The 231,049-nt window shown below is 51.3% G+C and overlaps 10 protein-coding genes, 1 long non-coding RNA gene and 1 other non-coding gene across 23 annotated transcripts; 7 read left to right on the forward strand and 5 right to left on the reverse strand.

Annotated features, from left to right (window-relative positions):
* Positions 1-8,044: 8,044 nt before the first annotated feature.
* STXBP1 (syntaxin binding protein 1) lies at positions 8,045-75,858 on the forward strand. 2 transcript variants are annotated; one of them, XM_043469625.1, is made up of 19 exons: positions 8,045-8,293; positions 39,310-39,359; positions 41,093-41,174; positions 44,129-44,205; positions 45,185-45,263; positions 46,575-46,678; positions 48,637-48,785; positions 50,561-50,645; positions 51,435-51,565; positions 53,100-53,207; positions 54,474-54,534; positions 55,854-55,919; positions 57,133-57,213; positions 59,128-59,266; positions 60,119-60,228; positions 61,586-61,687; positions 63,157-63,242; positions 65,893-66,047; positions 67,560-67,686. In XM_043469625.1, exons 1-19 carry the CDS (start codon positions 8,257-8,259, stop codon positions 67,667-67,669), a joined length of 1,812 nt encoding a protein of 603 aa, XP_043325560.1. In that variant the 5' UTR covers positions 8,045-8,256; the 3' UTR covers positions 67,670-67,686. The 2 variants fall into 2 exon arrangements, with proteins under 2 accessions (XP_043325560.1, XP_043325561.1); XM_043469626.1 differs by lacking the exon at positions 67,560-67,686 and adding an exon at positions 73,900-75,858 and having other exon boundaries at positions 8,047-8,293.
* Positions 75,859-81,309: 5,451 nt separating this feature from the next.
* Positions 81,310-87,130, forward strand: CFAP157 (cilia and flagella associated protein 157). Its single transcript, XM_043470374.1, has 8 exons — positions 81,310-81,473; positions 83,506-83,777; positions 84,454-84,607; positions 85,066-85,333; positions 85,726-85,856; positions 86,037-86,187; positions 86,555-86,721; positions 86,887-87,130. Exons 1-8 carry the CDS (start codon positions 81,310-81,312, stop codon positions 87,128-87,130), a joined length of 1,551 nt encoding a protein of 516 aa, XP_043326309.1.
* PTRH1 (peptidyl-tRNA hydrolase 1 homolog) lies at positions 84,874-89,463 on the reverse strand. Of its 4 annotated transcripts, XM_043469628.1 has the most exons (5): positions 89,328-89,446; positions 88,734-88,953; positions 88,162-88,261; positions 87,967-88,012; positions 84,874-87,864 (listed from the first exon to the last, which is right to left on the reverse strand). In XM_043469628.1, exons 1-5 carry the CDS (start codon positions 89,421-89,423, stop codon positions 87,682-87,684), a joined length of 645 nt encoding a protein of 214 aa, XP_043325563.1. In that variant the 5' UTR covers positions 89,424-89,446; the 3' UTR covers positions 84,874-87,681. The 4 variants fall into 4 exon arrangements, with proteins under 4 accessions (XP_043325563.1, XP_043325562.1, XP_043325565.1 ...); XM_043469627.1 differs by having other exon boundaries at positions 84,874-88,012; positions 89,328-89,463; XM_043469630.1 differs by lacking the exon at positions 88,734-88,953 and having other exon boundaries at positions 88,162-88,379; positions 89,328-89,444.
* TTC16 (tetratricopeptide repeat domain 16) lies at positions 89,422-104,463 on the forward strand. The gene is made up of 14 exons (XM_043470375.1): positions 89,422-89,677; positions 90,910-91,114; positions 91,444-91,534; positions 91,692-91,835; positions 93,463-93,563; positions 93,666-93,795; positions 95,587-95,801; positions 96,468-96,712; positions 97,077-97,218; positions 98,574-98,739; positions 99,702-99,844; positions 99,997-100,159; positions 102,062-102,146; positions 103,221-104,463. The coding sequence occupies exons 1-14, from the start codon at positions 89,422-89,424 to the stop codon at positions 104,366-104,368; spliced, it is 3,234 nt and encodes a 1,077-aa protein (XP_043326310.1). The 3' UTR covers positions 104,369-104,463.
* A 12-nt stretch (positions 104,464-104,475) lies between these two features.
* Positions 104,476-108,623, reverse strand: TOR2A (torsin family 2 member A). Of its 2 annotated transcripts, XM_043469633.1 has the most exons (5): positions 108,331-108,623; positions 107,469-107,734; positions 106,350-106,525; positions 105,559-105,686; positions 104,476-105,239 (listed from the first exon to the last, which is right to left on the reverse strand). In XM_043469633.1, the coding sequence occupies exons 1-5, from the start codon at positions 108,479-108,481 to the stop codon at positions 104,995-104,997; spliced, it is 966 nt and encodes a 321-aa protein (XP_043325568.1). In that variant the 5' UTR covers positions 108,482-108,623; the 3' UTR covers positions 104,476-104,994. The 2 variants fall into 2 exon arrangements, with proteins under 2 accessions (XP_043325568.1, XP_043325569.1); XM_043469634.1 differs by lacking the exon at positions 105,559-105,686 and having other exon boundaries at positions 105,104-105,239.
* A 1,936-nt stretch (positions 108,624-110,559) lies between these two features.
* SH2D3C (SH2 domain containing 3C) lies at positions 110,560-143,505 on the reverse strand. Of its 3 annotated transcripts, XM_043469635.1 has the most exons (12): positions 143,348-143,505; positions 140,465-140,942; positions 129,210-129,249; positions 122,266-122,394; positions 120,358-120,812; positions 118,673-118,797; positions 116,627-117,162; positions 115,563-115,678; positions 114,420-114,591; positions 113,740-113,851; positions 113,162-113,368; positions 110,560-111,185 (listed from the first exon to the last, which is right to left on the reverse strand). In XM_043469635.1, exons 1-12 carry the CDS (start codon positions 143,382-143,384, stop codon positions 111,010-111,012), a joined length of 2,583 nt encoding a protein of 860 aa, XP_043325570.1. In that variant the 5' UTR covers positions 143,385-143,505; the 3' UTR covers positions 110,560-111,009. The 3 variants fall into 3 exon arrangements, with proteins under 3 accessions (XP_043325570.1, XP_043325571.1, XP_043325572.1); XM_043469636.1 differs by lacking the exons at positions 140,465-140,942; positions 143,348-143,505 and adding an exon at positions 138,330-138,481; XM_043469637.1 differs by lacking the exons at positions 129,210-129,249; positions 140,465-140,942; positions 143,348-143,505 and adding an exon at positions 126,120-126,345.
* Positions 125,785-146,358, forward strand: LOC122442192. 2 transcript variants are annotated; one of them, XR_006269566.1, is made up of 4 exons: positions 125,785-125,957; positions 126,874-126,925; positions 134,896-135,104; positions 144,725-146,358. It is a non-coding gene; the product is annotated as an uncharacterized LOC122442192 (long non-coding RNA). The 2 variants fall into 2 exon arrangements; XR_006269567.1 differs by lacking the exon at positions 144,725-146,358 and adding an exon at positions 140,366-140,501.
* A 2,469-nt stretch (positions 146,359-148,827) lies between these two features.
* Positions 148,828-150,052, reverse strand: LOC122442523 (WAS/WASL-interacting protein family member 1-like). Its single transcript, XM_043470376.1, has 3 exons — positions 149,709-150,052; positions 149,468-149,610; positions 148,828-148,937 (listed from the first exon to the last, which is right to left on the reverse strand). Exons 1-3 carry the CDS (start codon positions 150,050-150,052, stop codon positions 148,828-148,830), a joined length of 597 nt encoding a protein of 198 aa, XP_043326311.1.
* Positions 149,926-154,896, forward strand: CDK9 (cyclin dependent kinase 9). The gene is made up of 7 exons (XM_043469638.1): positions 149,926-150,653; positions 151,136-151,217; positions 152,036-152,126; positions 152,480-152,646; positions 152,761-152,932; positions 153,096-153,244; positions 153,955-154,896. Exons 1-7 carry the CDS (start codon positions 150,196-150,198, stop codon positions 154,318-154,320), a joined length of 1,485 nt encoding a protein of 494 aa, XP_043325573.1. The 5' UTR covers positions 149,926-150,195; the 3' UTR covers positions 154,321-154,896.
* Positions 154,897-161,411: 6,515 nt separating this feature from the next.
* Positions 161,412-188,882, forward strand: FPGS (folylpolyglutamate synthase). 3 transcript variants are annotated; one of them, XM_043469641.1, is made up of 15 exons: positions 161,412-161,523; positions 177,538-177,666; positions 177,758-177,811; positions 177,896-177,960; positions 182,559-182,673; positions 182,822-182,902; positions 183,033-183,094; positions 183,169-183,271; positions 183,586-183,663; positions 183,891-184,038; positions 184,153-184,242; positions 185,263-185,413; positions 185,845-185,920; positions 187,156-187,222; positions 188,038-188,882. In XM_043469641.1, the coding sequence occupies exons 1-15, from the start codon at positions 161,503-161,505 to the stop codon at positions 188,445-188,447; spliced, it is 1,650 nt and encodes a 549-aa protein (XP_043325576.1). In that variant the 5' UTR covers positions 161,412-161,502; the 3' UTR covers positions 188,448-188,882. The 3 variants fall into 3 exon arrangements, with proteins under 3 accessions (XP_043325576.1, XP_043325575.1, XP_043325574.1); XM_043469640.1 differs by lacking the exon at positions 161,412-161,523 and adding an exon at positions 161,709-161,843; XM_043469639.1 differs by lacking the exon at positions 161,412-161,523 and adding an exon at positions 175,721-176,095.
* Positions 166,947-167,053, forward strand: LOC122442728. The gene has a single exon (XR_006269724.1). It is a non-coding gene; the product is annotated as a U6 spliceosomal RNA (small nuclear RNA).
* A 733-nt stretch (positions 188,883-189,615) lies between the features above and the next one.
* On the reverse strand, positions 189,616-221,046 carry ENG (endoglin). Of its 2 annotated transcripts, none has more exons than XM_043469644.1 (15): positions 220,615-221,046; positions 212,225-212,367; positions 202,081-202,221; positions 198,756-198,918; positions 197,683-197,845; positions 197,259-197,388; positions 196,633-196,807; positions 196,250-196,392; positions 194,337-194,474; positions 194,072-194,110; positions 193,358-193,474; positions 192,775-193,026; positions 191,644-191,698; positions 190,534-190,635; positions 189,616-190,398 (listed from the first exon to the last, which is right to left on the reverse strand). In XM_043469644.1, the coding sequence occupies exons 1-15, from the start codon at positions 220,679-220,681 to the stop codon at positions 190,274-190,276; spliced, it is 1,953 nt and encodes a 650-aa protein (XP_043325579.1). In that variant the 5' UTR covers positions 220,682-221,046; the 3' UTR covers positions 189,616-190,273. The 2 variants fall into 2 exon arrangements, with proteins under 2 accessions (XP_043325579.1, XP_043325577.1); XM_043469642.1 differs by having other exon boundaries at positions 191,644-191,716.
* Between the last annotated feature and the right edge of the window lie 10,003 nt (positions 221,047-231,049).

The following is a 231,049-nucleotide window of genomic DNA, read 5'->3' on the forward strand; positions in this document are numbered from 1 at the left end:
AATATGCTCCAACTGCTCTTGGGCTGTTGTGCTCTTGCCAAGGAAGGCGGCAGGCATTTTTAGGCCCCAGGGTGGGATGTCCCAAACAGATGGCTTCAGATTGTTGGGGATCCATTCACCAAAATAACTGCTATTTTGGTTTTGTATGTGAAACATCTGCTCAAAGCAGGGCATGGCTGTGGTGCATTTAAGGAGGGGTTTATCAACAGCTGAGGGAGGGTTACAGCCTGGAAGGGAAGGAGGAAAGAAGCAGGGGTTAAGAGGACCTCACAAAAGGACCCCACACGGGGATGCCCTAAAGGTCAGGGGAGTGAACCTTGAGCCTCTGGACAATGAGACCCAGGACCAAAGCCTGCCTCCCCTGCTGACCCAGAGATAAGCACCTAAGATACCTTCAGGGTGGGCAGGTAGTGAAGAGAGAGTCAGATCTCCAAGGAGAACCCCCTTGACTCAGAGAGAGGGAGAGGCAGCTGGTGCGATTCAGGGCAAGGAGCCTGAGGACCAGATTATGCATATGGGAAGTGGGGAAACTGATGTCCAGGAAAGAGGAAAGAAATGACTGGCTGAGGATCCAGGAAGGCAGGACCCTGAGCACTGGACTCCTGGCTCCACCAAGGCTCAGAGTCCTGCTCGGTCTGTACCAGGGTAGGGAAGTCTCTTGGCCCTGATTCTGTGGAGTAAGGTGGGAAGGCAGCTGCTGTCAGGGAGAGGAGTAAGTGTGGAAAAGTGAGGTAGGAAGACAGTAGACAGAAGGAAGGGAGGGGAGGGGAGGGGAGGGGAGAATAGGCAAGAAGCTGGAGGGACCAGAAAGACAGCCTGTGTTTAATTTGAATTGGGGTGGGGGGTTGGCGAGCATCCCTGCTTTTCTCAGGCTGTGTGTGCTAAGTCACTTCAGTCATGTCCGACTCTTTGTGACCCCATGGACTCTAGCCTGCCAGACTCCTCTGTCTAGGGGGATTCTCCAGGCAAGAATACTGGAGTGGGTTGTCATGCCCTCCTCCAGGGGATCTTCCCGACCCAGGGATTGAACCGGTGTCTCTTATGTCTCCTGCATCGGCAGGTGGGTTCTTTACCACTAGTGCCACCTGGGGTACTGAGAGCTTTTTAGGGTCTGCTTTACCAGATACTAATTCTGGAGGGGTGCATTTGACAAAGCAGAACTCAGGGCACCTTGTCATGAGCTGGGATGGGGGTTAAGGTGACACTTCAATCTAGTGACGGGGCAACGGTTCTCCCAGACACTCTCAGAGCCAGAGCTTAAAGCTTTGACAAACATGGGGGGCTCTCTTTAAGAATAATACAACTGAGACTTTCCTGGTGGTCCAGTAATACCCTGTGCTTCCACTGCAGGGGACTCGGGTTTGATCTCTAGTTGGAGAACGAGGATCCCGAATGCCACACGGTGGGGCTAAAAAGAAGAAGAAGAAGAAGAAACTCTAAAACCAGAATTACAGAGTTTTGCAAGGGGCCAGGTACCCTCCATCTCTGCTCAGAGCCATCTCTAGTTTCTCCTCCCTCATCCTCTGCAACCCAAGTCCTACCTCTTCCGAGGAGCTGGGGAGGTGGGAGCAGGTGGTCCCTGGAGCTTGGACTTGGGGGTCAGGCTGATGAAATTTACATTTTAAGGCAGGACAAGAAAATTTGTCTAAATAATTTTATTTTAGTTATGACTGTGCTGGGTCTTCGCTGCTGCAAGGACTTTTCTCTGGTTGTGGCGAGTGGGGGTTACTCATTACTGCAGAGCGGGGGCTCAAGCATGGGCTCGGGAGTTGTAGCACAGGACCTTCACTGCTTCAGAGCACGTGGCATCTTCCCGGATCAGGGATCGAACTTGTGTCTCCTGCATTGGCAGGTGGATACTTTCTTTACTGCTGAGCCACCAGGGAAGCCCCAGGACAAGAAAACATAAACACAAAATTCTCTCTGTGTCCGTGTGGGCCTCCTCCCTTTTCTTCAGGGTGTAGTGTCTCTGCATTATCCATTAACCAGGGCTCCTCAAAGATTGGGAGTGCCTACTTGATTACAGAGATCATTTATTTTTCTTTTCTTCTGATGCCAACAGTGTAACTTCTTAGAAGACTAGCATTATTTCCCAATTCTGTAAGGGGTCATGGTGACTTACTGCTCACTTTGTTTGGGCTTACCTGGACTACGTGCATTTGGTGAATTTTATGTGAAATGTTAGTACGTCATTTTGATGTATGATGCGTGTGTATGTGCCAAGTGGCTTCAGACGTGTCTGACTCTGCAACTCCATGGACTGTAGCCTACCAGATTCCTCTGTCCATGGGATTCTCCAGGCAAGAATACTGGAGTGGGCTGCCATGCACTCCCCCAGGGGATCTTCCCGACCCAGGGGTCGAACCCATGTCTCTTATGTCTCCTGCACTGGCAGGTGGGTTCTTTACCAGGAGCACCACCTGGGAAGCCCCTTGATGTAGGGTACTTCATCTTAAAAATGTATATGACTGTACCTTTGACTTCTAACAGGTGGAATGTTCTCCGAGCTTCTGAAAGAATCTGTCTCTTGCATTATAACCCTCAGTTTGGCTTGAATAAAATTCTCTTTTTCTTTCTTGACTGTTAATTGAATTTTCATCCACAAGGCAAACCTGGGCTGGCTATGTAATCCAGCCAAGCCAACTGCATTCTTGAAACCTCAATTTTCTCATCCATAAAATGGGAGGGGTATTTACCTCCTTCAGGGCCACTGTAAAGATTAAATAATACATATAATACTTAGCACAGTGTCTCACAAATCATAAGCACTCAATAAATGGCATGCCTGACATATGGTAAGCATTCTGTACATGATTATTATAATCATCCAAACTGGTTTCAAGTTCCACTTCAAATAGCACATATTCCACGAAGCCCTTTTTAAAAAATAACATGTAATATACATCCAATAAAGTGCATAATTAAGTGAGAAGCTCGGTCAGTTTTTACATAAACATGCACCTATGTTGTTACAGCCCAGATCAAGACACAGAACATTTCCAGAGCCCCAGGGGCTACCACTTTTCTCTTCCCAGTCAATGCTTCTTGCTCTCCACCTCCAAGAGATAGTTATTATCCTGATTTCTATTGCCATAGATTAGACTGCTTCTGAAACTTCTTATGCATGGGCTCATAGTGTATTCTTTCATTTTATTATAATTCTAAACTAACCACTCCTTACTAAAGAGACCTGTAGCTTCTCAGACTTTGGACTCCATCACATCTGATTGGACGCCTTGGATGTGGACTTTGGACTCCTCTTCCATACTGCTTGTCACGAGTTGTTTCTTAACCCTATTAATTGTTGAAAACTCAGCTTCCCAAACATACTGTCATAGAAACAAATGTAGCAGAGCCTAATGGCTAAACTGCAAACTACTTCCAGCCAGTAGTTTCCACAGCGTCCAACACATGTTAAGTGTCATCGTGTTTCTTTCCAATATTTAAAATATCCCACTGTGCTCCTACCTGCTGCGGCACCCAAGGGTTCCTCGCACACAGTTTGGGAACCATGGCCTAGGCTCTTTTCTTCAATTGGATTTAATGTTCTCTCTCAGCCTCCAGGCTCAACTCAAATGCCACCTCTTCCGTGAAGCTTTCTGTCCCCACTGGCCAAAAGCAAACCATATCTACACCAAATTATTTCTCCAGCTGGAATGAACATTTCTTCCTCTGGGATCCCTGGCAATTTAATGGGTAAAAAGCAAGAATTGTTCTCTGATACCTAAGATGTAAACAACGTCATATTTCTTTATTTCTCGGAATTGAATACAGTTTGGTTGAAGCCCCCACTGTTTGCAGTTGCTGAGACTTCATTTGAAGGGTACTTCTCTGTGGTTCTCCCCTTGTTCCTGGGCTGCATCAGGGCTATGGGACTTGCACAGTCCAGGCAAAACTGACCTGTTCACACCAGCTGTGTTCAGAGGCTGCCACCTCAGTGCTCACCAGTCCATTCAAAAGTGGCCCTAATCTGCTGCCCCAGAGCAGGCTGAGCAGAGGGACTCATTCCTGGCTCTCAAGGTCATGGGGGAAGGTCTTGATGCTTGGTGCCCAGGCTCTCACACCCCGCCCCTCAAAAGCCCTAACCACTCAGGGAGTCTGTGTGCATGTGGGCTAAGTCAGTGCCCCTCAGAATCTGCTGCTTGGGGGAATCCAACCTCCCCCTTGGGAAGAGGTTATTAGTTCCCCAGAGTTTGCATGCAGGCAATGGCACCCCACTCCAGTACTCTTGCCTGGACGGAGGAGTCTGGTAGGCTGCAGTCCATGGGGTCGCTAAGAGTTGGACACGACTGAGCGACTTCACTTTCATTTTTCACTTTCATGCATTGGAGAAGGAAATGGCAACCCACTCCAGTGTTCTTGCCTGGAGAATCCCAGGGACAGCGGAGCCTGGTGGGCTGCCGTCTATGGGGTCGCACAGAGTCGGACATGACTGAAGCGACTTGGCAGCAGCAGCAGCAGCAGCAACCTGGGGGCTTAATGTGGCCCTCAGATGTGTTCTGTTTAGCCAGTGTGATTTATTAAAAATATTTTTTAATCCATTACAACACTTCAACTTACTGGGAGATGTTGAAATTTTTACAGTTATGATCCTTGGTGTATATCCATATACAGCTGTGGTTGGAGCTTGAGTTCGGACCTCTTCCTTCCCACCCCACAAGGCATGTGTTTCCCCTTTAGCCACATCTATGGTTACGTCTGCTTGGCCCCTACAGGCCTTTGAGTTTGACACTCTGGCCTAAGCTTGGAAAAACAAAGCCTTTTTGGTACTGTACTCTGACCTCAAACAAACACAAAAAAAACCTGTTAACATTCTTTCCAGCAAGGGTGTACCAAACTGAAGCACTCCAGGCTCTGCAGCTCTTTGTAGGTGTCAGGTGCCGGGGGTGGGTGGGTGGCTGAGCTAGAGGCAATTGCTTTTTCATTCTCTGCCAGTGGAACTACAGCAACTAAAAAGGCAGGACACCGACGCAACGCTCCAAAACTGTATTCAGCACTGATTTATGCAGACTCGTTTTGTTATTTTTAACGATATACGGTTGCTTACAGGTATTGGGTCTTTGACAGTTTCCAGCTACTAGGTAAAGAACCTTATAAACATTATCTTGTTGAATTCTTTAGAAAACGCTTCTGAAAGAATGCAGCAGAATCTAAAGGCCCAGACACCAGGAGGAGGGAGTGGGGGTGAACGCAGGGTGAGAGGGGGATGCAACATAAAAGTAGAAGGGAGGCAGGTGCAAGCCCGAAACTGTCGAAGAGGCTCGGACTCAGGACCCAGGGCACCTCAATAGGCCCCTTGTACGCGGGGGGCCCAAATCAGCAGGTCTGGCGGAGGCGGCTGCACTCAGCTGCTTTTGCCTCTCCCTGGTCCGCCCCATTGCCTACTCTTAGGTCCCTCTCTCACCGCCCCCCGCCCCCCGCCGCCCGGCCTCATTCTCGGTCTCTCCAGGTCTCTCCACGCGGCTCCCTGTCGCCATTCCCTGACCCCCAGCTTCTCCCCTCTCCGTTCTGTCTCCCCACCTGCCCGGCTCCTGGCGCAGTGGCCAAGCCGCAAGCAGGCTCCCCGCCGTCACCTGACTCGAGAGTAAATCACAGGACTCTGCCCACCCCCAGCAGTTGGCCGGCACCCCGCTCTGCAGAGGCTGCAGGCCGCGCATGCGCAGCTGCCAGCGCACCTGTCCGCCGGGCGGGCGGGGCCTCGAACCAGCCCAGGAAATCGAGGGTCCGCAGCCTCGCCCCGCCCTCAGGTTGGCTGGGGGCGCGGGGTAGTGGACCTGCGTGGGTCCAGGCTCCCAAGAGGTTGCGGTCCACGCATCCAAACCTGTCCTTAAGTCAGGACACTGGGGCTGCGCCTGGGCGCTGGACGTTCTCCCCTGGGCATCAGAAAGTCAGACCACAAGTCCCGCGTTTGCGTTTAGAGCCGTGTGACCTTGGGCAAGTGACTTGACCTCCGTGTGCCCCAGAAAAACGGAATAATAATAGCTCAGAGATGTCAAGAGGTCTTGAGCCAGGTCTTGCGTTCCACCGAGAGATTCCAATCTGACACTCCTGAGTCAGGGGTTCCTGAGTGAGTTCACAGTCTGTCACCCTACTCGCTTTCCCAACCATCCTATTTAAAGCAACATCTGTTCTGATTTTTACCATCCCTAGTAAACATCTCAGGTGCACATCGACAGGAAAGAATTTCTTTCTTTGCCCTTTCTTTTGCAGGAAATAGGAGCTGCTGTGTTTTATTTTCTGCGGCCTTCGAAGAGGTCTCCAGGCAGATTCCAGGCTACCAGAAAGTCCTGGAGCTTTGCAGCAAGGCCTACCCCGGAGCTTTCCTTCCACACTGTCCCTGACAGTCACATTAGCCCCTCTCTGTTCCTGGAAAAGTCAAACTCATTTCTGACACCTTCTGTATATCTTCCTAGGACACTTGCCCAGTTCCCTCTTGCCACCTTTTGCTCATCTCAGGAAGCCCACCCTGACTGCACCCTACCTGGTCCACTGGGTCAGGTGCTCTGTCATTTGCTCTCAGAACCTCCGTCCTTCAGCTTCAGCACTTACTAGAACAGTAACTCCTTGAGTCCTGTCTGTCTCCTAAGCTAGATTACCGGCTCCTTGAGGGCAATGTCTGTTGACATGTCAAGGAGGGAGCACATGGCATCACAGGTGTGTCCTAGATCCCCGCAATTTACAAACTATCTCCTACTTTTCCAAAGACAGCCCAAGGCTATCAGTACCCTCCCTGGGTAAAAAGCAGAGCCCAGATATGAAGAGATGACAGATAAATACTTTCCCTCTCTAGGAACCCATAGGAAGGTTCTGTTAGGGTACACTGGGGTGAGGATGAGAAGATGGTTAGATCTTCCTGCCCTGGGGCTGGTGGCTGAACTAGGACATGTGGCCCCTTGTTCTGGCTTCTCCAGTGTTCACTATGGGACCTTAGGAATGTCCTTCTCTAGGCCTCAACTTCTTTAGTTGTCAGTAGAAAATAATGGTTCAGAATTCAGATTTTAAAATTAGATCTTTCCTTTGTCACCTATTAGCAAGGCACTTATCTTCCCTGAGTCTCAATTTCCTCATATCTAAAATGTTATATTTCTTAACAACATTAAGAAAAGGACCTAGCTCACAGAGCTGTTCCTAGAATGTAATGAGTATTCATTGATTTTTAAGACTAGTTCTCTTGTCCTTTTTGACTTTTGATTGGCTCAACTCATTTTTCTTTGAAGTCAGAGGGGAGCCCTGTCTCATATTTCAAAAGCAATCTCCCCCACAAGTTAAATCTAGCAAAAACTGACATGGGACCACTTTGGTAAATGTGGACTCTAGGAAAGATATACTGACCAGAGTTGTCCCACAGCATAGTCCTATTCTATTTGGCACCTAGGTATTTCTAGACTTTGGTTGCCCAAAGACTAGGATTATGTCTGCCTTGTACATGGTTGGAGATCCAATGCCTAGAATAGTGGTTTAAATACAGTAGTGAGAGAAAAATAAATATTTGCTAATGAATGATGCACAACCTAAGACAAAGTCTAGTGCTCAGTTTCTGAGCCCATTTTTTTTTTTCACCTGAAAATGGAGGTTAAAAACAATGTCCAATTATTGTGAGGATTTAATGAGCTGATGCATGTAAGAGCTCAGTGGATGGTGGACTTATGGATATGGGTACCCAAATAGAGATGGTGTCAATAAAGCTCACGTTACATTGCCATGGGGAGTGGATACTACTACTAAGAGATCTAGCCTCCGAGTTCCTTTTGTGGGCGAGGGGGAGTGAAGGGGGGTGATGGAAAGCTCCCAGGAGGCCGGGGATTCAGGTGCGGAGGCTGCGGAGAGGACCTTAGGACCCAGCGCGCTGGGAGCGCGCGGCGGCCGGGCCGCGCGCGCGGCGCGTGAGGTGAGGGGTAGGGCGCGGCTTTCTCGCCAGCCAGCGACCGCCTCGCGTCCAGCCGCATCTCGGGGGGCGGGGCCTAGCCTCCGGGCCGCAGTGCGATTGGCGGAGGCGCGCGGGTGACGCCGACGGCGGTGCGAGACCCCGCCCCCCCCGCCGGGCCCGCCCCCGAGCGCGCGCCGGCGGGTCGGCAGCCTCGCTCTGGCTTTGCTCGCGCCGCGCTCCCGCGCCGCGCCCGCGCGTCAGTCGCTCCCGAGCCGCGGCTGCAGGGGCGGCGGGCGGCATCCAGCAGAGCGCGCAGACGACCCGGGGAGGCGGCGGTGTCGACGGGCTTCGCGTGAGGAGGCCAGGAGCCCAGAGACTCGCGCGGCGCGATGGCCCCCATCGGCCTCAAGGCGGTGGTCGGAGAGAGTAAGTGGAGTCGGGTTTCCTCCCCGCAGGCGGCGGCTACGGCTGCCGGGGGGAAGCCGGGCTCGGTACCTGCCCGCAGCTCGTCCCCCACCCCCCACGCCTGCCCGCCACCTCCGCTCTCGCCTCTCGCTCCCCGCTCGGCCTGAGGCTCCCAGGTTAGGAGGGTCCCGTTATCCCGGCGCCGCCTTCTTCGGAGGGAAGTCCCTCCCGGCCTCCTGCGGCCCTCGTCCCTTCTTCCCCCGCTCTGCTCTTCCCGCATTCCTCCTCCTTCTCCCCGCCCCGCCGTCGCCTCATCCCTGACCCCTCATCGCAGCCCTCCCCTCTTCGCCCCATCCCTCCCTTCGGTCTTTACCTGCATCTCCCTCCACCCCCATCGCTCCACGTCTCCCCCTTCACTTCGCCTTTAACCCCCACTGCGGCCTGTTATCCTCCCCTCCATCCCCCTCCGTCACCCCGAGTGCTTTCTCCCCATTTCCCCCTCTCCTTCTCCTCGCCTTCTTTATTCCCGCAAGCTCCTCGATTCCACTCCTCTTTCCATCCTCAATTCCTCCCTCTTTCCCACCCTCCTCCTTGGAGTCGTGACGAGCCAGATCTCGGCCTGCATCCTGCCCGCTTCCCACTTCCCTCTAGATCCCTCCCCGGGAGCCGGAGCCGCGGTCCCCGGCCGCAGAGACCCACCTGGGAGCGGCGGCTCCGCGCGCCGCGGGGCTCTGGCGCACCGCTCGCTCGCCCAGGGGCCAACTCCTGGCAGCGGGAGAGAAAGCCTGTTTGTTTCCAAAGGCTTCGCTCTGCCGGGCCGAGGCCACCCGGCTCCTCCTCCCGAGCCGGGGTCTTGGCTTCGAGGGCGGGGTCTTCTCAGGGTCCTGAACCGTCTTCAATCACCTGGGAGACAGGGAGAGCTCTAGGATGCGCGGGAGGAGTGGCCCTGCCCAGCACCGCAGTCTGCGGTCTGCCTGTTCGCAGGATTCAGCCGGGGCTTGATTTCGGGCAGTGCAAACCCCTCTTGCAGGGAGGAAATGGTCGTTCTTGGGTTTGGATGAAAGGCTCGACTTAAATGGATTTTTAAAAAATGGATGATGGAGATTGTGGGGTTGCAGCGGAGTGAGGGCTGACGGTGGGCATATTTGGAAAACGGCGTCTCTGGTGCTAAATAAGCTTGGCGATCTTGTGTAGGCAAATAGTGCCTCTTCAATATTTTGCCCGTTATCTTTAACAGAAAACGGGAGAGGATTGCTGTGGTTTTTGCCGTCTTTTTGCAATCGAGAGAGAATTAAAAGTGGACTTTTCTCTGTGGGAGAGGATAAGAAAGGAAATAGAAGAAAAATGGTGGAAATGACCGTTTCCTTTCCAACGATTCTCTCCAATTAGAGCAATTCCTCTCTTTCTGGCTGTCAGATTGGATTTTTGACTGTGATGGTCCTTTTGGGCATCGCTGTATCTTCTTATTCGGTCTTTACGTTGATATATACAAAATTTTCCCAGTTATACAATCTTATCTGACCTATTACTCCAGGAGAAAATTGTTATAAACACTGAAACCCAAATGAGCAAGTTTTTTTAAAAAGTGCCCACGACAACACCTGCTTACCCCATTCGGTAAAGGTTCCAAATCACGTACGTTCTATTTTAAAGGCCAATCAAAGCGCTTAGGACTGGAAGGACCCCTAGGGATCTTCTAATGTCAATACCCTCATTTTACCCGTGGGAAAGAAATGGAGGCTCAGAGCAGTTAAATGACTTGCCAAAATCAGCGTTAATTAATTTCCTAAAACCTGGTGTCCATTTCCTTGCAATATTAGTTAATAATAATAATAATAACTTTCTTCATTTTTCTAGGTATACCATTTCCTCCCAATATGCTTTCTAAAGGGTTGTGAAATATGGAATGTTCTGTTGAATGTTACATTCTTTCTAATGTTATATTCGAATGAGGTGCTTTTAAAACAGAATCCTTGAAGCAAGTGTTCTGGAAATCACATTTCTGTGTTCTTTTACTGTGATGCTTGTTCATGCAGGTAGCCCCCCGCCCCCCGCCCCCAACAGCTTTTTTTAGAAGCAAGTATCAAAAAAACACCAATATGCCATATGGTCAGAATTTATTTTCTGAAACAAAGCCACTGTTTACAAAAAAATAAAAAGTTAATTTTACATAAAATTGGTGAATGTGTAAATAGCATTCTATTTCTATAACAATTGAGTTAGGTAAAAATTTTGGAAAAAATATTTTTGCAATTCTTTGTCAGTGACATAAAGGATTCTGTTAACTTTGACTCCTAATTTTGGAACAGTTTCTAGCTTTGCTTTTTTCTTTTAAAAAAATAAACCAAAGATTTTTTTAACCAACGTCCCAGTTTAAAGGTCACCTTCACAACCTGGTCTTCCCAATCTAAAAATTAACACCTCATAGTCACTGTTTATCATACTCCCTAATTTTATTTTTTTCATTGCACTTAAAATTATATGAAGTGATGTTATTTAGTTTTGGGGGTGGTTTTTTGCTTTTGGTACTTGTTTGATTGTTTCATCCCCTTGAATGTTGCTTCTGGGAGAGCATGGGTCTTTATCTAACATATTCATCCCTGTTCAGTTCAGTTCAGTTCAGTCACTCAGTCGTATCCGACTCTTTGCGACCCCATGGACTGCAGCACGCCAGGCCTCCCTGTCCATCACCAACTCCCGGAGTTTACTCAGACTCATGTCCATTGAGTCGATGATGCCATCCAACCATCTCATCCTCTGTCATCTCCTTCTCCCACCTTCAATCTTTCCCAGCATCAGGGTCTTTTCAGATGAGTCAGTTCTTCACATCAGGTGGTCAAAGTATTGGAGCTTCAGCTTCAGCATCAGTCCTTCCTGTGAATATTCAGGACTGATCTCCTTTAGGATGGACTGGTTGGATCTCCTTGCAGTCCAAGGGACTCTCAAGAGTCTTCTCCAACACCACAGTTCAAAAGCATCAATTCTTGGGCACTCAGCTTTCTTTATAGCCCAACTCTCACATCCATACATGACTACATGATTCATCCCTGTATCCCATACCAAAAATTGTCGGTGGCTGGTCATAGTTGGCTGTCAATAGATATTCATAGAATGAATCAGTGTTTCTAAAGATATATGATTACAAGCAAGATAAATGTAGTTTGTGGCTTCCTGTCATATCTTTCCTGCCGTGTCTTTCAATGGACATGAGTCTGAGTAAGCTACAGGAGTTGGGGATGGACAGGGAGGCCTGGCGTGCTGCAGTCCATGGGATCGCAAAGAGTCGGACACGACTGACCGACTGAACTGAACTGGGCAGGGATGAATATATTAGATAAAGACCCATGCTCAGTGGGTGACAATAGGTACAGGTACAACAAAAGTAGAGGATATGGGTCAGTGTTAGCTGTTCATTCAACAAAGATCTGTTGAGAGCCTGGTAGGAATTATGTGGTAATACAGGGACACTCAAACATGGGACCATCTCACACTGTTGTGACAGACACAGACAATCCTGTGCCCCCTTTCCTGTCACTCTGCTGACACACTTAGGGTATAACCAGTTATCGTGCTTCTTTGTGTTGGTCTCACCCAACTAGACCAGAAGCTCTTTGAGGGGAAAATAGGATCTCCTATTACTCTTAAATCTGTCTTTACTATGACAGTTAGTACTTTGTCCTCGTAAATGTTGGGTGAATGTTGGATGCATCTTTATGTGTAGTGATTCAGAGAAAGAACTCTGGATTTGGACCACCTGGAATAAAATTCTGATCTGCTACTATTAGCTGTGTGGCTTTGGGAAATAATAGAATCCTTTTTTGCCTCAGTTTCTCCATCTATAAAATCGGTAATAATAGCACCTACCTTGTGTGGTTCTATGAGTTTTAAAAGAAATAGTGCGGGTATAGCATCTAATACAGTTCTTGATGCTTTTGAACTGTAGTGCTGTAGAAGACTCTTGAGAGTCCCTTGGACAGCAAGGAGACCAAACCAGCCAATCCTAAAGGAAATCATCCATGAATCTTCATTGGAAGGGCTGATGCTGAAGCTCCAATAATTTGGCCACCTGATGTGAACAGCTGACTCATTGGAAAAGACCCTGATGCTGGGAAAAATTGAGGGCAGGAGGAGAAGGGGGTGACAGAGAATGAGATAGTTGGATGGCATCATCGACTCAATGTACATGAGTTTGAGCAAACTTGGGGAGATAGTGGAGGACAGAGGAGCCTTGGTGTGCTGCATGCAGTCCATGGGGTCACAAAGAGTGGGACACAACTTAGCAACTGAACAACAAAACAGTTCTTTTAGTCAATCCTATCATTATGACAAGATCCACAAGAGTGTCAGTACAAGTGTTAGAGGATTTCAAGAAGAGATAGGCTACCTATATCCTGTGGGGCCACGGTTTTGGGGGAGAAAGTAAAGTCTTGGGTAAACTTCCTGTGTGAGGTGCAGATGAGCTGGAAAATGGAAGAATAGACCTGAAGAACATATGGATGATTAATAACCACACCCAACTTTTGTTTCCCATTCTGCTCATTTCTTTACTTTTCCCCCTTTAATTTCTTTCTATAAATGTAGGGTTTTGTTTGTTTTTTCTGCTCTCTACTTTGTAAGGAGATTGCAAGAGAAAGGAGAATTTCATTCCTCCTCCTGCCCCGCCAGGCATTCTATGTCTGCTGCTGCTGCTGCTGCTAAGTGGCTTCAGTCGTGTCCGACTCTGTGCGACCCCATAGATGGCAGCCCACCAGGTTCCCCCGTCCCTGGGATTCTCCAGGCAAGAACACTGGAGTGGGTTGCCATTTCCTTCTCCAATGCATGAAAGTGAAAAGTGAAAGTGAAGTCGCTCAGTCGTGTCCAACTCTTAGCGACCCCATGGACTGCAGCCCGCCAGGCTCCTCCGCCCGTGGGATTTTCCAGGCAAGAGTACTGGAGTGGGTGCCATTGCCTTCTCCGATTCTATGGCTATGTCATGTTAATGGATGATGCTTCAGTTATGTCAATCCATGCTGTAATTTACAAATCCAAATTTTACTCTTGTTCCCTGAAGTTTTGTCAGAGTGTTTCAAAGATTCAAGAATTACAAAACGTACTGCTTTTCTTGTTTCCTAACTATTAGCAGTTTCTCCCCATGTTAGTTTATAAGAATCACATTCTTTGGGAAGAGAATGTAGTTTCAGTTTTGGAGGAGAGTGTGGGTACATAAAATGCATACCTTTTTCAGATGGGGCCATGAGTCATAGGATGGGTCAGAAGTTGAGAGAACACCTAAATTGAAGTGATTTTCATTCATTCTTATACTTTTTTAAAAAAAAGAAACCTTGGATAGCATACAAATAATTTAAGTGTATTTTGAAATATATTAAATTCATGTCGTGTTTTTTCCATTTTAAGGTATAATTTGCATAGGTCTTCCCTGGTGGCTCAGTGGTAAAAGGACCCACCTGCCAAGCAGGAGACGTGGGTTCCAGCCCTGATTGCCTGGAGAAGGAAAGGGCAACCTACCCCAATATTCTTGCCTGGGAAATCCCATGGGCAGAGGAACCTGGCAGGCTACAGTTCGTGGGGTTGTGAAAGAGCTGGGCATGACTTAACAGCTAAACAACAACAACAAAATAATTTGCCTAAGTAAAATTTACCCTTCTTAGTGAACAGTTCTTCAAATTTCAGATTTACCAGCTGTCATATGACCACCACAGTAATCAAAATACGGAACAGGTCATCACTCTCTGAATTCCCTTGTGCTACCACCCCGAGCCCCTGGTGAGCACTGACTGTCCTAACAGTGGAGGCATACCGTACATGCTTTTTGAATGTGCCTTCTTTAACTTAACATAAGGCATTTGAGAATCATCCATATTGCATGTATCTGTAGTTTGCTCCTTCTCATTGCTGGCTGCTCTTCTGTTGTATGAATATGTAACAATTTGTTTCTCCATTCCTCAGCTTAAGGACATTTGAATTATTCCAGCTCTGGGCAATTGCAAGTGCTTCTATAATGTTTCTAGAAACATTCACAGGTTTTGTACGAACGTATCACTTGGATACATATACATACTTCGGTTCAGTTCAGTTCAGTCACTCAGTTGTGTCCAACTCTTTGTGACCCCATGAATTGTAGGAGCGGGATTAATAGGTTATGTGGTAAGTGTGTATTTAACCTTACAAGAAATTGTCAAATTATTTCCCAGAGTGGCTGTAGCCATTTTACAGTTTTTACCAGCATCCTTGTTAGTCCTTGGTATTGTCAGTTTAAAAAATTTTAGCCCTTTTCCTAGTTAGTTGTATCTCATGATTTTAATTTTCATTTTTCTAATAACTAATGGTGTTAAGCATTTTTTCTTGTATTTATTTGCCATATGTATCTTCTTTGGTGGAACATCTAAATCTTTTGCATATTTTTTATTGGTTTTTCTGTTTTCTTATTATTGATTTTTGAGGGGTTTTCTATGCATTCTGGGTACATGTCTTTGTCAGATACATGAATTACAAATATTTTCTCACAGTTTGTGACGTGTCTTTTTATTCTATTAACAGTATTTTTCAAAGAGAAGAAATTCTAAATTTTTATGAAGTCCAGTTTATCCATTTTTTCTTTTATGAATTGTACTTTTGGTATCCTATCTAAGAAATCTTTACATAATCCAAATTCACAAAGATTTTTGTTTTTTTTTTTCTGTGTTTTCCTGTGGATGTTTTATAGCTTTAGGCTTTATATTTAGTCTTTGATCTATTTTGAGTTAATCTTATATATTGTGAATTATGATCAAAGTTCATTTTTGTGTATATGTAATACACAAAATGTTGTGTAAATGTTTTTTTCATTTTTATGTACATGTAAATATTTTTGTGAGTGTCCAGTTGTTCCAGCACCATTTGTTGAAAAGACTGTCCTTTTTCTTCATTGAATTGTCTTTGTTCTCTGTTGAGAATCAATTGACCATCTTTGGGTGGGTCTATTTTTGGAGTCCTTGTTCTGTTTCCTTGATCTGTATGTATGCTTTCACTAATCCACTATGACTCAATTACTATAGCTTTAAAGTAAGACTGGAAACCAGATATTTTGAGTCCTCCAGCTTTGTTTTTCTTTTTCAAAATTGGCTTTGTTCTTTTAGTTCATTTGCTTTTCCATGTAAATTTTAGAATGAGCTTGTTGATTTCTATTTAAAAAATTCTTCTGGGATTCTGTTTGGAATTGTCTTGAATCTGTAGATCAGTTTGAGAATTGACATTTTAAGTTTACTTTTAGTATTTTAGTTTCTTTTCTATATTTCAGAGTGAAAATAAAAATTCTTAGCTTCACAAATAAGGGAGCAACAGTATGCTAAGGAGAATTGCAGATAGTTTACCACAGTTGCAGAATACAAAGTCAATTTACAAAATTATATTGTATGTCTATATACTAGCAATGAACAATTAGAAATTGAAATCTAAATTAGTATCATTTAGAGTAGAACAAAAAACATGAAACACTTGGGTGTAAATCAAAAAGAATGTGTTCCAGATCTGCATGCTGAAAGCTACATGATGAAAGATATCAAAGCTTAAATAAATGAAAAGATATACTATGTTCATGGATTTAAAAAATTTATGCTATATTTATTATTTTTGTAATGTGTTTTCAGTTCCCTTGGGTAGATACCTAGGAATAGAATTGCTGGGAAATGTAACTAACTTTTTGAGGCCCTGCTAAATTGTTTCCCAAAGTGACTGCACCACTAGTAGTGTATGAGGGTTCCTATTTCATAATATCCTTAGCAGCACTTGTTATTATCTGTCTTTTTTATTATAGTCATCCTAGTTGTTGTGAAGTGGTATCCCATTGTGGTTTTGATTTGTATTTCCTTAATGGCTAGTGATACTGAACATTTTTTCATGGGCTTGTTGACCATTTATGGCTTCCCTGATGGCTCAGATGGTAAAGAATCTGCCTGCAATGTGGGAGACCTGGGTTCCATCCCTAGATTGGGAAGATCCCCTGCAGAAGGGAATGACTACCCACTCCAGTATTCTTGCCTGGAGAATTCCATGAACAGAGGAGCCAGGTAGGCTACAGTCCGTGGGATCGAAAAGAGTCAGACACAACTCAGTGACTAACACTTTCACTTTCATTGACCTTATGTATCTTCTTTGGAGAGGTGTCTACACAAACACTTTGCCCATTTTTAAATTAGATTGTTCGATTTGCATTTTAATCCACATGTTATTTTCATTCGAAATTACTGTTTTTACTCTATCTTTTAAATGTAAAGGTGGAAAGCCTCAATGAATAAGTATACACTTCAATCTGACCAGTTTGCCTATTTCTTTCATCTTCTACCTTCTTTATTTTTCTGTGTAGTTTTAGTAAAAACAACTTATTCTTGTTATAACTGTCATCCTATGCCCTTTTAGACCGTTCATTTAAATTTTAAAAATTGTTGAATGCTCTAATTGAATCTTCATTCCGAGTTTATTAATTAAAAGTGTCATATTTTTGAAATGCCTCACTTTGTAAAAGGATTCTAATATGGTAGTCTTACAGTTAATACAAGTCATTTGTTAGTTACAATTGTGATAAGAATTACAGTGATACAAGGCACTAGTCTGGTGTAAGCATGGGGAGATTAGAGAAAGCTTCCCTAAGGGAGTGACATCCAAGTTACTTCCTTTCAGTTCCAGCTTATTTTGAGTTTTTGTTTTGTTTGTTTGTTTTAATTTATTTTTAATTGAAGTATAATGGCTTTACAATGTTGTGCTGGTTTCTGCTATACAGCATTGTGAATCAGCCATAAGTATACATATATCCCCTCCCTCTCTCCTACCCACCCCCAAATTTGTTTTGTTTTTAAAATCAGGATCAACTACTGGTGTAGTTTCTTTTGAAATGACCATATAGTTTTTCTCATTTAATCTAGTAATGTAATATAATTAAGTATAATATTGAGCCATCATTATATTCTGAAATAAACTTTCTTGACACACACACTGTTTTTCAGGAGTGAGAAATTCTGATGCAGAATTTATTCTGCTTATTATTTTGCTTATTAAATTCTGCTTAATATTTTCGCATCTATATTCACTAGTATTGGAGTCTTCTTGCTGCTCTTTGATCATTCCAAGTATGTTCCCACCTCAGGGCTTTGCATTTGTTGTTACCTGTGTCTGAAATGTTCTTCTTTCACACATCTACGTGCTTGTTCCCTTAAGTCTTTTAGGTCCCTGGTCAAAGGCCACCTCACCAGTGAGCTCTGCTCTGATTATATAAAATTGAAATTTATATAATTTTCATCCCCCTCACCATGCTGAATTGTCAAATCTGACGTTTCACACTTACTGTTTTATTTGTTTGCTTATCCTGGCCTCCACCAGCCAAATGTAAGTTCTATAAGAGCATAGACTTGTTTTATTCATTGCTGTATCCCCAGCATCTAAAACAGTGCTGGTCCATAGTGGGCACTCAATAAATATTTGGAATGAACAACTAAATACTATGTATTTTAAGTATGTATATATATACATACTTAACATATATATATATATATATGTAATTCCTCTGTCTCTCCCTCTCTCTCTCTTTCATCTTTTTCAGATCTTCTGCATCAGAATTTCTCACTTTTTCAATGAATTGAATTGGGAAGTTTTTTATCATTTTGTGTGTTCCAGAATAGATCAAATAACATGGACATTCCTTTTCCTGAATGTTAGGAATGATTTATTCATAAAAATTTTTGAATTTGCTGCTTTTTAGAGGAAAGAGGATAAATATTTGCCAGTCTTTTAAATGTATTTGATTATTATTTATTTATTCAGGCTCCCTGCTGCTTCTTGAATCAATTTTGGCAATTTACATTTTCTTATAAAGATAGGCCTTTCAACCTAAAATTCTCAAATTTATTAATATTGAACTAGATTTGTATAATTTAAAAAATATCTTCTGCATCAGTAGTTGTGATCTCTTTTCTCATTCTACCCTGTTAGTAGTAGTATTTTCATGGAAAAAGAGATTTGTCTGTTTTGTCTTTTGGAAAAATCTGTTTCTTCCTTCTGTGGTGTGTGTCTGTGTGTATGTGTTCTTATTCTAATTTCTTGAATCAAACGCTTGGTTATTTTTTTTCTAATAAAAGCATCTAAGGATATGACTTCATTTGAGTACAGCTTTGGCTGAATCCCACACGCTCCCTGCAACCCCTCCCAAGTCTCTTAACATGCAGTATTCTTTGTTGTGAACTAGCTGTTACTCTTGTGATGGGGTGATAAGTAGTTTAATCTGGGGTAAAATTTCCATAAGAAGTGGTTTGGGACTCAGGGATCATCCATGTGTTACCCATCAGATGTAAGAGAGCCTATCTGCCACAAAGGGCTTTTTGAATGTGCACCAAAAGATTTTCCCTCTGGTGTTCTTGGCACACAGCACCTCTTAGACAAACAGGTGTTTGGCTGCTAATGAAGAATCTTTTCTTTAGTGGAGTAGTCAGACCAAATCCTATAGTTATCACTGGCAACTCAATGGCCATAAATCGTGAACCTTAGTCCTGTGGCTTGCCTCTATGAGAAGTACTTGTAGAATCCCCAAGGCCATCCTCTGATTTGAGTGTTCCAATCAATTGCTTCTGAGCAGGTCTGTTGCTGGAACTAAAGTTAGGGTGAGATAGCCAGGACTTTTTTTTTAATCTTTTTCTGGCTGTGCTGGGTCTTCCTTGCAGCGCACTGGCTGTCCTTGCAGCATGGGGGTCTCAGTAGCTGTAGCTTGTAGGCTTAGTTGCCCCTTGGCATGTGGGATCTTAGTTCCCCAACCAGGGATCAAACCCACATTCCCTGCATTGGAAGGCAGATTCTTAACCACTGGACCACCAAGGAAGTCATCAAGACTTCATTTGAATTTCAGCGAGTATGAGTTTTACTTGCTTATTGTCACCAGGCTTTATTATTATTATTATTAAAAAAATTTCTTTTAATCAATGAGAAGTGGTGTTGTGGAGTGCAAAGAGTTGTGGTCAGACAAAACATCCAGCTGACAGCCCCAGTTCCAACCCCTAGTGACTGGGTAACCTGGACATGTTATTTAACCTCTTTTTCAATTGGAAATTCTAATCCCAGCATCACAGAATTCTTTTAAGGCTTGCATTAGATAATAATACAAACAATTACTCAGAAAACAATGAGTCACTATAAGGGGTTGTTATTATTTTACAGTTGTAATTCCTGAGATAAGCTTGTCTGCTCAAGGTTATGAATAAAACCTTAGCAGAGTCAAGGAGACATATCTCTTATAGTTTTGATAGACACAGGATCTGATAATTGCCAGGTAGCAGCTAGCTGTTGCCCACTCAGTGCTCTTTGGAAAAGTTTGTGTTGGTTAAAACAATTGCTTCTGAGATACACTGATCTGATCTTAATATATGTCTCTGGGGCTCCAGAATAAGAACTACTAATGGCTCAAATTACATGCTGTCACAGAGCAGATCTCCAATATTCCTTTCCTTGTGTTTCTTACAGGCCATTGACATTTCACTTTAAATGTCTACTAATGATTTGGCTTGAGAGCTGAACTTGCAGGAAGTGAATGAGATATTAAGTAATTATCATACTAGGAAAGCTTATTTTATTCTTAGGAACAAAAAAAATTTAGAGAGATATGGAAAAAAGCAGAGGAAAACAAACAAAATTTTAAAAAATCATTAGAGGACTTCTCTGATGGTACAGTGGATAAGAATCCACCTGCCAATGCAGGGGACACAGGTTCGATCCCCGATCTGAGAATATCCCAGAGGCCGCAGAGCAAGCCCGTATACCACAGCTACTGAGCCTGTGCTCTGGAGCACACGAGCCACAAATACCAAGCCATCCTGCTGCAGCTACTGAAGTCTGCTGGCCCTAGAGCCTGTGTTCCACAACAAGAGAGGCCACCACAATGAGAAGTCCATGTAGCAATGAAGACCCAGTGCAACCAAATATCAAAAAAAAGGGGGGGGGGCTTTAGAAAAAAATTCGTGCCTAGTTGTGAAGAGACAGGTTTAAATCAGAGTCTCCAGCAGTTAGTTTGGAGGACTGCTGAGATGTCAGAGAAACCCAGGACCATATGTCATGGCTTGTTTCCATTTCATCATGTTTCTGAGGCCTCTGGGACCAAATGTTTTTGTTCATTTAACCAATATTTCTGCACTCTCTCCTATGTGCCAGAAGTTGTATTGAGAGCAGCAGAGGTGGTGGTGTATGAGGAGACCTGGTCCTAGGGAAATTCACACAGGCCATGGTAATACATCGGGTTAAATGCCTTAAGAGGGGGCACTGTGGTGTGGTGATGTTACAGCACATGGCAGAGCCCCCAAAGAGGCCAGGGGAGGGAGAGAGGCCAAGGGAGACCTGGAGGAGGTTGGGGGAGCTGGCCAGGAGGAGGGTGATATTGACGGGGTCTGGGGGAGAGTAAGTCCCGTAGAGAAGTGTCCAGGTTTGGCAAGAATATGAGAAAGGTTCAGCCTGGCTGGAGCTGAGGGAGTATGCAGACAGGAGATGGAGGCATGCTCAGGGCTTTCTGTCCTTACGAAGGACCTATATGCCTATTCCAGGAGCACTGGGAAGCCACTGAAGGCTTTTGGTTGGGGAGAGACATGGTTTGGTTCTCGTTGAGAAAGACCTTGAGTTACTCTTTGGAGACTGGATGGAGGGTTGGGTTAGGAGCTATGGTGGTGATGGTGGGAATGGGGATCACTGCCAGGGAGAGAGCAGTAGTGGCAGGTGGAGAGAAGTAAAGGGACCTGAAGGTGTCTTTGGAGGTAGAAACATCAGGTTATGGTGATCGATTGAATGCAGAGGGTGAAGAGATGGCGTTGGGGAAGATTCCCAGTTTTCTGGCTTCTGCAGCCCATGAGTAGGCCGTGCTGTTCACTAAGATGAATGAAGGAGAAGAAACAGGTTTGCTGGGAAAGGTTCCCTTTCATAGGTGCTGTGTTTCTGGTGCCTATGGACTGTCTAAGGGCAGGCATGCAGGAGGTCTGGACCAGACACTGGGGCTGGGGCGTCCTCAGGTGTTGGAAGCTGTAGGAGTGGATCAGATCACAGAGGAAGGGGTGCAGGGTGAGATGAGGGCCTGGGTTCTCCCACTTCCCATCCTGGGGGATTCTGATATTTACACCCAGGCACAAGAAGAGTAGCCAGCGGGGCTTGAGAGTCCAAGGCTAGCCAAACAGTGTCTCCAATTTGGTGGCTCCCCGGGCCCACCCTCAGATTGTCCCAGAGCAAGCCTGAGGCTTCATTCAGCGATGAAATCTCTACTCTCCAGGCTGGGGGGCTTGGCAGCTGGAAACTTTTCAGGACTTCTCACCGTGGTGTTTCCCCTGTGTCTTAAAGTCAGACCCTGGCTATCTGAACCTCATTGTTCAGGATTGTTTTGAGGAGGAAAGAGGAAATGATTGTAGCCAGTTGTAATGCAAGGCTCTGAGGATTTGTGTGTTATGCTGTGTCAAGATGCCATCAAATCATAGAGTCTTGGCTCTGGGAAGAAATCGTAGGAGCATCTGGTCCAGACTCATTCGGAGCAGGAAGTCGAGTTGTCCTTGTCTGCTGGATGAATGACATTGGCAGGTCTTCCTTATCCGTGGCTGTTGAGGAAAGACAGTATTATTTTCATGTTCTGTGCCAGCGTAGATTCACAATGAGGGATAAGCTACTAGGAGTGTTACAATAGTGAGGGCGGGAAGGTTGCTTATACCATGCTTAGAGGGAGCTTAGGACTTTCCAGCTGATTCTAATCCAGTCTCAGATGATCCTCATGAACTTCCTTAATGGCAGTAGGAACAAAGCCACTTCTGTTTGTCAGCTGAGGGCAGAAGGGAGACCCTTAGGCTTAGATGGTCTTCAGAGCGCCTACTCTGGGAGTGACAGGGTGAAGAAAGCTTGTTGACCCTCTTCTTTCATGGATTTTTTTCACCCATCTTCCTGAGCATTGGTGTAGCCAGGAGGCAAAGGAGAGAGGCTTTTCCCTGGTCCCTGGACACATGGGTATTGTTGATACTAGTTGCTAGGGATTTGAAGAAAATAAAACAGTGCCGAACAAGAGACTCCCTCTGCTCCATGTGAGTTTCACACTATAGGCTTTCAATAGTAGACTACTGTGAGACAAACCACTTAAAATTACTCAGTCGATAGACCTCACCATGTTTCGGATAAAAGTGCTTCAGGATTTTAAGATGAGGCAATCAGGTGGTCACTGAGAGTTTTCAAATTTGCTTTAGCTCACATAATCTTGCTGGGGGGATCACGTTGAACTTAAATGTTTTGATTGCATCATGGGGTTGTCTCTGTCTCTTTCTCCTACTTTTAAGGAACTTTGAAACTCTAGTTAGAGTAATAAGCTTTGTCAAGCTTTCACTGAGACTTAAAGATCTGGTCAGTTTCTCATGGAGAGGAATCCTCATTTTTCCTCTGCCCCAATCCCTTATTAAGAAAAATTTCCAACATACTGGAGAGTTGAAAGAATAGTATAATGATTACCCGTCTACCTTCTACCTGGATTTCACAACTGTTAACCTTTTTCCATCTTTGTTTTTATCCCTCTACACAAATGCTTTTTGTTAAAAGTTAAGGTTACAGGTTAGACATTGCAGAAGAAAATATGAGTATACTTGAAGTCAAAGCAACAGAAACTATTCAGAGGGAAACATAGAAAAAAGATCAAGGGAATTAAAGCAAGAGAGTATCAACGAGATGGGAGACAGTATGAAGGAGCCTAGTACATATAAAGATGAAAAGAATGGGAGGATCAGAGATAATCTTTGAAGAAGTGTTAGCTGAACATTTTCCAAATTTGATGAGTGTTATGAACTTTCAGATGTAAGAGGTTCAGTGAATGTCAGGCATAAGCAATGTGAAGAAATCTATACCGCAACACACCATACACCAAATTGCTTAAAAGCAGTAATAATAATAATAAAAAGTTTGATTAGCCAGAGAGCAGACACATTGTGTACAGAAGAGTGATAAAGATGGCAGCATATTTCTCATCAGAATCAATTTAAGCTAGAAGACAGTAGAGGAGTATTCTTGAAGGACTGAAAAATACAAAATATTAATCTAGAATTTTATACCCAGAGAATATATCCCTCAGCAACAAATCAAGGTAAACATTTTCCAAAAAGTTGAAAGAATTCATCATCAACAGATCTGCACTGCACAAAATGATACCACAGAGGAACCTGGTTCCACACAGCAGAATGAAGAGCACTGGACATGGTAACCGTGCAATAAAAATAAAGCCACGTTCCTGCAGTGACTGGCTGCCTTCCTCCAGTGCAGCCCCGTTGACCCTGGACTTCCATTCACCATTCTCCTGGGCTTTTTCTCACCTCTCTTATTTGGAATTGTCCTGTCTCCTATATTTCATGTCTTCCTTTCTTGGCTTACTCTGCTATTTTGGTGGAGCTTCTGAGAAAAGGGAGGTAGTTTCATTGAAACCTTGCATGTCTGAAAATATCTGTTTTAATCTGATGTCTGAAAATATCTATTTTATCTGATGGTGCAGAGGGGCGTAGAACTCTACCTTGGAGGTTGTTTGCCTTTAGACTTTTGGAAACTTGGCTCTGCTGTCATCTTAATTTTCATTGCTGCCTTGAAGGTGCTTTTGAAGTCATTGACTTCCTGATCTTTTATACATGCCCCGTATCATCTCCTCTGAAACTTTCACTCTGTCCTGGTGTTCTGGACTTTCATAGAAGTTTGCCTCGATACTGGTCTGTTCTTATCCATTGTGCAAGACCAGGGTCAGGAAACTTTTTCTATAAAGGGCTGTGTGTTTAAATATTTCCATTTTTGTGGCTCATCTGTGATCTCTGCTGCTGCTGCTTTTCCCTCTACCCCTTTAAAATTGTAAAGGCCATTCTTAGCTTAAGGTCTGTACAGAAACAAGCAGCAGGCTGAATTTGGCCCATGGGCCACAGGTGGGGGAAGGAGAGGGTGGGATGAATTGAGAGAGTAGCATTGAAACGTATATACTACTTCCGTGTGTTAACCATGTGTTAACTAGCTGGTGGGAGGTTGCTTTATAACACAGAGAGCTCATCCCAGTGCTTTGTGATGAGCTTGAGGGGTGGGCTGGGGGAGGGGATGGGAAGGAGGTTCAGGAGGAAGGGATATATGTATACTTATGGCTGATTCACGTTGTTATGCAGCAGGAACCAGCAAAACATTGTAAAGCAGTAATCCTCCAATTAAAAATAAATTTTTAAAACTTTTGGACATCCCAAATCCAGGAATTTCATGCTGAATTAACTCATTAGTTCACTGTGAAGCAGGAAATCAAGTGAAGCGTAAAGTCATTGTTTCTGATACTGGGTATCCCCTCCTGGACCCCAATATACACCCTCAATGGAGTGGTCTTTGGCCCAGAATATTTTGCTGAATTACAGTTTGGAGAGACAAATTTCACCAGTCATCTCTCCCCTACTCATCCCCTAGTGGAAGACTGGGCAAAGGGCACTGGCCCAATGTGGAAACAACTCATATTCTGAAGGCAGTCTTCAGATCATGCCTAGGTAAATGAGGAGGGGGCAAAGATAGCCCACCTGTGCATTTTGGTGCAAGTAGACAGCCAGAGAGAATTGCCTCTGGTCTAGGCGATTTGAGCAAAAAAGAAAAAAAACAAAAACAAAAAACTCTACACAGGAACTTTGTAAACATTTGATATGGAAAAATGACAGAATTGTGGAATAAACACTCAGGTAAAGAATTTATTCTGGACGAAGACAGTTACAGGGAAAATAATTTAAATCACACTCAAACATAAAAATAATGAACCAAGAGTTCAAATGGGAGGTAATGTGAAACAACAGAGCAAAATGGAAAGCGGGCCAAGGAAACAGAAAACAAAAAATAGTGGGATTGGAGCTTCTCTGGTGGCTTGGTGATAAAGAATCCACCTGCCAATGAAGGAGATGCTGGTTCGATCCCCAATCTGGGAACATCCCACATGCCTTGGAGCAACTGGGTCTGAGCGCCACAACTATTGTCTGTGGTCTAGAGCCCGTGCTCTGCAACAGGAGAAGCCACTGCAATGAGAAGCTGGTGCACCGCACCTGGAGAGTAGCCCCAGATTACTGCAACTAGAGAAAAACCCACGCACAGTAACAAAGACCCAACACAGCCAAAAGTAAATAAATTTTTAAAATTATTAAAAAAAAAATGGGATTGCAGAACTAATAAACCAATTGAAAACATAAGAAGTAGATTCTGTTCTCTATAGAGTATGGAAGACTGACTGGAGAAGATCACCCAGTCTGCCTATTTGGTGAACATTTTGCACAAACTCAGCCATCTCGTCTGGATTTTCAGTGTTTCTTCTTTTCCGGGCTCCACCCTTTTCCTGTGCATGACCCTGAGCCCAGGTCCAGCAGGATGTTTTCTTCTCCTGGTATCGTAAGCAACCCCCTGGATTTGGGAGAAGGTAGCAGCCCTCCTGAAACTAGACCTTTGTGTGTGTTGGGTGGTGTGGGTGGGGGGAGCACTTCCTGCCTTCTGGAAGCTTCCCCCCAAGGCTTTTGCCTTCTGTCCATTGGACACCTATCCACTGGCAGCACTGCACTTGTGCCCTTGTCATGCTCTGTGAGATTACACATTTTTAAATATCTGAGACCTGAAGATCTGTGACACGTTAAATCCTAGAGCTGGTCAGAATCTCAGACTTTGGAAGTAAGGTGATTTCTACCACCGCTGCCACGGAGAAGTCACTTGATCGCTGTCTGGTTCGGTTTCTTTATAAAATGGACTAGATTAGGGTTTCTCAACCTTGGTACCTATTGACATCTTGGGCTGTATGAGCCTGTGTGTTGTGTGATGTTTAGCAGCATCCCTGTTCCCTCTCCACTCAATGCCCATAGGTGTGCGTGCTCAGTTAGTTGTGTCTGACTCTCTGTGACCTCATGGACTGTAGCCCGCCAGGCTTCTCTGTTCATGGGACCCTCCAGGCAAGAATCCTGGAGCGGTTTCCTTCTCTAGAGAATCTTCCCAAATCAGGGATCAAACCCATGCCTCCTTCGTTGGCAAGCAAATTCTTTGCCACAGCACCACCTGGGAAGCCCCACTAGGTGCCCCTAGCACCCTCCAATCATGATGATCAAAAGCACCTCCAAACGTTGCTGAGTGTCCCCTGGGGGGCAAATCACTCCACATTGAGAACCACTAGACTAGACTGTTGTCTGCTCTGAGTTTCTGGGATGATATGAAACACTCTTCTCCCCTTTTTTCCAAAGTATATTTTTCCTAACCCTTGAGTCCTTAGGGTAACTCCCATCTAAGTCAAGAAATGTGATTCGGAGCCATTAACTGCAGTATCTACCAATTTAAGATACTAGCCGCATCTTGGGTTCCTGCCAGGATCAAGATAAATATCTATTATTCTCTATCGCTGCAGTTCAAAGAAGAATTCTCGCAGTCTATAAAGATAGAGGACAAGGTGTTTTACAGATGAACAGACACAGGCTGGCAGAAATGAAATATTAATCGTTGAGGTCTGCTGCTGTTGGTAACGCATGAGGGCAATGTGCGTTCTCTTTCTTTCTTAAATATAGAATCCTTCCCAAGTAATGTCATGCTTATTACTATCTTGTATAAAAATTGGCCCTCAAAAAAAAAAAAAATTGGCCCTCATTCTTGAGTCTTTTCTTTTAAAACAGCCGTATTCTACAGTATTTATGGGACCTCCCTGGTGGTCCAGTGGCTAAGACTCTGAGCTCCCAATGCAGGGGGGCCCAGGTTCCATCCCTGGTCAGGAAACTAGATCCCCAGTGCCCCAACTAAGAGCCGGTGCAGTCAGAATAAAAATAATTTAAAATAAAACAAAACAGAAAACAATACTTATGAGGAACAGTAGTGCTTTCTGTCCTGGAAGATTAATTGCCCCTTCACCATTTTTCTTTTTGTCTTTGATTGTTTGTTTCAGCATATTAATATAAACAAATAGTATTTACTATCTTAAGCTATTGATTTGAAGAAGAGATGAATTGTTTGGAATCCCACTTTGATTGATTTTTCTGAGTATATCTAGTAACTTCACAGCTCCTTTTATCCATGGTGCAGGCAACCTCAGGAAGAAGAAACTAGCTCTGGTTGGAGCTAAGGGGACATGACCGTGGTATCTACAGTGTGGCCGGAAACTCCTATTCTCTACCTCTGTTGTCCCCAGTTTGAGATTTTCTTTCTACCAATCAAAATTCTAAGGTCCATGAAGCTGTGTGTTAGAAACCTTCTAGCCCCTTAACCGTTTGACTCAACCTTATGAAAGAGGGGTGGGGAAGGAGATAGGAAATGAGGATTTCCTGTGAAAGAGAAAGCAGTCATTCCTATAACACTGTCCAGCATCTTTATGGGTGTGAGGTTAGGATTTGTTTTCTCAGAAAGCAGGCATTTATCATCACACGCTCCCCTCAGATGCTGGCGGCAGCCCAAGTTTTGAACATGTGCGTCTTTTGTAACATCTGGCCTAGTGCTCACCAGAGCAACGCAGCCACGCCCTCGTTCACCCATCTCCACCCCGTCTAATGCTTGGGACCTCCTCCCTTCTCTCCCCTTCCTGCCACCCAAAAAGCAGACTTCAGTAGGAATATTCTCAGATCAAGCAGGTGTCATTCAGCAGTTAATAGGGGTGCTTCCCAGGGGGCTCCGTGGTAAAGAACCCACCTGCCAATGCACAAGACAAAAGAGCCACGAGTTCGATCTCTGGGTCAGGAAGATCCCCTGGAGAAGGGCATGGCTACCCACCCGAGTATTCTTACCTGGAGAATCCCATGGACAGAGGAGCCTGGCAGGCTACAGTCCATGGGGTCGTAAAGAGTTGGACATGACTGAAGTGACTTAGCACGCATGCCCTGAGTTAATAGGGAGCAGGACCCAGTTCTTGCCCCATGCCTGACAATTTGAGGTCTCTATTTTAGTCTCTTGCTTCTGCAAAGTACAATTCAGATACAAATTATAATAGGCTATAATTTTAGATAACATGCCTTACAGAGGTATACCAGGGTACCTGTCTTCAGGTGAAGACGCTATGGAACAGTTCCATATTAAGCAAATCTGCATTTGTTATTTGAGTTTAAAGTTTTCCTCTAAAATTTGCTGATGACTTTGAAAGAAATATTCATTTACTTGACTGCGTTAGGTCTTAGTTGCACATTCAGGATCTTTCATTGCAGCTCTCAGGCTCAGTAGCTGTGGCAAGCAGGCTTAGTTGCCCCGCAGTGTGTGGCATCTTAGTTCCCTAACCTGGGATCAAACCTGCATCGTTCCCTGCATCGGAAGACCGATTCTTAACCACTGGACCACCAGGGCAGTCCCTCTTTTTTAAAAATAGCTTTCTTGAGATACAATTCACATACTATACCATTCACGCACTTAAAGGGTACAGTTCAATGGCTCTTAGTAAATTTGCACCATTGTGCATCCATCATCACAAGCCATTTTCAAACACTTTCTTTACCCCAGAAAGAACGGGTGGTGTCCTTAGACCTCTTGGGGAGCTGTCAGGAGAGTGGCGGCCCTGGGGCTCGCCTTCCTCAGGCTTGAACAGAACTGCTCCTTCACTCCCAGCAAGCACTGCTCTGCTGTGCATTCGGGGGGTTCATTCATCCTGCAGGTATAGGCTAGATCATTATTTTATGCCAGGTGCCAGAGACAGATCAAGGGAGGGTGCAGGGAGGGGGAGGGCGTCGTCATCTTTGAAAGGGAGTAAGTGAAGCCTAGTGTTCAAGAAGCTGGATACAGTGAGTGACTCGTGGATCGTGGGCGAGCGCTTGCTGCCTTCTCAGCCACCTTGGGCTACTCTGTCCCCTGGCGAGCTTGCTAGTCTGTCTGTCCCTAGTCCGTCCTATCCTTGACCTGGACTTGAGGTCGTGTCACCTGTGCTTCCTGCGCCTGGAGAGCTCTCCCCCTAACACCTTCACTAGGCTGATCCCTCCTCGTCACCCCCTCAGAGGACCTTCTCTCTCCAGCCCTCATCATGCTCTAGTTCTTTAACCTTTCAAATTTCCTCCCTGGACTTCCCTCGTGGTAAAGTGGATAAGAATCTGCCTGCCAATGCAAGGGAAGACGGGTTCGATCCTTGGTTTGGGAAGATTCCACATGCTGCGGAGCAACGAAGGCCCGTGCGCCACAGCTCCTGAGCCCACGAGCTGCAGCTACTGAAGCCTGTGAGCCTAGGGCCTCTCCGCAGCAAGAGAAGCCACCACAATGAGAAGCCCACGCACCACAACAAAGAGTCGCCCCCACTCACCACAACTAGAGCAAGTCCAAGCAAAGCAATGAAGACCCAGTGCAGCCAAATAAAAAAGTAAAATTATAAAAAGATAAAAATTCCCCTGAGCACTCACCACTCTCTAGAATGATCTTATCTCCTGTGTGTATTGGCTGTCTCTCCTCTCCACACCAGATGGAAGCACCTTTCGGGATGGAATCTTGTTTAGCTTGTTCATCATGGTTTTTTCCAATGCCTGGAATGATGTCTGGCACATCGGAAATGTTCAATAAGCCATCGTCATTGAATAGAGAGAAACTGGAGAACGGGAGACGTGTCACAAACTGCATGAGGAAGCAATAAGAAACCAATTTGAAATCATTGGATTCTCCCTTATTAGGAAAGTCAGATATCTTTAAAACATGCTGATGGTGCTAGCGGTAGCTGACAGTGCTGAGGACCATTTTAAGATTGAACTAAGTGCCTCACATACATCAAATCATTTACTCCTCACAGTAGCTCTATGAGGCATGTGTGGTCATCCCCATTATATAGATGTGGAAACTGTGACACAGATTCAATCGCTTGTCCCAAGTCTAGTAAGTGGAGGAGCAGCAGGGATGTAAACCTTAACCATCTGGCTCCAAAACCCATCTGGGCCAGTTTGCTTTACTTTGTCAGGGTGATCACTGCAGGATAGCAAAGAAAAGCACACTGGGTCCCAGTGTGGAGTCCAGTCCATGCTGGCCCCTGAGAGAGTGCGTGGAGTGGGAGGGCATTTGGATGGGGATCCAGAGGCCTGCTTCCCTCTGGAGTGACCCATTGGTGCCCTTACCCACTCCCTGTGGCTGTGTTTCATTAGGAGCATCTCAATCCCCAAATGAGGGCCTAGACTCTGTCCTTAGATGGTCTCTGAAATTCTTTCCAGTAGAAGTGTTCCTACCCACCCAAGAAGTAGAATCGCTGAAAGTTGTTTTACCTCCCAGGCCTGTGCCAGGGAGCCATGGGCTTATGTGTTAGAGCCCCGCGCTTGCCAGGATGTGCCTGGCAAAGGATCTGAAAGAGCACTCCCTATACCAGGAATGTTTGTTTCCCCTCAGGAGTAGGGGTGAGGAAGAGAATGTCACTTTGTAGCTACTCATCTCTCTCTTGTTAATTTTTCAACCAGAATGTGCTGCGTCTATGTTATTTAAAACATCATAAAGTCAAAAAAATTAGAGAGATTAGGGGACTTCCCTGATGGTGCAGTGGTTAAGACTCCATGCTCCCAGTGCAGGGGGCCTGGGTTTGATCTTTGGTCCAGAAACTAGATCCCACATGCTGTAACTAAAGAACCTGCATGCTGCAAATAAGACCTGGCACAGCCAAGTAAATTTTTTTTTTTTTTTAATTAAAGAGGTTTGTAGTTAGTTGCCAACAGTTTCTGTGTGCATGGGTTTTCCTAAGAGAAGGAACTTGAGAGTACCAGGAAGGCTTGTTTTCAAGTATTTGAACCATTTCCTCCTGTTTTGTGGAGCCTTAACTTAGTCTACCCGGGAAGGTGCACTTGTTTAGCTGGGAGGATCTTCAGCCCAGAGCAAGACAGCCTTGGTCACCGTCCTCAGATATCTGAAGTGCCGTCAGGGAAAGAGGAACAGACTTGCTGTTGCTTCGGAACAAAATTACCAGCAGCATATAGAGTAGAATTGACAAGGCGTGGAGTCCCAGCCCCATGTGCACTGGGGAACAATGGAGCTGCCTTCCTAGAGTCTGCTTATTGTTGCCATGTGAAAGTCCTCTTGGTTTCTACGTGTTTATTTTGTGTCTGCTACCTCTCTGATGGCTCAGTGGTAAGGAATCCACCTGCCAATTCAGGAGACCTGGGTTCAGTTCCTGGGTCAGGAAGATCCCCTGGAGGAGGAAATGGCAACCCACTCCAGTATTGCCTGGGAAATCCCATGGACAGAGGAGCCTGGCGGGCTATGGTTCATAGGGTTGCAAAGAGTCGGACACAACTTAGCAACTAAACAACAACAACCACCTTCCTAAAGGTTTTAATGTTTCTACTGGTTTTTTCAGTTGATTCCCATGATTTCTGCAGGCAGATAACTATGTCCCTCTTACCTTATTTTGTTTTCTTGTCTAAGGGAGTTCTCAGAACAGTGGTAAGTAATGGCAACTTTGAAATACAGCCCAGTGTCCCTGTTGTGACATGAAATATCTTACTATCTGGGAAGTCTACTGACTTGTGCTTCAGCATTAATGCATCTCTTCCTAGATAAGCAGAGGTCACTGTCTGTCTCCTTAGAAGTGGTATAAGAGTTCTTCTCTTCAATTCTATATTAACATTTAAGATTTATATACACTGGTGCCATTATTCCAAAGCATATTCACATGTTTATTGTGGGTCAGGGAAATTTAGAAGTTTCTGCTGAAATACATGTAGAGTTTGATATCTAAATATTTTGGTGATTATTTTAAACTGTATTTTAAATATATATTTCTTTTTTTAGGATTTTTATATTATATTAAAAACCATTATTGGTGGAAGTGAAGTGCTATAATTTTCTTATTTCATTGTCTGTATGAATAACATGTTTTTATGGTGATGTCACAGTGGTGCCTTTTGTTCTGTCCCTCAGACCTGCCAGATACCTTCCCAGGCATATTGTCTTGTTAACCCTCACAACAGATCATTAGAGTGTTATAATTTTGTAGATGAGTAAGCTGAAACCTAAAAAATTTCATACTTGTTCAAGGTCCACAGCTGACAAATACCTGAACCTGGATTTTCCCTGGTCTGTCTAATTTTAGTGCTTCCCTTGACATTTTCTCTTTCTTTTTTAAAAATTAATTTGAATTGGAGTATGGCTGCTTTGGGCTTGCCTGGTGGCTCAGCTGGTAAAGAATCTGCCTGGAATTCAGGAGACCCCAGTTTGATTCCTGCTTTGGGAAGATCCGCTAGAGAAGGGATAGGCTACCCACTCTAGTATTCTTGGGCTTCCCTGGTGGCTCAGCTGGTAAAGAATCTGCCTGCAATGCGGGAGACCTGGGCTGGAAAGATCCCCTAGAGGATGGCATGGCAACCACTCCAGTATTGCTGCCTGGAGAATCCCCATAGACAGAGGAGCCTGGCAGGCTACAGTCCATCGGGTCGCAGAGTCAGACATGACTGAGTGACTCAGCACAGCACAGCACATGGCTGCTTTAGGCATTTCTTTCTTGGTCATGAGGGTGGGAGTGACGTCTGCCTAAGTAGCCTTATTGTTCAGTCACTCAGTCATGTCCGACTCTTTGTGACCCCATGGACTGCAGCACACCAGAGTTCCCTGTCCTTCACAATCTCCTGGAGCTTGCTCAAACTCATGTCCATTGCGTCAGTGATGCCATTGAACCATCTTGTCCTCTGTCTTCTCCTTCTGTCTTCAATCTTTCCCAGCATCAGGGTCTTTTCTAATGGGTCAGCTGTTCGAATCAGGTAGCCAAAGTATTGGAGCTTCAGCTTCACCATCAGTTCTTTCAATGAATATTCATGGTTGATTTCCTTTAGGATTGACTGGTTTGATTTCTTTGCAGTCCAAAGGACTCTCAAAAGTCTTCCCCAACACCACAGTTCAAAAGCATCCATTCTTTGGTGCTGAGACTTCTTTATGGTCCAACTCTCATATCCATACATGACTACTGAAAAACCATAGCTTTGACTGTATGGACCTTTGTTGGCAAAGTGGTATCACTGCTTTTTAATACGATGTCTTGGTTTGTCATAGCTTTTCTTCCAAGGAGCAAGTGTCTTTTAATTTCATGGCTGCAGTCACCATCTGTAGTGATTTTGGAGCCCAAGAAAATAAAGTCTGTCACTGTTTCCATTGTTTCCCCATCTATTTGCCATGAAGTGATGGGACCTGATGCCATGATCTTAGTTTCTTGAATGTTGAGTTTTAAGCCAGCTTTTTCACTCTCCTCTTTCACTTTCCTCAAGAGACTGTTTAGTTCCTCTTCACTTTCTGCCATAATAAGAGTGGTGTCATCTGCATATTGGTATTTCTTCTGGCAATCTTGATTCCAGCTTGTGCTTCATCCAGCCTGGCATTTCGCATGATGTACTCTGCATATAAATTAAATGAGCGAGGTGACACTATACAGCCTTGAGGTACTCCTTTCCCAATTTGGAGCTAGTCCCTTGTTCCATGTCCGATTCTAACTGTTGCCTCTTAACCTGCATACAGGTTTCACAGGAGGCAGGTAAGCTGGTCTGATATTCCCATCTCTTTAAAAATTTTCCACAGTTTGTTGTGATTCACACAAAGGCTTTAACATAGTCAGTGAAGCCAGAGTAAAAGTAGAACTAGCCTTCTACCGTCATGCAACTGAGGTTTATTTAAGAGGGCGACTTTCAGAAGAACCACCACTACTGAGCTGGAATAACTAGAGAAAGTCCCTGTCCCTGTGTCGGTCAAAGTGGAGGGCAAAGTGTTGGTCAAAGTGTGGCCTGAGTTCACATTTCTTTAAATCCTTCCACAGAGAGGAGGCACTCCTCCTGCCGGTCAGGCACCAAACTTCCGGTGCCTGAGTTCAGGGTAGCATGGAGCTCTGTGGGCACAGAGCATAGACTGTTTGAATCCCCCATAGTTCTGAGGACTTTGGTCACACCCCCACTTCTCCCAAGCTTCCAGCCCGTCTAGTCATGCTATTTCTGATGTCTTGGTGTGCCATGGGCTTAGGTGCCCTGACACGTGTCACTGCCAAGGGCAGTCGTGGGTGCCAGGGGCAGTAAGGACAGGGCTCTCCAGGGGGTGGCCACTTGGGAGGGGCATGCAGCTATCCCTAGAGCCTGCACTTTGGGGCTCTGGTTGGTATACTGGGTGCATCTGAAGAGGTCCCACGTAATCTAGACCACCTGCTCTTTTTCTCAGGACTAGGGAGGAATTTGTTGAGTTTGGGAGTCACCTGGCACCTGCAGGATATGGTTGAGAAGGAATCTGTATTCTTTCCCTTTGGCCGTGAGGGACACAGCACACCAGGCCTCCCTGTCCATCACCAACTCCCAGAGTTGACTCAAACTCATGTCCATTGAGTCAGTGATGCCATCCAACCATCTCATCCTCTGTCATCCCCTTCTCCTGCCTTCAATCTTTCCCAGCATCAGGGTCTTTTCAAACGAGTCAGCTCTTCACATCAGGTGGCCAAAGTATTGGAGTTTCAGCTTCAGCATCAGTCCTTCCACTGAATATTCAGGACTGATCTCCTTTAGGATGGACTGGTTGGATCTCCTTGCAGTCCAAGGGACTCTCAAGAGTCTTCTCCAACACCACAGTTCAAAAGCATCAATTCTTTGGCACTCAGCTTTCTTTCCTTTTTTTTTTAAATTTTTTCCCCCAATTATTTTTATTAGTTGGAGGCTAATCACTTTACAATATTGTAGTGGTTTTTGCCATACATTGACATGAATCAGCCATGGATTTACATGTGTTCCCCATCCTGAACCCCCCTCCCACCTCAGCTTTCTTTATAGTCCAACTCTCACATCCATACATGACTACTGGAAAAACCATAGCTTTGATTAGACAGACCTTTGTTGGCAAAGCAATGTCTTGCTTTTTAATATGCTGTCTAGGTTGGTCATAACTTTTCTTCCAAGGAGTAACCGGGGCCATGGTTCTCACAATTATGCAGAAGTTAAAGCTGCCCTAGTGTTGTTGTTACTTAGTCACTAAGTCATGTCTGACTCTTTGCTATCACATGAACTGTAGCCCGTCAGGCTCCTCTGTCCATGGGATTTCCCAGGCAAGAATACTGCCCTGGTGTCATCTGTGCCAAATGCTCAGGCCAGGTGGTGGTGGAACGGATGGTTTGCCTGGAAATCATGTGGTTTGGAATGCAGAAATAAGACCCTCTGGCTGGACCAGCCTCGGAAGGCTTTATTGTTTCTCTCCACACAAAGAGGACTTCTAAGGGAGTTGAAATGTGATTGCCAGGGATTATTTGTGAGGAAGTAGCCCAACCTACTTGATTCTTAATGCTAAAATGGGCTCTAATCCTTGTTTCCTTTTCGGTATTGGATTAGAAAAATGTAGGGCAGGATTAGAACTGGCTGACAACAATACAACAAATACAGGCCCTGAGAATTTCAGAACAGGAATCACCAGGCAAGAAGGCTTGAACCCAGAGTGTATTCTCAGTCTTTAGGACTTATGATCCTTGTTCTGATTTTCTGATTATATCTCTGCCTTCACCTATCAAAAGGTGACGTGAATTTAAATTAATTTTGTGTAGCAGGAAAAAAAAAACCCTCAGTAATACAAAAAAGATAGTGTAATAATACCCTCCTCCACTGTCACATTTGCAAACAAAACTCAAGATATGTTTTATCAGTTATTAATAGTACATTATTTTGGAGAGCCAGTCAGAGCACTGATGAGGCCATAAATTGTGCTTTTGGAAAATAATTCAGTAGAATTTATCAAGAGCTCAGCATATTTATTGTTGGTGGTGTTTAGTTGCTAAGTCATGTCCAACTCTGCAACCCCTGACAAGAGTACAGGAATGGTGAAGTAATTAGCCTCCAACTAATAAAAAAAATAAAAAAATTAAAAAAAAAAAAGAAAAACTGAAAAAATAACTCTCTTACTAAACTGGAAATAATCTAAGCATCATACAAAAGGGAAATGGCTCAATAATGGCACATAGAATAAAGGAATACTATGCTACTAAAAAAAAAAAAAAGAGTACAGGAATGGGTTGCCATTTCCTTCTCCTGACCCAGGGATCAAACCCAAATCTCCTGCATTGGCAGGTGGATTCTTTACCACTGAGCTTCCAGGGAAGGCCAAGAGTTTGGGACTTTCTCCAACCTTACCTCCTACCTTTATTTGATAATAACACCCAGATTTTAAACTGTAGCTAAAGGTCAATCTTTCAAGCTTCCCTACCCTGTATCTCCACCTCAGACATCTTAGTCATCTCAATCTTTAGTCAAAAAAGGACTGTGAGTATTCTCCAACAGATCAGTTCTCTTCTCCCTCTAAATATTTTGTGTCTATGTCAATTTCTTTATTTAAATGAAAAAGCTAGGAGTTTTGTGTTTCTTTTCTTTATTTTCACATACACCCAATTCAGCAGCTAGCCCTGTTGGCTTTACCTCCAAATAAATAGGAAATTCATCCACTTCTAGGGAGTTGCCTGGTGGCCCAGTAGTTAAGACTTCACCTCCCAACGCTGGAGTTGCGGGTTCCGTCCCTGGTTGGTGAGCTAAGATCCCACATGCCTTGCAGCCAAAAAACCAAAGACGTAAAACGGAAGCAGTGTTGTAACAAATTCAATAAAGGTTTTAAAAATGGTCCACATCAATCCTCCTCATCTCCACTGCCATCAGCCATGGATAGGCCCTCGGAAAGGCATCCTGACTGCACTCTTGCTTCAGTTCTTGCCCCAACTCCCCCTCCAGCCTCATCTCTGCCTACAGCAGATCATGTCCCTGACCTCTGTGGCTTTCCAGTGCCCTTCTGATAAAATCAGACTCCCGTCAAGGTCCCGCATGGTCTGGCCTCCAGCCTCAGCTCCTACCAGCTTTAGTTCCAAGAAGCTGTCAACTTCTTTTTCCTTTTTCCACCTCCAGCCTTTGTGCCTCCCCGGGCTCCCTTCCCAACTTTTGAGGGGCTGGGGTCTTCCTCAGAGAGGCCTTGCCGGATCCCACCCTCACCTTTTTTTTTTTTGCCTTGTCATGCAGGATCTTCATTCCCCAACCAGGGATCAAACCTGCACCCCCTGCAGTGGGAGCACGGAATCCTAACAATAGGGAAGTACCACCCGCCCCCACCCCCCACCCCAGACCCGCCTTTTTTTCCCCTGGGTTTTGTTTTTTTTTTTTTAATCCCGATCCCTCCTGTATCTCTTTCTCTCTTTTTTTTTAGGTTCTTAATGGTTATCTATTTTATACATAGTGTCAATAGTATATATATGTGGATCCCAATCTCCCAGTTCATCGCATCCCCTGCTTTCCCCCTTGGTATCCATCCGTTTGTCTGACCCCCTCTTAAAGGTAGCTCCCCTCGCTAGGGTTTTTCTTTTCTACCACTGCCCTTATCTGTTTGCCTCAGAGCACTTGTGAGGAGAAGCTGCGATCGCCCTTTTGTCTTGTCTGCTCTGTCACTAGCATGTAAGCTCCGAAGGAGACGTGTCTGCTGCTGTTCATCCCTGGTGCTGGGTCCAGTGACCAGTAAACAGTGATACTGAGTAAAGGAGAGTGTATTTTCCAGATCATTATTTCTAGTAGGTGCATAGTATCCATTGCACAAATGTAAGCTAAGTAACTTAACCACTGGCTTATTGGATATATTTGTTCCCAGTTTTCACCACACTGAACCATGGGAAATAATCTGAATGACTGTTGAGAAATTGTTGACTAGATTAGGGAGTACTATGCAGGCATTTAAGATCCTAGGAAGCATTTTTATTAACATGGAGAGATGAGTTTTTGTAACGACAAAAAAAAGCATAATATGAAAAAAAGCATTATATATACAGCATTTTTTTTTTTATACAACATGTTATCAGCTGTGTAAAAGTTCATGGGAAAAGAGAGTAGGAAACTGTCAATTATGCATTTCAGGTTGGCAAGATTACAAATGATTTTTCTTTTAGATTTTTTTATAGTATGCAAGGAATACATGGTGTTTTCCTCTTTATACTTTTCTGTTTTCCAAGTTTACTGCAATAATTGTGTGGGTTTTTATAATTAGGTAAAAAGCTCTTAAAATTTTTAGAATACTTTTATGACATATCAGATTACTGGAGATAGAAGCAGAGTTAGGGGACTGTTGTGCTTTGGAGAATGAGCTAAATGTTTGAAGCACACTTGCTAATGACAGTTCTTAGCCTCTGACTCCTTCTAGGCCTGTGAGTGATCTGGGTTTGCAAAGAGTAGGACAGCGCTGTTTCCTGTGAATCTTCCATGGCCAGGTAGACTTGGGTGTGGTATGGCATTACAGAAACTGTGGCTTACAAAAACATTGTTTGGGGGTTTGAGAGCATTCCACAGATGTACTTAGAACTGGAAGGATATCGCAACTTCTCTTCACATCTGTTTTTGTAGCTTGGGGGTGGGTAGGCTTATGTGGCTTGGGCATTGTCACAGCATTTTACTCACTCATCTTAAGGCAGTGATTCTGAAACACTAGACCCTTTGGGAATTTCAGGTCAAAAATACCTTCATAATAATGCTAAAATGTTATCTGCCTCTTTGCTCTTATTCTCTTGCAAACACACAGTGGAGTTTTCCAAATGCTATACGATTCATAAATTGCAGAAGCAGCCAGGAGAACCCAGCTGTCTTCTACAAAAACAGACATTGAGGAGTGTTGCAAAAATGTACCACAATGCCAGTATCCTCAGTAAAATTGTTTTATAATGGAAAATATATAGAACATTTTAATGGCATGCAACTATGTTACCATAGAATGGGTTTGTTATTGTAATTGAATGAATACATATTTTTAAAATGTTTCAGTTTAACTTCTGACACAGCAAATGTCAATAGATATTTATGCGTATACACAAACACTCTTTGGGGTCCTCAAGTTTTAAGAATGTAAAGGGGTCCTGAGACCAGTAAGTCTGAGAACCAGTGAACGGAGGACACAGGAAGAGAGCTGTCTTTATGGTGGACTAATTATGGCCCAGTAGACAGATTGGTTGAATTGCGAGACTCAGGAGAACAAGGTCTATGGAGGGAAGATGACCTCATCTCATAGGCAGGGGTTGGAAGTCCTTGAAATTACATTAAATTTTTTCTCCTCCTTCCTCCCCTCCCTCTCTCCCATCTTCCCTCTCTCCCTCCTTCCTTCCTTCCTTTTTCTCTCCTTTTTAGAGATCATGCATGATGTGATAAAGAAGGTGAAAAAGAAGGGAGAATGGAAGGTAAGTGGAAGAGCATAATGAATGACCTCAAAGGTGAGTTCATAGGGAAGAACACGAATGGGGTGGCATTGGGGAGGGGCATGTAGGCGAGGAATGAGGACCTTTGCTGTGTCCAGAGAATGCAAAAAGCTTCTGAACTGGCGAAAGGTAATCTGCTGTGCCTCCCATTGTATATGATCCTGGTTCGGAAATCTCTGGGTCATGAAGCTTATCTTTAAGATCACCTGGTGGGGCATTCTAGCAGTGGAACCCTCTGATTCAAACAGGATCTTACCTGGAACCCATTGATTCAAGCAGAAGGTGGAATTATTCTGCTTGCTATGGGAGACAAGAGGGGATCCTTCTTGCCCCTCCAGTGGCCCTAAAGCCTCTCATGGAGCCCATGCAACAGTCTGAAAAGCCCCCATCTGGCCTATTCCTGTCTGTCTGTAGCTACACAAGACAAACCAAGTCAGCTTGTTTGTTCATTTAGCATTGAGGGCAATGCTGGAAACTGTTGTGTACCTGAAACAAATATTTAAGTCAATCTAACTGATTATGACCTCGGTCCTGGGAGTGGATGATACAAGTCAGAATCATGCTGTCCTCCATCCAGGAAGTCAGAGTTTGAAGAACCTTCAGATCGTCTGGGACTAGGCATTCGAGTAACCAGGAGGGCACACTTGAACTTCTGCATGTGTTGTTGAAGGGCTTATGCTAACCATTCTTGCCCCCAAGTTTTCCTGCAGTCTGGAGCCTCAAGTTCATTGGGCCTTGGAACAGCTTGGCACCAGGAAGCTTTTAAAGTCTCACCCTAACCTCATAAACATAACCTCATAAACATGAGATCACATTTTAGCCAGAGCATCCATCTTCACACCCAGGGTGGGAGGCCAGCGGGCGGGAACTCTTTCTGCCTGCCTTTCTCTGTCACCCTTCCCATCAGTAATGGACTTGTGGACATGAGCATTTTAAACTAACCCTGGGAAAACTGCCTTATGAAATGAAACCTGATTGGTCCTCGTGCTACAGCGAAATGCTTTGGGGCCCACATTTTTCTAGCTCCTGTTGCCTGGGTTTATATCTTTGAAGAAGGAGAAAAGGAATAACCTTATTTTAGCTTCCTCTCTCCGCTGTGGGTCAGATGGAGATAGGAAAGGTTTGCTGAAGAACTGCAGGTATGATGCTTTTCAACCAGGATGGCATGTTCTTGTCCTTCTCGTCTAGACTGAGGTAGAGTTTACTCCTGGACAACACATGTGTTGGTCCATCCTGATGATGTCTGCAACAAAGTCCTCGCCTTCCATCCTGCCAGTGTGGCACTAGTGTTCATTCTCCCTTAAAGAGAAAGTTTATGCACTGAAAAAATATGGATTCCTCTGATTGTGGGTGCTGCGTATGAAATTTTTTTCTTTTTCTTTTGCATTTTTATGAGTAACTATTTTCTTTGTCATTGGAAAAATTTTAATTTTTTTAAGTTTAAAAAATCAAGTCATGTTAGTGAGAGCAGACTCTCCTAGAAGCTTAGGTTTGGTGGGAAAATAAAAGCTAGCGTATATCTTGGCAAACTTCTGGCCCCTAGGAAACCTCGATTGCTCAGAACTCTGTGTTTCTGGACTCTTCCTGAAGTCTGATGCAGTCAGCGGAGGCAAGCGTCACAGCAGGTGCCCCCCACGCTGTGAACTGTTCCCTTTGCTTCCAGGTGTGAACTGTTCCCTTTGCTTCCAGATGTGAACTGTTCTCTTTGCTTCCAGGTGCTGGTGGTGGACCAGCTGAGCATGAGGATGCTCTCCTCCTGTTGTAAGATGACGGACATCATGACCGAGGGGATAACAAGTGAGTGTGGTGGGGTGTTCTTTCTCCTCCCTGTTCATTATTCTCTTGCTTGACTTTAGACCCCAGGCTTTCTTGTTCATCACCAAATCCCTAGTTTCCAGTCCAGTGTTAGATGCCCATTAAGTATCTGTGAAAGGATGCCAAAAGGAAGCCTCAGTTAAGAAAAAAGGCAGGCCAGCCAATAGAAAAAAGAGTGGCACCTAACAAAGGAAGAAATCCAAATGGCCAGTAAATACATGAAAATTTGCCCACCCTCATTAGTGGTCAGGGGAATGCAGTTAAAACCAGAGTGAGATACTGCTGTGTCAGATTGGAGTATTTACCCTACGATAATGCCAAGTGATAGGATATAGGAGAAAGGGAACTCTGATATGATGAGTTGGTACAGCTACTTTCAAAAACCTTGGAGGTGTCTAGGAGAGTTGAGGACTGTAGGTCCTGTAAGCCAGCATGTCTGCAGTTAGATGTGTGTTCTAGACAACTCAGGCATGTGTGCCCAGGAAGGTCACAGATCATTGCTCATAGTAGCCCCAAAGTAGGAACAACCAAAAGGTCCATCAGGAGAAGAATGGTACAATAAATTGTGGGACAGTCACACAACAGAATATTACATAGCAAAGAAAAGGAATGAATATTAACTACTACTGTCTCATTCCAAAATGTGAATGAATCTGATAAACAATGTTGAGCAAGAGAAACAAGATACGAAAGAGTCCTTAACAATGTGCTTTAATTTACATAATATCCTAGAACAGGCAGAGCTAAGCCATACTGCTTTGAAATGTGGGGATAAGTGAATCTTAAACAACCATTAGAGAAGTAGTCACCATTCATGTCGCCGTGGTGGTTCTCTTTAAGGGAAAAGGAGAGGTGGGGATGATGAGGGAGGGGGAAAAGGGGGGGCACTTCTGCAGTGCTGACGTGTTCTGCTTCTTGATGGGATGGTGCTTGTGAAGTTATGTGTATATTTATGTTTAATTCACCATTTGGAATGTGTGTTAGAATTTCACAATAATAGGTTTTTGAAATAAGATAAATCACCTGCTCAAGGTCCCTGGGCAGCACCACACCTGAGACTAGGACGCAGCCCTCCTGGCTTCTGTCCCAAGCTCTTTTTCACATTTGTGAGCAGGGCTGCCGTCGATGGGGTCGCACAGAGTCAGACACAACTGAAGTGACTTAGCAGCAGCAGCAGCAAGGCTTACTTGGGGGCTCCTTTCAGGAGAGATGTGTTTTCATCTGTGAAACAGCACTGATGGAAAAGCAATCTATTTTGAGGTATTATTTCAAACAAGGGAGTTAACTTTTGTTTTCCTCCTAAAAAATGTTGAATGAAACATATCTCTTACAATGCAGCTTATATACACACACACACACACACACACACACATATATAACAATTTGTGGGCTACAACCACACCTGGAATGTGACTCCTTTGTTTTTAAAAACACATTTCCACAAAAAAAAAAAAAGTTTAAAAAGAAAACAAAAAAATAAAGACACATTTCCAAATCTAGTTTATCTGTCACCAAAAGCCATAGTCCTATAAATGGGAGTATGGAATTTTTGGTGTGACTTTTTGTCATTCAGTGATCCAAGACCAGGCTTGCCCCTGTTTTGAGCTTGCAGAGTTATTTTCTTCATTGAACTTCTAAAACTTTTTTTTTCTCTATCAAAACAAAAAAATGCAAATATAGGAAAAAAGCCAAATGTAGCTTGTGAGCTTCTAACAAGAAGAGCGCACCACCCTGCCCTCCCTCCTCCTCCCCCATCCCCCAGGGTCCATCACCCCGGAGGCAGCCCTTCTGCTCTTTCTTCCAGTTATCTTTTTGATATTTCTAAATAAATGCTTATATGGTCATTTCTGGATTCATCATGTTAGACATTATCCTGTGGTAGATGAGGGTTCACCTCTCCCCTCCTACACACAGACTCTTCCCTATCACAGAAGTTATTTTTTTTTTAAATGTCCTTACTCGGCAGAATTTTAAATTTTGCAAGCCTGTGTTGACCACCCCCCTGAAATATTTGGGGGGGAAGTATTACTGGCATATGAAATTCAGAAATCTATGAGCCTTGTTGTACAGCAGAGACCAATACACATTGTAAAGTAATTTTCCTCCAATTAAAAAAAAAATCTATAACCCCTGATAACACAGATGGTTGAGAAATTTTGGTATTTAATTTGAATATTATTCAGGGTGAAAAGTCTTTGTGTTACAGGGATACTTCTAAAGGGATGCTTTTATTTGCTGACGTCACCTTCATAGGAAGAAGAGCACCATTAGATTTCCTGCTTGCTCTGTACCAGAGGACAGTGTAGCATAGACGACACGCCCTAAGCTTTATCAGGTGACTAGTGAGATGATCCCTTTCCCAGAAGGATGTCTTTCCCCTTTGCTGACATTCTGTCAGCAAATCAGACACCCATGGTTTGCTTCAAGCAGAATTTGCTGTTTAGTTTTTGAGCTATTGAGAGGAACAGTCTTAATCCAGAGAGTATGTTTAGAATGTCTTCATCTGATAGACAGAGGAAAATGATAAAATGATCCAATTGTTGAAAAACAAACTTAACTTGGAAATTCTAAAGGAACTGGGATTATCTAGGACAGATGAGGGGGAAAAAAAACAAACCTGAAGGAAGAGGCAAAAGTCTGTTCTTGACAGAATGGGATAGCAGTTTCCATTTTCAATCAGAGCAGATCGAGGAATTTCCTTGAACTGAAATGGGAAGTGGGAGGAATTTCATGTGATGAGGTTTTGGGTTTTCTCCCACCTTGAGCATGGTGAGACACAGAAATGTGATCACTCTGAGGAAGGGGCGTTGAGTCTCCTCCCTACTCTGTCGATTTTTGCCGTGCCAGCCGGAAGGTGGCCTTTCTCTGTGGCTTCTAGTTTCATGATCACCAGTTCTGTTCTCTTATTCATCATGGGCTGCTGTTTTGCTGTCTAGTTGTGGAAGACATCAACAAGCGCCGAGAGCCGCTCCCCAGCCTGGAGGCTGTGTATCTCATCACTCCCTCTGAGAAGGTAAACCCTCCCGGAAGAGCTTTGGTTGAGGTCAAACACTCTGGCTTGGTGTCTGTGTGGCACCATGTCTGACATTTCTGGGTTAAGCAGGCATTTAACACACTGCTCTGTTTAAGCGTGCAATCCACAAGCAGGGAAGGAGGGGGCTGGTGAATAATGAAGAGCGCATTAAGCTTGCTGCAGAAAGCCAGGCCGGGCCAATCTCATTTACTCCTTTCTAGGTAGGAGATCACGTTATCTCGTGATCCACCTGCAGAACTTGTGTATTTTACACTGTCAGATTTCTTTTCTCCTTTCTTTCTTTCTTTTTTTTGGTGGGAGGGGGCTGCACCCTCATGGCTTGCAGGATTTTAGTTCCCAAATCTGGGCCCCCTGTGGTTGAAGCACTGAGTCCTAACCACTGGACTGCCAGGGAATTCCCAGATTTATTTTATCAATATCCAGTAGAGTTTAGATTTACTTGTCTTATCATCTTGGGTGATTGGTTCAAATCAGCATCTAAGCAATGCCCACCTCCTTGCTCTTGGTTGCTAGCTGTCTTAGGTGTCTTGATCTATGTAAGTTCCCCCCAGTTTTCATTTCATTAAAAACAAAAAACAAAAACAAAACTGACTTATGTGTGAGTTTCTGCAGATGCAACTAAATTGCCAGAACTCCATCGCAATGAGTCTCCTAGCAGGTTTCTGAGCAGTTTGCTCTTTTGTGGGTCTCTTCTTAGGAACCCAAATAATGGTGGCTGCAGAGAACAGCTGCTGTCATTCTGGAATGAGCTAGAGAGGCTTTTGTTAGCCTAAACTCTGACATAATCCTCAAGTCCTCAGAAACTCAGTTATGGCCGAACGTGAGTTAGTATTATAATCAGAAATCCCTTGCTATCTTGTGCGTGTAGCTCGAAACCAGTGTGGATTTGACTCTGTTCAGATGTAGGTCCCATTTGCTTCTAGAATCAGATTCAGTTCCCTTTTTTCCCTCTCCACAGTCTGTCCACTCTCTCATCAGCGACTTTAAGGACCCACCGACCGCCAAGTACCGGGCCGCACACGTCTTCTTTACCGACTGTGAGTAGGGCGGGCCGCGCCGCCCCGGCCTTTAGACTAGCGCCCCAGCCTTTAGACTAGCGCCCCGGCCTTTAGACTAGCGTCCCCGGCCTTTAGACTAGCGCCCCAGCCTTTAGACTAGCGCCCCGGCCTTTAGACTAGCATCCCCGGCCTTTAGACTAGTGCTCCCGCACAGCCAGACCGGCCCCGCAGCCGGCCAGGCCGGTGGCAAAGAGGTGAACTGTTCCCACGTGTGTCCCCATCTTTCATTTTCTCTTCAAAAGACAAATTGCGTAAGAGAGAAAAACAAATGCCTACAAATACAAAACCTACTAGGTCGTGCAGTCCTTCCTAATTAAAAAAAAAAAAAAGCTCCTCTTCTAAGGGCTAGCATGTTTAATGCCAAGAAGAATTTCCCAATACCAGCCTTGGTGCTCACAGGATAGCCTTCCAAGCATCACTATAAACTGAAGTGCATTTCTGCCTGCTTTTCAACTGTTGCTGCAAAGGCAGTCTGACCTAGTGGTGTTTGTATTAGAATTTATCACTGTCCTAGGATCTGTTTTCTTGCTTTGTGGAGGTTTTGTGCATGGAACCTAGTACTAGAAGCATCTTGGTCAGTCTTTGTTAATGGCAAAGAGAGATGAATCTGGCTAGATAGCTTAAGAGTGTGCAAAAATGACAGTTCACCCCATGTTCTCTCTGGTGAAAACCCCACAAAACTCACCATAGAGAAAAGGAGAAAAGGGTCTTGCAAAGAACAATTTTATACGCTTTGAAGATGGGTGGCAAAGGAAGCAGGTAAATGGCATTAATAATAATAAACCAGTAACACATTTCTAGGGACCTGAAGCTGTTTGTTTGGCCCAGGAGAGTCATGAGAAATTGTGGTTCCCCGACCAAGTGGGTCTTCTGTGCAGCTGAGTTCCTTAGAAGGCCTGCGGAAGTGTCTGCATCACAGTGCCAAATGATTTTATTTTTCATAAGCATGTCAGGTGTGGGGTGTTCGTTTATTTTACAGACCTTTTTCTGATCCCTTCTTGATCTCTCCTGGTTCTTTTTCTTCCTCTCCTTAATATCAGAAAGTGGTTTTTTAAATCAGCTCTCAATATCTCAGCCTTTATTGCCAATTGTTTCTTTGTTCTTTGTGGAGGGCCTCCTAGGTGGTTTTGTATTCCTTTTATACCCTAGAGGCAGTAGGTTGTAGGATGGGATGAACTTCCTATTTGCCTTTTAAAAATCCTAATAATAAAGAATTCACCAGACGTGTGCAAACGTTGAAACGAACCAGCAATTGGACAGGAAACCCTACCGTCTTTGTCATCCTGGCAGCTTGTCCAGATGCCCTGTTTAACGAGCTGGTAAAATCTCGAGCAGCCAAAGTCATCAAGACTCTGACGGAAATCAACATTGCATTTCTCCCATATGAATCCCAGGTGAGCCTGCGAGGGGACGGGCAGAGAAAGCCTGCATCCTGGTTATTCTCTCAGGAACTCCAGCCAAGTCAGAGAGGGTGGGGCAGGGGTGCAGTAAAGAGAGTGGGGGAAGGAGCTACTCAATGATGTCCTGTGAGTGGATGTTTATGTAATGGAAATGAAATGGTCGTCCTTAGAGGGTCTGCCCGAGATGCCTCACTCTTACTCTCCAGTTATTTCTGACTTTTCGCAGCCATCATGTCCTTCTTGGTGTTCATTTCATCCTTGCTCAGTGTTCACGCCTATTGGCTGACTCCTTGAATAAGTAAAAAGTAGCCAATCCAGAAAGAGCTGGGAGGAGAAGAGGGGAAGGGATCAGACAACACCCGTCTGCTGCAAAGGAGGCTGTTTTTATGTAGAGATAACCTCAGCTTGTCACGTGTCAAGGAACAGATGGTATCCTTCGTCACAAGCCGTTAACGCTTCACGTGCCGAAACTGCTCCCCTTGGAAAAAAACAAAGTCGTTAAACCAGTAAAAGTGAAGCTGATCGTGAGAGAATGTACAAAATTTATACCATAGTATTTCAAGATTTGTTAAAATGCCTCCTCCTCATCAAGAAGCAAAAAATAGCACAACTTCTGTGCGTTTTATAGAAGTAAGAGATGGTTGTGGCATATCAGGTCTTTATGGATCAGCCTCTAATAATAGATGCCAGAGAGTGACGAATTCTTAGGTAAGAAGACATGGAAAAAATAGAGTGTGAATATTTTCAAAAGACAGTCTCTTTCCCTTCTGACTTGGCCTAAAGCCTATTCTCAGCCAAGGGCAGGGATTTTTTTTTCCTCTCTGTGAGCCCTCTCACCAACTGGATTGAACAAAATCCAACTTGAGCATATTCAACCATATTGTATTTCATCTGTTTTTGTTTTTTTATGTTTGGTTTACTGTATGTCACATGTGCACATATTTTTTTGTTTAGTTGCTAAGTCATGCCTGACTCTTAACGACCCACCAGGCTCATTTGTCCATGGGATTGCCCAGGCAAGAATACTGGAGTGGGTAGCCATTCCCTTCTCCACCATATATTTTTGAAAAGTAATAAACTTAAAAAAATTTTTTAAACCTCAAGTTTTCAAGATGGGGGTAGTTCACATCAAGAGATTTTTCTGAGAGAATACTGATGCCTGGTAACCTGCTGGTTTAAGAGGAAATTTTAAACCTCCGAAAACTTCCAAAAAGGATAAAAGAGAAAAGTACTAAGAACACACTTTGAGAATAGGAAATTATTAAATCCATAGAAAGCTCCTTTGTTTGCCACAGTCACAGCACAATTTCTAGCTTGTCCCTCATTTATTTAAACTTACAATGAATAGCCGGTGTGGCCTGACAAGGCCCCTCCCCTGCTCTCCTCCTGGGCTCCGCATCAGTCGTCAGACACAGGCATGCCTGCCTCAGGGCCTTGGCTTGACCAGCCCCTCCTTTGGGAGCCCCCTGGGAAGAAACTCCACCTCCTTCAAGCCCTCACTCAAATGTCCCCTCCTCAAGGAGGCCTCCAGTCCTCCCTGTCCAGCCCTCAGGCATTCTTTCTCTGATTTTTCTGTTCTCATACACTTACCCATTTCCCACATAGCATAAAATTTACTTTTCATTTTGTTCCTTGTTTATTCATCTGCCTTCTCCTGCAAGATTGCACGCTCCTGGAGGACAGTAATGGTTTGGTCACTAACAGTTCCCAAGTATGTAGCACAGGGCCTGGCACCCAGCAGATGCCCAGCCATATTTGTAGAATAAATGAAAACTTGTTCTGTAGCCTCACTACGAGGCGTGGAGGGAACACCATTCTGGAAATATATATATATATATGTTGTTGTTGTTGTTCTGTCGCTGAGTCACATCCAACTCTTTGCGACCCCATGGACTGCAGCACGCCAGGCTCCTCTGTCCTTGTGTATATACATATATATTTCCCTGTCTCAGGTGTATTCCTTGGACTCTGCTGACTCTTTCCAAAGCTTCTACAGTCCCCACAAGGCTCAGATGAAGAATCCGATCCTGGAGCGCCTGGCAGAGCAGATTGCAACTCTGTGCGCGACCCTGAAGGAGTACCCAGCCGTGCGGTACCGGGGGTAAGGCTGCACCCCAGGCTGCCTTCAGTGACCCCCCCAAGCGAGGAACTTGTCCCTAGTGAGGAACTTCCTCTGGCCTTCCCGTTTTCTGGCAGTTGTCTCCAGAGGATCAAGATCTGAGCATCTCACATTGATACTTATTTTCCAATGTTTTTGTTATTTTCTAAATTTTTAATGTGAACTATACTAATACATGCACAAAAGAGCATGGAGTACATATATTCAGTTAGTGAGGAATCAAGTGCAAACCTCCACATAACTAACCCAAATTTCCTTCAATTTTTTATCCCTTTCTAACCTTAAAAAGGGGCTTCCCTGGTGGCTCAGACAGTAAAGAATCTGCCTTGAAACAAATACCCTCTTTGAAAAAGGTGTTTCAGGGTAAGATAAAATAAAAGGAGACTAATTCTCCAAAGGACACAGTCCTCAGATTTGATCGAGTCATTCACTCATCATTTACCTGCTATGTGCTAAGTGCTAGGTTGGGGGGCTTAACCTGAAGACACAGCCTCTGCCCTTAGAAGCCCCTGATCCAGGCGGGCAGGTAAGATGTGTACCGGCATAGTGTACACCCGAGCTGTGCACACCTGCAACATAGCCCTGCAGGACCAGAGCCTGGGGCAGTGCAGGCCTCGGGCCTGGGCATCCAGAGCAGGAAGAGGCCCCTGAGCTGAGAGGAGCAAGCCCAGCATCAGAGCAGAGGCAGCATCTGAGCAACGGACAGGTCAGGATTTCAGTAGACTGATGAGGAGCTGGGGCCATTTTGTGTGGACTGTTGGGATGAGCGAAAGCATGACCCTGGAAAATAAAGGGCAAGTTTAAGAAGGGCTGGTAGTCTCACCCTGCATACGTGCAAGCAGCGGGGCAAGGTGAAACCATTTCTGGAGGCCTTGGTTGCCAGGTTTGGGGTCATGCCCTTCGGTGGTTATCACAGGGCAGCCTATGAGGGAGTGAACACAGTGGTATGGGAGTGCAGGGGTCACAGTCATGCAAGGAGAAGCAACCAGAAGCGGGGACACTGCCAGAGGAGTGGAGGACCTGGTCAGGAAGTGCCAAGGCACCTTATCACCTCTTTGTCCCTGGGGATGGGCACCCATAGGACAACCCTCCCCCAACCAGCGTCTTCACCAACAGATGCCCAGCAGAAGTTAAGAAACGAGGGCTGGGAGCTCACTCTTTGAGAGGATGGAACTGGGGGTGGAGCTGCTTCTGTGCTAAGAGTGGCCAGGTGGTGGGCAGCAGCCACGTGATAAGCATCACCGAGAGGAACTTAGGAGGCGCTGGAGGCTCAGCCAAGAGGGAAGGTCCAGAGGTTCTCAACTTGCATCTTTCTAGCTCTGCCGGCGGAAATGTCACTTCCAACAAAACAAAACAGGGTCCAAGGGAATTTGAACTGAGGGAAGTGAAGATCAAGTGGGTCAGGCTGAGATAGCCTGATGGTGGGAAAAGGACACGTGTTTAGGACCCTCTACTGAAGTGTGGCTGTTTTATCTGAAGCTGCTTGGAAAGACCCGCTCTGTTTCCACTTAGATGAATTTTTTTTTTTTTTTAAGGAACTAGAAAATCATTTACATTCCAGGCACTGAGCTAAGTATTTTGTTTTTCCTTTTTAACCGTACATGTAATCTGAGTTATAGTCTCTTGTAAAAGAACATTACAGATGAAGCTCATCTCTCCCTTGACCCTCCCGCACTGTCCTGCCTTCCTCCCTGAAGGCAGACAGTGCCATCGATTGGGACAGGGTGGCTCAGCCTCTGTCCCTCCTCCCTTGTCAGGGAATACAAGGACAACGCTTTGCTGGCTCAGCTAATCCAGGACAAGCTCGACGCCTACAAAGCCGATGACCCGACAATGGGGGAGGTAAGTCCGACCTGACCCACGTGGTTCTCTTGCCGAGGGACCACAGTGTCCATGGGGCAGCCCGGGCACAGCTGGCCTCCTCTGCTCACAGACTGTGCATGAGCACCCCTGTTTGTGCATGCTGAGGTCCAGTGAAGCAAGCGCCCAAGCCTTCGGGCAGGTGATACAGGTTCTGTTCAGTGGAGCCGAGCGACCGGCTTCTCTCTGTTCGCTAGGACTTTTCCGGTGTTAGCACTGAAAGCCCTGTGTCATGGGAATCCCCTCAGTGGAACAGAGTTGAAACCAGAAAAATGACATTGCTATGTCTCCAGACCTTACTCAGCTTTCAGTAGTTCCTATACGTGCTTAATGTGTGTGTGTGTGTATGCAGTTCTGTGCAATTTTATCACATGCATCACAGAACTGGCCCATCACTATCATGATTTACACACTGATAGCCCCAGGTTCTGGGAACCCGCTCCATCCCAGGCTGGCTGGGTTGGGTGATGGGGCCCCCTTTTGATAGCCGAACCCAGGTGGTGCTCTCCTTCGTAAACTCACTTTGCACCCTGCATTTGGGATCTGCGTCAAAGGACCCTGTTCCTGTGAAACAGACACACTAGATTCTCACATGGCGTGTGCTGGCGTCCTTGTCCAGCAGTAGCTGGACTGAGTGCTCTCTGAGGCAGAGTTCACGTCCTGCTGCCACGTCTCACGGGAGGGCCAGCTGTGCTAGTCAGAGAAGCAGGAGTTCAAACAGGGAGGGTTTCGGGCGGCTCACGAAACCCTCCCTCGTGTCCCTCCTTCCAGGGCCCGGACAAGGCGCGCTCCCAGCTCCTGATCCTGGACCGTGGTTTCGACCCCAGCTCTCCTGTCCTCCATGAGCTGACTTTTCAGGCTATGAGTTACGACCTGCTGCCTATTGAAAATGACGTATACAAGTAAGTACACATGACTGCAGCTTTGCAAATGAACCAGACACACCTCTAATTTAAGGAGACAGATGTCGTTAATCCTAGCAAAAGCAGGTACATTCATAGTCTTTTTTTTTTTTTTAATTTGGTTTTGGCTGCACTGGGTTTTAGTTGTGGTTGGCAGGCTTTCGCTAGTTGTGGCAAATGGGCTTTCAGGCCTAGTTGCCCTAGGGCATGTGAAATGTTAGTACCCTGACCAGAGATCTAACCCACATCTCCTGCACTGGAAGGCAGACCCTTAACCACTAGACCACCAGGGAAGTCCCCATACAGTCTCACTAATAAGCCTGTATGCTTTTCTGTGAGTTCCCAAAGTGCAACTGCACCATCAGCTAGAAACTTCTGCCTGTTTTGGGGGAACAAGAACTTGAGATGTTTAGTTCACAGCTCATGTCACTTTAGTTCATAGCCAGTTTGGATGTGTTAACATGTTGACTTGTATAAGAGCGTATCTTACTCAGAGTTAAAACTTCTTAACTACAGACCATGAAATATGATGATAAAATATACCAGTAGGAGTTTCTTACCAAGTTTTTAAAAATTTATTTATTAATTTATTTATTTTTGGCCACACTATGTGGCATGTGGGATCTTAGTTCCGCAACCAGGAATTGAACCCACATCCCTGGCATCAGAAGCACGGCGTCTTAACCATTGGACTGCTAGGGAAGTCCTGTATTACTGAGTTTTATTTGCACTTTACTTCATTGTAAACAGTTTTCTTGGTAGCAATCATCAGAAACTCAGTCTCTAAAAACATATTTTTCTTTTTATGGGAACAGACTGTATTGTTCTCGTGGCAATGATTTTATAACCTTAACCATAAAGATAGTGGTTTCAAAATGAAGATTCTAAAAATATGACTGAATCTCAGTTTTCCCCCTTTGGTACCTATAATTCTTTATTTCCCTTAGATGTTCATGGTTGCACTTGTAAAAGTTTGCTGAGGGCCTGTTGCAGGCAGCTGCCAAAAGCTATTTCAGTCCCACACATTAAGGATGGTGTCCCAGGCCTTTCCCAGCGAGGAACAAGTGTGATCCTCACCTTTCCTTTACGAGTACCTCCAAAACCATGTATGACCTGACTTCAGACCTGAGCCAGGTGGCTCCAGTGGAGCGCATATCAACTGACCCCAAGGGTTTTAAAGCAGAACTTCAAGTCAGTTGACGTGGATCAGACCTTTAGGTCTCTTCCTGCCCTAGAAATTGTTAGCCTTGGGAATTCCCTGGTGGTCCAGTGGTTAGGACTCCATACCTCTCACTGATGAGGGCCTGGGTTCAACCCTGGTCGGGGAACTAAGATCCCACAAGATGTGTGGCGTGGCAAAAAAAAAAAAAAAGACAAGAAACCATCAGCCTCGTTAGATGCGGCAGGCCTGACACAGACAGTGACGCCTCGGATGGCCGGAGCGCTTGCTGTGCAGTCATTCGTGTGCATGTCAGTCTGTCATAAACCAGGGGATTGGGTGCATTGCGTGGGACGTCTCCCGTCTCCTGTCCAGGTACGAGACGAGCGGCATCGGGGAGGCGCGGGTGAAGGAGGTGCTCCTGGACGAGGACGACGACCTCTGGATAGCGCTGCGCCACAAGCACATCGCGGAGGTGTCCCAGTAAGAGCCTGCCCTGCTCCTGCCCTGGGCCCCAGGGCCCGCCCCACCGACACGGGGGATCACGGGTGCTGGGTGCCAGTGCGCCTTCTCAGGCACCTTGGGCAGAGCTCACCAGTGCAGGCAGGAGTCCCTTGCTTCTGTTAAGTCACCTACCTTCTAACCAGTGATGGTGAATCCCTTCTGATATCTGGGCTCAGGCTCTACCAATCTCATGAAGTTAGAATACCCTTTCCATGTTAGGGTTACTTTTAGGGCTTTTAGAAAGCGTTTGTAGCTTTTCTCATTTCAAGATGCTTTATAAAACACTAAACACTTGAAGCCAGTTTGTTCCATTGAAAGATATACTACATACAGTTCAGGGTTTTTGTTTTTAAATATATAGCTGGTATGTCCCCTTCCTCCCTGTTGTCATACCTAAACTTTTCTCAGCAAGAGTCAATGCATGTACTAATCTCTATACCAAAGGGAGTACCTTGCTCTGAAAATGTTTCCAAATGTTTCTAACTCTGGAAAGTTTTTAATAGGCTGTTAAACTGTAGATAACAAGTTTGCTTTTGCAGAAGGACACATTCTGCTACATTGAGTTGATAATATCCACAGGAAATTCACAAGGAACAGTGAGAAAATACTATAGCCTAGGATAGTTGTTTAGAAAAGTATTCTCCAAACCTTGGGGGATCATTCAACTTCAGAAAAATGTTACTTCACATTTCCAGTTATCTTAATTTATTTATGCATTCAATATATGCTTTATCGTACTCATGTGTATATTTGATAGCATATACAAAAACATAAATTTGAAAAGGATGAAGTAAAATTATATAGATAGATGTCCTAACATTTTCTTTTCTGTTCACAAATTGTCTTGTACACCCAACTCTGGAGACCCCTGGTTTAGAGTATTAGGAAAATGGCATATCTCTCTCTCTCCTCTTAGAAAATCACTTTAAATCTATACCTTAGGGCAGGAAAAGTCACTGCATACTCCTAAAGGAAGGATGTTGCATGACTCTATAGGCAGTGGTCCCCAACCGTTTTGGCTTCAGAGACCAGTTTTGTGGAAGACAATTTTTCCATGGACGACAGGGTCAGGAGATGGTTTCGGGATGATTCAAGTGCATTACATTTACCGTGCACTTTATTTCTATTATTACTACATCAGCTCCAGCTCAGATCATCAGGCATTAGATCCCGGAGGTTGGGGACCCCTGATAGAGAGTCTCTTGGTGCCGTGTTGAAGCTTAGCTGCCTCCTCCTCTCTTCCAGGGAAGTCACCCGTTCTCTGAAGGATTTTTCTTCCAGCAAGAGAATGAATACTGGTGAGAAGGTAAACCCATGTCCATTCTCCAGTGCCCTTTGGCTTCATCCCTGCTTCCTCTAGGGGTGAGGAGGACACCTCAGTATAGGGCTGGTGAGTTGGGAGCTTGGAGGGGTTCCTGGTCCTCTCTTCATCTCTTAACATTTTGTCTTATTTTTGTATTCAAGATTGAGACCCGGAACCCCCATCTTTTAATATTTATAAAGAGCTTCTTTTTGTTACTCCGAGGATTCACATTTACTACTTTGGATCACAATACACGTTAAGCCAGAAGAACTTGATAAAACCTTTTTTAGCTCATGGTAGCAATAGAATTCATATCCCAATTCACCTGGGCCTCTCCTTCTCCCGGCTGATTATCAGAGGTGTTTATTCCTCTTAGAAACGCCACTCTAATTGTGTTGCTCCCTGGCCTAGGATCATTTAGTGATTTCCCGATCCCAGTAGAATCAAGTCCCACCGTGGACATGCCTTAACAGCACCCAGGTCATTGGGCCCCATAGACTCTCATCTCTGCTTCCCTCCTCCTTGCCACTCACCACAGCTGAGGCCATGCCTGAGTTCCTTCCCCAGTCTTGCCTATACAGTCCCTGTCCTTGGCTCAGGCATCGTCTTCTCTGACAACAGGAGGCACCCCTGCTGTGCCCCCACACTTGTGAGTCCCTCCAGAAGTGCTGATCTACTCAGTTAGAATGACTCCTCTGCTGTGTTAGCTCCTTGAAAGCAAAAATTCTTTTCTGCTTGTTTTTGTCCTTGTATCTCTAGGACCTAAAAGGGCCTGGTATGTAGTAGTCATTCAATAATTTTTCACTGAGTACATGAATGGGATTAGGTCAGTCACCCAGTTAGAAAGTCAGCAGACCCCTTCTACCTGCCAGGGTGAGATTCCAGCCTTCTCTCACCTCACTGCTTCCTACCTGTCTGTGCAACTCTGGCCTTTCTGCCAAGATGAAATGTGAATTGATGCCATGACTGCTTGAGCCGAGTATGCAGAAAAGCAGTGTATATATGAAAAATTGATCTTTCCTGGCAAGAACTGTGTCCTCGGTTACTTTATGGTCCAATAAGTAAAACATAATTGCTAGACTTTGAGGTCAGTTCCCCACCTATAAGACAGTCACAGTATTTGGGTCAGTAATTTTTTGAGCCACAGACATGGAAATCTAAACACACATGATCTTGTGTTTAACAGATGTGTTGGCGGGGGGTTACAGAACATGTGCTCAGGAGTCCGGTGCTAGCTGCTGTCCTGTCCTGGGCCCACCCCCAGCCCACCCTCTTAGCTCAGGGCCATCGGAGTGAGACCGTGTGCTTCCCTCTCCCCACAGACCACCATGCGGGACCTGTCCCAGATGCTGAAGAAGATGCCCCAGTACCAGAAAGAGCTCAGCAAGGTATGTTGTTGTTGCTGTTCAGTCGCTCAATCACACCGGACTCTTTGCGGCCCGAGAGCGAGGTGTGATGATCCAAGGCGATCCATCCGATCGTGAATAGAGACAGCTGCAAAGACGCCTCAAAGCGCCAAGACACTCACGGATTGATGGAAATCCACAGGTTTTTAGTCATCTGCAATTTTTAAAAATTTAATTAATTTATTTTTGGCTGTGCTGGGTCTTTGTTGCTGTGCTGCTTTTCTCTAGTTGCAGCGAGCACTGGATACTCTCTAGTTGCAGTGTGTGGACTTATTGTGGTGACTTCTCTTGTTGCAGAGGACGGGCTCTAGGGTGTGTGGGCTTCAGTAGTTGCATCATTCAGGCTCGGTAGTTGTGACTCACAGGCTTAGTTGCTCCACGGCATGTGGAATCTTCCTGGACCATGGAGTGAACCTGAGTCTCCTACATTGGCAGGTGGATTCTTGACCACTGAGCCACCAGGGAAGCCCTCATCTTCAGTTTTTATTAGGAAAAAAAAATGAAAGCTGGGGATAGATAGTTTATTTCCTAAGACTTCCTCTTCATCTTTTTCTCTCTGTATCCTTCCAATTCTTTACCCCATGGGCCTGCAAGATTGAGCTCAGAGAAGGTCATGGTGATCTGGGAGTCAAACAGTGCTCTTGTTAGACACTCACTGCCTGAAAGTGAAAAGAAAGTGAAGTCGCTCAGTTGTATCCGACTCTTTGCGACCCCATGGACTGTAGTCTACCAGGCTCCTCCCTTCATGGGATTCTCTAGGCAAGAGTACTGGAGTGGGTTGCCATTTCTTCTCCAGGGCATCTTCCCAACTCAGGGATCGAACCGGGGTCTCCCACATTCCAGGCAGACACTAACCTCTGAGCCACCAGGGAAGCCCAACTAAACCCAGCCCTAAGGAGAGGGGTATTGAGCGCCACCTGCTGGAGGGAGAAGTGTCAAAGGATTTGTGGACACGTGAAACTGTCACACCACCCTGCCCCCTTAAAGGATTTCTCCTTCCTCTTAACTCTTGTAGAAAGTGTCTCTGTCGCTCTGCCAGGCACACAGTTCTCTACTTGAACGCGTATTTCATCTCCTTTATGATGCTGGGGACTCCTAGGCACCTAGCACCGTGTTCATACTTAGCAGTTACTCAGCAAATGCTGCGTGAGTCAGCGAGAGATTCCCTGACCACACACTCTCTATTTTGTCCTAGTATTCAACCCACCTGCACCTCGCCGAGGACTGCATGAAGCATTACCAAGGCACTGTGGATAAACTCTGCCGGGTGGAACAGGTAGGGCCCTTTCCTTCTCTTTCTGCCAGGCCTGTTTACTTGCCCAGATGAATGTTAACATCTTACCTTGAACATCCTGCAGAATCATAGGAAATAGAAATGGGAAAGCCTGATAGATCATGCTGTCTCAACTCTTTGGAGCCAACGAAATTCCTCTCTCGATGGTAGGGACTAGAGTGGTCCGGAATGCTGTGCCGTTTGGGGTTTGCATGTCTGACTTTCCAGACGCTCCCTGGAATAGCAGAAGAGACTTGTGTGATGCACTGAACCCTGCACTGACAGAGCTGGCTGGATGTTGATTCTGGAGTGTCCTTTCCTCCTGCTGTGGCCGCACCAGCTTGGAGACCTAGAGGCCGAAAGCGGGCAGTGCAGCCAAAGAACAGAAATCCGCCCCCGGCCTCCCTGATCACAGTTGCGATCAGAGTTCTATCCCTGTCACTGATTCATTTGATGTGCTTGTTTTTCTTTTCGTCTGCAAAGGGATATAACGAAGCTGCCACATTTTCCAGGAGTGTCATGTGGAATCACTAATCCGGGCACTGCATTCCTCGTGTGTGATGATAATTCTCATCTAGGGTCCGCGTCTAAGGGAAGGGGGGATCCCATAAGGCAAAACCTCAGCCGAAGGTCTCTTTTCACAGAAAAAACAACTCACATTCTCAGTGTGAGGCTAAGATCTAAATCTCCTGGTTCGATGTGACAGGCTGGGCTTAGGTTTCTAAGAGGAGCCATGATTCATGGACTCTCTCAGTAGTCCTGCTGAAATCCATCAGTTTCACAGGGAACTCTGCAAACACAAGGCGTCCTCACCATCAGAACATGACTCTCCAGAAGACAGGTTATCCCTAGACCGGTACAAATGCAGTTGAGATTCACCCTGGGAAGTCTACATTTTTTCAGAAGTGCCCAGGGTTATTTGTTGAACTAATCACATTCAATTTGACTTTGAGGGAGTATTAGGGTCAGTCCTGCTGAGCAGATGTCTGTTGAGGCTTCACTGAGGGCTGAAGGGGCCTCAGAGAAGGTTGGGGGTGGGGGGTGTCCGCCTTCCTCTGATCCAGGCTGGGCAGAGATCCCCCAACTGGAGATCATACTTGTTATGGACTCCTGGGATTTTGAGAAAAAAAAGGCAACCTTCCGGCAGCTTCTGTAAGAGCTACAGAGAAAGTTGTAGAACAAGACCAGATGGTTCTTGATGTGCAGAGACCTATGTGCTGCTTTCTCGGGCCTGTTGAGAACGGATCTGCCTCTTGCCTGAGTCATGGGCGATGGGGGCGGGTTGGGGGGTGGCAGAGACTATGCTTACTTCACTCTTTATCTTCAGTTCTGTTGTCAGTTCCCCCTTCCTTCATCTCCCTCAGCGAGATGTACAGGTTTGGGACCCCATGTTTTTTCTCCTCCCCCTAAAAGTGTTGGAAGATTAAAAACAGAGGTTTTTAAAAATGCAGAACAGTTAAACACTCCCCCTTCTGTGCCAGGGGGAGCAGAGCAGGAGGAGTCTAGCCAGGCAGAGGCACCTTACAATACTGACGCTTTTCATCCCCTGAAGCCCCAAGCCCTCTGCAGGGCTGTGTCCCTCCTGGGAACCTACCAAGATTGAGGCTTTCCCTGAGCAGTCGGCTCAAGCTCACTGGCATCCACATGGAGGGAACAGCCTGCCTTTCAGCAACGTCGCAAATCTGTGTGGCCTCTGGTTTTGGAAAGTGAAACCTGGGGCTTTCCTCGGCTCTTACTGATGCCATGGAGACCCGTGCTGATTAACTGCAGCATGTGGGGGAGCTCACGCACCTGTCGCTGACCTTCCCCAACCGCCACACATTCCAGACATTCACAGACAGCCCGTTTTCTAATAGTTATCGTCTATCCAGACTGTTGCCAGAACAGACTGGGGCCAATACAGTGTGTTTTCTGCAGGACCTGGCCATGGGCACGGATGCTGAAGGGGAGAAGATCAAGGACCCCATGAGAGCCATCGTCCCCATTCTGCTGGATGCGAATGTCAGCACTTATGACAAAATCCGCATCATCCTTCTCTACATCTTTTTGAAGAATGGTAGGAACAGTGGGATATGACAGAGGAGACAGGCCCTTTCTTGGGGAAAACGAGGCAGCTGGGAGAGAGAAAGAACAAAGTGAAAAACAGTTGAAAAGACAAGGAAACGGGAAAGGTCCAAGGGACTCTTTACAGCTGGAGAAATGTAGGCAGATCAGCTGCAACTAGAGGCTGTGTATCCCCTAGTGATTCTAGAGTTAGTCAGAGGGACGGATAATGAGAAGAGGACTGGGTGAGGACAGCAGGGAGAGCCTTTCGGCTTTACAGCCACTTTATTAGAGCATTTCTGCAAGAGACTTTTAACTTACCCCACATTTGTAATCTGTGCCTTTATTTATTTATTTTTTTATTTGGCTGCATTGGGTCTTGCTGTGGGATGCAGGGGATCAAACCAGGGATCAAACCCAGGCCCCCTGCATTGGGAGCCTGGAGTCTTAGCCACTGGACCACCAGGGAAGGCCCCAATCTATGCCTGTAAATAACTGATCTTTACCCACATATAGTTGCCCATAAGTGTTCACTCTGCAAAAAGATGGACACAGAGACTCTCTTGTCCAAGCTGACTGTGATGCAGGCCAGAAATGGTGGGGACGGCTGAGAAGCAGGAGACGGATGGAAAGACAGATCAGGAGGGGCAGTTGCTGATGGTCATAGCCCAGGACAGAGTGGCTAAAGTGGAACTAGAGTCCTGGCCCTGCCTTGTCTTACAGTAAAGTCGATACAATGAGCGGATTAGTTCCACTGATGCTGAGGAGGAGAGGGGGCACCATCCCCAACCCCAGGCACTTGGCTCTGCTTCTGAGTGTGCGATGCACATTGGCTGGTGTGGTGATCGGGGTTTTGTTCTCACAGGCATCACCGAGGAAAACCTGAACAAGCTGATCCAGCATGCCCAGATCCCGCCGGAGGACAGCGAGATCATCACGAACATGGCACACCTCGGGGTGCCCATCGTCACGGACGTGAGCGCCAGCCTCGCGTTGGAAGGGAGGCCCAGGGGAGACAGCAGCTCTCATCTCTTCTCCCCTGACTTCCTTATCACAGCTTATGATACACACACTCAGCATCGAGAAAGAGAAAACATAAAATCAGAGGAAGGCAGGTGTAGAGGTATACATAGAATCAAGATTTAGTGCCAGGAACCCAGGCGGGCACATCAAAGAGGCACCACATGGTCTCGAAGCTGAGCTGTGCCCATGAACCAGCCCAAGACACACCAGCTCCATCCTGCGTGTCTTGAGTCAGTCTGGCTCAGCCGTGGGGACACTCAGACTCAGCATCTTCGGTGAGGTTGCTGTCAGGCCGTCTTGAGACCTTTGAGTCTGCTGCTCTGGCGATGACTCGGGACCCAGTCGGGGCAGGTGTGGGGGCCCAACCAGCAGTGAGCTCTAGAAGAGGCTGAGGAGGGAGGGGCTCCCTCACCAGGAACCTCGCTTGTAGGAACCCTGTTTCCTGCAGGGAGTCAGTGCTGATAAAACCGAGTTGTAGGTTGGCTCCTTCTGGAATCTTATTATTAGAGTCAAAAGCTTTGTTCCGGAGCCAGCAGACCAGAGACCTGTGACTGGGGGTCATTTGGTGTTTTCAGACCCTTGTTCAGAAAGGGACCAAACAAGAATGGAGATGATCCTCTCAGTGCACCCTGTGCTGCTGAAGCAAAATCAAAGGACAGGTCTCACCAGAGCAGGATTTTCTTCTGTTGTTGTTCAGTGGCCAAGTCATGTCTGACTCTTTGCGACCCCATGGACTGCAGCACACCAGGTCTCTCTATCCTTCACCATCTCCCTGAGTTTGCCCAAACTCATGTCCATTGAGTCAGTGATGCCATCCAACCATCTCATCCTCTGTCACCCTCTTTTCCTCCTGCCTTCAGTCTGTCCCAGCATCAGGGTCTTTTTCAGTGAGTCAGCTCTTCGTATCAGATGGCTGAAGTATTAGAGCATCAGCTCCAGCATCAGTCTTTCCAATGAGTTTTCAGGGTTGATTTTCTTTAAGATTGCTTGGTTTGATCTCCTTGCTGTCCAAGGGACTCTCAAGAGTCTTCTCCAGTAATTGAAAACAAACTTTTTAACTTCTTGCCTTTGTGAAAAATGGCACTTATATGTTTGACCCACATTGGCCATTTTTTAAGGCTTTAAAAAACCAAGTTTGCTCCAGATTCTTGGGCTGGAGCCCACAGGCATAGTCTGGGCTTTTCCAGGAAAACCTCTTCACATGTTACTCTTTTTCCGAGGCTGATTCCCCACAGGGAGCCCTGGGACAAGCAGGGCCTTGTGGGCCCAGGTACTGATTCAGAGCCACCTCTCATGTGTTTGCCTTCAGTCCACCCTGCGTCGCAGGAGCAAGCCGGAGCGGAAGGAGCGTATCAGCGAGCAGACCTACCAGCTCTCACGATGGACCCCGATCATCAAAGACATCATGGAGGTCAGCACAGGCTGGGATGAGGGTGCGAGGCCTGCAGGGCCCAGGGGCTTCAGCCTCACCTGCCCTCAGGTGGCAGTGACACCCGGGGCTTTGCATCTGGACCTTGGAGGGTTTGTGCAGAGCAGCCCCAGGAGACAGCCAGACGTGGATTCCCCAGACCCACGTGATTCAGCCCCAACGTAGGGCCCCCTCGATGGTATCACAGTGCCTGAAGGTCATATGGGTAGCGAGCTCCATGCTGAGGGCACAGCAGCAGGGAGGGCATTCAGAAAGTGACCCTAGGCGCCCCTGCTGCTCCCGTCACGTCAGCCAGAGACCCTGACAAGCACCTTTCTGTTCAGATTCATCCCCTGCCTGCACGTTCTCGCTCTCCACCTCCTGAGTCCCGCCTCTCTGCAAAGTCCCCGTCCGGCTTCCCTGTCCCCGCACACTGAGCGCCCAGCACCGCAGAGGCCTCCCGGCCTCCTGCAGCCGTGTCAGCTGCTCTTTGCGTGTTTGTCTGCCGCTCGCTGTGTTGGGCATCGTTTTAGACCTTGGCCCTGCGCCCTCTCCTACCACGTCCTCTGGCACTGTGCCTTGTACATACCAGGTGTTTCGTATCTGTAAATGGAAGGTAGCCCAGGTGTCCCTCTCTCCCCTCCCTCTTGTAGTTCAAGGTCAAGGAAACTGTAGAATCCTGCCCCACGGGAGCTCTGGGGTGGGACCTGGAGATGGTCTGTCCAGCTGCTGCCCTTGGACAGGACTGAGGTCCAGAGAATGAAGAGACTTGCCCAGGATCCCTCTGTGAATTCATAGCAGTCCAGGTGTTCCCACTGAATTGTACGCTAAATAGCTATATTTTAAATATATAGAGTGCGTCAGCTTCCTATTTTTAAATCCCACAAACGAAAAGGATGGGTGAACATGAGACATCTAGAAACCAGTAACATCTTTGCCTGGCAGAGTAGATCAACCCCTCTGTCTCATTCCCTCCTTTGTTCTCTGCTCCTTTTTCCTCTCCCCGCCCAGTCCCCCAAAGAGACGTGTGTGGGCTTCACACAGTAGCTGATAGAAGTGTAGACTTCTCAGCAGCAGAGGGTGGGGAGCCGAATCCACCCACCAGATAATAGGCCCTTGGAAACCTGTGCACAGATGCAAGGGTCAGGAGCCTACTGGACAGGATGGGACATTTATATCCTCACATGGAATATAAAGGGGAAAAAAGCGTAAACTGAAAAAGAAGCTAGAAAAATTAATGCAGGGTTTTAAAAAAATAACTTCTCTTCAAGAGCAGACCTATAAACTCATCTCCTTGTATCCGCTGGTCCCAGGGCATCTGCTCCCCCAGCAGGGCAGGAGTCAGCCCCCAGCAGGCAGAGGAGCTCCGGTTCTTGCAAAGCTGGCCATGATTTTGGCTAAGTGACTTGTCCTTGGAATCGTCTTACCTTGGTTCCATCAGCCCTTTTCAAAGCCGTCTCTCTTCTTTCCAGGACACTATTGAAGACAAACTTGATACCAAGCACTACCCGTACATCTCCACCCGCTCCTCTGCCTCCTTCAGCACCACCGCTGTCAGGTGAGTGAGAACCCCTGAGTGAGGGCAGGAGGGGCGCGCAGGACCGTGTCCGGGAGTCCTGCCGTGATGCCGCGTGATCTGCGGGAACCTCCCGCAGCTTCTCGTCACAGCCAGGGTGTAGGCAAAGCCCTTGCAGTAGTCCGGGAGGCCCTCCGCCTCGTGGCTTCCTGTTCCATCTCGACTCACTCCTCACTCGTCTTATTCCTCCTCCACTTCAGCCACATCAGCCTCCTCGCCCTCCCCGGAACACACCAGGCTCAATTCTGCCTCTGGAACCTCTGCGTTTGCTTTTCCCCCCTGCCTGAAATGATCTGTCCCCAGATACATCCGCATGGCTGCTATCTCCGCCAGGTCCTTAATCAATTGTTACTTTCTCCCATCTTCCCTAACCACCCCATTCAAAATGACAGTACACCAACCTTCCTAGCAGTATTATTCATAATAGCTCAAAAGTGGGAACGACCCAGATGTCCATCATCTGATGAATGGATAAACAACATATGGTACATTCAAACAATGGGGTATCATTCAGCCAAAGATAGGAATGAAATACTGATCCATGCTACAACATGGATGAACCTTGAAAATACAAAATGAAAGAAGCCAATCACTAAAGCCCACATGTTCTATCATTCTGTTTCTATGAGATGTCTAGAATGGGCAAGTCTCAAGAGAGAAGTAGATAAGTGGTTGCTGGGAACAGGGGTGAGGGTTGGGAGACAGGGATTACTGCTACTAGGTACAGGATTTCTTTGCGGGGGGTGATGAAATGGTCTAAAAATGGTCTAAAATTGATTGTGGTGATGGTTCACAATTCTGTGACTATACTGAACACCAGAGAACTCTACAATTTAAACAAGTGAATTGTATGATACATGAATTACCTGTCCATAAAGGTGTTACAGAAAATAATGGAAAAATTACAGCCCCCACCCCCACGTCCTGTCCGTGCACCTGCTGATGCTCAGACATTTATCAGGTTGGAGATGTGAGCAGAAAGCAGTCCATGCTTCCGTCTCCCGGTCCTCCAACCCTCTGTGTTTTCTTGGCTGCCTATGATGCCTCATGTGTGTTTTTGAAAACTCCTCCTCTCACTCACCTCCTTGCTGTCTTCATCCAGAGGTCTTTCCTGCTCTGTGGGCCAAGTGTCCACGGGCCAGTCCCTGGGACTCTCACACTATGAACACAGGTCACCTCGACTCTCTGCTGCCCTCTTCTGTGTGGCCCAGGTTCCCGGGTCAGACTTTCTAGAACATGCACCTCCGTCCCTCTACGCATACTTTCCCTGCCCGCCCCTCTTCTCTCTCCACCCACCTCTGTCATCACTCTCAGGCCTGCATGGCACATCCCCCTGCCCCGATGCCAGTGGAGGACAAATGTTTATTTCCAACACTGGAGTGGAATACAAAATCCCACATGGTATCACAGGCAGACTGCTGATGACGGCAGACAAATGATCTCACAGGCAAAAAAAAAAAAAATGACTGTGATCCTCAGGGCTGGTCCAGACAGGCCCCCAGGGCCTTCAAGATTTGAAAAGTGACTTCAATGCTGTTATAACTCAGGAAGAAGGGTGAAGGTTCCACTGTCCAGAGGAGATGTGAGCAGAAAGCAGTCCATGCTTTTGATTTTTGTTTTGCTCATTTTTCTTAACCTGGAAGCAGCCCATTTCTCACTGTTTACGAGGACAAGGTGAAGGCCCATTGAAAGCCAGGGCAGAGGAGGAGGCACTGGGGAACTGTCCTGCCGCTGAGATGCCCGTCTTTCAGGAGGCAGCTCGGCACCACCTCCTCCAGGAAGCCTTCCCCGGTGACACCCGGGTGGTGCAAGATGGCCCTTCCCTGTGCCTGTCCCCACAGCACCTCCACACGGTGCAAGGCAGACCCTCCTCCCTGCACTCTCCTCGACCCACCACTTCGGTTAAGCCACAAGCTCTTGGGATCTCACTCAGGTTAGCTCCTCAGTGCTGGGGTGGCCCCGTGAGGCCTGCGTGTACATCTACCTGGTGAATCAATGTGCCACCTGCAGACAGGCCCGGGACTCTGTGGCCACTGCTCCTTCCAGAAGAGTGTCCCAGAGCTCTACAACTCGGGAGAGACACCAGGACCATCATCCAGTGGGTGGAGCTGCTGAGCGTCTGGCTTTAAAGCCAGCCTGAACCTGTCTGTTGCCTGCGTGTTTCTAAGAGAATGACAGGGTCACACTACAGGTGCTCGTGATGATTCTTCTCCCAGCAGCCAAAGCACTTGATAATTTTGCACTGCAGTCCAGTTCAGACAGCAGTTGCTAAGCATCTGCTCTGTTTTTAGTCACTGGTGTATAGAATGAGTCCTATGTCATGGAATGAAAGCATTAGTTGCTCAGTCGCGTCCAACTCTTTGCGACCCCGTGGACTGTAGCCTGCCAGGCTCCTTTGTCCATGGAATTCTCCATGCAAGAATACTGGAGTGGGTTGCCATGCCCTTCTCCAGAGGATCTTCCCAACCCAGGGATCAAACCCGGGTCTCCTGCATTGCAGGCCGATTCTTTACTGGAATCTGAGCCACTAGGGGAATTACGTCATGGAATAGTGAAGTATAAATGCTGTATATGCAGATACACATGATTAACATCCTTCTCTCCCCCTCCCCCTCCCTCCCTCCCCTCCCAGCGCCCGCTATGGGCACTGGCATAAGAACAAGGCCCCTGGGGAGTACCGCAGTGGTCCACGCCTTATTATCTTCATTCTGGGGGGCGTGAGCCTGAACGAGATGCGCTGTGCTTACGAGGTGACCCAAGCCAACGGCAAGTGGGAAGTGCTCATAGGTGAGTGGGGCGTGTTTTCTAGAGGGAAGGGCTGCTTCAGTGCACTGTGACTCCATTCCACGCTTTGGTGTTTCATCCTATCTCCAGTTCTCCGCTCCCCCCCAACACTTGGCCTCTAGACACATCCGTGGACGGCAGCCAAGGAGGGGTGAAGGGGGCCCTTCCTCAGCTCTGCTCTGTGCTTCCTGACGAGCGGCAGCCCCATGTGTGGGAAGTGCCTGGTCCCAGGCCCCGACAGACTCAGCGTTCCTGCTCTGTCACTGCCGCTCGGGTCCCCTCAAAAGTGCCACCCTCTCCACGCTGCGATTTCCTCACCCACCAAAACTGGGTTAAGGGCACCCACTTACAGCCCAAACTGGGCCTGGGGTGGAGGGGCACGTCAGTTTCCTGGCCTCGAGGAGCCTCACATCCGGAAGATGCTCAGTGAACAGGTCAATGAGCACTGGCCCTTGTACCTGTCAGTTAGAGATACACAGACCAGGCGTGCAAACATACTGCTCAAAACGTATCAGCCTGGCTTCTGAGCTCTGCTGAGGGCTGCCCCAGCCAGTTCCTACCACTTCAGGGTCTATCATATCCCTGCTGGTTTTCCAGAAGAAAGGAAGCAGCTCCTAAGCTCTGACTTAAGGCAGCAGGAGATTTTCCTCCTTTTCATGTCTATAGGAGCCTCCCCAGTTTCTCCACCCAGAAGAGGAAACGTTGAGAAAAATCTTTGCTTTCTCCAGATGCCTTCTTCTTTCTTGTGCCTTAACAAACTGGAGTTGCCTCTGCCCAGGGTGCCTCTTGACCTTGACTGACCAGAGGTGACCAGCACCTCCTCTCCTGGCTGGGCCCTGCCCTTGCCCCTTTGCTCAGTAAGAGGTGTCACTTTTATGCCTCCACTTTGGGGGGAACCAGTCCACGTGGTCCTTCCTAGATATATCAAGATGGACCTGGCACTGTCTTCACAACTTCCAGATCCCACCATTCAGCGGGGAGATCGCACATCTCCACCCCCGCCCCTCCCTATTCCCAGAACCCTCTCTGGCCACTATTTCTCCTGGGTTTTCTCCTTTTTTGGTTACATAGGCCCCCCGTGGTGGTGCTCTCTGTGTTCTTGGCTTGCATACGTGTTGCATGAGCGTGTTGGCTAATTCTCTCTGCTCAAACACAGCTCTCCTGGGCCGACGCCGTCCCAGCCAGGCTTCGTTGTAACCCCCTCTTCCACGCTGGCCTGACCTGAGGGTCCCTGTCGGGAGGTGGAGACCCGGGGAAACACGGTCGCCCGTGCAGATGGGTAGAGAGGCCTGGTGCAGATCGCCGACGCCCGCTATGCGGCCCCGCCCGCTCTGTGCATGCATGCCCGCCCGCCGTCCTCGCGGCCCGTGTGCGCGTGCGCCGCGTGTGCACCTCGCGTGTGCGCATGCGGCTCACCCTCTCGCACCTCATTGGCTGCATAAACGTAGGCCTAAGTTGGCATGCTCCTGTAACGTACTGTGTTCAAGCAGTCAGCCGGCCTCTGTTCTCCCGCAGGTTCTACTCATATTCTCACTCCCACCAAATTTCTCATGGACCTGAGACACCCCGACTTCCGGGAGTCCTCTAGGGTATCTTTTGAGGATCAGGCTCCAACAATGGAGTGAGAGCCAAAGAAACAAAGTAAAAGCAGCTTATTACAGAAAAGAAACTCTTCCACTCTGAAGGGTTTTCTTTGATTTATTCCGTCACTCTTTCTTTTCTTTTTATTTTTTTCCCTTTTCAGTTTATTATTTATTTGATTTTCTTTTAACGAGAAAATGCTTGCAGTTCTTCACACCGATTGAAAATGTGTCCTGACGCTGCCCTTCACCAACCCTGCCCGAGCTCCGCTGGGCTCTGGCTTGCCAGCTCGCTCATGCCACAGGTCACCTGCTGCTGAGACAGCTGCAGCCCCCTGAGCTTTAAATGATCACAGCCGCTATGCACAGCCCTCCAGAGGGGGCTGGACGCGGAGGGGTGCTGCAGGCAGGGCACCTAAGCCTGCTGGCCGTGGAGTGAATTCCTGATGATGAGGAAGGCTTGGCACAGGGCATCAGAATAGACCCCCAGTCCTTGGTAGTTAAATGTGTCAACACATTTTGCCCAGGACAGGCACTTATCCCAAGGAACAATTTCTAAGGGGTGATGGGGTCGTAAGCCACCTGGTTCGTGGTGAACTCCAGCCACCAGTGGAAAGATCTGGTGTCTCCTGTTCGTCTAAGGAAAGCAGCACTTATTAGTCATTTGCTCTTTCAGTAATTACTTTTAATTCTCCTGTGGATCCTTCCAAGAGTTGAGAAGCATACCCCTCTCTCCAGCTGGAGTCTCCTAGTCAGATTGAGAGCCTTTGGGTAGAAATCTGTTCTCAAAACTGTGAGCTGTTTTGAAGAGCGTCTCCTCTCCCACGAGGTCATGCCTTTATCTCAGTTACCTGGGAACCTGTTGTGGGTTTGGTAGGTTATCCAGGTTTTATTCTTGCCCTTGAGAGAGCAAGAGTTCCTTGCTCTCTCTTTTCCACTCTTCCATCATGCTGGGAACCTCCCCGACCTGTTCAGACAGCAGACTGGCCCCAAAGACCTCACTGCAGCATGAGTCGTTTCTAGCTTCACTACACACTCTGTGATGAGGCCACATCTTGTGTGTATGCACTCTATTCCATTAACCATGGACTCTGGAAATGTCCCCTTCCCCAACCCCACCCCCAGGCTGAGATGTGGCCCTGTGAGCTACCTGTGAGTGAGTAGCAGACAGACCAGGGCTCTAGCCCCAGCTTGGCCACAAGCACCTGTGTGAGTGGGGGAGGTTGTTTCCACTGGGCTACAGCACACAGAACACAGGGAGGCTGGATCGCAGAGCCCTTTGGGCTGACCGTCTGTGATGCCATCATTCAGTTGGAGGCTCAAACCAGGCAGCCCTGCCCCATTCTCTGGCAAGCCCTCCCTCCATTCTCTGGGGAATGGACATCAGAACCCTGGCTGGGTAATGTCAGAAGTGTGCTTGTTTATTTTAAAAAGAATGAACTCCATATATGAAGGACCTGCTCTAAAGGTTGGCCCTGGAGGCAGGGTTGTTCATCTCCTCTTTCTCTGCCTTGGCCGAGAGATAGCTGCTCCGGGGAAGTAGGGAGGTGAGGAGCAGCAAGGGCCTGTGAGCCAGGACAGTGAGGCTGGCCATGGCCCTTGGCTAACTGCCATCCTGCCCAGGCTGCCTTTGCCTAGAAAGCGAGGCCAGTGGGTGATGAATAAAAGCAAGTGTTTAAAAAAGTCACCCTTAAGAAGCACCTTGATAGGATGGTAATCAGAGAGAAATGGTTCTCATGCAGATGGCAGGTAGGTGGATAGCATTTGCTGTATTTCGAGACTCCTCAACGCACATGCGGAGAAGGCAGTGGCACCCCACTCTAGTACTCTTGCCTGGAAAATCCCATGGATGGAGGAGCCTGGTAGGCTGCAGTCCACAGGGTCCCTAAGAGTCGGACACGACTGAGCGACTTCACTTTCACTTTTCACTTTCATGCATTGGAGAAGGAAATGGCAACCCACTCCAGTGTTCTTGCCTGGAGAATCCCAGGGATGGGGGAGCCTGGTGGGCTTCCATCTATGGGGTCGCACAGAGTCGGACACGACTGAAGCAACTTAGCAGCAGCAGCAGCAAAGAACATGGCAGAAGCCCTGGCAGACCCCTTGCAGAGTCAGAAAGAATCGCAAACCCAGACCCCAAGGGCTCCCGCTAGGATTCGTCCTGGGATTCCTTGCAATCGGAGACACCTCTCCTTTGCTTTCTCTGTTTTACGTTCCATCAGCAGAGAGTGTCTTGGCCGCCATTAGAGCAGAGAGAGCACTACAGACTGTATGTTCTTGCCTTCCGAGATGCTTTGTTGGACAGCGTTGTGTTTTAGAGTTCAGTTAAGAAAAAGCAAGGCACGGAGTCCTCATCCCAGGGAAGTTAAAAAGCAGATGAATGTCCAACCTGCCCACTTCTGAGGTAATTGTCCAGGTGACTAAAGCCTAAAAGAGTACAGGGTGTTGGAGAGGCAGGGTGGTCTCCGACACATCAGTGTGAGCAGAAACTTAGCTTTTAGAGATGGGTTTTCCCCGCTCGGCAGTGAACGAGTGTCCTCGTGGGCACTGTGTGTGGATGCCAGTGTTGTGCTCCACCCTCCTGGCTCCTCCCTCTCCTTCTGGCCCCACCTCCTCTGGCCCCTCCCTCTCCTCCTGGCCCCTCCTCCTTCTGGCCCCTTCTCCTCCTGGCCCTTCCCTCTCCTCCTGGCCCCTCCTCCTCCTGGCTCCTCCTGCTCCTGGCCCCTCTCCTCCTGGCCCCTCCTCCTTCTGGCCCTTCCCTCTCCTCCTGGCCCCTCCTCCTCCTGGCTCCTCCTGCTCCTGGCCCCTCTCCTCCTGGCCCCTCCTCCTTCTGGCCCTTCCCTCTCCTCCTGGCCCTTCCCTCTCCCCCTGGCCCCTCCCTCTCCTCCTGGCCCCTCCCTCTCCTCCTGGCCCTTCCCTCTCCTCCTGGCCCCTCCTCCTCCTGGCTCCTCCCTCTCCTCCTGGCCCCTCCCACTCCTGGCCTCTCCTTCTGGCCTCTCCCTCTCCCCCTGGCCTCTCCTCCTGGCCCCTCCTCCTCTTGGCCCCTCCCTCCTCCTCCTGGCCCCTCCCTCTCCTGACCGCTTTCTGTCCTGGAGCTGAGGCCTGCTCTCCCTGGCCCTGGCCGAAGGGGGCAGGCGTGGATAACTAAGTGTACAGATGCCACCAAGTCTCGGCTCAGTCTCCACTAATCAATCCATCATTCCTCCCAACTAAGAAATGAAGTATTTTGATCAGCTCTGCACCTCTGTGCTGTGGACGGTTTATGTTAAAAGGACTGACTATTAGCGAATGTCCAGAAGACGGTCAGAGGCTAATGAAAGGGGCTGCAAGGCCAACTTAGACCTATTACACAGCACTTAGAGGAGGAAGAAGTTTTTTTGTTTTGTTTTTATGTTGAATACTTTGCTTTATTTTAGATCAGCGTCAGATAAGTTCCACTTTTTCAGTGGGACTCAGATTTGAATCTGAATTCAGAGCTGACTCAGTTCCCAGCTGCTGTTTCAGCATTCCCTTCCACATCCCCTCCTGGGGCAGGAGGCCACAGGGCCCCCAGAATCGAAAGCAGAGGCATGGCTTATAGGCCTGGCTGTGCCACCAACATGCCCCACCACCATGAGCATCTTTTTCCCATCTGTAGGATGCCAGTGGGCAAGGCCACTGTCTTCCCACACCTGGCAGATCATCTCACTCACCTGGGCTGCTCTTAAATGTGCAGTTTAAACCTACTATTCTCTGACACCGCCCTCAATAGTCTGAGTCTGCAGGATTGATTCAGGCAATTCCAGAACCAGCTGGATCAGCTGGTCTGTCAGAATTCTTCTGGTTTTCAGATGCTGTCAGTGAGGAGGAAGCATTTTGTCCTGGCAGAGCTCACTGTGTCTGGCCACAAGCTTTGACAGTCTTTGGATGACTTTGTTTTGAAGATCACCGTTCACATTTCAGATTTGCAGTTATATAGAATGAGGGGGGAACCTCAGAGCGGTTCTAGAGGCCTGCATGGTCAGCCACCTTTGGGTTCAAGTGAGAATGTTTGCAGTGTTTGTGGTGCTGAGAAGTTTGACCAGGGTATTAAAGTGATATCGCTAATTGCGTGGCAGGAATTGGGTCTCAGGTGATTTCAGATTAACACCAGCTGGTCTGAATCCTTTAAATGGACCGGGTAGTTAGGGACCTTAAAGGGACCAGGAGCATGCCTGCGCGAGGAGCCCTAGAGGCCTCACTGGTTTTCTTATACTCTTGGTTCTGGCTCAGATGGTAAAGACCCTGCCTGCTAATGCAGGAGACCCGGGTTTGATCCCTGAGTCAAGAAAATCCCTTTGGAGACGGGAATGGCAGCCCACTCCAGTATTCTTGCCTAGAGAATCCCATGGACAGAGGAGCCTGGAGGGCTACAGTCCATGGGGTCGCAAAGAGTAGGACATGACAGAATGACTAACACTTTCACTTGGTCCTGGATGTTTTCTGCTTTCAATGAAAGATTGGGAGCACCAGACGATCAGATAATATCCAGTTCTAAAGAATGAATTCCTTCACCTCTTTTTGGCCTCCCCCCAGTCCTGAATCTGCATGGAAGCAAGGTTGGGAAGCACGATGGTCTAGACATCTGATCAGAGGCCTTTCGATTCCCCTCTACATCAAGCCTGCCCTCTTGTTCCCTGGAATCCAGCGGATGGCTATGGGGGAGGACATTAAGGAAGGTTTTTCTGGCATGTGCATAGCCTCAGAAGCCCCCAAGCTAATCCCAGCCCAGAGTTCCCAGCAGCCATCTCTCAGCTGTAGACACCTAAACTGCATGCAGCTGAGACTTGGAGGCTTTCATTCTGCCAGTGGTCCTGGTCAGAATTTGGTAACATTTATTCCTGTTTCCTCATCTGGGGAGCAGCCTTTGACCTTTAGGAATAGCAGGAAGATTCATAAGGTCACAGAAATGAGTGTCTTCAGGGCAGAGGGGAACCCCTGCTGAAACTGGTGTCGCCTTTGCCAAAGGAGCCTTGAGTCTGCAGAAAGAGTCAGCTTTGGGCACGGGGCTGGCACAGGCTGCACGCTCGCTCGGGACATCCCGCTCGGCCCCTCGGGGAAGCAGCCAGGGAGGGACTGGTTCCTCACTCAGAGCAGTGGTTGGGACTTGAGCTGCAGAGAAGCCTCTCACACCAGAGATGGCTTCTCCGGTGTCCCCCTGGTCTGCGCTGACTGGGAAGGCTCCAGATCTGCAGTGCCAGCCATCAGGGATCAGCTGCGCAAGTAGCGGTCAAAGGCGTAAGGACCCTGCTATTTGGAATCACTCCCAAGGAGCCCGCCAAAGCCTTCTTCTGCCCGCCCTCAGGGTGGAAATCTGGCCTCCTGTGGTTTCTGGTCCCCTCTTCCCAGGAAGGCCTGCGCCCTTGCCCGCATCTCCAGGGAGGCACATTTTCAAGGACGGGTCTCTTTTGTTCAGTTCTCTCCCACCGGGATCTCTTTCTTTGAAGCCTTCTGCTGCATGCGTGCAGGCCTCATGCTCACACACCAGTCACTTCTGTTCTTTTTTGAGTAAGTCCATGTCCAAACCACACGATCCATGCATCTTTTTTTACTGCACTTATCAGATCTCTCTTTACAAAAAAGGACTTCATTTATTTTTATTTTTTTATTTTTGCAGTAAAATTATATCTAATTCCATTAGCTTAAATTTTTGCAAGCATTTCTAACCTCTTACAATGTGCGGGTCTCTGCAAGGTAAGGCCTCAGGTACCCCGGCCCTCCCCCTTTCACACCTGAGGTCCCTCCCACCACGAAGCCCCAGCCAGCTGGCTCCCAGAGCACAGTGGCTTCCCCTGGGTGCTCTGTCCATCCACTTCCTCCCGACCTGGACCTCTCTTTCCACACACAGCCCCCCTGCGAACCCCTGCCCCGTTCACCCCCCTCCCCCCCGCCATGTGGTTTGGCACTTCTCTCCCTGGCTTCACCTTGAATTCAGGAGAGAATTAGAAGGATGGCTGCCCTGTCCCCTGGCAGATGGCATTGAGCCTGGATGGAGAGAGAGCTCCTTCCTCGGTACAGCCCGGGGGACCCTGCCCGAGCCAGAGGAGGTTCTGTTCACCCACGGCCCCCAAGTGTCTCCCGGGCCAGTTGTGACGTGGCCCCAAACCCCAGCCCCCACCCCCCTCTCTGTGTCCACTCGACCGAGGCCAGGGGAGGGGAGGGGGCGGCTGCAGCTGTGGGAATGGACACGGGCAGGGGAGGGGAAAAGTGTTTGAAACCAGAGGCGGCTAGCTCACAGGTCTTTTCTGCCTCCCCAGGATCCACACACATTCTCACCCCACAGAAACTTCTGGACACGCTGAAGAAACTGAATAAAACAGATGAAGAAATAAGCAGTTAAAAAATAAGCCACCCCTCCAAACAAAAATGAACCCTCTCCCCGAAGTGCTCGCAGCCCCGACCGCCTCGGTCCCTTCGCTGACCCCCTCCTCCCTCCATCGCCTCCCCTGGCTCTGCACGCCCGGCCGACACTGTCGCCGCTGCGTTCTCGTGTTTGGTGATGCCCTCTTTTTCTTGTTTGAAACAAAAGAATGCATTGTTTTTTGATTTTTTTTTTTTTAAAGAGTCCCTTCTATGTGTATCCTGGAGGAGACGTTTGGGGTGAGGGCCGTGCTGCCCCCGGGTTCCTGGAACTGTTTAGGGTGGATGGACACCTCCTCCCCATTAGTCATGATTTTATGACCTTGTACATAGCCCAGCGTGACGTGTGTACATTTGCTTGCGTATGGGAAGGTAGACGTTTTTGAAGAACCCGTTTGGGGTCGCTCCTGTTCGTGTTGGGAGTCTGAGCTGTCCGTTCTTGGAGTGTGTCAGACTGAGGGTGTCTCTTCTCACTCCAGCTCCTCCCCCTCCGTGCCAGCTCTCACTCACATGAGCTTGGAAGTGAAGCTCAGGTGACTCTCGAGAGGTTTGCGCTGGAACCGACCTCTGCTCTCTCTCCCCAAGGGGCTCACTCCCCCCATCCCCCGGGGCTGGGGGTGGGGGCTGGGGGTTGGCCACGGGAAGTCGGGCTGGGTGCCCTGTCTCAGCGCCCTCCCTGGCCACGGCCACAGCGCTCTGGTCCTGTCTGCGGCCTATCACCGTGCCTGGATGAGAGAGGAGCAGGCTTCCACTGGGGACCTGCGTCTCCAGTTAGACCTGGTCCTTCAGACCCCATCCTTCCCCAGGCATCACCCCCCACACCACCGCCAGAGCTCCTCTTTCTCAGCGAGGTCAGCCTGGATCGAGCTCACGGCTCAGCAACGGACTAGGACTGGGAGGGTCCAGCAGGCTCCTGGTTCAGAGGTCCCTTTCCTGTCTGCGCCCCTGAGGCTTCAAACTACACGAAGAGTAGCCTGCTGGGTTTACACAGACCCCAATCCCACCCCAGATCATTCTCTGTTTAAGATACTCCCTAATACTTTATTTTGTGTAGTGTGGGGTCATATGTCGTCATGCTTGTAAGAAGAAAACAATCATTTTACTCTCTGTATAAAGACGTAGCTGTATAAATCTTAGCTGTTGATGCAGAAATCAAAGAGGCCAATGCAGGAAGGATGTTTCCTCGTCCTCAGGACTCAGCGGCTCATTCTCCGGAAGGGAGCACACTCTGTTCTGCTGCTGCTGTGAACTATAACGACAGTGGAAGTCACAAAAAATGTCCCGCACCCACCCCCCCATGCCCTTGAACCCCTCCCCAGACCGTGTGTGTATATTACTGTCTTGTGGCATCGTCGTTGCAAACGTGTGTGTGTGCTAGTTCTTCGCCACCCCCTCTTCCCTTTCAGAATATATCCTCCGCCCGCCCCGTTAGATGCATCGTGGCGTTCTCTTCTCAAGGCTTTGAAATCTTCCCCCTTTGCACTCAGATTAGTTTGCAGGTCTGTCTCCCTGCCCCGCTTCCTTACGAGATCTTATTTCCTTAGGACAGACTGTAAGGCCATGCCTTGGTTTCTTCCTGTTAAAACTGCTTGTTTTGTCCCCTGCCCTTGACCAAACGATGCTCATGCTTCAGGACCTTGTTTGTCCAACACGTTGGTTTTCCTTTCTCTGTTATTTATATAAAAAATAATTTATCAAAAGGATATTTTAAAAAAAGCTAGTCTGTCTTGAAACTTGTTTACCTTGAAATTATCAGAATCTCAGTGTTTGAAAGTATTGAAGCACAAACGTGTATCATCTCTGTACCGTTCTGTACTAAAGCACTCGAGTCTAATAAAGAAGTAAATCAGCGCCCATGCATGGTGTCCAGGGTGACTCGCCGCCTGGTTTCTCTTTGGGGAGCAGGAGGAGAAAGGCTTCATCGATATAGTCCAGTGGGGAGGAGCCCCGCTGCCCCCGGCCGTGGCTTGGAGCCTTCTGGATCCAGGTTACTGCGACTTACATCAGGATCTAGAGCTGCCTGGAGTCTGCAGACGATCCACGGCGCGTGCACGACGCTGCCTGAGAGCAGGCAGTTCCTCCGTCGTCCTGGGTCTCTGCAGGTAGGTTGTCAGACGGCAGGGCTGTGTCTCGGCAGGTGGCGCCCTCCGTAAGCCTGTGGTGACAGTGCGTTCAGGGCATGTGATGAGGTCACTGCATCAGTCTTAGTGTTCTCCTCCTCTCTTCCTGCTGCCACACCACCTAGCCTTCCAATGAACTGTCAGATCTAGAAGCATGTCCTGCTGGTCATGAAGCCTTTTGGTGACTTGGGGAGACTGTGATGAGTTTGGCCCAGCATGAAGAGGGGGACCCTTACGTTAGGCTCATGGTGACACTGGAAATATGTCAATCAATTTCAAATGAAGCAGGGTGACCTCATCCATAAGCCAGGCAAATGCCCCCCAATACCAATCACAAAAGAATACATTACAGAATTAAACCAATTAAGTCCATCTCTAAAGGTGGGGGTAGTTTCTACCCAAACTACATACAGCAGAATTACATTCCTTGGAGGAAAAAGTGGCACCAGAGGTAATGCTGCTAAGAACCCTGTAAAAACGAGGGGCTCCCCTGGTGGTCCAGTGGCTAAAACTCTAAGCTCCCAATGCAGGAGACCCAAGGTTCAATCCCTAGTCAGGGAACTAGACCCCACATGCCTCAACTAAAGAGTTTGCATGCCACAACTGAAGAACTCACATCCTGAAATTAAGACCAAAGATCCCGTGTGCTGCACTAGGACCTGGCATGGCCAGGTAAATAAAAATAAACATTTTTTTTAAAAGCAAACAAACCCGACTGCATCACAGGGCTGCCAGCCTTCTCTTAACCCCTCTGCACCAAGATCTCCATTGGTTTTAACAACGCCTTTAGACAAGGAGTTTTCAAAGCTCTGATCCAAATAAAGTCAGCTGCCTCGGGCAGAGCTGTGGAGCACCCTGTCCTTACAGACTGCCTTTCCCCAGTGCGGAAGCCATGCGCTACCGCGCCCAGACTGGGCAGACCTACTCTGCTGGTGGAGTGACACCGCTCTACAAGTGGGCCCCGGGGTAGCAGTCCCTGCTCTTCTCAGCTCGCCCCTGCCGGTGTGGAACCTCCATCCTAGGAGCTAGCTGAGGTGAGAGCCATCAGGGTACAGGTGTTCTTAACCTGCCACACCTGGAGTGGGACTTGTACCCTCTGTGGGCTGGTATGGGGACGCCCTCTGCTCCGCCTATGGGCAATGGACATCCTGCAACATGGGGGAGAGGGAAGGGGAAATAGGGTGGCTGTCTGCCCCTCCCAGGGAGAAACCGGAGCCCCCATCTTCCTGGCCATGCCTGCCCAGAGGAGTACACCCAGGTAAAACTTGCATTACACAGAACTGGTGAGGGGAGTGAGCCTTTTCATTTTTCCTGACACCAAATACATATCACTTTTCACACCATTTCTCCAAGTCTTTGGCTCCAACTAGGTGTCTGACAGTTAGGTCAGTTCTGACACTAATTATTCAGTGAGTGCAGATTCCCACGGATCAAGGGCACAGTCCCACAAAACTGCCCCCACTTCAGGCATCAAAGGGGTGCCCACGCTACCCTGCCCAGCTGATTACAATTCGAGGGGTCTCACAACCCCCTCCTCGGGTTTGGTAGTTCATTAGAACAACTTACTGAATGAAGGAAAGCACTTTCTTTGCTGTGACTGGTTTATTACAGAGGATACCACCGGAGAACAGCCAAACGGAAGGGACGCACAGGGCAAGGTATGGATTTGGAGGTGGGGCGGGGGTAACCCAGAACTTCCCATGCCCTTTCCAGGCACACCAACCTCCCAGCACCTCCCTTTGTCCACTAACCCAGAAGTCCCCCCCCAAACTCTGTTGTTTAGAAGGTTTTATGCAGGCATCGTTACATAGGCACAGTTGATTAAATCATCGGCCACTAGTAATTGACACTTGGTCTACAGCCCCTCTGCCCTCTCCACAGGTTAAGGGGTGGGGGTGGGAGTTGCAGAAAGTTCTAACCCTCTAATCCTCTGCCTGGTGTTTCTGATGAGCAGTCCCCACCCTGAAGCTCTTGCCCCTCCCCTCTTAACCTCATCAGCATAAACCCAGGTATGTGGGAAGGGGCTTGTTGTGAAGAGCAGAAGATATGCCTCTCAGGAAATTCCAAGGGTTTTAGGAGACCTGTGCCAGAAATCTAGTGAAGTGAAAGTGAAAAGTTGCTCAGTTGTGTCTGACTCTTTGTGACCTCATGGGATTCTCCGGGCAAGAATACTGGAGTGGGTTGCTGTTTCCTCCTCCAAGGGATCTTCCCAACCCAGGGGTCAAACCCAGGTCTCCCGCACTGCAGGCAGATTCTTCACCAACTGAGCCACCAGGGAAGCCTAAGACCATTAAACAAGTTAGTTAAAATGAGGTCAATAAGGTGGGCCCTAATCCAATCTGACTGGTATCCTTATAAGAAGAGAAGATTAGGACCCAGAGAGGTAAAAGTGCGCATGCCCAGGAGAAACAGGAAGAGAGCAGCTGTCTGCAAGCCAAGGGGAGGCCTCGCAAGACTAAACCTGCTGACACCTTGGCCTTCAACTTCCAGAACTTGACATTTCAGATTTCTGTGGTTGAAGTCATCTAGTGTATGGCATTCTGTTATGGTGGCCTAAGTGGATTAATATAGTTGCCCAAGGCAAGAAAAGCTTCACAGAGTTGCTGAAATCAGGAGGACTGCTGACAGATATGCCCAGAAACTCTCTGACAAGGCTCAACACTGACCACTCTCCAAGCACTCTCCTTGGTGTTATTCAAGGGCTACCCGCCCTGAGCACTGTTCTCAGACACCTTCCCTTAATCAAAGACGGGCTTTGATCCTGCTTCCGAGCTTTCCTAATCCTCTGATGAGAAAGCATAAGGCCAGGGACTTCCCTGGTGGTCCAGTGGCTAAGACTCAAGCTCCCATACAGGGGGCCTGGCTTCAATCCCTGGTCAGGGAACTAGATCTCATACGCAACTAAGAGTTCACATGCCACAGTGAAAGATCCTGTGTGCTGCACCTAAGACCCCGTGAACTCAAATATTTTTTTAAAAAAGAAAAAAGGCACAATACCAGGCACTTAATGATAACTCAGGAAATGGAGGTGATGGCTGCTCACTGTTCAGCCACATTTGCGTCAAGAGAATTGGTCTCAGTAGGTGTTTCAGGCAAGGAGGAGCCGGACTCCTGTATCTGGCACAACCCCTCATCTGTGATGATATCAAACACGGTGTCATCTGGTGGCATCTGTGTTTGCACCTTGGCCTCAGGCAAAATGCAAATATGCATGTGTGTGTGTATGTATATACATAATATGTGATAATATATATCACAGCTGATAAGGCAGTGCATAGTTGCTCAAATACTAGACTCATACTTGCAGAAATTTTGTAGATTTTTCTTAGATGTTTCTGCATTTACTGTATGCCTTAGAACAATTTCTAGACACTATTTTTTTTACTGGAGTATAATTGATTAACGGTGTCACTGTTAGTAGTTTGCAGTGTACAGCAGAGTGAACCAGTTATACCTACACCTCTGTCCACTCTTTTTTAGATTCTTTTCTCATGTAAATTATTTCAGAGTACTGAGTAGAGTTCCTTGTGCCATGCTGTAGGTCCTTGTTAGTTATGTCTTATATATGGGGCTTCCCAGGTGGCGATAGTTGTAAAGAACCTGCCTGCCAATGCAGGAGGCATAAGAGACGTGAGTTCAATCCCTGGGTTGGAAAGATCCCTGGGTTGGAGGAGGGCATGGCAACCCACTCCAGTATTCTTGCCATGTGTGTATGTTAATCCCAATCTCCGAATTTATCCCAGGGAATTCATCCCCCTGCCCTTTGCGTACATCTGTGACTCCATTTCTGTTTTGTAAATAAGTTAATTTGTATCTCCAGACACTTTAAATGATTGTTTCTTTCTTAAGAAATAATCTTCACCAATTGTTGTTTTGCCAGAGGAAGAGTCCATTGAGCTATTTTCCTGTGCCATTCCAGACTCCCACCCAGGCTATCTTATTCAGCTAATAGATATTTACTGAGCACCTACTAAGGAGATCAAACAAGTCCATCCTAAAGGACATCAGTCCTGAATATTCATTGGAAAGACTGATGCTGAAGCTGAAACTCCAGTCCTTTGGCCACCTAACGCAAAGAACTGACTCACTGGAAAAGACCCTGATGCTGGGAAAGATTAAAGGCAGGGGGAGAAGGGGACGACAGAGGATGAGATGGTGGGAAGGCATCACTGACTCAATGGACATGAGTTTGAGCAAGCTCCGTGAGGTAGTGATGGACAGGGAGGCCTGGTGTGCTGCAGTCCATGGGGTTGCAAAGAGTCAGACATGACTGAGAAACTGAACTGAACAGCCATGTGCCAGTCTTCCTCCTAGGTTCTGAGGATGCAGCCACAAATGAGAGACTGAGTCCTCGTGAGCTTACACTAGCGGTGGGTGGCATTATATCACACACACACACACACACACCCTGAATGAATGGATCCTGTTGTGTGCTCCAGAGAGGTGGGCATTTCTTCAGGCATGTTTAGTGATACCTGGATTCCTTGTCTCCCTTGGGGCTGAGCTTCCTCCCTCCAGAGCCTCCTAGAGGTGGCAGTGCCGTGAGTCCACAGGCCCTGACCTGGGCTAACACTGCAGTCTGCGGGCTGTGTGCACTGCACCCACTCCCCTCCCGAGACCTGGCTGCTAGAGGGGCTGCTGGACTTTGTGGTCTGGGTCACTCGCCAAGTCGCGTCTGACTCTTGCGACCCCATGGACTATAGCCCTCCAGTCTTCTCTGTCCATGGAATTCTCAGGCAAGAATACTGGAGTGGGTTGCCATTTCCTTCTCCAGGGGATCTCCCCAGCCCAGAGATCAACCCTGGGTCTCCTGCATTGTAGGCAGATTCTTTACTGTCTGAGCCACAAGGGAAGCCCTTCTAGGGCTCTGACCCGCTGTAATATTCCCACGTCACCAATTTCCTCTTGAGGGAAGGAAGGGTCTCCCAGAGCCCAAAAGAGTGCCCAGTGAGCCTGGCGTCCTGGTCTCTGAGACACCATGGTCTAGGACACCCAGACCTATGGCCTCTCTGGCGCTGTTGGCCTTGCAGCAGGAGGCTGGTCTCTGAAGCCTATCCTCGCCAGGAAGAGGGAAGGTCCCTTTAAGCCTGGCTTCACATCTTTAGCTTGTTGCTATGTATGCGAGGAACTTCCTTAGCAACCACCTGGCCTCTTAAAGAGGCCCTGGTGTAGTGGTTGCCTCCAGCCATGGCTCCTAAAAAGAAGGGGGCCAAGGAGCCTGAGCTCAAGAAGAAGAAAGGTGGCAAGAAGGATCCCAACCTGGCCAACAAGCCCATGGAAATGCCTATAAGCGAGGAGAACCGAGAGTTCTACCACATCCAGATCCGCAACCTGGAGGACAGGCTGGCCCGGTGGGTGGGCGAGCAGGGTGGTCCTGCCAGGTCAGGGAGTGACTCAGAGCTGGCCACTGTGCAGGTTGTTGGGGGGCCCCCTGTGTTCTGGCCTCCCAGGGGATGTCCAGACCCACCCCCGCATCCCTACCTCAGTTTCCTCAAAGATAACATTGGGAGGCTTCATGATTTTGAAGAAAAATGAATTTCTTGGCCCCATCTTGGCTCCCAGAGTTTCCAGGGGCCCAGTGCCTAGTTAAGAGCCTAACCCCTCCCCAGGCAAGGACTGCGTTCCCCCTGCCTCACAGTTGCCCCCCAGGACCACACGTTTTATTAAGAGGGCAGAGTTCAATTGGAGGGACGAATTGGAGATGGCAGCCCCCTGGCAGGCGCGTGACCACATGCCCCTCCTCCCACCTGCCCGCCACCACCCCCACAATGCCTGTGCCGTGATCCCCTGAGCTATGGGCCCCACTGGCTCTTCCAGCTGCCAAGCCCACTTGTCCATGCCAGGGCTGTTTTCCCAAATGTAAACGAGGAGAGCTGTTCGAGGTGGGTGGTGGTGTGGGGGGTGGGGGTGGTTCTCTAACTCTCCTGAGACATGCACTTGCCCATTTTTCTTATTCTTACACTAGTTTCCTCTCAGTTATGATGCACTAGCCCAGTCTCAGGGTGACCCTCAAAAGACACACCCCTTCGGTGGCAACTCAGATGGTAAAGAATCTGCCTGCAGTGCAGGAGACCCAGGTTCAATCCCTGGGTCAGGAAGATCCCCTGGAGAAGGGAATGGAAACCCACTCCGGTATTCTTGCCTGGAGAATCCCATGGACAGAGAAGCCTGGTGGGCTACAGTCCATGCAAAGAGTCAGGCACGACTGATTGACTAACACTATCAGTCAGGTCTCCTCACCTGTTGCTACAAATACTCACAGCTGACGCTGAGACCTTTCTGGACTGGTGCTCATTGTGTCCTTAAAACGGTCCCATGAGAGAGGCCCTCAAGTCATCCCCATTACAAGTGGTGGAGAGACTGAGGCTCAGGGAGAGAGGAAGTCACCCCAAGAAAGAGGCTCCGGGATGCCAGCCCTGGGCCCTGACTTCCCTAAGCCAGGCCGCCTCCTTGCTCCACAGATCGGGTCATTCAGCTTTGCACCCTGCACCGCGCTTCCATTCAGAAGATGTTGGTTAAGTTAGTTGTGAAGTTAAACATCTTTCCAAATAGCTTCTACCCATTATTCCATTGGAAACTAGAAAATTGCTTACGCGACAGCTTTTAAAAATTCACACCCTTCCCTCAAGCTGGAGACACCAAATGAAATTTATCTGGGAAAAATGCATTCGAGAGATGGTTATTGGACACTTATTATTTGTCAGCTTCCTCTGCCAGGCCCCCCAAAATACAGAGATGCGAGGAGTCAGGTCTTGACTTCCCAGTGGGACAAGGGTCAATCTACAGGAGGGCCCCAAAGAGAGGACCACAAACGCTGCCTCAGGGCCAGAAAGGCTCCACAGAGGTGGCAACACAGGGGTTCACTCAGTGAAGAAGGGTAAGGAAGATCACAAGTGTAGAAGTTTGGAGTTATAAAGTGTGAAAGTATTAAGCAGGGCACAGAGCTGGCAGCAAGCATTATGCTTAAGACCCTTAACTTTGGGGTATCAGACTGACTCGGGTTCCAGTTCTGGTTTTGCCATTTACTAACTCAGAAATGCTTCATCCCTCTGTGCCTCAGTTTCTTCACCTGTAAAATGGGTACAATCATCATAGTCCCTGCTTCCTTGATTGTTGTGGATTCAACACACTGAGCACCTACTACACACCAGGTGCTAGGTGTTGGGGACACAGCTATGAACATTAACAGAGGCTCCACCCTCACAGAGCTTACATCCTAGTGATGTAATGCACGTAAAGCACTGAGCACAGGCATCAGCTGCAGTCACAAGCACTGACCAGGGGAGATGAGGCTGGAACCTCCAAAGTCCCACTATGGGAGGGTCCAGGGAGCAGCCTGGCTGCCTGGAGGCCCCCTGGACCTCTGCCCCACATTTGCCTCAGGTACCAGCGGAAGTGGGATGAGTTGGCTATGCAGGAGAAGCTGTTTCGCCAGGAGTTTGAGCAGCTGGCCAACAACAAGAAGGAGATCGTGGCCTTCCTCAAGCGCACGCTCAACCAGCGGGTGGATGAGATCACCGACCTCAATGAGCAGCTCCAGAGCCTGCAGCTGGCCAAGGAGATGGAGAAGGATGCCTTCGAGGCACAGCTAGCCCAGGTGCGCCATGAATTCCAGGAGACCAAGGACCAGCTCACCACCGAGAACATCATCCTTGGTGAGGGGCACTGGCCGGTGAGCCTACAGGCATACACCACAGCGGGGGGAAACCCAAGGCTCTGTCTCTCTGGGCTCCAACTCCAGCTCTCCCACTGTCTCTCTGACCTTGGGCCAGCCCTACTCTCTGGCCCTGTTTTCCCACCTGGGAAATGGGGATGTTACATCTTCCTTGAGCAACAGCTACGTGCAGCTTCCCACACATATCTTCCATGGTAATGGCCCCAGCAATCCTGAGGCAGGAAATACCATCTCCACCTGCCATTGGGTAGGTGAGGAAGCATTTCAAGAAGGTGGAGTGTCTTGCCCAAGGTCACCCAGCTGGCAAGGGTGGCTGTGCCTTTCAGGTGACAACGGGAGTGCCTGGTCCAGAGAAGGTGTTCAGAGTCAGAGGCTGTTGTCACAGTCAGTTTCATGAGAGTAGAGAAGAGTGTCAAGGGGGGCTTCCTGGAGGAGGTGGAGCCTGAACCAGGCTTCGTAAGACTTGGGGAAAAGAGGAAGGGCATTCCAGACTGAACCAGAAAGGCGGGCAGGATTACTTGTGGGGATAGGGGACTGGCCCTACTGGATGGGGAAGGGTGGGGGGCGTCATCACACAAAGCCCTGCCGCCCCCACCCCCGGGACCCTGCCCTCCCGAGGCGGCCGTTCACCAGGCCCGTGCCCTGTGGCGGGGCAGGGGGAAAGCTGGCAGCCCTGGAGGAGTTCCGGCTGCAGAAAGAGGAGCTCATGCAGAAGTTCATGTCGCTGGAGGACCAGCTGCGGAAGCAGGAGAACGAATACAAGGACTACGTGCACAACCTGGAGAAGAAGTCGGTGCTGGACAAGGACAGGTGGGCAGGCTGCTGTGGGCGCAGGACCCCCCCCACTGAGGCCAAGTACAGCCAGGTCTTCAGGCCTCCGACAGCCTTGGCTTCTAACTGGGCAGGGGGGAACCATGCCAAGTCCTTGATGCCCCGACTTGCCATTCCTCGAAACTGTGGCTGATTTGGTGGGGGGGGGGGGCGGGTGGCGGGGGACGGCGAAGAGAAAAAAAACAGGCTCCCAGTTCCCAGTTCTCACACAGACATTGGAGAATCCCTGGACTTCCTTGTGCCACTTTTTGCGACTTTAAATTATATTTAATGGTTCATCATACACGGACATGGTTCAAAATATTACAAAGGGTCTACAATAAAGAGCTCCTGCTGGTGGCCCTGGCCCCTCCTATGGGGGACAGAGCGAGAGGTCTAGGCGCTCTGGGGACCCCCCTCTGCCTGAACCCCGCCTCACCCCGACCCATCCCGCCTAGACTGAGAAAGGAGATCATCCAGCGTGTGAACATGGTGGCCACAGAGTTCCGCAAGGTGGCCACGAGCCAGATGTGGGACACGACCAAGCGGGCCATCACAGAGAACAACGCAGTGACCCTGCAGCTGGCCAAGATTACACGGCAGGGCACGCAGCTGCTGGCGGAGAACGAGCAGCTCCGGGGCCACCAGGACGACCTATGCAAACAGCTGGAGCTGCTGGAGAACTCCCAGAAGCTCATGGCCAGGAACAACTGGGGCCGCCAGAAGGTGCGCGCTCCCGGCCCTCACCCCGGGAGGCCCGGCACGGAGAGCAGGAAGGAAACCTAGGGCCCCGTCCTCGGGGCAAATACGGCCCCTGCAATGGTGGACTCAGGGTCGGAGCATGGGAGAGGCAGCCGTGAGGCGATGGGGCTCTCGTTGGGAGGGCTCTGGCCCCCATCGCTGGTTTGTATTTGACTTGGAGCCCCCATCACTGGTTGAATGGGAACCCAGCCCCAGGGCCCCTACCCGCACAGGCGACTCAATGGGTGCGCAGCGGCCCTGAGGTGAATCCAGCGGGTGCTGGGCTCCCAGGGCCGCGGCCGGCCTCTCTGGGGGATGCAGGGCTGGCTGAGGGCCTGAGGCAGGGCCCAGAGCACGGCCACCTGCCCACACTGCAGGTCATCCTCATGCTGACGGAGAAGTGCCATGAGCAGCAGCAGGGCACGGCCGAGGCCAAGCGGCTGCGTGTTCTGCTGGGCCAGCTGGAGCAGGACCTCCTGAAGCAGCAGCAGGACAATCAGGCACTGAGGTGCAGAGCAGCGGGAACACCCTCCCTCTGTGGTCATGGGCCAGCGACTCCCCGCTCTGTACAGGGGCCTGGAGGCTTTGTCTGTCACACAGGCTGAGGCCCGGGGCTGGCCAGAGAGAAAAGACAGGGCCCCTTGTCCTAGGATGGGGAGGAGGCTGACCTGTCTCGTCCTGGGCCCAGGAAAGAAAGAGACCAGCTGAACCTGCAGCTGGAGCGGCAGCAGGCTGAGGGACAGCGGCTCCAGCAGCAACTGACCAAAGAGCAGGAGGCCCGGGCGAGCCTGGAGACGGCCCTGGCCCAGGCCACCTCCTTCCTACAGGACATTGTGCAGGTGAACTGGAAGTGGGTGAAAGTGGTGGGGGGAGGGGGCGGCAAATCAAGGACTAGAAACTGCCCGGAGATAAGCAGACCACCAGAGATGGCCAAGACAGGCCCAGGGCCCCTCTCTCCCCTGAGAGTTTCCTGGCAGATCTGTCTTTTTCTGATTCTCCACGTCGAGCCATTTGAGGTCTCAAAGGAGCTGGACAAAGGCCTCTGAGACCCTGGAAGTCATCAGTCTTCCCACCTGGAGAATGGGTATTCCACCATAGCCAGGGAATACTGAGATTAATAGGCACTGGGGTTGGAGTTTCCCAGTGGTGGATGCTGGGGCCACAAAGGGCCTGACCTGGCGGGCCCACCTGTCCCCTTCTCGGCAGATGCGGCCTAACGAGGAGGATGGTGACTTCGATGTTGTGTTCCAGCTGCAGCGAAAGGAGATGCTGCAGCAGTTGCTGCTCATGCTCGGCTCGGCCGTGGTCTTGAGCCCCCAGATGGCTGAGGCCCTGCACCGGGAGGGCCAGCCCTGTGGCCTGCCCAGGGAGGGGTGAGTGTGTGACCCCATATGATCCCAGAGGAAGCAGCTACAGGACACATCCATGGGCTGTCCTCAACTGAGCTGGGGCCGGAAGCCTGGCTCCCTGGAGCTGCTCTGAATCTCGGCTTCCTCGTCTAAGATGTGGAGGGGATGACACCAGTCCCCTCCCCACAGCCAGGACAGCAGCACCCAGCTACTCAAGACAGGGTCTCTGCTGCAGCAGCTGTCCGGCATCACACCCTACCGGCCTGGGGACCTGGGTCTGGTACCTCGACGGATCCACATCCCACCCAACCCTGAGGACCTCAGGCTGCTCTCACATACCACCCGCATGGGCAACTTACAGGCGTACAGCAGCCCTGAGGTGAGGGTGCCAGGGGGCCCCAGGGACAGCTGGATGAGGGCCACCCTTGGATGAGGGCCGCCCTTGGGTGCTTATCACCGCTCTGCCACACCGCAGCTGTGTGGCTCTGTGGATGTGGCTGGACCTCTCTTAAGCCTCCACTTCCCCATCTGTAAAATGGGCTGAAGAAAGGTGTGTCAAGGCCTCAGTGGATCCAGACACGCCCACACATCCCCGGGAGGGGAGCCTGCTGGATCCTGTCGGCCCCTCCTCCACAGGCAGGGGAGGGATGGGAACCCCACCTCAGAGGCTTCAGCTTCTAAGGTGGCACCTTTACTGTTACAGATCCACACCTCTGCTCCTCAGAAAAAGTTAAGAAAAAAGCTTAGTCTTCCTGAAGTTTCCCTACTTTCAAAGTAGGACACGGAGAGAAGACCAACCTCCTATCCTAAAGAAGGACTGTTCCGGCCACAGTCCCTGCGTTAGTCCACAGGCAGCCTGGGGCAGCCCAGAGAAGACTTATATTAAAAAAAAAAAAAAAGACCCCACAGGCTGGTGTGGCACCTCTGTGGATGGGTGGATGGGTGTGGGCATGACAGTCGGGCAAGCAGCCGAATCCACCGGCCTCAGGGGCCTGACGAAGACTCCTGGCTCCGCTGGCGGATGTGGTCCAGGAGCAGGTCCGCGGCACGCTCCAGCACTGGAGGCAGCAGCTCCTGCTCAGCAGGGGAGAAGCGGCCCAGCACGTAGGCCTGCACTGCATCCTGGTGGGTCGGCCGCCCGATGCCCACCCGCAGCCGTGGCATTGCCTGTGGGGGAGCCAGAGGGGCCCAGGGAGCTCTGGTGAGAAGGGGTGTTGGGGGCCCTGTGCCAGCCACCCGACTCGGTGCAGGATGGAGGCGCAGACTCACACTGGAGTTGAGGCAGCTCATACAGGAACGGACTCCATTGTGGCCCCTTCAAGGGATAGGAGAGGGGCAGTCAGTGCTTCCTTGGGTCAGCACCCTTCACCCCATCCCCCGCCGAGCCTGGGGTCAGCACTTCTACCCCCACTCCAACCAGGAGGCTGGCTTCCCTATCCCACCTTGACCAGCTCAGGGCCTCACCTGGCGCTTCCTCCCAACTTCAGAGCCACTTTCCCCAGCGGCTTGTCCAGCTCATCGTGTACCAGGTAAACTTCCTCAGCAGTCAGTCCGAACAGCTCCGCTTGGCCCAGGGAAACAGTGGCCCTGGTTACTACTGATCCGCCCAGGAAGGTTGTCCTGACTCTGGGCTCCCATGAAGAGGGACCACAATTAACCCCACTTGGTGGTAAAGAACCCACCTGCCAATGCAGGAGACATAAGAGACGCAGGTTCAGTCCCTGGGCTGGGAAAAATGCCCTGGAGAAGGGCATGGCAACCCACTCCAGTATTCCTGCCTGGAGAATCCAATGGACAGAGGAGCCTGGGGGGCTACAGTCCACAGGGTCGCAAAGAGTTGGATATGACCAAGCGACTAAACCACCACCACATATAAAGAAACTGAAGTTCTCAATTTCTCAGTCACCCAAGGCAAGGCAGCAACTGGAGCTCAACTGGTACCTGGAGCTCTAGGTGAACCGATTTGCTGCAGTCCAGAATGCAGTCCAGGCCCCTGCGCCCTCCTGGGGGGCACACACGTGGGGCCCTCAACTTACCCGCCCGGGCCACACTGTGCCCGTTGAGGTTCATGAGCCTCCGTGGCCGGAGCAGGACCAGCTGGGCATCTCCGAGTGAGGCCAGGGCGAGGTCCGCGGCACAGCGCCGGTCGCGTACCCAGCTCTCCGCCACCCCCAGCCGCCGCGCCAGATGCCCCAGCACCGCCATGCCCACGCTGTGCCGCGTGCCAGGCAGTCCAGGGTTTCCCAGGCCTGCCACCTGCGGGCGACATCAGGGAAACTGAGCCCCGACAACTCTCCCCATAATCTATCTCACAGCGCGACCCCACCCGGGGCCCCAAAGCAGAGGAAGGTAAATGGAAAACGACCGGAGTAGGTTAAGGCCACGAGGAAGAGTCCAAGAAACTCCAAGACTCCAGAAGGCCAAGTGGAAGCGCCCCCCGGAGTGGGCTGGCAAGGCCCCCCAGTGCAGGAGCGGAGTTCCTGGAAGTCTGGAGCCCATCGGAGCATCTGACCCATTTCTAGATAAGAAAATTCAAGACAAGGAAGGGGGAGAACTTTGCCCAGGAGACAGTGGCAGACCTGGAGCTAGGGCCCGGGAGTCCCTACAGGGCTGTCCCCCACTCCACTCACCAGCCACCGCTTCCCCGCTAGCCGGGGTTCCAAAACGCAGCGGCTCATGGCTCGACTCAGCCACAGCCCGGCGCGCGAGAGGCCTAGCGGCCCCATGCTGCCCCCATTCAGGACGCGGACCCCGCCCCCTGACGTCAGCCAGCCCCTTGGCCAGTCGCGGCCGCCCCTAGCTGCTAACGCCCAATCCGGGGCGGGCCACGTGGCCGCCACCCTTCTGAGGGGCGGAAGTGGCGGGGCGGTGGCCTGGTCCGGGCGTCCCTGTGCATTCCGCGGTGCCGCGTCACCGTCTCCGGCGGGGTTTGTCGTGGGGCTCGCGGAGCCCTTGTTTGACCACTGGATTGGGAAGGAGTGTGCCCTGTTTTGACCCACCCCTGGGGCCCTGCCTCGCTGCGGAAAGCAGGCAAGCCTTTTCCTTGGCTTCCCCAGCTAATAAAAACTTGCTAAAGCCATTGCAAGGTGTCATCTCTTAGAGCGTTGTGGATTGGGAAGATCCTCTGGAGAAGGGATAGGCTACCCACTCCTGTATTCTTGGGCTTCTCTGGTGGCTCAGACGGTAAGGAATCCGCCTGCAATGTGGGAGGCCTGGATTCCATCCCTGGATCTGGAAGATCTCCGGGAGGAGGACATGGCAACCCACTCCAGTGTTCTTTTTTTTTTTCCCACTCCAGTATTCTTGCCTGGAGAATCCCGTGGACAGAGGAGCCTGGCGGGCTACAGTCCATGGGGTCGCAAAGAGTCGGACACGACTGAGCGACTAAGCGCGCAGCCTCTTTCCGGCTCGGTTTGAAATTGGATTTCAGGGATTGGACTCCTCGGGATTCCGGGGGCGTGGCTAAGGGGCGGAGCCTGTGGGCGTCCTGGAGATGATGCCTAGCAACGTCGGGAGGAGGGGGCCAAGAGGAAAGTGAGGACCGCGAGTAAGCTGGTCCAGGTCCTGGGGTCCTCCCCGAAGGGGCCTCATGACAGACTCCGGAGAGGTGCGGGAGAAGTCTAAAGCAAAGGCAAAGGGTGGGGGAGAAGTGACCACGTATGGGTTCTCAGGGAAGGTTTTCGTTCAGGAGAGGCCAGATCAGTTGTGCGATTCTGTAAAGTCCCTAGCTGCTGTGCAGAGAACAGAGGTCTTAGGACCTGCGGCTGGTGGGGAGGTCGGAGGGGTGGCCGGAGCTGGCATAGAGACAGAGATGGCAGTGACCCAGATGAGAGAAGAGGGGGTATCTGAGAGATCTGTAGGAAGTGGGATAGACAGGACTTAGGGACTAACGGAACATAGATCTTCTCGCAAGACGTTGCTGGACCCCCAGGGCCTTTGGCTTGGGGCAGGGCCTGAGCTGCAGACAAGAGTTTTGGGTGTCAGTAGCTGGTAGAAGCTGAGGGGGACCAGGAGGAGAGCAGAGAGCAGTGTGAGCATGAGATCTTGACCACAGGAGAGAGAGGCAGGACTGGAGAGAGGTTAAGGGGAAAGGGGCTGGGAGGGCCGCCAGACCCCAGACTGTGCCTCCTCCGAGGCCCCCTTTCCACCCCCTCCTCCATCCTGTAAAACACCCGAGGAGAGAGTGTCAGTGGAGTGGGGATTGTCTTTGAGGCTTGCTCCAGCTTGCTGTTGCTTGGTTCCAGGATGGTCTGGAGCATGACAAAGCTCCCTCACAACACATCCCAAAGCCATGGGTGATTCCCATGCCAAAGGGGACCCTCCAGCGCATCTTTGGGACCAGCCAAATCTTCCAGAACTTTGATGATATAAAACCAAAGGCTACGGGGTTAACCGTGCCCCTCAAAGTCAGGGAATAGTGAGTGTCTCCCTTGCCCAGGGGTCCCAGGTTCCTTCCCTGCAGAGCCACTGACATGCTGTGCAGCCTTGGGTGAGTTACTCTCCCTCTCTGAGCTCCAGCAAGCTCAACTGTATAATGGGGCTCTTCCACCTCAGCAGCAAAAATAAGGCTGGATGGGCTCCACGGATGGCCAGTCTGCTCTCCCTGGGTCTCTGTCTACCCCTCTTGTCTTCCTACCCAAGTCCCCCCTCCTTGCAACGCATTCCCAACCCCCCAGCTCTATGTCCTGGGCTGGTCCCAAGTCAGGGCCAGCCCTGCCCCCTGCCTGTGCCCCCTGCCCCCCACAGCTACCATCGAGCTCATCAGTGCTTGGAGCAAGAGGACTGGGAGATGGCCGTGCTCTTCTTCTCCCGTGCCCTCCACCTGGACCCCCAGCTGGTGAGAGGGAGGGTTTGGGTGGGCACGGGCAGTTGCTGTCCCACGCTTACACTCTCACCTCTCAGGGCCACCGAGTGAGTCCCTGTGGTAGCCGGGTGGCAAACCTCAGGGCAGATCGTGGGGAGGGGAACGGCAGTCTGGGTCCCCTCTCCCTCAGGTAGAATTCTATGCCTTAAGAGCCGAGGCTTATATCCAGCTCTGCGACTTCTCCTCGGCCGCCCAGAACCTTCGAAAGGCCTACTACTCCCAGCCAGAGAACAAAGACTACCTGGAGCGACTCGCCCTGGTGCTTTACCTGAAGGTGCCCGGCGCTGCCCTAGGCCCGTACCAGGCACCCGCCTCCCACCCCAGCCTGCTGGCTCTCCCTCCAACTCTGGGGGTTTTCCTTGCTCCGGGGGCCAGCCCTGACTTCCTGGCGACCTTCTTGTCCCTGCTTCTGTGTCCCCTTCTGCCACTCCTTCTCATGACCTCTCCCACCTTCCAGGTTCATCCACCACCAGGGCTGGGTACATCCAATAGAACTTTATAGTGACAACGATCACTTGGCATGATGATTACAGTCCATTCTGATGGCCACTAGCCACGTAGAATGTTGAGCCCTTGAAATGTGGCGAGTGTGACTGAAGAACTAATTTTTTAATTGTACTGATATTTAATTAGAATCAATTTGAATTTGTATGGCCATGGGCAGCAGGTGGCTATTGTACTGGACAGCACAGCCCTAGAATCCACAGGCTCTAAGCACTAAAAAGACAAGAGTGTGACTGAGGAACTAATTTTTGAATTGTACTGATATTTAATTTGAATAAATTTGAATTTATATTGCCACGGCTATTATACTGGACAGCACAGGCCTAGAGTCCACAGGCTCCCAGCACTAAAAAGACAAGAGTGCCCCCCATTTGTAATGTGTAATAAAGATGATATTAATCCATAAATTCCCAAAAAAGTCCTGATTTTTCCCCCATGTTCACAACTTTGATGTCTTGGTTTTTAATGTCAATAATAATTCAATTCTGGAAATTCCCTGATGGTCCAGTGGTTAGGACGCTGCATTTCCACTGCAGGGGGGGTGGGGCATGGATTGGATCCCTGGTCAGGAACTAAGATCCCACTGCCATGCTGTGCAGCCAAAATAATAGGAATAATAATTATTATCATTCAACTCTGAAAAAAGAAACATTCTTAAAACCAGACCACATGCTTAAACTGTCTGCGGGGGTCCTGAGGCCAGTCTTGTTCTTTCTGTGTGCCCTTGGAAAGGTCACTTCACTTCTCTGAGCCTCAGTTCCTTCATCTAAAAGGGGAATGTTACCTAGTCCCAGTGAGATAAATTTAGGGTTTTTTTTTTTTTTAATTTTTGCTGCACCTGGGCAGTTTGCAGGATCTTAGTTCCCCAACACACATCCTTGTAGTCAAAGCACTGAGTCCTACCCTGGACAGCCAGGGAACTCCCTAAGTTATATGTATCCCTAAGAATACAGGAATTCCCTGTATTCTTTATTTTTTTTATTTTTATTAGTTGGAGGCTAATTACTTTACAATATTGTAGTGGTTTTTGCCATACATTGACATGAATCAGCCCCTGTATTCTTAATACAGGGTTTGGCACCTGGAGCCCTGGTCCAGGAAGGAGCCTGTTATTGTTAGATCTGCTGTTCTGATCCACCTCTCAGGTTTTCTCTTTTTTCCCTATTCCTACGTCTGTATTGCTATCTCTCTGTCACCAACTGTATATTTATGTGTCTTGCTGTCTCCCCAGCTCTGTATCTCTGTCTGTCTGTATCTCTATCTCTTAAAATCTCTCTCTGATCTGAAGGACTCTGTGCCCATCCCTTGTCATTCCACCCCAGTGATGGCCATCCCTCAGTTCATGGGGGCTGCTGGACTGGGCTCACAAGCAGGATTGACGATCCCTGTGTCACCAGGGCCAGTGCCTTTTTGAGCAATGCGCCTTTCTGGATGCCTTGACCGTCTTCTCCCAAGCCTCTGAGCTCCAGCCTGAGAAAGTCTGCTTCCGGTATCGATGGTGAGCACCCTGGTCAAGAGCTTTCTAGCCTTTGTCCCCCTCAGCGTCTCCTTCCTGCCCCTCTCACTGGGCAGACCAAGCACCTTTGCTCTCCGCCCACAGCCTGGCCTGTCTCCTGGCCCTCAAAAAGCATCGTGAATGCCTCTCGTTCGTCACCAAGGAGGTGAAGCAAGGCACCACCAATGCAGATGTCTACATCCTCCGGGCCAGGCTCTACAACTTCTTCCAGAAGGTAGAGCAGGGCAGGCAGGGCCGATGGGTGGGCCTCCTCCCTGTTTGGGTGCTGAGATTACAGGAGGCGGCTAGGCTATCCACCAGCCCAGAGGCCACAGCCCCCAGTGTGGTGGGAGCCCTGTCCTTCCCGAACCCTGACCAGTGCTGACCACTCCTGCCCAGTCAGGTAGTTGTTCCAGCATCATTCAGCCCTAGCTCTCTGCCAGGCCTGCACCAATCCCTGAAAACCACAAGGTGAGAAGTCTCGGCCTGCCCTGCCCTCACGGAACTCACAGGCCAGGGGAAACAGCCCCCAGCAAATAATTACACAAGGACTGACTTCCCAATTATGTGAAGCACCATCAGAGACCGCCAGGCATCCTTTAGATGTGAGACTTGGGGTCACAAAGAAGGAGGGGCTGTAGGGATGAGACAGTGATAGGCAGGATCTCGTGAACCCCAGGGGACCCTGACTTCTTCCTGGGGAGCAGCAGGAACCTGAGAAGGGTGCTCCCTGGGGGCAGTGGGCCTTAGAAAAGTCCTTTTGGCTGCCAGGGGGCATGTGGGCTGGGGGGGCAGAGGGGCAAATCGGGAGACTGGAAGCCTGGGTACCATCCATCTGGATAGGAGTGGGACTCAGGGAGGATGGGCAGGATGGCGGCAAGGAGGAAGGCAAGTTCTTCAGACCTTTGGAAGCAGGACCAGGGACTGACTGGGGGGCTGGAGAGGTGAGAGTGAGGAAAGCAGAGGCATCCAGAACAAGGCCTGTTGTTCCAGTTTGGCTAGGATGCTTGGGGTGGGGGGCAGGGGGACTCAGGAAGAGGAGGAGCATGATGGGCTGGAGTGGGCAGGGTGTCCTCAGGGTGCTGGAACCAAGAGTTTCCCTCTGCCAGGGGCTGGGCTGTTGTGTCCCACAGGTGACTCAATGGGAGTGGCTCCTTCAAAGGTAGGAGACTAGTAATTATTGACAATTATTGTTGATTGTTGGGATTGCAGCTGCTCCCTACAATGCATAGACACATTCTAAGCACTTTACTCACATTTGTCTCTAAGGCTGGCAGTAACCCTCTGAGGTTAGACGCAACCCACTGTCCTCTTCTTACAGATGAGGAAGCATGTTCAGCTGGTTTGGCTAACTTGCTCCCCTTGAACCCAAGTCCACCTATTCCAAAGCCCTGTCCCAACCTCTGCCATCTTTCCCCTCCCAGTTTCCACTCACACCCAGTGTCCACACTGCCTCTCTCGCCCTCAACCAATTACCCCACAGGACATGGGTTACTTGCTAAAAATGTTGACTGACTGACTGACCTGCTCACCCAGTGGAAGGTATTTGCCTAGGGATGTTTTCTGCTCATGCTCAGGCCTGAATCTGTTCTTGGTTAGAGTTGTCTTGGGCTTAAAGGTCAGAGGTGTGCGGGAGGGTGTACAGGGGAGGACAGGGAGGACATGACAGTCATGGTCAGGAGACCATGGCCTCCCCCTACCTCAAGTGAGCCTCGCAGAAGTCCTGCAAGGAGGAGGCATCTGTAGCCCCATTTTACAGCAAAAACCACTGAGGCAGACCTGGCTCACCTGAGGTCACATCTGGAAAGGGGCCAGCAGGGATGGGGCCTTGGATAGGATTTTCCCACAATGCTCCCTTCCTCCTTCAAGAGACAGAAAAGGCAAAACAACAATGGAGGGGCGGGGGGGACACTGAAGATGGGTGGCATGGTGCTGGCCTGCCCAGAGGTCTGCCTCCCCCCAGTAAACAGGGGGGAGCTCAGCTTGGGTGCAGCCCTGACACTATCCTTGCCTTGCACCCCTGCAGCCCAACCTCTGCTATCGAGACCTACACAGCGCCTTGCTATTGGATCCCAAGCACCCACAGGCCAAGGTGCTGCTCCAGGTGATGGTGGGCCAGGCCCAGCAGGCACGCCAAGATGCTGGGGTCCTGGCCGTGCAGGGCAAGTTGCAACATGCGCTGCATTGCATCAATTGTGCCATTGAGAACAACCCTCTGGACCCCAGTTTCTTCCTCTTCCGGTACTCGGGGGGGGGGGGGAATGCTGTCTTGGGTCCCAGGCCCTGCCTTGCCTCAGATGTGCTGTGTGATCTCAGGAGAGCCCTTGACCCTCCCCAGGTCTCAGTTTCCCCATCTAGTCCCTAAGGGTCTTTCCCTGCTCTCCATCAGGACTGAGGAATCATGGGAGGTGATTTCTGCTACTGCCTCTGGAGAAGGGGCAGGCAGCAGCCTGTTAACCTGGGAATCCTGGACCCCCAGGCCTGTTGAGCAGTTTATACTGGGAGACTCAGCCCAACCCAGCCCAGTAAAGGAGGCTTAGGTTTGAATTTACGCCCCCTACCTCCCCAGCAAGGGCTCAACACCTCATTCTGGGCCATTTAGCTTCCCTGACCCTGGGTTTTCTCAATAAACAGTGGAGGTAAAACAATCATCCTGTGTACAAAAACCCTTAGCAGAGAGGCTGGCAGGCACGCTGCTCCCAAAAAGAAAGAAGTTATTTGTAAAGCAAAGTAGAATCATCAGGCTATCTCAGTAGCAATCGGGGAGCCGCACAGGCCAAACCTAGCGCATGAGCGGGGAGGCCTCCCCTGCCGCCTCCAGCGGTCAGGGGACCCAGAGCTGCATCCACTCTCTGGGACACCCCGAGTCGGTGCGGGCACTCTGGCTCTCATATGCCTCTCCCGTAGGGGCACCATGTACCGACGGCTCCAGGATTTTGACTTGGCAGTGGAGGACTTCCTGAAGGCGCTGGACATGATGAGCGAGCACCAAGAGGAGCTGGTGCAGCAGGCCCAGCGCCAACTGCTGCTGGCCTACAACGACTTCGCGGTGCACTGCTACATGCAGGGCGCCTACCAGGAGAGCGTGCTGCTGCTCAACAAGGCCCTCAAGGACGAGCAGCAGGAGAAAGGCCTCTACATCAACCGCGGCGGTGAGTGGGGTCCCGGGGAGCCCGGCGTGAGCCCCTTGCCTCTCTAAGGCCTGCGCTGGGCGCTCGAGGGCCCTGAGGGAGGGAGGGAGGGAGAAGGGGCCGAAGAGGAGTCTCAGTGTCCCACGAACACACTACGGAGGGGAAACGTTGTCTGAGAGACCATCTGGCTACACAGTCCTTCAAAATGCTCAGATCAGGCAACTGGAAAGAAGCACGCAGCTGCATTGAAAAGCCGCTGCAGGTGCTGGCGACCGCCCACGGGTATCATCAGTTGCAGGCCCCGCCTCCTAGGGGGTGGAGCCAACTGGGCCGCGGCTCCTGCCCCCTGGGTTTTTGCGATCCCCACTCAGTCCCCGCGCTCCAGATTGCTTCTTCCAGCTGGGCAACCTGACCTTTGCTGAGGCGGACTACCAGCAGGCGCTGGCACTGAGTCCGAAGGACGAGGGCGCCCACCTGCGCATGGGCCTGTTGCAGGAGAAGTTGGGTTTCTGCGAGCAACGGAGCAGGTGTGAGCCGACGGTGGGTGGGGCGGGGCCGTGGGCGGGGCGGGGGCGGGGCAGACTGGGCTATGGGCGGGGCCGGGAGGTCAGGGATGAAGCCGCCCGCTTGGGCTCCCTGGGTCAAGATGTCTCTGCTCTCCCAGTTAAGTCTTCTAAATATCAATTTTATTTTCCAAGTTTTCTCTAAAAATCCTTCACTTTTTCTCTGAATATTGTTACGGTAATTGCGCTTTTTATTAAAAAAAAAAAAAAAAGTAAGTATTCAGTAACATAAGACTCAGAAAATGGAAGTTCCTTCTAATACCTGTCTCCCAACGCCTCCCTTGTCTGGGTGAGTTTGGTAAAGAGTCCTCCAGATTGATTTCTACATGTATTGCATTTTACAAAAGTGAGATCGTGCTAAGCTGATATTTGACAGGCTTTTTTACTTCCCATGGCCGTTACACATAGGATGACTTCATTCTCTTTTACTGTTTGCAAAGTATTCCATTCAGCTGAAGTACCACAGTTAATTTTTCTAGACAATAGTCTGCTGATGAATTTGGGCTGTTTTCAGTTTTGTTTTTTTTTTAATGATAAAGAATGCAGTAATGACACCCAAGACATATGTTTCCATCCATTCATACTAGTAATTCTGTAGTTAGATGGCTGGAAGTTAAATTTTTGATTTAATGTTAAATTTTAACATTTTAAAGATGATAACCAATTGTTCTCCAAAAAAACAATGAACCAATATAAACTTCCCCCACTAAAAGAAAGTCATTTCCCCAAACCTCCCTAGCACAGAGCATTAACACTATTTTTTAACTTTGCTAATCTGTAGGCAAAAAAAAAAAAATGGTTCTCTTGCATTGGATTTACTTTGCATATTTAAATTGTGGGTGCAGGACAGCATTTTTCATGTGTTTATTGGCCATTATGGTCTGCCTAAATTGTTCTCCCATTTGCTTTTAAATTGCCCAATAAAAACTTTTTTTGGTTATAAGAGTTCTTTGTAGACTGGAAAGTTTGCTTATTATCTGCCTTATGTGGCAAAATATTCTTCCCTATTTCTTTTGTGGTGCTTTTGCTACTAAATAATGGGATTTAATCGTGGTCAAATTAGTTTTTTTTTTCTCTTCATATTTAGCTGCTGGGTTTGTGACATTCAGAAAGCCCTTCCTATTCCAAGATCATAAAAGTGTCCATTTATTTCGGGACTTTACACTAGCATTTAAGTGTTGGGTCCATCAAGAGGAGTGTTGGTGGCAGGGAGCAGAAACTAGCCTGGTTTTCCCCAAACTCCCCAGTGAGGTCCAGAAGCCCCCATTTCCCCCAGGTGGCCCAGCTCAGAGCACCCTGTGGCCCACTGTGTCCCGCAGGCAGTTCCAGAAGGCAGAGAACCACTTCTCAATGGCCATCCAGCACAATCCCCGGAAGCCCCAGTACTACCTGTACCGCGCCAGGAGCCGGCAGCTCATGCAGAACATTTTTGGGGCCCGCCAGGATGTTGCCACTGTCCTGCTCCTTGACCCCAAGCAACCCAAGGTGTGTTCTTGCTGGGCCAGGAGGGTGGGCTCCAGAGTCAATACCTCTGACCACCTAAAGATACGTCCTGTCCCTAAAAGAAACCTGGATTCCTAGCAGTGATAAGCACTGCTAATGCCAGAGCATTTACTCTGTACCTTCTCTGGTGGCTCAGCGATAAAGAATCTGCCTGCCAATGCAGGAGACACAAATTCAGTCGCTGGGTTCGGAGGATCCCCTGGAGAAGGAAATGGCAACCCACTCCAGTATTCTTACCTGGAGAATTCCATGGATAGAGGAGCCTGGAAGGCTATACAGTCCATGGGGTTGCAGAGTCGGACACGACTGAGCAGGTAACACACAGTCAGGCACTGTTCTAACCACTTCAGCTTATATCACCCTGTTTAACCCTCTTTAACACCTACGAGACAGGTAACATTATCGTCACCCCATAATTCACAGGGGGAAGAGGGTAGGGCTTAGAGAAGTCAGTTCCCTCAGCCCAGGTCATGGAGCTTGGAGGTCACACCCTCCTCTGGCTATCTCCAGAACCCCTGATCAGACTCAGAACTCCCTCACATAATAGTTCCTTCCTCAAGATCTCCCAATAGTTCGGGCCCAGAGAAACAACAATTTATAAAGGGACTCCCCTGATGACTCAGATGGTAAAGAGTCTGCCTGCAATACAGGAGACCCAGGTTCAATCCCTGGGTTGGGAAGAGCCCCTGGAGAAGGAAATGGCAAATGGAGAAGGAAAAGCTCCTGTATTCTTACCTGGAAAAATCCCATGGACGGAGGAGCCTGGCGGACTGTTGCAGTCCATGCGGTCACAAAGAGTCAGATGCGACTGAGCAACTGATGCTGAATTTGTAAACCCTTCTCTTCTTCAGCCCTGAGAAGGGACTCTGCCAGTCAGGGCAGTGCCACACCATCTGCCCCTGTCCTAGCCCACACCTGACTCTGGTCACCTTCCTTCCTGGCAGCTGCTCCCGATGATGGCCAACCTTTTCCCCGGCATGTCAGTGGAAGAGGTGCTAAGCAGCCAGGTGGCGAACCTGGCTAGGTTGCAGCTGGAGCGGGTGGTGGAGCACAGCTTGTACACCAGCACCCCTCAGGACATCCTGGGGTAGGTTTCCACAGGAGGACCCACAGGCCCAGAGTTGGGGGACGGCTAGGGCTCAAGGCACATACTTGCCTTTTCAGGCCACCATCCAGTCCCGGAGAGGGTGGGGTGAGTCAGAGAGGCTTACCCAGCACTCTGACAACTCGCTTTGGCAGGCAGCTCAAGGATCGGAAACAGAGGGCCCGGGCCCTGATCGTCTCTTGGAAGCTGGAGCCACCTTTACTGGAGGACTCCAAGGAGATGGAGGCCCCTCGCCAGTTCCCGCAGGCAAAGCCAGAAGGCCCAGAGGAAGAGGTGCAGGTTTCTGGGAAGGAGAAGGTGAGTGCACCCCACGCCAGGGCCGGGTTTCCTGGAGGTGCGAGGTGGACTGTACCCCAAGCCAGGGCTGAGGGCTGCAGGTTGGCTAGAGGCTGGCTCTGCCACCACTCAGCTGTGTGACCTGGGCTGGGGACGTGTTGCTGTGAGGTGGAGAATGTACCAGTAAAGGGGGACACCTGAAGGAGTGCAGGTGAGAATGGGGGCCCCTTACAGAGAGAGGCTTCCTACACTTTGTCCACACTCACCTTCCCTGGTGGCTCAGACCGTAAAGCATCTGTCCGCAATGCGGGAGATCTGGGTTCGATCCTTGGGTCAGGAAGATCCCCTGGAGAAGGAAATGGCAACCCACTCCAGTACTCATGCCTAGAAAATTCCATGGATGGAGGAGCCTAGTGGGCTACAGTCCATGGGGTCGCAAAGAGTCGGATACAACTGAGCAACTTCCCTTTCACCTCTAGTTTCAGTGGGCGGGTGGGGGGGGCTCTTCTTTGCTGTGGTGAGCGGGCTTCTCATTGCAGTGGCTTCTCTTGTCGCGGGGCCTAATTCTCATTGCAGTGGCTTCTCTTGTCGCGGGGCATGGGCTCTAGGCCCACGGGCTCAGTAGTTGCAGGTCCTGGCTCTAGAGCTCAGGCTCAGGAGCTGTGGTGCACGGGCTTAGTTGCCCTGTGGTGTGTGGGCTCTTCCCGGACCAGGGATTGAACCTGTGTCCCCTGCTCAAGCAGGCGGATTCCTAACCACTGGACTACCAGGGGAGCCCCCAGAATTTTAACACTTGAATTCATTTCTAAAAACTTTTCATTGAGTGGAACATAAAGTACATGAATCCTCAGTGAACTGTTTGATGAATTTTCACAAAATGAATACCCCTCATGACTCCATTCTCCAGCTCAAGAAAGAACACATTCCCAGTTTTCCAGAAGCCTCTCTCACCTGGCTCTGGGTCCCTCCTCCCTCAGGGCTGTTCTGATTCCTAACACTGCCGACAAATGCACTGGTCCTTCTCAACGGAGGATGGCACATGCCTGTTTGCCTCTGGCTCTGTTCATTAAGCTTCCAAGTTGGTAAGAGGCATTCAAGTTGACTGCTCCTTCTCATTCCTGTGGACAGTTCCATCCTGTGGCTATCCTACCATTTTATTGATCCACTGGACTGCTGATGGACAGCAAGTAAATTATGTCCAAGGGAGACTTCAACCACTGAAGTCCTTGGAGTGCCAGCATCCCTTGTCAGACATGGAAAAGGCGAGCTCTACATTTTTCCAGCTCATGTTAGGATACAGAGCTACAGACCGTGGGTCTGTGTGTGCCCTGAAGTCATCATGGGCTCCCTGCTTAGTGCTCCAGAGCCCTGCCCGTTCCATCTCACTACCACATGTTCCCCGCTGCAGCTTGTAGGTGTGACCAGCTGCCAAGGGCCTGGCCGTAGACTCTCCCCCCACCCACCCCCACCTGGATTCCAGCTCTGCTTGTGTGCCTCTTAGCCGAGTGCCAGGCTGCTTAGGCATTTCCTGGTCCAGGCAATTATAACAATGGGCATTCCCTCCCAGATGCGCCTGGAGATGAAATGGGATGAGGCAGGGAAGGTGTGGAGAAGCTCCTCAACCCCTCTCTAGCCATTTGGCAGGGCGCAGCACTTCACAGCATACAGAAGCCTTTCCCACACTGGAATTTGCATTTTGCAGATAGAGAGATGAGGGCCAAGCAGCCTCTTGACACTGCTTTTCTTGTGTCGCCACACCTGTCTAACCTGGTCACCCCCACTCCTGTCCAGTCAACCGTTCCATGTCCCCATCCAGCCCTAAACTGCAGCCCCCGAGGAACTCTAAGTTCCTCTAGAAGGCTGGCCTTCTAGAGCTGCGGCCTCCCACGGCCTGCCAACTGCCCAGCCTGTCTCTGATCCTAGGAGAAGCTAAAGGTGGCCCCCAGCAAGGAGTCATCCTTGACCGACAGCTACGTCAGCCAGACCTCTTTAGGCTCCATCTTGGGCTGTAAGTCCCCCTGCATGGGCCAATACAGCAGGGAGGGCAAAGGTCAGAGGTCAGAGGCTCCCAGGTCTGGGTGTGAATCTGGCCTCTGCTGCTTACTGCAGTGTGTATATGGAGCGGGAGGGCTCATGCCAGCTTTGCTGTGGGTGGTGGGGGGAGTGGCGGGTGCAGGGATGGGGACCGAGGGGAACCCTCGGGGATGCCCAGCACACAGCCTGGGCAGCCAGCTCTCACTCGAGGCACTTCATCGTTGCTGCCTGCTCCACCTTCATTCCCTGCTCAACCCTGTCCCTCTTCTCTCTGCCCCCTTGGCCTCTCCCTGAAATTAGCCCACAGAGCCTGTGCATGTGCAGGGGGCTTTTACCCTCAGTCCTGCCAGGTGCCAACATGGAAGGGACAAAATGAAAAACCTGAGAACGCGGCTCTGAGTCCCGGGAGCAGCTGCGGGCAGTCCGGGGAGGGATGGATGTAGGGGCTCTAGTCCCCTTCCTGCCGTTCAGCAAATGTGTTGAGCATCCCAGGGCCGAGCCTGTGCAGGACACCGTGTGCAGGCATGAATGGCACAGTCCTTGCCCCAGGGAGCTCTTGGTCCTGAAGGGAAGAAGTACACAGGTACACAGAGAACTGGACAGTGTAGCCATACCACGGAGGGGAGTCCTGAGAACGATGGGTGCATTTAGCCCCCATTGGGGGAGGGTCAGGAAGGGTTTTTAGGGCTCAGAGGAAATGGGGTAGCCAAGTGTGGGCGGAGTAGAGTCCAGAGAACTGCTGCAGGCAGAGGGCCAGGTCCCCGCAGGTGCTGGTGGTGATGGGGACACAGGGCGAGAGGCGGCCGGCAGGGTGGAGGCCAGCGCTGGACAGTGGGGACCTTCCTCTCTCCCCTTTATCTTATGGCCACGACCCACCTTTAGGCCTCAGGGTGCCAGGAGGGCTGGGCTTGGCGAGATCTGGGAGGCCTTCCCCCTTGGCCACATGAGGCCTTTGGGTCATAGGCAAAGGTGAGGCCTAGAAGCTTCCCTTTCCTAGGACTGTCTGGGGAAGGCGGCCTGACAGCTTCTCTGGACACATCCTTCCCAGTCAGGACCAGGTCCACCTCGGAGACAGAGACATCCAGTATGGGTCAGGAATACAGGAGCACTTCCACCACTGTTGTGACAGTCTCTGACTCCTCACTGCTAAGGACACCATCCTCAGACTCGGGGGACAGTAGGAAAGACCTAAGCCTGAACCACAGCCCCAGAGAAACCAAGTCCACCCCAGGCCACCACCAGAGGCCCAGCAGGACGGAGGCCACCCTCATCCAAAGCCAGAGGCCCAGCAAGACAGAGGCCACCGTCATTCTTAGCCAGAGCTCCAGCAGGACAGAGGCTACCCTCATCCACAGCCAGAGGCCCAGCAAGACGGACACTGCCCAGATAAAAAGCCAGAGGCCCAGCAAGATGGAGGCCGTCCTCATCCACAGCCAGAGGCCCAGCAAGACGGACACCACCCAGATTCAAAACCAGAGGCCCAGCATGACAGAGGCTGCCCTCATCCACAGCCAGAGGCCCAGCAAGACGGACGCTACCCAGATTCAAAGTCAGAGGCCCAGCAAGACTGAGGCCGCCGTCATCCACAGCCAGAGGCCCAGCAGGACAGAGGCCGCCCTCATCCACAGCCAGAGACCCAGCAAGACGGACGCTGCCCAGATTCAAAATCAGAGGCCCAGCAAGACTGAGGCCGCCTTCATCCACAGCCAAAGGCCCAGCAGGATGGAGGCCACCCTCATCCACAGCCAGAGGCCCAGCAAGATGGAGGTCACCCAGATTCAAAACCAGAGGCCCAGCAGGGCAGAGGCTGCCTGGAGCCCAAGGCAAAAGCTCAACAAGACCCAGGCTACCCAGGGCTCAAGGCGGAGGCTCAGAAAGTCCAAGGGTGCCCGTGGTCAGAGCTGGAGACTCAGAAAGGCAGCTGCTACCCAGGACCAAAGCTGGAGAATGATCCAAAGCCCCAGCAAGATCAATACTTCCTATGACTCAAGTTGGAGCCCCTCCAACACTGAGGCCACCAAGGGCCAGGCTCAGAGTCAGAGGCGCAGCCAGTCCAAGGTGGCCCAGAGCCAGAGCGCAAGCCCAGGTTCCAGCAAGACCGAGGTCACCTGGGGACTGAACCCGAGTCTCAGCAACATGCAGACTGCCCAGGGCCCAAGACAGAAGCCCAGCCCCAGTAGTGAGGCTCCTCTTTGAAAGGTATGCTCAGCCCCTCACTTCTTGCTGCAGTGCAGGGTGATTCTCCCCTCTGCTCCGCGCTATAGCCTCCTTCAGAAGCAATCAGAACCTGGGCCAACATTCTCTGGTCCTGTGACTAAATTTATTTGTATTTGTTCTCTTCCTGTACAAAATTAAAAACTTGAAAAGCTCAGCTCCAGTGTGAACTTGAGTCCCTCTGTTCACGGAGACAGAAGTCTCAGCCTGGTTTTACCATATGGGGACACAGGGTGGGGGGCGGTGTGGTATGGTATTGGGGCAAGGGCCAGAGGAACAGAATGAAGGAGGGCACAGCCATGAGCCACTGTCCCTGAGTTACAATTCACATTTTAAGAAGGCTCAGGCTGCAGTCAAGTCTCCTTGAAATTCTGGGGTGACCAGTGATTTCCCTGAGGAAGGAGGCAAAGGCCAAGATGCCCTCAGACCAATGAAGAGCCAGGGCCTGCCCAGGCCTTCTGTCTCACGGCCCAGCCAACAGCCCTCCTCATCTTCACAGTATGCTCTGGGTCCCACTCTGCAGGACCAGGGACCCTCCGGCAGAGGGTCCAGGGCTTTCCTTCATGGCCTGGCCAGGTAGAGGAGGACAGGGATGCCAGCTGGGAGAGTCAGAGGAAGAAGGTGATTCGGGAAGCCACCGTCTTGCAGCCATTGGAGGAAAAGAGCTGCTCGTCCTCGGGGAAGAAGGTGGTGCTGTCCAGCACGGCCTGGACCACCTCATCCCTGGGCTCCAGGCCCAGCTGGGCCAGCTCGTTGAGCACACAGTGCCGCACGTGGTGCCGCTGGAGTGGCAGGAAGGGCACCAGGACGTCCAGGAGATGCTCTTCCATGATGCCCGAGCGCCAGAAGCCATCTGCAGGGCGGAGCCACGGGAAGAGGCTGTGCTTCACAGGGGTCAGCCAGGCCCCCGCCCACCCCCACAGGGAAGGAAGTGCAGGAAGGCTGCTGATCTGAATCCTCCCAGCCCCACATGGGTGCTGGGCTCGGGGGAGGCTGTCCACCAACCCTGAGCGCCAAAGCCTGGGCTGGAAAGTACTCGGTCGGTGGGCAGAGCATCTGACCTGGGAGAGCCTGGCCCACCCCCAGGGAGTCCAGCCCAGCCCTGGGTGTGATCTGGGAGTGAGACCCCAGTCTGGAAGCCCCCCTGGCGTGGGGTCCTCAGCTGAACTCACGGTGCGGGTTGTCCAGCACAGCCTGGGAGATGACCGGTCCCAGCTCCTGCAGGCCGATCTCTTCACGTTCCCGGCGGCTGCGCCACGCCTCCAGCACCACCTGATTGATCTGCTCACCGCCGGTGTTGCTAAAACCACGGGGGACGCAGACCGTGAGGGCAGGATGCAGCTCTGGCTTCCCACATGCCTCCTAACGGGACCCAGCTCAGTGCCAGCAGGGGCCAAACCCACTCAAAACACCCCCAGGAACCGCTTCCCCTCTCCTGAGCCATCCATAACCGTGACCCTAGAAGTTTGCCTATCTGTGCCATGCACTTTACAGTTTATATTAATAGGACACTTTTAGGTCCCTTACCTACTTTCCCTCACTCAGCCTCGAGGAGGACAGTAGGGTATTAAGATTGGCCCTGCTCAGAAAAGGAGATGGGAGCTCAGAGAAGTGAAGTGATTTCCCCGAAGAAACACAGCTAGAATTCTCAGAGGTGGGACTGGTTCCTAGTCCTGTTTTTCCCAGGCTTGTGTCCTCTTGGTCACAAAAGAGGGAAAACTCTTAACCCAGCAGGAGTGCCGCAAAAAAATGAGGATTAAGAGACTGAACCCAGGCTTTGAGAATGTCAAAGGGGAGTCAAACACCTTGAATGATGGTGTCACCAGTGAGGGTATGGGGGACTTTGGGGGGGGACCCAAATGGGCCCTGGGGGGGAACAGTATTCTGCCATGGGACAAGACTGGATAGCTGAGACCTCTGACAAGTGTTCCTGCACCAATGCCCGCTGCAAAGTTGGCCCCACCTGATGAAGATGAAGATGGCTTTGCGATAGTTGGTCCCATAGACAACCCAGGAGGAGCCCAGGAAAGGTCGTAGGACTTCTATCAGGCCTGGGGCCAGCTTGTCCATCTCATCGAAGAGAAAGAGGGAGCGGCTGCAGGCAGTGAGGTTCCCCTGCACCCAGCTCTTAAGATCCTTCTGTGGGAGAGAGGCAAGAGTATGAGGGGGCCTGGAGCTGCTTCCCCAACCCCAGATTCCTTCCCAAAACAAGAATTAATGGGGCTTCCCTAGTGGTCCAGTGGCTAAGACTCAGTGCTTCCAATACAGTGGGCCAGGTTCGATCCCTGGTCAGGGAACTAGATCCCACATGCCACAACTAAAGATCCCACATGCTGCACCAAAGATCAAAGCTCATGCATGCTGCAGCTAGGACAGATGCAGCCAAATAAATAAATATTAAAAAGAATTCATCTTCCCAAGAAGATATGGTCTCCCAAAGAGCACCAATCCCTTAATGAGGCTGATGGTGAAACTGTGGCCCAGAGAGGAGCAGAGAGTAGTCCAAGCTCACACAGCAAGTCAACAAGAGAACAGGGATGCAGACCCAGGCCTCACACCTGCCTTGTCAGAGGGCTCCTTCCCTGACACCTCTTGCTTTCTAGAAAAGGGGAGGGCACCTTCCTGCTCCCTGAACCTTCACAACAGAGTTGTGACAGCTGAAACAGATCAGCCTGGGAAGTACCTTGCAATCAACAATAATAGTCGAAAGAGCTAATATTTCCTGAATGCTTACTCCGAGCCTCAAAAGCCCTTACTCTAAGGGCTTTACAGAGAGAAGATAATGCAGGTTGTCTGGCAAAGGTAAGTGCTCATAAATAACACCTGTGATTCTATAATCCCACATCCCTCACAACAACCCTGGCACACAGGTACCATTACTGGCCTCCAGGCATTAAATCAAGAACTCCCTGCCAGGTGATAGCACCCTAAGCTTTGGTTAGGATGGGTCCTGAGGGCTGAAGGCTGTAACTGGCTGTGTTGCCTGGAGCAAGGGATTCCCCTCTCTGGGCTCAGGACTCACTCCCACCCTAGTGGAGTCACCCTATGGTGCAGAGGGTGGGCCAGGACACTACCCGCCTACCTTGTAACGCTCCATGTGGCTGGGGTGGGGGAAGTGGATGACTGGGGAAAAGTGGTGCACGTGGGGGCTCCGGAGGCCATCCCGGAAGAGGTAGTGTGCCAGCAGGGAGCTGACATAGGACTTGCCAGTGCCCGTCCAGCCGTGCAGAGAGAGGACCAGCGGCTTGGCGGGGGCTGGATCCTGCAGGAACGCCTTCAGTGCCTTCACCACCAGTGACCTGGCCAGGTGCTGGCCCGCCAGGTGCTGGGCCAGGTCACACTCCAGACCTAGGGCCACAAGAAGAACAGTGTCGGAGCTGAGGACGCACGTCTGCAGTGGAACAGGTTCAGGAGGAAAGTCATGTCTGGGAATCTGTATTCTGGGACGTTTTTTTACAAGCTGTTTGCAGAAAGGGAGTGAGGCCCTTGGGGGGGTTGGGGCGGGGGGTGTCCTCTGCCTCTGGCTTACTCAGCTCTGCAGCCCCCCCACCAGGTGGCCCTCTGGATCGCAGCTCAGCCCTAAATGGTTGCCAGCTGTCAAAAGGGTCGACCCCAGACTCCTGCCCACCCTCAAGGCAGGCTTCTCCCCTGACCGGCCAGTCCAGTGCGGAGGTCTGAACTGCCCACCCTCGACCACCACCCAGGGCTCTGCTGTCAAAGGCATCTCTCCATCCTGATTTCCAAACAGGCATCCCTAAACCCTCGCCCCAAATCCTGTTCCCCAGGCTCTCAGGGTCCCTCAACGCCGGGCCCACTTCCAGCCCGGACCGTCTGGAAGTCTCGGGGGTCTGCCCTTGGGTCTACTCTCCACGTCTGGCCCCGGCACAACCCCGGGATCCAAGGTCTCCCCTAGCCCGCCCGGCTCTCCGGTCTGGGCTCCTTACCCTGCAAGTCGGGCCGGAAGTCACATTCGCAGAAGGAGCCGAAGTTGCAGCGCAGCGAATTCAGGTCCCAGGAGGCGGCCGCGGCCAAGACCAGCCAGATCAGCCCAAGGAGAGAGCCCCAGGGCCGGCAGCTGCGCGTCGCAGCCGCCATCCGGGTGAGGCCGAAGCTGGGTCTGGGGCCGCCAACCGCCTCTGCCGAGAACTACGACTCCCGACGTGCATCGCTCCGCGGCGGCCACCTCCTGAGGCCTACAACTCCCAGCTCCCCTCGCTCCCGTCTCCAAGCCCTCCCCGTGGTCCCCCGTAGGCTTGCAAGGCGGCCTCCAGGGGGAGCCCGCGAACCGTCCAATCCCGGACTGGGGCACTGCGTTTCCATGGCCACGGTAACTGAGGGACCATCACAGCCCCCAAAGAATAATAAATGACAGATTATGACTATCAAGGGTGACGTAACAACTGTAGCAAAAACTTGTGCGGTACCTTGTAAAGCGCCTTTTCTGTGCTCTTCCCCCCTCCCCTTTTATAGGATAAAAGAGCACTAATAGCTTTTGGTGAGCACCTATTATGTGCCCTTAACAGACGATGCCTTGTATATCTTGGGCTTCCCAGGTGGCGCGAGTGGTAAAGAACCCGCCTGCCAATGAAGGAAAGGTAAGAAAAGCGAATTCGATCCCTGGGTCGGGAAGATCCCCTGGAGGAGGGCATGGCAACCCACTCCAGTATTCTTGCCTGGAGAATCCCATGGAAGGAGAAGCCTGGTGGGCTACAGTCCATGGGGTCGCAAAGAGTTGGACACGACTGAGAGACTTAGCACAAATGCATGCCCCATGTATATCTTATGATAACAGTACCTCTCATCAGAGGCATGGTGATATTTCCATGAAGTATAGGCACATGAAGTGTTTTGGCTCCCAAAGTAATCAATAAATGATTATTGAAAATCCATTATGGAACTTCCCTGGTTGCCCAGTGATTAAGACTCCGTGCTTCCACTGCAGTGGGCACAGGTTTGATCCCCAGTAGGGGAAATAGGATCTTGCATAACCCTGGGGCACGGCCAAAATATATATATATATATATTTATCTATTACATATAAAACATGGTGGTCCCTCACCTAGCAGCTACTATGTGCTACGTGCTTTCACAGTAGCCCAAAGGGATCAGTTCTGTTATTGGCCCCATTTTATTGAAGAGGAAATCTGGGCCCAGGAGGTTAAGCCCCTTATTCAAGGCCAGTCAACTAGTGAACTGAACCCAAGTCTGGCTGCTGCCTAAGATCTAATGTTATCCAGCCTCTCTTGGTCAAAAGTTTCAGGAAGCGAAGGGCCCCAGACGTTTCAAATTCAGTGACCAGGCTCCCCAGGCCTCCAGCCTAGTGTGGGTTGGTGATGCACACTGCCTTCCTCCTCTGCCCATGGAATCAAGACAACTGCCTTCAAGGCCCTCCTCAAAGATTCCTGCTCCACCCACCTCACACACACACACACACACACACACACACACACACACACACACACACACACACACACACACACACACACACACACACACACACACACACACACACACACACACACACACACACACACACACACACACACAACTTTTGGGGCCACATTCCAAAACTTGAAAAGAAGTGAGTAGTTCCCACTGTTGAGAAAAGGCAAGAACTTCCAGTCAGGATACCCCAGTTCCAGCCTTCCTCATTCTGCTGCTGTGACTCAGGGAAAGTCCCTTCTCCCTCCAGTTCTGTTTTTCTGAGGGAAGCTGGAATCTTAGATTTCATAAAGCCCTTCTACCCCCAAACATCTGGGATACTGGACTGTACATTTGTGGGACGCTTTGCTGCAGCTTCTGGAGGCAAAGAATGGGGAAGGAATGGGTGCAGGTCAGTATTTCTCCAACTGGTGGGAATTAGCTATTTATCACCCTTCTGGCCTGTGAGGAATGGTGATACTGCCATGAGGGATACGCACATGGAGTGTTTCGGCTCACAAAGTAATCAATCAATGATCACTGAAAACCCATTATGGAACTTCCCTGGTGGTCCAAGTGGTTAAGACTCTAGGACAGGGATTGGATTTTAGTATTGCCTGTAACTCTGGCTCCTGGTACAATCTAGAAATGTTTCAAGTGCAAAATGAGTATTTGTTGAATGAATTGTTTCCACCTTTCACCTGAGAAAAGACACGTCCACCCCAAAGCCCCCTGAGAGACAGAAAAAAAAAAAGAGTCATAAAAGTTTATTATATGAAAGAAAGAACATGGTTTCTATACATATATTTACAGAACAGACAGATGTATTTACAGCCAGAGGGAGGCCTTGGTGTCAGGCTTGGATTGTGGGGGGGCAGAAACAGATGCCCGGAGAAGAGTGAGGAGGTATAAGAAGCCTCCTGTGGCTCAAACCCAGGGCAACCTCAGCAGGAAGGGGAGAAGCAGAAACTGGAGGGAGAAACAGGGGTCCAGTTCTTCCTGAAGGGAAGCCTGGTGAGTGTGGAGCAGGTAGGACGGAGCCCAGCGTCTGCGTAGACCCTGGAGGTGCACAGGAGATCCTGGAGTTGAACCCGGAATATTCTCAGGCTGATCACAGTGTCCCTGGGGTGCTCTGGGGCAAGGTCTGTGCCCTTCTGTTCCCATTGCTGCCCGCAGCTGCAGAGGGGAAGGGTCCGTGGGGGTCACAGCTCGCTGGAGCGGACAGCAGGCTCCAGTTTGTGGGAGAGGGCAGTGAGGACCTTGTTGAACTTCTCATAGCGGCGGGCCTGGCTGCTGCAGGCACCCTGGCTGCCCCAGAGGAGGCGCATCTGGAACTCAGTGCTGAACACCTCGAGGAGCTCCGGCCGGGCCTGGAAACCTGCAGGGTGGGGCACAGGGGTCAGGGTACCACCATCCAGCTAGGGAAGCTGGGGCTCCTACCAGGAGCCACCACATCCCGCGGGGCCCCATTCCAAGGGACTTCCCCCCACGTCTGCCAGGGATCCCACAAGGTTTGTGGATGAACATAACCAAGCAGTTTAACACCTGGTCTTTGTCCTACTATTCCTTGATAGCTCAGTTGGTAAAGAATCCACCTGCAACGCAGGAGACCCTGGTTGTATTCCTGTGTCGGGAAGATCCCCCGGAGAAGGGATAGGCTACCCACTCCAATATTCTTGGGCTTCCCTTGTGGCTCAGTTGGTAAAGAATCTGCCTGCAATGCGGGAGACCTGGGTTTGATCCCTGAGTTGGGAAGATCCCCTGGAGAAGGGAAAGGCTACCCACTCCAGTATTCTGGCCTAGAGAACTCCAGGGACTATATAGTCCATGGGGTCGCAAAGAGTCAGACGCGACTTTCACTTTTCACTTTCAATAATTTAAAAAAAAAAAAATTTCTTAGTTGCGGCATGCAGGATCTTTCACTGCAGCACATGGGGTCAGTAGTTGTGGTTTGTGGGTTTAGTTGCCCCAAGGGATGTGGGATTTTAGTTCTCCGACCAGGGATCAAACCTGTATCCCCTGTATTGGAAGGTGGATTCCTACCCACTGGACCACCAGGGAAGTCCCTGAAACATATAATTTTAAAATGACTAGAGGGACTTCCCTGGTGATCCAGTGGCTAAGACTCCGCACTCCTGATGCAGGGGGTCTGGTTCCATCCTTGGTCAGGGAACTAGATCCCACATGGCACAACTAGAAGATTCCAAATGCTGCAACTAAACATCCCACAACCTACAGTGGAGATGGAAGATCCTGTGTGCCTCAACTAAGACCTGGTGGGGCCAAATAAATAAATAAATATTAAAAAAATAATAAAATGACCAAAACATAAACTATTACTGCTAACTTGGGGGGAGATATTGGGTGATTCTTTTTTTTTTGTATTTTTCTGTAAGTTTCAAAATTTGTCATGAGAAATATATATACATTTTGTAAGTAAATGTAAAAAAATTTTTGTTTTGTTCTTTCTGAAGAAAGATTGGAAAGATGTTTACCAGAATGCTCACAACACTTACCAATTACCAGGTAGTTGTTGGTGATTTGTTTTATCTGGGTTTTGTTCAGCTGTTTGTCTACAGTGAACTTTTGTGAGTTAAATATTGCCTAAAGAAGTAAAAGGTAACTTGTCTGAAGCCATTATCCCTGCTTCTTCCATGAGAAGGGATTCTACTTTCTGATTGAACTGACAGCTCCTTGAAGACAGGGTGAGTCTGCCTCAGACCCAGTGCCCCAGGCCAAGTGCTTTGTAAACAACCTTGTAAAATGGGCTTGTCAGGATGCCCACTTCACAGATGAGAAAGCTGAGGCTCAGAGAAGCTAAGATACACTTAGCTTCTTAGCACAGCTACTGTGCTCTTTGAATCATCCCCCAAGCTGACCTGGTGCCTGCCACTAACTTGTCAAACTGCTGAATGAGTGAACAAAAGGGGTGAGGAAAAAGAAGTCAGGGAGGGATGGGACGAATTGAGAACGTAGCGCTGATGCATATACATTATCATATGTAAAATAGATAGCTTGTGGGACGTTATTGTATAGCACAGGGAGCTCAACCCAGTGCTCTGTGACAACCTAGAGAGGTGGGATGGGAGGGGGAGGAAGGTTCAAGAGGGAAGAGACATGTATACTTATGGCTGATTCATGTTGTTGTGAGGCAGAAACCAATACAACATTGTAAAGCAATTATCCTACAAATTAAAAAAAAAAAGAAAGAAGTCCAGGAGACGGGGCAGCAAAGAGGAATGGAGAAATCCGAAGGGATGTTTGGAGGAGAAGGGAGAGCAAGTTATGCGGAGGGAGGCCCAGGCTGCAGGACCAGCAGTGGCTTGCCCCTCCCCGATGCAGCCCGTGACTCACCCTGCAGCTTGACCTCAGCATTGGTGTGATACAGGCCACCATGGTGTGCCACCGTGCGGGCGGCCTCCAGGTGGGCCAGCACCACCTCCACGCCATGCTCCGTGCTGCCCCAGGGCTCAGGGCCCTCGGCTGGGGCCGAGTCACATTCCAGCAGAGTGATGAGCGGCAGAATGTGAGGGAACGTGGTGTTGCTCAGCGGCGGGCCTTCTGCAGGGAGGGAGGCATGGTGTTTAGAGATCTCAGAGGCGCCCACCGTCCACCAAGGTCCAGAAACTGAGGATGTGTTAGGGGAAGGGCCCTGCCTGAGGTCCCAGCGAGAGCCCCCAGGATTCTGATTCATGAGACAAGCCCCTCCCTTTGGATTCCTCCAGCTGAACCCACTGCACCTTGGCCCAGCCCACGGGCTGAGGCTGGACCTGGACATGGCATACACGTTTGCCAGGTGCAGAAAGTAAGCGCAAGAACGGCCTGCATAGAGCTCAGTCAAGCCCTCGTCATCCTCCCTACTGGGAGAGTCTGGGCCAGCCCAGAGAGGGCTGGAACCCGTCTGAGGTCGAACAGCAAGATGGGGGAGGTACCTTTGCCCTCATTGAGGCTCTTGAGGAATGGCTTGAGCGTCTTCTCATAGAGGATGGCACCCTCTGTGTGTCGCTGCCGCAGGGTCACCCATGTCTGTTCCAGCCGGGCAATCTAGGGAGATCAGACTATGAGTGACTAGCCAGCGAAGGGGCCTGCTGGGGCCACAGGCCAGTATGCCGAGCCGACACCCAGATATGGGATAATAATTATTAGTACAGTCACCATTCAGGTCTCAGGGACAGGGCTGACGGCTTTTCACAGGTCTCCCATGAAGTCCTCAAAACAACCCATTTTACAGATGAGGGAACTAAGGCTCAGAGAGGACAATAAAGGCACTCCCCTCATGAGATTGTTTTAAGGAATCAATGTTTCTAAGTACTCAATGTACCTTGCGCATAGTGCTTGCTAAACGCTAGCCACTTTATATTTATTCTTTCAACTCATATAATGCCCCTCAATCATTATACAGGTGGACAAAGGGAGAGTGGGGAAAGGGAAAGACTTTGTCTGGAAGCAGGTCGGCATCTAAAGGACTCAGTTCTCCCAGTTACTGTCACCAGTGCTGCCTAAAAGGTCCTCAGGTTCTTCCTGATTCAATAGCCATCCCAAAGGGACACGTATCAGGGCTCCTGGCAACAGAGACTAGCTTATGTCCGGTGCTACGTGGGCCCCTCAGTACCTGGGCCATATCCAGGGCACCCATAACCGCAGCGAAGCTGAACATGTTGCCCATGGTCCCTCGAAGCTCGGCTGCCAGCTGGATGGTCTTGTGCAGGAGCGCTGCCCGCTCCTCAGCGGAGCCGGTGCAGCCCAGGATGTCCACGGCCAGCATGATGGACATGGTGTGGAACCTGTCGGAGCGGCCGGGTCAGAGGGGCGGGGCCAGGATTCTAGGGTTGGGGTCCTTGTGGTTGGGCGCCGAGGGGCGGAGGACAGAGCCAAAAGTGAGAGGTTGTAAAGGGTCAGTGAGATTAGGGGGCGCGGCCAGAGTGTGGGCGGGGATAAAGCAAAGTTAAGGGGTTCTGACTGGTCAGTATAAGTCAGGGGGCGGGGCCAGAGACCCTTGAGCGCCAGGCTGAGGAGCGTGTGACCGATCAGTGGAAATCATCGGAAATCATCTGACAGAGCTGTTCTAAGAAAAGAAAGAAGCCAGAGCTGATGGGCGGGCCAAGGCTCACAGATTGTGGTCGGTCAAGAGGATATAGAAAGTGAATTCGGAGATAAAGGACTCAGTCTGGAAAACCAGGATTACTTGGAACTGGATAAAGAAAGCTGAGCTCCGAAGAACTGATGCTTTTGAACTGTGGTGTTGGAGAAGACTCTTGAGAGTCCCTTGGACAGCAAGCAGATCCAACCAGTCTATCCTAAAGGACATCAGTCCTGAATTTTCATTGGAAGAACTGATGCTGAAGCTGAAACTCCAATACTCTGGCCACCTGATGCGAAGAACTGACTCATTTGAAAAGACCCTGAGGCTGGGAAAGATTGAAGGCAGGAGGAGAAGGGGACGACAGAGGATGAGATGGTTGGCTGGCATCACCGACTCAATCGGCATGAGTTTGAGTAAACTACGGGAGTTGGTGATGGACAGGGAGGCCTGGCGTGCTGCAGTCCACGGGGTTGCACAGAGTCGGATACGACTGAGCGACTGAACTGGCTGAATGAACTGGATATCAGGAACAATTGGTCAATAGGATAGGGGGCGTGGCTAGGATCTGGAGCCGGGGTGAGAGACTGTAATTGGCCAACCGGCCACAGTAAAGAGCAGCGAGGTAGTCCATGGGGTTGATTGCCGGTGAGTTCCCGTGTGCGCGCGCCTTACCTTTCCAGCAGGTCTAGTCGTAGCTGCCGGCCATGGGGGAGAGTGAGCAGCTCCATGCCCCAGCGGACTCCCATTAGGGTCTGCATCTCCTTGGTAACTCCCAGTATCCTAGCAACCTACAAGGACGCCCAGAGGGCTGATTAATTTCCTGTCAGGGCTAGCCCCAGCCATCTGGGAGTCAGAGAGCTTTATCTAGCAGGGCAGCCTGGCTGGGAAGCCGGCTCTGAATTCCAGGTTTATGACTAACCCTCTGACATGGAGCAAATGAGTTTCACTCTCCCCATCTATAAAACGCAGGATAAATGGGAAAATGCCCAATGGGGTCTGACATGTGCCAGAGATGCCCGGGACACCCTTATTCCAGAAGAAATAAGGTCCAGGGAGGGAAAGGGCTTGTCCTAGGTCACACACTGGACCTAGAACCCAGGGCTTCTTCCTTTATGCCTAGCACACTTCACAGCACTGCATCTCAGCACTGTTTCTTTTCTTTCTTCTTGAGCTCAGAGACAAGTGTGACCAAACAATCAGTGTTCCCCTCCCCAACACACACACACACACACACCCCAAACTTCAGAGGGAGAAACTGAGGCGTAGATCAAGTTAGGGTCCTTAGATGGGCAGGATTCATTCAAAGCAAAGGCCCGGGCATTAACAATTTATGGACCTAGACAATGAGTTTTGTCCACTAGGGGGGGTGGGGGTGGGGAGTCCAGCCTTTTACAGTCCCTGGACCAGCCAGACCAACTCTCACCGGGCTCAAAAAGTGTCCCAGGGAGCCAGACACCACTAGTTTTCAGGACTCCTCTTTCCAGTGCCAAACTGACATCTGGGGGAAGCAAGAGTATCTCAGCTTTTGCCTTTTTTTTTTCAAGGAGAAAATGGGAGCCCAGAGAGGTAAAGTGATTAGTCAAGTCACACAGCAAGTAAAGGGCAGCCATGAAGTCAGAATCCAGGACCACTGCTCTACTTGGGGATGTGGGGGCCAGTTCCTCACCACCCTGACCCCTGCCCCAAAGCCAGAGGATAGAGGTAAACCCCTGCCCCAGTGTGCACCCAGCACCTACCAGGCAGTCAACCTTGGTGACGTGCCGGGCCAGTGTCCGGGCATCGACCTCTGCCAGCAGCTCCTTGACCTTACGCAGGAGGCCCACCTCCAGTGGCCGGTTATCCTTGGGGATCAGCAGTGACCGGAAAGTAGCCGGGTTGAAGGAAGAGGTGGCTTCCACGACAGGGACTGTGAAGGTCCTGCCCCAGTCCCCTTCGGGGGCCCCGTTTTCTGACAGTTCTTTAAGCTTCTCCCCATAGCTCCTGGCCTGGCGGCTGGAGGCTTCAGCTGCTGCCCACTCTCGGCTGCCACAGGCAGGAGGCTGGAGCTGGCAGTAATGGCCAGAGTCCGGGTCACTGTAGCTGCTGAGCGATGGTGATGGGGAGGCCTTGCAGAGGGTGTGGGAGGGGCTGGAGTAAGGGCCCTTGTCCGACTCCCCGTGGGGCTTTGGGGCACTTCCGGGACACAGCTGGGGTTCGCTGGAGCGGCGGGTGACAGGGGAGGCGGGCAGTGCTGTGGCTGAGGGGGCGGCAGGGGCGGCGTGGACACGGGTCACTGCAGGGAAATAAAGAGAGACAACTAGTTACCATGACTCCCTAGCCAGTGAGGTTCCCCCACCGCTTTCCCAGAGGACAGGCTCCACCTACCCCCTACAGGGGTGATATCCCGACTCCCTGTACCCAGGCCAGGCCCAGCCGACACTGGCACATTGACCAGCCCTCAGTGATACTCTCAAATTCCGTGGACCCCAGGGGTCAGACTTTCTTACCTTAAGGCTGCTGCAGCCTTGGGGAATCACTGAGCTACTTGAAGGAGCTTTCTGTGATTCAGAGAAGCTAAGCAATTGCTGGAGTTCACTGTGTGGAATCATTTCTCAATGAATTAATAATAAGGATTTATTGAGGACATGTGTTCTGGGAGCTGGTGACATGCTGGAGCTGTACCAGTCAAAACAGTAAAACCATCATCCAAAATTAGAGGTGATGTTTATTGAGTTCTAACTGCCTATGAGATCCTTCTCTGCCCCTTAATCTGTTTAACCCTCTCAACATCCTGTGTGTGAGTACTTTTATGATCCTCATTCTGAAGATGAGAAAAGTGAGACTCAGAGAAGCCAGCTGACCTGCCTAAGGTCACCCAACCAGCAAAGGGTAGAGCTGGGATTCAAAACCAGGTGTCGAGTCCTCACTCTTGGGTACTTCATTGTGCCACATTGCTTAGAAGTTGTCCAATAAATAATTTGTGGCAAAGCAACTTAACATTTATACTCAGAGGTGTTGTTTGGAAGGCAAGTTGGCAGTTATGACAAGCTGGCAGGCCCATGGTTAGAGAAGAATTTGTAACAACCCATATAGACAGCTACATGGCAACAGGGCATTTCCCAGCAAAGGTTTCCCTGGGCTGCCCCTCTGTCTGCATGCTTTGCCTGCCATGTGGACAATATGTGGTATGGCCTGTTGAAAACATCATTTTTTTCTTCCAGAAATGAACTAGTGGCATGTTTCTACAGTAGAAATCTTCTTTGTACTTAAAAAAAAACACACACAGTGTTCTGTGCTTTCTGCTCAATTTTGCTGTGAATGTAGAACTTCTCTGAAAAGATCTATTTAAAAGAAAAAATAAAGCAAGCTTGACCAGTCCAGTTGGATCCCACCATTTGGAATCAGGGATACATTAAATCCCAGCCAATACAGGGCCTGGTCAAGTGGCTCCTCACACATGGAGGCATTTGACCAATGGGGGCTGAGTGTTGCTGATGGCACAGACTTCATAGCATCGGAGCCCAGATTCAGCAACATTCAGGAGAATGCATGGAAACCACATGCACAGTGCCTGGTATCCAATAGGGACTCAATGAATTGTGGCAGAATGAACAAGCCATGGCTATGTTTTGCATGTCAACATGGATAGTTTTAGTATCCACTGTTGCAGGGCATGGCTCTCAGATAAGAGGAAGAAGCACACATGATCAAGCACTATAAGAGAAATCGTCAGACAGTGCACACGTGGGCACACGAGGCCACTCCCACCAGACCCCCCATGTTCCCCCCTCCACTGGCCATACCTGTACTATAGGCAGGGGAGCTGGGGCTCTCGGAGATAGGGGACATGGGCGAGTGCAGGTCTTGGATCTGGTCCATGCTGAGTGCACAGTTGCGGATGGACTCCCGGGGGTGGGGCACTGATGTGCTGTGGAGCACACACTTTCATGAGCAGGGAGCCCAGAGGTCAGGGTCCTCAGCTAGCATTAGGACCCCCACCTCTGCCTCCATCCTAGATCTGCTGAACTTCAGAGGCAGAAAAGGCTTGGAAATGATCACGTCCAACCTCCCACCTGGCAGGTACAAAAACTGAAGCCCAGAGGAGGAAGGGCTTGTTCAGTCCACAACCTGCACAACTGTCCTCTTCCCTGGGAACCTTGCCCCAGGGAGCAGAATGAACAAGCCATGCCCCAGCTTGGAGAACGGTCTCAGGAGAGAGGCTAGCAAGAAAGATGGCCAGGCTAAGGGAGTCAAACCCACCATCCTGGCCTCTCCTCACTGATCCCACACTATTACTCAGGATGCCTTGGGCACACATGGCCTGTAGATCCTGGCACTGTTTTAATCACTGGTTCCAAACCACAGGCCAAGTGGTTACTCCCCACAGGGTATCCAACCAGCAGTTCCTTGGCTGACAGCACGAAGTCCAGGCCCAGGGAAATGGGACCTATTGAAGTGCTGAAGCAAGCACATGAGTCCTAAGTCACTTCATTCGTAACTGACTCTTTGCGACTCTATGGAATGTAGCCTGCCAGGCTCCTCAGTCCATGGGATTCTCCAGGCAAGAATACTGGAGTGGGTTGCCATTTCCTACTCCAGGGGATCTTCCTGACCCAGGGATCAAACCCGCGTCTGTCATGTCTCCTGCATTGGCAGGTGGTTCTTTACCACTAGCACCACCTGGGAAGCCCCACAAGATGGCACGTCTTGCAGCAAACAGCCAGGGAAGCCATAGAAACTAGGGGCACAGACTTTGGAGTTGTGGACCTGGGTCTGAATCTTGGTCCTACCACTCTCTAGCAAGCAGCTACCCCTCTTCAAGCCTTGTTCTCATCTACAAAGTGGCAGCATGGACGGCAGCCACCTCCCAGGGGGACTCGGGAGTCAGTGAGGTTGGGAAAAGAGAGCATCAGGAGAAGGCCAGGTGCACAGTAGGGCCTCAGGAATGATTTGCAGCTGTGGCTTGTCCTCAGATCAGGGCCTGGGGTCACCCAGCCCGACACCTGGGCATTATCAAAAATGTCACTGAAAACATTCCATTTCCTGTGCGATGGTTTGCAAAGTGCTCTGTTCTGATGCCCACCTGGGCCTAGTTAGGTGGGGTGAGGTGGGGTAGCATTAGCAACAGGGACCAGGCCCCTGCCTGGGATAGGACAGCATCCAGGGCTCCTCCAGGCCAGAGGGAGCTTTCTGAGTGAGGGCCCTTGATAGATCGGCACATGGAGGCAAGAGAGGAGGAAGGTCAGGGCCAAGGGTGCACAGCTAGTCCTAGCAGAGCTGAGACAGCAACTGGGCTCCGTGGGCTTCCACACCCAACTCAGCATGGCCACGTTTCCTCCTCTTGTTCTGCACACACTGAGGCTCCAGAGCAGTCATTTTACCCCAGACCAGTATGATTGGGCCTTCCCTTTCCCCACCAGTGTTCACATTACTGACACCCCCACTTGACAGATGAGAAGACTGAGGCCGAATGTGGGTTCTCACTCACCTGGTGGGGCAGCCATCGCTGCGGGTGACTTTGTCAGCAGTGAGCCCGTCAGTCATGGTGACGCTGCGCCGCTTCATGTGGCTGCCCTTGGGGCCCGAGGGGCTGGCGGGGCTGGAGGCCTTGCCCCCGCCCTGGCCCAGGCCGTAGCAGGCCTCCAGGTAGCGCAGCGGGAAGGTGCGGTTGACCGGGCAGTAGATGATGGCGCCGCTCTGCTCGGACACAGCCTTGCGGCTGCCCACGTGATACCGCACCAGGGCCGGCACGTGGTCGAAGCTCTCCTGCTCGAACAGGTACTGGATGTGGGTGTAGCTCTCGCCCGCCTTCACCACCACCTTGTTGATCTTGAAGTGCAAGGCCTGGTTGCGCCAGCGGCACGTGAGCACATAGTCGCCCAGGCTGGTGAGCGAGTCCCGGATGAGGAAGTCGCCATTGCGCTGCACCAGGGTCTCCGAAACCTGAAAGAGGCAGGGTCAGGCTGGAGCGGGGCAGAAGAGGGCCAGAGCCAGCGTCTGGGGCACACAGTCAACAGAGACAGCTGCAGCTTGGGAGGGGGACCCAAAGACCCAGATTCAGAGGGTGCATCTCAGCCAGAAGCCACAGGTCTGGGCACAGAGGCTCGGACATGGAGGGACATGGCACCGTCGAAAGGGAGCCCCCAAGATCTGAAACTCAGGTCTCAGACCTACTCCTTCTCAGGGATCTCGTTGGGCACAGTGAATTCCCCATCCTTCTTCCTCCAAACAGCCAGGGCTCTGGCACATCTCTGGGTTGAATATCCTCCCATTCCTGCTCACCTAGTGAACTCCTATCCGTTCCACAATGGCCTCTCTCCTCTCTACCCCTTCCTTGGGGCAGCCCACACCCCCTCCCAGGCAACCCATTCTTGAGCTTCTCCCACTGGGTTCTGACTACCTGCCTGTCGACCCCCACCCTGGACTACCAGCCATCGAGGGAAGCCATCACCTATTTTATCTCTGTATCCTTGGTGCCCAGCACAGCAGCTGGCAGAGTTGATACTTGACAAAGATTTATAGCAAGCATGAAAAATGGAAGAACAGGTGACTGTTAGCCCAAGCCTATGCCTCAGCCCAGAAAGTCAACCTTATCAAAACTGAATCATTGAAGTGCTGATATACACTAACCAAACACATAAGAGGCTGATGTATAGACCTATAACAGTAACTAAAAATAGTGGTAATAATAATAACCACCACCACCACCATAAATAAAGGACAATGTTCATTGGGCTTACTGCATATCAGACATTGTGTTAAGCACCTCACATGAATTAACTCATTTAATCCTCACATGCTAAGTTACTTTAGTTGTGTCTGATTCTTTGTGACCCTATGGACCATAGCCCACTAAGCTCCTCTGTCCCTGGGATTCTCCAGGCAAGAAAACTAGAGTGGGTTACCATGCCCTCCTCCAGGGGATCTTCCCACTCAGGGATCAAACCTGCATCTCTTATGCCTCCTGCATTGGCAGGCAAGTTCTTTACCACTAGTGCCACCGGGAATTCTCACAACCAACCTTTACAGTAGGTACTATTATTAGCCTCCATTTAATTAATTAATTAATTTAGCCCACACCTTGCAGCATGCGGGATCTTAGTTCCCTGACCAGGGATCAAACCTGTGGCCCCTGAAGTGAAAGCATAGAGACTAAACCATTGGACCACTAGGGAAGGCCCATATCCTCCATGTTATAGGTGAGGAAACTGGGGCTCAGAGAGGTGAAGTGATTTGTTCAAGGTCACGCAGTCAGTTAAATGGCAGAGCTAGACCTCATCCCAGTCTACTCTGATTGAACCCACCGAACGATAGTCAGAGCTTTTCTGGTCTGGGACTGGCCAAGGTGGTGGGGGTAAGGGTCTAGGGCCAGGGTCCCAGCTCAGGGCCCACTCACCTCACGTGGGATGCGGCCGTGGTACCAGGCATGGCTGCGGAGATCTGTGCTGCTGAGTTTGAGCTCTTCCTCCAACTCCTTGTGCAGTTTCTCAGGCGATGAGTCCAAAATGTACTTCTCCTTGGAGAACTAGGCGGGAGACAGAAAAGTTGGCATCCAATCTGAAGCCCCTTCCCCCTACCCTCCCAACCTCCCCCACCCCAGGTGAACTCATTCCGTCCCAGGACCCTGGGAACACTTAGACACAGATGCCGGAAAGGTTCTCACCCATGAGTCCCTATCCCAGTAGGTGTAGAGGAATCTCAATTAAATCCACCAAAAAGTGCCTACTGTGTGCTAGGCACTGCATTACTGCCAGGGTAGACAGGGAAATAAACAAGCCTGTCCTCAAAGAAGTTCCTTGTCTAAGACAGGAGGCAAAAACAACACAAGTATTTCAGCAGACTACAGTCAGCACCACAGTACTGGACAGCGGCAAAGAGCCGGGTAGCTTTCGAAAGGGAGATGCAGTATGGGCCAGGTAGAGTGGTCTAGGAAGGCTTCCTGGAGAAGATGGCACTCACGAAATTCATTTTGTGCCAAGAACACCAAACTGATCTGGAAGTAGGGGGAGGGAGGATTTCTACAAGTGGATAAGACAACAAGTACTCAGGTAAAATTGTGGACAAAAACAGGGTTGTGTGGATGAGGATACATTCTGGGACAGTGAATTATACAGGGGTGGAGGCGGCAGCTACAAAGAAGGAAGCAGAGGCCCCCACCAAAGGCATCTGTGATGTCCTTTATTGTTCACAAAGCCCTTTCTTCCTTGCTATCCCAAGCAATCCCTGCTAGATGGGGTGACCAGCCCAGCAGGGAAGCCTGAGGTCACTCACTGGAGATAATGTCCAGGATCCCCCTTTCCACCCGCCCAAGGGGGAGATTCCTGGTTTCCTGGTTGCTGTGGCCTGGGGTTGGAGGCCTAAGAACAGGGAGATGGGAGTCGGTGCTGCCAGGTACATTCCCATCACAGAGCCCAGCCCAATTCTGGCTATGTTGTGTGAGTTCCCTGGGCCTCAGTTTCTTCCTCTATAAAATGGGTACAATTGCAGAACCTGCCTCACCAGGTTACAAGGATAAAAGGAGACAATACTCCAAAGCACTGCAACCAGCCCATAGATGTGCTTATCACTGTGAGAACATGTAACATTGCTCCCTTTCCCCAACTCCAGGCCCCAAAGATGCCTGGTCCAGGACAGACAGATCCAGCCCAGAACTGACCAGGCAGCAAGACAGATGAAAGGGGTCACTAAAGGGCAATCTCTCCACCGGAGCTGCTCCTCACCAGGATCCAGTGGCCTCCAGTCCACTCCCTGCCTCCTCTGACCTTTCACAGTTCTCAGAGCCTAACCCTGAGACTCCATTTGCTAGCCTTCTGCTTCTACTGCCTCAGTTTACCTCAATCTACACTGCTCCCAAGACACCCCATTTCCCAGCTTCAGAGATATCTAGAATTTCTGACTCCGTTATTTCCACATTGATGGAACCCCCACTCTAGGACAGGTCTTATGCCAGGGGCTGAATCCAAGGTCATCAGCACAGGCAGCCTCAGCCCTGGGGGAGCTACGCAGATACTGACAAGCAATCCTAGGGTTTCTGGATGCTCAGAGACACACAGGGAGCTCCGGGAGGAAATGAGCGTGTCCCTCCTCATCTGGTCAGGGAGTCCCTGAAGAGGTGATGTCCCCCACAGAGGCCTGAATGAACCAAGCAAAAGGATCACAGTGGGGACAGACAGGCAACCAGGTGGGCAAGAAAGAGCTCTGGGAAGAGAGTGGCGAAGTCAGGGCCCTGGAGACAGAGCTAAGGCCCTGGGGGTGGAGCAAGAAGCTTCAAAAGGACTGGAGGGTGGCAGGGGCAGGCGTGGCAGGGCTGTGAATCTGCCTTGGGAAGCTGAGATTAACCCAGAGGCCACAGCAGAGCTGCAGAGGGTTTTTAAAGCATTGGGGCCGGTTCAATCAGCTGTGTGGAGAGGGCCTGGAGTATGTTGCAGGCAATGGCAGGGCAGGGTGGGGTGTGGGGGTGGGGACTGGGGGAAGGGCGTTTAGACAACCATTGATGGGGTGCAGGGAAGAGGGTGGAGGGGGTCAGAGAGGATTCCAGGCAGAGAGCTTGGGAGGACAGAGCTTGGAGACACTCTCCAAGGTGGGCAAGACTAGTGGCAGGAGCAGCTTGGTGATGGGCTCATAAAATTCTGAGCTTTGAGGAGCCTGTAGGGCTCTGGGGCAGATGGCTGGAGTGGGTGACATACATGAGTGCCCAGGGAAAGGCAGGGCCTGGAGATGGGGGTTCTGAACATCCCCTGCCCAGGGTAGAACCTGATCCCCCAGAAAGGCAGGGAGTTCCAGGGTGAGCTGACATTTGGGCCTTCTCAGGTTCCTACACTTCTCCATGGCGTTCCCTAGTCTTCAGGGCCCTGGCCCCTCTCCTAAACCACACCACACCCTGGGGAGGGAAGAGTGCAAGTCATGGGGGAGATTCCTCCTTGACAAAGAGCATGCAGTTGAGAAGTTGCCCCAGTACCACAGCTGCAGCAAGAGGGACGGGGGGCAAAGAAGGGGAGGGGACTGCGTGGGAAAGAACCCGGTCCCAAGACTCTGCCTGCCACTGTGTGACCTTGAGCCAGTCGGTTTCCCTCTCTGGGCCATGAATAGGTGGTGGGAGACTGGACTCTGCTTTGCCAAACATAATCAACCGTTAAGGAGAATCTGGCGACGAACTGGGTCGTCCCACACACCTGAAGTTAGGGAACCCTAGGGTCCCTGTGCCCTCTTCCTCACCTTCGACCCGGGGGTCCCTAGCTCCCAAGGGGAGTGGGTGCTGGGGCGCGAATGCAGCATCCCTGCACCCGGGAGCACTGTTATTGGCCAGAGATGATCTCACCGCCTCCCGGCCTGCGAGCGCCTGATTGGCGGGTGCAGGGATGCTGCGCTCAGCCGCCGGCGGGGCAGTCATTCAGGCGGGCTCGGAGCGTGCGTGTGTGTGTGTGTGTGTGTGTGTGTGTCTGTGTCTGTGTGTGTGTGTGTTTGTGTGTGAGCCTGGGGGAGCGCAGAAGTGATGCGCCCAGCGTCCCCCAGGGGGCTCGGGAGGTGAAAGCGCGGAGACCCCGGGTCAAGGTCTTAACCCCTTCCCACCAGCCAGTGCCCAGCCAAACCCCTCTAGCTCCCTTCAGTCTGGCAACCCCCAGATGATGCTCCGCAGAGAGGCGGGGTCCGGGTCCTCCCCTCCACCCCCTTCCGTTTAACCCTTTCACCGCCACGGCGCCTTCCCGCACTGCCCGGCCAGCTGGGTTAGGAGCCCCGAGCCCCAAGCATGCCCGAGCCCACCTAGAGGGCAGGAGAGTCACGGGCGCTTCGGCCGCAGCCCCGGCAGCATCCCCTCGGCTTCCCACACCTCTCTTAGCCTCTGGACCCCGGCCCAGCGCCCCCCGGTACAATGGGGGAGTCAGTCTGCCCGGGTCAGATGCAGGGGCCGGAGCGTTCGCAGGAGAACCGGCAGGACGCTGGAGACCCCATCTTCTGGTACCCATTGCCCCAGCTCAGCTCCTCCCTGCGGAGGAGGCAGGAAGGACCGGAACGGCAGCCTCCGCAGCCCCCGGAGTCTCCGGAGGGGCGGCTGGACCTTCACCCTGCGGAGCGTCTGGGCGCCCAGAGGTGAGGCTGGGGCGACCCCGCCCCCTCCCGCAGCCCGCAGCCCGCAGCCCCTGCCCCGCCGGACCCTGCGCGGCGCCGCAGGCTGAGGTTCCCCCGGCTGCCCCGGCGAGCGCCCGGGGTCCCAGCTCGGAGCGCCTGGCGGGGGCCGAGCCGCCCCCTCACCTGCACCTGCACGAAGGAGCCGCGGTAGAAGCAGCAGGCGGCGGCCGACAGGGCGCTCCACAGGCTGCAGCGCTCGGTCATGGTGGGGCCGGGCGACCGGGGCCGGGACGGTGCAGGGGGCGGCGGCCGGCGGGGCAGGGGCGCGGGACCGACCGGGCTGGGCACCGGCTGCGCGTGCCTCTCGGCGGCGCGATTACCTCATCGCCTTGTCGGGGGAGGAGCGGGGAGGCGGGGCGGGGAGACCCCACCCTCCAGCCAGCCCCGGGAGGGGAGGGGGCCATTGTTCCTCCCTCCTCCCGCCCCCGACTCCCCGCCCCCTCGCCCCCCAGTCCCCCGCCCTCCAGCCCAGCTCGCCCCGGCAGCCCGGAGCCCGGGGATGCGGAGCTGAGGACCTACCAAGGGGGGTGTCAAGAAGGCAGAAGGATGGGGTGGGCCGGCAAAAGGCGGGGGGGTGGGGTCCTGCCTCCCCCACTCACCTCTCCCCTTACTGACCCGGAGAGGGCAGAGATTTAGAATTAAACCATGTCTAAAGCTGGAAAAATCCCTGTAGACATTTGACCAAATCCTTTGTGGCCTAAGGAAATCTCCCAGAGTCCAGGATTTCTCATCTCTGACTTGGAATCAGACACTCTTCTGGGAAATGCGGGATGTCATTGACAGACTGGGGGTGGGGAAGAAAACTCAGTAAGGCTCTGGGGTTTGGGAATCAACTAGCGATGCCCCACCTCCACCCAACCAGTCCCTTCTCTTGCAGCCCAGACTTACTCATCTGGAAAACATACCTGTGCTGATCTCACAGAACTCTGGTAAGTATTGGCTGAGCTGATGCATATAAGCTGCCAGACATTAAGCAAGTGCTCAAGAAATGCCTGCTATTGTTTTCAAGCTTAGTGTCTTAGAATCCGGACCTTTGGCCATAGGCTCTTCAGTGCAAAGGGAGTCATTGCTGACTCTGCATCAGTCAGGCCTGGAGTTCAAATCTTGTGCTGTGTGACCTTAGGTAGATGAGTTCACCTCTCTGTTCAGATGTTTGATTATTTTCTGTAAATACATCTGAAGCTCTGAGCATGGAGCTTGGAATTTCATGGTCTTGGAACTTCAGAATCCTTGCCTTAGAATCAAAGTACTTGCATCATGGTCTGAGAACCCTGGAGTTCTGGCAGCTGAGCATGTAAGGTGAGGAATGGACTTTGGGTAACTGACTATTGATTCCATTCTCTTCTGAGGCTTAAAGCTAAAACTAATATTCCTTTGAGTTCATTCTTTAGGGGACTGTTTAATCAGTTCTGGTGTGTGGGTATTCTTTCTTTTATAGCATTTTTAATTACATTTTTTCAGCTCCATAAACTAAAGGAAAAATACAAAGCTAATAATCCTCTCAGGGATATCACTACCATCAGTGATGGGGATCTCATTACCTTGCAGCTGGGATTTGTGAGATGCTGAAATACATGCCTCTGTGGTCTACCACTTGCTTTGGGGCTGGTTCTCCCTGAGGCCTCTGTCCCACTGTGATGCCAGGGCTCTGGATGAGAAGTCAGGGCCCAAATCCTGGCAGCAGCACCAGCTCAACTTGCTGCAGCCCTGGGCTGCATTTCCTGGGCTCACTGAGCTCGCTTTCTGACCTCGCCCATACACTTACCTCTGCCTGGATCATTCTACCACTCATCTCTGCTTAACTTTATCTCCTTTCCAGCTTTCTGTTTGGAGAGAGGGTGTTGGTGCATATTCCTGGCCAATTGCAATGGCTTGGCTTCAATGCCTCCTCCTCCAGAAAGCCTTCCTTGATCTCCTCATTCCCAGCTCCTGAGCTGAAAGTCATCTCCTACCTCCAGAGCCCTAGTGGTTTCTTATCGAAACTTCTGCTGATGGTAAGGGACAGCAATATGAGCACTTCCCACAGTGCTCATTACTGATCACTTACACAGGGCTTTCCAGGCAGTATTGTGGGTGATGGAAAGTCCCTGGGGTCAGGAACCAGCCCAGATTCCACCCCCCCAAATGGGCATGGATTCACTGAGCCCATAGCAACCCTGGGTCGGAGATACCACTGTTACCCCATTTCACATAGGTGAACACTGAGGCTCAGAAAGGTGACACACACACCCAAAGTCATGTAGCAAATAAGCAGCAGATCTGAGACTAAAATTTGGGCCTGCTGGATGACAAAACACAAGCCCAAACCATTAAGTGGTTCTCCTTTGATCCCCACATGGGCCAGGAGCCCTTGAAACACAGGGCCTGGTGCTCCTTGCCCCGTGCTCCATACTCAGAGAGGACCTGGCTCAGGGTGGTGCTCCTGGATGGGGAAGGCCAAGAGCTCTGTCCATGGTCTTGGCAGCAAATAAATTTCGACAGCAATCCCAGTTCTGCCCTGCAGTAGCTGTGCGGCTGTGGGCAAGTCACTGCACTTCTCTGGGCCTCAAGTTTCCCATCCATAAATGCGCACAAGAAGGCCCAATGATGAGGGGAGAAGTCAAAGACCTCATTCATATAAATAGCTCAGAACTGAGTCCCTTCCAGTGCCAGCAGCCAGCACAGGACTCTGCACACAGTAGTCACTCAAAATGTTCCGTCATATTATGGTGGTTATCATTATTATTTCAAAACTGCATTTTCAAATAAAAATAAATGGAAAAAAACCCCTGCATTTTCAACATTCCCAGTGCTCAGGACAAGTTAAGTTTATGATCAATGCGACTGTGTTATCTGTGATGAAGAACTGAGTCATCCTTTCCTGCTCCCACTTCCCAGTTCCAGCTCAGAGACCAAGCAGTATTAGAGCCCGTCTTCCCATGGAGGCACCCCTGGGGCCCTATCCAGCTGGCAACTGGATGGGGTCTGGTGGGAACAAACATTGGGAAGTCCTGAGACTGGGGCCAGGAAAGAATGATGGCAGGCCTGGGAAGAAGATGCTGGGAGTGAAAGCAGACCCCTTAGGCTGCCCTGACCCCTAGACCTTCTCCTTCTGAGAACAGTGGGTGAGGTCTGACTTCTAACGGGGCCAGAAAAGGACTCTGCCCTTCCTGGAACTGGCTCTGGGCCCCCCCCACCACCGCCCGCCAGTGTCCCCTGCCCAGCCCCTCTTACCTTCACATAGTCCCCGCCAGCCTCCGGCTCTGCAGTGGCCCTGGAAGGAGAGAAGAGAGGTGAGTGGTTCCCAGCCCTGCCTGGCTCCCCAGCTGCCAGCCTCTGCCCACCTGCCTGGTGCCAGCACTGAGCACCTGCAGGACTGAGCACTTGCTGGAATTGGCAGGCTGGGCTACTCCTCCGCTCTCCAGCTATGTGACCCTGGGCAGGTCCCTTCGCCTCTCTGAGCCTGTGTTTCATCGGGTTGTCTCAGGGCCTCTGGGAGCTGATGAATGTCACACGCTTAACATAGCACCTGCTTCCTGTCTTGACTCACCTTTAGGACACTGTGGTCTCCCGGTGTTCACTCCCCACCTCCTCCCTGACTCTGCGCGGTGGTGACCGCAGACTGGACCTCAACCTCCTCCACTCCAGCCCCACCCTCACCCTCATCCCCCTTCAGAGGGACCCACCCAGCGGCACATCGCCGTGCCATTGCTGGTGACAGCTGGCTGCGAAAGTGATTCCCCTCCCGTCAAGGGTGGCCTGGGTGGAGCCTGGAGTGGTCAGAGGCCAGGGGTGGCTGTTGTTCCCAAATAAATACATATTTATTTGTTCCTCCCAAATAAATATCACCCTTCCTGATGAGGACCTCCATGAGCCACGTCCCCAATCCTCGGCCTTAAGTGCCCTCCCTTCTCTGATGCAGCCTGCACTTCCCCTTCAAAACAAGACTCAGAAACCCAACTGCCTCCTTAGCATCTCTTCCAAGATGTCTGAACTTGACTTTTGTATCCAAAGCAGGACTCTAGATCCCCCACCCCACCCGATCCCCCACACCCTAGCTCTCCATATCCGCTTCCCATCTCAGGAGATGTCAGCTTCATCCTTTGTGTTGCTTTGTTTGGCCAAAAACCCTGCGGTCCTCTGTGCTTCCTCTCTCACTCATAGTCCACGCCCAATCCATCAGGAAATCCTGTGGGTCTCTTTCCAAAATAGGTCCTGACCACTTCTCTCTGGGTGTCAACTCTGCCTCATCTGGGGCGCCTTCTCTGTCCTCCGTGGAGCACACAGCAGACTTCTTGCCACCCGCCGTGTCTGCCCTCACACCCCTCGGGCAGCTTCCCCTCCACTGCCTGGTGGTGCTCAGGTAAAAAGCCAAGCAGGTCACTGTACACAAACACCTCCCACCCTGGGATTTCCCTGATCATCCAGTGGGTGAGACTCCGGACTCCCAAGGCAGGGTTCCTAGATTCGATTCCTGGGCAGGGAACTAGATCCCACATGCCATAACTAAAGATCCCACGTGATCCTGCATGCTGCAATGAAAAAAGATCTACCAAGATGGTGCTGCAACTAGCAACTAAGACCTGGTGCAGCCAATTAAATAAGCATAAATTTACTTTTAAAAAATGAAATCTCATCTAGTTTAAAATGAAGCAAAACAAAAACAACCCCCCAACCCTTCCATCCCTCAAAGAACAAAATCTAAACGCTATTCCATGGCCTGCAAACAGCCAGCCACGTACTATATCATCTAAACCAAGACTTCTCTTGTGAGAATAAAGAGGGACCATTTTTATGCCAGAAAAACAAGCGTAAACAGGCTTATATTTGCCCCAGCCTACAAGGCCCTGTGGTGACCCAACTGCCCACCTCATGAATTCCCACCCCCAAAATACGCCTGCTTCCCTCATTCTGCTCTAAGCCACTGGGCCTTTGCACTTGCTGTTTTTTTGCCTGGAAAGTTCTTCCTCCAGATTATCACATAGCTTGCTCCCCGCCCTACTTTATTTAGGGCTTTGCTTAATATCCCCAAGCCTTCCCTGACCACCGTGCCTAGAACTGTCCCTTGTCCTTCACTCTCTATCCTCAACCCTGTTTTATTTTCCTCAGTCTCTGCCTGAAACAATCACTTTCCATTGACTTGGTGACTCAGGTACCTGCCATCTCCACCAGGGCACTGCTGAGATGGGTCTCATTCACTGCGGAGCCGCCAGCACACAGCAGGAGCTTGAGAACTGTTTACTGCTGCTAGTGAGGACCCACAGCGGCTCAGTGGGTAAAAAAATCTGCCTACAATGCGGGAGACCTGGGTTCAATTCCTGGGTCAGGAAGGTCCCCTGAAGGAGGGTGCAGCAACCCACTCCAATATTATTGCTTGGAGAATCCCAAGGACAGAAGAGCCTGGTGGGTTACAGTCCATATGGTTGCAAAGAGTCGCAGACAGCTGAGCGCGCACGCACTAGTGAGGACCTGCTCTATAGCACAGGGAGCTCAGCTCGGTTCTCTGTGATGACCTAGACGGGATGCGGGGGGTGGGGATGAGGGTGACGGTGGGGGTGGGAGGGCAGTCCGAGAGGGAGGGGATGTATGTACTCGCATAGCTGATTGACTTCATTGTACGGCAGAAACTAACACAAAAACACTGGAAAGCAACTACGCACGCACGTGTGCTCAATCGCTTTAGTCGTGTCCGACGCTTTGCGACCCCATGAGCCACAGCCCACCAGGCTCCTTCTGCCCATGGGATTTTCCAGACAAGAATCCTGCAGTGTGTTGCCATGCCCTCCTCCAGAGGATCTTCCCAACCCTGGAACTGAACCTTTATCTCCTGTGTCTCTTGCACTGCAGACAGATTCTTTACTGCTGAGCCACCGGAGAAGCCCACATTTATTGCCTAAGAAATGTATGAAGAGTGTACCCTCAACCAGTATTCATCACTCTCGTTATTATTAATTCTGTCAGGCTGGACCCTGGTTCTCTGGCTGACACAAGCCTCAGTATTCCCATCTGCAAACTAGGGAGGGAGGTCAAACTTCCCCAAATAGAGAAGCCCCAAATTTAAGTGTGATAAATCTAACAAAATAAGTTGCAAACCAAAAAAGCTGAGTTACAAATGAGACAAAATAAAAACTGTGGGTGAGGTGTGTGTTTCCAGGGTGGGATTTCACATAGGGTTCCCCCTAGCTCCTGAGGCCAGGGGCTCCTCTTTGGGATGCTGGCTGTCAGTCTTCCCTGTTTTGACATTCTAGGGGCTGTCCCTCCTCCCTGAAAAGTCCTTCCTGATCTCTAACCATTGTCCCTCAAGCTGCAAGCCGGCCCCTGCAGGCTCTGAAAGCCATGTGAGTTCTCTCTTTCCAGCCAAGGTGGGGTGAGGGTAAAGTAGGGGCCCTTCCCCTTGCTCACCTCCCTGCTCTTCCTGGGTGAGGTGTCCTGTCCCAGCATTTCCGGCCATTCAGGCCCGGAAATCCTCCCACTGTTGGGAACAGACTGGCCAGGACACTGGGATTGCCCCAGCATTTCTTCCTGCTTCCTGTCCACTTCCCCTCAGGCGCTGGGCAGGAGCAGAGTCTTGGGGAGGGGGTGCCCGCCCCAGGGATATCAGGTAGCCAGAGCCAGTGGGGTGCTCGGGTCGAGGCCCAGGCCCGGGAACTCCCCATGGCCCCTCCCTGCCCCTCTGCAACACTCCAGGATTTCTAAGACCTAAGGTGACCATGTCTGCTTACCACCCGTGGCCATCACCTGCCCAGACTATGGCCACCACCTCGCCACGCCTCCCCGCCTGCGTCTGTGCCCCTGTGACTTGTTCTCACCCCAGAGTGGTCCTGTTAAAATGAGTCAGATCACACCTTTCCTCCGCTCCAACCCACTGGAGTGGCCTCTAGTTTCACTCAGAGTAAGAGCTGAAGTCCTCATAATAGCCTCCGCACACTGGCTCCTCACCACCTCTCCTGCCAGTCTTCAACAACACTCCCCTCATTCATGCTACCCCAACCAAGCTGGGCTTCTCGCTGCCTTTTGTCCCGACCTCAGGGCCTTTGCACTTCCTGTTCCCTCTGCTAGAATACTTTCCCTCCAGATATCCACTGAGCTCCTGCCCTTCCCTCCTTCAGGTCTTTACTAAAGCGTCCCCTTCTCAGTGAGGACTTCCCTGGCCGCCCACATGGAAGTGAAGGGAGCCCCCTCAGGGCTCCCCACCTCCCCGCCCTGCTTCATTGTTCTCTGTAGCGCTTCATCTGACTTGCCCTGTGCCATCTCCTCTCATCAGAACATCAGCTCCACAGGGTAGGGGTTGGGCTCTGCCTGGAATGGTGCCAGGCACCCCATGAAGATGTTTTTGAATGAAAGAATGTCACAGCAGTCCCTGCAATCCTGAGAACAAGCTCTAGTTCTGGTTGGTGGGCCCTCTGTGACCAGGCCCCTGCCAGCCACCCCTCCACTCTTCCTCAGGGTCCTCTGTGCGCTCTGGCCTCAGCCTTCCTCCAAAGAGCACTACTGCCTCCAGCCTCAGGACCTTTGCACATGATATTCCTTCTACCCAGAGGAATTCTCTCCCTTAGAGTCAGAGGAATTTCTACTCAGCCTGCAGATCTCGGTTTGCTTGGAAATTTCTAGAATGTTCTCCCTCCTTTTGTAATGACTAAATCCAGGAATCGAATCTTCCATGTTTAAAAACTCAGCTCCATTAATTAATTCATTAATTAATTTCTTATTTTATGGATTTCAAAGGCATTTCCCCTCTAATATTAGTGGTGAAATCAATTAATAAATAATAGTGACAATTGAGCTAAATCAGTTCCATTAATCAGCTGCATCAATTATTTAAATAACCAACCCCTTTAATTGCCTGTATTAGCTGATTTGTTCTAATAACTGATACCACTTATTGCATACATTACCTTAATTAATTGAATTAATGACCAGCAATTACAGTCCATTACCCTTTATTTCCCCAACTCAGGTTTTAGTCTGAGTTTTACCTTCAGGGTCTCCATCCCGGCCTGAGAGAAAGGGTGAGGCTCCCCCAGGGACCCTGGAGAAGAGGCTACTGTCCTCTTCCACCTTGGCCCTTCCTCGCCACAGGCAGCCTTGCCCTGCAGAGCCGTGGGGTCTTCCTGCCCTCTATCTGTCCCCCAGTTTGCTCCTGGGGCGTGGTCATATGGCCTTAAGTGGACACTTCCCAGCCTCTGCCTCCTGCTTCTCAGCTTGCCCCCGCCCTCCCCTCTGTGAGCTTTGACTTTCCCACCTGTGAAATGGGCATATTTTAACTGTCTTCATAGAGGGGCTGCAAGGATCCTATGAGAATAAAAGGTACAAGGTTCCTTAACCCCTGGGGCTCCTCCCTCTGACACCCCACCCTGACCCCAGAGAGCTCCCATCCTGCCCTTCCTGGGGGCTGGAGAGATTCTCTCCCTTCTTCACTCCCCCGAGCAGAGCGACAGCCCTGCTCTGTGCTCCTCAGTCCTTCAAGGCTCTGAGCAGACAGAGCTGGGGGTGGAAAGCCCCATTTCTCCGGAGACACGCAGCCGTGGGCCTTTGGGATTCCATGCCAGGAAGGCCCTTGTCGTTAGCCCCTGCCCCACCGCCTCTCCCGAACAAGGAGCCACCACCGTCCTGGAGAGAGCTTGCTCCCCTCCCCATTCTGCACCCGCGGTCTTCTGGGCAGGGGTGAGCTCCCAGCAGGGCTCAGGGAGGGCGCCAGGCCTGTGCGGAGAGGCCAGAGCAGCGGCCACTCTTCCCAGGGCAGAGCTGAGGGGTCTGGGTCCCGGGAGTTGCTGAGACTCAACAGCTGCTGGCCAAGGGCAGAGGGGGAAGGCGAGCGCTGAGCACTGACTGAGGGCCTATGTGGAAGCCCCGCTTCACAGCAGGGCACGCGGCTACTCAGAGGAGACTCACGTTGGTTCTGCTTCTTTCCTTGCCCTAGGCAGGCTCCCCCAGAAGATGGGGATGCCCCCAGATGGAGACAGGGAGACAATGGGGAGAGGAAAGCGACGAAAACTAATCTTTCAACCAGACCAGGAGCCCCAAATTGACATCAGGAAGAGGAAATGGAGTGGGCATGAACAGAAAGAAGACACTTGGGGGCTCTGGAGAGGGCACTGAGCTGGGATGGAGGAGGCTGTGTGATGCTGGGTGAGTCGCCCCCGTCGGGTCTCATTTTCCTCTTCTATACATGGGTGTCCTGATAGCTGAGCATCCCGTGTGCTGGGACTCCCTCGGGCCATATCTAGGAAGAACACTCTACTATGTCTACTCTTCACAATGACCCTGTGAAACAGGCGCTGTTTTTGGAGAAGCAGATGGGGAAACTGAGGGTCAGAGAGGGGTGGGGGTCTCTCAATGTTATAAAGACAGTCAGCGGGCCTCTGAGCAGATGGTGTATCCCACCCTCCCCCACCCCTCCCCAGCTCTCACGCCCCTGAACGTCCAGCATTCTGTAAACAGGGTCCCCTGAGGGTTTGAGGGGATGTGGCTCCAGCTGGGGATGGGGGAACCTTCCGTCTATCCCGAGCCAGCGCAATTCCCACAGCCCGAGGCGTCTAGGGGTCTCGAGGGCTGTGAGAAAGTCTCCACAGGAAATGAGAGCCAGGAGCAGCTGGGCCCCTTCGGAAGACAAGGACCAGCCGCCCAGAGCCTGAGGAGACTGAACAGGCTGGGCCCACCGCAGCCCCCTCCCCTGGTGGGTAATCACTACCAGATGCCCGGCAACTGACGTCACTTTGCAGGGCCGAGAGGGTCGTGGGACTCGGGGGAGTGTTGGGAATTCTTGGACCAGATTCAACATTCCAAAAGGATATGGGGGTGGGGGGGTGTCTTGGCCTATTCTCAGTGCCTGGCACCAGGGCTGGGGCGCGGGCAGCTTAGGGTGCCCCTGGCTCTCCTATGGGGTGCTACCTTCTCCAAGTCTCAAGTTTTCCTGCTCAACAGCCCTGAGAATGAGAGCGGAGGGGTCTGGGTCTCTGGGAGGAAGGAAAGGATGCTCTGGTGAGACACTTCAGAAAAGAGTAAGACTCGGTCCAATCTTCCTCAAAGGAGAGGTGCTTGTCAAACATAAGTCAGAGTGGGACCGTCCTCTGCTCAAGGCCAGCGACGGCTGCCATTTCGTTCACAGTCAAAGCCAGGTCCTTGCCGGGCCTTCCAGGCCTTGCTTATCTGAACCCATTTCCTCTCTGGCCTCATTTCCACCCCTCCTCTCCCCAGCCCCCATCTTGCTTTCTGCTGCTCCTCCAACACGCCAAGTATGCTCCCACCTCAGGGCCTTTGTAGTTACTGTTCCTTTGACCTAGTATATCCTTCCCCAGCCATCAAGAGGGTCTGATCCCAGGATGCCTGAGACTAACATAATATTGTACATCGACTATATTTCAAGTTAAAAAAGGGGGGGGGGAGGGGGATCTGTTCCCTCATCTCCTTTGCTCAAATATCAGTTTCTCACTGAGAATTTTTCCCTGGATAACTTTCAGCCACTACCCCAAGACCAGTTCCCCTACTTGGTCTAAATCTTTCTCTCTAGTGCTGTTCTCTTCTAGCCGACCAGGTAACTCGTTATCTGGTTTATCGTCTGTCTCCCCCACACTGGAATGGGGGCTCCACAAGAGTAGTGTTTTGTCTGCTGTGCTCACTGCTCTCTCCCCAGAATCTAGAGGGGTGTCTAGGGCATAGCTGCATCTCGGTAACTATTAAAATGAATGAAGTTCCAGCTCCTCCACTGTCTCAACTCGAGCCAAGTTGTTAACCTCACAAAACCTTGATGTCTTCATCTGTAAAATGGGCTCCTGTTACCGCCTTTCCAGGGTTATGGGAAGCCATTTGAAGTAATGGGAGAGACAGATCTGAGATGCTTACTTACAGCAGGTGATATGTGGCTAGTGGTTAAGAGCTTGGGCTTGGGACCTGGTCAGGTCAGAATCAAACCTTGGTTCTGACAATCTCTCTGTGACCCCAGGAAAGTCCCTTTTTCTCTCTGAATCTCAGTCTCCTCATTGGTAGAATGCAGCAAATAGAGGCTCCCACCTCACAGGGCCCATGCAGTAGAGGAGACCCACTAAGTACTCCAGGCAGGGCTGGCCAGCTGTCCTCTGGTGGGACCCTGGCCTGACCATTCCTGTGTGTGGGTGTGGCTATGGTGTGTGGCTTTGGGGGACCTCCCTTCCCTCTCTAAGCAGCCACTTCCTCTTCTACAGCATGAACCAAAGGGTCGAGTGTCAGGACTCTCTAGAGCCACTGTTTCCCTGTAGGCAGCTGAGAGGATGGGGACTGGGGGGAGGCTGGGCAGCTCTCCTTTTTGGGAGCTAAAGGCCCTTCATTGCCTATGTCGTCGGCCCCTCCTCCCTCCTTCCTCTCATCCCCCATGATCTCAGCAGAGTACAGGGCACCAGGAAACTCCTGCAGCCTCACCTCTTCCCCTTCCTTCCTTCTGCTCCAGGTGCACCCTGCTTCCCAAGGGGTAGGGGAGGGACATGTCTCCCCCAGCTTAGGCTGAACAGCCACTGGGATGACCCCCTTGGGACACTCAGGAACAAGGCCCCTAGTCTTACGCAGTGGCAGTTCTCAAACACCCTCATCCCCAAGCTGGACGGATCCTCAGAGACCATTCCAGGCCCATCTTGGCTGCTGGAGAGATGGACGCCCAGAGCAGGGCAGGATAAGCCTGAGATCACAACTGCAAAGCAGCTCTCCTGTCTCTGACATAGAGCTGAGCTTCACGGGCTCTTAGAAGAAATGTTTAATAGTTCCTCGCCTCCTACTTGGTCTAGGGCAGGTGAAACACTGGGTCCCAGGGCACCAGGAAGGGGCTCAATCCCATCTGCTAATCCACCCTCCTCAGGACCCCGGGACATCCCAGGTGATCAGGCGCAGGAAGGGAGACTCTCCCTATTTCCTCTGTCAGTTCTAAGCCAGGCCTGATACCCCGAGGCACTGCCAGGACCATCTCTGCCCACAGGGGAGGATGGCTGGCTCCTAGACCTGGCATTCTCCGATTTTAGTATATGTGCTGCCGAAGTGAGCACTAGACCTGGCATTCTCAAGATGTCTCAAGACCTGCTGAGGGGTCTGATCCAGGAAGGTGGAGTTAAACCCTGGTTCTGACTTTCACTAGTTGTGTCAAACTGGGCAAGTAAACCTCTTTCCTCATCTGTAAACTGGAGATAGTCATAGTGTCTCTCTCTTGGGACTGTTGTGACCAACAGAGGCTCAGCCTGAAGCCGGGTCAGAGTTGCACCAAAAGAAAGTTTAAAAGTGCCAGATGCTAAACTCGCACCCAAGTTTGTCAGCTGCCCCAGAGGCACAGATTTCCCCCACAGATAACTCCCGTTCCCCGCGGCGGCCCTCCTTGGTCCCAGCTCGGTCACTCACCCTCTGGATCCCAGTGCGGGGCACCTCCGGCCCACTGCAGTCATGGTTCCCTGCCGTCGCCGCCTGCAACCCGGGGACCTCCTGTTTCCAAGGCTCCCGCCTTTCTCAGACTACCGAGCTGCGGAGCTCACAGCAGGACTCCAGGGGCGGAGCCTGGCCTGTAGGCCACACCTCGGACACGCCCCTCCGCCCCTCTCTGGGCGCTCTCCACCGTCTACTCCGCCCTCTGGGAAAGACGTGCCCCGCCCCGGACACGCCCTTCTCCTCCTGTCTTGCTCCGCCCTCCACGTCCGTCAGGGTCGGGGAGGGTCGGAAGGCCACGCCCCCAGCACACGCCTCCGCCTCGCCCCGCCCCTCTCCAACGCCAGCTTCCCCAACAGTCCCCGAACAACATGGAAGGGCCACGCCTCCCAGACACGCCCCTTCGCGCCGCCTGCCCCGCTTCCGCAAACTACCAGAGCTCATCTCAGGCTTTGGGTTACCTTACAACGCTCCCCCCGCACCGGACCCCTACATACAATCCTTGTTGCACGCCCGAATGAGGCCGAATTTAAGAGGATGGCAAGAGAAGGCAGGCTGGAGTAGGTAAAGATGGTGGGAAAGCATTCGTTCTTTAAATCATAAATGTAAGCACTTCCCATTCACTGCGCTGTTTGTTGTGTGCCAGGCACTGTGCTGAAATTCTTACAAGAACGTTATTCTTGAATTCTCACCACAGCCCTACAAGGTAGGTGGTATCGTTGTGCCCATTTGTCAGATGACAAAAGCGAGGCTCCCAGAAGGGAACAGACTTGTCCAAGGTCAGTAAGAGGCAGTCTGGTCTGGATTCACTCTGCAGCTCTCCAAGGTCCTCCTCCTCCCCACTGAAGGACCAATTATCCCAGCACACAGAAGCTGTGCTTGGGGTCTCAGGGCAAAACCACTCAAGAGAGGATCCAGAACAAACCCTAGAGTTTACTTTTGCTCAGATTTTCTTTTTCCCTCTTTATTTCAGTAAGTACATCTATAATAACCAGTGTGGTTTAGACAAAGTCTCTGAGAGTTGAAAAGACAGGGATGTCTTTGGTTGGGGCTGAGGGATCTCCCAAGGGCCGTAGGGCTTAGAATGTGGTGGGTACCATGTGATGGATGAGTGTGCAGCCACTGGAGACAGGCAGATCCCTGCTCAAATCCCACCCCTGCAACCTTGGCTGAGTCTCAGGTTCCCCAGCTGTAAGATGGGGGCGGGGAGGGTTACAGTATTGATATAATCTTTTACAGAATTTTCAGTGAGTAACATTTGTTTTGACACCTAGTAAAACGGGTACTTACTAATTGAGAGCTATGGTCATACATCACTATTTGTATTTTTGCAACAATTCAACACACCCTATACCCAAATTAGGTAACAGATGCTTTACCAGACCAAGGGGAGCAATGTTGTCCAGTAGAATTAAAGGTGGAAATTCAGAGGTGGGGGCCCAGGGCAGGGATCCAGTGGCTGGGCTGGGCCTGGTCAGTAGCTGAAGGCTCATGCTGGAGGCTGCCTAGGGCTTTGGAGTCAGGTGGGTTTTAGGTCAAGTCCTAACTTCTTCATTTGCTAGATGTGTAATCTGACTGGGGCAGATGGCATTTCTTCTCTGAATCTCAGTTTCCTCATCTGTGGTACGGAAATAACAGTATACTCTCCCTGGATTTTTTTTTTTTTTCTGAAAATTAATTACACGTGAAGGGCTAAGTACAGTGCCTGGTCTATAGCACTGAAAAGTGAAGTGAAAGTGTTAGTTGCGCAGTTGTGTCTGACTCAGTTGTGTCTGTGACTCCATGGACTGTATAGCCCACCAAGCTCCTCTGTCCATGGGATTCTCCAGGCAAGAATACTGGAGTGGGTTGCCATTCCCTTCTCCAGGGGATCTTCCCGACCCAGAGATCAAACCCGAGTCTCCTGCATTACAGGCAGATTCTTTACCATCTGAGCCACTAGGGAAGCCTGGTTTATAGTAAGCACTTAGTTAATGTGTAGGGGTGTGTGTGTGTATTTTGTTTTGTTTCTACAGATGTGTGTGTTGGGCGGTCCTCTCCAGACTGTGTTGGCAGAAGGCTGAAGATGCCATCCCCGCAGGTCCTGCCCTCACCCTTCCCTGATGGGCACCTACCTTTCTGAGGGCACATTCTTGGGGTCTTGCTCCTCTTCTGTGTCTGGCCTGGCATCCTCAGGTTTTCTTGTGGGGTCCACTTCCACCACTGAAGGGTTGGTTCCCACTGCTGGGGTGTCCTCCCTGGAGGCAGCAGTCTCTACCATCACCTTCTCTGCTGCCTCCAAGACTGGGGGTTCAGGCAGGCTTCGGGGTACCACCTGGGGCTCAGGGCCAACTTTCTGGGCCTTCTGGGTGGGCTGTTTGCCCTGAGCCTTCTTGATGCTGGGGCGAGGCATGGTGCCCATGTGGCTGTACATGTCGCTGGAGCGGGCATAGGCCGGGGGGCTCTTGGGGACTGTCACCATGTCATCCTGTGTGGCATCGAAGGTGTCAGCCTCCACCTGGGGCCGGACACTGTTGGGGGCCATAGATCGTCTCAGAGTAAAGGACCGAGGAAGGTTGGAGAGACTCCCAAACCCCTTGAACTTGAAGAACTCTGGAAGAGGGGAGGGGAGGGAAAGGAGTTAATGACATTGCCAGCAATAATAATAATGACAAGGAAACATTTGTGCAGTTCCACTCACTGAGGGTTCAAGGAGGGTTGGGAGCTTCACTGACACCCCCTTTAAGTGTTATGGGATAACATGGCACCACTGGGATCCTGTAGCCTTTGAATTCCACATCCTAGCTTTGTGACCTTAGGCAAGTCACTTGACCTCTTTGAGCCCCATTCATTCACATCAGTAAGATACAGATTATAGTATTCATCACCCATGGCAGGGGCAGGGGCAACCTCTGGGCTGTGGACCAGTACCTCCTGGCAGATCAGCAACAGTGTTAGATTAGAAATAAAGTGCATGGTAAGTCTAATGCACTTGAATCATTCCCAAACCATCCCACCCCATCCCCAGATGATGGAAATACTGTCTTCCACGAAATTGGTCCCTGGGGTCAAAAAGGTTGGGGACCACTGTCCTCTGGGCAATGGAAAAATTGAAGAAAGGCATGAACTCAGCATGTAAATAACATGCTTCATAACCGTCAGAAGTAATGAAGATGGTGATGACCATCACAGTAAATGCCTCTGCATTTGTCAAACATGCCACCTTCATTAATTACTTCCCTGAACTCTCAGCACAGCCCCATGGCACAAGTTTAAATCCCCCATTTTCCAGATGAAGAAACTAAGGTTCAGAGCGGTGACATGACCTGCCCGAAGTCACACAGCTGGAAGCATGTATGTGTGTGTGTGATGTGCCTGTCAGGGTCGGGGGAGTGGGTGTTTGAACGAGGCTCTGAAGTGCCCCGGAGGTGCGGATGAAATGAGAAGGGGGCTGTTGGGTCCCTGAGGGTCCCACTCCCTGCGGTTCTCTCCTTCCTGTCAGCTGAGCCCTGGTCGGGACTCAGGCGGCAGTGCTCGGGTGATACCATCTCCGCGTTTCCGCAGGGGTGCGCCTGCGCGCCCTCCTGCCTGCTCCCAGCTGTGGGACTGCCCCTCCTCCTAGCCACCACCGTCTGCCGGACTTCACTACGGCCCCTCCATAAGCAAAAACCAAAAACCCTGGCATTTCCCACTTCCTTGGCATCCTCCACCTCCTCAGATCCTCACGACCATGGTGGAACATAGGTGGGATGGCCCCATTTGACGGAGAGGAAACTGAGGCCCAGAGAGGGGAAGGAATTTGCCCAGGGTCAGAAAGCCAAGCGGAGCCTGGCCGAGGGCCCAGGGCTCTGGAGTGCGGGGGTCAGTGCTCTGGGGCTTTCCTCCCAGGCCTGCCCACCCCCCACCCCACCCTCAGTCTTAGAGCCTCTGCCTCCTGACAAGCGCCGTCAGCAGATGCTGAGGCTCTGCTCTTAGAAAGCCATGCCAACGGGCGATTCGCCTCCTTTCTTGGTTCCACTTGTTTTGTCTCCTGGGCACCCCGGGTCTGGAGGAAGCACTAGTGGGGCAGGGAGGGAAACTGAAGTCCAGGGTCCAGGGACGTGAGACTGAGCCCCGCTCTGTACCCCATATGACCTCAGGCAAGTCTCTGGGTCTTCCATCTGTGGAGCACAGTCATGATCCTTGCCCGGTACACTCCTCTCCTGTGCTGTCAGATCCAAAGCACCAGAGGGGGTCTTCCCTGTGGTCCGGTGGCTAAGACGCTGCGCTGTCAATACAGGGGGTCTGGGATTCAATCCCTGGTCAGCGAACTAAATCCCACATGTTGTAACTAAAAAGATCTTGCATGCCACAGTGAAGATCTAAGATCCCAAGTGCTGTTACTAAGACCCAGCATAGCTAAATCTGTATCTAAATCTTAAAAAAAAAAAAAAAATCAGAGGGAGCTGAAGTTTTCTGGGACCAGGAAGGAATCAGCAACCTGGGGAAGAAGAGTGATGGGTGGGTGTGGCCCCTCAATGAGTTGCTCTGGGTCCCAGCGTCACTGCTGGTGGGGTCGTGGGACATTAACCCATGGCACGCACCCCTCCCCCCTCCGCCGCCCCAGCAACTCCCAACCTGAGACCCCCCCATGTGAACCAGCACAGAGGCAAGCAATGGAATGCGTGGAGGTCTTCCCTGGCCCAGCCCAGAGGTCAAAGGGAGCCAGAGGACACATAAACGAATGGAGAGACTGACAGTTGGCGGGGGGGGAGAGACAGAGAAATAGCGACGGACAGAGACAGACAAGAGAGAAACAGAAATGGAGAGCCAAACCAGCTGGAGAGAGAGACAGAGATCGGGCCAGAGGGATGCAGAGACGGCGCCATGGAAACTCAGAATCAGAGTCCTCCAGAGAGAGCCAGGGATGGACAGAAAGAGAAACAGAAACGAGATGGAGAAGAAGCAGATGCAGAGAGGCTGAGACGGACGGACAGACAGAGGGATGAAGGACGGTGCAAACGGCACCCCACACTCACTGAACTTCTTGCTGGCCTTCTTGGTCCCCTCCGTCATCCTGGCAAGTCGTGCAGAGCCCCTGGCCGAAAGGCAAGTGGTCACTCGAAGCTCTGGACATCAATGCTGGGATGCCTCCCTCACCTCCCCTTCCCCTTTCTCGCGCTCTCTCACTAGCTTCCTCTGTGTATTTTTAAACCAGTGAAACTCTCACAGCCCCACCCTCCCCATCCTCTCCGCAGGGGGGCGGAGGCAGGGCGCCCCCCCTCAAGTCCCAGCCCCTGTGGGCCTCCTCCTTGGCCTCAGCAGCGGGGGGAGGCGGGGGGCAGACCACAAGCGCGTGAGATCTAGAAGGTCTGGGAATGAAACCGCAGGCTCTGGGAACAGAGCCTACTGGGCTGGGGGCCTCCAGGGACCTGACGACCGCTGTCGGGGGGTCTGGCCAGCGGGCTGGGAGGGTGCAGGGAGTCAGGCCTGCGGGCAGAGGGGTTTACTCTAAGCCTCGGTGCTGGTGGATGTACTGGCAGTGGTGGCAAGGGGAGTGCCATGGTTTGGCCCGTTGGCCCTGAGACCACCCAAATTCAAGTCTTGGCTGCCCCCCTCTGTCACTGTGTGATCCTGGACAAGTCCCTCCCTGAGCCTCAGTTTTGTCTCTGTGAGTGAGGGGTATTTGCAATGCCCACCTCACAGGGTCCAGCGCTTGGTGCAAAGCCTGGCACAGAATCAGTGTCCTCAAGGCACGGTCACTCCTTTTCAAGCTGGCAGGGACATGGCGATGATTTAGTCCGCCACCCAGCTATACAAGGACAGGATAGGAAAACTGAGACACAGGCAGGCAGAAGGACCCCGGGCCATACAGCAGCTTGGTAGCACAGACTGAGTGACAACTTGCCCTTTCAGGCCCTTTTAACCCACAGCCTGGTGTTTTTCTACCCTGCAACCCCGTGTGTGTGTGTATGTGCACGCTCACATGGACGGGACAGAGATGAGGAAATGAAACCTCCCCTACATAGGTTGTCCCTGACACCTGCGGAAGCATCCAGCAGCTGCTGGGGGGCACCCGAAAGACCAGGGGCTTCAGATCCCGGCTCTAAGTTCGGAGTTACTTCTGCCTCTGAAGACTCGGTCACCTAATTTCTAGAATAGGCACGAGTGTAAGGTACACAGTCAACCCACGGAGGCTGTGGCATGATCGGACATTATTATCCTGGCCCCAGGGCTGGCCCACTGGGGTGTGAAAGGGGAAGTTCAAGGTCAGGTGGGGCCCCTTGTACATCCTCCACAAAAATAATAACTACTAACAACTAACGTTTTCTGATCACCTAGTATGGGCCAGCCAGAGGGCTCAGTTCTTCTGCCCTAAGGAGGCATATACTGTTTTTCTTGTCCTCATTCTATAGATGTGGAAACTGAAGCCCTGCTCTGAAATCAAGTGACCTGGAATTGGGACCTGCCGGTCTAGCCATGGAGTCTGAGGTCCTAACTTGCACACTCAGAGCGCCTGCCACCCTCTGGCAGCTGGATGATAGACCTTGGTGGGAGAAGGGCCTGCCGAACTTTCTCGATGGGACAAGGGGGAACCGGCGGCCTTGGAAGGGAAAGGGTCACAGCCCATGAGATGGAGGCAGCAAACAGGCCTGCTGGGACAAAGTTCAAATGAAAGGATGGGGCTTCTGGACCATGGACTTGGGAGGAAAAGGGGGTACAACTCCAGCTCCCTCTCTTAAGCATCGACCATGATCCAGGCATGGATCTGGAAGCCCCCACAGATCATCACAGATCTGTGAGGTGATCCTGGCATTGTCCCATTTCACAGATGAGGGAACTGAGGCTAACGGGGAGCAGAGGCTGGACAGATACCCAGGTGTTTTAACTCCCAGACCAGTGCCCCTTCCCATCTCTGGTTGTTGTCAGAAGAGGGAGAGGGGCCGGTGGCCTGGTGGTAGCTAAAGGGGTTTTCCTGGTGAGAGCTGGAGGGTGGATACCCCAGCTTCTTTCTCAGGAGGCAGTTGGAGGGATTTGGGCTAGCTGCTGAGGCAGTGGCATCAGCCAGTACTGGCTTTCTGGCCAGGCCTACTCCCGACTTGCTTTGTGACCCTCCATGAAAGACTTTACCTCTCTGAGTCTCAGTTTCCTCATCTGTGAAATGGGGTCACAGTAATCCCCCGACTCCCCCACTTCCTGGAGTTGTTGGGAAGACAAAAAGAGTGAATGATGGCCTGGGCCAGTACACCCTGGCACTTCTTGCTGAAGGATGGAGGTGGTTCAGGCCAGGGGCAGACTGGCTTAAGTCAGGAAAACCCCGGGGCAGGCACACTGGGTGAAACTCGGGAGTCCCAAGCATGGCCAGGGTGAGGCTGTGCTGCCGTGGTGGAGGGGCCTTGCTTGCGCCAGGCTAGCCCTGCCGTTGGCCCAGGCGCCAGGGTAGTTGCCGCATCCCAGGGAGAATGAATGGGGCTCAGTGTGACCACTCAGTGTGGCGGCTCCGCTGAGCTCAGAGCCCTCTTTGTGCCGCCTCGAGTGGCCGTTGGGAGTGCGGCTGGGGACCTGCTGGCCGGTGGCTGTCCCCCGGGCCCTCCTCAGCCGGCGCTGGAGGCCAGCCCAACCCCACTCCGCAGCCCTGAACACACGAGCGCTTTCCAGCCTCAGGCCTTTGCTTGGGCTAGACCCACACTCGGAACGCACGCACCCCTCCACTGGCTCGTCTTTCTCTCCACTGAGTCCCTGTGGTCTAGACTGAGCCACAGGGCCCCAGGAACCCTGCTCTGATTTCTAGCCCCTCCATTCTCTCCTCCCCAATCTATGACAGAGGTGTCAGCAATCTGGCCAAGGACGATTAGAGACTGAAGCCTTTCAATGTCATAGTCACTGTACCCAGGCACACCTGAGTCCAGACGGCCACCTGCCTGACCTCAAGCAAGTCACATCACCTCTCTGAGCGTCATTGTTCCCATCAATAAAATGGGACAAACTCAACATCTCTCACACGATCCTGTGGCTGTGAAATAAGACGTCTACACTGAGAATACTGTCTGTATTACATTGACTTGTGTCTTCATTTTTTTAAATATTTTTATTTGTTTACTTGGCTACCATGGGTCTTGGTTGCAGCACATGGGATCTTTAGTTCCTGTAGATGGGATCTTTTAAATTGTGGCATTCAGAATCTTCTAGTTGAGGCATGCAAACTCTTAGTTTGGCATATGGGATCTAGTTCCCTGATCAGGGATCGAACCCAGGCCCCCTGCATTGGGAGCTGAGTCTTAGCCTCTGGACCACCAGGGAAGTCCCTCATTTGTGTCTTTATATGCATGTTCCAAACAAATCTCATGCTTCGTCAGAGGCACTGGCCTCAAGCTTCCACACTGGCTGCAGGCCTGCTCTAACTGTAGGACTCAGCAGACATCTTTTCACAGCTTGCCTCAGTTGTTTTCTATGGGGGGCCAAAGAGACCTGGCTTTGAACCCCAGCTCCATAGCCCCCTGGCTGCAAGGCCTTGGGCAGGTCACTCTTATCACTCTGAAACGGTTTCCTCTTCTGTAACTTGAGTTCCCTAACAGCAGGTTTCTAAGACAGGTGCTGTAAAGTTCCAGAGGTCTGGCCTATATCATGGGGCCAGGCACGCAGTCAGTACCTAGCTGGTGTGGGCAGAAGGCCCATGGAATTGCAGGGCTGTGAACATCACCCAGCCATTCTCTATTCTATGTCCCCCTATCCGGTGACCCCTTGTCTACCCAGGTAGACCAGCAACAAGAGCGCCCCGCCAAGGAGCCTTTCTTCTTCCCTCCATATGCCCCGCACCCTGCTCCTGGTCAGGGGAAGGAAACAGAAGGTCCAGGTCAGACAGCTGGCCAGGGGCTCCCTTTCCTACTCTGTGCCTCAGTTTCCCTAACTGCTAAATGGCAGCAGGACCAGAGGCTCTCTCAGAGCCTGGTCAGTCAGTCAGCAAACATTTCCTGAGTACTGGCCACAGGCCCGGCCTTGCCAGCCTAACTGATCCATGGAAACAGGAAACTTTTCCCTCCAACCAGCAAAGAAGTCAGAGTCGGTGAGAAATTGTTTCTGGCTAGAACCTAATTTCTTCTCACTTTCACTGGGCAGCCTTCTGAAGGGCTCTGACTGCCCCTGCCTCCTGCAGGGAGGGCTGAGGGCCCGAGGCCCTGAGGGGAAGTGACTGACAATGTCAGGGTTCAGGCCAGGGATGGGGGGGTGGAGGTGATGACACCACCGGAACTTCTGCTGAGGCCTCTGCCCACAGGATGTGACTTAGGGAGGGCTCGTGAGGAAGAAGCAGGGGCCCCAGCCTGAGAATCTGATGGTGGAAGCCACCCAAACCCACGCAGACCTCCGCTCTTCCACCCAACGCGACTATCCCCTCCCACACTTCCCAGTGGCATCCGGCCACCCAGCTGGCGATGCTGTGCCATGACTGTGCCCTTGCTCCACCCTCAGCCCAGGTGGGCGGGGCCCTGACATGGGTAACTGCTTGGGGTTGGCACCAGACTTTGGCTGGTGTTGGCTTTACATATCAGTGTGGCAACTGGCCAATGGCCAGTTTGACCCTGGCCAATGATGTCACCGTCCATGGAGTTCTCCAGGCAAGAATACTGGAGTGGGTTTGCCGTTTCCTTCTCCAGAAGATAAGCTGGTTAGATAGTATCACCGACTCAATGAACATGAATTTGAGCAAACTCCAGGAGACAGTGAAGGACAGAGGAGCCTGGTGGGCTTCAGTCCACGGGTCAGAAAGAGTCAGACACGACTTAGCAACTGAACAACAACAATAAGTGATGTCACCTCTGAGTTTCAGTGTTCTTCTATGTATAGTAGAGGTAATAATAGTATAATATTGCTGAGTGAGAATTGAGATAATTCCCATAAAGTGCTAAGTGTACAGCTTGGACCATTTATTTTCCCTCCATAAACTATAATTACTACAATTATTATTATTTTCTTCTTCCCTGCTCTCCCTACCCCCAATTTAGCCAATGGCCACCCTGCTTCTAATACTGTACCCAAGAAACTGACCCCAGATCACTCCCTGACATGCCCCAAACCCTCGCTGGTCCATACTGCCTTCAGGAGAGGGCTCACTACTCCTCACCTGATCCTCAAGACCTTCCCTGGAAGTCCCCCTGCCTCCCAGCAGAACAGGGTCTCTTGGGACACCAGGATCACCAGACCCGTTCCTGACTCCTCCTACAAAGAAGCTTCAAGGCCAAGCCATGTGAGCTAAGAGCTGGAGAGTAACCCAGGAACCTTCCTGGCAGAAGAGAAGGTAGTGGGGTGCAATCACAGAGCACAGCCCTGAAGGCAAGGGGTTCTGGGGTGTAGGAAACAGTGTGGCCACAGCCTAGGTGGGGAGATGGAAAGAGCCTCAAATGTCACAATTTGGTTTTTCCTGATGATAGTGGAGAGAAATACATACAGACGTCACTTCAGAATGATCTGATGGGCGCTGGGCAGGGGACAGATGGAGGGGACAGACTGGGGAGGACAGGTCTTAGGATCCATTGGTAGAGGACTTGGGTGGGGGGTGCAGATTGAAGAGGGGTGGAGAGGAGGTCTGAAGGGGGCTGGTTGTTAAGGGCTGGAGGGAGATACAGGAGGCTCCTGGAGCCAGAAGGTATCAGAAAGCTGCTGGGGAAGAAGGGCCAGGGTAGGAGAAGCAGGCATAGGATCAGAGGAGGAGATGGTGAATGGTGGTGGGCTTGGTAACCTGGCATAAGGACAGCAAGGCCTCAAACAGCACCACTTGCTATATTGCTGGACAGACCGTAAATAGTCTGAATCAAGAGAATCCTCTTCGGATTCAGACAGACAAGGTTCGAGTCCCAGTTTTATTACTGTGTGACCTTGAGCAAATGACCTCACCTCTCCGAGCCTCAATGTGCTCTTCTGTAAAATTGGTTAGTGATCCTGACTATGGGGCGGTGGATTCAGGATTCAGCAGGAATGTCCAGCACTTCCTGAGCACACAAGAGGGGCCGACAAAATGCCGGCTACCTTTGTGACTACTAACCCGGGGGGAGACCAGTTAGGGAGCAGCTCGGCGGGAACCAAGGTCCTGTGGGTTTCATCTCTGTCTCCCAGAGAACCGGGTGGGGGTCCAGGAGTGGAAGGCCCAGGCGTTGCTGGCTCACCACCTTCAATGTCGCTGCGCCCCCTGGCGGCTGTCGCTTGCCATATCAACGGCGGGTCGGCGGGGGCCCTGGGAGGCGGCGGTGGGGGCCCGTTCTCCCCTCCCCGCACCCGAGGCCGCTCCCTCGGCGCCTCTAGTCTTCGCCTGCGTAGAGTGGGGTGTGGGGGGCGGGTAGGGAAACCCCAAGCTGGGGAGGAAGGGACTCCCCGCTGCGGCTGGCATGTGCGGGTAAACTGAGGCACGCGGCAAGTCGCGCCCCGAAGCCAGGTGTTGAGCGCGGGGCCCCACCTCCGAAGGCGGAGGAGGGGCCGCGGGCGGTGACGCGCCGAGGGCGGCGGGCGGGCGGGAGGCAGGCGGCGGCGGCGGCAGGTGCGGCCGCGGAGGGTGGAAAGGAGGAGGGAGGGGGCGGGCGGAGGGGGAGGGGAGGGCGAGGCCCGGGCACCTCCCCCTTTATAACGCGCCCCCTCCCGGGCTCTCGGGCCGCCTCCTCATCGGCTGTTTCCGTCTTGCCCCCTCGTCCGGCCGCCCCGGGCCCGGGCCCGGCCAGGGAGCCCCCAGGCCGCGGCTCGGGGGGCCGCCCCCCCATCCCCCCCGCGCCCGGCGCCCAGCGCAGCCCCGCGGAGGCGGCGCCGTCGGAGGAGGAGGAGGAGCAGGGCACTGCGGCTGGCCCCGGATCGGGCGCCAGAGCGGCAGCGGCTTCGGCAGCGGCGGCGGCGGCGGCCCGAGCCGATGCAGCGGGACGCACCACCTCGAGCCCCAGCCCCGGCGCCCCGACTCCCCGCGCCCCCGATCGGGGCCGCCGCCGGCGCCGGCGGCGGCGGAGGCGGGGGCAGCGGCGGTGGCGGAGGCGCCTCTGCAGCTTCGGCTCCTCCTGGCCTCCCGGGAACTACAAGTCCCAGGGGGCCTGGCGGCGGGCGGCGGGCGGAAGAGGCGGGGTCGGCGCCTCGAGGCCGGAAGTGGCCGTGGAGGCGGAAGTGGCGCGGCCGCGGAGGGGCCTGGAGCACGGCGGCGGGACCCGGAGCGGGAGCGGCGGCGGCGGCAGCGGCGGCGGCGGTGGTGGCAGGAGGTGGCGGCGGCGGCGTACTGGAGTCAGCCATGGCAAAGCAGTACGACTCGGTGGAGTGCCCTTTTTGTGATGAGGTGACCAAATATGAGAAGCTCGCTAAAATCGGCCAAGGCACCTTCGGGTAAGGCTGGCCCCCCCACCCCCACCCCCAGGGACCGGGAGCTTCCTGAGCCTGCACCCCTTCGGGCCGACGTCGGGACGTCCAGACCCGGGCTCGGTTGGTCGGGAAGCCACTTAGACGCAGACTTATCCCCTGGTCTCGCTAGGCCGCACCGCCACCCCGCCGGGGCCTGAAGGAGTCGGCCGGCGGGGAGGAGCCTGAGGCCCTTGATGGGGGGGCAGGGAGGGGTTGCAGAGAGGAGCCTGTGAGTGGAGCGGGATCTCTCCGCGAAACGCCCGGGTGAGGCGCAAGGAGCAGAGGGAAGGAGGTTGAGACTCGAGAAGGGACCGGAGTCACCGCGTGGTGGGGTAGCCGAGTGCCCTGGGGGACCCGGCCCAGCCCCGCCCGGGATTCCCTTTCCGGCCCTCCTCTGGTGGGGGAGGGGCGGGCCCTGCGGAAACGGCCTCTAAGAGCTCTCTTGGGTCCCCCCTCTCCGCCTGCAGGGAGGTGTTTAAGGCAAAGCACCGCAAGACCGGCCAAAAGGTGGCCCTGAAGAAGGTACTGATGGAGAACGAGAAAGAGGGGGTGAGTATGGGGTGGGGTGGGGTGGGCAGGTCGGCCAGCTCCCTTGGGCGTGAGGTTGCGTTTCCACCTTTCTGCTTTTGAGACTCTCAGTGTAATAGATTCAGATTAGGTGTTTGGAAATTTCCATATTACAGGAAGTTTGACTTCCCAGTTCAGTCTTTGAATTCAGATGTCTTAGAGCTTTTGATAACTTCATTCTTAGGTGAATATGGTTGATGCCAGGAGGGGGAGCCCATGCTTGCACCCAGTGCCCCTGGGGTTTTGAAGTTAGGAAGTCTTTAAACACTTTTTTCCTTAGAGTTTAATTTTGTTGAACGCAAAAAATATATATATATATAAAATAATGATTGATAATAATTACATGCAATGGTTTTAAAAAGGTGATTGGTGTTCAGTTGAAAAGCAACAGTCTCTTCTGCCACACACGTGTGTTAGTTCTGATCCAGCTTTCCAGAGACCCGCTTCTTTAATTATATATTGGTTAACTGCCAAACAGGCTAAACGCAGGCATAGGGCTAAAATTTATAAGGTTGAAGAAACTGCAGAGCGTCTGATGACTGGTTACAAAACCTTTGTGTGAAGTATCACTGTTTCAATTCATTCATTGAATTATTTTTATTCATTTCATTCAGTTCTTTATGAGGGGTACATAGTTACTCCCATTTTACATTTGTGGCATCTGAGACAACTAATTTCAGAGCCTGTGCATTTACTCTGTCTCCCAATCTTTGACCCTTCGCGTGGACCCCATGGCCAGTTCCTGGGTCTGTAGTGTGCTCACCCGCTTTTGACTTCCTCCTGTCTTTTCTCCCACCCAGTTCCCCATTACAGCATTGCGGGAGATCAAGATCCTCCAGCTTCTAAAACACGAGAATGTGGTCAACTTGATTGAGATCTGTCGAACCAAAGGTAAGTTGTTTGGATCGTGTCCCCATTTTCAGATGGAGAAACTGAGGCTTTGTTTGCGGAGTTGAAACTGGACACATTTACACTGCCTCTTCTTAACCCAGACATTCCAACTGTGACTGCTTTCTCTGGTCCTTTCATCGGAGCAGGTGCTTTCCCCAGGGCCTGCCACAGCACCCGGCCCAGAGAAGGCACTCAGAAAATATTTTACCTATGAAGGAGTTGGTACCCGGATATCCGGGTGGCCATGGGTTGGAGGGGTTGGGAGCTAGTTTGGGGGAAATGAGCTGCATATGAGGTTTCTGATTTTTTTTTTCTTGCCTCTCCCTCTCTCCTCCTCATTCTTCCTCCCTCAGCTTCCCCCTATAACCGCTGCAAAGGCAGTATATACCTGGTGTTTGACTTCTGCGAGCATGATCTTGCCGGGCTGCTGAGCAACGTCTTAGTCAAGTTCACACTATCTGAGATCAAGAGGGTCATGCAGATGTTGCTTAACGGCCTCTACTACATCCACAGGAACAAGGTGGGGGTTGGAGTGGGGGAGGAGAGAGCAAGGCTTGGGCTGGCCTTTGCACTCACTGCGGGGTGGGCATAGCTGAGGGACCCCTGGGAACCCTCCGCCTTGTGCCTCCTGCAGATCCTGCACCGGGACATGAAGGCGGCTAACGTGCTCATCACCCGCGATGGGGTTCTGAAGCTGGCGGACTTTGGGCTGGCCCGGGCCTTCAGCCTGGCCAAGAACAGCCAGCCCAACCGCTACACCAACCGTGTGGTGACCCTCTGGTACCGGCCCCCAGAGCTGTTGCTCGGTGAGGACTCTCCCGAGCTGGCAGAGGGGAGCAGGGGCTGGGCACTCAGCTCAGTCTCAGCACCCCAGCTGCCAGGGCTTCTTGAGCCACCGGCCCCAGGGGCGTGGCCTCTCCGGAGGCCATGGGGCTCAGGGGGCCCTCCCTGGTGTGCTCTTGTTCCCAGGGGAGCGGGACTACGGCCCTCCCATTGATCTGTGGGGCGCTGGGTGCATCATGGCGGAGATGTGGACCCGCAGCCCCATCATGCAGGGCAACACGGAGCAGCACCAGCTCGCCCTCATCAGCCAGCTCTGCGGCTCCATCACCCCTGAGGTGCGTCACAGCCCGCCCCTGGGGGGTGGGGAGGAGGGGGGCACGGAACGGAGGTGAAGCCCTGACCTGGACAGGTGGCTGTGGAGGGTCAGGGTCTGCTGTTCAGAGCCAGGGAGACGTCAGGGCTCTGCTGCGTCCCCAGTTACTGGGGTTTTCCGGCAAGGCATCTTGAGCGCCTCACCTCAGAGCTGCTCTGTGCCGTGAGACATCTGTGGTTCTGTCAGGCTTGGCACACGTGTCCCAGGCGATTCATGTCAAAGGGTACTCCGTGCCCGTGTCCCGTCTGTGGTCACTGCTGCTTTGACTGCAGAGGGCACTGAACTGCCCTCTGGGGTGGTCTGCAAGCATCTGAGCAAGTTGTACATATTTACTTATTTATTTTTGGCTGCTCTGGATCTTCATTGCTGCGCCTGGGCTTTCTCTAGTTGCAGTGTGGGGGGCTTCTCTTGCTCCGGAGCACTGACTTTAGACCCGGGCTTCAGTCGTTGTGGCGCACGGGCTTCGTTGCTCCATGGTTATGTGGAATCTTGCCAGACCAGGGATCAAACCCATGTGCCCTGCATCAGCAGGCAGTTCTTAACCATCGGATCACCAGGGAAGTCCTGAACAGAGACGTATCCGGTCACTGAATACGTACTTGACCAGTGGACCAGCCACATACCCCGCTGGACTAACTCTTATTCTCTTTCAATGCCTCCCCCCTGCCCCAGGTGTGGCCAAATGTGGACAAGTACGAGCTGTTTGAGAAAGTGGAGCTGGTCAAGGGCCAGAAGCGGAAGGTGAAGGACAGGCTGAAGGCCTACGTGCGAGACCCCTACGCGCTGGACCTCATTGACAAGCTGCTGGTGCTGGATCCCGCCCAGCGCATCGACAGTGACGACGCCCTCAACCATGACTTCTTCTGGTCCGACCCCATGCCCTCGGACCTCAAGGGCATGCTGTCCACCCACCTGACATCCATGTTCGAGTACCTGGCACCTCCACGCCGGAAGGGCAGCCAGATCACCCAGCAGTCCACCAACCAGAGCCGGAATCCCGCCACCACCAACCAGACGGAGTTTGAGCGCGTCTTCTGAGGGCCGGCTGCTGTTGCTTCTCGTTAGGGCCGTGGTTTTGGTTTTTTTTCTTCTGCTCTGTGACTTGCACCGTGGAGATTATGGGGCATGTGAGTTTTTCCTCTAGCGCATATCTTATTTAATCTGCACCCTGGGCATCGGGCACCAACCGAGCAGACTGGAGTAAAACTTTGGCGGAGAGTCCAGGAAGGCACCTGAGCTGCCTCACCTTGTTCCCTGGCTTTGGCAGTGATGCCCAGAGGGTCTCCCTTTACCTTAGGACAGGACTGGGGTGGGGGGGGAAGGCATGCCCCACCTGTGACTCTTGAGAGACCCCAGCATGTTGGGAGGAGGGGACGGGTCCCTCACCCACCCCGGCCCTCCCTGTGGGATGAGAAACTTCCGTGGGGCACAGAACCAGCCTCAGGAATGGGAACGGGCTGCTCTCAGCCTAGCCCTCAGAACCTCTGGGGCGGACGGAAGCTCTTGGTTTCTTCAATAGGACAGTTTTATCGTGTTGATTTTGTTCGATTGTTCAGAGACATTCCTGGGTACAGGCTGGTCAGTTACAATTAAAGTTGACTCTTTTTCAGTAAACGGCTGTGTGCTGTGTTCTGTGTTCAGACCGCCAGCTCTTAACCCTGTAGCTGACCACTGAGATTGGATTTGTGAGGACGTGGTACTTCCTTTGTCCCAGTTCATGTCCCCTGACATACCTTCAGGGGACTTCTGTCTCGTTTATTTCTCCTGAGTACCCAAGCGGCAGGTACCATGATGCTCCCTTATTCTCCTCTCCACTCAGTGTCAGAGAAAGCAGGGAGACAGATGAGAAAAGGGACCCAGTCTGCTGAGGAGGAAACGGGGGGACCTTCTGTGAGCCGCATCTGCAGCGGTGACCCAGTGGGGCAGAGTCTGCCTTGGCTGACAGACTTGTTCAGACTTGACTTACAAACACAGGAGGCTGGAAAGGCTTCTAGCCAGTGGAATGACAACAGATCTGTAACCTGCAGGAGTTCTCGGGCTGCTGACCAGAGAGTGGCAAGAGAGGAAATGACCAGAAGAGCTGAAGGGTCTCCAGGGCCTTGCGGAGGTGGCAGTAGCTTGAGTTAGGGTGGCAAGCGGGCAGGAGAACAGGGAACAGTTAGCAGAAGCTTGGGTCGTGCGGGCTCAGAGCTGGGACACTCAGAGGAACAGCACATTCTGGGGAATACCTTTGATACATTTCCTGTGAGTCTGAAATCTGAAATAGGCACATGTGAAGCACATTCTACATTCTATGCAGTGAAGCCCTCCTAAAGAGGACCTGGGAAAAAAGGTTGGCAAAACTTTTTGCCTGAACTGTCCTTTGCTGGTAGGTATTAACCTGGGTCACAGCTTCACAAAAGGCAAGTGAAAGGAAAAAATTAAAAAATCATGACTAGCCTATTTGATTCTTGGGGCTGCCAAACACAGAATAACCAACTTTCTCTGTTCTGGGGGCGAAAAGTCTGAAATCGAGTTGTCATCGGCAAGGTTGGTTCCTTCCGCAGGCTTCGGGAGAATCTGTTCTAGCCCCAAGCCTAGGAAGCCTTCAGAGAGCTCTGTACAGAGAGGAACACAATCTGGTGATTTAAAAAAAATATCCAAGTTTTTTTTTTTTTTTAATTTTCTGATGGCACTGCATGGTGGTCAGGATCTTAGGTCCCTGACCAGGGATAGAACTCATGCCCCACTGGAGTGGGAACACAGCCTTAAGCGCTGGACCACCAGGGAATTCCCACAATCTGACTTAAACAGAAAACAGTGGAAAACATGGGGCTTCCCTGGTGGCTCAATGGTAATGAATCTGCCTGCCGATGCAGGAGACGCAGGTTCAATCCCTGATGCGGGAAGATCCCATATGCTGTGGAGCAACTAAGCCTTTGTGCCACAACTATTGTGCCTGTGCTCTCGAGTGCGGGAACAACTGCTAAGCCCATGTGCCCTAGAGCCTATGCTCTGAAACAAGAGAAGCCATTGCAGTGAGAAGACCTTGCTCTGCAACTAGAAATTACATTGCAACTAGAAAGGAGCCCCCACTCACCACAGCCAGAGAGAAGCCCAGTAGCAACAAAGACCCAGCACACCAAAAATAAAATTATTTAAAAAAAATAACAGAATGGAGTTTTCTCAGAAAACTAAAAATAGAATTACCGTATGATCCAGCAATCACTCCTGGGCATATATCCAGATGAAATTATAATTCAAAAAGACATGCACTCCTATGTTCAATAGCCAAGACATGGAAACAACCTGATGTCCAGCAACAGATAATGAATAAAGAAGATGTGGTACATGTACAATGAAATACTAGTCAGCCATAAGGAGATCCAACCAGTCCATCTAAGGAAATCAGTCCTGAATACTCATTGGAAGGACTGATGCTGAAGCTGAAGCTACAATACTTTGGCCACCTGACGTTAAGAACTGACTCACTGGGAAAGACCCTGTTGCTGGGAAAGATTGGAGGCAGAGGGAGAAGGGGACAACAGAAGATGAGATGGTTGGATGGCATCACCAACTCGACGGACATGAGTTTGAGCAAGCTCCGGGAGTTGGTGATAGGGAAGCCTGGTGTGCTACAGTCTATGGGGTCGCAAAGAGTCACAGCTGAGCAACTAAACTGAACTGACAGAGCAGAAAATAATGCCATTTTCTGCAACAGGGATGCAACTAGAGAATATCATACTAAGTCAAGTCAGACAAATACCAGGTGATACCACTTACATGTGGAACCCGAAAGATGACACTAATGAACTTACTTATGAAACAGGAATGGAATCTGGGTGGTAGAGAATTGACTAGTGGTTGCCAAGAGGGAGAGTGGTTGGAGAGAGATGGATTGAGAGTTTGGGATTAACAGATGCAAACTAGTATATGTAGAATGGATAAACAAAAAATCCTACTATATAACACAGGGAACAACATTCAATTTCCTCCGATAAGCCACAACAGAAAAGAATATGAAAAAGAACGTATATACATGTATAACTGAGTCACTTTCCTGTATAGCAGGAATTAATACAACACTGTAATTCACAGGAGGCACTAGTGGTAAAGAACCCACCTGCCAATGCAGGAGACTTGGGTTCAATCCCTGGGTCAGGATGTAAGAGACTTGGGTTAAATCCATGGGTCAGGAAGATCCCCTGGAGGAGGGCTTGGCAGCCCACTCTAGTATTCTTGCCTGGAGAATCCCATGAACAGATGAGCCTGAATGAAACCTCTCAAGGGTTGGAACAGAACTGGACATATAAACTTTCTGCCACTCCCAAGACGAAGAGGGCTGCAGTGTCCAGGCTGAGATGGCAGGTATACATCTGGTGTCTAGTTCAGGGCCCCCCAAAGTCTAGACACACACAAAATTTGGGAGTTGTCAGCTCTCCCAGTTGGTTTTTAAAGTCCCATCACAGGAAGAGGGGAGAAGAGACGAGGCCCACTGGGACACTCCAGGGTTCAGTGTCATCAGGGACTTGAGGACAACAACAGACAAAATAAGAAGAGACCAGAGGGGGCTTCCCTGATGGCTCAGCAGTAAAGAACCCACCTGCAGGAGACACTGGCGCAATCCCTGATCCAGGAAGATCCCACATGCCTTGGAGCAACTTAGCCCGTGTGACACAGCTGTTAACCTGTGCTCTAGAGCCCGAGAGCCGAAAGTACTGAACCCAGGTGCTGTGACTAGTGAAGCCCTCACCCCCTACAGCCAGTGTTCCCCAACAAGAGAAGTCACCCCTCAATGAGACGCCCTAGCACTGCGACTAGAAAGTAGCTCCTGATCACCAAAACTAGAGGGAAGCCCACCCAGCAAGGAAGACCCAGCATAGCCCAAAATAAATAACTGTATAAAAGAGTTACTCTTTAAAAAAAATCAGAGACCATAGGGGACTTGCCTGACAGTCAAGTGACTGAGACTTCACTTTCCAATGCAGAGGGTGCAGGTTAGATCCCTGGTTGGGGATCTAAGATCCCACATGCTTCGCGGCCAAAAAAATAAACAAAAAACAGGAGCAGGACTTCCTTGGTGGCGCAGTGGATAAGAATCCGCCTGCCAATGTAGGGAACAAGGGTTCGATCCCTGGTTCTCGAACATTCTGCATGGAGCACAGCAACGAAGCCCATGTGCCACAACTGCTGAGGCAGGGCTGCAATTACTGAGCCCACGTGCTGCCACTACCAAAGCCTGAGCGCCTGGAGCCTGTGCTTGTCAACAAGAGAAGACTTTGCAATGATAAGCCCGTACACCACAGTGAAGAGTAGCTCCACTTGCTGCAACTAGAAAAAGCCCAGACAAAGTAATGAAGGCCCGGTGCAACAAAAAAAAAAAAAAGAAGAAGCAATACTGTTATAAATTCAATAAAGACTTAAAAAAAAAAAAAAGTCATACTCTTTGCCTTAAAATGTCTGCTTTATTTCATAACGACAAGAAAGTTGTCAGTTGGGATTCATTCATATTTTCCCTGATTTTTAGCTTCTCAAACCATTTTACCTCTTCTTAATAGGAGCCTGAGCACAAGGTTTAATGAGGAACTGAAGCTTTAAACTTAAGTGCGTGTGTATATATGTATATGCATGTTTTTACAAATCTCCATGATGTTTGCCAAGTTTGGGGGCCAAAACTTGGACAATAAAGACAATAAAGAATAAAAAAAAAAAAAAAGAAGAGACCATAGAGGGAATTCCATGCTAGTCCAGTGGTTGGGTCTCGGCACTTTCACTGCCAAGCCCCAGGTTCGATCCCTGGTTGGGGAACTAAGATCCTGCAAATTGGGAAGCATGGCCAAAAAAAGAGAGAGGGAGACTAAGAAGAGTGGGATCCAGGAGCTAAAGAGACAGAGGGTGTTTTTGAGACATAGGATCGATCACCTAGACAAGTGCTACTAATAGGCCCAGGAAATGGGGGTGAAGACTGACCATCAGGTTTAGCCATACTGACCTCAGTGGTGACCTTGGCAAGAGCCACTGGATGGATTGTTTCAGATGAAACCCCTCTGGGAGCAGTAGGATCCCTGGAGAACAGGAGGAGAGGAACCAAAGAAGAAGTAGAACAATCTACTGTAGGAGGGTCAGGGAAGGAGCTAGTCTTGCATATGTGTGATTGGGATGGGAACCAGCACATCATAGAATGCACAGCAGGAGAGGATACCTGTTAATTCTTGTCCTGTACACAGAAGAGCCACGTGGCCCAGTGTACTGTGGCCACACCAGGGCTGTAACCTCAAAGATCATGCCCCTACCCTGTTCTCTGCCACCTCTGCCTGATCCGTCCATGATGTTGAGGGCAACTTTGCTTGTGGAAAAGCACGAGCCCCCATCAGCTTCAGTAAGTTAGAGCAGCACTCCCCCAGGGTCAGCACACATCCAATCCCTGACTCACAGGTCTGTGTCCAGGATCTAGAGCAGGGCCCTGTGACAGGATGCTGGGCAGCCACGCAAAAGGACAAGAAGTACATGCACTGTGACAGGAAGACATTCCAAAGACAACAGGTAGAAAGAGCAAGTTACAAAATACTGGGTTGGCCAGAAAGTTCGTGGTTTTACCATGAGATTGTATGGAAAAACTCAAATGAACTTATTGGCCAACCCAGTATCTCCTGCTTCCACTCTTCTGTAAGGAAAACGGAAGCAAGCACACTAAAACGTTACCCGTGTTTATTCGGGGTGGTTCTGTCCTTTAGGTGGCGCTAATGGTAAAGAACCTATCTTCCAATGCAGGAGACGTAAGAGATTCAGGTTCAATCCCTGGGTTGGGAAGGTCTCCTGGGAGGGCATGGCAACCCACTCCAATATTACTGCCTGGAGAATCCCATGGACAGAGGAGCCTGGTGGGCTACAGTCCATGAGGTTGCTAAGAGTCAGTCATGACTGAGTGAATTCGCAGCACTGTCTTTTATGCTTCTGTCTGTTTTCTCATATTTCCTGAATTAATATTTTTACTCATGCAATTAAACCATATTTTAAAAACAACCAGGGCTTCTCTGTGGTCCAGGGGTTAAGAATCTGCTTTGCAATGCAAAGTACATGGGTTCCATCCCTGGTCCAGATGCCTTGGAGCAACTAAGCCCGAGCACCATAACTAGTGAGCCCTCACGGGTCCAGAGCCCAGGCTCCACAACAAGAGAAGGGAGCATGTTGTGAAGCCCTCATACTGCAACAAAGAGTAGCCCCCACTTGCAACTAGAGTGCAACAATGAAGATCCACCACAGCTAAAAAAAAATCTAAACTTTAAAAAAAAATAAAAACAACCAAGTGAAAGTCACTCAGTTGTGTCTGACTCTTTGTGACCCCGTGGCTTATACAGTCCATGAAATTCTCTAGGCCAGAATACTGGAGTGGGTAGCCTTTCCCTTCTCCAGGGGATCTTCCTAACCTAGGGATCGAACCCAGGTGTCTCGCTTTGCGGGTGGATTCTAAACAACCAAAAACAACCAAAATAGGTTCTAAACCCTGGAGCTTCTGGCTCCTCTCTCTCCCCACCCTTCATCTCCCCATAGAACACCCCAGAGAGGAGGCTGGGATGAAGCTGGCAGGTGTGAGTCTAATCCTGTTTATTCTTGAACCCTGGGGTGATGTGAGTGTCATCCTCACCTGTGAAGGGAGGTGTGTAGCCAGGAATGAGCACTCTCAGAGGGCAGGGCCTCGTGGGGGCATCACCTGAGGCAGCCTGGCACCCAGGGGTCTCCCAAACACTAGAGCGAGTTAGCCAGCGGTCTGGCAGATGACTGGAGAGGCCGCGGAAACGGGAAAGGCCTTCACCAGCTTATTTGACCGGGCCCTCGATGTCACCCTGTAGGCCGAGGATGGGTCTGTGTCCTGGCATCTTTCTGATCAAATGATTTGGTGACTCAGCCCTCCCCCCAGCAGGCCTGGACGCCTTAGGTCAAGGGCAGCCCCGTGGCCTCTCCCTCCTCACCAGGGATCCCAGCTGGGCAGGGCCAGGGCAAACAGCCTTAACGGTAAGGGGAGGTGGGCTGTGATAAGAGAAGGCAGATAAAACCAGCCCCATTGGGCACGAAGCCCAGCCTCAAGGCCCGGAAGTCTCTGCATGCCCCCTCCCTAGTACTCCCTTCTGCCTGCTCACCTTTAACCTCCACCGGGTTGTTTTTTAACTCACAGAAGATTCTGACTTAGTCCTGTGCTCGGAAATCCAGCAGGGAGGCCGAGATCCCTGGGCTGATCCCAGGATGAAAGCAGAAGCCTATCAGGTGAGACCTTCTCCCAGCCCCCTGCCCACCCGCCCCAGGCACGCTCCCCCAAGGCCAGGGTGGGAGAAGGCCAGGTCTTGGGAATCCCTCCAGCTCCCCCTCCCCTCTGTGGCCCAGCCCAGGGCAGGCTTGGCAGAGGTACCCACACCCGTGAGTCACTCCATGCCCTATCCGGTCGGGGAGCGGGAAGCCCAGGGATGAGAGGTGCCAGGTCCCTGGCTACTTGCTGGCCAGTGGCTGAGAAGCTCTGGTGGGAAGCAGCCATGGAGGAGCCAGGCCTAACGGGGTGTCCTCTCTCTGCTAAAACTGCCTCCTTCCAGGTAGGAGAACACAGTGACCTTGGACAGGCAGCCTTCTTCTCTAAGGCTACCTTTTGTACAATGAGTGTAGATAGACCTCAGGGATCCAATTAGTGATGATCATAACCTCATAATTTGAAGTGGAGATCCAAGGAAAAAGCCTTGTCATCTTGGGGAGGTGAGCTGTTGGAGGAGCCCACCTTGTTCTGAAGGCCTGGGGTGGTCCAGGGCCCCCCAACCCCATGGGCCTCACAGCTCCCTTTTCACCAACTGGAGGCTCCACAGAAGCCTCCACCCGGTGTGGAGATGGGAAGCTCTGAAGGAGGACTGGACAGCAGGCGTGGGAGGTGGCCGAGGCGGCCTTGAGGATCTTCCTGTGTGCCAGGCCCCATTTACAGACTGGGTTTTGTCTGACCGACCTATGAGAAAGAGCGGCCAGCTCTATTTTAATAATGATAATGACAATGGCACTACTGATCAAAGTGCTTTCTGCCTGCTGGGCCCTGTGCCCGCTGTTGTCTGTGCTTGATGATCTGAGACCATTATTGTCTGCATTTTAAAGATCTGGAAGGTGCGGGCAGGAGCATGTAAGGACTTGGCCTGTGGAAGGTTTCTAACCTCATTCATGTGTGGAGACCTTGCTCTGTGCTCTGGGCCCAGCACCCCCCTTCCCACTCACCTCCAGACCTCTGAGGCTGGCAGGACTGCGACCCCCACTTTACAGATGAGGAAACAGGGCTTCAGGGGGCAAGGAGACCGCCAGCTCAGAAGCGACAGAATCATCCTTGGAGGGGACCAGCTAGAGCTGGGGGTGGGAACCCCAGGCTGGACTATGAGAGTCTGTAGACACTAGACAAGTTGCTTAGCCTCTTTGAGCCTCAGTTTCCTTCTCTGTAGAATGGGCACCACAAGACTGCCTCCCTCCCTCTTGGGATGGCTGTGCGAGGCCCTGTGAGGATCGCACGGCTGTTGTGGCTCAGCCAGTGTCCCCTGGGGCTGCACACCAGGCTGGCCGCTTCCCCCCGACCCCCGACAGAGAGGACATTCCGCCCAGTAACAGAGGAGCAGCCCCAGAAGCCAGGGGTTGGGAGTTATGGCTTCTTCAAGGTCAGCCAGACCCCCTGGCTCTAGAGGCCAGGATCCCAGAGAGGTGAGGTGACCTGATACACAGTGTGGTCCCCTCACCAGGGGCGGCCTCCTGGGCTGGGGAGTATTGGCATTTTGCAGGGCTTCTCATCTCCCTCTGAACTGAGAGCCAGCTCAAGGCCAGAGCCCAGTTAGTTGACCAGATGACCAGGCACCCCCAAGGGCACAGGGCAGCTTGGGCAGGGTCCAGGGATGTCTGGGGTGCACTGTGGTTGTTGTTCAGTCACTAAGTTGTGCCTGACTTTTTGTCAACCCCACGAACTGCAGGATGCCAGGCTTCCCTGTCCTTCACTATCTCCCAGAGTTTGCTCAAACTCATGTCCACTGGGAGGCCTGGTATTGCAGACCCCTGTGAATGACTACACCACTTCCCCTGTTAGGCCTTTGTTGTCTTCCCTGAGAAATGGGTCCCAGGTCAGACCTTCCCTCACTGGGTGGGTGTGAGGATCAAACAAGACAGATGTGTGTATAGTCCTTGCACAATGCTGATGTCTAGGAAGAACTTGTATTGTTATTTAAGAAAACCCATGTTACCAAAAAAACAAAAAAAATTAGCTAGGGTTTCCCTAGCTTGATCAGAGGGGCTAAATTTGGAATCAAAAGGAGCTGGAACTGAGCTGAATCCTTGAACCAACTTGTTAGTTGGTGACATTCCCAGGTGATTCCTTGCCTCTTGTCCTGTTTCCTCACCTGTAAAATGGGCTCAGTACAGCACCAGGCAAGGAGGAGGCTCTGTACATCTTATCTCCAGGGAGAAGGTGCCAAGGACCATCAGTTACAGAGTGTGATAACAAACTGAGAAAACATGTTCCACACTTTTTTTTTCCCTTCTGAAAATTGGCAATCTGCTCTCAGATTTGAGCAAAGAAAGGATCGGCCAGTTCAGAGAGCCCTCAGGCCCTTCCAGGAGGTGGCAGAACTGAAGCCAGCCTTCCAGTGGCACGTCTCGCCTCAAGGCTCCATACCACACACCTGGGGCCCTTCAAAAGGCCTTCTTGGCTATGAGTGGGGACCCCAGAAACTTCCCAGGAGCATCTGGGAGCCACACCTGCTTCCAGGTCAGTTCTGGCCCCTTGCTGGGCCTCAGTGTCCCCAGCTGCTGACCAGGAATGTTGATCACGAAGAGCTCTGAGGGATTTCCTTGGCAGTCCAGTGGTTAACACTTCGCCTTCCAATGCAGGGGTGAGGGTTTGATCCCTGGTAGGGGAACTAAGATCCCAGGTGCCCCTCAGCCAAAAAAACCCAAAATATAAAACAGAAGCAATATTGTAACAAATTCAATAAAGACTTTAAAAATGGCCACATCAAAAAATCTCAAAAAACAAAGAAACAGTAGAGCTCTGAGGTGCTGGTCACCTAACATGGAAGGAATCATTCATTCTTTTTCCCACTTAGGCATGTTACCAGGGGAAAAACTATAAAATACATACAAGCAAAATGAAGGTAACAGTCACCTGTAAATAAAATTTTTTTAAAAGGAAAAATATATATATATATATATATACTTATAAAAGAAGTCACTTCTAGCCTTACCTCTCAGAGCTGATCATAGTTACCTTTTTGGAGAAAAATGCCCAGGCTGGTTTCTAAATTGTAATTATTTGAACAATAGGATCCCAGTGTCCATACTGAGTCATCAAAAGGTTTGTTCCCTTAACAAGCTTCTTATATTAAAATTTACAATGCTCTGTTAGAAAACATTTATTTTGAAATGCTGATACAGTCACATGGTTTACAATCTAAAAGGTACAAAAGGGTAGATGGCAAGAATGTGACAAGGGGACATTTGATCAGAGATCTGAAATGATCATGAGTTTGTCACGTGAACTTTAGGGAGAAGAACATTCCGGACCGAGGGAATCCCAGTGCAAAGGCCCTGAGGCTCTGTCCTGCGCTCACTTTGTATGACCTTGGGCTGGCTGAGCAACCCCTCTGCCTCAGTTTCCCATCTTCATAAGGAGGATAATCACAGTACTCCTTAAGCTGCTGTGAGGATTAAATGAATACCATTCACGCTAAGTGCTCAGTAGGTGTGGACTTTCACAAACACAAAAATGGTGTGTTTGAGAATCAGAGGAGAACAGCAGGGCTGGGGGCAATGATAAGATCCAACATTTGGACTTCATCCTAAGTGCAGTGAGAATCCATGGGGAGATTTGAATCAGGAGAGAGGAGATCTGGTTTTTTCAAAAATGATGAAGAACAGGGATTTCCTTGGTGGTCCAGTGGTTAAGATCCCACACTTCCAATGCAGGGGGTGTGGGTTTGATCCTTGGTTGCGGAACTAAGATCCTCCATGTCACGTGACATGGCCAAAAAAAGACAAAAAAAAAAGGGAAACAATTGTGGTTGTAGGGGTCAAGAGGAACAACAGCAAGGAGGCAATAGGTTAGACCAGCAATAGTGGCCTGGGCCTGGAGGGATGGCAGTGAGGCCTAGCTTTATTTATTTATTTATTTTTATAATTGTATTTATTTATGGTTGTGCTGGGTCTTCGTTGCATTTCTCCAGTTGCAGTGAAAACAGGGGCTGCTCACTAGTTGCGGTGCATGGGCCTCTCTTGCGGCGGATTCTCCTGTTGCAGAGCACGGGCTCTAGGGCGTGGGGGCGTCAGTAGTTGTGACACGTGGGCTCAGTAGTTGCAGCTCCCAGGCTCTAGGGCACGGGTTCAGTAGTTGCTCCACAGCACGTGGGATCTTCCTGGCTTAGGGATCAAACCGTGCCTCCAGCATTGGCAGGCAGATTCTTTACCCCTAAGTCACCAGGGAAGCCTAGCTTTAGACTTGAGCCCCCCTGGGTGGAGCTGTTCTCCAAACTGAAAAGCCCTGGGGAGCAGCTGAGATGCCTTCAGACGCTGAGAGGTCACCAGGCGCTCATGTCAGTAGCCAGTGAAGAGGGACATTTGAAAGTCAAACATGGTCACAGACCCGGGACAGCAGGGACCACCTCGGGGAGAGAGGCATGAGCCTCTGGCCACCAACGGGAGGAGGTCGGAGGGGAGAACGGAGGGCCAGTAGGGCTCACCCAGCCAGGAAGGAGGAGGACGGGGAGGGGAGGTGTCCGGGAAGCCGAGAACAAAGGGTTTCAAGAAGAAGGACGTCATCAGGTCATCAACCGTGTCACCTGCCACCCGAGATGGAGGCTGATAAACAGCACGTGGGGTCCTGAGCACAGTTCCAGTTGTTGGTTCCCTCGGGGTCAACCTTAGAAGCAGTGGAACTGCAGGGTCAGAGGGAGGCCCATTTTTAAGGTCCACTGCCCTCCTCATACACTAAATCCATTCACACCTCTGTAGCCAGAGTTGGGGTGAGGATAAGAAGAGGCTATCCCCACTGAGGATATGGAATTCTGTTTAAGGCAAGTTTCTTCTCACCCAGCGACAGCAAAGAGTTTTCATGTAGGTCCCTGGACATAAGCTGACATTCAAAGGTGGGGGGAGTCCTTATGTATCAGAGGGTCTGAATCTGGATGTGGCCATCGGAAATGTACCCTCCCTTCTGAATGCTAATCTTCTGCATAAATCTGCCATAGAGCTTGAACCTCCTCTGGTCTTCACAGAACCCTGGGTGGGGGTGGGGAACGGGCAGCGGAACCCCTCTAGTCCTGGCTCTCTGGAATGCCTTTGAAGACTCTTGGCGTCATCAAGACCCACCCTCCCCTAGAAATTATGAGATGGGACAGAACTCATTTCAGCCTTGTCCTATTAAGGAGAAGACTGCAAGTCAAGACAGAATCAGAAATAGGAAGCAAATTGCCCAAGGTCACACGGTGCATCGACAGCAGAGATTAACCGGACCAGTGGTGGCGAGCTGGGGCAGGTTTTAGAGCCAGCAAATCTGGCTTTGTGTCTTAGCTCCACCACACACTATCTCACTCTGAATGAGTTGCTTACCCTCTGTGAGCCTCCATTTTGCCACCTGTCAAATGGGGATAATCTTTCATTCATATCATTCTTGTGAGGTTTAAAAAGAGATTGCAGTGCTCGCTTCGGCAGCACATATACTAAAATTGGAACGATACAGAGAAGATTAGCATGGCCCCTGCGCAAGGATGACATGCAAATTTGTGAAGTGTTCCATAAAAAAAATAAATAAATAAATAAATAAAAAGAGACTATAATGCCAATCCCAGGGATAAATGCTAAAGGAACCCACCCAAAAGAGCAAAGAGGAAAAGTTTAGGGGAAATGTGTTTCAGGCAGAGGTAAAAGTTGTGAACATGAGCTTGACCAAGACCAAGTCCCGAAGTCTGCCTGCTGTTACTGTCTCCTGTCCTGATGAGGCAGGAGAGAGCAGTAACTCAGGCAGATCTGAGTGTAGAAAGCCCAGCATGATGCCTTTGCTGACCTGCTGTGTGGCCCCAAGCTGTCTCTCTCCCTCTCTGGTCCCCAGCCTCCCGTCCCTACAGGCTTTAAACAGAGATCGCAAATCTTTGTTCTTTGCAAGTTTCATTCTTCACTCTTCTCTTGCTCCCTGGGCAGGGTGCTCCAAAAGCAGAGCCTTGTCATCTGTCCCCACAAGCCAGTGTCCCCAGCACGGAGCCCAGGTCTGGCAGAGACAATTTTTCACCAAATGAATGCATGAATGCATGGATGGATCCACCCTTTCCCTTTGGGAGAGTGGGAGGTTGAAGCAGGACCCCCTGTCCCCTCATTACCCTCCGTGCATGCCTGCAGACCTGCCTCCCATGGGTGGACACTGGCCTGCTTGCCAGTTTCCTTGAGTCCTTGTTTTCTTTGCTCTCCACACAATGGATTTGTTTCTATTGTTCTTTATGGAGAATGAGAACCCCTTCACCGTATCGCCAAAAGGCCAACAGTGGTTCTCCAGGTGCACTATGAAAGTGCTTTTGATTTTCTCCTTTATACTTTCGCTACTTTCTTGTACAAGTATCTGTGGCTTTTCAAATAAAAAGTAATTTCCCTGGTGGTCCAGCGGTTAAGACTCCATGCTCCCAGGGCAGGAGGCCCTGGTTTGATCCCTGGTCAGGGAACTAGATCCCACATGCCACAACTAAGACCTTGTTGGTTTTCAGTTGCGTCAGACTCTTTGTGATCACATGGACTGCAGCACGCCAGGCCTCCCTGTCCTTCACTGTCTCCTGGAGTTTGCTCAGATTCGCGTCCATTGAGTCAGTGATGCCAGCCAACCATCTCATCCTCTGTCATGCCCTTCTCCTCCTGCCCTCAATCTTTCCCAGCATTAGGGTCTTTTCCAATGAGTCAGCTCTTTCCATCAGGTGGCCAAAGTATTGAAGCTTCAGCTACGACCTGGTGCAGCTTCACCTAAGACCTGGTGTAGCCAAATAAATTTTTTTTTAAAAAAAAGCCATAATGCAAAGGAGATGAGGGGAATGCTAAAGAAATACAAATGACCTTTTTAAAAAAATTAATTATTTTTATTTTGGCTATGTTGGGTCTTCGCTGATAAGCAGGCTTTTCTCTGGCTGTGCAGAGCAGGGCCTACTCTCCAGTTGCGGTGCACAGGCTTCTCATTGCGGTGACTTCTTTTGTTGCGGAGCACAGGCTCTAGGCTTGGGCACTTCAGGAGTTGTGGCTCCCGGGCTCTAGAGCACAGGCTCAATAGTTGTGGTCCATGGGCTTAGTTGCTTTGCAGCATTTGAGATCTTCCTGGACCAGGGATTGAACCCATGTCTCCTGCATTGGCAGGCAGATTCTCTACCACTGAGCCACTAGGGAAGCCCATGATTTTTAAAGATAAAAAATGCTCACCCTCCTTCATAATAAAATAAATGCAAAAGATAGCTACCCTGAGAATACATGTTTCCCCCTATGGGATTGGCAAGATCAGAGTTGACTAAGGGTGTGTGTTGGTGAGGAAATAGCTGGCTCATGCCCCTCAGGGCCACAGGGGTGGAAACTGGCCCTGTCCCTATGGAGGACAACGTGGCAATCTGTATGAAAGTGTCAAATGCACATCACCTTTGATCCAGCCGTTGCACTTCCTGGAATTTATCCATCAGATGTGCTCACACATGGAAGGAATAATGTTACCCACCGTAGCATTGCTTGTGATGGCCAAATATTGAAAACCTAAACATCCATCAGTAAGAGACTGGCCAAATACATGAGAGTACTTCCACACCAAGGAGTACTATGCAGCTTTGAAAAGGCAAATTAGCCAATACGGCCTCTCTTATGTGGCAACATGGTCCAGAATAAGGTCTAGGATATAAAGTTATATGGAGAAAGTTCAATGCAGACTCGTGTGTATAGTCTGCTGCTATCTTTGAGTGTAAAGAAGTGTGTGTGTTAGTTGCTCAAGTCATGCCCGACTCTTGGTGACCCCATGGACTGTAGCCCACTAGGCTTCTCTGCCCATGGAATTCTCCAGGTAAGAATACTTGAGTATAAACAAGAAATCAATATATATTTGTATTTCCTTGTAATTGCATAAAATGTCTCTAGAAAAATCACAAGAAGCATAACTTTGCTTTTGGATGGGGGAATTGGGTTGCTAGGACCTGGGGTGGGAGGGAAGCTTTTCCCAGTGTACCTTTTCATATCTCTCACTATTTAAATGATATGATGTATTATCCATCCAAAAAAAAAAAAAAGTGAGAATTTAAAAACAAAATAAAAAGTAAGGAACAGTTTGAATATGACAAAGAAGATAAATCTATCGCATTCCTTCCCCTCTTAAATTTCCAGGTGTCATTGGCTATAAAAATTGTCCTTGGAAGGAATTCCCTGATGGTCCAGTGGTTAGGAGATGGTGCTTTGATTGCTGGGATCTGCCAAAAAAAAGTGGTCCTTATAGACCATGGAGGAAAGGCCACTGGGTGACTTTGCCACGGCTTCCTGTTTTTGTTGTTCAGTCGCTAAGTCACGTCTGACTCCTTGTGATCCCATGGACTGTAGCATGCCAGGCTCCTCTGTCCTCCATTATCTTCCGGAGTTTGCTCAAATTCAGGTCCATTGAGTCGGTGATGCTATCTAATCATCTCATCCTCTGCCGTCCCCATCACCTCCTGCCCTCAGTCTTTCCCAGAAGCAAGATCTTTTCCAATGAGTCAACTCTTCGCAAAGTGACCAAAGTACTAAAGTTTTAGCAGTTTACTGACATACAAGCCGGGAAAGAAGCTCAATTTCACTGCAGACAGAGAAATACACAGTAAGAATGACAGGGTACTCTACACCCAGCCATCTGGGGGACATTCTGGAATAGGGGTGCTCTCTCTGCACACATAACTGATGGGCTGCAATGTTTCCAGTGTTGGGGGGAAGGAATGCAAATACCCTTGGACCCAACTGTTCCTCATCCCATGCAATCTCACCCTCAGAAATTTAAGCCCCTGATGTAGATGCTATCCACTGTGGCAGAGCACTGCAGGCAAGTAGGGAACGCATTATGGTATAGCCACTGTTTCTAAGCTAGCAGTGCCCTCACCTCCAGTGGGGAGGGGGCAGGAGGAAGGTATAGAGGCTAGGAATAAGGACTCTGGGGCCAGAGCTCAAATTTTGACGTTGTGACTTGGGCATGTGCCTTTATTTCTCTGGGCCTCGGTTTCCTCACTTGTGAAACAGCATATAATACTGGTACCTATTTCACAGGGTTTTAATGATTAAATGAGTAACTATGTAGAATGGATTCTAAAACAGTGCCTGGACCAGAAAGGTTCTACTTAACTGTTTGCTAAGTAATGGTCTTAAAGGGATCCCTCCTTATTTTTTAGGATTTTTTTTTTTTGAGGGGGTTGGTTTTATTCTCTTTTTTGACCCTGGAGCATGCAGGAGCTTAGTTCCCTGACCGGGGATTGAACCCATACCCCCTGCAATGAAAGCACGGCTTAACCACTAGACCAGCAGGGAAGTCTATGGATCCCTATAGGCTTATTGTTGAGTATGAATGTTAAGATGCAGAAAGTATTGTCATTTGCATCAGCAAGGTTCTATAGGGAGTTCTCTGGTAGTCTAGTGGTTAGGATTCGGGGCTTTCACTGTGGCCTGGATTCAATCCCTGGTGGGGGGACCGAGATCCCGCAAGCTGGGCTACATGGCCCAGAAAAACCAAAAATAAAGAAGCCCAAGGCCCTAGTTGTGTCTGTGATTTCATGAGAAGACACACACTGTGGGACACACACTTGGTCGTCAATGTTCTTGTTGTTCAGTTGCTAAGTCATGTCCAACTCTTTGCAACTCCATGGATGGTAGCATGCCAGGCACCTCTGTCCTCCACTGTCTCCCAGAGTTTATTCAGATTCACGTCCACTGAGTCAGTGATGCTATCTAACTACCTCATTCTCTGCTGCCCCCTGCTCTTCTTGCCTTCTGTCTTTCCCAGCATGAGGTTTTTTCCAGTGACTCGGCTCTTCACATCAAGTGGCCAGATTGTTGGAGCTTTAGGTTCAGCATCAGTCCTTCCTATGGATATTCAGGATTGATTTATTTTAGGATTGACTGGTTTGATCTCCTTGGCTGTCAATAAGAATTACCAAAGGTGGGGGGAGAGAGAGGGTTAAGCAAAATTAAAAAAAACCATTTAATGCCATTTTATGATAAATTTTATGCAGTTATTAAATTATAATATCTAAAGAAAGTTTCAATTATTTTTTAAAAAGAAGAAAACTAAGCAAGACAACGACCTGTCCATCTCCCGTGGGGCAGGGGTGGGGGCACCCAGCAGTGATATGAACAGCAGAAGTCCAGCCAATGACAGAATCTTCCCAACACATGTGTTTATTTCAAAATCAAACAATCTCTGGTAAATATTTAGACCCAGTGTCTGCAGGAAAGAGGGAGAGACTGCTGATACTGAAATCCCATCAGTTGTTAAAAGTGAAAGTGAAAGTGAAGTCGCTCAGTCCTGTCTGACTCTTTGCAACCCCGTGGACGGTAGCCCACCAGGCTTCTCCGTCCATGGGATTCTCCAGGCAAGAATACTGGAGTGGGTTGCCAGTTCCTTCTCCAGGGGATCTTCCTGGACCCAGGGATCGAACCCAGGTCTCCCGCATTGCAGGCAGACGCTTTAACCTCTGAACCACCAGGGAAGCCCAAAATTGTTAAGGGACTGCCTTTTATCTGAGAAAACTTCTCTAGAAGCTTCTTGCAGCAACTCCCCACCCCCACCCAAACACATACACCTTTTTAGGTCTCAACTGTAGAAAGGAAATCTCCATACTACTTTTTTTCTATGCTAGCAGTTGGGACCAAGAAGGTCATATACAGGAAGGTCATATACCAATGAACGGGGCCCAGGTTCAATCTGTGGTCATGGATCTAATGGGGGGCCAAAAAATAAAGTAAAAAAAGATTAAGAAAAGTAAAACAAAAATATTTTTAAATAAAGAGCAAAAGTGTTAATTAAAAAAATTAAGTCATAGACAGAAAAAGTTCTGAAAACTCCAGGACAAGCCTGGATCCTCCACCCACAGGTGGGACAGATTACTGTCCTCTCTGAGGGCAGCTCTCTCTAAACAGCACATCTTCTGAGATGCAAATCTGATCTTGTCATCCTTTCTTAGAAGCATTTTATTGTAATCCAAATCTAAATGCAATTCAGTTTCTTCTAAGGCCACAAGATCCTGCTGGATCTGGCATCCTGTCACCCTGGGGCTCACTAACTGCATTCAATCTCCACAGCTCATGAGGTCAGGATGTTGCCTTTTCCAGGAAGCCTTCCCAGGCTGCCCAGGAATGGTTAGGGGACCCAGTAGCTCTAGGTGCCTGGTTTTTGGTCTGTTACACCGCAGTCGAGCTGTCAGATTCATGACAGCAGAGGCCGAATCCCTGCAGTTTGTAGTCCCTGGGTTGGGTCGGGATGTTTTGGGAGCTATGATTCAGTGACCTCCCTGAGGTGTCCACCAGTTTTATCATTGTATCCTGGCTCGCTGATTCCTAAAATGTCAATGTTCACTCCTGCCATCTCCTGTTTGACCACTTCCAGTTTGCCTTGATTCATGGACCTAACATTCCAAGCAACAGTTAGAGCTGGACATGGAACAACAGACTGGTTCCAAATTGGGAAAGGAGTACATCAAGGCTGTATGTTGTCACCCTGCTTACTTAACTTATATGCAGAGTACACCATGAGAAATGCTGGGCTGGATGAAGCACAAGTTGGAATCAAGATTGCTGTGATATCAATATCAATAATCTCAGATATGCAGATGACACCACCCTTATGGCAGAAAGCAAACAATAACTAAAGAGCCTCTTGATGAAAGTGAAAGAGGAGAGTGAAAAAGTTGGCTTAAAGCTCAACATTCAGAAAACTAAGATCATGGCATCCGGTCCCATCACTTCATGGCAAACAGATGGGGGAACAGTGGAAACAGTGGCTGACTTTATTTTTCTGGGCTCCAAAATCACTACAGATGGCGATTGCAGCCATGAAATTAAAAGATGCTTACTCCTTGGAAGGAAAGTTATGACCAACCTAGACAGCATATTAAAAAGCAGAGACATTACTTCGTCAACAAAGGTCCGTTTAGTCAAGGCTATGGTTTTTTCCAGTGGTCATGTATGGATGTGAAAGTTGGACTATAAAGAAAGCTGAGCACCAAAGAATTGATGCTTTTGAACTGTAGTGTTGGAGAATACTCTTGAGAGTCCCTTGGACTGCAAGGAGATCCAACCAGTCCATCCTAAAGGAGATCAGTCCTGGGTGTTCATTGGAAGGACTGATGTTGAAGCTGAAACTCCAATCCTTTGGCCACCTGATGTGATGAGCTGACTCATTTGAGAAGACCCTGATGCTGGGAAGGAGTGGGTGCAGGAGGAGAAGGGGATGACAGAAGATGAGATGGTTGGATGGCATCACCGACTCAATGGACATGGGTTTGGGTGGACTCTGGGAGTTGGTGATGGACAGGGAGGCATGGCGTGCTGCAGTTCATGGGGTCGCAAAGAGTCGGACATGACTGAACGATTGAACTGAACTAAACATTCCAGGTTCCTATACAATATTGCTCTTTACAGCATAGGACTTTGCTTCTATCACCAAGCACATCCACAACTGGGTGTTGTTTTTGCTTTGGCTTCATCTCTTCATTCTTTCTGGAGTTATTTCTCTACTGATCTCAAGTGGCAAATTAGGCACCTACAGACCTGGGAAGTTCATCTTTCATTGTCCTATCTTTTCGCCTTTTCATACTGTTCATGGGGTTCTCAAGGCAAGAACACTGAATTGGTTTGCCATACCCTTCTCCAGTGGACCACATTTTGTCAGAACTCTCCACCATGACTCATCCATCTTGGGTGGCCCTAAACGGCATGGCTCATAGTTTCATTGAGTTAGACAGGGCTGTGGGCCATGTGATCAGGTTGGTCAGATTGGTTATGCAGATGACACCACCCTTATGGCAGAAAGTGAAGAATAAAGAGCCTCTTGATGAAAGTGAAAGAGGAGAGTGGAACATTTGGTTTAAAGCTCAACATTCAGAAAACTAAAATCATGGCATCTGGTCCCATCACTTCATGGCAAATAGATGGGGAAACAGTGGAAACAGTTCAGTTCAGTTCAGTTCAGTTGCTCAGTCGTATCTGACTCTTTGTGACCCCATTAGAACTAACACCTGAAAAAGATGTCCTTTTCATTATAGGGGACTGGAATGCAAAAGTAGGAAGTCAAGAAACACCTGGAGTAACAGGCAAATTTGACCTTGGAGGACAGAATGAAGCAGGGCAAAGGCTAATAGAGTTTTGCCAAGAGAACACACTGGTCACAGCAAACACCCTCTTCCAACAACACAAGAGAAGACTCTACACATGGACATCACCAGATGGCCAACACCGAAATCAGATCAATTATATTCTTTGCAGCCAAAGATGGAGAAGCTCCATATAGTCAGCAAAAAGAAGACTGGGAGCTGACTGTGGCTCAGATCATGAACTCCTTATTGCCAAATTCAGACTTAAATTGAAGAAAGTGGGGAAAACCACTAGACCATTCAGGTATGACCTAAATCAAATCCCTTATGATTATACAGTGGAAGTGAGAAATAGATTTAAGGGACTAGATCTAATAGACAGAGTGCCTGATGAACTATGGACAGAGGTTTATGACATTGTACAGGAAACAGTGGCTGACTTTATTCTTGTGGGCTCCAAAATCACTGCAGATGGTGACTGCAGCCATGAAATTAAAAGACGCTTACTCCTTGGAAGGAAAGTTATGACCAACCTAGATAGCATATTAAAAAGCAGAGACATTCCTTTGCCAACAAAGGTCCATCTAGTCAAGGCTATGGTTTTTCCAGTAGTCATATATGGATGTGAGAGTTGGGCTATAAAGAAAGCTGAGCGCCGAAGAATTGATGCTTTTGAACTGTGGTGTTGGAGAAGACTCTTGAGAGTCCCTTGGACTGCAAGGAGATCCAACCAGTCCATCCTAAAGGAAATCAGTCCTGAATATTCATTGGAAGGACTGATGTTGAAGCTGAAACTTCAATCCTTTGGCCACCTGATATGTGAAGAGCTGACTCATTGGAAAAGACCCCGATGCTGGGAAAGATTAAGGTCAGGAGGAGAAGGGGATGACAGAGGATGAGATGGTTGGATGGCATCACCGACTCAATGGACATGAATTTCAGTAAACTCCGGGAGTTGGTGAGGGACCAGGGGGACCTGGCACGCTGCAGTCCATGGGGTCGCAAGACTGAGCGACTGAACTGAACTGAACTGGTCCCGGCTCTCAGCTGGTTCTGGCCTGGAGCAGGGCTGCTGACTGGGACTGGCTATTTGGGGTGGGTGAGGGGAGTGAGGCCAGATCCTGGAGAAGACGACGAAAAGAGTGCGTATTTTCCTAAGGCAGAGGACTCCCGCGGGACCGTGCCCCTCACAAACATGAACGAACTCTCCGGCCCGCGCTGGGGCCAGCCCCTCATAACGATGGCGTCGCGCAGGCTCTTATTGGTCGCAGTGGGCTCGATGGGCAGCGCTGATTGGCGAGGAGAGGAGGCGTGTCGGGGGCGGGCCCAGGAGCTTAGTTTTTTTTTTTTCGGTCCGGGCCTAGAGTGCAGCTGCCTGCCTCTCTGCTATGTCTCGGGCACGCTGCCACGCTCTCTTCCTGGCAGCGGTTTCTCCGCGTGGTGCAACAACCGGGGTCGCAGCGCAGCGAGGGTTGAGCGCGTGGCCTGTGCTGCAGGAGCCAGGCATGGAGTATCAGGTATCTTTGCCCGCCGGCGGGAGGTCGCGCAATGACTCGTGAGCCAGCCTGAGGTCACTTAGCATCTGGTCTGCGCCAAGCTGAGAGGGTGGCCAGAAGCCTGGGACTCGCAGGGGTCGAGGGGCGGGGCGGGCGGGGACCTTCTGGAGTCTGGAGGTGGGGACAGGCACCAGGAAGTTGGGCCCGGCTCTACCGGATTTGGGAATTCTGAGGTTGAAGTGAACCGCGGTTGGAAGAGACGAAGGGGATGCCCGGTGGTAGGACCAACGGCTCAGCTGAGATTCTGGAGTTATTACAGTGTCTCCGGACTCCGAAGCAGCAGTTGGGGGTGGGGGAGAGTAGAGGGATTAGGGAGTTCAGACTTGGGAGTTCAGACTTGAGAGATCCAGGAGTCTTGATGTGGGTTGGAGTCTCCAGGATTCAGGAAGAAGGAGATCCAAGTGCTTAGAATTGGGGAGCAGGCAGAACTCAGGAGCAGGGGTGGTGGTGAAAGAACATGGAAAACAAAAACTTCCTCCTGGTTCTGTGCCAAAGGCCAATTGCCAGAGACCAGCACAGGATGCTGGCCAGGCAAGCGGCACCAGTTTGACAAGTAGGGCCTGCAACCAGCCATTGAGGCCCTGAAGGATTATAAATATCACTCCCACTTCCACCACCCAGTGTGAACTGTCCTGAGGCTATACCTACCTGCCTTCTTGTCTGGGCGACCCTGGCACACCCTTCCTCCCTCTGAGACTCCTCTCTCTCAACTGGTTGCTTCAGGCCACTCTTCTCTGGGTCGGAATGTGGAATCCCAATCCTCAGGGTTAGGCATGGAAGCCTCCTGGAATTCCTAGTTCTAATTCCTTCAGTTCTAAGATCCTAGCCTTCTGTGGTTCTGGCCCTACTTTAGGAGGGCCAGATATAGTGATATAGTGTGAACTATGGAAGGAATTGGGCTTTCCCAGTGGCTCAGTGGTCAAGGATCTACCTGCCAGTGCAGGAGACGCAGGGGACATGGGTTCAATCCCTGGCTCAGGAAGATCCCCTGAAGAAGGAAATGACAACCCACTTCAGTATTCTTGCCTGGGAAATCCCTTGGACAGAGGAACCTGGTGGGCTACACTCCATGGGGTTGCAAACAGCTGGACATGACTGAGCATGACTGGGCATATACGCACACACCCACACATGCATGGAGGGAATTAGGGCAAAGACCTGAGAGTGAAGCCTAGTCCTGTTAGTCAGTTTACCTGTTTTGCCTGGCACTCCCTAGGTGAAGCTGAACTGCCCCAGGCTCCCATTTCTGCCAGAGCTAGGAAAATGCCACTTCTTTCTCAGTGGTGCCTAACCTCTGGGCTGGGGCACCAGGGGCTGGCATGCCTAGCCCCTGGCATGCTGTGTGCCCCTGTCCCCATGGGCCCCTAATGCGCCTTAACTTGCTACCTGGGGCTCACTGCCAGGATGCTGTGCGCACACTCAACACACTGCAGACCAATGCTAACTACTTGGAGATGGTGAAGCGTGAGCGGGGTGACCCCCAGACACAGCTGGAAGCCATGAAGCTGTACTTGGCACGGAGTGGGCTGCAGGTAAGGTGGGGAGGGCCTGTAACCACCTCCACCCCCCACTTCTGTCTGTGCCTCCTGTGGCTGAGGCAGGGACCTTGTCTGTCTGTCCTAGGTGGAGGACTTGGACCAACTGAACATCATCCACATCACTGGGACCAAGGGGAAGGTGAATCACAGGACCCAGGGGTAGGGCATCTGCGGGCTGGGGTGGGGGTTTGGGACCTGCCCAGACAAGACCTTTTATTTGCAGGGCTCCACGTGTGCCTTCACTGAACGTATCCTCCGAAGCTACGGCCTGAAGACGGGGTTCTTTAGGTACTGAGGTACAGAGGGATGTGGTGTCTCCTAGCTGTCTGGGGGTCTCTGGATCCAATCTGCACCTCAGGGTCAGGGTCCCCCACAGGAACTCAGCTGCATGTCTCTCTGCCCAGTGTTTATTCATTCAACATACATTCAGTTAGCATTTAGTGTATTAACCCAAGTTTATGGCAATCTCTAATTTTTATAATGCAAAGAACTTGAGGAGGGGAGCAGCAACTTGAATGGATAAACAAAATACACAGCTGGAAAAGTCAGATATCTTTTTAGTTCTTTTTTGGCCACATCATGCGGTATGAGGGATCTTAGTTCCCTAACCAGGGATCAAATCCGTGCCCCCTGCAGTGGAAGCACGGAGACTTAACCACTGGACTGCCAGGGGCGTCCCTCAGATGTCTTTTTTTTCAGTTCAGTTCAGTTCAGTCGCTCAGTTGTGTCTGACTCTTTGTGACCCCATGAACTGCAGCACACCAGGCCTCCCTGTCCATCACCAACTCCCAGAGCCTACCCAAACTCATGTCCATTGAGTCGGTGATGCCATCCAACCATCTCATCCTCTGTCATCCCCTTCTCCTGTCCTCAATCTTTCCCAGCATCGGGGTCTTTTCCAGTGAGTCAGCTCTTCACATATCAGGTGGCCAAAGGATTGGAGTTTCAGCTTCAACATCAGTCCTTCCAATGAATATTCAGGACTGATTTCCTTTAGGATGGACTGGTTGGATCTCCTTGCAGCCAAGGGACTCTCAAGAGTCTTCTCCAACACCACAGTTCAAAAGCATCAATTCTTCGGCGCTCAGCTTTCTTTATAGTCCATCTTTCACATCCATACATGACTGCTGGAAAAACCATAGCCTTGACTAGATGGACCTTTGTTGGCAAAGGAATGTCTCTGCTTTTTAATATGCTGTCTAGGTTGGTCATAACTTTCCTTCCAAGGAGTAAGCATCTTTTAATTTCATGGCTGCAATTGCCATCTGCAGTGATTTTGGAGTCCAGAAAAATAAAGTCAGCCACTGTTTCCCTATCTGTTTGCCATGAAGTGATGGGACCAGATGCCATGATCTTAGTTTCCTGAATGTTGAGTTTTAGGCCAACTTTTTCACTCTCCTCTTTCACTTTCATCAAGAGGTTCTTTAGTTCTTTTTCACTTTCTGCCATAAGGGTGGTGTCATCCGCATATCTGAGGTTATTGATATTTCTTCCAGCAATCTTGATTCCAGCTTGTGCTTCCTCCAGCCCAGCATTTCTCATGATGTACTCTACATATAAGCAGGGTGACAATATACAGCCTTGACGTACTCCTTTTCCTATTTGGAGCCAGTCTGTTGTTCCATGTCCAGTTCTAACTGTTGCTTCCTGACCTGCATACAGGATTCTCAAGAGGCAGATCAGGTGGTCTGGTATTCCCATCTCTTTCAGAATTTTCCACAGTTTATTGTGATCCACACAGTCAAAGGCTTTGGCATAGTCAGTAAAGCAGAAATAGATGTTTTTCTGGAACTCTCTTACTTTTTCGATGATCCAGCGGATGTTGGCAATTTGATCTCTGGTTCCCCTGCCTTTTCTAAAACCAGCTTGAACATCTGGAAGTTCATGGTTCATATATTGCTGAAGCCTGGCTTGGAGAATTTTGAGCATTACTTTACTAGCATGTGAAATGAGTACAATTGTGCAGTAGTGTGAGCATTCTTTGATGTTTCCTTTCTTGGGGATTGGAATGAAAACTGACCTTTTCCAGTCCTGTGGCCACTGCTGAGTTTTCCAAATTTGCTGATATATTGAGTGCAGCATTTTCACAGTATCATCTTTTAGGATTTGAAATAGCTCAACTGGAATTCCATCACCTCCACTAGCTTTGTTCGTAGTGATGCTTCCTAAGGCCCACTTGACTTCATATTCCAGGATGTTTGACTCTAGGTGAGTGATCACACCATCATGATTATCTGGGTTGTGAAGATCTTTTTTGTACAGTTCTTCTGTGTATTCTTGCCACCTTAATATCTTCTGCTTCTGTCAGGCCCATACCATTTCTGTCCTTATTGTGCCCATCTTTGCATGAAATATTCCCTTGGTATCTCTAATTTTCTTGAAGAGATCTCTAGTCTTTCCCATTCTGTTGTTTTCATCTATTTCTTTGCACTGATCACTGAGGAAGGCTTTCTTATCTCTCCTTGCTATTCTTTGGAACTCTGCATTCAAGTGGGTATATCTTTCCTTTTCTCCTTTGCTTTTCGCTTCTCTTCTTTTCACAGTTATTTGTAAGTCCTCCTCAGACGGCCATTTTGCCTTTTTGCATTTCTTTTTCTTGGGGATGGTCTTGATCCCTGTCTCCTGTACAATGTCATGAACCTCCGCCCATAGTTCATCAGGCACTCTGTCTATCAGATCTAATACCTTAAATCTATTTCTCACTTCCACTGTATAATTATAAGGGATTTGATTTAGGTCATACCTGATGGTCTAGTGGTTTTCCCCACTTTCTTCAATTTAAATCTGAATTTGGCAATAAGGAATTCATGATCTGAGCCACAGTCAGCTCCCAGTCTTGTTTTTGATGACTGTATAGAGCTTCTCCATCTTTGGCTGCAAAGAATATAATTGATCTGATTTCGGTGTTGGCCATCTGATGATGTCCATGTGTAGAGTCTTCTCTTGTGTTGTTGGAAGAGGGTGTTTGCTATGACCAGTGTGTTCTCTTGGCAAAACTCTATTAGCCTTTGCCCTGCTTCATTCTGTCCTCCAAGGTCAAATTTGCCTGTTACTCCAGGTGTTTCTTGACTTCCTACTTTTGCATTCCAGTCCCCTATAATGAAAAGGACATCTTTTTTGGGTGTTAGTTCTGAAAGGTCTTGTAGGTATTCATAGAACCGTTCAGCTTCAGCTTCTTCAGTGTTACTGGTTGGGACTTAGACTTGGATTACTGTGATACTGAATGGTTTGCCTTGGAAACAAACAGAGATCATTCTGTCATTTTTGAGATTGCATCCAAGCACTGCATTTCAGACTCTCTTGTTGACTATGATGGCTACTCCATTTCTTCTGAGGGTTTCCTTTTTTTTTTTTTTTTTAAGATTTATTTATTATTTATTGGCTGTGGTGGGTCTTCATCACTGCTGTGTGGGCTTTCTCTAGTTGTGGCAAGCAGGGGCTATGCTTCGTTGTAGAGTGGGGTCTTCTCATTGCAGTTGCTTTCCTTGTGGAGTACAGGCTTCAGAGCACACGGGCTTCAGTAGTTTCCACAGTCAGGCTCAGTAGTTATGTTGCATGGGCTTGGTTGCTCTGCAGCATGTGGGATCTTCCCAGACCAGGGATCAAACCAGTGTCCCTTGCATTGCAAGGCAGATTCTTAACCACTGGACCATTAAGAAAGCCCCCTCAGATATCTTTTTTTATTAACTTAAATTCCTTACACAGTTTTTAAATCACATAGAAATATTTATCAGTTAGGGTATCTTTGCCATAAGGAGCAGAAAGCCTGGCTAGAAAGGCTTAGACAGTAAGCATAGGGTATGATGCCCCTGTCGAGGTCTCCCTAGTAGGCAGCAGAAGGGAACCCTATCACTGTGCCAGCCTCATCCACTGCTTTGCCCGCTCGGCAGCGCCCCGTCTTGGCCACATTCAAGCATCTAAAATCACACCACAGGATTGCAGTGAGCCGGTACGGATAGATAGGGGTCCCTCTTCCCTGAAGCTATATGTGCCTTTCTTAAGCCCATCGCTGGCAAAGCAGTGGAATTAACATGCCAGTTAATCGCTCAGGTTTCAGTCCCTAAGCTCAGGGCATTCAAGATGTGTGCCTCCTTTTATTTTACCAGTTTTATCAAGTGACTTCTGTAAACAACTGAAACCAGCTGACTGAGGTCCTTTCAGATCAGTGTGTTTTCCCTCCACAGTTCTTTGTTCAAAATAGAGAAATGGAGAGGATTCATAATATGAGAGGATCTTTGAGGATTCAAATAAAAGCCCCAAATCTCTCATCTAAAATAATTTGAGGGGTTAAAAACCCAGCCTTCAACTTGGGCTCATGTGGCATCATGGGCCAGTCTGGGGCTGCAACTTGAACACAGCTGATGAGGCCTTGTCCTCAAGGGCAGGAAGACAGACAGACATTATGGGGGCAGATGTTGGCAGAGTAGCTGATAGGTATGGGCTGGGGTTGGGGGTGCGGATGGGGGCGTGCTATAGGAGCCCAGAGAGCATGCCTGACCAGCCTGGTGGGAGGATCCTTTCTCTCTGCTGGAGGAGTGGTCTTACTTGAGATCTGTGTAGTGGGCAGGTACACAGGTAGACCTGGAGATAGAAAGTATGTGGGCAGGGGGAAGGAAGCAGGGCTGGAGGAGCTAAACAATAGTCCAGAGGGGCTGGGGCACAGGGACCTAAGAAGGGCTGCAGGAGAGGTGAGGCGCAGAGGCCAGGGGAACCAGCGCCGCTGGGGCCTAGGAGGCCGAGATGAGGAGCAAGAAGGGTTTTCAGCAGGACAGTGATACAGCCTGATTTGTTTTTCCAAAAGATGGATCTGACTATGGGGCGGGTGTAGGGGGCAGCCTGGGGGTCTTGGGAAGGGAGTTTCCTGATGACCCTGGGTCTTTCGGCAGCTCTCCCCACCTGGTGCAGGTGCGTGAGCGGATCCGCATCAATGGGCAGCCCATAAGCTCCGAACTCTTCACCAAGCACTTCTGGCGCCTCTACCACCGGCTGGAGGAGACCAAGGTGCCTATGCCAGAGGGCTGGTGGGTGGGCAGGGTAGGGGACCCCAAGTGGGTGAGTAGACCCAGAGGGTGCTGCGCATCCCAGGACACCATCTCCCCCAGCACAGAGGCTGCAATGGCCCCGAGCTCTGACGTAATCCTGTCCATAGGACGACAGCAGCTGTGTCTCCATGCCCGGCTACTTCCGCTTCCTCACGCTCATGGCCTTCCACGTCTTCCTCCAAGAGAAGGTGTGTGTGGCCACCTCCCCAAAAACCCTGTGCTCCAGACGTTGGGAAGGGGAATCTCGGCAGGCTAAGGACTCGCGTGCAGCGTCTGGGAGCCCCTGTGCCTCCTGCCATGCCCTCTGATCTTCTGCAGGTGGACCTGGCAGTGGTGGAAGTAGGCATCGGTGGGGCTTACGACTGCACCAACATCATCAGGTGAGGACGATGGCTTGGGGAGAGGGATGGTGGCCAGGAGCCCAGGGTCATCCTGGCCCTTTCGTTTCCCGCAGGAAGCCTGTGGTGTGTGGGATCACCTCTCTTGGCATCGACCACACTGGCCTTCTCGGGGACACGATGGAGAAGATCGCATGGCAGAAAGGGGGCATTTTTAAGGTGACCTGGGGAGGGGAGGTACATGGATGGCCTGACCCTGGCCCTCAAGATTCAGGGAAGGGGAGGGGTGCTTATTTGTATCTTGACTCAGAATTAGGTCTTGGAATCAGTGGGGTCTGGGTTCTCAAGGGAGCTCTGTGTGGGACTGGAATAAGTTGAGCCCCATCTCTGGCCTCAGTCTCCCCATCGAGGGGTTCCCAAAGGTCCAATGGGGGAAGGCTGAATGGGCTGCCCAGAACGAGGGATGTGGGGGCCAGAGACGGGCAGTGGAGCACCCTGGGTAGCCCCTGGCTCACTCACCGTGTCCTCCACAGAGTGGCGTCCCTGCCTTCACCGTGCCCCAGCCTGACGAGCCGCTGGCAGTGCTAAGGGACAGGGCTCAGCAGATCTCAGTGAGTCTGAAGGAACTGCCGTGGGGGCGGAGGAGGACTGACTGGGGAGGCACTTTATCCTCTGGGATTTGCCTCGGTTTGCTCATCTGTGCTCGTCCAGCTGGGGTGCATCTCGGTTCTAGGAACAGGGTTTGGTGGGTTCTGGTTGGTGGGTTCTGGTAGATGGAAGGGCTGATGGCATCAGGGAGGGCCATCCCCTGAGCAGCTGCTGCCCGTCTCCCCTGCAGTGTCCCCTCTACCTGTGCCCACCACTACAAGCCCTGGAGGAAGGGGGGCCACCGCTGACCCTGGGCCTGGAGGGAGAGCACCAGCGGTCCAATGCTGCCCTGGCCTTGCAGCTGGCCCGCTGCTGGCTGCAGCAGAAAGGTTACCAGGGTAAGTGGGCAGGTCAGTGGATGGGCAGGGGACAGGTGGACCCGCCTCTGAGGGCCCTTAGAGGTGAGGACCGAGTCCACTGAAGCCCTCCCTCTCCTTTCCCTCCCCTGCCAGATGCCGGGGAGCTGAAGGCATCCAGGCCCAGCCTCCCAGGGCAGCTGCCCCTGGCACCTGTGTTCCAGCCCACACCCCACATGCAGCAGGGTGAGTTGGACCTTCCTGCCCAGCCAGGCCCCCTTCAGGTGTTTTCTTCTGGTCTCCTATTAGAGAGGTGGGACCAATGGTGCCTTAAGAGAAAGGACTCTGCTGAAGGCAGTAAGTTTCCCGCACTTTGAGTCCATGAAGTCTCTCTGAACCCGTTTTCCCATCTGCCAAGTGAGATGATGATAGGATCCACTGAGAGGTGCCGTCACTAAAGGACTGAGTCCGGAGCCTGCCAGATATGGGATAAAGTGCCCAACCAGCCTGTGGCAGCTGCCAGCCCTGTCATGCTTGTCATCATCAGGAGACCATGAGGGTCTTGAGGACCGTGATACTCTTCAGACTTCTTGCTTCCCCCCAAACTTTCAGCACATAGTAGGTCCTCGTGGCTGTTAAACCCCTTCAGCGGATGGTTCCAGGGTGCCCACTGTGTGCCAGGCCCTGTGTCAGGGGCGTGAGACAGTCCTGGAACCAGGTGGGTTACATCCCAGCCCCAGGACTCAGGGCTTCCCTGGGGGTCAGCAGTGCAGAATTTGCCTGCAATGCAGGAGACGTGGCACACACGGGTTTAATTCCTGGGTCGGGAAGATCCCCTTGGAGAATGAAACGGCAACCCACTCCAGTATTTTTGCCTGGGAAATCCCATGGACAGAGGAGCCTGGCGGGCTACAAGTCCCGGGGTCGCAAAGCGTCTGACGTGACTGAAGGGACTGAGCACATAAGCCCAGGACTCACTCGCTCTGTGACCAACTCTCTCTGAGTCAGGGTTCTCTGCCTGCATCTTAGGACTAACATATGACAGCAGCCCCCCTCTCAGAGCCACCTGGAAGATTCCACCAGATAAGGCAGCCAAAGAGCTGATCCCAGCGACTAGGGCCCAGCCAGAGGCTTCTGGGCTGATCAGAGTGGCTAGCAAGGAGGGCTCTGCGTGCGGGCAGGCAGTTAGTTGAGGACCACAGTGGGAGGATACGGGAGGGCTGCCTCGGGGCTGCGCCTGGAGGACTGCCTTGCTCCCCAACCCAGGGCTTTGGCACACGGAGTGGCCAGGTCGGACGCAGTTGCTGCGGCGCGGGCCCCTTACCTGGTACCTGGACGGCGCTCACACCACCAGCAGCATGCAGGCCTGCGTGCGCTGGTTCCGCCAGGCGCTGCACCGATGCCAGAGGCCGGACAGGTGAGCGGCGGGCAGAGGCGGGGCTGGGGCGGGGGCGGGACCTCGGGGAAGGATGGGGCGGGGCTTGGTCGGCGGAGAGGGGTGGGACCTTGAGGAGGGGTGGAGCGTAGGAGGGATTGAGGCTGGGTCAGTGGGGAGGGGTGGGACCTCGGGGAAGGATGGGGCGTGGCCTTGAGGAGGGGTGGGGCGGGGCTTGGTCAGCAGAGCGGGCGGGACCTTGAGGGAGGGAGTGTGGGCGGGGGCGAGACTGGGCCAGTGGGGAGGGGCTGGACCTCGGGGAAGGATGGGGTGGGACTCGGGGACAGGGTCGGACGGGGACAGCAGGGGAGGAGAGGAAGTTTCTGGAGGAAGGATGGGGCAGGGCCCGCAGAGAAGGGGTGGGAGGCCCCGCCGCTCTGACCTCCCTCACCTCTAACTCCTCCCTCTCCCAGCGGGTCCGAGGTGCGCGTCTTGCTCTTCAACTCCACTGGGGACCGGGATTCCGCGGCCCTGCTGAAGCTGCTGCAGGTGAGGGACTGGCTGGGGTATGGGCAGCAGGCAGGCTAGCTCGAGTGCTGGCTTTGACCCCCAGCAGCGGTGCCTTCATCCCTGAACTTGTTTCCTCAGCTGGAGAATGGCCCTGATTGCTCATTCCCCTCCTGAATTGTATTACCAAAGCATTGGGCGCAGGGAAGTCAAGTCACAGGTCACTGCCCGCATTCTCCTCCGTGGTCACACTCAAGACCAGGGTTATAGGCGGGACCAGGTAAGTGGTGTGAGGTGCAGGCTCTGGATTCACTTGCCAGGTTCCCTTCAGCCACTGGCATGTGACCCTGGATAAGAGATGGCATTTCCCTGAGCCTCAGTTTGCCTCACCGTAAAACAGGGATGTTACTATGATACCTACCTGCTTCTAAACTTTGGTTTATCCAAGAAGACACATAGAACATAGATGGCCCATAAGTATATGAGAGTGTACTCAACATGCCAGATCATCAGTACAGTGCAAATCAAAACCACAAGGAGATATTATCTCACACATGTTAGAATGGCGGTCATCAAAAAGACAAGAGAAAGTAAGCATTGGAGGGGATGTGGACAAAAGGGAACACCTATGAACTGTTAGTGGGATATCATTTCACAGCAGCTATGGATAATAATAGGATAATAATAGAAAGGTTTCTCAAAAAAGTTCAAAACTGGTATGTTATATGATCTGGCAATTCCACTTCTGGGGATTTATCCCAAGAAAAAAGCACTAACTTGAAAAGATTAAAAAAATAATAAAGTTTGGTTTAAGGGGTCACTGGACTATTAAGCATAGAGGGAGGGGCCCCACTGTGCTCTGGGAAATTGAGTCTGCCCTGGCTGTCAAGGCTGAAAGGGTTCCTAGGGATCGTTTCCCATTTCATAGACAGGATGCTATATCTGTCCTTCATATCCACAACCTCGCTCCTTTGTGCTCAGTAGATGGGTCACCTTAAGCCAATGTGTATGCCCCCTCCAGTCTGTCTCCCTGTCTGTGTTGGGCTGTGCTGCCCAGGCCACAGGCCATATGGGGTACGCTGAGGCAGATGGGGAGGCAGGGGCATGGAAGTGCTGTGGGTGGGTTTATGCAGCAGTGCTCCAGTTCAGCTGGGGCGGGGGGGTGCATCTCTAGAGATGGGGACATGGATGTGGACTCTGGGGGTGCTCTGTGGAAGTCAGGGTGGGGGAACCTCCTCTCAGGCCCTGACACTGAGCTTCTCCCTTTGGCCTTCTAGCCCTGCCAGTTTGACTATGCCATTTTCTGCCCTAACCTGGCAGAGATGGCATCAACAGACAATGCAGGTGAGTTGACAGGCATAGTCCCTGGGGTGGGCAGGGGGCAGTGGGCCCTGAGGTGGATTGCTGTGTTGGTGACAGTGGGGGCTTTTAAACTGGAGGTCTTGGGTAAGAACTAGATTTGTTTTATCGTATAAAGCAATACCCTTTGGTACGTTTTGAATGTTGTGTGTGACTGCAATACTAAGAAGGAATTGTTGGGGAAACTAGTTTTCAAAATGCAGGTTACAACCCAGTGATGGTTCTTGAAATCAGCTTAGTGGGTCTCAACCAGCATTTTAAATAGAATAGAGAGTGTCAGTGTGTCTTGCAGAAAATTAAGGGTAGGTACGGTCTGATGACATTCTCTTCCAGACGTATACGTGTACACATGTGAGTCCTGGGCTGCTGCTATAAAATGTATTCTTTTTCACTATGGGTTATATAAAAAGTTTTTTTTTTTTTTTTTAAATCTAAAAAATACAGATCTCCAGGCCCCACATCAGTTGGCATGGGGATAGTCTGGGAATTTGCATTTGGAGAAATACTTAATGCCCACCTAGCGATGGACCTTGTGCATTTCACAGATGAAGGCAATGAGTTAGGGCAGAAAGAGGTGCTCCATGGGCAGAAGCCCCGACATTGAAGCTAAACTGCCTGGGCCTGTTTCTCAACAACTCTGTGACAAAGGGCAGTCACCGAACTTTCCGAGCCTCCGTTTCCTCAGTGCTAAGGATGGTCGGTGCTTGGATAGAGCCTGGCATTGAGCATGGGCTCACGGCATGCTTCCCCTCCCCCACCCTGGGCTGCCTCACTGATGTGTCCGTCCCTGTGCCCTGCAGACCAACAGAACTTCACAGTGACACTGGACCAGGTGCTGCTCCGCTGCCTCACCCACCAACAGCACTGGAGTCGCCTGCATGAGGAGCAGGCCAGCCCGGACCCCTGGAGCACCCCCAGCCGGGAGCAGGGTGGGCCTGCATCTCTGCTGCTGGCGCCTCACCCACCCCACACCCACAGTGCCAGCTCCCTCATCTTCAGCTGCATCTCCCACGCCTTGCAGTGGATCACCCAAGGCCGGGACCCTGTCTTTCAGCCGCCCCGTCCCCCACGGGGCCTCCTCACCCACCCTGTGGCAGACAGCGGGGCCGTGGTACTCCAAGAGGCTGCCGCCGTCCACGTGCTGGTCACAGGCAGCCTACACCTGGTGGGCGGTGTCCTGAAGCTGCTGGAGCCCTCCCTGTCCCAGTAGCCCAGGCAGTGGGGTGGAGCGGAGGGGCGTCTGCCCTGCATCTCCCATGAACTCCTAAACTATTTGCCTTTTGTGCCTTCCTGATTCTGTCTAGAGTGACCCAGGGTCTTGGGCTCTAAGCAGTGAAATAGAGAGCTGGAGGCTGGATGCTGAGCTCTGTCTCTGAGCCTCTCCAGCTGTTGGACCACACCTGACCGTCCAGTCCCTCTCTACTCCCACGTTGCCTGCTTCCTGTCTCAGGCCCAGCTTACTGTGTAAGCTGTCTGACCAAGCCTGGGGCCCTGTCGGCTGTTGGCTGCTGGTTGACAGATTTCCTCCTCCCAGTGGCCTTCTGGGAAAGGAGAGGGTCCCTGCCTGGGGCCCCCAGGGCGCAGAGGGTGGCTGAAATGATTTAAAGCTTTGAACTTTAAAAAAAAAAAAAAAGATTGGCTGGGACTTCCCTGATAGTCCAGTGGTTTTAAGACTCTGCATTTTCAATGCAGAGGACGTGGGTTCGTTCGATCCCTGGCTAACTAAGGTCCCACATGCTGCATGGTATGGCCAAAAAAAAAAAAAAATTAAAAAAGCACTGGCTAAACATTCGATGGGCTTCCCGGGTGGCTCAGATGGTAAAGAATCTGCCTGCAATGCAGGAGACCTGGGTTCGATCCCTAGGTTGGGAAGGTGCCCTGGAGAAAGGAATGGTTACCCACTCCAGTATTCTTGCCTGGAGAATCCAATGGACAGAGGAGCCTGGTAGGCTACAGTCCATGGGGTTGCTTGGAGTCAGACATGACCAAGCAACTAACACACAAACATTTGACTGACTTGACCTCTAGCTCTCTCAGCAGACAATAGGGGGATGAGGACTATGGCTGGTCTAAGAACTGGCCTGCATAGGAGACCAGGTTGTGTGGACTGGACAAGTCTCTCCCTCCTTCCCTCTGAGCCTCAGGCGGCCTGTCTGTGAAATGAAAAGGATGAATTGATGTCCCTTGACCACACAGTAAGCACAGGGACCTTGTGATCACAAATTCTGACACCCATTTCACAGATAAGAGAACGGTGGCTGGCGTAAAGAAGCCGCAAGACCTGTCCACAGTCACACAGCCCAGAAGTGGGATTTGAACCCAGAACAGTCAGCCCTCTCCCTGGTGTAGGTGCCCCTCCCCTTCCAGCCCAGCCCAGCTCTGGTTTCATGGTCTGATTTATTGGTGATAAGTATACAGGGGAGGACCCAGGACAGACTGCCTGGGGGGTGGGCGTGGGGCGGTGTCTCTGTGTGACAGCTGCAGGGAGGAGCGAGGCTCCCCCACGCCACTCCCAGGCTGGGCACCCCTCGGCTTCTGTCTCCCCGCCAGAGTCGTGCCGGTTCCGACGCGGAGGCGCTGGCAGCAGGTGCAGGTGGCTCTGTGCTGGCTTGGTCTCCACAGAGGAGGTGCCATCAGCCTGGGTGGGCTGGACTGAGTCCTGGAGTTCTCACCTTCTGCCCAGCCCAGGTCACCGAGTGCTGGATCCAGGTTACAATGACAGGGACTTTCTTGGGTGTTTACAGCAATGTGGACATACAGGGCAGTGGACTCTCACCCTGCGGTCCTGGGCAGCTGCACCCCAGGGCCTCTGGGTTTGAAAGTTCGTTGGGGTGGGGTGGGGGGACCCCAAGGCGTTCCGAGCTGGTGCTCCCACTGGTGGCAGGCCTCTGGGAGCGAGGCAGCAGGGGCGGGTGCAGAGGGCAGGGTTCATCCTTGGTCAAGTGGAGGGGCTGGGGTCCCGGGATAAGTCCACGGCCAGTGGTTCCCAGCTGGTGGCTGCTCAGTCTCTCCTGCTGGGCGGGGGCTGGCTGGGCACTACGCCATGCTGCTGGTGGAGCAGGGGGTGCTCTGGGTGCTCCCGATGCTGTGGTTGGTGCTACTGCTCTCCGAGGAGGCCGGGGCAGCCACCGCCACCACGGGCTCCCGCTTGCCGGGGTGACCTGGGGGCAGGGGTGGAGGTCAGGGCCCCGGCCAGGGCTCCCCACTGCCCCAGAGACTGCGCGGGGCTCCCGGGGCTCCCCCAGGTGGTGATGGAGGGGACCTGAGCACTCACTGTGGGGGCCTGGGATACTCACGCGTGTGCGAGTAGATGTACCAGAGCGCGGCGGTGAGCAGGGCCCCGATGAGGAAGGCGCCAAAGGTGATGCCCAGCACGGCAGGCAGGACGAGGCCTTTGTCTGCACCACCAAGGACAGGATGGCTGCGATCAGCACTGCCATCTTCTCCCTGCACCTCCCATCCCCACTCCCCGCCCTGTTCTGCCGGCCAGGAGCGCAGGTTTTGGTGCCAGTCTCAGCTCAGCCACTGACCCTGACTTCTCTGAACCCATTTCCTCATCTAGCCAATGGGCTCATCACACCCACACGTGGCATGAAGCTGTGTTGCTAAGAGCATCCCCCCAAAAGGGCCCAGCCAGGCCTTTGGGGCCATGCCTCTGCCTCCTGAGGCTGGTAGAGATACATTTTTAGGGAGGCTGGATGGTATAATCTGAGCAAAGTATGAGTGGGGCCTGAGAGTCCAGAGTCCCGCTATGTGACCTTAGGTCAGTCCCTACCCCTCTCTGAGCCCGCTACCAAAGTAGAATCCAGAGCACCCCTGAGGGCCCTTCAGCTCTCTTCTTGGGTTTTCCCAAGCTTCACTCTTTCTGCACTCCTGATGCTTGTCTGACTATGGGCCAGGCACCCTGCCCATAGCCCTCTGAATTTCCATCCCCGCAGTGGGGTCATTAACCTGCCCTCTTGATTGTAGGCTGGGCGTAGGGCCTCCATCCAGGCCCAGGTGGGATGGCCAAGGGGCCGATGCTTCTCCCACCTGCATTCAGTGTCAGGGACTCTTCTGCCCAGGGGGGACCTGGGCCCAGGGGGGGAACTAAGACAGGCTGGGGGGAGCTGGGCTGAGGGGCATCCTCCACACTAGGGGTCTTATGGAAGGAGAGGCCAGCGCTGCCTCCAAGTCCTGTCCAGTCCCGATTCCAGGAGGCTCCATCCCCCAGCAAGGTCAGCCGGCCACCCTGGGGATCAAGAAGAGCCGAAGGCCTGGGATGTGGTCCCATGGGGTGGTCACAAGCAAACGCTCTCCATAAGGAAGACTCTAGCTGTGGCCCCTGCTCTCTGGGGTCCTCTGAGCACCCATTGTGCCCCACTCTGACTTCAGTTCCTGGAACCCAGGGGAGACTTAGAACTCACCAGGCAGGCCGGCACTGACGATGTTTAGGCGCATAGAGACAGTCTTTTGGACTTCCTGGAGGAGGAAGAGAGCCTGGGGTGTGGCACAGCCTTTGAGAGGCAGCTCTAGGCTTCCTCCCTGTCTCTGTGACCCTGGCCTGCCACAGCCCACCCTGGGGCCTTGACTCTGAGCCCCATCTGCACCACCTTCTGGCTGGAGGCCTCTGGGCAAATGCTGGCAGATCTGTGCTGTGGAAGGGTGGCAGCCAGACAATTCTTGGCTGCTCCTGGTGTGTTTCCTGTGAGTTCCTGAAAGGTTCCCAACTCCCATGAGGATTATGGGAGCACCGCAACCATTATCCTTGTGAATGCCCAGAAGCCCGGGCTCACCGTGGCCCAGGGAGAGCCCACTCAGGAGTGGTCCCAGAGGCTTCTCCAGCTTCATACAACTAGAGAAGCTTCTCATCCTGCAGACCCTTTTGTGTGCCAGGGCTTGGGGATGACTGTGTGTGTGTGAGTGTGTGTGTGTGTGTGTGTGTGTGTGTGTGTGTTCAGGGCCCAGTGTTTAAGAACTGGTATACACTGGATGGTGAAGTGTTGTGACAAGTAAGTGCAGAAAATCAGAATTTTGTGTCCTTTGTACTAACCCTCTTCCCTGAGGCCTACTGTTTGTTGAGATTACCATGGTGATCATACTATATGGATAAGATGGGTGGGTGGATGGATTCCTGGGTGGATGGATTGATGGATGATAGCTGGGTGCGATTGTAGAAGGTTGGATGGATGACTGGGCTGGTGGAAGGACTCTGGATGAATGACTGGGTGGGATGGTGAGAAGCATCAACTGATAAATGATGACTGAATGGGATGGTGGGAAGACAGATAGATGGGTGAAATAATGGATGGATAGATGGATGGACAGATGGATAGTGGTTGCAGCTGCATATCCGACCAATGTCCCAAGACATACCACAGCCATCCAAAGGTGTTGGGTGGCAGAAAGAGTGCCCTTGGTACCCAGAGGCCACGTGTCTGCCTGTGGCTGTCTTTTGTCCACTGGTCCCACATCCTCCTGGTCTATCACATCCCTTCCTGGAAAGTCCAGACCCAGAAGCCACCCCTGAAGCTGGGCTGGGCCCGGCTCCCACTCACCAGGGACCGAATCCCGGGATGCATGGTCACAGAGCAGCTGAGGATGCCAGTCGTGGGCATGGGCACCATGTAGCCGCGGAGGAGGAAGCTGAAGCGTATGTCACCACTAGGGCTCGGGGACAGCAGGCTCACGCAGCTGCTCTTGGCTTCCTGGCCCTGAATGAGTTCCACGATTTCCATGTCGGGCCCCAGGTTCAGTTGGCAGCTCTCCAGCTGGATCTTGAGCTCAGGGGTGGATGGGGACACGCTCACCTGCACGAGTAGGTAAGGGGGCCGAGGCCCAGTCAGTTACTCGTAACTCTCCACCTTACCTGTTCTCCCGAAATAAGCTAGATTCATTCTAGAATTCCTGCTCGGGAACTTTGATGGTGGAAGGACAGTTACTGGCCTGCCTGGAGCAAAGGAGGAGGAGGTGACATTCCAACCACTGTTTGAGCTCTGCCTCCTCGCCCACTACCCCCACCCCACAACCCTGCACCAGGGTGACCCCCTCCTCCCCCTGGGACGTCAAGATCCACTGGGAAGAAAGAAAAGCTCTGAAAAATCCCAAGGGGCAGCAGGCCTGAGCAGTTAAGTCCAGTACCTGCACAAAGCCCTGCTGGCCCAGCTCGATGGTGTTGGAGGCTTGGAGGAAGTGCGGGCTGAGGTAGAGGCCCAGCTGGAGGGAGAGGTTGTCCATGATGATGCACTGCACCTTTCTCTGTGGGGATGGGAGGGAGGCTTGGTGGGTCTGGGAGGCACCCAGTGAGAAAGCTAAGGGGTGGGAGCAGGAGTCATGGTCCAGAGTTGTTGCCTGACCCTCTTCCTCACCTTCCCCACCACAACTGATATTTATCAAGAACTTGCTCTCAGGAATTCCCTGGTGATCCAATGGTTAGGATTCTGTGCTTTCACTGCTGAAGGCCTGTTGTCTGATCTCAGTCGGGGAACTAAGATCCCACAAGCCGCAGAGCCAGAAAAAGAACTTGCTCCGCACAAAACTGACCCATGTGCTTTCCATGTCTCCTCTTGGTGATGGGTCATCCCATAGCAGGTTCCTTTCTTATAACTCCTATTAACAGGACCTTTGGGCCCAGAGAGCTTCTGTGATTTGCCCAAGGCCACACAGCCAATTCGTGCTTGAACCCTCTGACCTGAGAGGCTGAGAACATGACCCTGAACAGTACTGCCCCCACTGCACAGAAGGGGAGACTAGGGCACACTGGAGACACATTGGCTTCCCAGGATCAGGGTTTGAGTCTCCTGAGGCCTGCTCCCCCTGGACCACATGGGTTAGCACGTTGACCGTCCATCTCACCCGCTGCGGTGATGAGCTTGACAGAAGTCTGATGACCACCTGCAGGAAGAGAGCCAAAGAGCTGGTCAGAGCCCGAGAGAAGCCCAGAGGGTATCCCACCCAAGCCACCCATTTTTTTGGATGGGGAAACTGAGTCAACCAATGGCGAAGCTTTTCTTGTCTTTCTACTGAGCACCACACCCACTCTCCCCAAAGCCTCTCTGCCTGGAAGATCCAGGAGGTGCCTGGAAGGGGCACCATCCCTTTTTCCCACCTCAGGTCTTACCTCGTTACTGACCACATTTTCCACCACTTCCATGCCACAGCTGGAGTAGCCGCTGCTCAAGACAAACTCGTCTTCTGTTTCCTCAGCTTGGCAGCTGGAGTCCCAGAAGGTCAGGCTTGTGATGGTACATAGCAGAGTCTGGGCCAGGGTTGTGGGGGGTGTGGGGGAGGCACTGTCAGGAGGCACAGGGCTCCCCAGGGCTTGTCCATCACACCCCAGCACTAAGGATTCGAGACCCAGGGGTCTCGAATCACAGCCACGCCTCTGCTCCCATCCCCATTATTGTTAGGTCTCATCATCCTACACCGTTTAAGAGTTACTACTTTTCCTGAACTTGACACACTTCTGTATCTAGCAATAATATCTGTGACATCATGAGCATATTCTAGACAAATGCATTCAGAGAAATTGTGTGGGTTTGGTTTTTTCCAAAGATCAATGGATGACAGTGTATGGCATCCAGGCCCCTTGGGACTGGATGGCAGTAATGCCAGCCATTACTGATCCCTGCACCACCTCCTCCACCTCCCAGACATCTGCCGGGCCAAGTAGAGGCAGGTAAGAAGCAGGAGATGGGCTGCAGACAGATGGAACTTCATCTTGGCCCTGATACCACACACCCCAAAACACTTCCACATGGACATAGAGTAAAATGTCATTCTAAAATCCCTGAGAACATGCATGACTCATCAAGACTCTGGCAGAGAGATTTCCTGCCTCAGAAAGACTAGAAAAAAATCACAAAGGAGAAGATGGCCAGCTAGGATGGCCCAATGTTTTCAAACATCCCCAAAATTAAGAAACACTCTGGCGAAAATTTAAAGAACGATAACAAACCAGGAGAGATTATTTCAATAAGAATGATAGACAAAGGGCCACAAATGTCTTTCTTCATGTAAAAAGCTTATAGAAATAATCAAGAAAAATACCAAAGGAGGGAGGCTCAAGAGGGAGGGAACATATGTATACTTATGGCTGATTCATGTTGTTGTACGGCAGGAATCAAAACAATGCTGTAAAGCAATTATCCTCCAATTGAAAAAAAATTTTTTTTTTAAATACCAAAAAAAATACAGAGACTTTGATTATTATCAGTTACACAGTATCAAGTCCACACTCACTACTTAATGATCAAAGAAGTAGAAACTCAAACAAGAATGGAAGACAAGGTTCCACCCCCACATCAGCAAAGTTTTTTAGACAAAAAAAACAATAATTTGGAGAGAGAGTCAAAATGTTCTCATTAATCAGCAGTGAAAATTGGAATCATCTTTTGGAAAGCGAGTTGGCAACATGTATCAAAATTTCCAGAATGTTCCCTCATTTTTGACCCAGCAATCTCACTGATGTAGAAACCTATCTTAAGAAAACAATTCTATTTAAAGAAGAATTTCATGCACAATGACACTTCCTGCATATTTATAATATTACAGAATTGAAAACACCCAAATGTCTAAGGAGGGAGGAGGAGCTAATTATGGCATCTCAATATGATGGGATCAAATGTGTTTTTAAAGTGATATTATTAAGTACATATGAACTTGGGCTTTCCTAGTGGTTCAGAGGGTGAAGAATCTGCTTGCAATGCAGGTCAGGAAGATCTCCTGGAGAAGGGAATGGCTACCCACTCCAGAATTCTTACCTGGAGAATTCCATGGACAGAGGAGCCTGGCGGGTTACAGTCCATGGGATCACAAAGATTCAAACACGACTGAGCACCTAACACATTGCTCCACACCAGGTGAGGTCGTCAGACCTCCTGTAATCCTCACCACCTGGTAGGAACCATTATCAAGCCCATTCTACAGGTGGAAAAACTAAGGCTTGTAGAGGAATGTGATTGGTCCTCCTGCCTGGATTAGGACAAAGGAAGGACCCGTGTCAGCTGGACTGGAGGCCAGGAGCTCCCTTACCGAGATGAGATCCTTCTTGAGTACCAGAGTCATGCCATCACTGGAGCACTTGGGCTGGATCAGGGTCAGAAGTAGCTCCTGGTTGCAGCCCTTATTGGCAGTGGTGATCTCCAGCGGTGTGGGTGAGGGCTGCAGCCCACTGCCTGCAGGATAGCAGAGGGGGCCCCCGCAGACAGTCACTGTGGAGCTCACTGTGCTCTGAGGTGCTAAGCACCTCTCTAGCTAGGTACTCTCAGCATTCCTGAGATGCACATGAGGAATATGGGGCTCCCACCAGCTGCTGCAACTTTCCCAGTTCACACAGCAGCTGGGCGTAGCAACAGATCCCAGGAGAGGGCCAGGGAAGGGAGTGAGGGGGCAAGGAAAGGGAGTCAGGTGCTTACCACAGCTGTGGGTCTTCAGAGAGACATCACTGGTCAGAGGGAGCTCCACGAAGGATGCTACTACACTGGCGTTGAGCCTCCGGGCCTCCCCCAGCAGGCCTTGGGTTGTGTTTGGGAGTTGGAAACCAGGGTTGATCCTATCTGGAAAGATCTTCAAGGAGTATTCACCAGTGGTCTAATGACAGGGAGAGAGGTAGAGCAAGGAGCTACAGACACAGTCAGGGGCCACACAGCCTGGCAAGATGTGCCTGCAGGCTGGCCAGGGTTTGCCAGGCCTCAGTCAGGCTCTCTTTTGCTCCTGCTGTTTCCCCTGCCTGGACCACCTCCCCTCATCTACTGGTTCCTATCTGTCTTTCAACTCAGCTTGGAGTTCACCTCTCCAGGAAACTTCCCTGATGCAGTGGGCGGGGTTAGGGGGCCTCTCTAAGGGATCATGGAAGGCCTCCTGGAGGAGGTGTCATCTAGGTGAAGGTCTGAAGGAAGGATAGGTAGAGCACAGAGAGCAGAAGGATCATCGTATATAAAGGCTCAGTGCTGGGGTGATGGTGCAGGAAGTTTGGGTTTTTTCTTTGAGGAGCCTTGGGAAGACCTGAACGGGGCTGTGTGGGTCTCAAAGCAAGACTCACCCAGATCTGCATGTTATGGTTGGCGTCGATTAACCAGGACACGTAGGGTGGACCCTGAAGGATGAGCACGGCGGCGTCAGTATCTCTCCAAGCACAGTTCAGCTCCAACTTCACGGTCACTGTCCGGGGCCTGGGGAGGGGGAGACGGATCCCCCCCGCATCAGCGAGGGCGTAGTGCGGGGTGTGGGGCGGGGCGGGGCGGGGGAGCTTGACCAGGAATTGCGGGGCCAGAACAAAATCTGGGGTCGGGTGAGCAGCCCCTGCGCTCCTAACCTGGTTGGTCCTGGGTCTGTCAGCGTGGAAATGGGCGGGGCCCAGATATAGGCGGGGGTGACAGTTCTCTAACCAGGCCGGGGCGGGGCTAAGGCTGGGACAGAAGCGGGGCTTTATAGGGGGCTGGGGCTGGCCGGGCTGGCTCCCTTACCAGGCCTCTGGGCCCGGTAGGATCCTCAGGATGTGCGCCTCCTTGTGGCCAGCCACACCTTCCAAGCGGCAGCCCCGAACCGGGGCGTAGGCTTTCCGGCTCCATTCGAGCGTGTGGCCCATGGCCTTCTGGGGTTCCAGAATGCAGAGCGGTGAGCTCGAGGCTGCGGAGATAAGCGCACCTCTGTCTCCTCCTGGAGCAGCCTAGCATCTAACACACAGGCCCACCCTCTCCCACAGTAATGGTGGGGAAGGCAGGATGGCTTCCAGATGGCGCTGGTGGTAAAAAAAAGAACTCTCCAGCCAATGCAGGAGACCTAAGAGACAGGGGTTCGATCCCTGGGTCTGGAAGATCCCCCTGGAGAAGGAAATAGCAATCCACTCCAGTATTCTTGCCTGGAGAATCCCATGGACAGAGGAGCCTGGTGGGGGTACACTCCATGGGGTCACAAAGAATCAGACACAACAGAAGCGACTTAACACAGACGCAGGCACGATGGAGCAGCAAAGAGTGGGGGCTTGGGAGGACCCGGGTTCAAATCCTCTTACAGCAGAGTGACCCAGGGCAAGTCCCTGGCCTCTGTTTCCTCATCTGTCAACACACATTTTATTTAAGGTATAAAACCATGGTGTATGTTAGAGATGCAACCCAGCAACTGCCTGTACATCTTCCCCCTTTTATCTTTCTTACAGTATTTACCGTGACCTGAAATTATAGAATTTGTATACCTGTCTATTATCATCTTCCTACCACAGTGCCAGCTCCAGGAGGGTAGGATCTGGGTTTGTCCCCACAGGGTCCCCAGATGCCTGGCATAGGGCTTGGCACATACTAGGGACATAATAAATAATATGAAAGTGCTATTTTTGTAGGTCAAGAGACTGACAAATGGTAGCAGTTTCACAGAGTTCAATCTAACATTTGATCACAGGGTAACCACTGTCCTAAGTGACCCTGGGCAGATCACATCCCATCTTGGTGCCTTAGTGTCCACATCCGAGGAATGAGACAGAGGAATTCAGATTCCTCCAGAGTGGAGTCCTGAACCCAGAGAGGCTGTTGGGGAGGCAGACCTTGGTCCAGACGAAGGAGGATGGTTTCTGGGTCGTTCAGCTCAGCAGCAGAGGCGATGGGACCCTTTGTAGTCGCCCAGTTGAGGAGCTGGTCCTTGGTGGTGAAGGATGGCAGCTGTGTGGTATTGGCATCTAGGGCCTCGGGAATGACCAGTTTGGGGTCCTGGGGAGACACGTGGCAGCTCAGGACGCTTTCCCTGAGCCTGAATGCCTTCTGTCCCATGCCAGAGGTCAGGAGATAACTGGGGGAGGCAGCTAGTTGGCTGAGCAGAGAAGGCCAGGGCTGAGGAGGCTGAGGCTGGTGGAGCCGAAGTCAGCCCACAGGCCCCTAACTAGGGCCCCTCAGAGCCAGATCTGCCCCATCTCCTTTCCACACCTGGGGGGCTGGGTGGACACACATCCATGTTCATCCACCTGTTCAAACGTCACCCTCCCACTCCTCCATAAGCATCCTCATTCAGTCCCCACTTATCATGAGGCTCATGTTGGTTTCCCCGACACTCTTGTGAGGGACAGTGGTTGGCTTGGCCACCCCTGCATGGGGCTTGACACACAGTAGGCACTAAGAAATATTTGTCTGACTGTGTGCTGGGTCTTGAGACCAGCAATAAAGATCCTGACATGGCACACGGCAGGTGCTCCCTGCACATGGAAATGGAGAAGGGAAGATAGAAGACATGGATGAATAAATGAGTGAATGAAAGACAAACGACTGGTCCCTGCTCTGGGAGATCTAACCATCCAGAAACCAGTCATGCCTCAAGTCATTTGAAACAACAGAAGACAGAGGATATTATTCTATAAGAAACAAAAGGAGCAAGACAGGTCCCTTGAAAGAACAGAGATGAGAATCTGGGTGGCTCTAGCACCTCATTGCCTCCACTGCCCATGCCTCAGCAGAGACTGTGGTGGGCTAAAGAAGGAAATAGGAAAGACTTCCTGGGGTAGAAGTCAAAGGATTCATAGGAAGCTGCTGGGGCCATGGACTCAGAGTTCCTCTTCCATCCATCTCCAAAGCCAGAGGCATTATGCTGAAGCAGCAGCAGCATGCGAGCTTCAGGCTAGATACTAAGGGGGACTGCCTGACAGTGGAAATAGGCAAGACATCAGAGAATGGTCCACTTGGAATGGAGTAGGACTTTAACAAGGGGGCAAAGTGATGAGGACCTGGGTGAGGAATCCAGTGCCCACCCCCACCCCATGGAAGGGCTTGGACAGCCGTCTAGAGCTGGAGAGTTGGGTTGGGTGGGGAGGGGGAGGACTTTTACCATCTGACCCTCAGGGTCAGCTCTGTAAAATGGGAATGTAATAGGGATTAAAGGGCGTTTGTCAAGCTCTTGGCGCTGTGTCTGGTACAGAGTCCTGCGCCCTCCCCCGGTGAGACTCGGTCTCTCCAGAGGCGTCCAGGCTCCGGCTACTTGGGGCCAGCTCCGGAAGCTGCGGGCCGAGGTCGCGCGCGGCTCCGGCGGTCCATCCGCCCCCTCTCCCGGGCCCGTGTATTCTTAGCCCCGGGGAGGAAGGCGTGGCCGAGGCCGGAGCCGGCGGCCGCTGCGACCTTCCGGCCCGGCGGGCGGGCGGGCGCTTTTCATGTGCCCTGCGTCAGCCAGAGCCCCGCCGGGCCTAGAGCCCGGGGCTGGGCCGCCAGAGGGTCGGGGAATGGGAAGGGGGGAAAACGGGAGGTGGGGAAGAGGAGCCGTGGCCGGGCCTGGCTTGCCCGCACTGGGAGCCGTGGGGTGGGTCCCGCTGCGTCCTCCCGGTTGGCTGCGTTCGGCCTGCCCCGTCCCTCCCGTGGGGCTGGGGGGCTTCCATGCCGGCCCGCTCCGCCTGACTCTGCGCTTCCTGCCGCCAGTCGCGCACCCCCTCAGCTTCTCTCGCTGTCTAGGCCCGCATCCCAGGCAGCCCGGGACGGGGGGCCTGTCTTCAGGTCCCTTCCTCCTCTCCTGCTCCGCGAACTCTTAAGTCTTTCAGAGTCGTCTGTTCCTCCCACAACAGGCCGGCCCTCTTTCCGTTTCCAATTTTTTTTCTGTGTCCTGCTCCCACTTGTTTTCTTTGCTCTCCCCCGAGCTCCGGCTCTCTCCCCTCTGCTTTTTCTGGCTGTAAACAACAGCTGCTTACATCTGGTGGGGGGCCACCTCCCAGGGCCCTAAACGTGGAGGAGGCAGTGCACCCGGCCCACCCTACCTCCCTCCAGCCCTGAAACCCCTGGCTGTGGTCCCAGCCAGTGGACCTTCTCTCTCTCTGGTGGATGTGTCTGACATTTAAAATTTGAATTTTTTTTAAAATAATTTTTCTCCAATTTAGGCCATGTAAATTATAGCAAATCTTGCAAATTCAATACAGTGAAAAGAACAAAGCAGATCTCTGCTCCTCATCCCTCTCCCCAGCCAGAACTACTGTTAACACATTGTTAGGTTTCTTTCTGGCCTTTTTTTGGTCTGTACTTGACTATTTTCACATTTACATCTTGTAAACTTTTTCAAAGACAGTGACAAGGTTATTTTATGGAGGAGTATCAGTGAGTCCAGTTCTCCCACTGGACAGATAGGAAAACTGAGGCTATGAGAGAGGGTTGGAGTTGGCCAATCTGCACATCAACCTGAGGGCTTCCCAGGTAGCTCAGTGGTAAGGAATCTGCGTGCCAGTGCAGGAGACGCAGGTTTGATCCCTGAGTCAGGAAGGTGCCCTGGAGGAGGAAATGGCAACCCACTACAGCATTCTTGCCTGGAAAATTCCATGGACAAAGGAGCCTGGCTGGCTATAGTTCATGGGGTCGCGAAGAGTTGGACACAACTAAGTGACTGAGCATGTACGCACGCACACACATCACCTCCCGAGTTTGATTCCCACCTCCAGGTTTGGGCTCTTCCCCAGGTTCTGTTGTCCTTTGTGTTCTCTCTGGCAGGGCCCCAAGGGGTTCACCAGGAAGGGCCCTGGTGAGTAATGTCAGAATGAAAAAGAGAAGCAAGGGACCCTGGCCCACAGAGGTGGACAGTTGCTGCTAAGTCGCTTCAGTCGTGTCCGACTCTGTGTGACCCCATAGACGGCAGCCCACCAGGCTCCGCTGTCCCTGGGATTCTCCAGGCAAGAACACCGGAGTGGTTGCCATTTCTTTCTCCAATGCATGAAAGTGAAAAGTGAAAGTGAAGTCGCTCAGTTATGTCCGACTCTTCGTGACCCCATGGACTACAGCCCACCAGGCTCCTCTGTCCATGGGATTTTCCAGGCAAGAGGACTGGAGTGGGTTGCCGTTGCCTTCTCTGGAGGTAGACAGCAGAGGCCTCCCAAAGCCCGTGCCTGAGGCTGCGGTTGGAGGTAACACACTCACGTAGGCCAGCTGGAGTGGGATTCCTGGTGCCTGCAATTTCAGGAAGATGGATTTGTTCACGCTGAGGATCAGCAGCACCTCTCGGGGCCGGATGCCACCTTGCTTGGATGTCTGGAGAGTCAGCTTCAGCTCTGATATGTCCTGGGATGGGGGCAAGGGGAGAGACACATATACAAATCAGTCAGGCTGCACCAGCGGTGTGTGCCACCCAGGTCAGCAGCGTTGACTCATTTACTGTCAGCTTCCATTTCATTCTCCCTGCCCAGCTTGTCCACTCCTGTCTTCCAGAGCCCAGCACAGTGCCTGACCCTCAGGCAGGTACCCAGAAAATATTTGCTAAACGAATGAAAGATGAGTCTCAGCAAATCCAAGGAAACTTTTTTTTTTTAACGATCAGAGGAAGGGATACATTGGGAGTTTGAAATTGACATGTACACACTGCTATATTTAAAATAAAATGCCTGGGACTTCCCTGGTGGTCTAGTGGCTAAGACTCCATGCCTCCAATGCAGGAAGCCCGGGTTCAATCCCTGGTCAGGGCACTCTATCCCACATGCCGAAACTAAGAGTTCATATGGTACAACTAAGACCTGGTGCAGCCAAATAAATAAATATTTTAAAACAAATAAATGCAGTGAGCCTAAACTTTATTCAGTAGTCAGTTGAGGTTTATCAATCCGTTAAACACCTGCTGTGAACCAGCCTGTTTGACTTTAGAGCATACTATGTGCCTTTTCTCTGTCCCAATGCAGCAGTGTTGAGGCATCAAACTCTGCTCCCCAATTGCAGTATTCCTATTTGCCTTACTATTTTGACGTACTAAATACTCATGTTTTGTCGGGTAATACCATTATTTTGATATTTTATAAGAAATGTGAAGTTGAAATCATTTCAGTGTCGAGAGTTACTGACTGCATTAAAAAATCTAATTGATCATGGTATAGGTATTTAGAATGCTTTCATAACAACAACAATAACAACAAATACCTAACATTTATATAGTGCTTCCTAAGTGCTTGAACTGTTCTAAGTGCTTTACACATTGACTCATTTAATCTCACGACAACCCTAAGAGGTAGGTACCATTGTTATTTTCATTTACAGATGAAGAAACAGGGCACAGATAGGTGAAGTCATGTGTCCATGACCACACAGCATGTAAGTATAGAACTAAGATCTAGACCTAGGCAGGCCTCTGCTCTCGACTACTATCCTGCCCCATCATGGTTTTTGTACCTCTTTATTCCCAGAAAGAAAAAGAACACAGCAATCCACAAGGCAAAGTTTCTACTGAAAAAATAGACTTCTTTGGTCCTTCCCTGGTGGTCCAGTGGTTAAGAATCCACCTTCCAATGCAGAGGACATGGGTTCGATCCCTTGTTGGGGAAACTGAGGCCCCACATGCTTTGGGGCAACTAAGCCCACTAGCCACAACTAGACAAGCCCACGCACGGCAACAAGAAGAAGCCTGCACGCCGCAGTGAAGACCCAGCACAGCCAGAAAGAAAGAAAGAAGAACCCCCGCTGTGTTCAAAGACTCTGAACCAATGGAGCGTGAACAGGTGACTCCTGAAACTGAGACAGGTGCAGGCCTCAGAAGCCGTGCCTTGGACTTATAAGGACAAAGAGGGATGGAAACATTTGATTGAAACACAAACTCCAGCTGTTCACAAAAGCTGGCAATCTCTCCAAAGAGACAAAAAGCTGACCCACCCCCCCCAAATCTCCTCAAACTTATCAAAAAGGAGAAGGATATTTCAAGATGAAGACATCAGTGGAAAGTTTTTAGATTTAACTTCTAATTATCTCCTGGCCATTTCCCCAACTGATGTCAGACAGCCAGAGTGTTTCAGCTGGAAAAATCTGCCCAGAAATATTTCCACTACCTAATAATGACACGGTGATCACACTTTGTAAGTTTGCTCTTTGAAACAAAATAAAAGCAAATAATATTTAATTTTCAATGTTTCATACTTCTTTTTCATTTTAGTGAGCTATTAGGTTGCTTATTTTTGAATGATTACTTTTATGCTAGTTTATAGTAGACTGATATATCTTGAATTTATGTTTGTGTAAGTTCACTTTTTTAAATTAATTTCTATTTTCTAATGGGTTTATAACTTTGGGGGTTTGAAATATCTTCTGTCATCAATTTTAAAAAATAGTGTACATTCTAAACACTTAAAGGATTAAATATTGGATTTACTATCATATTTTGGCAAAATAGGAAATACCACTCCAAATGTCAGAACTGACATTTTGTTCCAGGATTGTGATCAGTTCTTGAAATTAACTGAAGTGAAGGGAGACCCACCTTGGTGTTGTCAGGAAAGGCCTAGGCACTGCTGCCCTGTCTGAATCTTCAAGAATGGACCCACCCCAGCTTCATTACCTAATTGCCTATGTATTATTAGCTTGAACCATCAAATATGATTGCACAACTCTGTGTATATGATCAAAAACCCTCAACCGTACACTTTAAGTGGGCAGATGTTTTCACAATGAAGCTATTAAACTACGACAATCAAATATCAGTACTTTCACAGGGTTCAGTCTAATGAGTGCCCAGCCCTGTGTGTACTGCACATGCTCTCATCGAAGCAGGGTCAGGTATTCTCCCATTTCACAGACGTAGCGGTTGGGCACAGGGAGGGCCCCTGCCAAAGTGAATGGTGAAGTCAGAGGCCCAGTACCTGTCAGCGTGGTGCCAGAGTGGGTGCCTGGACCCCTGGGCAGCTCGCCTGGACCGTGTCCTCCCTCTCAACCCTGCCACTCCCCAGACTGCCCCACAGTTCATCACTGTCCAGCCCCATCTGTCTGTCCTCCCTCAGAGGAGTGACCCTCACGGCCCATACGTGGCGAATAGATGGGTCCTGTGGTTAGGAGGGGCCACGGCTGCTGCGGACAGGGAGAATAATCCCTCCTCTGCCCTTTGGTGGATGCCCACAGGCTGAGAGCACAGCCCTCGTCGAGGTGGCAGGAAAGAGCACTGCGACCATCCATGCCTGCTGCCACCCCACGGTAACTGTCCCTGTTTGTTCCTCAGTTTCCCCATCTGCAATACAGGGATAGGACAGAGTGGAAACCGAAACCAAGTGAGGCTCTGGATAAAGGAAGTTAAAGAAGAGAAGTAGAGGTCAGCGTCGGGTCATGCTGAGGGTGAGGGGTTAGGAGACTGGAACTTTGTGACATCTGTCATGACTCTCAGCTCTGCTCCCAGGGCTCACAGACCGATCCCTCCACTCTCTTGTCACCAAGTCCCTCCCTGTAGAGTTAGGGGTGGGGAGGGAGGAGGGGCATGGGCTGAGGCCCAAAGAGAGGCAGGCAGGGGCCAGGGCCATGCAGCAAGTAAGCCCTGTCAAAACTCAGGGAGGCTGGAGAGCTGGGCTTCCCGGGGTCTTGGAGCTCCCAGCGCGAGCTCAAAGGCCAGCTGGTTACCAGAAAAACCCAGCCAGGGTTTCCATAGCAAATACTTCCACCCCGTGGCCCTGACTCATCAACAGAGTCACTCACACGCAGACTTCCCTCTTTCCTCCCAGCCCCGAGCCCAAAGGTAAAGAAAGAGGTCTGCCTTGCACCCCATCCAAGCTCCCAGTCTTCCCCATGGCATCCTGGGAATTCTGGAAGGCCAGCCGAGGTGGGCAGGCCAGTCACGCCCTCGCCCCCAGCTCTTCAACCTGGGCTAGCCGGGGCCTGCCCGGCCCCTTCCCTGAGCCAGTGGGCGGGAGACCACGTTTCTATTTTTGTGCCTCTGGCCCACAGTTGCCATTGTCGGCCCAGCAGTCAGTGGCGGGAAGGGGGATTTCAGAGGGGAGGCCCTGAGCGCTAGTAGCCACTTATAGAAAGTCGCTTCCAGCAATTCTTTTAGGAGTGGAACCTCGGGCCTGCCTGCAGCCCCCACCCTCCTAGGGCCAGACTGGAGCCGGCCAGATTGGAGCCAGCCGTCCCTTTGCTCACCCCAGTGGAGTCAGACTTACAGGCAGGGTAGCAGGCGAAGGGCATCAAAGCCAGACGGACCTGAAGTCAAACCTGGGCTCAGTCATTAGCCTGTGACCCTGGGCAGTTACTTCCTGTCTCTGGGCCTTAGCTTCCTGATCTGGAAAATGGACTGAATGATATACGTACTTCATAGATTTGTGAGGATTCAGTGAGATTCTGCCTGTAAAGTGGGTGGTCCAATGTCCAGCCAAACACATGGCAATAGATTGGCTTTCTCGACCTCCCATTCCCTCCCTGCTCGCTCCTCCAGGGGAGGGCCATAATTTAGGGGCTGAGGAGGTGGGCATGAGGGCTGGGCAGCTGTTGGCTGGAATTGGGACCAGTCAGGCCTCCCTGCAACAGCCCCTCTCTGGTCTCTGTCCCCCCATCTGTGTAGGCTCAGTACTATACGGCTCTTTGAGTCCGTCTGCCTCCTTGGGGCTCCCAGTGTTTGCCATCTGGGCGTCGGTCTCCAGCCAGGTAGCTACAGAGTGGGCTTCCAGAACCCCCGGGAGAGGCGCGCCACTCTCTCCAGCTGAGGGTTCCTGATCAGCCCATGTCATCTCTACTTCCCCAGTTTCTTTGTCTGGGAGAATAGCACTGGGCCCAGCCCAGGGCTGCTATGCTTTTAATGGGAGACAGGGAAGATGGCACAACTCTGTCCTCCAGGAGCTTGGCATAGAACAAGACTTAACACTCCCAAACAACCAGTAACACCGCTAACCTCATGGAGATGGCCAATCAGCAAATGTTTATACACAGTTACATTTCCCCTTTCTTCCAATATTGACCCAGCAATCCAACCATCCACCAACCATCCACCAATCCAACCATCCATCCATCCACCCCTCCACCCATTCACCCATCCATCCATCCATCCATCCATCCACCCATCCACCCATCCACCCAACCACCCATCTATCCACCCCTCCACCCACCCACCCATCCATCCATCCATCTACCCATCCACCCACCCACCCACCCATCCATCCATCCATCCACCCATCCACCCATCCACCCACCTACCCACCCATCCACCCATCCACCCATCCACCCACCCATTCATCCACCCATCCATCCACCCACCCATCCATCCATCTGCCCATCCAACCATCCAACCATCCATCCACCCATCCACCCCTCCACCCACCCACCCATCCATCCATCCATCTACCCATCCATCCATCCATCTGCCCTTCCAACCATCCACTCATCCATCCATCCAACCATCCAATCATCTACCCATCCAACCATACAACCATCCATCCATCCACCATTCAACCATTCATCCACCCACCCATCCATCCATCCACCCACCCATCCATCCATCTGCCCATCCAACCATCCAACCATCCATCCACCCATCCACCCCTCCACCCACCCACATCCATCCATCCATCCATCCATCTGCCCATCCAACCATCCATCCATCCATCCATCCACCCATCCACCCACCCACCCATCCATCCATCCATCTACCCATCCATCCATCCATCCATCCATCCATCTGCCCTTCCAACCATCCACTCATCCATCCATCCACCCATCCATCCAACCATCCAACCATCCACCCATCCATCCATCCACCATTCAACCATTCATCCACCCATCCATCCATCCACCCACCCATCCATCCATCCACCCATCTACCCATCCACCCATCCATCCATCCACCCATCCACCCACCCATCCACCCACCCATCCATCCACCCATCCATCCATCTATCTGCCCATCCATCCATCCACCCATCCACCCATTTACCCATCCATCCATCCATCCAACCATCCAACCATCTATCCATCCACCCCTCCAACCATCCATCCATCCATCCATCCATCCACCCATCCATCCACCCATCCAACTATCCATCCATCATTCCATCTATCTACTCATCCTTCCAATTCCGGGACTGACCCTGAGTTGAACACTGGGGATATAGCACTGAGATGCAGACGCAGTCCCTGCCCAGTCTGTCTGGCCCCGAGTCCATGCCCTTCCCACCAAGCCTGTCCCTAACATCTGCAGGGCCTAGGGCAAGAACACATATGACAGCCCCTTGCCCCAACACCCCTCTTCTCTTCACATGGACACATGTGGACAACCAGCCTGGGTGCTCAAGCTCTGCCATGCTCACCTCACAGCCCTCTATGACCTCCCCACCATCACTGAGTCCATCACTCAGTACCAGGACTGCTGACACCCACCTCTGCCTCCTCCAGGAGTGGCTCCAGGGCAAAGGCCAGGTCTGCTTTCTCTCTGCACCATTGATGCCCATTCTTAGTCACCTTATGTAGCCCTCAAATCTGGGGGAGCTAACTCCAGCCTTGTAGTGTCCCCTCTAGAGGAAAGGACAAGAAGGAGCCCCATCCAACCCTGGGATGAAGCTCAGAGCATTTGGGCAGGGAGTTCTGGAGTCCTGGGTACCCAGGGCAGGGACTGGGGAGGGAGGGCAGAGGGGTGCAACTGGAAAAGGGCCAGAGAGGGGCTACATGTTGTAGGTCCCAGGCAGGGGCCTCCTTGCTTAAGTCTGAGGGCTGCACTACCTTCCACAGCCCTTCACAGGATGGCCTAGAGGAGCCCGGGGCCCCCTGCCCTCCCTCTGCCTGAGCAATCTTGTCTGCCCCTCTGGCAGGAGGCAGTCAGCACCAGAGCCCTGTGAGTTCCGTCTGCTTGGGGGTGGTGAGGCAGCGTCAGCTCCCTGAGTTTGCCCAGAAGCGGGGTGAATCAGCGGCTGTCTCGGCTCTGCCCTGGCTGCTTGGGGTTTGTTAGGAGGATAGCAGATCAGTGCAGTCGGCCTGCCGGGAACCGTTGAGACACCAGGCCGGTTTCCTGTCTCCACGGGTCAGGATGTGACCCCGGGCCCCCTCCCGGAATCCAGGCTCCGGCCTGCCCTTCGGGGACCCAGCGAGATAGAGCCCCTGCCCAGCGGCCCCCTCATCTGTCTGCAAATGTCCCGAACACACACACACACACACACACCACACACACACACCCTGAACCTCTCGTTCCCGAGGCTCTTGGCCGCCACAGCTCATGTGCCGCCCACCCACAGGAAATCTGAGGATTCAGAGGCCACGCGGGGATGGACGGGAAACTGTTTCTCTGTGCCAGGGTTTGCAGAAGGCAGCCATAGGTCGGGAGGGATTGGGCTGGTTGCTGAGACAGCCGCCACCCACGCCACTGCTGCCAGCTCGTGTTTCTTGCCTCTAGGCCTTTGCTCAGGCAGTGTACTTTGCCTGGAATGCCCTTGACGCCTCTCTGTCTGGCTCAACGCTGGGAGTCATTTCCCTACTGCCCCTTCCTTCCACATTCAGTGATCATCCTCCCGAGGCCCACAGCCCCTGGCATCCCCTTCCCTCCACTGCCAAGTCCATCACTCAGTACCAGGGCTTGCCAAGGCCCACCTCTGCCTCTCCTGCAAGTGGCTCCAGGGCCATGGCCAGATTTGCTTTTTCTCTGCACCATCAAGGCCCAACACAGGCTGGGCACAGAGCAGGCAACTGGCAAGGACTGGTTGTGGGGAACTGTTGGACTGGAGAGCCCTTTCTTGGCAGCTGCCTGGGGGGGAAGATGCCCTCCAGGGAAACCACAGTTCTTTCTGTGTTATTGCAGTAGGTCCAATGGGACTGTGGGCTCGACCCTTGGGGCAAGAGAGCCATGAGCATCCAGCTCCAGGAGGCTAGACCTCAGCTGCCCCTCTGCAAGTGCATCCATAGTCCCTGCTTTAGCCACCTGGTAGCAGTTGCCTATGGGGATCCAATTAGTTGAGTGATGTGAAGAAGATGCTCCGTACATTGTAGCAAGTCGGGCCGAATGAGAGTATTAACATGAGAGACGTGGACCCCACAGAAGAGATGCTATAACGACAGGCACAGTTACTGTAAGTTAAGTAGTGGCTTTGGGCAGAACCACGCTCAGTATGTTGCCTGCATTGCCCCCCTGGATTCTCACAGCCCCCTTGTGAGGTAGTTATGGTCATCATCCCCATGTTTTCCGTGGAAAACCAAGGCTTAGAGTGGTTGCCCAAGGTCATGCCCCTATAAGGGGTGAGGTTCAGTTCAAAGACAGTCTTGCTTCAGAGCCCATGTTCTTGACTTTCCAAGTCACATAGCAATACATTCATTCATTCATTCACTTGTATACACAGTCACTGGTGCACATCAGGGCCTGGGCCAGATTTGACTATTCCGTGATTCTTTGGTGAGTCCCTAAGCCCAAGAAATGTGTGTCTATTGGAGCCTGGAGAGAAGGAGCCCCCGTGCCTGCCCAGTGCAATATGAGATGCTGGCCAGTGATGGATGCAGAACTGGGGCCCCCATCTCCCAAACCCCAGCTCTTTCCATCACTCCCTCAAACAAACAGGCTCAGCAGTCCTGGAGCCTGCAGCCTGGCTCCTTGAGTTAAGAGCTGGACACTCCATGGACTGAGTTCTCTGGTAGAGGCAGAAGGTGACAAGGAGATTCTGTTGTCATGAGCTTAGGATAACAGGTTACAGCAGCATCTGGTCGTGCCCCTAAAAATCCTCCAATGACTGTCACTGTTCACAGGATAAAGACCAGGCCGCTTGCTGTGGCAACAGAGCCTTGTCAGTCTCCCCAGCTGTGCCCCGAGGGGAAATGTATGCTCACGCTATAGCAAGCCACATGATGCTGACCCCAAACGAGGCCCCCCTCCCTGCCTGTGTGTTCACTCTATGGGTTCACTGTGTCCTCTGCTCAGCCCCGTGGCCTCCTTCACTCTGTGAGCTCTGGCCGTCCTTAGCATTCTTGCAATCTCCAGGAAGCCCTGCCTAACCCCATAGCAGCCCTGTGCTCCCTGAGAAAGTTCCAGTCACCTGGGTCCTGGCTGTCTCTCTGCACGTCTGTCTCCCATGGGCCTGGGTGCTTGGCCGGGAGCCTTCTCTGACTCTGGCCCGCTGCTGAGTGATTGGGGATGGGGGCATCCCAGTCACCCAGGTGAGGCGCCGAGACCTGAACATCCGAACAAACAAAATGAACTCACAGAGGGCAATCTCATTTTCCCTATCATTACCAAACTTGAAAAAAAAAAGTACAATGGCTATCGAAACCACATAACATGTGTTTGGCTCTATCTGGAGCCTGGGGATTATCAAGGCCCACAGTCCTTGTGACAGGCAGGGTGGTGGGGAGCAGGGCCCCCTGATATTGGTGGTCTGGGCACCATCTTATCACTGCACAAATGCAGGGCAGCCTAACAGTTTCAGGGACCACAAGTTCACCCCGAGCTGACACCACTAAATCGCTCTCAGGACCTGAGGCTGCATGGGCCAGGTGCCCCCTGAACACTGAGATCCACTGGGGAATCCAGGGGATGGCCTAGTTTGGAGTCTCCCGGGATCTAGTGAACTCTGACCTCAGACATATTGCTTCACCTTTCTCGGCCTGCCACGGGTCCCTCCTCTGAAAAATGGGGAGACAGACCCCTGACAGACGGGCCCTCGAGAGGCTTAATACATGTAAGGTGCATAATTCTGTTCCTGGCACTTAGTAGGCCTACCATAGTACCTAGCACACAGTAAGTGCTTGATAAATGTGTTATTAGTATCAGGAGGGACCTAGACAAAGTCATGATGGGCCTTCTTGGTGAGGGGAGGAGAGTCTCAGAGGTGACGTCACCGGCTTCCAGACCCTGACCCAGTCACAGAGGTTTGATGAGTGACATTCCAGGGAGGGAAGCACTTTCTCAAGGTCAAGGCTGCCTGGAGCAAAGCCATATCCATTGAGAAGAAGTGAGCTCCCCATCACCGGAGCTACACAAACAGCCGCTTGCCTGGCTCTTTTCCGCTCCTCTGCTGGTCAAACCCAGCCCTTCCCACCTGGGTCTTGTGCAGTTTGGGGATTATCAAGGCTCACAGTCCTTGTGGCAGGCAGCATGGTGGGAAGTAGGCCACTCCCCCCGATATTGGTGATCTGGGCAACGTCTTATCACTGCACAAGTGCAAGGAGACCTAACGGTTTCAGGGGCCACAGGAAGAAGATTACTCCTAGAAATGCCTGTGCTGACAGGCCCTGTGAGATGCCCATGTTACTATCCTGGCAGGAGCCCTGGTGAGGACTCAGCCACTACCCCAGGGACTGAGTCCTCATCTCATAGGCCTTGGACCATCCTCTGGGTCCCCACCCGACCCTGCCATCGGGTACTCACCCCTTGGAACGTCAAGAAGAGAACATGGACTTCTAGGGTGGCATCGGGGATCTGAGCCACACAGCCCTCAGAAACCTGGCTCATTCCGTATGTCACCTTGGAGTCCACAGGCTGTAGGTCACAGTAGGCTGTTTCTGCAAGACCTGTGGGAAATCACAGGGGGAGAGAGGGACAAATTAAGAACAAGGTGGTGACAACTGCTCTCACTTTCTGAATGCCTACTGGGTGCGTGGCACTGTTTAAGGTCTTTATTGCATTTTCACAGCTAGGTGTGTGTGTGTGTATGTGCGTGCTCAGTCACTCAGTTGTGTCTGATTCATTGTGACCCCGTGTAGCCCGCCAGGCTCCTCTGCCCATGGAATTTTCCAGGCAAGAATACTGGAGAGGGGTGTCATTTCCTCCTCCAGGGGATCTTCCCAACCCAAGGTAGATATCATTATATTCATTCCACAGATGAAGAAACTGAGTCTCAGAAATGAAAAATTTCTTACCTGAGGTCACAGTGCTAGTAGGGGTAGGGTCAACAGATAAAATGCAGGATGTCCAAATTTGAATAAATAAATACGTATTTAAAGTATAAGCATATCCCAAACATTGCATGGGATATACTTAGACTAAAAATTTTTCAGTGTTTATCTGAAATTAAAATTTCACTAGGCATCCTATATTTTCATTGGCTACATGTGGCAATGCTAACGGTGTGGCAGGGCCCACAGGTATACACACCCAAGCCTCTGGGCTGGTTCGTTCCAAAGGATCAGGAGGCAAAACTTCCCCTCATGAGCCTCAAGGAGGCTTGAGAGTCTCCTGGCCCCGGCGGAGAGAGGGAGCCCAGGTTCAGAGGGCAGGGCCGGAGTAGGCCATAGAGCCTGCTGCCCGGAAACGCAGGTCCTGAGGGAAGGGAATGGAATTTCACCCCGACCCAGCAGAGGAGGAAGAGGAAATGAGGCCCCTACACCTCGTCCGAAGGAATGTGCCGGGGAAGGGGGTGGGTGGGCTCCGGAGGAGGGAAGGAGGACAGAGAAGGGGAGACTGTTTGGAAGTTTGTGTCTCCATCTTGTCGCGCTCACTTCCTGTTTTCTTGGAGATCAAAGATGGGCGCGGAGGGCCTGGCCGCACGTCCAGCCGACGCCAGCCCAGAGGATGGGGGCGGGGAGGCTTCTTCCGAATCCTGGGCTATTGGGCTGGCTTTGGCTTAACCCCGGTCTCCTTGCCCAACTTTCCACTGGTCGGCTCAGGGCCCCACAGAGGTCAGAGAAGGACATAAGATGGCCGCTCGCCCCACCACCACCACACCACCCGCCAGCAACCACTTGGGACGGATAAGTTCAGGACAAGAACTTGTGGCTTAGAAGTCCTCGCCCTGGCCCTGTGCTGTGTGACAGGGGCCCCAGCGTGTCTGTGGAATAGGGCATTTTGGTTGAAAGCCAAGGTCCCTGGAACCAGGCTGACCTGGGTCTGTGTCTGAGGAGGCCCAGCACTTACTAGCCTATGCAGCTTTGATCAACTACTTCACTTTGGGCTTCGGTGTCCTCGGTGGTAAAAGGACAATAAGAATAGAATCCACAAAACCATAGGGGTGGTTGAGAGAACTCCATGAGACAAAGCGTACGGCTGTTTGTTGCTGTTTTTACTTTTTGGCCACACCGCACAGCCTGTAGGATCTTAGCTCCCCAACCAGGGATCGAACCTCCCTTATGGTGGAAGCACAGAGTCTTAACCGCTGGACCGCAGAGGTTGTTCTTTTGATTTTAATTCTTTGATTGACTTCAGCCATTGGAGAACAGTCGCTCCAAGATGGGTGGTGAAGTGGTGGGACAGGACAGCTTGCAGGCGAGGGGCCTCAGAGAGGGAGGTCATTGGTGTCTCAGGCTCAACTAGACTCAAGGCCTGATACCTTTTGCTTCTGTCCCCCCTACTTGGGGACCCACCAAGCCCCTCAGTGCTCCCCACCCTCCCCCTGACCCTGTCAGTAAACACGGGCTTCTTGGCTGTTACTCAGTCCTCCTGAATAGATGGGAGACTGCAGTCCGGAGATGCAGGATGTCCAGGGTCACACAGTACACACAGCTGACCGGGGCAGGCTCGGACCTACCTCTCCCCTCGCAGCCTGGGGTCTGGTCTGCAGATTAGCCCAGCGCCTTCCTCCTTCCTTCAGACTTTCCCTGCCCCCTCCCCAGACTTCCAGGAACCCCAGTTCCTCCCGGATCACTGGGGCCGCCTGGGGCCACCTCCTCCATGCCGTCAGCGGGAGAGGCCACAAGCCTGGCCATTATGTAATGATCAGATAACAGGCCAGGCTGGGAGATCAGATAAGAGGTCCATTTATTTTGGGGCCTTTTCGAGTCCTGGCTGCCCCCACCCCGCAGACGAGAATGGGGAGACAGGAGGGAGTGTGACGCCCGGGGCCTGTCTCCCGGAGCCGGAGGCGGGCCCAGACAAAGCTGAAAACAATCCCCTGGCACCAAGGGAAACTCCTGGGACCTGGGTTGGAGGAGGCCCCGCTGGGGGCCTGGGTGACCGGGTGAGTGAGAGACCCAGCAACTGGGGAGCCACCTCTCCAGCCCAGTCTGCTCCCTCTCCTCCCCCACCCACGTGCGCAGAGCCACTTCGGAGGCTTTCCAAATGGCCACCCCCAGCACCTAGGGAGGCCGAGAGGATAATGGTCAAGCAAAACCAGCTCTGGAGCCGGTATGAGCAAAATCCCAGCTCTGCCTCTTGGAAAGCTGGGCACCGTGAACAAGAGCCTAACTTCTCTGAACCTCAGCTTCCCCCTTTGCAAGACAGCTGCCATCATGTCATCATGGACTGTTTAGAGGCTTTGCATGAGTTCATTCATTTGATGCGTGCAGCAGTCCTACAAGATGGGGACTGTTATTATGACCATTTGACACAGGGGGATACCAAAGATTAGGGAGAGGCAAGAATTTGGAAAAGATCCTGATGCTGGAAAGACTGATGGCAAACAGGAGAAGAGGGTGACAGAGGATGAGATGGTTGGATGGCATCACCAATTCAATGAACATGAATTTGAGCAAACTCCAGGAGATAGTGAAGGACAGGGAAGCCTGGAGTGCTGCAGTCCTTGGGGTTGCAAAGAGTTGGACATGACTGAACAGCTGAACAACCACAGCAAGAATTTGCCTGAGGGCACCCAGCATTTAAGTGGCAGGGTTCATGCTGGAACCCAGATCATCCAGCTCTAGCACCCAGCACTCACTACACAGGCTGTGTTAACTGCATGAGGTAACCCGCACACAGATCCTGGTATGCAGTAAGTGTTCTGGACACAGAGGCCGTGATCATTCTATGAAACCAGGGCAGGTCCTCTTTGACAGTGGTCTTTTCTGCTTTTTTCTCTTCTTCAGTCACTCAGTCACCCTTTGCTCCTTTCAGGATCCAATCATGGACTCAAAGATTTCCCTGCGTCCAGCCCAACCTTTGCTCCCTGGGCCTGGCCACCAGCAAGACCTCAGCACTCCTTTCCCCAATCTGTCCTGGGCTGCTGATGTCTCTGGGTTAAGGCCACCCTCCACAACCTGCAGCAGAGTTAAAAAGTACCAGGATCCAGGACTTCCCTGGTGGTTCAGCGGCTAAGACTCTAAGCCCCCAATGCAGGGGGACCAGGTTTGATCCCTGGTCAGGGAATTAGATCTCACCTGCCGCAATTAAGAGTTCCCGTGCCATAATTAAAGATCCCACATGCCGCAACTAAAAAAAAATTAAAATTAAAAAATTTTTTTAAAATTAAAAAATAAAGTGCAGGGATTAAGAGATATTGAAGGTTCAGATCCTGATTCTGTTCCTTTCCAGCTTCCTTTCCATGCCTCAGTGCTATTATTTGTAAAATGGAGTGGTCGTAGTCTAAATACCTTCCTCAGTGAGTTGGTGGAAGCATTGGTAAATTGCCACATGCATGGCGCTAAGCAGGATTCCTGCTCAGGAACTGGCAACCATTGTCAGTTATTTATGTCCTTCAGCGGGCAGAGGTGAACGTTTCCACCAAACATACCTCATTCTTTTCCCTTTCTGTGCCCTCTCCCTGACCACTTCTTTTCAACTCCTATTCATCCTTTAAAACCCTGTTGGGAAAATCTTCTCATCAGAACCCATCCAGTTGTGCTCTAGGTGGGAGACCCACTATAGGTGCAGGAGAGAAACCTAATGTGTGGGTGAGACAATTTGGCAATACACAGAGCCTATCTTCCCCAAGGCACTATGGTGCATGGTTCAGTCCCAGGCTCAAGCCCCCGTTGCTTGTTTCTGAGCTGTGTTACTCAGGCAAATTCCTTCACCTGCCAGTGCCCCAGTCTCCTCAGCTGTGAAATGGGGGTAACAGGAATGCCTGCTTCATCGGGGTTTTGTGCAGATTAAGTCAGTACGCATAACAGGCCTAGAGCAGTGGTCTGGCCTTCGTCTCCACCCTTGTCACAGGTATTGAAGTCAGTTCAGTCCTGGATGAGGGTCCTCTTTAGCCTCCAGAGATGATGCCCTAAAGCTGGGGCTGGAGCTAGAAGAAGGGGCTCCAGAACCAGGGCGATCAGTGTTCCAAGCCCCCCACAGCCACCCAGGCTACCTATGGCACAAGGAAAAAAAGCTGAGTTGAGTGGACAGCTTGGACCTGTCACTAGTCCTGAGCCTCAATTTCCTCATCTGTAATCTGGGTATAGAGACAAAGGGCTGACTGATGCACTGGAGACACAGAAGAGATGATCCTTCCCACTCACCCTGATTCCTCATCAGGCCCTTGAGCAAACAAATAGACCAAGCTTGTCCTCCGAGGGGCCAGCATTGACCTAATGGTGCCCATGAGAAATTGAGATCAATTCTTTCTCTCCCTTTGGGGCTTAGTGTTACCAACTATCTGGCTGAAGTGAGAACCTTAATTAATGGTCCTGCCCTCACTGTACCCAGGGAACCCCTGTCTCCTGGTTCACACAGCTCCTGCTTGAACCTACTTTTCCCCCTGGCAAACGAGAAGCTGCCCCGAATGCCTACTCTAGGGGTGGATAGCTGTAGGCTGTGTCCTGCATCCCTAGCCCCTTCTCAGGGGTCACAGGTGGGGAGACCCTCACACAGGTGGCCAGCAGCACAGAGGACTCCAAGTCACACCTCTATCCTGTCTTTCAGCAAGCAGTCACCCACACTTAGGAAACACTCTTTGATTCCAGCCACCCAGCACGGGCCACGAACCCAGCACCTCCACTTCTGGGACTCTATCCAAGTGAAATACTCCAAAATACAGGAAAAGATGCATGTACCACAAACGTGCTTGGAAGTGGTATTTATAACTGGGCCCAAAGGGGAAACCACCTAAGTATTCAGCAACAAAGGATTCATTAGGGAAACGATGAGATGGCACGTTTAAGGGAGAGAATATTCTAGAACCACAACGGAATGATCATGGAGTCCACATGACAACATAGAAAACTTCTGGGACATGAAAAGGGTATATAAGATTTCCAAATTTGATCCACTTGCATTGAAATTACCTTATAAAGCTAGACAATAGCCAGTAAGAAAGACACCAGCATGCTAACAAAGTCCAAATTAATAGGAGCTGGGAGGTCATTTTCCCTGCTCTTATCTATTTTCTTTGAGGAGCGGACTAGAGTGAATATATGGTTAAATTGCTTTTTAAAAATCTGTACATATTTGCTCTTAAAAGAAATTCCAACATGACAGGAAAGTATGTTTTAGAAAGTGAAAATCCTCTAGAAGAACCTGGTGCTAAAGAACAGTGACACTGGGGTTTTCTTTGTGCATATGGTATGTTGCAGATGTGCTAAGTCACGTCTGACTCTGCAACCCCGTGGACTGTAGCCCTCCAGGCTCCTCTGTCCATGGGATTTTCCAGGCAAGAATACTGGAGTGGGTTGCCATTTCCTTCTCCAGAGGATCTTCCCAACCCAGGGATCAAACCCGAGACTCCTGTGTCTCCTGCATTGGCCGGCAGTTTCTTTTACTGGCTGAGCCGCTTGGGAAGCTCATAGTGTGTGTTACTGCTATTTTATTCTTACAGAACGGGAGTCGGTACTGTATGGGCATCTGACAGTGTGCCCCAGACAGATGTCCGCAACAGTGTAGATCTGGGAATAGCTTTTTCTTGGTAACGGCTATATGAGATTCCAGGGCATAGTCAGCCATTTCAGGGAGCCCAGGCTGGTGGACACTGGGTGGCTTGCAGATGGCCGGTTTTTGTTACAGGCACCTACGGACCATACATCCTTACTGAGTTGGGCAAGTAAGGCCTTGGAGCTGACTTCTGAAGGCAAGGATGTTACACAAGCTAGGGTTTTGAAAGATTCTGCCAAGTTGTGTTCCCAGAAGGCTGGACCCATTTGGGGACCTGTTTTGGTCCTATTTTGACCGCTGGGGTGCCAGCACCTGCCAGTAGGAGCAGATTAATACGTTATCAGGAATTTTTCCAACTAGCTCTTAAACACAGCCATAATTAAAAATTAAATTTTATAAGCTTGCAATTAAATAAATCACATATTTTATGTGTAATATATATCAAATGTATACTATGGTATCGAAAGTCATAAACCCCTAATTATTTTATTCCCTTTATATTATCTGTGTTCTTGAGGTTATCTACGTCTGTCATATCTGGGTGGTGGAAATAGTAGATAAAGCTTTATTATGGCGCAGCCGCCCCAACTCCAAGTCTGCCGAGTTGATAGCTTGAAATCGGCTGGGTGGGAACATTGACACCATGGATATTAACAAACATTAACCCCCCGCCCCCACCCACCTCTCCCACCCCACTGTTGATTATTTGCCAGTACTCCACTGCATTCAATCCTATAAAACCGGACCCTAAAGAGCTGCGAGGGTCTTTCTCTGATGACCTAGAGGAAGAGAGTATTATCAAACTAGAAAGTGGGGGAGGCTGGAGAAAAGCAAGATGGCCAGGGGCCTGTCGTGGAGTTCAGGTACAGCTTCTGTCGGAACTGTGTGAACTCAGCAGGCCAGAGCCTCCACTTCCCCTTCTGTAAAATGGGGTGATAGAGGCAGCCGTCTTGGAAGATAATTGGGAGCTTATAGAGAGCTGCTGCCATATTACTGCCTGATCAGGAGCAAGTGCTCAAAGGAGTCACAGGCCTGGGGCGAATCCCTGCTGGGTCACTTGATGTCTGAGACTCGGTTTCCTGTATTGTCAGTGAGGCAGTGTGAAGAGCTTAGAGACCCAGGATTAGGGACCTTAAAATGCCTTGGCTGGAGTTAGGGGCTTCCCTGATGGCTCAGTGATAAAGAACCTGCCCACCAAGCAAGAGACAGAAAGAGCCGCAGGTTCGATCCCTGGCTAGGAAAGATCCCCTGGAGAAGGAAATAGCAACCCACTCTGGTATTCTTGCCTGGAGAAATCCCGTGGACAGAGGAGCCTGGTGGGCTACAGTCCATGTTCTTGCAAAGAGTCAGACATGACTGAGCAACTAAATAACAATAATGACAGGGTAGGGTGGGGAGGGGGTGACCATCACTGCTGCTGTTCCCATTCTCACCCCCTACCCCTATCCCTTAAGGAGGTCCTGGATGTGCCCGAGCTGAGGGGGTGTCCACAGGGCTATCTGGGGGCTTCAAATAAATGAGGGGCAGGGAACAGAGAGGCCCAAGGAGAGTGGCATGAGCGGCCAGGTGTCCCTGACTCCTCGCTACCGCTCATCTGGTCATTTCAGAAGGTCACAGAGGCCATGACCGCCTGGAGAAGCCCCCAGGCTGAACCCCTAGTCTGGGCTCTGCCCCCGTTCCACACACTTCTTGGGTAGAAGCGGAGGGAGCACCCAGTTGGAGGGATCCAGGAGCCGTTCACAGGTCCCAGGGAAGGTGAAGGAGGAGGAATTTAATCATGAAACCACAACAAACAGAAACCAGCTTGTCACTGACTTTCCCCGAGGGGGCTTCCCTTATCATCCTCTACTATGCTCAGCGGCCCGAAGGCAGTCCCCCAAGATCACACCACGAGGAAACACAGCACAAGATCTGAACCCAGAGCCCAGGTTCTGACTCTGAGACTGTGCCCCCTCCCATCCCACCCATGCCTCAAATGAGGAACTTAAGGCCCAGAGAGGGCAGGGGACTCGCCAGAGGCTGCACAGCACTCTAAGACCTGGGCTTCCTGGGGAGAAACGACGTAGCCAGAGGCCAGAGTTAAGGTAAATAACTCATCCCTGCTTGCCCGAGTCATTTAGGTTGGAAAGTTCTTCATCCTGCCAAACCAGGATGGTTGGTCACCCTGTGACATCTGTCTCGGGCAGTCCAGACCCCCCACCCCCAGGACAGCTCCACTGGGCACAAGTCGGGCAGACGGAGGAGGCCGGGAACACTCGGGGCCTGGTCTGTGCCCTGGGGGCCGTCACCCCCTCCCCAGGTCCCTGGACACCTACTTGTGGGGCCGAGGCTGCACACGACCAGCAATAGGGCAACGGCCTGGCAGAGCACGCCGCGGTCCATGCTGTCCTCCCGGGGGTCTGCGTGCGGGGCCTTATCCGGTGTCCAGGGGCAGGGCTGCGGACGGGTGCGGGGGCCGGCGTGGGCTCTCGCGGGGACCCAAGGGCAGCAGGCAGCTGGAGCGACGGCGTCCCTGCTCCAGCCTTCTGAGGTGGCGGCCGAGGGGTCAGGAGAAGCGGGCACGGGAGCGTGAGGCCAGGCCGGGGGGTCGCTGGCCCAGCTTTAAGCGGGGAGAGGATTCAGGGCTTCTGTGGACGGCGGTGGCGGTGGCGGCGGCCCCGGCCTGTGGATACAGATGGAGGCTGGGGTCTGACCGTCAGCTATGGGGAGCTCCGGCTCATCCAGCCTGGCCCGGGGAGGCAGGAAATGCGCTTCCTTAGAGAAGGGGCCGGGCCAGGCGGGCTGCCAGGCGGGGAGAGGAAGTGCCACGGGCTTTGTCGCTGGGTGGGGGGCCCTGGGGCGGGGGTGTTTGCGGGGGGGATAGGCAGTGGGGTGGGAGGACCCAGGCTCCAGGCTCGTCTCCCCACATACCCCACCCTCCCATCCCACCCTCTCCAACGGCTGGCTAGTGGGGTGCATCTGGCAGCCCCAGGAGGGCAGATGAAAAGAACCATCCTAACAGCCCACCAAGGGGCACTGTCAGGGGCCAGGCCTGGCCAAGGCCTGGAACTTCACGGGGAACTCAGCTCCACGAACTCGCTGTCCCCGTTTTGTAGATGAGGGGACAAAGGCTTGAAGAGGTGCGATCACTGACCCAAGAAAATGGTGGAGCTGGAGTTTGAACAGGTCTCCTCGGGCACGAACACTGGTTTCCCTGAGTGTGACACTGGGCTGGCGTGCCCTTGTTTTGTAAGCAGGGAGCCTGAGGCCCAGGAGACGGGAGCAACGCTCCAAAATTGGCACAGCGCGGCAGCTGGGGCTGAGATCTCAGGGCCCTAAGAGGACAGGGGACAAGCCCACTGCCACACAGTCACCCTGGAGGTAAAGCAGGTATAACAATGCCTTCCTCGCCAGGCGGTTGTGAGATTTCCATGGGTCCGGGCACAGAGCTCTGGACCCGGCACTCAGGAAGGACTTGCCCGTCACGCTCCCTGAGCCTGGGAGACAGTCCCAGAACTGTTCCTTGCTCATTTGCAAACAGCTAGCGCCAACTACATGTCCGCCTTGGTGCTAGTCACGGGTAGCACTTTAGGACCAGCCCCAGGAGGCTCAGAGGAGGAAGCCAGAGCTGCCTGGAGGAGGGAGCATTTAGGTCTGGCCTATGGAAGTCTGGGCAAGTTGGGGTGAGGGGGTAAAAAGAGGGGTGAGGAGGGCATGTCAGGCTGGGCACCAGCCTCAGCAAAGACACAGAGGCAAGAAGTGGCCTGACAGCCGTAGGTCGAGCAGGGGTGTGGTGGGGACAAGAGACCTAGAGAGGCAGACTCCGGCCTTGCTCTGGGAGAGGGTGCATTTTTTACTTTAATCAGGCTGCACCGGGTCTCAGTTGCAGTATGCCGAACTTCAGTCTTTGTTACAGCAAGGAGGATCTTCAAGTTACAGCTTGAGAGATTTTTAGTTGCAGCATTTGGGAATCTAGTTCTCTGACCAGGGATCGAAGCCAGGACTCCTGCATTGAGAGCACAGTCTTAACCACTGGACTACTAGGGAAGTCCTGGGGAGTGGTTGGCCTTGAATGCCAGGACTTTATCCTGAAGGCCTGGGGAGTCACAGAGGGCTCTAGAGAGAGGGTGCTGGTGGAGTGGGCTTGGAGAGGACAAATTTCCATCCCACAGTGGGGATGGAGTCAGGGGCTTTCCGCTTTACACTTGTCCTAGTCACAGATGGAGACACCAAGGCCCAGGGAAGAAGGAGAAGGTGGGAGCCCTGGCTGCCTCCGGAAAAATCGGGGGCCGAGTGGAGCGTGTTTGTGTCTGCAGGAGCTGACCCCCGGGGCAGGAAGGGCGGGTGTGACTCCTTGGGTGGAGGTGGGGGGAGGTTTGCTTGCCCAGCCCTGCGGCTGCGTGTTCCGTGCCTGGCCAGGCTTGGGTCTAGGGTCACCGGAGACCCATCCCAGTCCAGCAAGGCCAGGAAGGATGTGACAGAGAGGAGGGAGACCCCCGAGAGTGACTGTTCCTTGGCCTTTTCCTGCAGCCTCGGGGATGGGGAGGTGGGCATGACCAGGCACAGGGTGGCTCCAGTGGGGGAAGGTTGGGTGGCTGTGAGGTTCACCAGGCATCCCCCAACCAGAGTCCATGCCCCAGGGACAGTTAGTTACTCCAGTTCCCCCCAGAGCTGAACTCTCCCTCTCTCAGGCCCCACCCTAGGCCTTCCTCTGTCAGCTCTGGATCCCCTCAGTCACTCCAGAGACACAGGAGGAACCCGAGGCTCCCTGAGGTTTGAGTGACCCCAGCTGGAGCCTCCAGGGCTGCCTGGCTCCAAGCTCTGCTCCTTCCCATCTGAGCTTGGAGAGGACGGATGACCCTGGATGAGGGGGATTGTTGCCCGGAATGGGTGTCAGGGCATCTGAGGCCATAACGGGGACCCCACAGGAGGCTCCTCTCAAACCTCCCTCCCGGGAACTTCCCTGGTGGCCCAGTGGCTAAGACTCCAAGCTCCCAATGCAGAGGGCCTGGCTTCGATCCTTGGTCAGGAAGCTAGATCCTACGTGCTGCAGCTAAAACCCCATGCAGTGAAATAAATAAATATTAAAAAAATAAAAATAGAAAACACTGCCCTCCCGTCCACCCTCATGCTGCTAATCCATTCCCTCTCACACGATTGGTTTCTCTAGAAAGCGGGAGAGGCCTAGGTGGACCCAGGATATGCTTGAGGGTGACTTCCAGGGAGAGAAAAACCTAAGGAGGGCCTGGAGCCCTGAGCCCCGGGGCCCAGTGGAGGGAGGAAGATTGGGCACCCAGGGCTGGAGAGGGGGCTCACCCCAAAGCTCCCATAGCACCCTGATGCCCCACCCCTCAGCCGGTCTCATGCTGTGTGAGTCTCTCTGCTCGACTAGCAGCTCCCCGAGGGCAGGGACTTGGATGTCTCTGCCCCACTGTTTCCCCAGCACAGAGCCCAGGAGGCCCTTTTGGTCCTTAAGACTCATTGATTAAAAGCATGAAGTTCCCCGGAAGGTAAGGCAGGAGCGGGCCGGGGTTGCATAGGGAAACTGAGACGCAGAGAGGTAGGCCTTTGCTTCTGTTCCCAGTGAAAGAGGCCAGTCCCCGGGCCGGGCTGCCTGTCCCCAGGGAGTTTCACAGTCACTGTGACACCATCCCGCAGGCGGGTACCAACCTTGGGTGGTCTCCTGTTTGCCCCCCAGATGCACGCCCCATTCCAGTGGCCACATCTACCTCCTCCAGCCCCCCACTCACCCCCAGCCCCAGCCCTGCACAGCTCAGAGAGGAAGGAGCCAGAGGATTCATTCTTCTGGCTCCTTCCCCACAGGGTCACTGCAAATTGGTGGCCTCTCTGCTCCGGAGGCCACAGCCCTGACCTGGCCCTCTCCACCCAGCCCTTCAGGCTGGGGGTAGTCACGGGTCATGGCCGCTGCCCGCCCTGGGCTTCGGCCCTGTCCCTCGTGACTTTCCTACACCCTGCCCACACCTGTGTCAACAGACCCTTCATTCCACTCTCCTCGAATTGTCCCACTGGAGCGTGCCGTCTGTTTCCTGCTGGGGCCCTGACTGATACAGACGTTTTCAGGTGCCGCCTAGCCACACGCCGAAGAGACAAGCGGCCAATGGCCAGGCGTCTGGGCCAGGCCCCCACCACGGGCAGGTGCCCCTTCCTCTCCCCTGCTGGCCGGGAAGACCGGGGCTGCAGGAGCGGATGGAGCACGTCTACCCTGGCCGCGAGCCACCAGAGGAATTTCAGGCGGCCCCCAGGGACCCCCCCACCAGGCGGCGGGCTGTCTCCAGCATCAGCCTGGAGCCAGGAACTGTTGAAAACAGTAGGGCCAGACCCACACCGGCAGGGGAGAACGTGGGTGTGGGGAAAGACAGCACTGGCCTGGGAGTCAGGGTGTCCAGGCTTCAGGCAAGACCTTCACGTGTTGTGAGAACTGAGCAGAATCTGCTGTGTAACTCGGGAACTCTGCTTGGCGCTCTACGGTGACCTAAATGGGGAGGAAATTCAAAAAAGAGGGGCTATACATAGACGAAAGCTGATTCACTTTGCTGTATAGTAGAAACTAACACAACATTGTAAAGTGACTATACTCCAGTAGAAATTAATTTAAAAAAATATTCTGTGTCTCAGTTTTTACCTCTGTGCAGCAGGAGGGCAGTCTGCTGGCCAGAAGGAACCTAAAGCCCAGAAGAACAATCGGGATCACCCCACCACCATTTACACGCTTGCCCTGAGCCAAGTGCCGCCTCATGGCTGCTTTAATGGGCTGAGACTGTCGCTTCCCCATTTTACAGGGGAGGAAACTGAGGCTCAAGTGTGCAGGGCAACAGGGCTGAGAAGGAGGAGCAGAGGCTAATTCTCCTCTGGGCCTGTCCTTCCTCCCTTGACTTCCAGAACATTCCATCCTGGTTTCCCTCCCACCTCCCTGGTTGCCTTATCTGCCTCTTCTCTGGTACCTCCCCATCCTTCCTTACTTGGACCCTGGGACTCTTCCCTTCTCTGTTTATCCTCACTCTCAAGTCCGATTTTCTCAAATCTTTGTGACCATGATGTCATGTCCCAGCACAAACCCAGGGACTCAGACTCCAACAATTAAAACAAACATTTTGTGAACCTATATATTTATATACCCTTAGGATGGGCATTCACCCTGTTCAATTTTCTTTCAAATACTGATCACTAGAGACCCTATTGATCTCATTGCCCACTGTGGGTCTTGGGCATAGAATATAGTGCCCTAGAAGCTCGATACTCAAAATGTAGTCTTAGCGTCTCCTAGGAGCTTCTCTCAGGCTCTGCCCCAGACCTGCTGCATTTAATCAATATCCTCAGGACATTCTCGTGCACATTCCAGTTTGGGAAGGACTGTTCTGGGTCCCCTCATCCAAAGAGCTTTAAAGACCTTCCATACACTGACAGCTCCCAGCTTTGTGTCTCCAGCTAGAACTCTTCCCTCAGGCTCCAGGCCCCTGATAAGCAGTTCAGACTTCACAAGTCCAAAACTGGGCTCTATTCATCCTCTGCCAACTGTTCCTGCCTTCGTCTCCCCGTCTCAGATCATGAGAGCTCCCTCCTCTCATTGCTCAAGACTTAAGGATGACCTTGACTCTTTCTGCTGCATCATTCATCCAACCTATAAGCACATCCTGTTGGCTCCTCCCCAGGCAAATTCCCATTGTTTGTGGGGCTCCCACCACCCCACAGCTACCGTCCTGGCCACCACACACACCTCATGGAATATAACAGTCACCACCTCACTGGCCCTCCTTACTCCCACCCTTGCTCCCAGCCCACTCTGCACACTGTAAAGAGAATCTGTTAAAACCAAGTCAAGTTCCATCCCTCCTCTGCTCAGCGCCCTCTGCAGATAACCGTCTCAATGTGAAAGGCAGAGCCCCTCAAATGGCCCCCGAGGATCTCCTGTCCTCTCTCTGACCTCTGCTCTTCCCCCACTCACTCAATCCATGCCAGCTGGCCTCCTTGCTGTTCCTGAAATGGGCCAAACACATGCCCACCTCAGGGCCTTTGCACCTGCCAATCCCTCTCCCTGAAACTCTGTCCCCCTAGATAACCACTGGGCTTGCTCCTCATGTTTAAGTTGCTGGTCAAATGTCACAAGGTCAATGAAGGCTTCCCATCACATTTTTTAAAATAGTTTTATTTATTTATTTGTTTTTGGTTGTGCTGGGTCTTTGTTGCTGCGTCTATTTGCGGAGAGTGAGGGCTACACTCTAGTTGCGGTGTGTGGGCCTCTCATTGCGGTGGTTTCTCTTGTTGTGGAGCACAGGCTCTGGGGCTTGTCCCATCGCATTTTAAGCAGCCCTCTCCCCACACCAGTAACTGGCCCCTGGGCACATATCAACCTCTGACAATACTGTGTGTATGCTAAGTCGCTTTAGTCGTGTCTGACTCGTTGCAGCCCTATGGACTGTAGCCTGCCAGGCTCTTTTGTCCGTAGGATTATCCAGGCAAGAATACTGGAATGGGTTTCCGTGCCCTCCTCCAAGGGATCAAACCCACATCTCTTACGTCTCCTGCATTGGCTGGCAGGTTCTTTACCACTAGTGCCATCTGGGAAATCCTCTGACATATTATATATTGTTTATTTGGTCTGCTTCCCTCTTTAGAACAAAAGTTTCATAAAGATAAGGGCCTAAGCTTTGCTGCTCAATCCCCATCGCTTAGAATAGCGCCTGACCCATGACAGGTGTTTATTAAGTGTTCGTGTAACAAATGAATGAACTTAACCACTGGGCTACACAACCTGGGGTTTCATGGGCTGTGATTCTGGGTTTCCAGGGTGTGTGTGTTAGGGGCATTCTGAACCCGGGGATGGGGGGTCTCTGAAGAGGGCAAATGACTCCCCAAGAGTATAGATAACTGGATTCAGAGGTTGTGCCAGACTCTATTCTAGAAGAGTGGGATCCCTCTGTATCTCCCTTTCTCTCCCTGGGAAATGGTACATGCTGCCTCCTGGGTGATGCTGACCTTCTTGATAAAACCCGACCATGCCCAAGGTCTAGAGGACCATGCCCGTGACAACCATCTAGGAGGCAGAAGGATTCCACTGGGCTGGGATTCTAGAACCTCTGTATTGTAGGGACTCTGAGTTCACAGAAAGGGAAACTGAGGTCCAAGAATAGATGAGACTCTCCAACACCGCATGAACCACAGTGGGCAACAGAGGCAGGAGACCCTGCACCACAACCCCTGGAAGGAGCAGAAGCTGGAGAGGCAGGTGAGGATGCCCCTGCCTTGCTGTGTGATCTGGGGCAAGCCACACAACCTCTCTGGGTCTGCTTGCCAAAGAGGAAGGCTTGTGTTGGCCAGCTGCGCATGTCCAGTGGGTCTCTGCAACACCCCCTCCGAAGCCCCCCCACCGTGGAGCCGCCAGGCCTTCCTGTTTACTCGAGGCCCCTCTCGCGGCTGGGAGGCGACAGCCTTGGCCTCCTCCGCTCCCCGCTTCCTTCCTCTCCCACTTCAGTGCCTCCGGCCAGGCCCTCAGGGCCCCCGAGGCCAAGACTTAGGGGCGCAGTCCACGGGGGCGGGGGCATCTGAGGATACCTCCCTACCTGAGCGCGCTTCCTCTCTGAGACCCTGAGGTTACAGACCCTGCGCTCGTCCTCCAATGGTTAAAATGTTCCTGCATCTTGGTAGCATCCTGAGACCTGAAGAGTGACCATTTCTCCAGTCTCGGATTGGCCATCATGCTGCCCTCTCAGCCCGCCTCTAGTCGCTGAGCACACACTGACACTAGAGATGCCCCCTCTTCCCATGCCTTCCCTGGGCTCCCGCCTCCACAAGGCAGCTCCTCTCTGAGCTCCCCAAAGTAGGGGGCTGTGGACCAGCAGCTGGCTCCTCCTGCCCAAACCAGACCTGCTGGATCAGAGTCAGCTTTTCAGGAAGACCCCAGGGAGATGCATGTGCAGGTTATAGCTAGAAGTGCTGTAGGTCTGACTGTCCTGCCTGGTTTAAAAACTCTTCCTGGGACTTCCCCCGGCCATCCAGTGGTTAAGACTCCGTGCTCTCAAAGCAGGGGGCATGGGTTCAATCCCTGGTTGAGGAACTAACATCCCACATGCTTCACAGTGTGGCCAAAAAACAAACAAACCTTTGTGAGCTTAGTTTATTAGGTATCCCTGCCCCAAAGTCTTCTCTTGAATCTACGAAGCCTCTACAGCTAACTTCCAGTTTACAAGAAATTCAAGGGGTGGGGTAACTGGTTAAATGCCACCATGAGGAAGTAAGAGAGGAATCTGGAAAAAGGAATTTTCTGCAGGACAACTGGTCCCTTCACAGTCAGCGTCAGAGAGCAGGAAGGCCTTCGAGGTTAAAAGAGCTTTCATGGAATCACAACCAAATGCGGTGTGTGGTCCTGGGTTGCATCCTGGTTTGACCACAGACGTATTTTGGGGACCACTGGGGAAAATTGCATGTGGTCTGATTATTATCTATCACAGTGTTACTATTAACCTAGTGTTCTTGGACCTCTGAGTTGTGGTTATATAGGAAACGGTTCTTACTTATTGTAAAGTCATACTGAAGTCAGACTTTAGGGGTGAAATATTTTCATATCTGTAATATACTTAAAAGTGGTTTGGCAAAAGTAAAACAATGAGGTATGGAAAAATAGTGCCAATTACTAAATGTTGGTGATGGGTGTATGGATGTTCATCATATTATTTCCTCCAGTTTTCAGTTTGCTTGAAAATGTTCATTAAAAAATAAAGCTCTGGGACTTCCCTGGTGGTCTGGTGGTCAAGAATCTGCCTTGTAATGCGGGGGACACGGGTTCAATCCCTGGTCAAAGAACTAAGGTCCCACATGCTGCAACAGAGATCCTGCGTGCCACAACTAAGACCCAACACAGCAAATAAATAAATGCTAAAATATATTAATTAAATAGAATATATATGAATCAAAATATGTCCTTCTGTCCCTCTAAGTCTTGAGCCCTCCCCACTCAACGGGTCCTCTCCACCTCTGAGTCTCCACGGAGCTGTCCCCTCTGCCCTTCCAGGCCCTCTCATTCCTAATGAAACACACTCCTGGTTTCCTTCCAGGCCCCACTCCAGAGCTCCAGCTCAAGGAAATTCCTGCCACCCGGGCCCCCTCTGAGTTCTGTGTGCTGAGCTGCCCAGAGCTGGTCAGGGTGGAGTAGCTCAGGTGGAATTTTGTGAATACGGCTGCCCTTGTTCCGAGAGTCACTGCACATGGACCAGGGGGTTAGTGACCCTGTCTTGCAAGCATAGCAGTTGCTCTGGAAAGTAGAATGAACAAACATGAACAAAGGAAACCCTCACAGGGAGGTTTGTGGTGGCAAGGATGGGGTGGAACTGTTAAAAATGTGCTGTGGTTTTTTTTCCAAATTCTCAAGGTGTTTTTTGTTTTTTTTTTTTTATGAATAAAGTGATTCCATGGTGAAGAGTTTGGGTCAGCTTAGGTTTTCATAAACTTAAAGACATACCTGAATTAATGAAGCTGTACTTAAAAAAATAAAGATAATGAAGATGATTTTGTCAGGTAGACTTCTCTTAGCTTTGTATCATTTGGGGCATGTTTTTCCACTCACCCTCATGCTGATCATGACAACCTCAACAGAGGATGTGCATGCATGCCTATGTGTGTTTTATTCCAGTTTGACAGATGCTCAGACAGTAAAGAATCTTCCTTCAATGAGGGAGACCTGGGTTCGATCCCTGGGTCAGGAAGATCCCCTGGAGAAGGGAATGGCAACCCACTCCAGCATTCTCGCCTGGAGAATTCCAAGGACAGAGAAGTCTGACAGGCTACAGTCCATGGGGTCGCAAAGCGTGAAACATGACTGAGTGACTGCACTTTCACTTTCCTTTTGACAGATGCAACATGGAGACCCCGAGGTGAGAGGTCACAGAACGAGTTGGGGCTCCCTTGCATGTCCCGTTGGCATGGCTCACAGACTAACCAGCTGCAGAAGACCAATCTGTACCCCACCCAGGGCCTCATGGAGTGGGCCTTCTAGAACCTATCTCCCCTATACTATTGTCTACCGATTTCATGTTCTTCTTTCAATAGACTCACTTTTTATAACTTAAATATGTTTATTTTCAAGGAAAGTTTAAATAATGACTGTAAATGGAAAACCAGCCGCACTTGCCATAAATAGAAGTGGACACACACGGGTCGCCCTCACCCCACCCAGGATTACGTCCCAGCCGGGGACACCCTGCTGGAGGCTCTCTTGACTTTAAAGGGAGCCAGCTGGGCTTGGGACAGGTGTATAGGGACATGTGAGCACTAAGGGAGACGTTCTCCGTGATGAGGTCAAGGCGTGAAAGAGAACAGAAGAGGGAAGAGTTCTCCCGGGGGATTCTGGGGGATTCCGAGGCATTCCCAAAGCACCCTGCCAAGGCTGCTCTGGTCTGTGGTCCCCAGGCCATGGCACTGACCACTCACACCCCTGGCTCAGTGTGTTCTTGTCCTAACTTTGGGGGGCGGGGAGGAGCACTGAGCCTAATTCAGATTTGGAAACGGGCTCGGGGAGGGCAGGTTGTGACCAGTCCAGGGCTACATGGTGGGACATCCTTCAGGTCTCACCTCCAGGGAGGCACCCCTTGACCATGACCCCCATTCATTCCCAGTGCCCTGTCCAGACCCTCAGAGCGTCTTGCGCCAAGGAGGCCAATTCACTGCCCACCCAGCTAGCTGATGTGTGTTGCCCTCCCTGTCTGGGGAGCCCCTACCCCCACCCCCAGTCCATGACCATGCTGCCTGCTCCAGCCCTGT

This window comes from Cervus canadensis, chromosome 5, assembly GCF_019320065.1.
Source record: "Cervus canadensis isolate Bull #8, Minnesota chromosome 5, ASM1932006v1, whole genome shotgun sequence".
NCBI lineage: Eukaryota > Metazoa > Chordata > Mammalia > Artiodactyla > Cervidae > Cervus > Cervus canadensis.

Coding starts and splice junctions, on each gene's coding strand:
- STXBP1 (XM_043469625.1), top strand. CDS start 8,257: ATGGCCCCCATCGGCCTCAAGGCGGTGGTCGGAGAGA. Junction 53,208..54,473: donor CACATCGCGGAGGTGTCCCA/GTAAGAGCCTGC, acceptor CCTCTCTTCCAG/GGAAGTCACCCGTTCTCTGA. Junction 66,048..67,559: donor CAAGTGGGAAGTGCTCATAG/GTGAGTGGGGCG, acceptor GTTCTCCCGCAG/GTTCTACTCATATTCTCACT.
- CFAP157 (XM_043470374.1), top strand. CDS start 81,310: ATGGCTCCTAAAAAGAAGGGGGCCAAGGAGCCTGAGCTCAAGAAGAAG. Junction 83,778..84,453: donor CACCGAGAACATCATCCTTG/GTGAGGGGCACT, acceptor GTGGCGGGGCAG/GGGGAAAGCTGGCAGCCCTG. Junction 86,188..86,554: donor TCCTACAGGACATTGTGCAG/GTGAACTGGAAG, acceptor CCTTCTCGGCAG/ATGCGGCCTAACGAGGAGGA.
- TTC16 (XM_043470375.1), top strand. CDS start 89,422: ATGCTGCCCCCATTCAGGACGCGGACCCCGCCCCCTGACGTCAGCCAG. Junction 91,836..93,462: donor CCCTGGTGCTTTACCTGAAG/GTGCCCGGCGCT, acceptor CTGTGTCACCAG/GGCCAGTGCCTTTTTGAGCA. Junction 96,713..97,076: donor CCTCTACATCAACCGCGGCG/GTGAGTGGGGTC, acceptor CCCGCGCTCCAG/ATTGCTTCTTCCAGCTGGGC.
- PTRH1 (XM_043469627.1), bottom strand. CDS start 89,423: ATGGGGCCGCTAGGCCTCTCGCGCGCCGGGCTGTGGCTGAGTCGAGCC. Junction 88,954..89,327: donor TAGCGGGGAAGCGGTGGCTG/GTGAGTGGAGTG, acceptor TGTCGCCCGCAG/GTGGCAGGCCTGGGAAACCC. Junction 88,262..88,733: donor GCACAGTGTGGCCCGGGCGG/GTAAGTTGAGGG, acceptor CCCTGGGCCAAG/CGGAGCTGTTCGGACTGACT.
- TOR2A (XM_043469633.1), bottom strand. CDS start 108,481: ATGGCGGCTGCGACGCGCAGCTGCCGGCCCTGGGGCTCTCTCCTTGGG. Junction 105,687..106,349: donor GCCATCTTCATCTTCATCAG/GTGGGGCCAACT, acceptor CCGTGGTTTTAG/CAACACCGGCGGTGAGCAGA. Junction 105,240..105,558: donor TGTGCTGGACAACCCGCACC/GTGAGTTCAGCT, acceptor TCCGCCCTGCAG/ATGGCTTCTGGCGCTCGGGC.
- SH2D3C (XM_043469635.1), bottom strand. CDS start 143,384: ATGACGGAGGGGACCAAGAAGGCCAGCAAGAAGTTCA. Junction 129,250..140,464: donor AAGAATGTGCCCTCAGAAAG/GTAGGTGCCCAT, acceptor CTCTCCTTCCAG/GGCCACTGCAGAGCCGGAGG. Junction 120,813..122,265: donor ACGGCCGCATCCCACGTGAG/GTGAGTGGGCCC, acceptor TGCCTCTTTCAG/GTTTCGGAGACCCTGGTGCA.
- LOC122442523 (XM_043470376.1), bottom strand. CDS start 150,052: ATGGGGGGGCGGCCCCCCGAGCCGCGGCCTGGGGGCTCCCTGGCCGGG. Junction 149,611..149,708: donor TTCGGGGCGCGACTTGCCGC/GTGCCTCAGTTT, acceptor CACTCTACGCAG/GCGAAGACTAGAGGCGCCGA. Junction 148,938..149,467: donor GCGCAGCGACATTGAAGGTG/GTGAGCCAGCAA, acceptor TTCTGGCTCCAG/GAGCCTCCTGTATCTCCCTC.
- CDK9 (XM_043469638.1), top strand. CDS start 150,196: ATGCAGCGGGACGCACCACCTCGAGCCCCAGCCCCGGCGCCCCGACTC. Junction 150,654..151,135: donor ATCGGCCAAGGCACCTTCGG/GTAAGGCTGGCC, acceptor CTCCGCCTGCAG/GGAGGTGTTTAAGGCAAAGC. Junction 152,647..152,760: donor ACTACATCCACAGGAACAAG/GTGGGGGTTGGA, acceptor TGCCTCCTGCAG/ATCCTGCACCGGGACATGAA.
- FPGS (XM_043469639.1), top strand. CDS start 175,967: ATGTCTCGGGCACGCTGCCACGCTCTCTTCCTGGCAGCGGTTTCTCCG. Junction 176,096..177,537: donor AGCCAGGCATGGAGTATCAG/GTATCTTTGCCC, acceptor GCTCACTGCCAG/GATGCTGTGCGCACACTCAA. Junction 187,223..188,037: donor GGCATCAACAGACAATGCAG/GTGAGTTGACAG, acceptor TGTGCCCTGCAG/ACCAACAGAACTTCACAGTG.
- ENG (XM_043469642.1), bottom strand. CDS start 220,681: ATGGACCGCGGCGTGCTCTGCCAGGCCGTTGCCCTATTGCTGGTCGTG. Junction 197,389..197,682: donor CTACCGGGCCCAGAGGCCTG/GTAAGGGAGCCA, acceptor CCCCCTCCCCAG/GCCCCGGACAGTGACCGTGA. Junction 194,475..196,249: donor TCAAGAAGGATCTCATCTCG/GTAAGGGAGCTC, acceptor ACCCTGGCCCAG/ACTCTGCTATGTACCATCAC.